General features: G+C 40.9%; 6 protein-coding genes and 1 pseudogene across 17 annotated transcripts; 4 read left to right on the plus strand and 3 right to left on the minus strand.

Moving 5' to 3' along the window:
- Positions 1-5,215: 5,215 nt before the first annotated feature.
- Positions 5,216-37,964, plus strand: esr2a (estrogen receptor 2a). 2 transcript variants are annotated; one of them, XM_033648865.2, is made up of 9 exons: positions 5,216-5,453; positions 16,710-17,505; positions 18,199-18,365; positions 20,203-20,319; positions 20,771-21,076; positions 23,860-23,998; positions 29,279-29,412; positions 32,366-32,549; positions 32,746-37,964. In XM_033648865.2, the coding sequence occupies exons 2-9, from the start codon at positions 17,096-17,098 to the stop codon at positions 32,930-32,932; spliced, it is 1,644 nt and encodes a 547-aa protein (XP_033504756.1). In that variant the 5' UTR covers positions 5,216-5,453; positions 16,710-17,095; the 3' UTR covers positions 32,933-37,964. The 2 variants fall into 2 exon arrangements, with proteins under 2 accessions (XP_033504756.1, XP_078030054.1); XM_078173928.1 differs by lacking the exon at positions 5,216-5,453 and adding an exon at positions 6,816-6,886.
- LOC144466589 (E3 SUMO-protein ligase ZBED1-like) lies at positions 34,713-36,229 on the minus strand (annotated as a pseudogene).
- Positions 37,965-38,777: 813 nt separating the features above from the next.
- On the minus strand, positions 38,778-147,466 carry syne2a (spectrin repeat containing, nuclear envelope 2a). Of its 11 annotated transcripts, XM_078173926.1 has the most exons (116): positions 147,142-147,465; positions 146,688-146,794; positions 142,360-142,421; positions 139,122-139,217; positions 138,885-138,962; positions 138,710-138,802; positions 138,247-138,443; positions 137,781-137,980; positions 137,246-137,346; positions 136,964-137,053; positions 136,609-136,722; positions 136,373-136,510; positions 135,995-136,159; positions 135,648-135,760; positions 134,194-134,362; positions 133,881-133,977; positions 133,515-133,720; positions 133,231-133,383; positions 131,970-132,107; positions 131,741-131,842; positions 131,282-131,449; positions 130,713-130,871; positions 129,955-130,626; positions 129,492-129,626; positions 129,038-129,193; positions 128,753-128,913; positions 128,081-128,417; positions 126,736-126,851; positions 126,244-126,364; positions 125,913-126,079; positions 125,318-125,468; positions 124,391-125,235; positions 123,873-124,031; positions 123,620-123,770; positions 123,290-123,448; positions 121,665-121,832; positions 121,431-121,532; positions 121,100-121,303; positions 120,736-120,941; positions 118,761-118,868; positions 117,775-118,030; positions 117,195-117,373; positions 115,167-115,476; positions 113,558-113,722; positions 113,066-113,395; positions 112,829-112,965; positions 112,396-112,525; positions 110,549-110,719; positions 107,978-110,455; positions 104,430-104,600; positions 103,376-103,531; positions 102,844-103,085; positions 100,688-102,725; positions 100,240-100,568; positions 99,992-100,136; positions 99,287-99,487; positions 98,820-99,079; positions 98,584-98,734; positions 98,019-98,162; positions 97,791-97,922; positions 94,344-94,526; positions 93,992-94,129; positions 93,455-93,640; positions 92,875-92,997; positions 91,200-91,382; positions 90,765-90,878; positions 89,673-89,771; positions 88,267-88,344; positions 87,843-88,011; positions 87,559-87,647; positions 87,283-87,386; positions 87,044-87,185; positions 85,841-85,927; positions 85,202-85,333; positions 84,822-85,022; positions 83,693-83,785; positions 83,057-83,242; positions 82,617-82,787; positions 82,332-82,463; positions 78,819-79,018; positions 78,238-78,370; positions 77,332-77,514; positions 76,122-76,271; positions 74,914-75,090; positions 74,409-74,564; positions 74,160-74,315; positions 72,113-72,277; positions 71,612-71,745; positions 71,085-71,274; positions 69,029-69,211; positions 68,740-68,853; positions 66,155-66,309; positions 65,743-65,890; positions 65,350-65,444; positions 63,357-63,588; positions 63,007-63,204; positions 61,330-61,452; positions 59,377-59,532; positions 55,757-55,915; positions 54,412-54,578; positions 50,913-51,075; positions 50,333-50,523; positions 49,871-50,021; positions 49,179-49,361; positions 48,947-49,084; positions 48,419-48,610; positions 47,956-48,247; positions 47,423-47,491; positions 45,467-45,609; positions 45,192-45,318; positions 44,417-44,613; positions 44,158-44,334; positions 43,853-43,981; positions 43,579-43,770; positions 39,961-40,034; positions 38,778-39,806 (listed from the first exon to the last, which is right to left on the minus strand). In XM_078173926.1, the coding sequence occupies exons 2-116, from the start codon at positions 146,761-146,763 to the stop codon at positions 39,599-39,601; spliced, it is 23,568 nt and encodes a 7,855-aa protein (XP_078030052.1). In that variant the 5' UTR covers positions 146,764-146,794; positions 147,142-147,465; the 3' UTR covers positions 38,778-39,598. The 11 variants fall into 11 exon arrangements, with proteins under 11 accessions (XP_078030052.1, XP_078030044.1, XP_078030045.1 ...); XM_078173918.1 differs by having other exon boundaries at positions 87,559-88,011; positions 128,081-128,414; positions 147,142-147,466; XM_078173919.1 differs by having other exon boundaries at positions 66,155-66,306; positions 87,559-88,011; positions 147,142-147,466.
- A 3,243-nt stretch (positions 147,467-150,709) lies between these two features.
- atp5mj (ATP synthase membrane subunit j) lies at positions 150,710-153,711 on the plus strand. The gene is made up of 4 exons (XM_033648328.2): positions 150,710-150,828; positions 152,354-152,477; positions 152,904-152,924; positions 153,575-153,711. Exons 2-4 carry the CDS (start codon positions 152,354-152,356, stop codon positions 153,586-153,588), a joined length of 159 nt encoding a protein of 52 aa, XP_033504219.1. The 5' UTR covers positions 150,710-150,828; the 3' UTR covers positions 153,589-153,711.
- Positions 153,712-157,267: 3,556 nt separating this feature from the next.
- On the plus strand, positions 157,268-182,723 carry gareml (GRB2 associated, regulator of MAPK1-like). The gene is made up of 7 exons (XM_033647869.2): positions 157,268-157,595; positions 162,492-162,632; positions 168,257-168,387; positions 168,471-168,636; positions 170,930-171,780; positions 176,677-176,846; positions 181,125-182,723. Exons 1-7 carry the CDS (start codon positions 157,484-157,486, stop codon positions 181,723-181,725), a joined length of 2,172 nt encoding a protein of 723 aa, XP_033503760.1. The 5' UTR covers positions 157,268-157,483; the 3' UTR covers positions 181,726-182,723.
- Positions 182,724-187,949: 5,226 nt separating this feature from the next.
- hadhaa (hydroxyacyl-CoA dehydrogenase trifunctional multienzyme complex subunit alpha a) lies at positions 187,950-207,815 on the minus strand. The gene is made up of 18 exons (XM_033649236.2): positions 207,703-207,815; positions 207,334-207,472; positions 205,345-205,464; positions 205,018-205,120; positions 204,807-204,929; positions 203,939-204,057; positions 200,944-201,000; positions 199,849-199,958; positions 199,626-199,760; positions 199,346-199,517; positions 195,131-195,217; positions 194,352-194,492; positions 194,153-194,221; positions 192,080-192,193; positions 191,565-191,646; positions 189,283-189,397; positions 189,057-189,202; positions 187,950-188,360 (listed from the first exon to the last, which is right to left on the minus strand). The coding sequence occupies exons 1-18, from the start codon at positions 207,798-207,800 to the stop codon at positions 188,215-188,217; spliced, it is 2,076 nt and encodes a 691-aa protein (XP_033505127.2). The 5' UTR covers positions 207,801-207,815; the 3' UTR covers positions 187,950-188,214.
- Positions 207,816-218,188: 10,373 nt separating this feature from the next.
- On the plus strand, positions 218,189-229,687 carry hadhb (hydroxyacyl-CoA dehydrogenase trifunctional multienzyme complex subunit beta). The gene is made up of 16 exons (XM_033647865.2): positions 218,189-218,293; positions 220,057-220,129; positions 221,211-221,252; positions 221,496-221,592; positions 221,732-221,776; positions 224,136-224,235; positions 224,384-224,471; positions 224,802-224,989; positions 225,828-226,008; positions 226,117-226,238; positions 227,131-227,210; positions 227,305-227,352; positions 227,518-227,605; positions 227,931-228,005; positions 228,355-228,519; positions 229,264-229,687. Exons 2-16 carry the CDS (start codon positions 220,063-220,065, stop codon positions 229,297-229,299), a joined length of 1,422 nt encoding a protein of 473 aa, XP_033503756.1. The 5' UTR covers positions 218,189-218,293; positions 220,057-220,062; the 3' UTR covers positions 229,300-229,687.
- The last annotated feature ends 58,671 nt before the right edge of the window (positions 229,688-288,358 follow it).

Consider the following 288,358-nt stretch of genomic DNA (forward strand, 5'->3'; position numbering starts at 1 on the left):
GCAGCAACAGAATCTTGATTCAGATTTAACTAGCAATGCATAATTTGACAGTTTGACCACAGCTCATGAGCTGTGATTGACAGCTGCATTAGAGACTCATTGGCTCTGATTGTTTGTTTTGATTGCAAATGCCATTAGAAGCACTATGAGAAGGCAGAGGAACATGAATAATACTAAACATAATAATACCTATGTAGAAATAACAAATCCTCTTGCTGGTGGTCTCATTTGCTTATGTACTGTAGGTCATATAGAGGCATCTGTTTTAAACTGACTAAGTTTATAACTGGTTAAAAACCATTGTTTTGATTTCCGCACCTCCTTGCAGCCTGTTTGCTGTCTTGGCTGCAGAATCAGAAGTAATTTCCTCTCTGGAATCTTTGCTAATGAGCTCAGAGAAAAGCAGAGGTCAGACATCCGCAGTGTTGCTCAGTAAGTGCCGGCATTTAACACAACGCTGGTCCAGATTGCTGTAAGGCCAAACATGCTCTGCTCGATAACCAAGCATTAACACACACGCGGTGCATTAGAAAAAACATACAAGGCGATACATACAAAAATTATAACTCTAAGACAATTAAATGGTACCATAAATCATCCATTTTTAATTTATTTCTCTTACTTCTGTTTGTAACTACCCCAAAAATAGACATCAGAGTGAGAGGTTCTTTCTGCTGTCAGAGAAGATTCCAGGGTCACATTAGTTGATCAGAATGCAGAGCAGCCACGAGACATGCTGACAATAAACGGAAATAAAAAGTACTTTATTTGGCCGCCCAAGATGTATCTGTCCTTGTGTAACTTGAGGAGGGGATCTACCTTCATAACGCTCAGCTGCAATACATTCAATCTCCAGTTAACTGAGTACAATAAAAGAGTAAATAGCACCTCCATAATATATTTTCTGGATTGATTCAACCTTAGCAGATGAGGTGAGGGATGAGGTGCTCTTACAGGGTTGGGAATCACCAGAGGCCCCATGATACAATATTATCATGATATTTAAGTCACAATACAATATAATTGTGATTTTAAATACCAAGTCAAGTCAACTTTAATTATATAGCACATTTCATACGACAAGCGTAAACTCAATGTGTGTAAGATATATCATACATGTCAAACATAAATATCTGTTAATATAATAAAGTATTACATATATAAAACAAGCAGGATATGATAACAAACAAAATAAGAATGTATATTATTATGATTATTATCAAAAAAGGGGGATAATAACAATAATAATACTAATTCCTAAAACAAATTAAAATACACTTAAAAACCTAACTAAAAGCTTGCGTAAAAAGGTACGTTTTTAGTTTGCTTTTCAAAGAGAACACTTGTAGCAGACTGTAGCTCATCTGGAAGAGAGTTCCAGAGAGTAGGACCATAAGGACTAAAAGCACCATGAGCTGATTGAAAGTTGATTTTAGGTACAATGAATTGACCTTCATTTGATGATCTAAGGGATCTCTCTGGTGTTGCGATATGCTGAGTATTGCAATAACATATATTGCAATTCATTACCTTTTTTCAACCTCGAATTATGTCCCCAAAGAAAAACACTGGCAACATCTGTTTTATCTAATAAGATAAAGTTTTCAGCCTTTCCATCTCACTTGAGTCATTTTAGTGTAGCAAATTACATCTACTGGACTGGAAAAGCAATTGATTGTAGGCTACCAAAATAAAAGCATAAAACATAAACATGAAAACATCAGTACGATATCGCCACACACAAAATATCGCAATATTAAAAGATGTCTCCATTTTCCCTTCCAACCCTAATGCAACTCTAAAGACTTGATACAAAATTCACACTTGTTCATACACAGAAATCTTGTGTTAATAAAGCTAAGTAGCTCTTTGTAACTTTTTTTGTAACTTTTAGTAGCCTTGATTCTCTACAGTAAAGGCTTTTCTATGAACACATGATGTGAGTTTTAAATGGTTGACAATTATTCTTCAGGTTGAAGCTACTAATACATGGACGCATCTATAAAGTTTTTTTGATAGTTTACAGAAAAAAAGAGACAGTTCCACTGGACTTCCTGTTGTGTTTCTTATATTTGACATCAGTCGTGGTGCCCTAAAATACCTCAGTAAAATTTTCTTTATTTTTTTCTTTTATTTTATTGTTTATTTTTACAGGGACAGTGCACATTTAAAAGCAATTGCACCAGAGTTAGCTAGCAGCTAATTGGCATCGGTTGTCCTTGGGCAGATTAAAAAAAACAGAAACCGTCGTATATTTGTACTCTGAACAAATGACTGGCTGTAGCTGCAGTCTTAGGTCTCAAGACTTAGTTTTGTTGTCTGTTCCTAGTGCACAGAATGAGCTAGCAAAGAAAGCCTTTATGTGCTCTGCTCCTCTCATTTGGAATAACCTTCAAAAAGACTTGAAAATATGTGCATTGGTCTCAGTGTGCTGCTGTCTTGGCCAGGTCTCCCTTGTAAAAGAGATTGTTGTCCATAAATATTTCACTACAAAAAAACAATACAATACATAAATGACCATTAATGCGAACATTACACCACGTAAAACAACACAGTACATAAGAGTCCATCAGTGTAGGATCAGTATGACAGACAGTGCACAATCAGCAACCATTGATGTTAATGATTGTTTAAACACTGCAAAACTTCCTGAATCTCTAATGTTTGCGGGTTTGGAGTTCCACTTCCCCACCACTGTGATCGAAAAAGGCAGACTGACCAAATGCTGAGCGTCTGAACTGGGGTACCCTGTCACCCCTCATAGATGCTCTTGTCCTACCAACTGTGTCCCTGCTGGGTTGGGCCAGGCATTCTCTGAGAGGAGGGGGAGCAAGGTTATGAATCATTTTAAACATCAGGCATGCATTTAGTAGAATAAGAAGTTATCAAAATTGACACCATATTTTTTAGAATATTGCAGTAATGATAATCCTTATCTTAGATTAAACTACTAACTGGTACCAAGATGACTCCTTTCAGTTGGCCACTCTGAATATCTCCATGTTTTATTTTATTTTTTTCAGTCAAATAGTGACCGTATCTGCAGTGCTTACGGAGAGCCTTCAAAATGTGCTCTCAATGAATGAAAACTTTAAAATTTAGCAAAATCAAGCAATCAAATTGAAAAATACTGACATGTATAACATTTATCAAGTGAAGTATTTTCTCCATATTTACTTGATCAGTTTATGTTTTTGTCTGACTTAATTTTTCACAGTAAAAGTTAAACTCTGCAGCCACAGATCAGGATTAGATTGACTTGGTGATGACACACAAACCATGAAGGTGTGGTTTGTTCTGACACTGTTGGGCCACTTTCCCTGAGCAGCTGTCAAGTTCAAATAATAATATAAGAGACGGAACTAAGGTGGTTTCCTTCAAAATAAAAGCACAAAGTTACAGGTAAAAACAAAACCTCATACAAAGGGCCAGGTGTGATTTGATGGGTAACCATCTAAACACGTCTTCAAAATGTTTAACTAGATTAAACTAGAGGGGAGCAAAGTATGGATCGTCAGCCACACTCATTTTTAGGCTATAACTGCAAAGCTTGTTGCTTTATGGGCCTATTGGACCTTTTGCTTAAATGTAGCTGTGAGAAATATTTGTCATCATGCAAAGTAGGCTGGCAGTATTGATACAGTGTTTTGCTTTAGGTATTTTTAGTAATCAAACAAACATCATTTTTTTAAAAAGTGGAAATGGATATAAGGGACTATGGAGGCAATACATAAAATAAGCACTCCCACTCTATATATAATCAAGAGAGAGCCAAAGGAAGCATAGCATTTAATTTAGTATTTTGTGGCCACCAGAAATAATTTGGCCCCTTAATGATTGTTTTGTTCTCTGTGCCATAAGCACCATGGTTGTATTACCGAACGGGCCTACTGGACACAGAGCCCCCCTGGCCTTCAACTGCACAATGTCATTCAAATTAGCTCACACAAACCAGGAAGAGATTTAAAAATGACCACAAAGAGATGCAACAGAACTGAAAAGAGACACAAAGTAACTACCAGGATGTCTAAAGGTCCGTAAAATGTCTTAAATTCAGATTTGATTTCAGTCACATTATCATGAAAATTTCTCCAGCCTGACAGACCCACTGAGTGTTTACAATCACTGGACTGACAGCAAAGCAAAGACACACAAAATGACCAACAAAAGATACAAAACCACAAAAAAGAGGCAAAACCACCACTAAATCTGTGTTTTGTTACTATGTACAGAGTTCCCACAGTGATGGAAAACATGAAGAGGTCATGAAATTTCACACATTTTCCTGGCCTTGAAAAGTCACTGAATTATATTAAGTGTAATTGAAGTGTTAGGCTACAGTAATCTTTTGTGGATAACCTTCAATGTAATGTAACAAAACGGCAAATTTATTTTATGTAGCCCTCAATGTAACATTGCTCTATTATGCATCAGTGTGTGACATTCTGTTTATCATAACAACAGAAGACAGCAATAAAATAACAGAGAACAAATTGCAGCACAATCACGTTGTTTCTTTGTTGTCTTCCCGCATTCCCTGTCTCTCTCCATGTACACCGGCAAGCTGAAATTATGTTTGAATAGAGTTTGAATCTGATATGTCTGAAAAACATATCAGATTCAAGAGGGGCAACATTTATTTTTTAAAATGTATTTATTTATTTCAAATTAAATTAAATGTTATTATTTTATTTTATTGTATGTTATTTTATTTTATGGTACGTATGATATTTTATTTTAATTTGGGGCGATTTCTAGCTCACCTGGTACAGTGTGCGCCCCATGTAGGTTGAGGCCTTTGCGTGTCATCCCCCCTCTTTCTCTCCCACCTTCCCTGTCAGTCTTCAATTGTTCTGTGAATAAAGGCAAGAAAACACCCCAAAAATAATCCTAATTTTTTTTAAATTAATTTTTATCTTTTTTTTTTTTTTTTTTTTTCATTTTTTGGGGTTCTTAAAAGATTATGGAAAAGTTTTGAAATTTTGTCCATGAAAATCTGTGGGAACTCTGTATGTATTTGTTGTGGGGCCCTTTGCATGTTTGTAGCCAAGGGCCTTCTTCTTTTATGAATGTGATATCTAAAATCATAATTTAAAAAAATAAGTTTGTCTATGTTAATTAGTACAAATTTCAGTGTAGTCAAAATCAGCTGCGTGTTTTAGAGGGGGGCTTTTATTTTGAAGGTACAGACCGGATGTAGTGCGCCTCATTGTGTGCGTTTGACACCATTTCCCTGAACGCAGCTGGTCGCTCGCCTCTGGGCTGAGATCAACAGACGTGAGTGTTATATGAGCGCAGTCCGACTGTCGGTGAACTTACTCGGTGTTTGGCTTTCCTGCTGCTCACAACAGCTCCTCAAACTCTATCTTTGAACACTTTAACCAGCACGTGACACCGCGGCGGGACTTCGCCTTGTCAAACTTTGTCTGCAGCTGCTGTTTGTGCAACAAGAGGTAGGAATATTTCCATGTTTACAAATTCAACTTATTCATGTGTGTGGTGAGTCAAGGCGACGTGCAGCGCAGCAGACAGGACGTGGGGCTCAACCCAGGACTGTCCCACTGGTTTATTACTAATATAATCGGGCTTACTGCAACAGGTACACGGCTTGCTGCTGCTGCCTGTATGATATATCAAATGTTCTTATGCTGGTTAATGTGTAACAGAATAAACTCCAGACAGGAAATCTTAAGCCTACCACGGTGGTGAAATTTATTCAATCATTTCTTGATTTCAACTGGAGCCTTTTCAACAGCCTCATGCAAATGCACATTAAGAGATCATGTTGAATATGATTGAACTGTGCAGGCAGATAATTAATGCAGCTTTCCCACAATTACCTCCTTAAACTTTTCATGCAATCTAAAGATTGCTCATAACTATATTTAGATATCCTGCATGAACCACTGGAAATCTGTATTTGTGTCTATTTGTGGCATCTATAATGTGGAATTTCACATTTTAACGAGCCTACTGTGAATATTAGCCAACTTCAAAAAGCACTTATCTCTGTGTAAACAAGTGGCTGCTATCAGCCAGCTGTTGGGATACAGAGCTCCCTTGCAAAATTCCCCTTTTCCTTGTTTGAACTGGGCACCTGATGTTGGATCACTACAACATTTTGCTAGTTCAGTTATTGATTTTAGTTTTTTTTATTTGCAAAGTCATCTTGTCAAACACTTGATTGCATTTATTACAGACAGAATTAGATACTCATATTAGATAACGCTTGCAGCAATTTAATCTCTTTTTCATTCAGTCATTTTGATGCAATTTGTCTTCTTTTATTGTGATTATCATAAAACATGAACAGAATTGTAGCCCTGTGCGCAGAGTTTGTGTTGCACTGAACAGTAGAAATGAAAAGAAATACGTATAATGGAGATATAAAATAATTTAGGGAGGTCAGAACTTTTATATTCAACTTTATGAAATGCAGAATTTGTACTGAGTTGAGTTATGAGCTGACTTTGTCCTCTTAGAATTTATATTGTTACATATTTGTGAGTAAAATTAAAGAGTTCAACGTAACATTCCCTTTAGTACTTTTTAGAGGCAAGAAACTTTAATGATAAAAACACAAATATCAAAGAGAAGTTGCTTTGATGGGCACAACTATAAATACAGTTAAATTTTTCTTTAATTAAACCAGCTTTTTGTTTCCAAAAGCAAGACACATCTCTCTAAAGTAGCCTGCAAACAAAACCCCACGGTCCTGTCACAATGACAAGGCAGTCCCAAGCTTATAGTACGCAGCAAACTCATAGACGACCACATCCGTCACGTTCAGCCACTGCCCTCAGGGCAAAGGTACAGAGTCCCCCTGTGCAAAGAAAAACATCTATAGGAAATCATTCGTCCCTGTCGCCACAAAACACCTTAATCAGTAAGTGCAGCCTCGATTCGAAGCCAGCTTGATACTTGCTCACTGCACTTTATATATCTGTTTATTCAACCTTGATTCAGTCCTCGCCATCGGGTACTCAGTGTTCCTTTTTATTGTTCTGTTGTGCTTTTATGTTAATGTGTTTCAAAGTGTCCCCTGTGGATGTGATATGATGTTTTAATAGGCCTATTTGATAGGAGATTTTGCACATGTTCACGCATGCAAGAGGTACACTAAGTATTTTCGATTTCTTCCACAGAGAAAAGTTTTTACTTTTAAAGTTGTAACCTTCAAGAAGTATAGAAAAAAAATACAGACATTTATAGTCTTAATTATTGTCGCTTCTAGTGTTTGTTACACAGCATTTCCTGAAGAACACTCGGCAATCCGTGTCTGTCACTTAGTCCCAGCTGTATTACAGAAGATACTGCTCACAATAACTATAGACATTCTTATTTTTTTATAGAATAAAAGGTAAATCACAAGTTATGTTTATTTACTCTGTTCTCCAGATTTATTCCAGACTAAAACTTTTCCTCCGAAAGATTTAACAAAGATTCTTATTAAGAGGTTGATCAAAGGGATTATAGGTTGGACTAAATTCCCATTGAGGTGCAGCATATTTTAATTTAAATATTTTTGCTGATATTGTTACATTATCAGAGAGGTAATTTTGTAGACTGTGGTTACTTATGGTTTTGTATTAGTTTACAATGTATTGAGATGGAAATTAGGGTGGTGAAACCGTCTAAAACAACCTTGAATATAGTGCAATGCAGTAAACGCTTAGCTGAATTAAATATTTTTTTTGTCCCAGGGTCAAACACACATGATCAGCTCCCACCGATGGGTGTTACTGCACTCGTGTACATGACATAAAAAATTACGCAGGCCTTTATATTTAGTGTTAAAGCCTAATTTGTCCTTTTTAAAAGTAAGTGAAGTGAATGCAAAGCGTGAATCGAGCCCATGCTGTAAATCTCTACCTGTCAACTTGAGGTTTGTCTGCAGCGGGGGAAACAATTCAGTGAGATTTTTCACATTCTCTGGCACCAACCTCTGCACGTACTCCCTAACTGTATATAGTAAGGTACGGCTTCTTTCCGTAGAGCTGCTTCGCATCCGTTTCCGCCTGATTTTAGGGAGGCAGGGAGATTTTCGGATGGGAAAAAGACATGGCCTTGAGCTTTTGTGTAAAAGGCATGCACTCCTGGCTAATGACCAGGAACAGTTCTGTCACTTTAGATATTGCTTTATTTGGCTTTGACCTTTGTGTAGAATTTTGGGGGGGAACATGCTCAGTGCGTTTGTGTGTATGTGTGTGTGCGGTAGTGTATAATATGAATGTTTGCCAGCTGTATGAATAAGGAGGTTCACTCATGTCAGATCTGTTCTACAAAGCCAAAAGAGTGTGACTACCATTTTTTTAAGACAAGAATCACTCTTTATTTTTTTTTTTTTTTAAACAAATGTTTTACCATTTAAAAAAAGTCACCATAGAAAAAAAATACAACTTCCAAACCAAGCAGCAACATCCAGGACACAAAAAAAGCAAGTGTAGGAGTGCCAAAACTGCAGTTCCTCGAATGGCCACTTGAGGCTGGCTCAAAGAGCAAGTCAATTCCCACTGACCCCCATGTTAAAATGCCCAACTTAACAGCAGAAATAAACACGCCTATAGCCTGGTACAAAAACTGGTCTAGGTCTCCATAGCTAATATCCCCATTCATAATAACTGTACAAGAGGATAATTTTAACTCACCTGTTTAAATGTTATTTAGGGGTAAAGTTATGCATAATTATAAGTGGATGCCGTCTGTTGACAGGTCTCTACCAGGGTGACAGTGTTGATCAGGTTTGGTAACGTAACCATGGCGTAACCCCACATTCATAAAGTATAGGTGTAGATGTAGCTGCAACTATTGTAGTTTTTTTTTTCAGTCATGAAAGTTACTGTAATGTAATGTAACGCAAAAAAAAGTGGACCAAAAGACCTTCTAATCTGATCTGATTGGGATCGTCTATATTGAGCCATAGAGCCTGCATCAACCTTTGTTTTACATCAGCTGTCACACAGGTGTTTTTATTTGTGAATTGTCAAGCATAGGCTATACATTGGATTAATATTTATTACTTAAAAGTACCAAAAGTGTGCACTGTGCAACTGTCGAGGACAACAGAAGTAAAGGATTGGGACTTTGGCAGATAATGATAAATGACTTGGATTGGGATCAGATGCAAAAAAAAAAGAAAAAAAAAAAAAAAGAAGCAAAAACCTTGATTGGGACATTTCTAATTTAAATGGTTTAATAACAGTTTCTCTCTAGTGAAAATTAGCATTAGCAAATATGTCCAAATATGGTCATCTCTGGCTCCAAAAATTCAAGATGAGGACAGCATGAATGCCACACTCATTCATACACTCTTTTCAATCCTCCACATATCCCGCCCACCCTAAAGGGACTTCTTCGATCTTTATACATCATTATGTGGACTTGGTCACTTTTTATACTTCACCACCTTGTGCTCCTTTGCTCCCATAATAATAACTGCAGCTACTAGAGGGCACCGCCTTACAATAAACGTATGTATGGGTCATAATAAGCTGCTTGTACAGCTGACCTGTATGGCTGTTTTTTTGCTTAAAGCAGGCTGTCAGTTTGGATATGTGTGGGTATGTTTGCTCAGAAGTATGCTTTGCTTCGTATTAGCATCTCACATTGCCACTCTAAATCACCACAGTCTCTGAACATATGTTGTGTGACATGCTGGTTTTAAACTGCCCATGGGACCAATAAACACGTGAGAGTCTGTCCATTTTTGATTAAGAGCTCTGTTTTTGCTGTCAGCGTTTCTCTCCTTAGAACACCATGTGAAATTACTTTTCTCTGACTCTCATCTCGTCCTTCCCGCGTGTGTGTATCTCACTCACTCGAGTCGAGTAGCTTCAGATGAGATGATTTTACACATGCAGTTGGTCTGTGAGTTTCCTGGTTGCCAAACCAGTGCTACAAATGCTACGCTGGTTAAAATAGAAATGCTCTGTCCAAATTTAATATTTCTCAGTCGCCTCAATAATCACCAGACCTCCCCTGATCATGGCTTTGTGTATACACTGGTGATTACTATTGGATTACTCCAATCCTACTGCCCACCCTTACCCACACTCTGTGTATAATGGCCCTCTAATGCAGTAATGGTTAGACTGTTGGTCTCCTCAGCAAGGCATTTAACACACAGCAGAACCTTAAACACCTTAAAACTCAATTTCTCTAAAGCTTCCAGCCAGGTTTCTCCTTAGTCATTAGGTCAAGGTCTACACAATGCAATATATTCAGGGTCATAATTGCATTTGAACACATTGTCAAGCTAGTTTGCCATCTCTCTTAAATAGCTGTCTGTGAGTTGCTCACTCTACAGCAGGAAGCAGTACTTGAAAATAAAAGCTCTGTGTCGGAAATTCATTGTACTTCAAAATTAAGTGTGTTTTATACAAACTTGACACGTTCGGAAGTCACTTGTGGTCCATTTAGAAAGGACCCGCGACCCACTTTTGGACAGTGACCCACCAGTTGGGAGCCACTGCTCTAAAGAAACAAGAGTTTACTATATATTTCTTGGCATCTATTGTGAGCTGATGTTAGTGGCAGCAGAGTGAGCAGCGCTGTGGAGGAGAGCCGGGAGGTTTTCTCTCACGATGAGCTGCATGACAGTGTGACAGTGAGGAGGTTTGAAGGCAAGGTCAAGGCTTCAAAGGAAACAAAAAACTCTTCCACATCTGCTTTTACCCCCAAATGGTAATTTAAGCAGCTAAATCTTGCCACAAACTATTTGCTCTTCAAGTGACTCATTTGTTTTAGGAGTCAGTTCATTGGCTACGGACGCAAGGTCATTGGAAAGTTAGCGAAACTTAAGAGTGCTATCCTTCTTTAAGCTCTCAGCAGCAGGGATGGGGCCAATCCGATCCAGTATCGGTATCGGGTTCCGATACCAACGTAATTCACGGATCAGAAATTTCCGATCCACCTGCGGAAATTTCCGATCCACGAGCTGCGTCTGTGCTTTCATGTTGTCTGCTGGAATGATATGATGATTGCTACATAGTAGTGCTGCACTGACCGCAGTACTAAAACACGACGGTACATATGACACCATAATGTTGGAGTACTGTAGTACTACAGTACCTCAGGTACCACTACTGTGGGATAAGATCAAAGTCGATATGCCGCTGCAGTGGTTGTATCCAGTGACATTTCAGGTATGAACTGAGCTATTGAGTATCTTTAAGCAGTGAAAGTTATTATTAATTAATTTTTACTTGTACGTTAAATTATGCTACAGTGATTTGTTTTCCACTACAGAGCTCTACGGTGCGAGCATTTTACTCGCATTTGCGACTAAAAATAGTTTTGTGCGTGCAAAATAAATCATTCAGGAGCAGGCTATGCGAGTACAGATTTCAACCAGCAGCAGAAACTAAAGACAAATTCTGTCGGTTGTGGGTTGAATGGGGATCACAGACACAGACGGGAATGTATTCCTGTCAAATACGGCGGAGGCTCATAGTGCTGCGCGGCACAAGAACGGCTTACCGGCGACAGAGAAGTCTGACTCCAGGTCCAATAATATCCTCTTCTTGGCGTCATGACTGCCCAAAAGTACCTGAACAGCTGAACTGTGGCGGCACACAGGTATGTGATGTGTCAGAGGAGAAACGAGACGTTCACATTTCGCTCTCTGTGGCAGGGAACGGTCAACAAACCTCACCGCACTTTAGGGACTGTTCTTTACTTATGAAGGGACTGTCAGGGTAGGAGGGTGGCTGGTTGATTTTTGGTTGATTCTTATTTTATTTATTTATTTTATTTTATCCCCCCTATGTTAATCACTGATTGATGCCGTTTTTGAAGTATGAATAAGTCAGTAAGTAATTTATTCCATTGAAATAATCAGTGATGTATTATAGAAAAGTGATTTATCTTTTTATAAATGACAAAAGGCACATCTGCCTCATTTTCGCTGTCATGATACTACTCAGAACCATGATACTTTCACTGGTATCGTACCGTGGGTCCCAATTTTGGTACCGTGACAACACTACTACATAGTAGTGTCTACTTGATTTGTGTCTGTGCTGTTCAGATTAATATGACAGGTACTTTTTGTTTTTTAATAGTGTATATTGCACTAGTAGTTTAACACTGTCTTGGAATTTAATAAATATTGACGATCAATCTGAAACCCTTTCAGTTGCATATTTGTTTTCAGGATGGGATTTTTCCTGTGAACAGGATTTCCTGCTTTTCTGACCTTATACTTACCTCAAGTTGCCTTTTGGGACATAACATGCATACATATGTACATATCATACTTGCCTGTAGAGAGGAGTTTATTACAGCCTCATATAAAATCAACAATAATGATAATAATAATATTAAAGCAAACAGAGCTCTGGTATCGGAATAGTATCGGTATCGACAGATATCCAAATTCAGGTATCGGGATTGGATCGAAAGTGAAAAAATGTGGATCGGTGCGTCCCTACTCAGCAGTATATAACCTGTAGGTTATATGCAGTATTGTAACATTAAGTGTGACGAAGTTCCCATTTTATTGACGTATTTTTGACGGTAGGGCTCGATACGTTGTTAAGCCAGTGTATTACTTTACATTATCATCCATGATGTAAGCAGAAGCAGATGAGCTGGCAGCCCTTTATTAAACTTCAAATGGAGAACAGCTGAAACTGTTTGATTTCCTGGAATGTCATCAGTCTCGATGTCAGCAAAGAATTGATAAACCCATAGAGGACAGAGGTAAAGCCGTCCTTCCTCTGCCAAGGCACACGTGGTGTTGTTGGCCAGAAACGGATCGTTTGTCAAACCAATGATTTACGGAGCAACAGTGGAGGTCCATGGTCAAACATACACATTTACAGAGTATTCAAAGAGTCTGAGAACAATGTAATAATACTATGTCCAGTATTTATATTTGGCATAACATTCACATACAGTAACTCAAGAAGTAGCTGTCAGCTGGTGATAAAAATAAGATAGCTGGAAGCTTGTTGACGACTTCAGTAACGTGTAGCTCCATTTCCCAAAGTGTTTTCACAGCTGTAAGAGTGATTCCCGGTTACATTTTAATGTGATACCATAAAAATGAAAATTCATTTTGGCGCTTTCCAGGATATAGAAAATAATTGAAGGTCACCTGTGCCCATTGGAGTTTTGTGGGTTTAATTACTGCCAGTTTTCAGTGGTGCTCATTTTACGCTTACAGCACAAGACTTCAGCTACTCCCACGGATTATCGAGTTTTGTTTATGAGCCAAACCAAAGTGTCTCTCAGACATTTGGAAAGATTAATGGGCCATTTTTCTTCTGAGTGAATAATAACTTCCAGAAGTGAGTTTCATGCCAGAAATGTGGAGACAGTGTGTACCAACCTTTACTGTGGACAGACCCCTGCCACCCAGGAATGATTAACTCTGCTGGATTTGCTTTGTCTGATGTCGTAAGCATAAACTAACATGTCCTGAGTGTGCTGTGTGTGTATGTGTGTGTGTGTGTGTTTATTTATTGATCTGCCAGCTGTTTCTGTCCAGAGCATTATAAATTAGGGATGCACCGAATATTCGGTAACCGAATATATTCGGCCGAATATTGCAAAAAAAAACACATTTGGTATTCGGTGGAATAAGTTAAAAGCAAGGCCGAATAATAGCGGCATGTTTTGATAACGCAATCAAACAGCGTGCCGTGACGGGCGGAATAAAATGTCGGCAGTGTGGCGATCCGCCCGTCATGGCACTCACATTTGCGACTAAAAATAGTTTTGAGCGAGCAAAATAGGCTTAAATCATTCAGCACGCTGTGCTAGCAGCCTACAGATTTCAACCAGCAGCAGAAACGAAAGGCGAATCCCATCGGTTGTGGGTTGAACGCGGGTCACAGACACAGACAGTAATGTTAATGTATTCCTGTCAAATACGGCGGCCATCGGCTTACCGGCGATGGATAAGTCGGTTCCAATAATATCCTCTTCTTGGTGTCATGACTGCCCAGAAGTACCTGAACAGCCGAGCCAGCCGAACACAGGTATGTGACGTGTCAGAGGAGAAACGAGCCGTTCACATCACTCTTTCTGGCAGTAACGGTCCACAAACCTCACCGCACTTTAAGGACTGTTCGTTACTTATGAAGGGACTGTTCTTTACTTGTCAGGGGAGGAGGGTGGCTGGTTGATTCTTATTTTATTTATTTATTTTATTTCGGTCCCCCCTATGTTAATCACTTATTGATGCTGTTTTTGAAGTATGAATAAGTCAATAAGTAATTTATTCCACTGAAATATCATTGATGTATTATAGAAAAGTGATTTACCTTTTTATAAATGACAAAAGGCAAATCTGCCTCATTTTCGCTGTGGGATTGTGATACTACTTGGACCCATTATATTTTCATTGGTATTGCACAGTGGGTCCCAGTTTTGGTACCGTGACAACACTAATCTGGAGGGGGTTCATCTGCAAAAACTAATGAAAAACTAAACAATGATATTCGGTATTCGGTACTCGGTATTTGGCCAAGCGTTTAATAATATTCGGCTTCGGCTTCGGCCACAAATTTTCATTTTGGTGCATCCCTATTATAAATCCTGACTTCCTATTTCCTCTTGTCATATTTCAGACACTGCACTCCTCTAAAAGAGTTGAAATTCTTATACAGTGTGAAAATCCTGTGTATCTGAATTATGGCCAACATCAGTTCCTTAAAATATAGTCATTGTGTGTTGTTCTTTTGACATGTATTCTGAAGGTTTTTGACCATAGACACTCAGACAGTGTGCTTTTAAAAACTAACTGATTAGGATTATAGGTGGTCTTGAATGAATGGTTATGACTTTGGGGTACCTAGCACACAGATCTGGTACTATAAGGTGGAGCTATGAACACTGCAGTCTGTTCATTGGTCAATAGTGGATGGTCACTCTGCTCAGGGCTGAGTTGTGGCTGGTTTTGAGGCTCATGGTAACTAGTGCTCATACTGTGGAGAGGACCCTACAGAGAAATGAAAGGTATATACAATATATAGAATAGATATCACAATTGTGCAGGAGAAACAAAAAAAACCCTAAGGGCAATTGTCATCATTACACAGAATAATTCACACATTAGAAGTGTGCATGTGAGTGAGAGGAGTGCCTGTATGAGAAAAGGAGTGTATGTTCTTGTGTGTGTGTGTGTGTGTGTGTGTGTGTTAGGTCAAGACTGTGAGCAGTGAATTTAATTAACCTTATAAAACCGAGAGCCCCCATTAAGGCTCTCAGGTTAACACGGCAGCGTTTTATGTTGTTTCCTTGAGCTTATGTCGGGAAAGCATAACTGGCTGTCTATATTGATTCTAGCTCGACATACAATAACCATAATCACAGTGATTCAATCATAGTTGATCTCAATTAGCGTTACGTCGGTTTATATTCTGTCGGCTCCGCTCAGTGTTTTCAGCTCCGTTTCGTTTTGAAACACTTAACGTTAGCGACATAGCTGCTAATACGGCTATTAGCTACTCAGCTAGTATTAGCTCCTAAGTGTCTTAAACGAAAACGGAAAACCTAGTCGCCGTTTAGGAGGACAGATAAGGCAAATGTCCCGTATACGTCCAGAGTTACACATTATGACAATCTTAGTAAAACCGAAGTCCCTCACACAATAACTGACGTTTGCATGGCATAACTTGCATTGGCTGTAAAGCTGTGGATGACGGTCACGGAGATGAGCCAGCAGATTTGTAGTGTTGCTACCTTTCGCAGCAACTTTCTTTCTGCATGTTCTGCACACAGGATAGTTGTCTTCCATTTGCTGTCCCTCGGCATTCTTCAGAAACCCAAAGTACGCCCAGACCTCAGACTCTGTGCGTTTAGTTGGGGAAAATGTCCTGAGTGTCGCTATCACCACCTTCCGCCATGTTTTCATTTTTTGTGTTTACACATGGTACGCATTCACGCAGCGCCTGCATCGCGAGACTTGAATGAGGCTGTTATTACATATCCTGATAATCCACCGCGATAATGCAATTAATTTAAACATAAACTGTAATTCTTACCGTGTTAAAAATTAACCGAGATTTACCGTAGTATCAGTAATCGTTACATCCCTAGTGTGTTGTAATTGGAGCTTCTCTGTGGTAGAGAGGCAAGCGGGTCGTCCACTAATCGGAAGATGAGTGGTTCAGTCTCGGGCTCCTCCAGTCATATGTTGAAGTGTTCTTGAGCATGCTATTGAACCCCAAATTGCTCCCAGTGGCTGTTCCATCAGTGTGTGAGAAACAAAACTAAATAGTAAGTGGCACCTTGTATGGTAGCCTCAGCCACCAGTGTATGAATGAGTGTTTGAATGGGTGAATGTGACTCGTAGTGTAAAACATGCTTTGAGTGGTCAGAAGTCTAGAAAGGCGCTATACAAGTGCAGATCCATTACCAGGTCCATCATACTGCTGATAGCAGGAAAGTGTTGTTGTGGAAACGTAACGTCCACCTCAGGTCCTCCTTTGGTTAACACTGTCAGCACTGTTTAGCTCATTTTATGGAATTATGGAGTTAACTTTTGAGACTCAAGAAAGATATTCTCTTATTAGCTTTTTCCAGAGCTTTGTGTATGTATCTCACAGCCATCTTCAGTGCCTGTGCCTACCATTTCTTTTTTTAAGTATTGGTAGGCACAGCACCTAGTTTGAGAACAAACTTAATGAAGCATCACTTCACTATTGAAGTTCACAACCAATGTTTTAGTACTTAAACCTGCTTGTCTCTTTGTTTTCCAGGTGAAGTGGTTTGTCATACTTCTGACTCCACATGCTACGATTCAGTGATGTGACTCATGGCTGAACTGAGACTGAGCACCAAACATCTTCCCCACTCCCCATTATCCCCTGGATCATCTAACGTCAGGTTGATCACGTGATCTATCCCAGCGCTTACATTTCACAGTGAGCACAGTTAGGAATTTACAATGTGAGCTCATGAAGTAACATTAAACATCCCTGGCCTGTGTAGGAGATCTGCTGGTCTTTGCTTTTATTTTTTAGGGACAATTCTCGTACATAATGACATTACCACAGTGAACTTGACACCAGGGGACAACTCTATCCTAGGCTCATATTCTTTGCCGATGATGTGGTAATCTCATCATACTGAAACTGTAGTTGTGATGGCCGCTGCCTCTTCTCCAGAGGGGGATCAGCCCCTCCTCCAGCTCCAGGAGGTGGACTCCAGTCGAGCTGGCAGTCGCGTCCTCCCTCCAGTCCTGGGCTCATCCTCTCCTGGCATGTCTCTGGAAACCAGCAAGCCCATCTGCATCCCCTCTCCCTACACTGACATTGGGCATGATTTCACCACCATACCTTTCTACAATCCAGCTATCTTCAGTTATGCCAGTCCGGGCATTTCAGACTGCCCCTCTGTCCATCAGTCACTAAGCTCCTCATTATTCTGGCCCAGCCATGGCCACATGGGGTCATCGTTACCCCTGCACCACTCCCAGGCTCGGCCTCAGCACGGGCAGCCAATCCAGAGTCCATGGGTGGAGCTGTCACCGCGGGACAGTGCCTTACCAGCCAGGTAGGATGAAGCATCACTTCTTTACTCTGGCATACTGTTTTAAAGTGGAGATAAAATATGACAATATGACTCCAGTGCATGATTTTTACCTAAGTAAAGCAGAACATTCACCTAGATTTGCTAGAAAACTTTTTTGCCAGCAGGGTGCAGCCATCTCAAAACAAGCTTGTCATGTGCTGATACAATGGAGTTTGAGAGTTTTGATGAGATGCAAAGTCATAAACAAATTACCTGTGCCTATGGGGACCTCTCCCCCATGGAGTCGGATGACAGTTGCAAAAGTGAGAGGGTGCCTGACCTTTCAGTCAGAGCATTGGGCGGTGCATGACTTTGACATTCAGTGAAATTTTGCTGCAGCTGATAAAACACACAAAAAACTAGTCCACACAAAATATGTATTCTACAACTGTTTCTGTCAGGTTGTCAGATACACAACAACATAATCATTTCCCTTGTGAATGATAATCATCATGAAAAATCACCATCTGTCCTGTCTCTCTCAATTATTACCTGCATAAACAAAGGCTGCAGTAACCCAGTCTTTGATCACACTATAGATGTGGTAATGATTAAATAAAATGGAACATCTAGTACACTCTTATTAAACTGCTCTGCACATTGATGCCAGATTTATTCCACGTGTTTTTATCCTTCATCCTATATCATCCTTTATCCTTTGAACTTATCTGTTAGTCAGAGTGTGAGGAGGCATTCTCAGGAGAGTGAGGAGGCCGTGGTGTCGTCCGGCGGGAAGGCTGACCTCCACTACTGTGCTGTGTGTCACGACTACGCCTCAGGCTACCACTATGGCGTCTGGTCATGTGAGGGGTGTAAAGCCTTCTTCAAGAGGAGTATCCAAGGTGAGACACAAAAATATACAGTATCTTTGTGTGTATGGCGAAAAACAAGGGTGGACACCGTCATGGGAATAACCGCTTTGGTGAAGCTCTTCAAGTAGAGATTTTGTTGACACTGACAGATGTGTGCATTCAACTCTGTGGTCATTTTTAGGTCGTGTTTAGTCAATTAGTATCTTTTGAGACTTACCTCATGAAGTAGACATTTTTTGGATCTTGGAATGACAATGTTGGTCTGTTGGTCAATCCAACACTTTGGTCCAAATTAATATATCTACAACTCTTGGATGGATTGCCATAAATACTGTTCAGACACCTGTCGTCCACAGAGGATTCTTCAGATTCCCTGACATTTCTATCTAGCGCCATCTGCATCCCAAAACTATGACGTATCCAGTCAAATATGTCAACATCTACTCGAGGAACCTGAACAAAATTCATGGTGCTCACATGGTGGATCCTACCTAACTTTTCCTCTAACCTGACCAGACGGTTTGTTACCCAGAACCATCTGAAAAGCCTTCATTGGAAACTGTTTGGAAAAGAGCAGGCACTTTCAAGAAATACTACTTGGATGAACCACATCCAAGTAGTATTTCTTGAAAGTGCTACTTGGATGAACCATCTGTCCATCAATGTCGGCATCAACCAAGAGTGAAAACATCTTTCAATTGAAAAAAGTCTTCAGTGCTGATGTTTGCTCTTCTTCCAATGAAGAAATACTCCCCAGTACTGATGTAACTGAAGCTACTGCAGCATCTACGCTAACCTCTTTATGAGCCACCATTGTTGTTTTGAGCGAACAGTTGCTTCTGCATGTTGTCACACAAAACCCTGACAAGATGAATTCTCACATGATCCCCTGGTTCTGCAATTCTCACGAGATATTGTGACATTGCGAGAATCCAGCTGCCGTGCAAGGTAACCATTCCCCCACCATGAGGTTGACCTTTGTGGTGCTGGGTGAGATTAATATCATCATGTATTGGATGGATTGCCATGAAATAGGTTGTAGACATTCATGCCCCCCTCAAGACAATTGTAAAAACTTTGTTGATCCCTCAGCTTTTCCTTTAAATAAAACCTTCATTGTAAACATGAGGTTAACATTTGAGTTTGTCCAATCCTTTTGTTTTGGAGGCATTTTGTCATAAATCAATCAACCTCAACTTAACTTAATAAGATGGTGAACACAATGATGAGTATACCTAATGAATAACACAAAGTTAATGTTAGTATTAAACCAACAGAACTACCAGCTTGACTGTAGAGTTTTTGTTTTGTTAAAATCTCAAACTGTGATATGATGTATTCCATTATAAATGCATGTGCACATAAGTCTCACTGAACTGTATCCGGGTTTGGCCAAAATGTCACAGCTTAATACACTTACCTGTAATCCATATCCATCAATCCATCCATTTATCTGCTCCTACAAGACTCGATTACACCAAAAATGAATGACAAATGCAAAATGCATTTAATTTATGAGCTTTTAGTGTTTGTTGCCTGACATTTACTGGAGCTGATTCCCTTTGTGTTAACTAGTTTCTGCTTTCATGGACAGTTTTACGAGTATGTTCATAGTTCAGTAAGGGGCTTGAAATGATCCATAAACAAAACAAAAACAGTAGAGGTTTGTTGTCAGGTGCTCATTTTGTAGTTCTTGTGGAATTTGCAGGAATGTGTCCGTCAGTCTACAGGTCTGTTGACTCCTCAAAATGCATTTCTTCATTTTTATGCTTTTCATTTAGTCTTTTTCACTCTCTGTCCATCAGTTTCTCCTCATTTCTTTACTTATCTTCTCATCTTAATCATCTATCTTTTCTCTTTGTTTCAGGACACAATGACTACATCTGTCCAGCAACCAATCAATGCACCATAGACAAGAACCGCCGTAAGAGCTGCCAGGCATGTCGCCTCCGCAAATGCTGTGAAGTTGGCATGACTAAGTGTGGTAAGTGTCTTTATATTCTCTTATTTGTATCAGTTTTGTCCTTCTGTTTCCTTCAGAGGTTGTTGTATTTTCTCTTACTGCCTCCAAGGAGCGAGAAACTGTAACCAAACAACATTCCTTTTTTAATTTAACCAACATGCTGACATGATTTTAGTTAAATGTCATCTGTTATATAAAAATTCAAATGATCACAAGTTCCCCCGTGGCTTTGTTTGTTTTAGAGTGTTTCCCTCCCCACATGATCCCACTTCAGCTGCCAGGAAAGGTGGTTTTTCATTTCCATGTAAAATGAAGAGTTGCTGTCTGCTTGCCTTTCTGCTTCCAAGTGGCCCAAAATCTGTTAATGCAGGTCGAAGTAGACATGAGAGTCAGCTAAACAATAGTCATATTGACAAATATGGAAGGGTCACTTTAAAAGGCAGTAATGTATGTGTTAATTTCTGTATCACAGGTATGAGAAAGGAGCGTGGAAACTACAGGAACCAGACGAGGCGAGTTACCCGTCTGTCCTCACAGGGCCGAACCAACAGACCAAAGGCGTTAACAGGACCAGCATTGGGTTCATTGAATGCACCCCAGCCTCCTGCGCTGACCTCAGAGCAGCTGATAGAGCGAATAATGGAGGCGGAGCCGCCAGAGATCTGCCTCATGAAGGACATGAGAAGGCCGCTGACGGAAGCGAACATCATGATGTCGCTCACCAACCTGGCTGACAAGGAGCTGGTTCACATGATCACCTGGGCCAAGAAGATTCCAGGTGCGTGTCGGGGTATCCAGGGATCCTTTGGAGAATCCAAAAAGAAAATTACAATTTATTTTAGTGACGTTATATCACATTAGAATGGGGATGCTTTTGTTCAAAGCAACTGACGACAAGTAAAGCCACACAGGAACAAGAGTTTGATAGCTGGAGGCAAAACACGATTCGTCACCACAGGGCTGTCGGCTACATAGTAGTCTTAAAATGCCGTCTTGTTGCTTTATTGTTGTTTGCTGCTATGTTACTGTCCAGTGTGTTGCATTTAGTGTCATTGAGCAGTGAGGTTGCAGAACTCAAACTTCTCCCTTGTGCAAAGCATGTTGGAGAACTACAGTGGCTGACACAAAAACACTGATGGCCCCATCATGAGACAGTGTTTGATTTGTCCGTTCTAAACGTCAAACAAAACGATTCTTTCTGGAGATTATACACTAATGAAAACATAGTTATTAATGCTCCATTTCTGCCAAGAGATGCCCCTAAATCCTACACACTGGACTTTTAAGAGATACTCATATAATGCTGTCTTTTATACCTCTCATCATTTTGAACATCCTCGCAGAGCAGCTCAGTCTGCTGTGAGTTAATGATTTTATCTTGGACACTGTAATTGTCTGTGCGTTATTCCTCTGCTTAATTTAGTGTGTGAGTCAAGTCTGTGCTGATTGATTCAGACTGCTTTTCTGTACAAAATGACAGGTTTGAACGAATAGCCTGAAAAACAGAAGTCCCCGTCTATGCATCAGGCCAGCATTATGACACAGAATGCTTTAACCTCCTCCTAGAGTGACACACAGTACAGGCCAAAAGTTTGGACACACCTTCTCATTCAATGCGTTTTCTTTATTTTCATGACTATTTACATTGTAGATTCTCACTGAAGGCATCAAAACTATGAATGAACACATGTGGAGTTATGTACTTAACAAAAAAAGGTGAAATAACTGAAAACATGTTTTATATTCTAGTTTCTTCAAAATAGCCACCCTTTGCTCTGATTACTGCTTTGCACACTCTTGGCATTCTCTCCATGAGCTTCAAGAGGTAGTCACCTGAAATGGTTTTCCAACAGTCTTGAAGGAGTTCCCAGAGGTGTTTAGCACTTGTTGGCCCCTTTGCCTTCACTCTGCGGTCCAGCTCACCCCAAACCATCTCGATTGGGTTCAGGTCCGGTGACTGTGGAGGCCAGGTCATCTGCCGCAGCACTCCATCACTCTCCTTCTTGGTCAAATAGCCCTTACACAGCCTGGAGGTGTGTTTGGGGTCATTGTCCTGTTGAAAAATAAATGATGGTCCAACTAAACGCAAACCGGATGGGATGGCATGTCGCTGCAGGATGCTGTGGTAGCCATGCTGGTTCAGTGTGCCTTCAATTTTGAATAAATCCCCAACAGTGTCACCAGCAAAACACCCCCACACCATCACACCTCCTCCTCCATGCTTCACAGTGGGAACCAGGCATGTGGAATCCATCCGTTCACCTTTTCTATGTCTCACAAAGACACGGCGGTTGGAACCAAAGATCTCAAATTTGGACTCATCAGACCAAAGCACAGATTTCCACTGGTCTAATGTCCATTCCTTGTGTTTCTTGGCCCAAACAAATCTCTTCTGCTTGTTGCCTCTCCTTAGCAGTGGTTTCCTAGCAGCTATTTGACCATGAAGGCCTGATTGGCGCAGTCTCCTCTTAACAGTTGTTCTAGAGATGGGTCTGCTGCTAGAACTCTGTGTGGCATTCATCTGGTCTCTGATCTGAGCTGCTGTTAACTTGCGATTTCTGAGGCTGGTGACTCGGATGAACTTATCCTCAGAAGCAGAGGTGACTCTTGGTCTTCCTTTCCTGGGTCGGTCCTCATGTGTGCCAGTTTCGTTGTAGTGCTTGATGGTTTTTGCGATTCCACTTGGGGACACATTTAAAGTTTTTGCAATTTTCCGGACTGACTGACCTTCATTTCTTAAAGTAATGATGGCCACTCGTTTTTCTTTAGTTAGCTGATTGGTTCTTGCCATAATATGAATTTTAACAGTTGTCCAATAGGGCTGTCGGCTGTGTATTAACCTGACTTCTGCACAACACAACTGATGGTCCCAACCCCATTGATAAAGCAAGAAATTCCACTAATTAACCCTGATAAGGCACACCTGTGAAGTGGAAACCATTTCAGGTGACTACCTCTTGAAGCTCATGGAGAGAATGCCAAGAGTGTGCAAAGCAGTAATCAGAGCAAAGGGTGGCTATTTTGAAGAAACTAGAATATAAAACATGTTTTCAGTTATTTCACTTTTTTTTGTTAAGTACATAACTCCACATGTGTTCATTCATAGTTTTGATGCCTTCAGTGAGAATCTACAATGTAAATAGTCATGAAAATAAAGAAAACGCATTGAATGAGAAGGTGTGTCCAAACTTTTGGCCTGTACTGTATTTGTTTTGGAGTCAGTCATAGCCTCGCTGAAATCAGATAACAGCACAGGGCATACAGTGACAGTGTTTACATGGCCCCAAAACGCTGCTCTTAACCTGGTTGTAACCTGATTTGGGGGACTGATACATGATGTCATGAATAGGAGGTTGTTTGACGTAGGGATACAGTTAACATTTATTTTTATGATTAAAATGTATCTACAAAATATAAATAAGATAAAGATAAATTAAGATAAATTACTCATCAGTGAACTAATCCCTTCAGCGCTGGTTTGAACAAGACGAGCACTGTTCACAGTCTGTGTGGAGCATCACTGGCAGCACACAGTTACATCTTATTCGATGTTTTCCCCAGGATTCATAGAGCTGAGCCTCTTGGACCAGGTGCACCTGCTGGAGTGCTGCTGGCTGGAGGTGCTGATGATCGGACTGATGTGGAGGTCAGTGGACCATCCAGGGAAACTTATCTTCTCCCCTGACCTCAGCCTGAGCAGGTACAACCACCAACATTTCCTATGTCTACCTTTCAATCTTCATTGAAGGGACAGTGTGTCGTCATTGTTGTGGATGTTCGGTTAAATGTTACTTGAATTATAAAAAGTGCATTTATTTCAAATACAAACTGTTGTTCTTTTGGTCAAAGCAGCTTGTTTATATTGGCAATGTTGTGTTCTACGATCTAAAAATGGAGTTGCAGTGGCCACTTTTGCCGACGACAGCTAACTCTCACTTTAGTTTGATGCTTGCTTTGAGTCTGTGTCATGCTCTCACAGTCCAAAAGCATGTCTGACTATAAAAGCTGGTAAAAATTACAGTTCCAACAGGATACACAGATCAGCCACAACATTAAAACCACTGACAGATGAAGTGAATAACATTGATCATCTTGTTACGATGCAGTATTCTGATGGGAAACCTTGGGTGCTGGCATATACAGTGCCCTCCAAAAGTATTGGAACAGTGAGGCCAATTCCTTTATTTTTGTTGTAGACTGAAAATATTTGGGTTTGACATCAAAAGATGAATATGAGACAAGAGATCAACATTTCAGCTTTCATTTCCAGGTATTTACATTTGGATCTGATACACAACTTAGAAGATAGCACCTTTTGTTTGAACCCACCCATTTTTCATGACAGCAAAAGTATTGGAACATGTGACTGACAGGTGTGTTTTGTTGCCCAGGTGTCTCCCAATTACATTGATTATTCAAACAATAAATAGCACTGAACGTCTAAGCTCAGTTTCAGATTGGGTACGATAGGTTTTGCCTGTGCAGACTGCATTTAGAGGTGGAACCAACATGAAAACCAGAGAGCTGTCTATGGGTGAAAAAGAAGCAATTGCGAATCTGAGAGAAGATGGACAATCAATCAGAGCCATTGCACAAACATTGGCCATAGCCAGTACAACCATTTGGAATGTCCTGAAGAAGAAAGAAACCACTGGTGTACTAAGCAACAGACGTCGAACAGGTAGACCAAGGAAAACATCAGCAGTTGATGACAGAAACATTGTGAGAGCTGTCAAGAAAGACCCTAAAACAACTGTTAGTGACATCAGCAACAACCTCCAGAGGGCAGGAGTGAAAGTATCACAATCTACTGTTTGCAGAAGACTTCATGAACAAAAGTACAGAGGCTACACCAGAAGATGCAAACCACTCATTAGCAAGAAGAATAGGAAGGCCAGGCTGGAATTTGCCAAAAGGTACAGAGATGAGCCTCAAAAATTCTGGGAAAAAGTTCTATGGACTGATGAGACAAAAATTAACTTTTTCCAAAGTGATGGAAAGGCGAAAGTTTGGAGAAAGAAAGGATCTGCTCATGATCCCAAACATACAAGCTCATCTGTGAAACGCGGTGGAGGTAAGGTCATGGCTTGGGCTTGCATGGCTTCTTCTGGGACGGGCTCTTTCATCTTCATTGATGATGTAACACATGATGGCAGCAGCAAAATGAACTCAGAAGTCTACAGAAACATTTTGTCTGCTTATTTAAAGAAAGATGCAACAAAACTGATTGGGAGATCCTTCATCATGCAGCAAGATAACGACCCAAAACACACTGCCAAAACAACAAAGGAGTTCATCAGGGGCAAGAAGTGGAAGGTTTTAGACTGGCCAAGTCAGTCTCCAGACTTAAACCCAATAGAGCATGCATTTTACCTGCTGAAGAGGAGACTGAAGGGAGTAACCCCCCAAAACAAACAACAACTGAAAGAGGCTGCGGTGAAAGCCTGGAAAAGCATCACAAAAGAAGAATGCAAAAGTTTGGTGATGTCAATGGGTCACAGGCTTGATGCAGTTATTGAAAGCAAAGGATTTGCAACTAAATATTAAGTCTCATTCACTTTAATCTATTATAAGCCTATATGTTCCAATACTTTTGATCACCTAAACATTTTGTGTTCCGTTACAAATAATGCTATCTTCTAAGTTGTGTATCAGATCCAGATGTAAATACCTGGAAATAAAAGCTGAAATGTTCTCTTGTCTCATATTCATCTTTTGATGTCAAACCCAAATGTTTTCAGTTTACAACAAAAGTAAACGAATTGGACTCACTGTTCCAATACTTTTGGAGGGCACTGTATGTGGATGCAGTTTGGGACACACCACCCACCAAAACACTGTTGCAGACCAAGCCGCCACCCCCCCCCCCCCCCCCCCCCCCCACCCCCCCCCCCCCCCACACACACACACAAACACACACACACACACACACACACACATCCCACCAAATTTCCCAGATCCCAAACTGATCAAGCATTTGTGGGATGTGCTGGTACCCAAACTCGCACCCAATAGGACTCAAAGGATCCACTGTAAACACCCTGGTGCAGGACACCTAGGACACCCCCAGAGGTCCTGTGTCCATTGAGTCCATGCCTCAATAAGTCAGAGCCAAGTCTGATCTAAGAGTCCCCACTGTGAATTGGACTTCACTCTGGGGTACTGGCACATTTCACGAATGCTCAATCGGATTGGGATCGAGGGAGTGTGGAGGCCAGGTCGATGCCTTGAACTCTTTGTCATGTTCCTTGGGCCATTCCTGAGCAGTTTTTGTGGTGTGGCATGGTGCATTGTCCCACTGGGGGGCCACTGTCATGGGGAAGTGCCATTGCCATGGGGGGGTGAACTTGGTCTGCAGCTGTGTTTGGTAGGTTGGAGCATGTCAAGTAGCATCCACGTGAATGCCAGGACCCAGGGTTTTGCTAGTGGTTTTAATGTTGCGGCTGATCAGTGTGTATTTCAACTTCTTTAGTTCAAAGACTCAAACTTAGTCTCAGACTTTTTTCAATAACATAATCCTTTTGAAATATTTTTCAGCTGAGTACGCCATGACGAGTGCAGAACAATTTTGGTAGAGACACAATGTAAACGTGAACATGATTACATTTGTTGCGGCAGTTCATGATTACATTGAAAACAGAAATATTGCATATACATTGTGATTTATTGAACTTACATTTAGTCCTGGGCATTATATATCAATATTATACTGATATCGTGACATGAGACTAGATATTGTCTTAGATTTTGAATATTGTAAGTGTTTTCTTGTCCTGGTTTAAAAGGCTGCATCACAAAAAAGTGATGTCATTTTCTAAAATTAAAAGTCTCCTCTAGCTGTTCTTTTATTTGCCCTTAGCCACGTAGTCATTATATCCACATTACTGATGGTTGTTAATCAGAAATCTCAGTGTGTAAATGTTGTGTAAACGTGCCAATAGTCAACCCTGCAGTAACTTATTATACTATAATTATTTTAGGAGTTACACATGGCTGGTATGTTTTCAATTAACAAATTTACAAATCAGTATCAGCCTTAAAAATACAGTACGCTATGTTCCCCTGCCACCACCTTCGTACAAACTGAAATCACAGAACATCCTCATCACATTCACAGTCTGATCTGGATCAAGCTGGTAAAAAACAAAAAAGATGTAGCTTTATTTCTTTTTAATGTGGGAGTTCAAACCGGTAACTCCTCCATATAACTGTCATTCATAAACCAACAGCTCAGCAGGACTGCCTGTATCTGTGCTGGTATTTGGTTTCAACGAGAGATATCTGCTGGCGCTCAGCTGCTTCAAAAGCTGGAACAAAGTGTCCTTACCCCTCTCACTGGAGGCACGATAACGACGTGCAGAACACCATTTCCTTTGTAGCAGCCTTTATCATCATGTCATACCTATTTAAGTAGTACAGTGCATGCTCTGCAGCCCACGGCTCGAGGGAGGAGGAATCTTCCAGTGTAGGAGGAAGTATTCAGGTAGTTTTCATAATGTAGCAATACCACAGTTACTGTGCAAGTAAAAGTACAGAAATAATTATCAGCAAATCACACTTTAAGAAACAAAAGTAGGGCTGGGAGATGTGGAGGAAATAAATAATAAATAATAAATGATATTTTTGACCAAATACATCAATATTGAAACAATATTGTAGGGTTGATTATTGGGTGTTTCACAACATATTTATACAATGAGATTTTTTTATAAATGTATATAAATATATATAAATATAATGACTAAGGCCCTGATCATACGGAAAGCATTTTAGCAGCTGGAGGCGCCTTTTTGTAATTGTTTTTAATAAGAATGAAGCTTTTTCTGCACTCTAAGCTCCTGGTGTTTTTGCCGGAGCGCTCTGAACTCCGTGAGTTGAAAAGACTTAGACTCAGAGCGGAAAAACGCCCCACATCGTCTCTTTTTTCGTCATCTTTTTTCCTATCGTCCAATCGGATGATTTAAGATGGGTGCCTTCTGTGGTGGTCATGACAACAAGTCTGCCAACAAACTGCCCATGAGTCATCCTAAAATATGCCTGGAAACGGCCATCTTCGATGCGAAGCTCCTGGACCAACTGGTGGTACTCCCCATGACCCAATCTCTTTCATGTACCCACACAGATCTCTGTTTCCCTGTGCCCAACAAACTATTAGCTGACAGCCTCTCACCCTCAACCAGAGCTGCAACAAGTACCCTCTGCCTCAACATTTTAGGAACTACATACTAATTTCTGGTAGGAAAAAAAAAGGTAAATACGGCAAAAATAAAAAGGTGCAGCAAGCGTTTTTTTTTCTACTAGTGGCATTCAATTTAAAAAAGAAAAATGCAGTGCGGTGCACCTCGAGTTTTGCAACCTGCAAAGTGCTTTTTGTGTGATCAGGGCCTAAGCGGGTAACCGCAAATGACAGAACAGCTAGAACAATCTAAGTTCAGCAGCCTTTAAAACCAGGGAAACATAACACTTACAATATTACAATATCCAAAATCTATATCTATAGCGATATCTGGTCTCATGTCATGGTATCGATATGACATGCCCAGCCATGTTAAAAAGTAAAAAAAACAACTTATTATTCAGAATGGCCCCTGTCTGGATTATTTTACAATATTATTGTAACTTTCTTCTTAAATAGTGCATCATACTTTTAAGCAACTTCATGTTTTGTATGTAGTTATTTAGTCTGGAAGGTAACTGGTAACAAAAGCTGTCAAATAAATGTAAATGAATAAAAAGGGAAGTATTTCCCTCTGAAATGTTGCAGAAAAATGCAGCTTTTAGCAGTTACAGACGTGCTGAGTATTAGTGTCTTCTTCTTCTTTACAACCACGCTAACAACACTTGTGCTTTATCACCATCTTTTGGATCTTTGCAGCTGCTTTTTTGTAACATATCACGATTTATTCCTAATTATGTGGGGCAAAAATCAAGCGTTTTTTTCTGATAAATACATAGTTGTGTTTGTGTCTTTGTTTGGTAGAGAAGAAGGGAACTGTGTCCAGGGCTTCTCTGAGATATTTGATATGCTGATAGCTGCAACGTCCAGGGTGAGAGAGCTCAAGCTCCAGAGGGAGGAGTACGTCTGCCTCAAGGCCATGATCCTCCTTAACTCCAGTAAGTGAGCGTGTTTGTGTGTGTGTGTGTGTGTGTGTGTGTGTGTGTCGGGGGGGGGCATGCACTTGTAAGGCATCTTATTTACAGTATTTGTCCTCTCTGTGTGTGATACATGTGTAGGTGAGACAAAGACGTGTGTGTGTGTGTGTGTGTGTGTGTGTGTGTGTGTGTGTGTGTGTGTGTGTGTGTGTGTGCTGCTCCAGTACGTGAAACCACAGTCGAGTGTTTGATTGGTGTCTCAGCATGTAATTTTGTGTGTGCGTGAGTCTGCACTCTGCACAGGGTTGGCAAGGGGACCAGCTAAATAACTTACCAGTGCAAACCCTAATGGGAACACCGTGTATAGTTTGAGCCTCGCTCCCATTGGCTTTGCTAAATGCTCGAGCTGACAGACAGTGCCTGTTTTGGGACGAGCGGGGTCAGAGCCTCTCTGGTGAGCAGCTACACTAGGGAGTAATTAACGTCTGGCTAATGTTGCTGTGTCCCTTTTTAATCGCCTCCACCAGCGTAGTCGAACAGGGCTTGTGTTTTTGCACCATCTCTCCCATTCCAGCTTTTTTCTGTTGGACAAGCAAGAAATATCTGAAGCCAACATTTAAACAAAACTGAAAGGTTGAACTCTGTTTGATATTTCACACTGGAAATACAAAAACAAAATGCTTTCACTGGCTGAGCAGTAGTTCACAGCTACGGCTTAATGCTGCTGCTATGTCGAAATGTTTAATATGCAGATAATATTTGTTTCAAAATACATGTTTTGGTGAAAATGAAGGCGCAATATAGCAACTAATCATCATAATAGTCAGAGATGTAAAACATGGGGATGTAAAATTTCCCAATCATACTAGACTTTTTATTGAGGCTGGGGTGTGTGACTTTTACAGCTAAATAAATGTTGATTACATTCAAGCGTTTGCCAGATGAGCTCACACAGTGCTGATGAATAAGCCTTTCGCAGCCAGGAAGACCTCTCTGTATCTCTCATTTCACTAGAGCTCTGGTGTGTGTGGTGATTTTCCCACACAGGCGGAGGCAGAAGTGATGTGTTTTACGTCAACTAGCCAGAGCGAAAGGGAGCAGGAAGAGGGAGGGATTAAGTTATTTATTTTATGTTAGATTTGTTCATTTTTGTTGTCTTTTTTTATTTTTTGTTTTCTCAATGCTTCATCTGTACATGCATAACTCTGATGTTTTCCTTTGATTCTATGTATGTTAACAATTTGAAATGAAGATTACAAAAGGGAGAGACCATAGCAGCAGAGTGGCAGTTAGGAGCAGGCCTGCTGTCAGGGGTGGTCAAAGGGTACAGATGCCCTGGGCCAAAGCCAAAGGGGGGGTCCCATGAAAAGGTCTAGGGTTGATCCTTAAATGGGATCAAGTACAACAATTTACTTACTGAGTTATATCACTGATGATACAAGTTATACACATGATAAATAAATGTCATTTTATCATTAAAACACAACATTCAACATGCTATCTGATATTCCCGAACCCCACAGGTACTATGAAATGGTGCGGTCCATCTGACACAGGCCTGGTGTAGGGTTGTCATGAGAACCGATACTTCGGCACCAAGACGATGCCAACACGCAAAAAAATATGTCTGTACCTGTTTTTGTTGTTTTTTGTTTTTTTTCCCTGGTACCTTAAGTACCGGATACAACTTGGCCCTCAGCGGGCCGTGTCGATTCTTGTTGGAACTGATGGGGGCAGTATATGCACGTCAGTCGGTGCCGAGGACGAGTGCCGAAGAAGAACGCCTGTTCTCCATCGTCTTTGCTAGAAACAATGGCTTTTACAAGTGCGGCTGAAGCCACAACACCTCGGTTTGTCAAAGTCAGTTAGTAAGAGTCGTGTGTGGAGAGGGTGAGGCCTCATTGACACCACAAGCGATGCGTTCGCGTAGCGCTCACGAACGGTCGCTGTTTACTCGCATTTTCATTTTGGAGAGCATGTTAACAGGTTAGAGCATTCACACCGCATCCATTCTACGCACTGCTCAAGTCGCGCTGCTTTCGTGAGCAAGCTCAAAAATAGAAGAGACGCCGATTTTAGGTATTTCAAGTATTCTACAAAAAACACGAGTTTGCGTGTGTTGTGACCTCTCTCGGCCACCGTAGACATCTCCCCCTTGACCGAGCGAGACCTGACAGGCACATGTGTCATGTACTTACCCATTTGTAGTGCTAAATATTAAATCTCCAAGCAGTGGAATAATCACTGGCGCGGGAACCTGTCCACCCTGGGCTTTGGGTCCAAACTCACATGTTCTTTTCTGGGGTTCATTAGAGATTTGCAAACACGGTGCACTACCGCCACCAACTGTTCAGGTGTGGTTTATATTTTGACAGGACAGCAGTGGCTGCTGCGCGACACGTCTGTTCAGTTTGTGTGTGAATACACGTGTGCTGCCGCAATGCTTGTGGACCACTTGCGGTGTAAATGAGGCCTTTTAGAGTTAAAGTTCGAAACAGTTTTAATAAAGTAGTGAATTTAGAAAAACATGAGTTCTGTTTTTTGATTTTTATCGTGGTATCGAATGAGTATCAAGAACCGTGGAAATTCACTGGTATTGGTAACTACTGAAATTCTGGTATCGTGACAGCCTAGGCTGGTGTGCAATGTGCAGAACTCACAAGTGCCGCTAATTTAAAGATGTGAGGCGGACTGAATGACTCACCAAAAATCAGGAGCTCCTAAAAAAAAAAAAAAAAAGTTAGGGTGCAGAGAGAAGAAGAAAATGAAAAGAGCAGAGAGATGATAGACAGATGTGTGGCAAAAAAATGAAAAAGCAGCAGGTATGACAGGTGAAGCTGATGGTGAGAAGTGGGGTCCTGCAAGTCCACCTGCAGACATACATTATGTAATTACTGTCCACTGCCAGAGAAGGGAGACAAAAAACCCCCACTCCAGCTTTAAAGCCAACCCGTCTGCCTCTCTGTGTCCCCAGACATGTGCCTCAGCCCGACGGAGGGCAGCGACGAGCTGCAGAGTCGCTCCAAGCTGCTGCGTCTTCTGGACGCTGTGACGGACGCTCTGGTGTGGGCCATCGCCAAAACGGGCCTCACCTTCCGCCAGCAGTACACCCGCCTCGCCCACCTGCTCATGCTGCTCTCACACATCCGCCATGCCAGGTACGAGACCCCATGTTACAGATGTTTAAACACACTGGTGCAAAAATAAGTGCTCACACGTGACTCCCCATCATCATCTTGACCCTGATGTCTTGTGTAATCAGAAGTCATTACGCTGACTGCTGTGCTACACAAAAACCACCTGCCCTCATTCCTCTCTTCTTCTTCTTCTTCTTTTTTTCTTCTGAACGTGCAGTAACAAAGGCATGGACCACCTCCACTGCATGAAGATGAAGAACATGGTGCCTTTGTACGACCTGTTGCTGGAGATGTTGGATGCTCACATCATGCACAGCTCCCGCCTGCCTCACCGGCCTCCCCAGCAGGAGTCTGGGGACCAGATGGAGGTTCCCGCTCGGCCATTCAGCTCTGGTAGTGGCTAGGGATGGGAATGCTTAAGATTTTATTAATACCAGTGCCATTATTGATTCTGCTTATCTGTCCCTTATCGATTCCCTTATTGATTCCTAAACAGTTTTCTATCTTGGGCTAAAAAGTAGGCCTACATGTTGATATCATAGTTTGGCAACGTGCCAACATCAGAAAAACATGACAGTGATGATAAAGTAATTGATAAGCTCAGAGGCGTACGATTCTGATGGATCGGACAGTTTCTTCTTTTGATTCCCATCCATAGTAGCACCCTTCGAAAACCTGGACTCCCAGCATCATTGGAGGTAACCCGCAGCCGTCCAATCAGAATTAAGATGCAAAGAATTTTCACGGCTTCACACAAAACTACTCCACAAGACGTTTTACTGGAACTTTCTGCTGAATTCTGTGAACTCTCATCAGTGAAGCTTAAGCTTTGAAAAACTGTGCACTTATTCTAGGGGAACTTTTAAAGACGTCACTCTGCAGACAGGCCGAACCTGCCTTATCACCACATATTGAAAACAAGCTGTCGTCATAATTTGGCAGGTAGCACCAGTCCTTGCTTAAATGTTCATGTCCTGTTTTACTGCCTTGATTCTCTTGTGCTGAGCAGCTAATGTCCTGTCAGATCATATTCATATCTGTCCATCTCCTATGTTGGGTTTCTGAAGGTCCAACATCTCACATCTGTGCGCTCCATATGTATCTGGAGCCAGCAGCTGGTTAGCTTAGCATAGAGACCAGAAACAGCTAGCCTAACCCGGTTCACACTACACAATATCAGCCTGGTTCTAATTAATGACAACCAACGCCATGTCTAGGATGCCTCATGACGTTCCAACAGAAGTCTAGCATGTTTGATTTTCTTTTTGTCGTTCACGACTTCTCCCGTCACAGCCGTCACTTTGACCAATAGAAACACAGCTGCTGCCATAACACACACACACACACACACACACACACACACACACACACACACACACACAACTGTAGGGCAACAACACCCCAGCCTTTATGATATTTCCTCTAGGGATGTTACCACGCAGAGTAAAAGGGGGAAATTAGGGCTGGGCGATATGGCTTAAAAATAAAATCTCCGATTTTTTCACACCAAACCCGATTTACGATTTTAATTGATTTTTTTTTTCCTTCTTAAAAACACACTACAATGATTTCCCTTGATTGAATGATTTTCCCTTCTGGGATTTGAACAAAATTTCCCATTAGGGCTAAAGTGCAACAAAACACAAGTCTTGAAACAAGCTTGTAAACAAGATGGCAGGCCCTGCCATTGTAAACAACAGCGAAAATTAAACTTTGCAGCAAGCTTTCTACTGGCTTCAAACAATGTCCCAACTTCCAGGGACCTAATCTCCCAGTTTTGAAAACACAACTAAGAAAACGTTCACTTCTTTGACAGTGATACAGCGCACCTTCAAACTAAAGTAAAATAAACAAATAAAAGTGCTTCCTCTTGAAAAAAATGAGTCCCTTTCTGATAAAACACTTTTTGAAAACATTAACATTTAACATGTCATTACAAAAATAGATCATTTTCCTCATTGGTAAACAAAACCTTCATTAAAGTTCACATGTGCATATAAATAAAAGGTGCCTCTTGTATACGAAGATTATTTTGTATCCCTGAATATGTAAACAAAATCATCAGAAATCTGCATGCATCGCATAGTCAACATCAAATTTTAGAAGATATACAGGACATGAGGTGCTTGCCATGCTGTCTTGGGTCTGCCTCAGGGGTCAGCAGGTAGGTTGCCAGCTCAGTCTCTATTTCCCTCCCTCTGACTGGTGGGGAGATGGCACTGGCATACTCTTCTTGAAGAAGGAAGCTAAAGTCATTTTCTTATTGGGTGGAGGCTGGGCTTCTTGGCGCACCTGCACAGCTGGTCCAGGCTGCTGTGGTGTACTTTTTTCAGCAGGCAGAGACAACAGCTCAGTGACTGCTCTTTTTTTTACTTGTTCCACCTTTCCTGGGTCAATGTAGGTTGTTCGGAACCTGGGGTCCATCAGTGAGGACATGTCTAAGAGTTCATCCGTCACAGGGTTGCTGTATTTGTTCTCAAGGTACAGCAGAATGGTTTTTTTAAATAGTTTTAGTGAGCTCGGTATCTTCTTCCTCTGGCTGTAGGAGACTGGTTTTGAACAAATGGAGCACCAGTTTAATGTAGGAAACGCTAGCATAACCCTCCCCGGACAGGGCGTCAGTAAAGTCTTGGAGTGGTTTGACAGCTTTATTTATTGATTCTAAAACCTCAGTGTCTTGCCATGTGGGCACGAGATGCCGACTTTTCTTGTCTGCGCCCAGGACACGGGCTATGGCCTTCTCCTGTTCCAGAAATGTCTCTATCATTTTTGTCGTGAACCCCATCTGGTAGGGGACTCCGTTATTAGCTGATGAGGGGGTAGACCAAGCTCAGCCTGTACTTCACCCATCTCTCTTCTTTTTTCCCAGCTATAGGAAAAGGCAGCAACAGCCTTTTTACAAACCCCAACGGCACGCTCGATCCGTGGGTCCTTCACACCATTCTCTGTATAATAAATAAATAAAGAAAACACAAACGAAACAATTTTTACTGTGGCATTAAATACTGTAAAAATAGAAATGATTATTAGTCTGTATAGTTGTATATTGTGTGTGGTGTTTTCATTGCTAGTTTGACTAATTTAAGACGTTAACTGTTTAATTGAAAAGGAGGTAATTTAAAGTCTGTAGCAGCATTTGACCACTAGAAGGCAGTGTGTACCCATGTAACGGGCCCAGAGGCAGTGCGAAGTGGACTGAACATTTGTCAAATGTGCAGTAGTACAGCTAGCTGCCTTCTGCATATTGTGTTTAATTATTACACTGATGTTTTCTGTTTAATGATGGCAGCCTCTGTAATGTTTAACTTGTTGATATAAAGGTTAGGTGACTGATAATGTAATACCTCATTACATCATTGGGAATTTATTACATTTTTGTGTCGACCATTTTTTCCACATCACTTGAATGCATCATTGCCCATTAGACTCTTACCTATAGCGTTGTGCAGTCTATGTCCAAAGCATTGGAGGTTGGGCCACTCATTGTCTTTGAGAGCTTTGATTATGTTGGTGCCACTGTCTGTCGTCATACAGATGAGTCGCTCTTCAGGAAGTTTCCAGGAGCTCAGAGCATCCTTTAGCCCCTGGGCAATTATTTCACCTTTGTGGTCATCGGGGAAATAAGCCGTTTGGAGGCAGGCACTTCGCAGATCCCAGTTGTTGTTGATAAAATGCACAGTCAAGCTCATGTAGGGCTGCATTGTTCAGCTGGACCATAGGTCTGTTGTGGTGGAGTAAAACGACACCTCTTCCAGCTCTCTAGCGATCCTTTCCCGTGTGCAGTTGTACAGGTGAGGCAGGGCAACTCCGGCAAAATACTTGCGGCTTGGTAGCACATACCTGGGGTCGAAAGTTTTTAGCATATGGATAAACCCCGGCTTTTCCACTGTGTAAATGGGAACCACGTCCTTAGCAATATGCAACGCGACTGCATCAGTAATGGCTTTCCACTGGGTCCCATTCTTATCATATGGGATACACTGTGAAAATGAATCCACTAATTTAGTCTGTTTTTTAGCGGGTGTTTGTGGGCTGCCGCTGCTGTCTTGTGCAGCTCGCAGAGAGCAACATTCCTCCCACTCGGCTGCGTGCCGCTGCTTGAGGTGCTGGAATAAATTTGTCGTACTGCTACCTTTGGTTGCAACAGCTTTCAGACAGATTTTGCAGCGGGATGGGTTTGTTTGATGTCGGACACATTAAAACCAAACCAGTTCCAAATAACTGACGACACCGGGCCTTTTTTGGGGATGAGCGCTTCTCCGCTTGCTGCACTGCAGCGCACTCTGACCTACGGGAGCAAAGGGGAGCGCCAGCGGTGTAAGTTAAAGAAAAAAGAGGAAAAAAGCCGATTTTCATTAATGATAAATCGTCTTTAACTACAAATTCGAATTAATCGATAAAATCGATTTATCGCCCAGCCCTAGGGGAAATGATGGTGTGAAACAGCAGAGGCACTTTGTCAACCCGCTGAGTTAACGTTACTGTCATTAGCATCAAGCTAGCAAACAATGTTACGTCTTCGTAATAGAGATGGACATAAAGTAAGGAAATGAAATAACAGTGGCTTTTACTCACCACAGCTGCAGAGGCTCCCAGCATCATTTGAAACAGACTACATTATAGACGGTCCGTTATCTTAATATTTTTATTTTGTATCCGCTACCATTGCCTTGATAACGTGAATGCATGGCGCAGTCATTTCAAACTCAACGCTTCCTGTATCTGTTTCAAATTAAAAGCCCCTTATAACCTCGGCTGAGAGAATCCCTCCATTTTTAAAAAAAAATCTTTTATTGTGAAACATTTGCAGGAACTTGTTGTGGAGGATTCACTGACATGTATGTTTGCATACGGTACTTCAAATGTAGCTCCTGCCATCTGCTGGCGCTTTTACATTACTAGAGCAACATTTCTGGCATGTGAACAGACACAGTGACTAAAATGATAGTAATTAAAAAAATAGGACAAGAATAACCTGACGACATCACACATGTAGTGAAAGACGTGTGTCGTGTCTGTCGGCCAAGTCACAGCACGATTTTATGACTCCACAATCGCGTAATGTAAATGATGCAATGTGACTAATGCAACAGACAGAAATGTCGTGTAGTGTGAACCGGGCATAAGGGTCCCCAAAGCTTCATGGGGCATTGTGAGGGTGTAAGAACACTTTTTTTTATTTAAAATAAACAGTAGGCCTTCATCTGAGCATTTCATTAATTTTGGTTTAAAAAACTAAGTGAAGTTGATTTTTTTTATATTTAAGATCATTAGTCAAGATTTAATCTTAAAACAAACACCTCACAGGATAAGAACACAGTAAAGACCCAACACAAGCACACAAAGCTGTCACTCTCTGCTAAACAGCCTTGTCCTGCATCAGAAAAGTACTCAATTAAACAACCTAAGAGCTAGTAGAACAAGGACCACACATCAGGGGAAAGAAAATACTGAATTAAAAAAAAAAAAGTCTATCATCAGTAATCTGCTTAAAATGCATCCAAATCTCTCATTTTACACAAACGTCTTGCAGTTATTGTGTTCACTGTATACACAGTTAATCAGTTGTCTGTACTGTTATTGTTATGCATTGAATATGATATGAAATATGTCATATAGTCAGAGATCATTAGTTTACTCAATGACAGAAAAGAGGTCTCTTAAAGAAAAAGGTTGGGAACCACTACACTAGAGGGCTCTTTACAGCACACACACACTCAGACCTGAGAGTATTCTTCAGTTGTCCTTGTACAGTCCTGGATTTATTGTCAAAAACTTTTCACTTGTTTTCTGAGAAGAATCACAACCACTGTTGCTCTTAAGACAACACTACACTCCTGCCAAGTTTTGCTTGAAGAAAATCCAAAATTATTTTTGTACATGTATGTTGTTGTGAGCGCTGAGAGCTGAAAGCTCTAGAAAGTAAAAATTAAGCCAAGATTTCTCCAGCCTGAACTGCCTCCAGACTCAAGCTCTGTACTTAACGTGCAGTCATGAGATTTCATTATAGTATCAATCTTCTCATCCACATAATCATAGCTCCCAAATTAACCCATTCCTTTACATGTTTAGGGGTTTTAAATGTAACTTCACTCCTTAAACATCTGAGCTGTGTTGGGTCAGAGAGCAATGGCCTCCTCACTGACCAAAGCATGTGCTGTACCTTTTGTCAAAAGTATATCTATATATTCGTTTCTTCATCAGGAGTTTATGCAAAATGAAAAAAAAAACAATGCCTTGAGTCAACAGTTAAGACAATCAGTGTTTACTACCAGAACATTCGGAGCATAAATCCACTGTTTGTTATAAATAAAGCATTATATTATTACATTCTGTACATACACGTCATCCTGCTAACTCTACAGTGTTTCAACAGTGCACTTGGAGCCATTCACACGCTCACAGTCTACAAAAGAAAGGCATCTAAAAAAATATGGATATACATCTGTGTGTATGAAACTGCCATGACTTTGTACGGTTGGCTTTATAAAGATAACATTCAAATTTAACCAGTGTCCTTTGTTGTAAAAAATAAACTTCAGTCCAACGTAAAAACAGATCAAGCATGCTTTTTGTTTTCTGGTTCGAGTCAGACAACATGAAAGGTCAACAGTTCATAAAACGATTATTTACATTTGAACTGACAGAAGCCGAGCAGCGACTTGTTCAGTGAAAGAAAATACTGTGATGTCATCTTTGTTTCCACCTCATGGAAGATGTTCGCAGGCCTCTGCATCAGCTCCTTCCTGCCACTGCTACAGTATGTATGCTGCTTTACCTCCACGTGTCAACACGTCCCATCTGCTGTGCCTCCTCAAAGGAAGAGCTCCAACAGACTCTTGTGGACGGTGTTCAGATCTCTGCATCATTAAACTACAACATCTGCACTTTTGTTTACATTTTTTCTGGCTGATTCAAAATAAATATATTAAAAACAGAAATACATTTTCTGCACTTTGGACTTTTTTTCTTTTAGAAGACAGTTGCTTCATCGTTTTACATGTTTGTTATAAAGGTGGCCTGTGTTTCTCACTGTGTTCTCAGTCTCTTTTTTTCACATCCCAAATACATCAGGTGGGTGGTGGGCCGTTGGTATAGTGTAATGTGGGGTAGAAGGACCAGGCGTAGTTGTTGGTCGCAGCACAGCCGGGCTCGCTGTCTGACAGCGGTATCAGACAGGGGAGGAGCAGGAGGAACAGCAGGAGGAGCTGGAGGGGGAAGGCAGCACGGAGCACCCGGTAGAAGAATGAACGAGGCGGAGACAATTCCCTCCTCTGTCTGCACGACACACAAGACCCATGGATAAAGTTTATTATAGAACGTACATGCACTGTAAGCAATCAAAAAAACTTTTCATCTACAAATAATGAAAAGAAATACCATGGAACAGGACTGTGTTATTAAAAGTGCAAGCACTGATGTCTCTGTGTACCTTTGAGAAGACGAACTGTTCTTTGGCTCTGCAGAGGCGCTTTGGCCTTGAGCTTCTGATGCAGACTCACAATCCTGTATTGAAGACAAAGACATGGTGAGGTTTGTGACTTTAAATATTATATGTTTAAGAATTTTTGATGACAAACGACAAACTATACTATGACTTTTTCATGACGTTTTAGACGACAAACTATACTATGACTTTTTCATGACGTTTTGGACGTCATACTATGACAATTTTATGAGGTTTTGGACGTAATACTATACTATGACTTTTTTTTTTATGATATTTTGGACGTCATCCTGTACTATGACTTTTTTATGACATTTTAGAAGGCATGCTATACTGTGCCTTTTTTATGATATTTTGGACGACATACTATACTATGACTTTTTTTTATGATATTTTGGAGGTCATACTATACTATGACATTTTTATGACGTTTTGGACGTAATACTATACTATGACTTTTTTATGACATTTTAGAAGGCATGCTATACTGTGCCTTTTTTATGATATTTTGGACGACATACTATACTATGACTTTTTTTTATGATATTTTGGAGGTCATACTATACTATGACATTTTTATGACGTTTTGGACGTAATACTATACTGTGACTTTTTTTTATGATATTTTGGACGTCATCCTATACTATGACTTTTTTGTGACATTTTAGAAGACATACTATACTATGCCTTTTTTTATGATATTTTGGATGACATTACTATACTATGACATTTTTATGATATTTTGGACGTCATACTATACTATGACTATTTTATGACGTTTTGGACGTCATACTATACTATGACTTTTTCATGATGTTTTGGACGTAATACTATACTATGACTTTCTTATGACATTTTGGACGTAATACTCTACTCTGACTTTTATGATATTTTGGACGTCATACTATACTATGACTTTTTCATGACATTTTGGACGTCATACTATACTATAACATTTTTATGACGTTTTGGACGTAATACTATACTCTGACTTTTATGATATTTTGGACGACATACTATACTATGACTATTTTATGATATTTTGGACGTCATCCTATACTATGACATTTTTATGACGTTTTGGACGTAATACTATACTATGACTTTCTTATGACGTTTTGGACGTCATACTATACTATGACTTTTTTTTTATGATATTTTGGACGTCATCCTATACTATGACTTTTTTATGACATTTTAGAAGGCATGCTATACTATGCCTTTTTTTATGATATTTTGGACGACATACTATACTATGACTTTTTTTTATGATATTTTGGACGTCATACTTTACTATGACTATTTTATGACGTTTTGGACGTCATACTATACTATGACTTTTTCATGACGTTTTGGACGTCATACTATACTATGACATTCTTATGACATTTTGGACGTAATACTATACTGTGACTTTTTTTTATGATATTTTGGACGTCATACTTTACTATGACTATTTTATGACATTTTGGACGTAATACTACACTATGACTATTTTATGACATTTTGGACGTCATACAATACTATGACTTTTTCATGACGTTTTGGACGTCATACTATACTATGACATTTTTATGACGTTTTGGACGTAATACTATACTATGACATTTTTATGACATTTTGGACATAATACTATACTGTGACTATTTTATGATATTTTGGACGTCATACTATACTATGACTATTTTATGACGTTTTGGACGTAATACTATACTATGACTTTCTTATGACATTTTGGACGTAATACTCTACTCTGACTTTTATGATATTTTGGACGTCATACTATACTATGACTTTTTCATGATATTTTGGACGTCATCCTATACTATGACTTTTTTATGACATTTTAGAAGGCATGCTATACTATGCCTTTTTTTATGATATTTTGGACGACATACTATACTATGACTTTTTTTTATGATATTTTGGACGTCATACTTTACTATGACTATTTTATGACATTTTGGACGTAATACTATACTATGACTATTTTATGACATTTTGGACGTCATACTATACTATGACTTTTTCATGACGTTTTGGACGTCATACTATACTATGACATTTTTATGACGTTTTGGACGTAATACTATACTATGACATTTTTATGACATTTTGGACATAATACTATACTGTGACTATTTTATGATATTTTGGACGTCATACTATACTATGACTATTTTATGACGTTTTGGACGTAATACTATACTATGACTTTCTTATGACATTTTGGACATAATACTCTACTCTGACTTTTATGATATTTTGGACGTCATACTATACTATGACTTTTTCATGATATTTTGGACGTCATTCTATACTATGACTTTTTTATGACATTTTAGAAGGCATGCTATACTATGCCTTTTTTTATGATATTTTGGACGACATGCTATACTATGACTTTTTTTATGATATTTTGGATGTCATCCTATACTATGACTTTTTTATGACATTTTAGAAGGCATGCTATACTATGCCTTTTTTTATGATATTTTGGACGACATGCTATACTCTGACTTTTATGATATTTTGGACGTCATACTATACTATGACTTTTTTATGACATTTTAGACGTCATACTATACTATGACTTTTTTATGACATTTTAGAAGGCATGCTATACTATGCCTTTTTTTATGATATTTTGGACGACATGCTATACTATGACTTTTTTTATGATATTTTGGACGTCATACTTTACTATGACTATTTTATGACGTTTTGGACGTCATACTATACTATGACATTTTTATGACGTTTTGGACGTAATACTATACTATGACATTTTTATGACATTTTGGACATAATACTATACTATGACTATTTTATGATATTTTGGACGTCATCCTATACTATGACTTTTTATGACATTTTAGACGTCATACTATACTATGCCTTTTTTTATGATATTTTGGACGTCATACTATACTATACGATTCTTTTACTACATACAATACTATTACTTTGACATTTTTATTACATACTACATTACATTATATATAGGTATTATTTGACAGTATGTTTAACAACGTGACTAGCTAGCTACCCTGTTGTGTCACTGTCCCCAAGTCAATATCAAGATTTTTATGATTAAGTGATACATCTTGTGCAATGCTTATGTGTTCTGCAATGGGTTGGGAGATGATCACTGATGTGATACAAGTTTCATTAAGTTTAGAGGGGCAGTGTACTTCTTGCAGCTTGTGTGTTACAGTCTCCATCCTGAAGTTTTCAGAGGATTAGGCATTGAAGGACTTAACTGTTCGAAATAAACTGTAATCAGTGGCTCTCAGAGACCCTGTTGCTATGGTTACTCAATACAGATGCAGGCTGATCATAATTATGTAGCCAGTGCATTCATTTAGAACAGTAAACAGACAGTTTCAGTGAAACTACTGAAAAGGGGTCCATTATCCAGAATTAATAGACACCCTACAGCCAATCAGAATCGAGTGTTCACCAAGACCATGGTATAACGGAGAATAAACAACAACAGTTAAAATAAATGTAGTGATTTTAGTAACCATCTTATTTGAAATCCATAATGTCTATTAAATCAAAACATCAGGAGAGCTGACAGAAAGAACACTTTATGCTCACCAGACGCTGTTGCAGGGTGCCGAGGTCCTGGTCCACCCGCCTCAGCAGCGACTTCAGTTTGCCACCTGTCACATGTAGTTTCTCCTGGGCCTCAATGCTCTCCTCGGCCTCGTCCTCAGGCTGCAGCTGAGACCACAGAGCCTGCAGGGAGGCCTGCTGAGTTTGTCTGCCCTGCAGCTCCTCCTGCAGATCCTACAAACAACAAACACAAGAGATGGTGACAGTGTAGCTAGCAAGGAAATAAATGCTTGACAAAACATGATTATCTGCTCACTGTGAGTGTGCTGTGGTGTTGTCGCAGGGCTTGGACAGGTGTGTCTGGGTCACTGATGTCCACTGCATAGAGTCTGCTCTCTCCATGGGCCAGCCACAGCAGCAGAGAATGAAGGGTTTCATGAAACTCCTGAGTGGAGAAGGGTAAAAGCAGTGGGGAAAGATGCATTTAGGTTTTTTACTTTAGTAAATGTAGCAATACTACAGTGTAAAAGTGTCGCCTTTATTGTTGTCTTACGCATAGTACAGAACACCAGTGATGGCAGTAGTAGTAATAGTCTGTTAGGAATAGGTATTTCCTCTCACCTGGCAGCGCATCAGTGTCTTCCTCAGACTGGTGTCCCACTGCTGGAGGCCTGTACATGCTCGGCTCCAGTCTCGGTTCATACCGGCCAGCCTCTCCTGCAGCTCTGGAGCTTCCTGTGCTCGCAGGTTGGCAGACAGCATGATGGACTTATAGTGGGTGAACTTCTTCTGCATCTCCTGCAAGAAAATATCCATGAATATAAACACAAAAGCTGAACACTTATCATCAGGTCTGATGTATTTGGTCTTAAATCTTTACCTTTACTGCTACGGCTCTGGCTGCCATGTCCTCAATGCTGGCTGCTGGGTCAGACTGCTGGAGGCGCTCCAGCTCTGGGATAGTGTTTCCTAACCAGGAAGTGATCTCGTCGAGGTCAGATGTGAGCTGTCGGGGCTCCTGAGGGTGCTGGTCGCTCCTGGATTGAGCCTGGAGCAGCTCCCAGCGTTCAATCACACCTGAAAGCACAAACATTTACTGATGTAGAGGTTTGTATTTTTGTCACATGGTGCTACAAGAAACTCCGTTATTAAATATTACAGACAGGGATGTATCCTGTAGATGCATATATCCTAACTTACAGCTGGTCAGACAGAAATAAAAAAAACAGCAGCATTACAGAAGGATTTAAATCAAAACACTACAAATAATCTTCAGTGTATTTTTGTTCTATGGCCCTGCTCTCAGATGTTTTTAAAAACTGTTGTGGTTGTTGCATTTGGATGTTGGATGGTCTGCCCTTAATTATGCATAATGTTAAGCCTTAAATAAATGTAAGCGTGTGAGTTACATAAAAATTCAGTTCCAATACAGTTGTCGTGAATGTTGAATTTAGCCTTAAAGACCAGATATTATTTGTACCAGGCTGTAAATATGTTTATTACTGCTGTAAAGTTGGGCATTTTAACATGAAGGTCTGTAGGAATTGACTCATTCTTTGAGCCAGCCTCAAGTGGCCATTAGAGGAACTGCAGTTTTTGGAACTTGCACACTGGTTTTATGTTTCAGCCCCGGAGACTGCCACTTGGTCACTCACCTGACTGTTGGTCTGAGGCAGTCAGACCTGTCAGACCGAGCTCCTCTGGCTGCTCCTCATCATCCAGGATCAGTGAGACTCTTTTAATGTCCTTGATGCTGCTGCTGCACTGAGACATGAGACGCAACTGGAGACAAAACACACTTTAGTTAGCACTGACAGCTGGAGATGCAAACAGGCTGAAACACATCTGTATGAAATCTATCATTAAAAAAAAATTTCATGATTTCATCCCACATCCCATCGATTGACTGATATTAGTTTACTTCACGTACATAGCCCTGCTTCAGAGGGGTGCTGGTGAGGGTGGGTGGAGCCTGAGTGTGACCCTCTGAGTCGAGCTGCAGAGACTGTGTTTCTGGGTCTCCCTGTGATTGCCATCTAGGAGAATCGTGTACGGCCAAAGACCTGCTTGAAACTAAAACACAAACAGAAAAGCAAAGCATTAATGCACAACACCCTGACTGATAATAAATCGTTACTTGGTCATTAAGAGAAAATGTTACATGCAGGTCGTAGGGTTGTGAATGTTCCCTGGTGAAAGTTTTGAATTTGGCAAGAAATATTAGACATTTGAGCATTTCTCAGGGGAAGCATGCAGATACTGGAAGAATATTTACGGTGATCAGTGATGAGAACTTCCAAGTTGCAAAACCTCATTTACAATACTGAATTCCAAAGCCAAGTGAAAATATCACCCAAGCATAAATCACAACAAGCCCCTGGAAATTTAAGAGTGTGTTATCTGTGTGGTAGCATTTACTTAATACCGTATTTCATGTGTTGGAGTAGAAGGAGTGAGTTTTGAGACAGTGAAAACTTTTAAAGATGCAGATGATGTTCTGATACTTTAAAAATGACTGAACAAATTGTGGTGAAAAAGGCAATATTAAAGGTATACTATGCAGGATTTTACTCAAAAGATGTTTAGACTCATACAGAAATAATCTCTCTCAATCATCACTTTCGAACCACTAGAAGTGCGTGGCAGTGAATTTATCTGCAGAGACTCTGCCCTTTGCCTGTATTGTCTTATTTTCTTCTTATTTTGCTACGTTCGCAACATTCCTGGGCGTATAGCCCCCAGCCAATCGCAGCGTGCAGGTGAGGTCGGACTACAGAAACGTAGGTAATCTAGAGGAAGCTATGAAAATCGTGGACACACTACGGAAAGCATAGTGAGGGGGAACGCCAAGCATACAAAGCTCGTTCCAAAACGTGTGTGAATTTAGGGATAGAGTTAGCCTGTTTTCTGTTGGACAGCTAGGTGCTTGCAGTTAGCTTAGTTAGCTTGCTAAACTATTAGCTTTTCCAGTACAACAAATGTAGCATTCATACAAAAGTAGACTAGCTTGCAGTGTACGTACAAGCACTGTAGGGAGGAGGGACTATGTTTAAATGTAACATCAACTGACAATTCCTACATTTTATACCTTTAAGACACAGTGTGAAATTCAGAGGCCAGTGACGGTGGCTGATCAAGGGTCTTATTAAGGGTCATCATACATAGAAATTGATGGAGGAGTAGACAAACAAAAGATGGTCAAACACAGTTTAGGAAGATAAAGGACAGGACATTGGAAGAGAATGAAAGGTCATGAGGAAGAGACGTTGGTGTGAGGAGAGACAGTCGTAAAGAAACATGCACATTCTGTGGATAAAAATGAAATAAATGAAAAAAGATCCAGCCTCACAAAGGCAGATAAAAACAGTCTTGATCCCTAAAAAATGAATAATATTGAATGACATGTTATTTATGCAGCCACTGTTTAAATTATCTGTCCAGCTAGTGACACGTTAGACCAAAAATCAGACCAGTGTTATGAGTACAGTGCTATTAAAATTCATTTTTTGCAAGACCCCAAACTACTTAAATTATAAAATCTATCCAGGGCTTTGACATTTAGAGAGTCCTGATCTTTACCCTGCCCATTAGCCAGTGAGTGTCCTTTTTAAAATTCAGACCACAGCAAGTCTAAGCCAGAGAATACCCATTAAACAAAAATGTGTCAGAGAAAGGAAAAGGTAGAAAGTGTTTCTGTTGGCGCTGAAGGATTTTCCAAACCACAACCATGGGAGGCAAAGTATCAGAGCAGCAGCAACAATAGTACAAGCAAACAGATGCAAAGTGATACACGAGCTGCTGGAAGACATGTGCTGGAAACTTATTTCACCGTGAAGAGCCCCAAGTGGATTTATTAAGCAGAAGGTGAAGATGTTCTTTTGCCTACCCAGTGAGGAGGCTAGTAGGGCCTCCGGGGCCTCGACAAACTCCTCCTGGCTCTCAGACAACTCCACCTCTGCGAGGAGAGAGGGGTCAGACTACAGCTGTCTATGACTGTGTGTGTGTGTGTGTGTGTGTGTGTGAAATACATGTTAGATCTTAGAAATCCTATTAAACCTGATGTTTATCATATCAACTTTGGCATAGCTACCAGCAACACTTCTTAAAGTAATCCTTTTCCACTGCAGGAGCTTCTCCAGTAACCCAGGAACACATTCAGGGGCTCAAGAGCTTTACTAGACTTTAACTGGAACATAATCTAAATTTCATGCCAAGGCTCCTGGGTGTCAAACAGTCCTTGGCTTTCTTGTGTTTCCAGTCTCTTAGCCTTTAAAACCAGGAAAAGACAACACTCCATGACAAAATCTCGTCTCAGATTGTGATATTGATATTGATAAACTGACCAACTCTACTTAGAGCAATAAAAGCGTGTGCACCCTTTGCTGTGTCTTTAAACGATATGCCCTTTTGTAAACATACCTGATAATGCGCTGAAGTAAGTTCTGTCATCCTCGTGTTCGTCTTCCTCCTCCTCGTCATCCTCATGTGACGATGACCCTCCCACGTCTCCGGTGTGGTCCCACTCCAGGGGCAGGGAGTCCACGCTCACCGGTGTCTCCCTTCCTGAACCCTCTAACGGAGAGGCCAGCAGGTGGATGGGCGTAGCTGGGAGGCTTCCTTGGGTCCGCCCAAGCCATGGTCGGCCAATCAGCTCCAAGCTCGACTCCAAGGACAAGGCGGTGGCAGAGAGCTCTGGCTCTTCTTTAATCGCCTAAATAAATAACAGGTATTCAGCCAGATGTGTGAACCATAAAGTTTGTCTGTAATTCACTTGATCTGCAAAGCTAGCTTAAAATAGAGTCACAAATGGACCACATAAAAATCAGTGAAAGAGAATAGGAAAAGTACTGTATGTGGTGTGAATGTGTGTGCTCCAGCTCACCGAGGGCTGGCTGAGGCGCTGGTGGAAGCGGACCAGTCTGCCGAAGACCTCCTGGCAGTAGGAGTGCAGCTCCTCCAGCTCGTCCTCGATCAGCGCTGCATCCTGCGGTGAGCTCTTCTGGATCAGACCCTCTCCAAACACTATCAGCCCGTCAATGCGCTCTGTGTTCAGGGTGATCTCCTTCTGGAAGCTCTGAAGGAAATGGGTTGGATGAACAGAGACAGAGTCAAGAAAATTAAAACAATGTTTCAGAAAACCAAAAGAAACCAAACATGACTGCTGCTGGTATCTGTTGTGGGGCTGTGGTAAATGAAGTCAAGGGAAATCGTCTTGACAAATGACCATGACTTCTAATGGCTGCAAGATGTGAGCACCTCAGACAACTACATGAGGAAATATTTCTTTTCCATTTGACATGAAGGTTGTAATAGATCATTTCTTGTCAAAAAGATATTTTTGTGTCTTGTTTGTGTCTTGTGCAGTGGCTCTAAGACTGTATCCGTCTGTGTGGTCACAGTAACTCCTCACATTGAGCTGCTGGATCTTGTGATGGACGTCACTCTCTGAAAAGTGTTCAACGTTGGTGAGCTGCAGGTCCAGCTCAGTCAGCCACACCAGCATGCTCTCCCTCGTGCCTTCAAACTCCTCCCTCTGGCTGGTAAAATACTGAGAGAGAGAAGAAATCCTTCAAAAGTCACACACTAGAAAACACAGTGACATGTAAATGAACAATAATTTCACTACTTTAGCTGTACTGTACCTTGAGTCTACGGAGGATGGCGGCCACTCTGCGGTGCAGGGTGTCCCAGCGCCGGTTGCCTTCATGGACCATGGCTTTGAGCTGGCTGGCTCGGTCAGTGCGGTTCTCCCTGGCCAGGCGGCGGTACTGGTTATTGACCAGTTCCAGCTGGGTGAGCCGCTCATGAACCTGCCGCTGGAAACCCTAAAAAAACAGCGGAAGATATGATGAACCATAGATGTAGAGTATTAAGAAGGAACAATGGCTCAAAATATTATTCAAAACATTTGCCACCAACTTTGAAAATCAATTAATCATTCATTTTTCTTGGAAAAAAATACTTGTGGCCTGGTTTCTTTTTTTCTTAGTCATTTTTAAAACAGATTTTTCCCCCCTAACTTAACAGACACCAGAAAGAACAATGTGGAAAAACAATATCAGTGACATTCCTTGGGTCATAGAGAAAAAGTGGGTATTAAATTTATTTTTTTGGCAGTGGAAAATGGCTTCCTGACACTTTGACAGTAGTTTTGGCCGTGCAATGCCAAAAAGACAAACACCCCACAAGTCCAGCAACAAGTCAGTAATTTAAAATCAGTGAATATTATCACATGAAATTTAATACCAAACAATATTTCACTCTGGGAAAACAAACGAGCAAACAAAACCACTGGTACTTCAAGTCTGTTCCATCTGCCGACCCCACAACTGACCTCGAACTTCTTGAGCTCCTCCTTGGCGACGGTATAAAGGACGTCTGCAGAGTTGGGGTTGGCAGCGGTGTGCTCGGCCATCTTGAGCCAATCCTCGAACCGCGAGTAGTCATCGAGGAACTTGCACCAGAGTCTCCAAGTCTCCTCGATCCTAAAAGGAGACACATGCTGGAGTTACAGTCATTCTGTGACACTGATAAAGGCTTTTATCACTAACCATCTGAAATCACCTGAGTTTTGGAAATGTGAGGCATTAAATAAAAGTTCTTAATCAATATGTATCATCTTAATTTAAAAGATTAACTTGATTGGAAAATAACTAAATGGACTGGGATTCTTGACTGCAAGGTGATAAAGTAAACCTCATCTGACTGATTCATACATGGTGAAAAGTATCACGACACCATAGAAAGTGTGAGTGTGTGTGTGTGTGTGTGTGTGTGTGTGTGTTCTACTTCCTACCTGAGCCTCCTGTCCAGGGCCATGGCACAGATGGCCCTCCAGCGCTGATCCAGGCTGCGGCTCGTTTCCTGCAGGGAGTCGCTCTCCACCTCAGTGCCGCCAGCAGCGTCTTCGTCCCGCAGCAAAACGTCGCACAGACTGAGCACTGACGCTACGCCCTCCGTGTGCTGCTCAATGTCCCTCTGCAGCTCCTGGACAGACACATGGACGGGCATGAAGACAGACATCGCATCAGTCCGTACCAGTAAACCATGTGTTGAACATCAGTCCACAGACGTACAGATGGAGGACAGGGGCTCACTGGATGAGACCACCCACTCCCAAAATTAAACAAAGGACAGATATGAATTATTAATCATAAAGAGAGACAAAGGGTGAGAGGGAGGGACAGTAAGGCAGGGAACAAAAACAAAAGTGTGAGAAGATACAGAAACAGAAGAATAAAAAATCAAACTAAACAAAAAAGAAATTTAAAAAAAGAGGGCCTCTAATTGAAAGTAGAGTTGAAACACAAAACTCCAAACTAGGTTTAAACCACTGCTGGACTGGCTTACATAACAGTGTGTGTGTTTTTATGTACCTGCTGCTCAGCCAGCCTCCTCTGGATCTCCTGGTGGTGACACACGCTGTAGGTGATGGGTCTGGACAGCTCGGCCTCGATGCGAGAAAGCCATGAGCGGAGGTTACTCATGTTTTTATCCAGCTGCTGCACAGCCACCAGAGTCTCCTTCAGCTTCTTCACCCTGAACACACACACACACACACACACACACACACACAGCAAAACACGCAATGAACTGTATGATCAAAATTTCACATTTAGTGGTCCATATTCAAGCAGTCATGACTGTTTGAGATGTCCAACCCTTTCAGCTTGTGACCCTTCAAATGAAGTCATCTCTGCTTGTGTATGTGCATATGTTTATAGGTTATGATTGAGTTAGTAACAAAGTGATCACCTGGCTAGATTTAAAAGCCTTAAGATGTCAATTTGCCAGTAATCCACAAGAAAAAATACCAAAGCAAATATTAGAGGAATATCTGAATACCCACCAGGTCCACTGATCCTTTGTGATTGGCAGGTTTTTTTTCCAAACATATGGAAATTAAAAAACAAGATAAGCTAGTCGCTAAGTCTTGTACTATGAAGCATCTCCTTTTTTTGTACTGTATGTGGTCCCTGACACATAAATGTAATTTTAAAAAATTAAAGGAAAGACAAGAATGACTGATGGAAAAACAAGAGAGAAAGACAAAGAGAAAAATAAGGAAAAAGGAAGAAAGAAAGACAGAATTGACTTTAATTTTTTAAATATTATATACTTTATTAATCCCAAAGGGGGAAATTCAATCTTTTCACTCTGTTGTCATTAACACACAGACCTGAAATACACACACACACACACACACACACACGCACAAACAGGACTACATGCACTAAATGGAGAGATGTCAGAGTGAGGGGGCTGCCAATGGACAGGCGCCCCGAGCGGTTGCGGGGTTCGGTGCCTTGCTCAAGGGCACCTCCGCAGTGCCCAGGAGGTGAACTGGCACCTCTCCAGCTACCAGTCCACGCTCCATATTTTTTGGTCTGGGTGGGGACTTGAGCCGGCGACCCTCCGGTTCCCAAGCCAAGTCCCTATGGACTGAGCTACTGCCGGAAGAAAGAAAGAAAGACAAACAAAGACAAAGACAAAAAGATAAAAAGATAAAAGACAGACAATAAAAGAAAAAAAGGGGGAAAAATTCAGACAGAAAGAAACAAAATAAGAAAGAAAGAAAGAAAGAAAGAAAGAAAGAAAAAGAATGAAAGGAAGACATACAGAGGGAAAGAAACAGAAAGGAAGACAAAGATAGGAAGAAAGACAGACAGACAGAAAGAAAGAAAGATAAAAAAGAAAGACAAATAAAAAAGACGGACAGACAGAAAAGAAAAAAGACGAGAAAAAAGACAGAGAAAGAGAGAAATAAAGATAAAAAAGAAAGACAGACAAAAAAGAAGAAAGAAAGACAGACAGACAGACAGAAAAGAAAAAAGACAAGAGAAAAAGACAGAAAGAAAAAAGACAGAGACAGAAAGAAAGAAAGAAAGAAAGAACAAACTAACCTACTACATACTCAGGTATCTTACAGTTGAATTTCCAAAGTCACCATGGCAACTGAACCCTTTGTGTGCATGCGCACACACACACACACACACACACACAGCGCTCCACACTGACTGGTGTCATGGCAACGCTGGGGACAATAAAAGCTCTCTCTGAGGCCTAAAAGCCTGAAGTGTGCCCTGTTTGGGAGTTTGAGTTAATTTCCCCATTTGATCCTTCCTGTGCTGTCGAGGTCCAGCAGCGAGACGCTCTCCACCAAAACAATGCGCACTGTAAACAGCTGTGAGAGGAAGTGGCAGTCTGAAGAAGGCACGAGAGGGTCCCAACACATGCAGGATACTGGGGCCACTGCATGTATGAGAGCTCTTTCAGATCTGATAGGGATATTTATCATTTTGGATGGTTTTTACTTCTTCTGAGTAGAGAGTTACTGCACATATTTTATTAAATGAAAAAAAGTGATTCCTTAAAAATAATGGATTGAAAAATGATGCATTCGTGGCAAAACTTTTGTGTTGGAAAATCCATTTGACTGCGAGCCAAGCTCTAGTTAAAGTTCAGGACTAAGTTGGACTAGTTTGTGCGTGTACTTAACGCAGCTTTATGTTTATGGCCGTGTAATGAAGACACAAAAGAGTCAGTGTAAATTCTGCCCAGAAAATACCCTTCCTCTCTGCAGATACAACCGTCCCTGTCAACTAAATTGTCTCTGTCTCTCTTTCACTCCCTCTCTACCTCTGACAACCTAACAAAGGCCAGCAGCTTCATGCCGAGGCCCAACAAAGACACAAAGCCCGGTCAGGGGTCCTCGCAGAGGAGAGGAAGAGGGACAAGGGGAGAATGGACGGGGAGAAAAAAACAGAGCAGAAAAGAGCCAGAGGATAAGTGAGGATATATGGTTGGTATTAACAAAGTACGGCTGACCGCAGGAGGGCTCGGAGTTACTCAGACACTAAATTCTGCTCACGTTACTGTACATGTGCTTTTTAAAAATCTATCACTTTACTTGTACTTACATAATTATGCTGCTTGATTAATAGACTGCATCTGATTGGTTGTTGCTAGCTGCTAAAGGCACAAAGACTTCAAAGATGCTGAGTGTGGAAGCACTCAAATTTGACTCTAGCAGTTTCAAGTTTTAAGAAAAATGTAGTCAAATGTAATGTAAGAAAATGAAGGGTTATTTTCCCTACTTGTAAAAAAGTCCAGCTTCTTAAAGTTTTTAAATCTCTAAAGCACCTCTATACAGAAATAACATGTAAAAGGTCAAGAATTCAGGGCTTAAACATTCAACAATGTTGCCCGCATGGGATCAAGCCCTCTGAAATCTAAAGGGGACCTCAGCGATTAACGCATGCCGACAGACAAAGCCCCTCCCACTAACCCCAGACTCAAATAAGTGGGGGAGTCAGTGTGGACACGGGGAAATATGGTACTGTCTGAGATGTATGCACAGCTTTTTTTGTGGTGGGGGTGGATGTGCAGGTCTGTGTCTCCGGCTCTTCTACAGGACTGTCCATCTGTCTGACAGGGGGGTGTCAGGGGCAGTAACAGTTAACCATGACAGGGGCTTAACCTACAGACTGTACATTAGAAGACATGTATTGCTGACAGCTGTAGAGCACGACTAACACAACAGCAGGTGGATGGATGCGCATTAGAGCTATTGTTTAATTACAGGCTCCCTGTTAGAGCCTGTCAGTGCATAATGATGCTCTTTAATGTAGAGTGGCTTTGCTGTGAAAGGTGCTGGTGCTCAAAGTTAATCATGGGGTGCAATTTAGAGTGTATCTGAAACAATCCACACACACACACTTTGATTTTTAATATACCTATTTGCCTTTGAAAAGTCTGTTTTGTTTGCTTTCCTTTTCTGCAAAGTGCTTGATTGATACAAATACACACACGTACATGTTAGTGTGTCACTTAACCCCTGCTGACAGCTTCTGCGGCAGCTGCAGCTGCTCTCACCTGGCTTCGATGTCGTGGAAGAGGTTGTGCCAGCGCTGGTTGACCTCCTGCAGCGAGCCGTGGACCTGCATCTGCTTGGCTTCGTCGCTGGCTAACAGCAGCTGCTCACCCAGCTGCTTCAGGTGGCTTTTGTTCTCACTGAATAAGTTGATTTCCTCCATGCAGTCCTGTGGAAACATGACATGATGAAAGTTTGCTGCTTTACAACCATCATGTCCTCAAGAAAAGAAAAAAACAGCATCTATCCAATGCTGACTGACTGAATTTTACTCAGCTCTTTCTTTCTAGTATTTATTTGTGTTGGCAGATTTTATATGGAGGTTTTTGAGTAATGTTATTATGCATAATACATAATTTAATCCCTGCATTCTATGGATGTGAGGTTCAGCTGCAGTTGAAGACATTAATGCCCAATTATCATGAAGCATATCAATAATTAACCGCATGTTTTATGCTTATTTGGCCACTCTGTGATCTCTTACAAGCAAAAGTCATAAAAAAGGTAGCAAGCATCTCAGTTTTGAAATAATCTTGTCTATTAAAGCTTTAAATGACCAGATAAACACAACAGGGCTTGACAGTAATGGTTTCCAGGTTAGCATTGGCAACCATTTTGAGAAATTGGCTGATGTGGAATGATTCAAAGTGTCTACAACAAACTTCCCCTATTCAGTGTCCCATTCACTGAACCTGCCACACACCTGTTTCCACGCCTTGGAGCGGTCAGTGATCACCAGGAAGTGCCATCCTTAGCTATCCAAATAATTAAAGGGAACTATTAGTGCCAGTAATTTTCTCATCTAATCTTACAGCCCAAAACAACAACCCTACAACGTTCCAACTAATTATTGTTTTGTTTACTAAATGAGCACGCTTCATGATGAGCCAGGAAGGTACAAAAGGCTTTCAGTCGCTGAAAGGACAACTGTTGTGTATGAACAAAGGGCAGCAGAGCCATTTCATTCCAGGCCACCATCTGTTATAAACAGCATAATTCACGTTGTTTATGTATGGATTTAAACCTAAACATGTGATGCTCATGCCCTGAATCATGGTCTGATGCTGGGGATTACATAATGTGCTATTTATGGAGAATAATGTGCGAGTAGTGTCCTGTATAAACTCTAATCCAGGAGTCATGGTTGAAGTGAGGGAACTCCTACAACATTACACTTTTAACCAACTGTTGTTGGACAGTTGGAAAAATATCCTAAAAAATATCTGACACAAAATCGTACCAGACGGAGCCCTAATATTTGTCTGTATTGTAGTTTTCACATGACAATGCACGAAAGCACCTGTTCTTACAAAATAGGAAGATATAAACATTCACTAAAGTTTGTACCTTCTTCAGTTTCTCCACCATCTCCTCGATGCTCAGATCTCCGCTGTGGCAGACCTTGTTCTCCATCTGAGTCAACCAATCGCAGAACTCTTTGTTCTTGTCGTTGAAGATGGTCCAGGCATTGAGGCGGTCTGCGATTTCCTGCCTGCGCAAGGATACCTGGGAAAAATGATAAAAGTGGTATTAAGTAACTCTTAAGTAACTCAATGTCAAAGTATCAGTACTCAGATAATCACTGCTTAATGATTTCACATTGACCACACAGATGTATTTTTATGTTAACTACTGCCTGTTGCAATTCAAACAGCCATTTTAATACTTCACTTTACAGACAGACCTTTGTAGTGCTAACTGGACACCTGTGGTGCCAACTAATCTACAATTAGAAATAGACCAGTAAGTTGTACATGACTGACAGCATACGTATCAGATATGATACATACTGGTTTAATATTTGCACTAGCAACGTTTGATACCATTATAATGCTAGTTCAGGGTAACCAGATGAGGTGCTTTGTCCAAACCAGGCACTAAACATAATTTATAGATTTTAAACAAACCATTATAATGATAACATTTACACTAGAAAAAGAAATTTCCCCCCTTCTTTTAAAACTGCCATGGTTAAGCCTCTTTTGAAATGAAATAATGTAGATGCCTCAGTACTAACTCCGACCATTGTCCAATCTGCCATTTTTAAGTAAAATTTTAGAGAAGCTTGTTTTTTTTGGGTCAGTTAATATTAGTTAATATTTTTGAAAAATACCAGTCTAGCTTTCGAGCCAATCAAAGCACAGAGACGGCAGTGGTCAGGGTTGTTAATGACCTGAGGTCAAATATGGATGTGAAAAAACTCTCTGTATTAGTACTACTTGATCTGACTGCAGCCTATGTTACAGTTGACCACTTAATTCTTTTAGCTAGACTTCATAATCTGGTTGGCCTCTCTGGTATTGTTTTTAACTGTTTTAAATCTTATCTTTCTGACCGAGAATTTTATGTAACAATGGATGAATATTTATCAAAAAGTTATAAAATGGATTGTGGGGTCCCCCAAGGTTCAGTATTAGGTCCAATGTTTTTTTAATGTTTACATGCTGCCACTTGGAAACGCCATCAGGAGGCACGGCATCAGTCTCCATAGTTACAGTATGCTGATGATATACAGCTGTACATCACTGTGTCTCCTGATGACTCAGGGCCAACTGATGCCCTTTTTAACTGTATTTTAGACACCAAGTCCTGGATGGCGGAAAAATTTCTTCAGCTCAACCAGGAGAAAACCGAGGTCTTAGTTATTGGTCCTGAAGCGCAGAGAGAGAAACAAGAACTGGCACTAAAACCCTGTCAACAAGTGAAAAACCTTGGAGCTATCTTTGATTCACATCTTAGTTTTGAACAACACATTAAAAGTATAACCAAAACTGGATTTTATCATCTTATGAACATTGCCAGAGTGCTACCGTTTCTCTTGCATTCTGTTTGTATGAAAAGTGCATTTAAATTACGTTTGATTGATTGATGTGTCTTAGTTACAAAATTATGCATGTTTTTTTGCCAAATTTACTACAGATTTGCTGGGAACAACTGCACACAAAAAGGTCTTAACTGTCTGAAATGTGTACAACAAAAGCTTCAAAACAGTGGTGCTTTGGATTTTGACAAATATCAATCCAGTCTGAAACAGTGTCATTCGCTGTAATATTTCCTGGTATGTATCCAGGGTACTCTGACCTAATTCTACTACACAACAGTTCAATTTGTAGATTTGAGCTTAGTGCAAAGGGACACACAACCTGGTAGATTACTAAAGACAAGTACTGTTCAATACAACAGATTACATGATACAGAAGTGAATTAAAAAAACCAAATGAACTGAACATTAAGTGTTTTATTTTATTACACTGAAGCAATAGCATCATTTAATCTCTATCAGAGTCAGTAATCAACTGAACTGAGAGAAATCCCAGAGGGACTCTGGCCGTTTGATAAAATTAACAAGGTCCATTTTGCTAATGACAGCTTAATGCCATGAAAACACCCCATTACGTAGCTGAGGAGGGGGCTGATGATCTTTTTGAGGTTAAAGGGCTTAGTAAGCCCACGGGGCATGTTTGCTAAACCAGCTATATTTTACTTTTCAGTGGCATCTATTTGATTTAAATGAGCCCTGCTTTGGTTTTAATGTCCTAACACTGCTGGGCCTTTTCGGACTCTGGAGAATTTAGGGTGCATTGTGAGCTGCTGTCACCCCGTGAGGACTTTGTGCTTCCCCCTGGAACAATAGAGGCTGTTCCGTGAATCCCTTTAGCCCAGCCAGGCCATCTGCTCAGCGGACCCATTCCAGTGGCTTCCCCCACCTACAACCTGTTAGCTATGCAGAGGAAATGGTGCTGGCTCAGATCCATGCCCCCCGGCCACGTCAGGAATTAATAGGGATGAAAAATCTTGTGTGACCAAAGAGCTGAAATTAGTCTGTCCTTTCTGAAATAACTTGACTTAATCTAATTTTTTCCAGCAGTTTGACAATTTAGCAAAAAATAAAATTTTGCAATGGCTTAACTATACTTTGACCACTCATTCATACTATGTACAAAATGCATGTCGGCTTTTTCAATTGATACTCAGCACTCAATAAGTGGCAGGTCTTTCCTTGAGAACATTCAATAGTTTTCGGGAAATTATGTGTTTCATGTTTATTTTGAGACAAACGTAAGAAAATTCAGTAGTTAGGATGAGCAGACTACAACATACAGAGCACCAAACATCAACAAAAAAACCTGCTGGCTGCTGTTGCTGCATCTGTGAGTCCCAGTAACTCCTGCCAAGACAGGAGCAGGTGGAAGCAGCCACTTCTAACTGGGGACCCAATTAGCATGACCGCAAATTATCCCATAACCCTAGTAACTGACAAAAATGTCCCCAGCATGTCATAACTGTTGGTTTCTGAAGAACAAGAGCGTATTTGTGTTTAAGCCAAAAGACTTAACTGTAGGAATTTGAGCCCGCGTCTATACGTTAGACCTACTTTCATGAATAATGCAGTTACAGAATTAACAGCCAGTTCTGTTCTGAGAGTTTCACGTGATTGTTCTTTTAGTACAGTGTGTCCGTCCGAGCCATGAGCTAATTATGACCTTTCAAGTGACTCTTTGAAAAACGTGTGAATGAACTGCAAAAAAATGATACCAGCAGAAACCAATGTCAAGACAGGTCTGGACCTGTCCCGTACAGCGTGCATCGAACTTAAACAATGAGCTTGAGTTTTGGCACATTTGCAGAGGATTTAAAAAACACATTTAGTTGAGCTGTAAGGAGGCAAGTTGCCAGGGTGTTAATAATAGGACAAGAATTTTCCCTCTATCAACCTGAACATGTTGCTCTTTTCTCAAACAAATGAGTGTGTCCATGTGCATGTATGTGTGTGGTAGTTCAGCCCCAGTGGTGCAGAGGCTTTGTGCTGCTGGTCACCGCCAAGACATTGCCCGCAACAACTTTCCCTCCATCTCTCCCTCCCTTCCCGGTCCTTCCTCTCCACCTGCACCTCTACAATCCCTCACTCTCTGGTCCATTTATGGCCTCTCTCTCTAGATATATATTTATTTGTTGTCAGTTCTCACCTTCATACACAGCTCTTCCCATTGCGCATGGAGTTGTTCCAGCTGCTGCTCTAGCAGAGCCGAGTCACCAGCCGCGACGTACTGGGACAGGTCCGTCTTCATGGTGGCCAATTCCTTAAATCCACTGGCCACACGCTGCAGAGAGAGGTCTGTCTCCTGCATAACACACACATACACAGACATCCCGTCAGACAGCCATGTACAAGCTGCGTGCATACGCTTCTACACCTCTTCCTCGCTCTGACCATCCAGATTAAAGGGCTGTGGACGGGACAGGGGGAGGGTTGGAAGGGGCAGAAAGGGGGAGGGGAGTGAAAGCATGGGGGTATTTAATAAGGGAAAGGGGGGTAAACTCAGAGGCGCTCTGGTGGGATGGGGGGTAGCTACTGATGGAGTTGAGGGGTGGGGGACTTTGGCTAGTTTGCAGACCAACTGACCTGTTAGCTTACTCACCAACAGATTCATGCTGCTGATTTGTTGGGACTGATGTAGCAACGTTATGCTTTATTGTCATATATGTTGTACAGTAATTTATAATTTTTGATAACCATGAAAAAAACATTATTCACAAATTTACTCTTTGCAGTCTCCATCTCAAACCATGACAAGTCTGTTATTATATAAGGTTATTCAATGAACGCATTCAGGTCATCCTTAGCGCCTTCTTCTCTGCAAAATCGAGCATGGATACTGAAAAGTAATTTGGGTACTTTGTGGCAGAAAATTCATCCTAAATGGGGTCCTGCTCTGTTAATACCAAGAGTTTTTTGAGACTGTCTTTGTGTGCTACTGGATGATTGTCTGCAGTAATAAGGACTAGGATTTTATCTACAGGGACCTATCTAAAATTTTAGAAATGCTTTGATCATCAGTAGTGTGGAATAAACTGTGGCGTCCTGAATGTTTTATGAACAGCCCCAGACTTCGCAGGCTGTTTTAGCGAGTTACCGCTCAGAAGGAACTCATTCAGCGGCCCCTCCGGCAGCAGCACAGCGTCTCTTCTTCACCTCTCCTAGTGTCGTCAAGTGATTTCGTCATAAACCTACGTGACGCTCATGGCTAAACGACATATATGTGAACGTGCGATAGTTCTGGTGTCATAACAGCCTGTCACAGGTTACAGCGTGATGATTAGAGGAGAAATGGCAGAGCATAAAGGTCCAGGTGAAAAAAAACATTTAGGATTTTGCTAAAAGAGAAGGAAATCCCAGGGTACATTTTTTGTATTTGGGAGCTGTTTAAATGTGTAGTTTGTGCTAGACTTTATTTAATTGAACTATTAATATTGTACACAGAATCTGAAGCTAAAGAAATGATAATTTTAATTCTTACTGAGTATTTGAAGGCGATCTGTTTGGTTGACATGTTAACTATATCACTTATTTTGTTGCAATTCTATGTTCTTAAATTAATAATTTTTTTTTTTTACTAATTTGTCATATTGTCAAGAATATGGTTATCGCAAAAATACTGTGAAATATCTTGATATTATTTTAGGGCCATATCGTCCACCTCTAGTAGCTACAACTCTGTTATACTATTGCATCATTTTAAAAAGGAGGAAAGAAGGAACTGTAGGTTCTCTGGCAGGTTTGCGCAGAATAATTTGTACACAATTTATAACATTTATTATAATAAGATTAGACTTCTGTCATTATTTTTGGATATTGCTAATGCTCTATCACTATTCAACATATAATACTGTATGCTAAAGTTTGGCTTGGAGCACCAATTTTTGTGTCATTGTTCCTTTATTCAGGGTCTGCATGGCTGATAAATGTTTTTAAAATGTCCTGCGTTTCTTTTTAAAAATGGCTGTTACACAACTTCCCTTCATTATGAGTAAGTGGTGGTAGAAATACTTACAGGCTGTGATTTATTTTATTGCTGTTCCAGTAGTGAGGGATCAGAATACAGACGAGATTTCACAGAGACTTCCTGTTTTATAATTACCTGAATGTGTGTCTCGCTCTCAGAGTCCTGCAGTCTCTCAGGCAGCGGCTGCTCCAGCTTGTTTTTCACTTCATCCAGTTCAGACATGATTCTGGTGATCCCATCCTGACACTGAGACCACTTCTAAATCAACAGCAGAGCACAGAGAAGGAGAATCCCGGGTGTCAGTGTGTAACAAATATTTGACATGTTAATGTTTAACCACAGAGCTCGAGGGTGCTATGAAAACTTTGACAGTATATTTTTGGGGAACTGTGTTTGAAAATCACATCTCAGAACATCAATCACCGCAGAGGTAACCTGCTTTTCAACATGCCATATTATAAAGTTATACCAGAAACAATACTGCAAGTGTGCTACCCAAACACGTAATCATTTCAACGAACAAAAATCCCTCAGATCGAGACCGTACACTTTAAATGGAACCAAACCACAGCACCCACAATGCCTTTCTGCCCCTATAAACCTTTATTCACTTGACCATTATTTGATGACCAAGTGTGTCTCCTGCTTGTCAGTTCTACTTTGTGCATTAATGCTCCTCTCTGTGTGATCTTTGACATGTTGCTAAGAGGGATTTCCTTTCCTGCAGGCGGATCCTGTTCAGCTTAAAAGGGTTAACACAACTTTCCCTGACCTTGCCTGGCCTGGGCACCGAAACATTCAGATACTGTAATCAACACAGCTCATGAAGCTGGGAAGCCCTTCTGTTATTCAAACATTTCAGCCTGCTTTGATTATTTTACTTTATTTTTGTAGTATTTTATTAGAGTCTGAGTGTGTCCATGCCTTCCTGCCTTCCAGCTCTGTACAGTGATGGAATGAAAGCGACAGACCCTGGTAACCAGCCGTCTCTGGATGTGGATCATGGATAGATTTGAGCTTCTCTTTGATCCCTCTCGGCTGGAGGTCTGTGCCAGGGCAATACAATACAGGGCAATGCAAGTTCCACTGGATTCTACTTCCTGTTAAGTTTTTGACCACATCTGCAGCAGAAGAGTGTTAATATTTCTGTTAAGTATTTTTTCTAATATCTGTATTCTTATTTTACTCCAGTAACCATTAAGGAAACAAAAAAGAAGAGGTGAACTCCAGGGACATTTTAGGAAATCAGTAGGATTCATTGGCTGAACTTAAATTATATAAGATATAAAATCTAATCTGCGATGCTCTGCACTGCACTCATATGGCAGTTACCAGTAAAAACACTGTCCTGACTCACTGCTATGGGACGCCATCGTTATGCAAGCGTAGCACCCACCCTCCAGTTTCCCACCAAGCCAACAGCTCTGTCAGCACTGTTGCTGCTGTTAGCACTGTTTATGGAGTTGGCACCATTAGCTTCCAGTTGCTGGCTCAGCCACCTCCATATTGAGAAGTGTGTGCAGACAATCCTGCCCCAGACTTTTATGCTCTAAATGTTGCATACAGCTGCTTCAACAGTTCAGCAGTGTAAACTGAACAGTGCAGTGAATTTGTATCCTGCTGACTGAACGATATATTGGTAGGACTACCATGTTTGTTTAAGTCAAATTTTTATTGTCTTATTTTGAAAACCTTAATGGGATTGATTTTACTGAGACTAAGACTGAAATTTTTTAATGTATGATTTAAAATAAACATTACAATGACAAATATGGGAGTCTTGGGCTGTGATGGAAATATGAAATATGTTACCTGAACAGTTGTCTTGACCAGGTCTCTCCTCCTCTCCAGCAGTGGGGCGCTTCGTTCCCAGGCCTCCTGTATGGCCTGGAGCTCTGACTGCAGTCTGCTCTGACACTCAGACTCTGTCATGGTTTCACATAAATGTCTGCCAGCCTCCAGCGTCTGGGTGTACACTGCGGTGTGCTGACCCAGAGCATCTTCAACACACTTTGAAAGAAATGGGGAGACAGTGCTTATTGTTTAGTATTTTTAACAAAATAAAATATTACATTTGGTACACAATTTTACTATTACCACACTTTTGTTAATTAATATAAGAAGGTGACTGTACACTTTCACTGGCATCCACACACACTAACCTGGTTATCATCCAGGCAGCTCTGCAGCTGCTGCAGTGCGCACAGAGCAGGTCCAGCAGGGGGCAGCAAAGGGTCGACGACCCTCAACAGCTTCCACAATAGTTTGGAGCCACGATGGTAGACTCTCCACTGGCCTAGCTGTTCTTTTGTCAAGGACCTGCGCTGGCTGGCCAGAGCGACAGAGTTGAACCAGCTCTCCCTCATAGAGATCACTTGTGCCATGAGTTCAGATCTGTGTGTGCAAGAGGCAACACAAGAGGTTCAGCTTTGATATATTTGGAGAAAAATAATAGTACTGATGGAAAATGTTTACATATGTTGGGATCCGTCCAATGGATAGAAACAGCATAAAACACTTTCCTGGTTAAAAAAATTTGCACAAAAAATAGTAAAGAAAAAAGTTACAAATGGGTCTGTCATAGTCCCTTCACAGGTAACTGCTAAATCAACATAAAATCAGCAGGATTTTAACACCGTCTTATGACCCTAAGCAGTGATCCCAGCAGGGGCAAGAGAAGAAACTCTCCTTTAGCTCCTCACAAAAATAAAATATGAAAAATATTAAGAGCTCTCTAAGCTTTCCAAAGACTATAAAAATGATTTAAGGAAGCTCTGGAGAAAGAGTCATTCAAATGTTCCAGAGCAGAAAAACACCTGCACAAGCTGCATTTTGTTATATGTCAGCAACGCACACTCAATATGAGCAATAAATGAAGACAAAAATGCAACCAGAAAACCTCAAATCTAATTATTTTGTTGGGTGACAGGACCTGTGAAGAATACAAAACTTAATATCAGCATGCCCTGATTACTACCACAGTTTCTCCTCCGCATGACAGTGCTGAATCATTTTCTCCTTTATTTCTTTTTCTTTTTTTTTAAATAGTGGTGCTAAGTTTGGTCCAAATACCAAAAGTGAGTTGATGTGTAAAACATTTTATCAATCTATTGAGATCTGACATCCTGTCCTAACTAGATATTGATAGTGTGACCATGATGCATCACATGTCCTGTCAACATTTAAATATTTAGCGAAGATAAAAGCCCCTTCAGGATTCCAACACCTTCAGTTCAAGCTTTTTCAGAACTTTCCAGGCTCAGTTTTCTCAAGTAGTTTGAGACACAGTTCAAGGTTAATTGCTGTTACAACACTGAAATTTTTTCTACTGAGAACTAGTAGGTTTTACCGAAGCTCAGAGACAACAATTAAAAGAGAGTGAAGCTTGAACATTCCTCAATTGCACTGTGATACAGTGATGGCAGACTATGTGATCTTTTGCCTTCTTTAAAATAGCACAGTAAAGCAATGTATTGTGTAAGTGGGAGATGGAGAGACAGGGGATTTCTATTCCTGCACAAACTATATAAACTAAAACACTTTCAATGATCCATGTCTATTTGTATTTTCAAAAACTTCAAAGGCCTTGTTTTTTCACTGTTTTTTCTTCATCTTAACTCCCCTCTACCTACTGAAATTTTCCTTTCAGACAGATGTCATGGTCCCTGGTGTTGCTGAACTTCAAAAGGGTGGCTCTTATTAAACTGTTAGACAAATCTTGAGCCTTGATGACAAAGAGAGGGAGAGCAGGAGGAGGACATCAATAATAATAATCAATAAAATACAGCTCCTTCAACTGGCAGTCATAAATTATTTAATAACTTGGAGTTATAGGTGCCATTGTGGTGCCAAACACCTGCTGTTCTTATGAATTTGACCAACCAATCAAACTAAGGAGTATGCTATACTGAGCGCACTCCTGAAACTGAGGAATTCTATGATCCTTTGTCAATGTATTAACATCATTCTAGTCCAGAAATGAGACATAGAGGAAGAAGAGCCAGGGTAAATTAGGCCTTACAGGAAGGAGATGAGCCACTGCTGTGCATGCAGTATTTTGGACTCTGGAACCGAAAACCTGTTGAGCTTTAAAAATTTTTTGTTAAAGATTTAAAACTGCCATTTCCTGTCTTTCAAGATGTTTCAATCAGTCACCTTTTCTCCCCCGTTGCTGTTTCCATGGACTCGACTGCCTGACAGAGAAGACCCTGCAGAAGCTGGTGTCCAGTAATAATGTCAGCCTCAAGCCTCTGTGGGAGTGGGAGATAAAAACAGGAAACATTCATAAATCAAATCTGTATTTAAACTTACATGGCTCATCACTGTACCATGTTAGACAAAAAAGCATAGAGGCGTTGAGACAAACTTTTAAATTTGAGTTACATTTATTTTCTGTGTACCAAGGCGCAAAAATCTTGAAGCACCCTTGATTCCCAGATAATTTAAGTCCTAAAACCATTTAGACACTGGTCCCAGTTAGTCAGATAGAAGTCTAATCAATATCTCTGAAATGAAAGAAATGTAGAGAATGTGAAAAGTGTATTGTACCTGATGGACACTCAGCATCTCCTGGAGGCTGGAGAGACTCTGAGGTTTTTTTGACATCAACTCCTCCTCCAGCTTCTTCTGGATAGACGTCAGGTTTTTACACTTCTCCTGAAAGTTCTGAGAGCGCTGACGCTCAGCCTCCAGGGCTCTGAAAAAAAAGAGCATAAAACAGGAAAATTAGACTACAACTGAAAGCTTCTTTCTAAACAGACACATCCACCAAAATTAGATCAGTCATTACAACATTGAACATCTTGTGAAACAACAGGTAATGTTACACATCTCTGCCAGAGTGGCTGAAATGATTTTAAGTGCTCCCACAAATACTGATTATAGCTGTCAGAAGGAAAATATACAGTTGCCCACTTTATGGATTTTTATTTGTGCATCATTTTGAACTGAACTTTCTCACCTGTTGGTGTCAGATGCGCGCATCATGCTTTGAACCCACTGCCTGCTGAGCATGTGCAGTCTCTCTGCCTCACGGTTGTTAATGGCCACATAAGCACTTGTTTCCCTGACGTCAACCAGTGATGGAAACATTTCACTGAGTTCCAGGAGAACCTGCTACACATCCAATAAATAAAAAACACAAAAACACATTTTCAGATAGATGTGGAACCCTTTCAAACAAAATGTAGACCGATGCTAAGCCCTGATAAAGTAAAACAAATACTGATATTCCAACATGATAAAAGTTCATACTGCTTGATTATATGATCCATATAATTAATCCTTTGTCTCACTTGGGTTTGGGGCATAATCATGCTTTAATAGCCTTTTTCATACACCTGCTGGCTTGACTCAGCTTGACTCAGCGCGTTGGCCCATCACAGCAGAGATTCACATCTTCATACAACAGCACTACCCACTTATAGCTGTGTCTTTACCCGATTACGTGCTTGTGCACCAAGGGAATGTTTTTTTGTCCACTCTGCTGCCGTTGTTGTGATAAATAACACTCTTGTACTGTTGTCTGAGTGTATTTGTTTTTTCTCTGCACTGTATGTGTACACCAGATGCCTTGATTCACATCAACTCATGCACTGAGTAGCATGCAAGCCTTTGAGTGAATTAAATGACTTTCTCTATCCATAGCTGACAGATAACATCAGCACAACCAGTTTAGAGGCAGTTGAGTGCACTTTGCCCCAACTCTGTCAGTACATCCCAGGTGCAGTTAGGCACAATTCAGCACACTTAAAATGGTAGTGGAAAGGCAAATCAGTGCAGCATGGTTTGATTCAGCGTGGCTAAAAGTGTCAATGGAGAAGCCACACAAGTTTTGAAACAACGGCTGCCAATATTTGGAGAGTTTGGGAGATGTAAGCAGGAAGTATAATGTTGCCTTGAAGCCAGCTAGCTAGCTGTGGGCCACAACTTGACATGTATTTTAAGTAGACCAGGGGTAGGCAACCTGTAGCTCCGGAGCCACATGTGGCTCTTTAGCCCCTGTCCAGTGGCTCCTTGAGCCTTTGAGAAAAGAAGTCTATGGAAATTCCTTCTATGAATCCAAATGTTGCTGAACATCGATAGCAGTGGCTGGTTAGCTATGGATGCCAAATCCAAAAAAGTAAATTGAATAAAATAGAGAATATAGTAGTGCATGGACAGATTTGTTTGCTCTCACTGCCAGCTCTGCAAAATTTAAGTACCAGATAATTATTAATAGTGCCCTGCACAGTGTCCACCTTGTGGTAAAACATATTAATGAATGCTTATTTAGACCATAAGTATACGCTAATTTAGACTTAATAGGCTATTTACCTTGATTATAAGGCTCAAACATGTTTTGCGGCTCCACACAGATTTTTTCAAATTATTTTTGGTCAAAAATGACTCTTTTAATGGCAAAGGTTGCAGACCCCTGAAGTAGACCAAATTAATATCCACCCATGGATAAACAGACAGCTATCTATCACAAGATGACTTTGATAGTGAAGAAAAACTAAAAACGCAATGATTTTGTTCTGGAGTAATAAGAACCATCTCTTTTCTGTTATTTCTGTATAACTTAATTCACGATTGAGGATGATAATTATATTCTTGGGGAGTGTAAGCAGTGTCAGAAATTAGCAAGGGCCACGGGCCATTTGGCCCGCAATTTATCCAAGAATGCCCCCAAAAGCCATGTTCCGGGGGCCAAAATTGTCCCCAAGTTTTCGAAACAACTATATGTATTTATATTTTTAACAGTATTACAATCTGACATTAAAGTATAATTTTATTTTCATTAAATTAATTTACCGTCACGTCTACAACTCATTTTCCAGACATAATCAACGAGATTGCACTGATTACATGAGAGTAATCTGACAGAGAAGGGGAGGGGGTTTTGCTGTACCATAAGTATAAATTAACCATTTCTTGGGTGATCTGTGTCTACACAATGAAAAATTAAGGTAGAATGAATGTTCAATTTTAAATTAACTTACCTCCAGGATTGCATCTAAGGAATTTATAGTAATTTGGCCTTTTTAACAGTACAAGTAACTGTAATGTGGTGAAACATTAGTACTGCTATCAGTAGATTAATGGTTAAATCATCACATTTAAACTGGTGAATTATAGGAAATCTGAGTGATATTTTGCAACCATAACTTTATGTAACCCATTATTTGTTTCATTTATAGTGGTTTCTACTGAAGAGTGAAGAAACTATCTTAGTTGGTTTTGCTTTTCATGTGCTTATTGTTAGAACATAATTACAATTTTTTGATGGCCCCCAAACATTTTGAAAATGCCCCCATTTTTTAGACTGTGGGGGCCAAAATTGCCCCCAAAATATTTTGTTAATTTCATACCCTGAGTGTAAGTAACCCTAAATTTATTTATTTAATAAATTGCAGATAATGCCTCACATCTCTTTCTCTACACCACCCCTTCAACTCTCTTCCACAGTTTGAAACCCTCTGCTTTAGATTTAAAGAGAATGCGTATGTAGAAGTTATGTAGAGGAAAGATCATTTATCAGTTATAATAAGGATTCAGACCAACCTTTACAGAGTCTGTGTCACTCAAGCTGGCCTTAAGTTTCTGCTGTGTGTCCTGTGTCTGCTTTTCAAGGGCCTCCAGTCGAGTGTGGAAAAGTTTCTGTTGCTCCACATCCTCCTGCACAGAAAGATATGTGAAAGTGGATTTGTGAAATTTGAACATTAAAGTTACAGTGTCACATTAAACCTCAGGGAAACTGGTCTCCATTCATTACTGTAACTGTAAGTGTAACATAAACTGAACAGTTAAAATTGGTATTTGTTGTAAAATGAAGGCAGACTAATTTCCTCACCTGAACACTCTTCTTTTTTCCTGACACTGCCTGACTCAGCAGCAGGACGTCACGTGACAGCATTCTGGTCTCGGATTGGACTATATTTGCAGCCGGTGGTTCTAACCGTCCAACAAGAGGCTTGGAAGCTGCAAGCACATCTCCCACACTGCTTTGCAAATCCTCTGCAGCATCCTGCAACTTCTGGTATTAAAGAGTATAAGACAAAAACAAACCAGTTAGATCGATGAATGAGAAGATAAACACTTTTTAATCCATATGTCTATTTACTGTTTTTACTATGGTATTTAATTGGATTTAATTACTTGGTGTTTCCTATCTTCCATCATCTCTTCAACTGTTTACATCAATCTTCTTCTTAAAAACACTTATAACCACATAATAGCTGCTTTTTATGCTGTTGAAAAATGGAAAATGGAAATCTCGTTTTCCACACAGGTCTGACTCAACAATTTCAAAACACGCCTTTTAGAGTACTTCTAAAGAGGGGTAAAGATGGTAAAAATGACGTGAATGGCTTGAAAGCTTTTTTGTTTTGCAGACCATTGCTGATATTTCTGCCCTTAAGTGCATGCTGTCTGTTTATTTCCAAGAATAGGAGGCCATTCATTGAGAGGCACATTTAACAAAATTGTGAATGAAATACATAGAGTACAGGATGAATCAGTTCTAAGAAGAATTGCAGAGCCGCACAAAACTTAGCAGTCTAACAAGCATGTTATGAAACTGGTCCTATCTGCTCTCAGTGACATTTAGCAACGCCAGCAGAAAATAAATTTCAATTCAACAACTTCAAATGCAGCAAATATGCAGACGTTTGTGAGCTCTAAATAAACAAGTTTGTGTTGTTTATATGAATGCACAATCCAAATTCCAAATAAGTTGGGATGCTGTTAGGAAGTTGGGATCTTACATTCAATTAAAAATAGTACAAAGACAAGATATTTAATGTTTAAACTGATAAAAACTTTTTTTTGATTTTCGAGTTTTATACCAGTAACAGGTTCCAAAAACGCTGGTCCAGGGGCAACAAAAGATTGGGAAGGTTGTGGGACGCTCAAATAACATCTGTGTGGAGCATTTCACAGGTAATCAGGTAATTGTTAACAGGTGATAGCATCAGGATTAGGTATGAAAGGGGCATATTTTCATAATGTTCAGTCATTAACAAGAAAGGATAAAGCTCATCTCTTTGTGAAAAACTGAGTGGGCAAACAGTCACATAACTGCAAGGGATTGAGGGTCTTTTCCATTTACAGTCCATAATATCATCAAAGGATTACAAGAATCTGTAAAGTCAAATACTAAGCAAGAACTGGAAAGAATTTAACTTTCAAAATTCCAACAATTAATTGAAGTTTTTACTCTTATCCCAAACTCTTTCTCTGTGTTGTTAAAAGGAAAGGGTGATGTAAAAAAGTGGTTAACATGCCCTGTCCCAGCTTTTTTGGAACATGTTACAGGCATCAAATTCAAAAGGAGTGTATATTCACCAAAAAGAATAACATAAAATATCTTGACTTTGTATTGTATTTAAATTAAAATGGGTCAAAAAGGATTAGCACATCACTGAAATTGTTTTTATCTATGTTTTACACAGCCTACCAACTTTTTGGGCGTCAGGGTTATACAAAGATGTGGCATATTTTGCTAATTTTTAATCATCAGTAGAATAAATTCTCACTTTCTCAGGATGCCCCAACAATTTCTGCATTAGTTAAGTTGTTTGGAATGCTAAAATTAAAAATTAAAGACTCTTGTGGACATTAGTTGCTTCAGAAACATATTGTTTTTAAACAAACATCTTTAAAAAGTGACATGTTGACAGATTAGTAATAAGAAATTGTTTCTTACAGTAAGGAGTCTTCTTTCCATAACAAAAATTTTGTGTGTACATCTGTTATGTGTTCATGTAAAGAAGTGGTTATCAGCTAATCTCCATATTACAAGAATAAAGTGTAGAATTACTTGAGAGATGAGGGAGCCTGTAACTTCAAATCAGCAGTCACTGGATTTTGGTGCTCACTCTGACACACGAAAAGCCTCCTGAACTCACCTCCACTGAGTGAAGCATGGCCTGTGCGTCCTGCTGAGGAGAAGATCTTGGTAACTCCTCCCACTGATGCCACAGTGTCTGCAGGTGAAGGGAGCACTGATCTGAGAGGCGAGCGTACTCCTGCCAGAGGGAAAGTGTCTCTCCAGTCTTCGTGTGCTCATCTTTCAACTCCTGCACCAAGTCCGTCCACCTGAACACAATACATCGTTACTCAACTTTGTATAACTCCAGAATGTGTGTGTGCCATCTGATCTCAAATCCATACACCTACTGTATGTTATTGCTGTTACACTTTAGTACAAGTAAAAGCATAATGGACAGGACATAATCAAAGATCGGTGCTCTTATTACAATATCTATAGTATTTCAAATAGGGACAGAGAGGCTGGATATTCCTACCACAAATCATTCTTGGGTTGTGAATCAACACACATTATATTGTCTTTTTCACTTGACAGCAGTGATTTGAACACCTCTTTGCTGAATGTGATCCACTGAATCTGTTGTAATAATTTCAGGCCACTGACCGTTTTCTCTCTCCTCTCATTTGATCCTCCAGTATCTGCACCGTTCCAGGATGAAGAGTCTTCACTAGACTCTGATAGGATTTGTCCACGTTCACCAAAAGCTCCTCCCCTTTTTCAGCCTTCTCCTGGAGTTGCTGTGCACAAAAACACCTTTAATATCTTCACCAAACTCTAAGTATAGTGACTGTGGTACTGAAGGCTTGACGTCCATGAACGCCCACACATTTACTGAATCTGTCAAAACCAGATGGAAGTGCTTTAACTTCCTTTCCTAACAGTACAAGTGGCTGATTCAGAGTAACAAAAAAAATCTTGCTTTTGTAAATTGTAGTTTAAAAGCTGTTCAGCCTTTTGATCAATTCACTTTGAAGCAGCAAAACATGCCTGAATTAATCTGGTGGTCATTATGATAAAATAGAACATGTGATTATTTCTTCTTGAAGCTGTGAAGCCTCTGTGTGACCATGTGTACAAGATATGATGATCAGTGCTTCTGCTCACCTGGAGGAGGTCTAAATGTCCCTCTGCCTGCTTCAGTGAGAACAGAGGCTGGTGCTGCAGAGCACAGCACACCCTGGTGGTGTGCAGAGAAACTTCCTTCAGATCTCTCTCAAAACAACTCCACTGTTCCAAAGTCTGTTGCAGAGCTGGTCGCAGAGCGTCCATCTGTAAATGACCACAAAGGGAGACAGGATGGTGTTTGATGATGCAGAATCTCAACACCTGAGAGGATTTACTCAATACTGTTTTGAAGAAAATAATAATAATGTGTATCATGCTCATAAATAATCTTTGGCAACCTGGATAACACAAATTATGAGGACTACAATTAAGTAAGAGGGTTTAAGTAGTTTGTACTTGGCATGGAGAGCTAAAGATTGTACCTGTGATACATTAACTATCTGTTGTTGCACTGCAGGTTATTTTTTTCATCTCTACCATTTCAGGCGATTATAGCTGAACACATCTAACACTTAACCTCTTTATGAAAACTGGTAATGCTTTTATTTGTATTCAATTTTGTGTACATTTTACCAAACAAGCTGTAAAAGGTGGACATAAATTCATTTGCTTTACTTGAAGCAAGGTTTCCACACCTTCTTAAACATCAAATTCAAGGACTTTTTAGGGGTTTTCAAGCCCCAATACCCTCAAATTCAAGGCCCCAACTTGGCATAGTTTGAGACACTGATCAAGGTCAATTACGGAAACAACATCTAGAGAAGTAGCAGGCTTTATAGAAGATTACAGCCAATAATTAAACAGAAAGAGGGGTTTGAATGTGTGAACTCTTTCCAGTTGTCCTATGACAGACAACATCAGAAGAACATCAATTTCTATTCTGGCACAAAATATATAAATTCAAGCACTTTCAATGACCCTTTTCTGTTTATGTCTGTTTTGAAAGACTTTTAAGGCCTTGTTTTTTCCCTTATATTCAGAAAAAAGGATTTAAAGGATCTGTGGTAACCCTGTAAAAGGGACAGATCATCCCCAAAACAAAAGTACATATTCTTCCTCTTAGATGTAGTGCTATCTATTGGTCTAGATTGTTTTGCTGTGAATTGCAGAGTGTTGGAGATATCAGCTGTAGAGATGTCTGCCTTCTCTTCAATATAATTGCACTAGATGGCACTCAGCTTGTGGTGCTCGAAACCCAACAGCAATGTCTCTTTCCAAAAATCATGACCTGGTTACTCAAGATAATCCACAGACCTTGTTGTGAGCAGTTTCATGTAGGAACTATTTTCTTTCTATTGAACTACACGTGCCAACTGTATCACTGCACAGAGGGAAGCATGCATTTTCTCATGGATGAGAGGCTTGTCCTTGTAACAGCGTGAAACATGTCCTCCTATTGTTAGCTAGCTCAGTGGTGCTAGGGGAGCTAGCAGTAGATGCACGCTTCCTTCTGTGCAGTGATACGATTGGTTCCCACATAGTTCCTACATGAAACTGCTCACAACAAGGTCTATGAATTATCTTGAGGTCATAATCGCTGGAAAGAGACACTGCTGTTGAGTTATCGAATGCAGTTTTTTGGAGCTTTGAGCACTACAAGCCGAGTACCATCTAGTGCCACTACACTGGAGGGAAGGCAGACATCTCTACGGCCGATATCTCCAACATTTGGCAAATCAGACAAAACAAACTAGACTGATAAACAGCACTACAGGTAAGAGGAAAAATATGTACTTCTGATTTTGGGGTGAACTGTCTGCCTCAGTTTCTCATTTCTTATATTTTCAGATACTAATCACACACTGTCATTTAACAAGGTTATGTTTAGAGTAGCATTATGTTTTTTAGCCACTTTGATGCAGACCTACACAAGAAACTTAACATATCTGATATATTATGGTCTTATAAAGTTAATTACATTTTAGCAAATGGTTACCTTTTACACACTCAGCAGACAGGAAGAATGCAGTTTCTTTGTTTGTACTTTCTCAAAAAGGACTTTGTAATCTTCTCTGTACATAACTTTAATTCATATATAACACAATATATAACGCAATTTTTTCCATGTCTCTGATTTATTTGTTACCTGTTGACTAAGATTCCCACAAGCGTGACAAACACTCTCTGTCCGGCCAGAGAAGGAGATATCACAAGGGTGATCCTCTTCCTGTCCAACATGCACTCGTGTGGCTTTCAACTCCTGCAAAGCTGCATCCACCTCCTTCACCCTGCCCACAACAGCCTGGAAGAAACACAGGTGGAGTCTCAGATCAGAGGGTGGCAGCAGCAGGAGAGATGGTTCAAACATACACCTGTTTACATCTGGTTACTGTACCTCCCACTCCTGCAGAGCCTTACGAGCCAGAGTTTGACTGGTGGGCTGTTTGCACTGATCCAGCTGCTTTTTCTGCTGCTTGATCCAGTCATGAAGATGCTGTAATCGCTTCTCTCTGTCTGCACATGTGTGATGCATCTGTTCAGCTTCACGAGTCTGAGGGGACAAAGCCAAACAGTGGCTGATTCATGTGTAGAAATAAAAGTTTTATAACTTTTCTTAGTCGTCTTGGAGAGTCACACAGTACAAGCTTTTTCCATTGTTGCTGGCATTAACTGAGTTATGTTTATGGGGTGACTGATGGGTTCCAGTGATTTCACTTAGCATTTCCCGAAATGTAGAAAACAACTCCTCATCTGTTTGTATACAACTGCTTTGCTATCTCAGCCTCTTTTATATAAAAATATTTAACCAGAACATAAAGAGAAGGTTACAGCTGCATCATTTAATTTCAGATTCTACAGGTCACTGTGTTTTCCTGTATATTAGTAGCTGAAGAGCTGACCTGGCTCTCCAACTCTCTCTGTAGGTGCTGCCACTGCAGTCTGAGGGCGCCAAGTTCCTCTGCAAACATCGTACGTTCTGAGCGCAGAGCCTGGATGTCTGCACCCACTACCTGAGGCCCAGACTGGCACAGGAAATCAAGAAGGAGCTGCCCATTGACCACGCCTGCCTTCAGCTCCTGAGACAGAATGTTACATAGAAAGAAATCAACACAAACACTCATATTAAAGGGAAAAAACAGGCAAAGGAGGTTGGTAGTTTTCTGAAATGTGAAGCCAACATAGAAGGGCCAAAAACTGCAGTTCCTTGAATCGCCACCGGAGGCTGGCTCCAAAAACGAGTCAAACCTCTTAGACGCCCATGCTAAAAGGCCCAACTTCACAGCAGAAATAAACATGTTAACAGCCTGGTGCAAAAAACGCTTTTGATCTCTATAGTAAATTTCCTCATTCACGACAACTGTAAACTCACCTGATAATTTTTTTTATGGTTTAAAGTTATGCATAATTAATGTCGGGCCATTGTGACTGACAGGCTGTCTGCTAAGTGCCACCACTGTCTATAAGTTAGATCCACCCTTCGTTCCGCCACAGCTCCACCCTCTCATCCAATTATGGTCACTTCTGGCTCCAAATACCCAAACTGGCAACAGCAAAAATGCAAAACTTAAGGTTTTAAAATGGGAGTCCACAAACCAACAGGTGATATCACAGTGGCTACGTCCATTATTGTATACAGTCTATGATTTGTCCTACATTTTTGGTTTTATGAAAAATCAGTACACATCATTCACCTCTAATATTATGGAGGTATCTCTGTTGTGCTTTTAAATTTGTATCGATCTACATTTTCTAAATTCAGGTGTCCAGAACCAGAAGCATATTTACAGTGTAACAATGCATTTTCTTACTATTATTTAGCACTTTAAATAATTAGTTGTGCTTCTACTGACTCCCATGTTCATATTTTATATATATAAACACAAGATTTAATTTAGACCTGCAAGAGAAAGAGATGCAGAAACACAGTAGTGTCTTTTAAGGATGAACAAATGTGTAATTTTAAGATGCTTATTCCTCAAATGTCAAGCAAATTCCTCTAAATTTAGTAGTGGAGCAAAGTTAAAAATAAAAGCACTCAGACTGAAATAACCATTCAAATAGACCCACTGTTTACAGATGTACAGAAAAAAGTGGACAGTGGAGGTACCTGGTAGTGCTGCAAGACTTCAGTGATCTGAGCAGCATCTTTGGCCTTGAGGACTGTTTCCTTCTCCTGGCTCAGCCGAGCCTCCAGCGTCTTCAGCCAGCCCTCCAGGTTGGACAGCAGCTTCCCCGGTGGCCACGCTGCCAGCAGCCGCTAACGGACACCAGACCACAGAGAAGAAAGGGATTTTAACTTAACATGAATACTCTAACCTCTCATTTCTTACCTGTAACTGTTCTAGCCATGGCCAGTGCCTCTAAAGGCTCTGTCGATCGGTTAGTCCAACAAAAATTTCCTGACCCTTTGGCAGAAACAGTTTTTACCCTAGGAGGCTATAATTTGGCATGGAGGTCAAGTGTGTGTATATGAAGGTGCATGTTTGAGGTGGGGCGACATTAAGAGTGGCCGTTAATAAAGAGGTGCATAACTCCTATATGGATTCACATAACATGACCAAACTTTATAGAAAGAAAAACACACACATGAAGACATACACCATTTTGCCAAGTCCCTTTTCATAACTCTGGAGGCATCATTGTACCAGTGACAAGTGTTTTTGAGGTGTGTGAATGTGCATGCATGAACGCATGGATGCATGCACATGCGTAGAGGCAGCTATTGTATATTTGATTTCATTTAAAAGCTTACAGTAATCATCAGTTTTATAACAATCTGACGTTTGTGCCTGTCCAAGTTATTTAATCTTCCTCTGGTAGATAAGATCTTTTCATCCTCTCCTGAGGTGATTGCAAAAATTGAAGACATTAAAATGAACCCTCTGTGAGACTGACCTGGCAGGACTAGTGTATTAATTATTATAATGTAGACTATCTGGTTCCACTCACTGGTGATAAATGTTAAGGAAAAATTAAACGTGCCCTTCACCTCCTTTGTAAGTCCTCTCAAACTCCTGCTCCTCAATCACCCACAAAACTGAGTTCAGCAAGGTTTACACTCCCCTTCACTGGGACTCATCAAAGCCTAATTATTTTTGAAGACCAGCAGCACTTCCATGGAATTTAGACCATTATATTTTAATGGAAAATAGTACTTAATAAAGTTAATAGGATATCTGATGTCGCTGGTATGAGATAAAGTCATCTGGTCCATCATTTGTTTCAGGTAATTATTCCACAGTTAAAGTGCAACCACCATATATTTGAAACTGTGTGTTTTCTCCGGTAAAGGTGACACCTCTTCATGAATATTGTACCTGCTGCAGTCGGTCTTGTGTCTTGGACAGATCAGAGGTCAGCTGGGTCCAGTTGACGTCCAGCTGGGCGAGCTGAGCTCTCAGACCGGGACAGTCAGCTTCCCTCAGGTGGAGCAGCTGAGCAGCTTCCCTAGATGCAGCCGCCTTCTGCACGGACATGGCTTCAGTCTCAATGGAGAAATCCTGAAGGTTGAGAATAGGACCAGTGTCAGAGGACATGTCTATCATGTGTAACTGATGCATTTTATACTGATGACTGAGTTTGAATTTCAACCTGTGCATCCTTACAGGAAAACACTGGTATTTTTTAACCTGGACCTTATTTTTATGTTTTTGTGTCTAAGTGACAAATGGAAACAACAGTTTTTGAAATTGGCAGCATTGTACGAGAGCGCTGCAGGCAGCAGCAGCAAAAACAGGCTGCAATGTAATCTTCGGGGCAATAGTGCACCTTCAATGTACGTCCTCTCCAGACTTCAGAACAAAACCTCTCCTTGAGCAAGACTGGGTTAAAAGCAATAACAAACAGACCGGATGAAGTGGAAGGGAAGAAAAACATTTTATTTCTTTGTAGGGATTCGTTTCATAATGTTTCCAGACTCTTAAAATAACAATGTGACTGTGAGCCAGTCAGTGGCAAAAACAAGCACTTTTACGACATACAATGATGGTGCACTATTGCCCTGAGTGGAGTTGCAGCCTGTTTCATGGCTGTAGCACTCTCTCTTACTACTGGACCATTTTCAGAAATTGCTGTTTAAATATCTCGGTTTACAACATTTAGTTTCTGACACGTCACTAAAATGTATGTTGACAGTGTGTCACGTATTGTTATTATATCACAAAATGGCCTGAGAAAACCTTTGTTTCATGGGTGAAAAGCCCGTAGCTGACAATACGCCTTACCAGCAACTCGATCAGATTGCTGTGAATACACTCCTGGCTCAGGTCAGAGGTTTGGGTCAAGTCTGACCAAGTCTTCTGGTGTTTGTTAGCATCGACCAGCCATTTACTGACAGAGGCAAAGTCAGCCTGGAATCTGTGGGGAGGATGAAAACAACAGATAGCTCCTAAACTCCTTAACAAAGAGAGAGTTATGAACTTGGGCACGGGTCCAATACTGCAGAACCAGAGTCTAGACGGTTGGTGTCATGGATGCACACTGGATATAACCATATTAGAGTGTGTGAAGAGAAGATTGTGGGAATAAATTTAGGATTCTTAGTGGGGATGAATTTAGGAATGAATCCCCCATGTCTGTTTTTCAGTGGCATATTTCACCTGGAATAAAATCTGTTTTACTCAAATTTCCGAACTAAATTCCAGGAAATAATCTGATATGTAACTAAAACCCCATGTAGACTCACTGCTACAGAATTTTACTTAAAATGCTATCATAGCTTCTCATTAATACTTTCCAGTGCAGCCTCCATGATTCTGTTATGATTCTGTTTTTTCTTTTAACATAATTTGGAAGCTGGTCCCACCTGGTGCATCTGTCCTGGATATCTCTGCAGCGCTTACTCTCCTGTTTAGTCCGTCTGTAGGCGCTCTGCCACCGCAGCTCCAGAGCGCCTCCTGCTTGACTGACCGTGGCAGCAAACTCTGGCTCAGTCTGCAGTACCTTCCCCTGATCCAGGAGCAGTCCTAAAGCAGCTCTGCTCTCATCCAGCTGGACCAGTGTTTGCTGAGTGAAAAGGAGAACCAACAGTGCTTAGACTGAGTTTACATCAAACTCAGTGAGATTCTCTTGACAAGCCAATTCCACATTAATAATTGAGGAGACAGCACAGAGCGGCTGTGATGTAAAGTGGAGAGAATGGTGGGTTAAAAGAGCGTGAGACTGTGAAATGTAAAATGGAGGAGGACGACAGAAAGCTGAAAAGAGAAAAGAAAACGAAGGGAATAAGAAACAGGAACACAGGGAAAACAAACCAACTAAATTATTGGACTGTAACAATATCAATGAGTCTTGCCACACCAACTAACTGCTATGGAAACAGCTCTTTTTGTCTCTCTACAAACGTCTGTGTTTGTCCCATCCAATCTGACTGACGGCATATGAGAACCTATAAATACATCCAAAGGAAAGAGAGGAGTTTAAAAAAGTACAGTGGTCTAAAAGAACATCACCTTCCCTGATGTGATTTCTGAAAGTGACAGGGTCAGTTAATCAGCTAAGTGTAAGATTCATGACCAGGCAACTATCTGCCAACCTCAGAAGGCTACACCCACACATGCATCATCCTCAGTTTGACCTTCATTACTTGCAAAGAAATATTACCTCTGCCAGGGAGGTTATGTTTTCAGTTCGGTTTGTTTGTTGTCAGCAGGATGGAAAAACTACTGGTCCTCCCACAGGCTGTTAGGATGCTAAACAGTTAAACTGGACTCTCCATTTCATGCACCTCATACATACTGCACAGCACTGCACATGGTCATACTGGACTTTTAGTTTGTGATTTATTGCTGGATAGTTAGGGTTTTATTGTATTTTACTGATGTCTATTTTATGGTATTAGTACACTGAACAAAAATATAAACGCAACACTTTTGTTTTTGCTCCCATTTTTTATGAGCTGAACTCAAAGATCTAAAACATTTTCTATACACACAAAAGACCATTTCCCCTCAAATATTGTTCACAAATCTGTCTAAATCTGTGTTAGTGAGCGCTTCTCTGTTGCCGAGATAATCCATCCCACCTCACAGGTGTGGCATATCAAGATGCTGATTAGACAGCATGATTATTGCACAGGTGTGCCTTAGGCTGGCCACAATAAAAGGCCACTCTGAAATGTTCAGTTTTATCACACAGCACAATGCCACAGATGTCGCAAGTTTTGAGGGAGCGTGCAATTGGCATGCTGACTGCAGGAATGTCTACCAGAGCTGTTGCCTGTGAATTGAATGTTCATTTCTCTACCATAAGCCATCTCCAAAGGCGTTTCAGACAATTTGGCAGTACATCCAACCATAACCACACCAGCCCAGGACCTCCACATCCAGCATGTTCACCTCCAAGATCGTCTGAGACCAGTCACCCGGACAGCTGCTGCAACAATCGGTTTGCATAACCAAAGAATTTCTGCACAAACTGTCAGAAACCGTCTCAGGGAAGATCATCTGCATGCTCGTCGTCCTCATCGAGGTCTTGACCTGACTGCAGTTCATTGTCGTAACCGACTTGAGTGGGCAAATGCTCACATTCGATGGCATCTGGCACGTTGGAGAGGTGTTCTCTTCACGGATGAATCCCGGTTTTCACTGTTCAGGGCAGATGGCAGACAGCGTGTGTGGCGTCATGTGGGTGAGCGGTTTGCTGATGTCAGCGTTGTGGATCGAGTGGCCCATGGTGGCGGTGGGGTTATGGTATGGGCAGGCGTATGTTATGGACAACGAACACAGGCGCATTTTATTGATGGCATTTTGAATGCACAGAGATACCGTGATGAGATCCTGAGGCCCATTGTTGTGCCATTCATCCACGACCATCACCTCATGTTGCAGCATGATAATGCACGGCCCCATGTTGCAAGGATCTGTACCCAATTCCTGGAAGCTGAAAACATCCCAGTTCTTGCATGGCCAGCATACTCACCGGACATGTCACCCACTGAGCATGTTTAGGATGCTCTGGATCGGCGTATATGACAGCGTGTTCCAGTTCCTGCCAATATCCAGCAACTTCGCACAGCCATTGAAGAGGAGTGGACCAACATTCCACAGGCCACAATCAACAACCTGATCAACTCTATGCGAAGGAGATGTGTTGCACTGCGTGAGGCAAATGGTGGTGACACCAGATACTGACTGGTTTTCTGACCCCCCCAGACCCCCGCAATAAAGCAAAACTGCACATTTCAGAGTGGCCTTTTATTGTGGCCAGCCTAAGGCACACCTGTGCAATATTCATGCTGTCTAATCAGCATCTTGATATGCCACACCTGTGAGGTGGGATGGATGATCTCGGCAAAGAAGAAGTGCTCACTAACACAGATTTAGACAGATTTGTGAACAATATTTGTGAGAAATGGTCTTTTGTGTGTATAGAAAATGTTTTAGATCTTTGAGTTCAGCTCATGAAAAATGGGAGCAAAAACAAAAGTGTTGTGTTTATATTTTTGTTCAGTGTATTTATTAATTTAGTGTTGAAACGACCCCCCACAAACACTGTTTCGTTTTACCTGCATTACTGTTGTATGTCTGGTGAGATGACAATTAAAGCCTTATTTGATCTGATTTGATTTTGATTTGATATCCAGACATATATAGTGGTTACACTTGCAGATTTGCATATCACAGAAGACTGGACTATCATCTGTGCTCTCCGAGAGTCCTTTTAATTATTTTTTATTCTTTCCAGAAAGAAATCCACACCGAAACAGTTTCATTCTAAAACTGATTACTGGCATTGTACTTTTTAATTGAAATATCATGTTGGTATTTGATGCTTTCTTTAAGTTCAGCCAGCCAGAGCTGATGACTCTGATGTTTCTAATGTTACTGCAATTTAGTTGTAATTGAGTTGAAGTCACAATGGACATTTGTGCCAAATTCAAAGAAATTCCCTCAAGGCCTTCTTAAAATATTGTCTTCAGAGGAATGGGACAGACGGACAACCAAGAAACATAATGCCCTCGGCCGCAGCTGTCCCTACTTGGAGGCATAAAAAGTGCACAGGCTCATTTTCTGGGCAATTGGCATTTCACATAAAAGCTTGAGTATATAAACACTGAGTTTAAAAAACGTTGAGTTTAAAAAAATGTGTGAATATTGTTTTTTTTTCCTCCGCAGGAAAAAAGTTTCCTCTCTCTCCCTCACTATGCTAACGCTATCACTACTGCTCCCTTCACTTGCCCATGAATTTAAACATATATACAGCAGTTCAGGCGTGTTCTCTGGAGGCACGCTGTGAAACGCAGGAAATCAGTCAGAGAAGTCTGACGATACAACAAACAAAGTCAATACGTTTGTGAGCAGTGTGACAGGGTTCTTACCTGGCAGGCATCTTGTCGGTGCTGCGCTAACTTCTCATCGTCTCCCTCTGGTTCCCCGCTGCTGATGAAAGCTTCAACATCATCCAGCAACCGGCCGAGTCCACCACAATTATCCTCCCACTGGGTCCACTCCTGCAGCAGGTCCAACCATAAACACACACGTCTATTTTAACATTTGTGAGCACAAACACCCAACACAAGAAATACTGAAAATATTCCACAAGTAAAATTCACATTTGTTTATGTATGAATTCATATGGCCCTCAGCAAATGTGAACTACAAACCTGGATGCTCCTTTGAGAAGCCACTTCCTGTTCCAGAGCCCGTTGCTGCAAAGCTTTGGCTCTGACTTCCAGCTGTACCCGCTCATCCTCCTGACACTTGAGTGCTTCTGGCTCATGTTGGAACAGATGCTGTACGAAAGCCAGCTGAGACCTGAGGACCCGCAGGAGCTTCTGGATCACCAAGAGACCAGATTTATGACAGAAGTGAAGTGAAATAATTGCACAGCAGGCCTGATGTCAATAAAGGAAGAGAAGTGAAAACAGACACTGACTGTGACTGAGGTCTGAATATCTTTGTGTTAAGTCTAATCATTAGTTTGAGTACTGGATGTCTCTTTGAAAACCATCAAGGGGCATCTACACACTCTTGGGAAAGTGCCTACTTTAAACCAAGTCTTTGCCTGCTTGTTGAAGAACTTGCTGAAAGCACAGTGAGATACCTCGCGTCTGCAGAGGACGGCTTGAAGTTGGCTGCGGTTGTGAACCTGGCTCTTCTGCCCCTTTGTTAAGCATTCCTCACCCAGTTCCAGGAGGCCAGTTATCCCCTGAAGCAAGGACCAGGAAGCCTGCTGCAGCTTGGCTTTTTCCCCTGGACTCTCCCTCAGATGTCGGCCCAGCACACACTGCTGTGAGATGCAGGGAGAGCACAAAGTTTAAGGTAAAAAATATCAACTTTTGAAACTACTTTGATATTTGTCTGTAATCACGACTGGTAAAATGCTGGTTTCTTTTTCTGCTAATTGTATAGTCAAAGCCATATATCCATGGGAATTATCAGATATTTCTTTTTCTACGTGCTTAGGAAAACTGGCCATTAATTATGGCACTTATGTTTGGTCATTAAGTCAATGTGTCACTAAAAGCAAGAAATCATAATATAGGAGTTATGGCCTTTAATGACTTAAATGTCTTCTCATTGATAACAGCTTTCCAATTAGGCCTTTCTTGTACTCTAATATTATTATAAGTGTTAAATAGGATGTCTTAGACACCTATTTATTAGGCATTTTATACTAGTGTACATATATAAAAGCAAATGTGCACAAACACAAACAAAGCTTCAAAGCACTGGTTACCTCCAATCTGGGAGCATCCTTTATGCTGGGGAATATCTCACTATGTTCAGGTTCAAACTCATCCAGAATACACAATTGACTGGAGGAGAGCTCCTGTGTGATAAAAAATACTATTTGTTTATTCAGAACAGTGGTGGAAAAAGTGTTTATATCCTTTTATTAAAGTATTAATAAAGTACAGATAAAACGATGTAAAAAACATTCATATTTTTACTCATATAAATTAAATAAAAAATATTATTACCAAATTGTATTTAAAGTGTCAAAAGTAATAGCTGTCATTGTGCAGCAGAATTGCTTCTTTTATATTATTCTTTATTATTGGATTAATATTACTGATACATTGGTGTATAAGCAGTATTTTTAATGCTGTAGCTGGTTAAGAATAAGATAATTTCATGGCTTCCTAAGCTGTAAGGTTATTAAATCTAAAGCAATGCATCATATTTTATTAACTAATTGTATGTTTGTTTGTTTTTTTAATGTAAAATCTAATCTGCAATGTGACCACTATTTGAAATAAATGTAACAGAGTAAAAACTAAATTATTTCCTTTGGATATGCAGTGGCATATACATATGAAGTAGCAAAAATATGAAAAATGCAAAATACAAGTACATCAAAAATGTATTTTAATGTGCTACTTGAGTAAACACAGTGAAACAAATTGCCAAAAGAGCTGAGACTTGAGACAATGCTGACCACTTTGAAATCCAAGCTAGAGGCCTAAGTGTTTACCATAGCTTTAAATTGATTTTCTTCTAAATCAAATGTATGTTTATCTGTTTTATTTGCTTTATGTGTATGTGTGTTTTTTAATTGTTTGTTGTATTGTTTTTATTGTTTTAATCATTTGTTTCTTGTGTTTTTACCTGTGTAATCTATAAAGCTCTTTGGGTTGCTTTGGGGTATGAAATGTGCTACATAAATAAATCTGCCATTAGCTGAGATACTTTCTGCTACTGGTTCAGACATTGTACACATTCACTCGCCAGCCATTTAGAATTATAATTGTTGATTTATAAAAAAAATATGCAGCCATGAAAGACAAATTTCAGCCCACTAACATATTTTACTGGTAATCATCATAATTATATATCAAACTCTGTGACTGATTTGTAATTCGAACCTGATGTTGGTGTGTGTTGCCCAGATGTTCATTGAGCTGACTGTGGGATGAGGTGAGGACCGGGCGTACGGTTTGTAGACACTCCTGAAGGGAGCTCAAACAGCGGAGAGCTTGTGGTTTTTCCCCCGAAAGTGCAGGTTTGGTCTCAGACTCCACTTTGCTCAACAGCTCAGCCAGAGTCACCAGCTCAGTCGACACACACTGCACAGGAAGTCAGAAATGCAAAAACGGTGCTTTTAGAATGAGAGGTGGGTAAATTCAGTCCTTTCTTATCAGCCTGCTTGCACCTGTTTTTTTTAAGACAGCAGATTTTACATAATAAAATGTGCAGTTTCGTTGGTTATTATATTGTGTAATTGAGTAGCCTTGTGGTGCGTCACCTCCTGCTGCAGCAGCCTCAGCTGGGGATCATCTTCACCAGAAGTTAACACAAGGTCAGTCAAAGCGTCCAGACAGAGGAGGACCTTTCGTGCAGCTTCGTACAACTCCTTATTTTCACCTGGAGAGCTCACCTGACAAATAACCAAACGTATGGTGATCACTATCACTCACCACAAAGTTTGCCATGAAACTAAAACTCTATTTCCTCCTGATGTGAGGAATATCCTGGTTCTTGCTTTATTTAAATTTGCAACAATGCTTAAAGAACTGTTAAAGCACTGCTACATGGATAAAGCCAGTTTTCTACTGAAATTATGGGATGGAAAACTTAAATATTGTATAAGTATGATTTAATAAATCAGATCCTCTGCATATGGTTTGTTGTTTCAGCCAACTACAAAAAAATATATCCATATACCTTTGAATATTTGCCGTTACCATTTCTTTAAAATGAGCCTTTTTGATGACCTTGTTAGGCCACACAGATCCATGTTAGTTGATTATTTGCACGACAATTTATCAAAAAATAAGTGCATTATTAAAATGAGTCCACAATCTCTGCATCCAACGATAAGCCCTTTTAACTAGGGACACATATGTCTGCTAAGATTTAACTTGTCTGTTACTACTGTATGTACTATTTGTTTCAGCTTGGTGATGGACTCGTGTGTCCGCTGGAGAACAGCAGAAGCAGACCCGGTTGATGCCAGCTCCCTCTGTGGATCCTGAAGAAGAAAAAAGAAATCAGTTTCACAGAGAGCCAAGGGAAAAAGAGAATGCATGAAGGGAATAACTACTGCTTAATTTTTTCTTCCTCTTCCTATCAGGAAAAATACGTTTTCACTTGCATTGTTTTTTTACATAAGGACCATACAGTAATTTTCCTTCAAATCCATCTAATAACACTGTCAATTTTTTAAAGGCTCTAGCCATTGGTCTCTCTTATTATATTATGTAAAACTGGGAACTTTATAACTCTTAGAGTGAAAGAAGTCTCAGCACAGATACAATCCTCTTTTCTCTCCTCTTAAAAATTAAGGTGGGTTTTCTCTCTTTGCATCTATTGTAACTGCTTTTCGTTAATTAGAGGACACGGCTTAGATAAAACATTTATACATTGATTTCACAACCAGTACAACCTAAAGAAAAACTGTCTAAAAGTCATTTCAATTTAGCTTTTGTTGTTTCTTCTGTTGTAAGTAATTATTGAGCAATGTTTTATTTTATCGGACCTCAAGTTTCAGAGTTGGAGTAATTTCAAGGCAGGAATGTGGGACATTTCCTTTAGAAAATCTCTTAATTGATAAAGACAAAGGTTAGATTTTTAGTATGGGTGTAGTCAAAGATGTCCTCAACTCAAATATATCTGGCACTGTGAAGAATTATGGAGCACTGTGTTTATATAGCACCTCAAGTTTCCAATTTGAAGTCATTTTAAGGTAGAAATGTGGGATGTTGTCTTTGGAATATCTCTAAATTGATACAGTAAAATTATGTTTTGTGTCTGTATGCTGTCAGAAATTTCCCCAACTCATATGATTAATTTTCAGGAATAATAATGTTTTTCCAACTCCCCCACCCAAAAAAATCAAAGAATAAAAAACTTCCTCACAATTTAATTGTATTTTCTTTTTAATTTATACAGGCTACAGGTAACACGTTTGTGGTCCCATCTCACCCTTCATCCATCTCCTCTAATGCTAAACTTCTAAAAATCTGAATTAATGTGTCCTAATCATCATAAAATCAGAAACAATTTTATTATTTCTTTTAGACTTTTAGACTTAGACTTTATTGTCCCCTTGAGGAAATAACTGTCCCCTTTTCCCGTATCTTCCTACCTCATCATGGCTCCCTCCATCCCCTGAGCCGATCTGATGCTCCTCCTTAACCTTTTTCAAAGTGGTCAGTTTCTGAGAGATCTGGGTATAAAGTCGACTCCACCTCAGCCGCTCCTGCTCATCTTCCTCATATATAGCCGAGCTAGGGACCAAAGGGAACACACAATATGCCTGAGTCATGTATGGTCTGCTATGTGCATGTGTGTTGTAAAACTCTTGTGACTGTCACTGTCCTTTACCTCTTTGGCACCTCAGATGACTCCTGGGCCTGTTGGGATTCTTCAAATAACCTACTTTGACTCGTGGTGACTTCACTCTGCTCCTTTAACACATTAAGAGTATCCTGGAAATGAAGAGAAATAAGGGGAATAATAGTTACTTGCAATTTTCTTACTGTTTCTATTGTTGTGTCACTTATGGGAGACATCACATTAGACATAATTCATGTTGAAAATTTTGGGGAAAATTTGGCTAATCATTTTAAAGGGTGTCTCTTTTCTTTCTTAGACACTTACCAGATCTTGATGAGAAGGTACGGACAAAGGCAAATGTTTGCTTCCCTCCTCTATAAACTCACGAGATCCTCTTGTGGCACTGAAAGGAGTTATAGGTCTTGTAGGAATCACTCTTGTGTCTTCCACTGCAGCTGCTGCCTGAGGGGACTCTGCATGAGGGTTGGCGATGCGGGTTTCATGTTGTGGTGATCCATATGTGTCCCGTATGGCAGCGGCAGTGAACTTGAATTCAGCTGCTGGAACGGCTGCAGCTACGAGTGACTTAGTTGTTTCAGTTTTAGGACTTAATGCTTTGCCAGCTTTGGAATCCATTGTAATTAATCCAGTTTCAACATTTTCTGATGCAAACTCTTTTGAATGAAGCCCAGGCACAGTGAATAAAAGCCCAGTGTCCGCACTTTTTGAGCTTGTTTCCTCTTCAGAGGAAAACTGACCAGTCAAAGTCTCCAGTGCCTGAAATACAAATGATTAATAAAGATTTTATTAAAATGAATCAGTCTCTGAAACAGCTAGTGAATAAAGAAAAGGACAGACACATCTTTGAATTAGACAATATGTCACAAATTGCCATTATAATCATCACTACCATATCAGTGTATCTGAATAAGTGTGAGGAAATACACACTACAATAAGAAAGACTTTTTAAAAACAAAACAAATGTGCTTAATGTCCAAAGTCTGATCTCTAATATGAAAAACATAATTTACCTTAACGTCTGACAGTGGCTTAATTTCTGTTAAATCTTCACTTTGCACATCTGAAGCGTTTAGTGTCTCCTCCAGGTCCTAACATATGAATCATATTAGTATACAAATACAAATCCATGCCCACACACATACACCGATAAACATGCTATTTTCAGTGTGTTGTGAGTGTGTGTGTGAGAGAGAGAGAGAGAGAGAGAGAGAGAGAGAGAGAGAGAGAGAGAGAGAGAGAGAGAGGACAGGTTTCTGAGGGGCAACATATTTCGAGCAGCTGCTTCTGACAGCACCAGAGTGGATTCATCGGGTGACAGGACAGCCTGTCTGACACAGCCTCTTATAAACATGCAAATATCTGCAAACATCCTCCACACCACAGAAAAAAGAGGCAAAATTAAGGTTGAAAATTATTCAGTGAATCAAAATAAAAACAAAGGAGGAAAGCATGAGAAGAAGGAGCCCGAGAAGTGTTGAGTTTCATTCCAAAACACAGAATTAGTATTTTTGAAATTCCCTTCCAAGTGTTAAAGCTGGAGCAGTTTTCTGGAAAAGTCACAAAAGTGAAAAAAACAACAACAACACACAGAATTTGAAAATACAGCTCTCCTCCCATAGCTCTCCCCTCTCTATCCTAAGGCCCTCCCACCAGACGACCATGGGCATATGCATGTGCTTCATCGGCTAACCTGTCCGAGCACTAGTTGTTCATCACAATCAGGCTGAACATGATCTGTATGCTATAATACTGTGGCAGTTCTATGTGACTTGCCATCCTGTTTTGTTTGCAATCTTGTGGGCCTGTACAGCCGGTTGAGATGCCATACTGTGATTCGATGCTCTAGCTTGCTACATATTCATGAACTTGAATTAGCTGCAGCCGTGGGCCTTTAGTTCAGGTTAGCAGAAGACTCTCTTTTTGATAAGTCTGTCTCGTCTTTGGGTTTCTTTGCAGTGTAGGCAGTTTTTACCAATGCTGGAATAGCAATTTTCTCTTTTCGCCAATCAGTCAGGCTTTCACCATCTAAAGGGACATGCACACACATCTGAATTTGTACAACAGCCAACAGTAACACCCTCTCTCTGAAGTAACCAGTGATTAGACAAAGTCTCCTGTCTTTCAAACCTGAAAACAGACCCAAGAAGAGGTGCAGAAGTTTAGTTTCTTTCAGACCACTTCAATTAAAACATGCTAAACGGTTACTATAGAATTTTTGCCCAATAAAGCTTAAAAAAAACAGCCTACCACAGCTTTAAATGTATCTGTTTGTGAGGACTTGAACAGGTCAAATCAAGTGGTTTTCAGCAATTAAGTTTTAAGAACAGTAGTTTTGAGTATGTTTTGGAATGAAACCCATAATAAAGAAGTACCCAGAAACATGCTCTCCTGAGCTGTTATTATTTTTCAGATTTACCTCTGGAATACTGCATGTTAGTGTGTCAGAGGACGACGAGTGACAACTCTCGTTTTCCTCATCCTCCTCTTCCTCTGAAATAGTGACCTCAATAGCCTCCTGGTTTCAGTAATAAGGGTGAATCATATGATCAAAACTGTGTCTCTTTTTCTCAATTATCTTAAATATAACTTTTCCATCATATTCAAGCAATATCAGTGAGGAGAGAGGAGGCTTATTGTCCAAGATGCATATCACCACCACTCCACTAGCAGTCATCCACTCATTTAGCTGTATTAACCATCTCTCATATTTTCATTTGATGTGGAATCTGATAGATGTGATCACAAAACTAGACTGTAAAACAAGAAAAAGGCTTCACTAATGAAGTCTAATGGACGGATGTGTGTTAATGAAGTGAACACATATTTATCTAAAAGGATTGTTCATTTTTTGGGGAAGATTCATGATAAACAAATGAATAAATGTATTATCTTATTACCATGGAAACAACTGTTTTTTAAATTGCTATGTGGAGTCTTGAGGGAATCAAAATGTGACTCCACAGATATCAAAAAGCTGTGCTTACTGAACTAAACTGAGTCTTAATGTTTGATGTTTTGCACGTCACATACCGGACAATAGCAGAATAACTCCCCAAAAAACAAACTCAGTTTCAAGGATTTTAGTTGAACCTGCCTCACAGCCCAGTAGAATGGACATTGCAAGTTTTAGGCTGATGCTTTTTGGTGACAGGACTGTACCAGGCAGGTTTAACCAATTCCAGACAACAGAGAGAATAAATTACAGTCACCAAGCCTGATGTCCATGAAGGATTCACCAATTTTACTTGATGCTCCACATTCAAAATACACCTTTAAAAAAATCAGCAACCAGCAGGAATCCATGACTTGATGACTGTAACTTTTATTCCCCTAAGCAGTTTAATTAGGAAGTGGACTACTGGAAACTGTCAGTATGACATGATTAAAGAGGACACGTTTAATTAGTTTAATTCTTATTATTCAAAGTGTTAAACTCAAACATCACACTAGTGTTATTGTTTTAGCAGGTGTTTGATGATGAACTCTACCTTATTGTGATTATTATTACCTGGACTAAGTGTCTTAGTGCAGATCTGTCGTGCTGCTGTGCTTCCTCAGGAATATCAGAGAGTGCAGTGATACCAAGATCCTTCCTGGTTTGTTCCTCCTCCCTAATCTTGTTCTATTTTTGTCAAAGAGAAACAGAAGAGAGAATGTGACAAGTGTAAACCCTTGATAATAAACATACAAGATCAACACAGTGGTAACACTAACAGAGACACAGAACAACCCTGACTGTGTAAATAACATCACATTAAAGATACATTTTAATGTGAAAATATTACTTATTATACCTTTAAACTGTAGTTGAATCAGCTAAATAAGTAATGTCATTGTAAGTACTTGCTAAATACCTTTTATCTATCCTCCCAACTCTTCTATAGTAAAGGATCAACTCAGTTATTTTGTCTATATGCAGGGGGACTCTGAGTTCATGCTCTACCTCCAGCAGCGTGGCTTGTTGCTGGGTGAGTTGTTCCAGCTCCTCGAGCGGCTGCAGGAGCAGTCTGGCTCTGGAGAAGACCAGCAGGCTCTCATCTGCTCCCTTTGGGAGGTGAAGCTCTCCTTTGCATCTCTCCACCTCCTCCAGTGTCCTCCGCATTGACTGCACGTTGGCCAGGATCACCTTCAGGTCGAAACAGAAAAAACGATTACATTTTTGTCTTGGTTGCTTATTCTGAGAGTAGATCTATGACAGATGTAGGTCTGTTGTAGAAAACCTTTAATGAAAGTCAAACTGATGTTGAAAAAGGAGCAGAAATACTGAAAATATTTACTGATATACTTGAGAATGCAGAAGAAATATAGGTGTTATAGTACATCTGTATTGCCAACATTTTAATTTGGAAACAGAAAAAATGTAACCAATAATCTTTTATAGGTGACTGACACATGAAAACCATTTGAAGGCTAGGGTGCATCACTTTTTGCTTGTGACAGTAACTTTTTTTTGTTTTGTTTTGCAGCTGTGTTAAATCGTCACTGTGCGACTTACTGTAATTTACATTTACTTTAGCTATCTAATATTGCACTTTTAGGATGTTTGGAAAATCCAAAATACATTCAAAAAATGCTCATTGATGCAACAATGGCAGAGAAATCCTTACTTGCGAGCATGGTCAAGCTACAAAATGGTGGTTTCTAAAAATGACAATTGTCTTTACAGTCTGCATGACTACATGACAAAATGCGAAATCAGCACTGCCTCACAGCTCATACTTTCATTTTTTTAATACTGTCAAACCACTGATGTCAAGAAGTTGTGGAATGTCATATTATGCTGCAGTATGAACTATTTGCTTCTATCCTTAAAGATATACTATACAGGATTTTCCTAAAAAACAATGTATGGACTCAGACAGAAGTAATGCCTCTCAATCATCGATTATGGCCTGCTAGAAGTGTGTGGCAGAGAATTTTTCTGAAAAGACTCCCTGTGCTTGTATTTTCTTATTTTCTTCTTATTGTTTGTGTTTGGGATGTTTATGGGCGTGTAATCTCTCTTCTGTGGCTTTATACTTTCCCTTTTGCTAGCAAGTGTGTTTACAAACAGCAACAAACAATCCTGCACAGCATAGCTTCACTGAGATAATCCAATATCTAAACTGGATTTAGCAAAGTCACACAATAATATAAACAAACAACCAATTGAGACAGTGGTAGAGCAGTTCAGAGAGGTAAAATATCTGGCTTTGAAAAGAGCATTAATTTAGTTTTAAGTTCAGTTCTCTGTCAAAAAAGGTTGTCTGTTTGGGAAGTTAGAACCATACAACTTTGATTATACTGCACGAGTTGTGTGAGAGTTTGTATGCAGATGTTTTGATATAGTGTTGATGTTGTAAAACACGGAACCCTTTTACTCAGGCATGCGAGAAAATAGAAGTTTTCTTTACGCAGGGGAATCATAACACAGGGTTAGTATCTAATATACAAATGGCCATTTAGGGGATGAAGTATTCCTTTAGGACAGAGTTCTTTTGCTCTTGTTTTTAAAATCCTTTTCTAATTTAAAGTATTTCATAGTTTTACTATTATACAGCTGTCTGCATGTGCCATCGGTACTGTACATTGCTATAAAAAGAGATTAGTAGACAGGAATTATAAATGCATTGTTTCACCTGTCGGTTGTGAAGATGCTCCGACACAGATATGTTGGAGTCGTCCACAGAGGATAAAATCGCTTTGATCTTCGGGACGTTCTTCTCCATAGTCTTCAGCTCTGCCTCCATTGCCTCCACCACCTGAAGTGAAGATTGCCAGCAAGATTTTAGGCAACTTGACCTGTCATTTAATGATCAAGACTGTTTCACATGCTGCACGCACAAGAACATAAATGCCCAGAGGCAAAGCATTTTTTTAAGATGCTACTGATTGTATTTCTCTTGACTTTATATCAAAATATATCAAATTTGGGTCTCATCCATGCACACTGTGTAGCCGCAGTATCCCTGGTTCAATTCTGCCTGGGTACTTTTGTTTCTCGCTCCCTCGTGTTTCCAGTCCTTACTACTGTCCCAAATCTCAGACTGTGGCCACACAACAAGAGAACATTTCTACCACTGAGTCCAGTAATCTGCCCAGATAAAAGTCAGGTGTCAGACCTGGTCACTGAGTGGGAGGAACCAAGTTGTCAAAGAAAAAAAATGTGCCATTTGGGGTCACTAACAACCTGAAATTCCCCTCTTTTAAAATTCTTACCGAAACAGCCTGCAGGAGCTGCTCGAGTGGCTCTAGGATCTGGCGTTGCATTTTGTCTACTTGTTGGTCATTCTGGTCCACCCTCTCCTTGTGGGTGCTGATGTCACACACGTCAGAAATCTCATCCAGGACTGGCCTGAAGTCCTCAAGCGCCTGTCTGATCCTCTCGGAGTCGTCCAGGACCAGCTGTAGTTCAGGATTTAAAATCAAAGTCATCATTAACATGAAATATGTGACTTGTGGATCCTGTGGTCCATGACTGACGAAGCCTGACATGTGCAGTCGGAAATAGTGAGGAGATACATTAAGGATAACTATATTATAATGTGGGTTTTACAAAACATATATGAGTGAAATTATGAATGAACTGCAGGTATACAGGGTGTGCAAATATGTCATGATGACAGAGGTATCAATAAAAATACAACACAGAAAATATATACTGTATTAACACTGATGCACAGTACAAAAAATACATATTTAGGATATAATACATATTGGAATATGTTTATTTGCTTGGTTCTCGGCATCACTGACCTGCAGGGAGTTTGCATGATTCTGGAGGCCTCTGGCTGTTGTGAAGCAGCAGGGAGCACCGAGCCATGACTGGGCTTCGTCTAACCAGCAGGTGGCGCCATACAGAATGTCTTCAAACTCCTGAAGACATTCAGGGATCTGACAAAGAAGTATAGAAAATATAAGGAAGCAGAATGGAACTTTTTTAAACAGATATCTAGAGGCCACTTCCCACCTTGATGTTCCTGTGATATAGTGCATTTTCAATATACAGTACATAATGAGTTCCTGGTCCATGGTGTTTAAGACCTCACTTCTCCGTATTTCCTGCATTCAACACAGTACAGTGTGAATATATTATAGTATTCCTGACCTTGCTGAGGAAGGCGGTGCGCTGCTCTGTCATTTGCGCTGCGTTTTGGTAGAGCTGCAGTGGGTGGGTGAGTTGGTCCATGAGTTGGTGGGCTTGGTCCGGATGCTCCTCTGCAAGATCCTGCACCTCGCTCTCAAGGAGCATCAAGCGGCTGTGCCAGGCATCCAGCTCATCCCACGCATGCTGAGGAACATACAATGCAAAATATGTAGGGGCTCTGAAGTGACAATGTAATCCTGGATAGTCATCAGATTTTAGGACAGTGTTTCAGTTGATTGTTCCAGACTTGGTTTTTGGTAGGTTAGCCCATAGATGACTCATTCCTGTGGCTACTGTTCATCTGCGTCGCCGCCATCTTGCAGCAGTCACCACACTTACAAGTGAAGTCGAGAGTCAGTCAGTCAGCCTGGGTCAGTCATGGACTACACGTGGAGGTGCAGCTCTTCACTGCAGGATCAAGCATCAAGCATCAACCCATTTGGCTGCAGCTGACGAACGGTCGAAAATAGAGGCCATGGAATAACTTTTCACAAGTAAGTGTCAATTTCATCGTGTTTTACTGTTCACTGACTTAGCTAATGAAAGCGTGATGATCACTTAAGACATCGCAGCCGTAATGGCTAGGCTAAAGCCAGCTACCTGCGCTTTCCTGCTCTGGTTTTGGGCGGAGGGTGAATCAGTACTAGCTCTGTAGGTTATGCGTGTTGGCTATTTATGTCTTTTTTGTTAGCTAACGTTATTGTATTCCTTGTCAGAGCAGTCTGCTGTAATGAACTCGGCTACTGTTAGCTAAGCTGGCTAGTGCTAGCTAAAGTTTCTGTATTTGGTCAGCTCTGACTAGAGACAGTGTGCTCAGCAAACTGCTCAAACTTGCTGAATGTTAGCTAGGCTAACGTTACTTGCTGAGTGTCCATTCCTGTAATGTCAAGCCATATATTGCATCTAGCTAAGTTCAAGTAATGTTACCTGCTAGTTAACCTAACTTTGAAATGGCGTTGTTTTTGTGTCAAAGGTTCTCAGTGGAACTGGAAGCAAGAAGAATGTGGGCCGTAGCTCTCCGAAGGGGTGAGTTCAAGCCCAGTGACACAACAGTTTTGTGTAGTTCTCATTTCCTTCCACAAGATTTTGACAGAACTGGACAAACTGTCCGTTTGAAGGAAGGTGTGGTCCCTTCAGTGTTTGCTTTTCCAGATCATCTGAATAGAGTAAGTGTCTTTTTCAAGCAATGAGATGCAATAGATAAGTCTCTCAAATAAAATAAATTAAGTAAATAAATTCATAAATAAATAAGTTAAATAAATAAATTCCAGTTTCCGGGAAATTCACCTTTGCTTAATGATAAAGTCAGGTTGCCATTAAGGCGCCCAGGGAGCAACTGGGGTTCAGTGTCATGGTCACGACACTTCGACTGCCACTGGGTTTTTTTATACACAGGTGGTTGCACTCTGTCAATGGCAAGCCTGGACTAAATACTTGGATATGCTCAAAAAAAAGAGAGAGGAAAATCCGGCAAAATATAGTCAAATGTGTCTTATGATGGATGCCATGGCCATCAGGAAACAAGTTCAGTACAACTCCCACACTCAGACATTGTCTGACTTTGTGGATCTTTGCAACAGCATGGATGAGACAAGTGTGGCTAGTGAGGCCCTTGTGTTCATGGTAATTGGACTGCTAGGTCATAGACTGGAAGGCTACTACTACTGGAAGGCGCCTACTTCCTTACAAATACACTGAAACCAGGAACTCAGAAGGTTTTGCTGGTGCATGCATTTGAGGCACTGCATGAGCAGGGTATCAAAGTCCTGTGTGTGACAATGGATGGGCATGCAACCAATATCAGCATGTGCACAATGCTCGGATGCCAGCTGCAACTGAAGTCTTTGGATGCCCTGACTACATATTTCCCTCACCCTTCAACAGGTGAGCGAGTTTATGTAATGATGGATGCATGTCATATGCTCAAGTTGGCCAGGAACATGTTGCAGGCATACAGCACCATTTTGAGCTCTGCAGGACAAGTAAAATGGAGCTACATATCACAACTAAATGAAGTCCGAGAAAAAGAAGGTCTGCAGGCTGCAAACAGGGTCACAAGCAAACACATCAACTTCACTACACAGAAGATGATAGCTGCAAAGACCCTGAGCCAGTCCAATGGAAAAGCTCTGCTCATGCTGAAAGAAACAGGATAACCACAGTACCAGGATTGCTCAGCTACTGTGGAATTTGTTGAGGTGATCCTTGCTAATTTTAGATCTGGTGTGATCAGAGGTAAATGTAATAGCCAGTTAGGAGTAAATTCAATGGCTAAACCTATTTGAATATGAGAGTTTTTGTTTTTCAGATGATTGACTGCTTGTTCGATGTCATGAACAGTCAAAATCCACGCGCCAAAGGCTTCAAGGCGCCTTTGGGTTCCTTCAACTGGGCAAGACCTTCAGAGTTCCTGAAAGAAGCCCGGCTGCACACTGCTGAAGGCTAAAGGTTTCCTGGGTCTCTCAGTCGTACCATTACACCTAGCCTGCAGAGGTCCTGGTGCTTTTTTTTTTTTTTTTTTTTTCTTTTGTTCACATTTGAGATGTTTGAAGAAAGTTTAATTTTAAAGGGGAACCTTACCTTTAACTATTCTATACCAGCAAAATATAGAGGATTTGAATCCAGTTATTTTAATATGAAAAGTAGGTTATGTGTGCAATGTGGATGCATAAAAATGGATGAATGAAAATAAAAATATGATATTTAGCGTACAATATGACATTGTTAGCATAATGGCAACTGTCTGCAGAAGCGAGGTTATGTTAGAGGGGTAGGCTTGTGTATTAATGAATTAATTAAATCCACTTACAATAATAAGCACAGCCTCTAGAGCTATGTATTTTACAATGTAATAACACTATATGGGAGAATTTACACACTGTATTGCACAACCAGTCAACCAGGGTTTCAACATGTTTATAATAAACCAAATTTCGTGAAAATCGGTTCAGATTTAAGTGAGTTGCAGTAAGAGAAAGTTTGGTAGACCTATCTCCATACACAACAGTACTAGCCAGCCGGCAGTGACCTCACCAAGATGGCGACGAAGTTGAGGCATCGCTGAAATGGGCCGAAGCCGTCAACAAGGCATCTAATGTATATGATATCTATGGGTTAGCCACCCATCCTCTTACAGTCTACATTTACATTTGCATGATAGCAAACATAGCTAGCAGAGGCTAATGTTGGTGCTGACAGATTTTACATCTGTGAAATTCAAAAAGGATAAAAAGTGGTATGTGTTGAAGACTGATTAATTCAGATAAATAAATTATGTTTAAAACAAGTTTACAAGACATTCATGAAGAATATTAAAACTTTCAAACTTTCATCTTGTGCACATCAGCAAGGTTTACATAACATCATTCACACACAGACACACAAGTAAACATAAAGCAAATAAACTACCTTGAGTGCATTTTGAGCGTCACTGACTGTTGCACTGTTTTGCTCCAGTAACTCCGTCACTTTGTCCAGGCCAGAGCCCAACTCTGCCACTTGACGAGCCAACTTCCGAACCGGGTCGCTCTTCTCCATGAGCTGCAGAATAACCACACACACACATTTAGATAAATATAAGAGGTTTCGCAGAGATAGCTCATGCAACGTTAAGGATGGATTCCTGTTTCCAGTTACCTTCTCCTCTTCTGTTTGTAGAGACAGTTCAACTTCTTGTAACCTTCTGCTGATATCAGCTGGTATCTCAGTGTACCGGCTCTGAACACCATCCACGATGCGCTTTAGTTTGGCTTTCTGGGAGGACAGATCCTTCCTGAGCTCCTGTCAGAGTGGAAATGCACGAGAATAAATTCAGAGGGACCGGAAATATGAAAGCCAGAGACTGCAAGATGGGGTCAAATGTTTAACATTAAGCCCCTCATTTCCAAATTTGTTTAACTAATTTTCCAGTTAAATTGGTCTGTAGCTGCATCTGACAAAAACTGGCCATTGAACAAAATTCTTATTTCTCACTGATGCTGTGAAGGGCTTCTAAGCAACTCCTGACATTAAAGGAAACATATTTTAAACATAACATGAAAACATGAACAAAAAACCCTCTTGAGTTTTTGTTTGTCACTATTTTGCTCGTGAATAAAATGTCATATTTTTTGTTTTTCTAAATGTCACCTGAACTGCCTTTTTACAAATCTCACACTCCAGGTTTCAAACTTGGACTATAAAGCATAAAAAAGAAGCTGACCTGTTGTTTTATTGGATTCGAGCAGGCTTCCAGCGCAGGAAGAAGGTCAAACATGTGTCGCTCCAACTCTTCTATCTCCTCTTGGACCTGCTGTCTCTCTTTCTCCTCTGCCTGAGCCGCAGCTACCACCAGCAGGTTTCTTTCTTTTAAGCTGTGGAGCACATCAGCACCTCAGCATCCATGACATTAATGAGTAATCGATTTCATCATGTATATCAAAATCAAACAAACCCCACCTCCTGACATTCTCTTGGATCTTCACTAGTGTTTTGCCCACAGGTCCGGGGCTGATGGGCTCCTGGGACCTAGATAAGCTCAGGGCGTGCTCCAGTCGATGCTCCAGGGAGGCTAAGGCCTGCTGCTCCTGCTCCAGCCCCGCCTGGTGTATCTCAGCCTGAGCCAGAAGCTCCAGGGGCTCCTCTTGAGTGAAGCTCACAGTGGCGGAGTCAGGAACCTCGGCTTGAAGACTGGCCAACAAGCTGCAGCACTGCTCCATCTAAACAAAAGAATGGAATTATTCCTCAGTATATCTGTGTCTTACTTTGCTCTGTCCTTTACGGCTTGTTTTTGATATAAACTGTAAACTGTGAATGAAACTGCATTTATTTATTTGTTTGTTTGTATTCATTTATACATGTTACTGAACATTAGGTTATATTTGGATGCAAAAGCTGTAAGAGGATCTGTTGTTGGTAAAACTCACACTTGTAGTGATGTCCTTCCATTCCTCTCCTCTCTGTTCTGTATGTGCCATCAGTAGGCCGACACCACGGCGTAATGATACCCAGCGTCTCCAGAAGGCGCCCAGCTCGCCACCCTTTCCAACCCCACAGCCCTGCATCGGACATCCAGCTCTCAGTTCTTCTATCTTACCAGCAAGGCTGCGAAGATCTTCCATCAGAAGCTTATTGAAGAGATGGAATGAAGCTCAAGTTAAAATCTGAAGCAGGCAGCATTCGTTTTCTTTTACATATACGACATGTCAGTCAAAATTTCCAGTGTATTCCTATGAAAATGGTACATGTGCTACTCCAAACTGGTAAAATAAGGAGTAAGAGTCACAGCTATGCTTTTAAGTCATACAGGTGCTTTAATAGCTAAATCCATCCATCTGACCAACCAATAAACCTGATGATTGCACAAGAGAAAAATTCAGGAAAGGATTTGTCCTTTAGTGTCTATGAATATTTGTAAAAAATCTCTGGTAATCCATAGTTGGTTGGTAACCCATCCATAGCTCTTCGGTCCATATTTCAGTCTGGACCAAAGAGGCACCCATAGAGACATGCTGTTAGCATTGCTAAAAGCTAACCGTTGTAAACTGTCAAAGTCTTCGACCTGCAAGGTTCAAGTAGATCCGATACATGTAGACAAATGTATACTCAAACAAATGCTGCATCAAACCTACTTTGGCTCTTTTTTGTTGGGCAACACATTTGTCATACGATGTCACTTGTACTGCGGCACAGTCTGAAAGCTTGGTTTCAAGCCCTGAAAGACGCTGACGTATGTCTTCATGGCACTTCCTGTGGCTTGGCCCACTTATTTCACACCTGTGAGAAATTTGGCTTTTAAATGTTTCATTTAGAAAAACAAAAAAATAATCACAACAAACGCTATGCCGAAGCACTTCATTGAGGTGAGAACAACCAGTACCTCTGCAAGGACTCCAGCCTGAGCTGGGCTTGGGCCTCGAGTATGGCTCTTCCCACCAACAACTGACTGAGGATGCTGATGTGAAGCTGCTTTGGGCAGGAGAGGCAGGGTTGTTGGGGCACCAGGTCTGCAAGGTGGCTTATATGAGCCTGAAATCCATCTTCAAGGGCTTCTAGAGCCTGCTGGGTCTGTCTTTTCTCCTCAGTACAGTCCAAAAACCCTCCGGTAGCTGATAAGAAGGTGGATTCAGCATTATGAAGGAAGCCTATTGCTCCTTGAGCAGCCCACTGGTAGTCTTTCAGGGATTCTCTCGCCTGGCATAAACTCTCCTGTTGGATACATGTTACATGATCAAACATAGTTCAGATAAAACAACACAAAAATATGAATTGCAAAGCTAAAAATTCTCTAAAAATAGGCTGTATTTTTTCAGATCATTCATGCTTACCATTCGTAAATGGCACTCTTGCATGGTTGCATCCCTAAGAGAGTACAGGTCCTTGTAGTTCTTCAGGTTAACCTTTTCTTTCCGTGCCAGACCTTCCAACACCCTCATCCCAGACTCCATATTTCTCCAAATAACCCAATTTCTTCTAAGTGCAGTATCAATGGCTCTTTCATCTGGATTTACTGGTTCGGCTTCCGCCAGCTCTGCTCTTGTTGTTAGGAAAAGCTCTTTTAAGTTGGGAAGCTCGGAGGAAAACTGCAGACCTCGCAGAAGCTTGGCCTCTAGCTTTTTGATATCATCTGTGACAGAGAACTCCCAGGAGACTAAAGTTTCCACAGTGTGGTGGATCCTCTGCCTCTCTGCATTCAGCTCAGATGGGTACAACTCCTGAGCTACAGCCTCCAATTGGTCTGCTGCTTCTTGACACTGTGTCTTCAACAGGGGAAGCTCAACCAGGAGTATTTGGCACAGTCTGAACCTCTCTACCACACTTATTGTTTTATCTTTGGCACGCTGGATTTGCTCTTTTGTAATGTCTCTAGATTCCTCCATTTGTCTCCTCAGGTGCAGATATTTGTCTTGCTCAGTAGCATTAATAGTCAGAGCTTTGCATTGGTCTTGCAGTTCCCCAATGGTGCTCAGCAGGGAGCTTCGCTTGGCCTCCTGGCAGTGCTCAAGCTCTTGTGCTTGACATTGATGCTCCATTAGCATGTGCTTCAAATGTGCAATTGTTGAAAGGGTTTCCTGTGTTAAAGGGAATCTTTGCTGCTCCACATCGGTGGAGATTTGCTTTAAGCTAGCCTGGATGGTGGCTAACTCCTCATCTGAAGTGGTTCGCTCATGAATCAGCTCCTCCAATTCCCAGCTGGCTGCTTTCTCATGAGCTAACAATCCATCTAATTCTGTCCAAAGGCCTGACAGTCTGTTGACAAGGTAGCGGCTCTCTCCTGGACTCAACCCTACAGCTATTTCCTTGCAAATTTCTCCCATTGCTTCCACCTGTTTCAGTTGGATTTCGATCTCCACTGTGGCTGATTTGTGACTTTTTAGCTTGCTCTCCAGCTTTCTGATGTTAGCTTTTGAGACATTGTCAACATGGGTGCAGGGATCTCTTTCAGCATGTGTTTCTGCTAGCCAGGCATCCATGCTAGCGAGCTGGCATAAAAGTTTCTCCCTCTCCTGCAGATTTTTCTTCATGGTATCAAGAACATGATCCAAGCTGTCAGCAATGGCCTCATACAGGTCTTCTACTGTCTTCAACACGTGATCACTTTCCTCCTTTTCCATATCAGAGACTACATCTTTCATATGCTCAACTTCTTCTTGCATCTTGGATCTTCTAAACCAGATATCATTTTGGAATTTCTTCATCTCAGTAATCTGAAAACGAGCCTCCTCTGGGAAAAGAGCTAACTTTTTCCCAATAGAGATGTGGTTTTCTGCCTGCTTGGCCCATATAATCAGGTCTTGTAGTTGCTTGTTGATCTTAGCAGAAGAAATGCTGCCACAGCTGAATGTGGAAGTGTCAAACTTACCCTTGGTGACATTTAGCAAGGACCCCAGTTCCTTAAGATTACGTCTGATCTCGTCCTTCTCTTTCTGACCAAGAGAGAAATGCACAAGAGCATCTGACTGGGACTGTAAGTGCAGATAAAGCTGGTTGTACAGCTTGAGGTCTGTGGTCAGACAAACATATTCTAAAGCACTTTTGCTGTTGTGGCTTTGAAAGTCGGATTTCTGGAGAGCTTCAAGCTTGGCTTTAAGCAGTTCGGCCTCTTTTATTAAGAGAGAGGATTGAGAGGTGGAGCTTGAGGCGTGCTGCAGAGCTCGTTTGATACTTCCTTCTAAAAGTCTCCATTCTTCCTGGACATCTCCAAGCTGGGCAAGAAGAGCACCTGAACTCTCAGCGTTGCTCAAGTGGACCGACAACTGGCTACCTAACTGGAGGAGCCCATCTATCATGTCTTTTTTCTGTACCATGGTTTGCAGCAGGGCGTGGAGTTTGTCAGCCTGAAGAGCGCTGCTTCCTAAAGTATTTCTGAAATAAAAAACAACAAATGAGTGATTGTTTTGTGTATCAGGTACACAAAAAATACAATTAAGTTGATGATAACTTAATTGTATTAACTAAGCTCAGTTTTAAATCAGTTACTCACAAGCTCATTTTGTCTTTCTCAGTGGCTACAACCTCCATAAAAGCTCTGGTGATCTTCATCTGTCTGTGATACTGTTTGACCTGATCAAGCTGTGTTGCTTTGACCTGCGCTGTGGCAGAGGCATCCAGCAGTGCAGCACAACACTGTCCTTCAACTCTTCTCAAGGCCACTGGGTCACAAATCCTTGCACTGCTCATGCTTTTGATAGTAGCCACTTGCTCCTGCACACAGCGCCTGTAGTCCTACAGCGGACAGAACAGACATGAGATGAAATAATTTTGATAGTACAGCTTAAGAGTGACAGGAAAAGTGTAGAGAAAGGAGATGATATGCAGCAAAGAGCTGTGGGTTAGAACTGAACCCTTTTTTTTTTTAACATTTCTACATTTCAAATTTTGTGAGAAAGATACACATTTACATTTTACTTCATTTTACCTTATTTAGAAAAACATTCAGCTACAACAAACTGAAGTGCTTTGCTAAGTATATTTGACATAAAGAAGGAAAAGAGGTAAACTGAAGTGCAAAATACCTCTGCCTCCTGCAGTTGTTTGGCCATTGCAGTGACATCGAGTCGTGCTGGTTGGTAGCGACATGCCAGAACTTTTTGGACAGTTCGTACCAAGCGAATCTCTGGTTCACCAGGAGAAGACTTCAGGTACCAGTTTAAATCAATGTGTGGTGTCCGCTATAATAATAAACAATTTTAAAATAGTGGGGAAACTGTTGTCAGTTATTCTGCTTGTTTTGTTTGACCAGTAGTCCAAACCCCCAAAATGATCGATTTACTATCTCATAAAACAAAGAAAAACAATCAAATTCTCACATTTTTAGAACCTGGTATTAAGAAAATGTTGGTATTATTCCTTGAGAAGTAAATTATCTGATCATGAAAATACAGGTAAAATGAACAACATTGATCTATCTGCAATGCAATGACCAGAAATAACCAGAGACCGATAAAATTGCACACATTTGTTTGGTTGTTTCTTTTAGTTTTCTTCTTGTCAAGGTTATACGTGTCTTCATGATGAATAGTCTTCCAAAGTCAAACAATATCACACTTAGCACTGAAAATAAGAGTCAAACTGTGGCACCACAAGTCACAGACTGTATACTGTGAGTAATTAGACCCACTGATGACCCTGCAGGAAATCATTGCATGTCACCGGTCCATCTTGTGGATCTTCCTGTCAGCAGCATCATGGGAATATATACAAACATTGATCAAAACATTGCTGCTCTTATCTGTTCACTGCTTAACAGATAAGACTTCTTGCTGTTACTGGACCCTCTGAGGGATGCAGTTATGTTTAAAGTCTGAAATCTTTCATTTCTGTGTCTAATAAACAAACTGTGTGCTACTAAACGGAACACATTAGTGCCATTAACAGTGAATAAATAACCTGTGTTTTTAAGTCCTTCAGTCAGCTCAGAATTTAAACTTTTGTACACACACACACACACACACACAGACTTAAACAAATCAGTGTATTAACTCACAGCAACATGTTTTGCAACAGTAGATCTAAATGAAAGAGGTGCAGCAAACTGTTTTTTATTCCATAAAACAAGTTGATACTCACATTTATTATGTTACTTCTTTCCACCAAGCTCTGGATCTCAGACAAAACATCCTGCATGGTGGACTCTTGTTTGTAGGACTCTGTTGATCCACCTGTCGCCTCCCAAGCCTGCAGATCAGCTTCCAGACCCGGCGCTGTCCTCTCAGGCTCCATGCTTTCTTGTCTCTGACGCTACAAACACATAAGACAGGGGTGGTGTCACATTTAAGCGTCCTCCTTCCCCGTGTTTGTCCACTTATAATAACAGAGCTTCCTGTTCTTTCCCTGCTACACAGTGGTAAATACTACTATGTTGCCGGTGGCCTGGCGAGTCAGTACAGTTAACACAAGAATGTGCCTGAGTAGGGAGCAGTCTGCCCCGAGGGAGAGGGACTCTATTCATCTATAACGTGCTTCCTCCCTTGCTTCTCAAAAGAATTAAGTGATCTGTTATAACTTGGGTAGACAGGGCAAACACCAAAACATGACATGAACTGCTAGGTTACTGGATTACAAACAGGGGAGGTGCCTTGTGAAATATTTTCGGCATGACCAAGATGTGTCTTGCAGCAGGGTGCAGGTAGAGCGGGAAGAGAGTTTGAAAACATACAGCAAGCTTCTGATTGGTTTGGGGGGAAAACAGCACAAAAAAGAATATCTTATATTGTTGAAGTCAAATATTTCTGTCTCAGAAGAAGAAGTGTCAACATTTAGTTGCATATGACCAATGTAACAACACCCTTTTAACACCCTTTAATAAATCTAATTAGCGGCCAAATAAGGTCAGGAAATTTACGGTTTCTTAATTACAGATATTATGGTACATTTGAAGATGCTCAGCATTTGTCCTTTGACACAAATGTCAGCTATTTACAGCGAGACGGAGTGCTGTTATTATTGACAATAATGACAGATTATCCTTGTGAGAAATTCCTCAATCCCTTTGAGCACCATGGCTTGTATTTATCAAAACACATCTAATGACTGAGGAGCAGTGAACGCATCATCAGCATTAAATCTAGCACATTTGCAGGAGGCAAAAAAATAGTATCAACAGTAGTCAAGTAGTAATGTGTGTTTTCTTTCCTGTCTTCCAGGCAACTGTCTTATTCTTTTTTTACTGGTATTAAAGGCAGATACTTCCTTTGTTTCTGTGGATGTCAGTGCAAGTCTAGCTGTCTATTTCTGCCTCATCATCTTTATTGTTAGCCTGCTTTCAAACTCATTTCTTATCTGTCTTAGGAGCTAATGGAGGCTGAGCTGGTGGATCATTCCTGAATGGGTGTAACTTTCCATGCTTTTTTTTTCTTCAAGAAAGACTTTGCTCCATCGTCCTCATCAAGACTGAGAGTCTAATGTTTGAGTGTAAGTTATATGTAGGCCTGTTTTCATTGTTCAACATGCACTTTTGCGTTTTTGTTGCATACTGTAGTGCATCATTGTTTTGTGCAGTTTATGAGTCATTCTGTGGAGGAATCAAGGCAATATGCTACATGGATTTCATCCATCTGTCACGAGAAAATACAGCCCACCCTCACCCAAAAAGTGGAAGTGCAAGCAGCTTATTGCTACCCATATTTAAGTTTTTTGTTGGACAGCAACTTCCAGTCAGATGACCTAGTATAAAGAGCAACAAAGTCTGCACAAGGTGGGAGATATGTGTAGTGGATGGATCAAACAAACATAGGACTTTCACCCAGGAGACCAGGGTTTGTGTTAGGGATGCACTGAATATTCGCTAACCGAATATATTCGGCCGAATATTGCAAAAAAACACACATTCGGTATTCGGTGGAATAAGTTAAAGGCAAGGCCGAATAATAGCGCCGTTTTGATAACGCAATCAAACGGCGTGCCGTGATGGGCGGAATAAAATGTCGGTAGTGTGGCGATCCGTCCGTCACGGCACTCGCATTTGCGACTAAAAATAGTTTTGAGCGAGCAAAATAGGCTTAAATCATTCAGCACGCTGTGCGAGCAGCCTACAGATTTCAACCAGCAGCAGAAACGAAAGGCAAATCCCATCGGTTGTGGGTTGAACAGGGGTCACAGACACAGACAGTAACGTTAATGTATTCCTGTCAAATACGGCAGCCATCGGCTTACTGGCGACGGAGAAGTCGGTTCCAATAATATCCTCTTCTTGGTGTCATGACTGCCCAGAAGTACCTGAACAGCCGAGCCAGCCGAACACAGGTATGTGATGTGTCAGAGGAGAAACGAGCCTTTCACATTTCTCTCTTTCTGGCAGTAACGGCCCACAGACCTCACCGCACTTTAGGGACTGTTCATTACTTATGAAGGGACTGTTCTTTACTTGTCAGGGGAGGAGGGTGGCTGGTTGATTTTTATTTTATTTATTTATTTTATTTTGATCCCCCCTATGTTAATCACTGATTGGTGCTGTTTTTGAAGTATGAATAAGTCAATAAGTAATTTATTCCACTGAAATGTCATTGATGTATTATAGAAAAGTGATTTATCTTTTCATAAGTGACAAAAGGCACATCTGCCTCATTTTCGCTGTGGTATCGTGATACTACTCAGAACCATGGTATTACAATGCAATTAATACATAAGAAGCGGACTTGTTTTAAGCCAAACCATGATCTTTTATCTAAACCTAACCACACAGTTTTGGTGAGAAACTGTGGCTGTTAACCACATGTTTAAAACTGGGACCATTAGTACTTGCGTCATTTTAGGACAGTTGCAAAAATACATTTCTTTCCACTGGATGACCAATGTTCCACAAAAAGAATGTCAAAACTGTATGACTGGACTTGGCAAAAGTACAACACTGAAATGCCACATAGTGGGAGGAATAAATAAACTAAAAGCAAGTTTCAGCTAAATTTAGGATTGAATTTAGGATAAAATGTCACCTTCTCTCACATGAAGGTAAGATAGGGGAAGAAGAGTGGTTTGTAAATGTCAAAGTAGACCCTGTTTGATAAGTGCAGTTTAGGAAAAACAGGACTGTGGATTCAGCTGGGACATCTGGGTCTTCTGCCAGCAGTTTTTTTTTTAATCATTCAACAAGCTCAAAGTTTTATTACTGTTTTTAAGACTTTGTTGCTCTAATGATTTTAAAGGATGTAATCACAGTGTCCCATGTTTGAGTCCAGCTGAAACCTTGGTTGAGTGTCCTCTTACTGTCTCTCTCTGCCTTCTCATTTCCTGTTAGCACTCCATTATGTTGTACTACTTCCACTGTGGCTTAAATAGCCTTAGCATTTAAATTGTTTTCAGTATCAGGTTACTTCTTGATAAATTTGAGAGGTCAATGAATGATTACCAGGATACATTTCCATATTTTCCTCTAGTCTTTGGTTGTTTTAGTGATTTGCTCCATAATGTGAACTCTTTATGCCTTCAGAACAAGTGTAAAAATCACTTTCTGGTGGAACTGACAGAGTAAACAAGAAAACAATGCTTTGTTTTGGGGATGCACAATCCAGAAATGTTGGAAACCACTACCTTAAAAGACCAGTGAAGCAAATTCTGAGAAGAAGGATGATTCAAGGAAGCAAAAGTAGGAAACCAATTATTTTTAACATGACATCTACCTGTTTCTGTGTCACCTCAGTGTCCTCCAGCGATGCAGCTACCTTCCATTCACTTTCTTCAAACAGCGGCGTAGCTTTTTCTCGTCTTTTTGGCCCTTTTAAAAGTTTGGACTCCAGGTGTTCAGGGTCACTTGCTTCTTCTGTTTTTTCTCCATCTGCCACCTCCAGCTGTCCTGTACCTTTGCTCTGTGCAGTGTCAGCAACATTCATTTGTTTATTGTCACCAGCAGGTATTTGTGTTGCGGTTATGGCATCTCCCTCCGCAGTGCAAAAGACTGAGCTCATTGTTTGCTTTGCAGCGTGACAGAAATCTGTCGTCTCCTCTTGTTTGACATCCGGAGATGTTGTTTCTGCTGTGTGTGCACCGGTGAGCTGACATTCAGCAACAGTGCCACATGAGCTGGAGGAATTCAACACCTCACTGTGCATCAATTTAGGGGTTTCTGACTTTTCCTTGCATGATAATTCGGCACTTGTGGATTTTACCCCGTCCAACTCTGTAGTTACTAATGCTGAGGGGTTTTCTGGCAGCGAGTGTGTCACTTGAGACTCATTTAATGCATAGCTCTTTAAAGAATGATTTTCCGTGCCTGTTTTATCTGATTCGGGACTCGCCAATGTTGTAAGAAGTCCAGATTCCGTCTCAGGAATACTTGAAACTTCTGTGAGCTTTGCATCACAAAGCTCTGCCCCCTGTGAACAGCTGAGAACATCTGGTCTGCTGGCTCCAACACTGTCCTGTGGCTTGAAATCAGGCAGCTCTATGTCCAACACTGTTGTATACACTTTATCTGAGCTCTCACTGATATCCTCACGGTACTTCTCAGTTTCTGGGGCATCGGCAAGTGGCTTTGATATATCTGTATCTGCGACTAGATGAAGGCTTTGAAAGTCTGATTCAGGACTGTTTAAGAGTCCAGAATTTTTCTCAGGAATAGTTGAAACTTCTGTGAGCGTTGTATCACAAAGCTCTGCCCCCTGTGAACAGCTGAGAACATCTGGTCTGCTGGCTCCAACACTGTCCTGTGGCTTGAAATCAGGCAACTCTATGTCCAACACTATTGTATACACTTTATCTGAGCTCTCACTGATATCCTCACAGTATTTCTCCTTTTCTGGGGCATCAGTGAGTGCTGTCGATGTATCTGTTTGTGCTGCTAGATGAAGGCTTGTAAAATCTAATTCAGGACTGTTCAAGAGTCCAGATTTTTCCTCAGGAATAGTTGAATCTTCTGTGAGCGTTGTATCACAGAGCTCTGCTGCCTGAGAACATCTGAGTGCATCTGGACCGACACTTTCGTTTTTCTGCATGTCCTGTGGCTCTATGTCCAACACTGTTGAATACACTTTATCTGAACTCTCACTGACATCCTCGCAGTATTTCTCCTTTTCTGGGGCATCAGTGAGTGCCTTCAGTGTATCTGTTTGTGCGGCTAGATGAAGGCTCTCCAAGTCTGATTCAGGACTGGTTAAGAGTCCAGAATTTTTCTCAGGAATAGTTGAAACTTTTGTGAGCGTTGTATCACAAAGCTCTGCTTCCTGAGAACATCTGAGTGCATCTGGACCAACACTTTCATTTTTCTGCGTGTCCTGTGGTTCAATGTCCAACACTATTGTATACACTTTATCTGAGCTCTCACTGATATCCTCACGGTACTTCTCAGTTTCTGGGGCATCGGCAAGTGGCTTCGATATATCTGTATCTGCGGCTAGAAGAAAGCCTTGAAAGTCTGATTCAGGACTGTTTAAGAGTCCAGAATTTTTCTCAGGAATAGTTGAAACTTCTGTGAGTGTTGTATCACAAAGCTCTGCTCCCTGAGAACATCTGGGTGCATCTGGACCAACACTTTCAATTTTCTGCGTGTCCTGTGGCTCTATGTCTAACATTATTGTATACACCTTCTTTGGGGTCACACCGATGTCCTCACAGTGTTCTTCATGAGCATCTGTGACTGCCTTAAACGTCTCTGATTGTGCTGCTAAATGCTCAGACACACTTTCAGGGTAAGAAAGAGGGGTGCTGTCTGGCTTTGTCCCTGGGGATCCAACCAGGGGTGTGACACAGTGTGCTGAAGTGATTTCTTTGGTGTTGTCTTTGTATATAGTTGACTTAGAGTCCTGGGTTGAGGTAGTGTCTTCCTGCAATGGTTCAGATTTCTTTAAGTTGAATGTTGGTGGAGTTGATGTTAAAAGTTGTGATTTGAAAACATCCGCTGCAGATGAGAACTGCTTAGGGACATCTTCTTTGTCTGTTTCCAGTGGGCCTTTAGTTTCAAGTTTGTTGTCATTCTGATCACTTGAAGAGTTTTCTTTGTTGTTTATTGCTGACGGAGAAGCAGGAGGACACATGGCTGTAGTTTCATCAGCAGAAGCCAAGTACGGTGCATCACTTTCGCTGCTACAAGTTTCTTCAACAACTCTGCCTGGCAAATCTTTGTCCAACTCCACTTCACAATGACCTTGACTGCCCTGTGCAACCTACCAAATTGAGCACAAATATTAACCACAAAATCCTTGTATTATCAGTTATAGTATTGGATGGTACAGTTCTGTGAATTTTTAGAAGCTCACCAGGAATTTGGATAAGGTTTCAAGTGCAAGTGTGCTTTCATTGAGAGCAGCTGAGGCCCTTTTCTGCAGTTTCTTTGTCACTTTTTTCCCCAGACGGTATAGAAGAATATCTCGTTCTGACAGCAGTTCACGAAGATCTTGCTGAAGTCTCAAACCCTCATTCAAAGCCGCCTGCAAGAACACAGACAGATACATAAACTCAATAAAGTAGATGTTTTTACAAGTGAACTATACTTCAGAATGTCATTATTCAAGGTTATTACAGTTTATCCTGGGGGGAACATGAATGTCTACAAACAACCTAAAGGCAGTCTATCCATTTGCTGCTGAGACATTTTACTCAATACCACACATATCTACCTCATGGTGGTGCGAGAGAAAAAGCCATGGGATCACCAAAGTCATTAGGATTCGTCATCTGGAAACCCTGAATGTTTGTACAAAATTTTGTGCCAATCTATCCTGTAGATGTTGGGATATTTACAGGACATGTGAACATTTTGACCTGCTGATGACACTAGATGAAAAATCAAGGGATCATCAAAGTAATTAGGATTCATTCTCTGGGCACCATGAATGTTGGTACAACATGTCATGGCAATCAATCTGATATTTGTTGAGATATTTTCTTCAAGAATGAACACCAAATCTAACTGATGCACTAGTTAGATGTACAAGTTGCTAAGGTGCATAATGTTGCATTTTAAGATTAATAAAGAGAACTGAAGAAACCTCTTGGATGAGAGGTGAAACGTCTTCAAGAAACTCCAGCAAGTCCAATTGGCTACGATACAGCACTTATGATTACCATGACCTGGATGACTGAGAATCTTCTCCAACCACATTAACAAAGGGTTGTCATTTTATTTCACAGACATCAGCATAATAATGTACATAATTATGACTATAATGACGAAGACCAGCAGAACAGGAATAGCACAGTTGGAGTGTAGCTTTCAGAGACCTTGGCAGCAGCAGCTGGTAAAGCTGATGGAAAATGAGTCCCAACATGTTTCTGATCTTTACTAATCCCAAAAAGCAAACCTTTGACAAAATTAGTCCCTGTGAGGACTGTTTATTATGTTCACAATGTACAGCCTCTTGTTGTCTTATTCAAGAGCAGAGGATGAACCGATGGCATTTTAAAAACAGCTCAACAACAGACCGTAAAGTCCTGCTGGGTAAAGAAATCAAGGGTTTTGTCTAAGGTAGATGTAGCAAAAGGTAGTAGTGTTGGTATTAACACAAAGTGCAAGGATTTGATTCCAGAAGTTCGAGACAACAGACAATCGCATCGTTTTTAAAAACTTCCTAGTCTTCACTGTTGCAAAATTTAAAAGTGCTCATGTTGGATGAGACTGGCCATTTTCTACATTTTTTAAAGACAATAAAATCCATCAAAAGATCAAATAGTCCACAACAAATGCACCATTTAGGTCTCTTTGAGTAATATTTGCTAAAAACTGCAGTGCCCAGCTATTTAAGGAAACTACAGAACCTTTTAAAGATTAAAGTATACATTTGTGACCAGTTTTTACAGATTTGAATCGTCAGCAGGAATCAATGGGCTTGAGGCCGTGAGCCACAGACAGGGTGGGGATGTCTTAAAGTATTAAGCCACAAGGAAACCCATTGTTGGGTTTGAACTTTTTATGGTGTGTAACAGAAAAAGACAACCTGATCATTTGAATCTAACTGAATAAATGAGATTGAATTGTTGATAATATTTACTTCTGTTTTTGTTTGAGGACAAAAGAACATTTTTTAAGTTTGTTATATAAATGTGCATATTCGTTAATATTCTGAGCATTCATGGACAAATGTAAGGACACGTTGGTGAGTTGTACCTGGCTGTGTGATGATGGTTCAGCTCGTACTGTTTGACTCCACTTCTGTAGCTGGCTGATTAGCTGTCTCACCCTGTTAGCAGTGTTTTCAGCACACTCCTGCTTCTTTTGTAGAAGAGCGGACGTGATGCTACGGTGAGAACGTGAGAGAGAGAAAACAAACAAGTTTGGGAAAATGAGTTTAAATACATGGAGCCTTTATTCCAACCCTTTTTTTAATAATTACATTCGAAACCCTAACCCTAACCCTAATCCATCTTACTCCTTCAAGAACTCTGCCATAGGTCCAGAAACCTTTGACTTTTTTTTTTTTTTTTTTAAAGAAGAGGATTCTCTGCCAAATTTGTGGCATAAAACAATTTAATTTTGAGCTGCATGAATGTCCATTTACCTCCATGCAGGTCCCTGATAATTACATAATGAGGTGAAGTACCTGTTAAGGTCTTTAGCAACAGCCTCAACAGTCAAAGTGACTTCAGCATGCAGCGGCTCTTGAGAGATGCCCAACTCTCCAGTCTTCTTCAGGTCATTAACTCTTGCAGCCAGCTCTGTCAGCCTGGTATCACAGTCCTGAGAGGGACATAAATGCTTTGTTAATGCTTCTATATTCCTCCATGAACTTGTTATACACTGTTAATTGGCAGCATTATAAAGGATATTTCAATGATACCTGTAATGTGTACCACTGCTGTTTAAGCTGGTTGGTATCAGGCGAAACTTCACAGTTCCCACTCAGATTTTCAGCCAGATCTTTCAGAGTTGTTTGCACACAGGAGATCTCTTCCTTCACTTGCTGGACTCTCAGGTTCCTGTTTTCTGTGAGCAGGGCCAGATGTTCTCTGATGCTGCTGTCTAGTGCCCTCTTGTGGCTTTGGAGGTTGCTGACTTGCTGGGAGAGGCTGGCCTGGGCCTCTGCTGTTAGACTAGCTGTGATGGAGTCCTTGAGTGTTACTATTTGTAAAAGATCTTTTTCTATGTCGGTTACTTCTTGTAGCAAAGCCTGAAAAGTAGAAAGAATAACAAATAATGTTCTTATAAAGAGAAATACAATAGAGGTGGCCTAGTGTTGGAAAATTCTCCATCCCCTTAATGCAGAGGGAATATGAAAAAAAAACTGTAACATGGTATGATTTATCAGGTCAGTTAACTTAATGAACCTCACCTCCAGAGCGGGTACATCAGTGATCAGTCCAGCTGAGCTTTCTTCCTGGGCTTGACAGGCTGACATCCTTTCCTGAAGGGATGTCAATTTATGGCGGCAGTCCTGCAGTGACTGGCCAAAATGCTCCTCATTACACACACCTTCCTCGAGGCGGGAACACACACCCTGTGGACATTTCAGGCAAACCAAGTCACAGTCAGAGGGCTTATGTATCATTTCACAGACTTACTGTGATTATAGTAAACCAGTGGTTCTGACATCCCTATCAGATGAGCTCAAGTATCACTTCGACTCAACAAATCCAAATGCTCCAAATATGTTAATCTCAACGGATATTTAGGTGGATATTAACGCCACATGAAGTGAATTTTTTTTAAAAATATTTTTAGGTAGTGGGGAGTGGAAATTTGTTTTGCTCAGGATTTAAAAAGGGGAATGGTAAACGTGTAACTCTGCCACATGAGACACCGTTCATATTAACTGTAATTTATTTTACTGTAATTTACATTGCACATGAGGAATTATGTTTGAGTAATCATTTAGGTCTTGTAAGTCCTGTATCTAATACTGATAATCATTATGGTACTTATCGAATCCTGTTTCTGATTCTTTGGCATTTAAAAAGGTAAAGGAGGGCAGAATATAAAAAAAATTGTTGATTATGGTGATGAAGATGTTCAGCTATAAGACCACTTTGAGTGGCAGAGGGTGGACCTTTTATCCATTTATCCATTACTGGTAGCTAATGCTGCACATTTCAGCCTTTACCTAATTATTTAACATTTTATCCATTACATTTTGCTCACTATTTCAACTGTTTACATATTATTTTTGGAAAATAATTTCATTGTTGTTCTATTACTTTGAGCTAACTCTTTGAACTGTCAACTTTTGGACTTTCTTTCAACTGTTAAATACCTTTATCTAATTATAGTATGTGTTTTTATATAATTATTTACCTGTTTTTATATTATTCTTTTTTTTATAGTATTATTATCATTATTATTATTATTATTATTATTATTATTATTATTGTTAACTTTTTTTTAGTTTTTCCATTACTTTTGGCTAATGTGTTCACTTGTTTTTCCAATAATTTAATTAATTATTCCACCTGTTTATCTTCTACTTTTAGCCAACTATTTCACCTGTTTTCACTTTTGGTTTCAACTGTTTATCAAAAACCTTTATCTAATTATTGTGACTGTTTTATATTATTTTTAGCTAACAATTGCACTGCTTTTCCATTAAATTTAGCAAATGTTTTCACCTGTTTATCCATTAATTTTAGCTAACTATGTCAAGCTGCTGACTCGTTTATACGTGATATAAAGGACAACATGTTGGTGCTACAACTCTCAGGTTAATAAGAGGTGTGTTTCAGCAGTAGCTTGCCGGTTACTGTGACAGTAACTATAAAAAAGTTAATATAATAAAGACCAGCATCACCAATTTGCAATGTTATATAATTACTATTTGTAATGTAATTTGTAATCATATTTGGATGGTGATTGTCATGCACTCCCATGCAACTGCAGAAGTACAAGTACCCCTGTTTGGGAATCACTGTGCTAAAACAAGCTTATCACTTGGACATGAAAAGTTTTACCTTCACCTCCTCCATCAGTGATGACAAGCAGGTGTCCACCTCAGCCGAGGAGGGATCGCCGGTGCTGTCGGTTTGTTCAGCCAGCTCTGTCCTCTGCTCAGCCAGGCTGGTAAGAGTTAATTGCAGGGATTCAGCCTCATCCTGCAGCTGATGGGCTACAAGGCAGGTTTGTCTGCGCTCAGAAGTGCCAGGCCACGGGAATAAAGTGGGGAGCTGAGCAGTTCTGCGCTGCAGCTCCTCCACTTTGCGGCAGGCCTGCTGTTTTCCGTCCAGGTAGGAGGAGGTGAGGTCTGGATCAGGTTGTAGAGCACTGGTGGACCAAGAGAAACAAAGAGAGAATAACAGAGCATTCTGAATTACAATACTACTACAACTTCACAGGCAGTTTCTGGATGGAGGTGGGTCGGGTGTGCTTTGACCCCACTCTGATGAGGGTGCATTTGGGGTGCGGCTTAGCACGCCAACTGAAAGTCCGTATAACAAAGTGGGCTGGGATGAAGGATAAGCCAGAGGAATCAAGGAGTATTTCTATTGTAAAGGGTGTGCTGGTTTTATATGGACGAGGAGTGTTAGAAGAGCAAGTTAAAGGTTTAGGTAGGTGCTATGATGCAGCTCTTAGTGGAAGACATTAAGAGTACAGGGACATTGGACCAAACTCAAACTGTGTGGCCCCTGACAGTGTATGATGAACCCATTTCAAAGGTAGGGAAGATATAGAGAGTTGCTGGCCCCACTCTGCCTTACATGATATTTTGGAGCTCCCTACAACCAGTTTAACAGAGTTTAAATTTGCAAAAGCAATACTGAAGATGGTGCTCTAGAAGTCTAGGTATACAGCAGTATGAAGTACAGAAAGAGTAACCCTAGGAAGGCAGTTTTACAGGCCCAGGCAGGGAGTTTGCAATGCAGGTACAGCATGGGTGTGGGGGGGTTTGGACTCAGCATACCACAGCCTACTGTACATGGAACAAAGCACCAGCAGTTGGCAGGAGGAAAGAGGGTGTAGAAGAATTTCAGAGGCAAGGAGAGGCTGCTAGTTTGACAAGAGCAGTCTCGTAGGCAAAGCAGGGCCGGTGGATGAGTTGGGAAAATGAAGAGAGGGAGAAACTTAGCTGGAGGGGAGTAAATCTTGGTAAATGGACAGGCGAGGAATCAACAAGTCCTGTATGTTGCGATGTAGCTTAGGGGTGTAAGAAAATAATGTGATATTATGTTTCGTGATATTGTATTGATTTTTGAAAACGCTGTATCGATTTTTAATTAACTTAATTAGTTTACATGCAAGGAATGTGTTAATGTAAATTCCTTTGCCCCAGTTGCCCCATGATGTTGGATGTTATAATCGACATGACAGTTTTCCTAAAATTAGGTTCAACAAAATAGCACTCTACCTCCATGCTTTCAGTATTGCAATATCAGCGACTCTACAGGTGTCAGAAAACTGAATGTAATGCTTTTTAAGACAAGGTTTAATTGAATTCAAGACCTTATTTTTTAGATAAACCCCAATTTTACATATTTAAATACACACAGCAGGTAAACATCAATACATATTGCACTTCTGGTCTAATACAGATGACAGTCTTAGGTAAAAACGGTTTCCTTTAGTTTAGATAACCAGGTGCTGCTTTAATTAATCTAACCATTACTTTCTTCCACACAGCAATGTAGCAATTTCTCTCTACAGGTAAATATGACAAGTGCAAAGTGAGCAGGGTTAATGAAGTATAAGCATGTCCCAATGGGTAAGAACAGAGTACAGGGTTATGTGTTGACAGAGTGTGTTATCTGATGCAGCATAATTTGAATTCAAATTCAAATGTAAGACTGCTTAATGATTTTCGGGACCTAATATTTATTAAATTGAATTTAAGACATTTTGAAACTTTTAAAGGACGTGCAGACACCTTAAATATATCACATTATCTTATCGTGATTCGTATCGTATCACCAGATTCCTGCTGTTACACATCCCTGCTATAGCTTTACGTCAGGGGTGTCTCAACAGTCTGATCTGGCTCCACTCACCTGTGACAAGGCTGACCTGACTGGAGGAGGTCCTTCCCCTGCTCCTCTGCTTCCTCAGTGGTGTCCTGAATGTCCAGTTTTACGTTGTCCTCATCACACATTTTGTGGCTAAGACAGTCTCCAGTAACCCTGAGCTCTTCGAGACGAGCCTCCTTCTCTGTCGTCGCACTCACCGCAGCCTGAAATTTTATTTTTACATATTAGTCACGCTGCGATCACACTGATCTGTCACTGCAGCAGCTGAATAGTGAGTTGCTGATTGTCTTTTTTTGTCTGCGCATACAAATCCGCCTGCCAAAATGGACACTCCTTATTGGAGAACAAGTAGAAACAGGTGAAAACAAACAACTCATCTGTGTGACCACGCCCTTGTACAACACTACACACTACTGCAACAACTGCCTTCTTAAAACTACATGAGAACAAAGTAAAAAAATACTTATTTGGAATATGATATCATTAATTTCTCTCACCGCAGAATGAAGGAGGCACTTGGCTCACATGTGATTCAGACTTGAGGAGTTACGGAGATATGTAAACAAACTGAGCAGCTCAGTCAGAGTAGGTAATGTGTTCTTACTTGAGCATGGTGAAGTTTCTGCTCCACACCACTCTGCATACTGAGAGAGTCATCAGCTCGTCTCAGATCTCCAACCCAGGATTGAGGGGATTCCCTGCTCAGAGAGCTCTGCTTCTCTGTACAGCCATGCAGTCTGCTGGTTTGAAAGTTGTGGTATCGTTGCAGCAGTTTGCTGCTCTCTTCCACCACAGCACACTGCCGAAGTGTGCTCCTCCGTAAGGAAGACACAAGCTGATGGAGGGCCTCTGTCCTCGCCCTGGACAGAATAGATACAGGTGATGGTGAGCTCACTTATTCCCACTTTCAAATGTTAATGAGGGGACTGAGAATGACTTAGATGTACCAACATTTAATCAATAGTTCTGTATTAAAGCAATGTATCAAAGTATGAGAGAGTCTCTGCATCATCCAACTTGGAGTACACACTTATAACTGCACTGCTATGTGTGTAACATGATGCTGCACTGTATTAAAAGCTTAAGCTACAGCAGTCTACACCAATCCTTAACCCTCCAAACAGTGTACTTCCTCAAGGTAATGTGATTATGTTAAATTTAAAAACATCAAACACCTTTTAAATCTTCCAGCTCCTTCATTATCAAAAGAAATAACAAGTGGGAATAATAATGAGTTGTGTCATTAATTATTCCGTGATCTCCAGCCAGCCTTTTGCATGACAACAAACAGTCATGTAGTTAAGGATGAGTCAGTCGTCTCTGGGCAATAACAAGCTATACAACCTCCATCATTCCTGACTCATCACAATCACAAGAAGAAAGTGCTGTTCAAGCATGCTGGATTACAGATTATTACTACTTTCTTCAGCCTTCTGCACATAATTGAACACATTTACATTAACGTTATGATTTAGTTTTTCTATCTCTTAGAAGCTTTTGATACAGTTTGACCTCCAGACCTTCGTGCACGATTTTCATATTTCCACACATAGATGGACAGCACACATCTGAAATCAGAAAGCAGTTTACCTTTGTTGAAGTGCTTCCTCTTGCAGGAGACTAACGTCCTCCTCCTTCGCTACTCTTTCCTCAATGCTTTGCAGCCATTGTTTCAAATGTTCACCCTCCCTTTGCAGCCTACAACACACACACACAGCAGAAATGCAGGCATAGGCATGACAGACACCAGTACGTACAGTGAGCACAATACACTGTAGATTAAAGTGACATCATGAGAAATTGGTTCTGTCGCAGAATATAAAAACAGACTTCATAAAACAAGTTTGACCTGTATGAATCCTTAAGATAACTGGTACTCACGACTTGTGTCAGTTACAGAGGATAAGTCTGGAAATATTCTGTATTAATTCTTCTGGATAAAAGAAGTATTGTAAGTATTACCAGTATGTGGCTGAGACCTCCAGTGTTGTGCAAAAAAAATATAAATGAACCACACTGTTGCACTGGGTGACACGTTCCGTAATTACAAATAACCTAAGCACTCTAGTTTATATTGAGTCAATCCCACATTCACTGTCGCAGCTGCTGTAAATGTTCAATAACAGGTCAAATCTGTAGCTGCAAATACAGCCCAACAAATGCACCATTTACTCATGTTTAAGTAACGTTCGCCAGAAACTACACTGCCCAGATATTTTAAGGAATGATTCAGCCTTTTAGTAAAAATAGAAGAATATATTTTTGTGATCTGTTTTTAAAGCTTTGCTGCACATTTTCAGTTGCAACACATGAACTTCTGCTGAGTGCCACAAACAGACAGAGGATGTCTTAAAGTATCTAAAGACAGACTAACACATTATTGTTTTAAAAGGATTCGCTGACACAAATAAAAATACAGAATTTCGACAACCTTATCCTCTAAATCTAGTTGAGGTATAGTTAAACAGAATTATGAGTCTTAATACCCAGCACATCAAATGTAGATGTTTTTTTTGTAAAATATAATATGTTTAAAAACGTGAAAAAGTAAAATAAAAGTGCAACAGAGCACTTAAAAATGAGTTTGTGGTCAGACCTTCATCTGCTTTCATTTAGCACTGTCTAACAGAGCTGCAACTAACCATTAGTTTAACTGTCAATTAATCTAACGATTATTTCCTCTATTAATATATTAGTTTCTTGGTCTATAAAACTTCACAAAATGGTGAAAAGTTTTGCTCAGTGTTCCCCAAAGCCCAAGACAACGTCCTCTAATGTCTTGTTTTGTCCCTCATGCATCCGTTTACCATCATACAAGAGGAAGGAAACCAGAAAATATTCACATTAAAGAAGCTGTAATCACAGATTTTTGACTTTTTTTGTCTTAAAAAAAACCCTCAAACCTTTTAATTGATTATCAAAGTAGTCGGCAATTAATTTAATAGTTGACAACTAATCGTTAATCGTTGCACCTCTACTGTGTTGTTTTGATTTCCTGAAATCTGAAAAATAATTTGGAATCAGGCTTAACATTAGAATCTCAAATATTGGACAGATAATATAGATTCACACACAACATTTTGTCGCACAAAGACAGATGTTTTGACTCTTTTTTTTAAAAAAATATTGTATTGTTTTGTTGTCTTATTTTTATGCACTTTGTGAAGCACTTTGTAACCTTGTTTAGATAAGTGCTAAATAAATAAATATAATTTATTTATTTATTTATTTATTTTTTACATATTGTAAATATGTATTTTATTATTATTATTGTTCACAACGATGTTCAGTCAGCTGGAGTCTGCTTTCCATGTTTTGTTTCTTTATGAAGATCCCCACATGACAACCTTTGAAACACAATTAAGTGATCAATCAACTATTAGACAAAGGAGTAGTATCAGAACCAGCTCCAGAAATACCTGCCCAGCAGCTCTCCTATGCACTTATTGTAATGTGCAGATGTTGCATTCCTGGTTGAATGTGTGCATACATGCCACATGTTTAAGTAGAGACAATCAAGCATTACATAACAGCTGTAACTGAAACATGAACTTGGAGTTGTTACCTATTGTGAGCCTGGATGTTCCTCTCAGTCTCTTCGTCCACCTCAGAGAAGAGCTGGTGGGTGTTTCTGACTTTATCCTGCAGCTGAATGGCATCTGCAGACAGACTCTGCAGGCTGACTGAACTCGCTATGGAGGCCATAACCTGAAGATCCTCCAGCAGACTCTCTGCCTGCTCATCCTGCGTCTGGAGCTCAAACAATAGATTCTACAGAATAAAATAAGCAACTGTTACTGACAGCATTTCAAAGCATCACCTATCAATGTCCACTAACCAATGGGTGATGTCACATTAGCTACATCCATTAATTTAACAGTCTATGGCATGTACACATATAAATCTATTCATATCATTTAAACACTTACCTTAAGCTTTGCAAGCACTGTTGCAACATCCAGACCACTGAGAGTGAGAAGGGAGTCTTGAATCCTCTGGAGGGAGTTGAAGCATTCACTCATCCTGGCAGTGATTTGTTCCTTTGCAGCCACCATCTGCCTGTAAACATCCTCAGCTTCAGAAACAAGCTCCTTCAGCTGCTCTATCTTCTTCCTCATCTGGGTCTCCACAACCTTGACAAACAAAAATCAATCAAGAGACATGGAGTAACTCCACTTGATCAGCTGTACCTGTCCATTCTAGCAGCTACATTTACATTAGAAACACCCACATCCTAAACACAGAAGCTGCGTGCTGTACCTGCAGCTCCAGAGGGGGCTCTGTGCTTTGAAGCAGTGCCTGAACCTCAGCTGCTCTTCTGTGGAAACGCTCCATTTTCTCCTCTTGGGCTGCAATTTCATTCTGGTGACAGTTAGAGGGAGATGATCTTTGTTTAAAGCACTTTTAGAAATCTAAGGAGCATTTAACTTCACATAGCAGCCCAGACTGGAACACACCTGTGTACTACAATATGACACAGCAGCACAGTTTTACCTGCATGGTCCTGATGTTGTCCTCTGTCTCAAAGGATGGAGACTGAGCAAATACTGCTACTTTATTGGTGGTCCAGCTCTCTACATCTGCTCCCAGCTCAAGGACCCCATCCCACAGAGTCAGGCCAACGTGCAGGTTTTCAAGGCGGGAATCTGTTCTTTCTGACACCTGCAAAGATTTGAGCTGCGATAAATACTAGCACTCTTCTTAGAGCACGCAACCCAGCTTAACCAAAGACCTGAAAAATCTGATATTTGCAATGATAATTATCCACTACATGACACTTAAGTTAACGCTTGGAATTTGTGACACATAAAACAAAAAGGAGGTACTATTTTTGCTGTAAATCCTGCTTTAAAAACAGTGTGAAAATGCACTCTTAATATGATAAGCTGTTAGGAAATCAGATAGATATCAATTTAAAAACTCTTCTGACACTGAATCACAATGAGAGGTTTCCTCCATGATAGCTACTTTTGAAAGCCTATACTTAAACAACATACCAAGGATTGTAGTATGTGAGGAATTTTGCAAAGTAATAGCACAAAAATTAATACTTGCATACTTACGGAGAAAGTATTAATATTCACAAAAAATTAACTAAACTAAAACTGTCTGTGATACAAAAAGAAAAAAAGAAAAATGTTGTATTGGCTAGCTCTTTTGATGAATTAAACATAATATACCACAGACACTGGAAACAATGGGCCTCCTTCATAAATAGTACGTACACACAAATCTGTGCTTAAACTGTGTGTATGTTTCACGCACAAAACTGGGATTCATCAATATTTTCCGACCTTGTTTGTACTCTGCAAACAAATTTAGAACTGCCTCAGACCATGCAAACCCACAAATAACAAAGGCCTGGCTGTCTTAGATGTAAACACGCACCTTTTAACTAAATGCATAGCATATTAAAACCTCTTTTAATTTAAGACAACAATGTTTAAAACCATGAATTAACCATTAAATAATAACGCATTAGCCAAATGTATTAAATGACTATAAAATTCAGGCCCTTTCATACTCATCAATTTTTGTCATGATAAAATTTTCAGCTATAAAAACTGAGAGTCCTAGTCCCAGAGAATGTCAGCACTAAAATAAAACTATTTTAGTTTCCATTGGTTTTTTTTTTCTTGTTTCGATTATTTTCTTTTTTTGCTTTTAGCATCAAACCATTTCTTTTTTACCTGAGCCACAGTTCGAATTTCAGGGGGTACAAAATTAATTCAGTTTCTTTCGTTGCAAAATTGGTCTGCTTTTTTTGTTCAGGGGCCATGCTTCTCTCTCACAACAACTTCACTATTTTGTCTAAGTTGCACCTCCTCGACGCAAACATATTTCCAGAGAAACAGAGGCATGGCAGTTTGCTGATTGCAAATAGCGAGTATGCTCCTGTCAAGTTATTAATGATTCTGGTTGACTAACATAGGTACTGTGGTAAGAACAAATTTGGCTAGTAAGAACAAATTTAGCCATCATGCACGCGTCATTAATCCGACACTAATTCTGTGTGCACACTCATTTTGTGTGCAGAGTAAGAATATTTTTATGCACAAAATCGTGAATGAGGCCCAATAAGAGAAAATCTTTAATAGGCGAGTTAAAACTTTACTCACATCCAGCCAGCGGTCCATGAGAGCTTCCGCTTCGTCCTCAAATGGGATCATGGTGCACTCTGGGATCTTACGTAGATGAGTGTGAAGCTGCCTGCAGACATTGCGGATCTCCTCTATGCCGTCCCCGAGGCCGTTCAGCTCTGCTTTTGTGTCCTGCACCTGAGAAACCACACACACACACAAGCACACACAATACATATAAAACACTCAACCTAACTGTAAATGTAACTAGGGACACACAAATGATTTGGTCCTTTTTGACTGACACACAACCCAAACTTACATAACAGATGCCTTCCTTTCTCATATTAATCAAACAGTGTGGTGTACCTTAGTGTGCAGTCTCTGCAGGTTGTCTTTTCCCAGGTAGGATGCCTGTTCACTGATGGTGCTCTCTGCCCTCTGCAGCGTCCCACTCAGCTCACCACGAATGCTCTGAAACTTCTTCAGCAGCTCTGTTAGGGTGCAACACTGCTCCAGCCTGTATGTGATCCATAACACAATATACACATGCACCAAACTCAGCAGGCACTATAACTTGACATGGTAGCAAATCACAGCGGACTGATACTGCTGCCTTTACCGTTCAGATACAGCTTTTTTGGCCTCTTTCCAGACATCCTCCCCCTCTCTGGTTTGACTCCCATCAGGGATTTCTGATTGTAAAGCTGCATCTTGCATGTGCTGCAGCTCAGCGAGGTGGGCAGCAAGACGACTTTCCAGCTCTGTCAATGCTCGAGTCCTGCAGGAGATGGAACAATCATTAATGTATGGAGTCACCCTTGGACAGAGGGGGAGCATAAGAGAGGTGTGCACTGAGGAGACTGAAATTCTGAGACATCATTTGTAAATAGCTTTTTTTTAAAGCATATTCAGAATACCAATAAGGCAATGCTTGCACAATAAAATAAACAGATGTTTTAATAACTGCAATGAAGTAATGCAACAAGCAGATAGAGAATATATGTGTTGTGTGTGAAAGATGTTGTGTATAAAAATATAATTTTTTAACTGGAAAGCTGTGTAAGGGAAGAATTTACGGGATAAATTATGATTGAAAGGGTTTTTATTGTGGTTACTGGATCCACATCAGTGTTGTACCTGTGTTGCAGAGCAGGCAGGGTGGGCTCCTGTAACCTCAGCTGCTCAGCTGCTCTCCTTATCTCCCTCAGAGTGCCCAACAAGGCAACTCTCCTCTGGAGCAAACTCTCCTTCTCTTCTCCCTCTTTCTTAACCTGGCTGCTTATTCTTCTTCTCTGGTCCTTGGCCTTTAAGACGTCCCCTTCAGACGCCCATGTTTGAGCTTTGTGGTCTCCCTCCCCTTGCGTATTTGTCTCATCATGTTCTTCCAGCCTACTCCTCTTGGCCTCCAACCCGGACTCCTCTTCCATTCTACTCAGAGTGGGATGGTCCTGCTCCTGTTCTTCCCCCTCATGTGGTGAATCATCGCTTTTCCTCTCCCTCCTCTTGGCTCTCACCATCTCTTTCTCCACATCCACAGCTTGCTGGGACAATGACGTCACCACATCCTGGCACGTCACTGCTGCACCATCCATGGTCAGAGTCATCCCCACTGCCTTTAAAGTGCTGTCAACGCAGTCAGATTGTTGCGCAGCGGTCTGCAACCTCTGCTGCATCGCTGCCTGCCAACAGTGTCTCTCCTGCTCCCAGTCTGTCAGATTTCGCTGTCTGCTGGTGTCCTGCTTTGCCAGCAGGGTTGGGATCTCGGCCTTGACTTCCCGCACTGTGGCCAAGAAGTGATCCAGAGCCTGTGCAGCAGACTGAACCTTCTCCAGCTGCTGTCTGAGCTGCTCCAGATGATGGACAGTGTTGCGGAGAGCCTGGCAGAGCGATGAAGGGAACTTGGCTTCCAGCTCTTGTCTTTTCACTTCAGCTCCTCGCTCTGATAGCTTTCTCGCCTCAGACCGCAGTCTGACATCCATCTCCTGGGTAACACAAGAGGGATTAGTATTAATGTTTGCATATTTCGCTCTCTAAATTTAAGTGTAAGCTAAAAAAAAGATGCACCTTTAAATCAGATTTCAGTCTGGAGTCAGCCAGGGTGAGGGAGGAGATGTCCACAGACTCTCTGATGATTCGGTCCAGTTTTCCTTTGATCAGCGCCATCTGATCGTCTGCAGACTCCATCAGCTCAGCAGTATTCTCTAAACATGTCATCCTAACACAAACCAAAGCATTTAATAACTTGTTATTATGCACAACAATAAAATATGGTTATAAGGTAACTCTATCTGCTCATAACGACCATGCCATATGACTAAAAGCTCCACAACAACCACTAAATGGACCTTAGGGTGAGATACTTGTTTCCAAAGTCAAGAATAAAAACTGAAACTTAACCACTGAGTCAACGTGGACGAGAAGTGTTTGAAGTGCTCAAAGACAACGGAAATTTTAATATCTATGCTTCCATGACAACAGGGCAAACTCCATCTGTTGATGAAGATGATGTGACAAGATTGAAAGAACCCAAACAGCTACTAAATGGACCTTAAAGTATGAAGTTTTAACCTAATTTTATGCCACATTTACAGCCCTTATAAATCAAGGATAAGTGATACAAAGGTCTTTGATACTTTTTTAAAGAATTAAGGTACTGCACCTGCTCTGTAGGCACATTAGTTGGCCTCTCCACTGCTGACTCAGCCGCTCCCAGTCTCTCTCCACTTCACCAACATCTTCCCTGCTCATCAGACGGGAGCACCGGGATATCTGGGCATACTGGAGCTCAAACTCAAACGCTAGTGTCTGCGTCACCTGCTTTAAAGTCTGTTGAGGAGAGACATGTTTCCAAAGCAATCACAGTCAGTGGTAATGTAATGTTTGAGAAAATGCAAAGAAGTACCAGATTAGTCTGCTTTAGGAGCATGATTTGAAATTCTAATATTATCAAACAATTGCTACATATGATTTAAAATGACGCTTCAACTTGCCTGTAGTTGCTTCCTTTGATTCTGCAGGGTGGAGGTGGTGACAGGGTCCAAGATAAACTCCTCCAAATGTTGCTTGTTCCTCTGGAGTTGAGACTGAAATGCTGAGCGGGACTTTCTGTACCTACAGTGAAAGATTTACACATTGTTTAAATTTAACATTATCTGGGACTGAAAGGCTGCATGGGGAACAAAGCCTGCTGTGAAATCTGTGACACCAAGTTCATCTCTCTGGTGTTTTTATTCTTATTTCACTTATTTCAGACTGTTAAATGAGATAAAATGGTTCATACAGACAGTAAAATCCATGCTAAATTGAAAATATTGGTTTTAAAGATTAATAAAACTGTCACTTCAAGAGGATGTTGCTGATCCTGAACTTCCTAAAAGGGTAACTTCTGTATTTTTCAGCCTTAGTGACTTATGAAAAAATCATTTTTTAAAGTGACAGTTCTTCAAACAACAAAAAAGGAAGAATTGAAATATTATCCATACCTTTCCTGTGCTTCCTGCCTGGAGGAGTGCTCTTCCTGCTGTAGGGCGGCTGTCTCTGAGATGACGGTCCACTCTGCCTCCTGCTTGGTCTCCACAGTGTCGCCCCTGACAACCGCCTGGAAGATAGTAACAGTCCAGTGAAGAAAAGACGAAGAGATGGAGCGGTGAGCCTATCCAATTACAGAGGATTAGTGCCCTGCAGCTGGTGCTGTGTCTTGGACAGGTCAGTCACAGCCAATCAAACGTAAGAGTTTTTTTCCTCTGACCAGGGACTCTTAAGGAACGACCAGTTTAAATGCATTGTATGAAGTAAATTAGATTCATTTAGGGTAATTAACATATGCAACATAAACAGCCTAATGTAATGAGCTTAATGCTACAAGTCCTTTTCGCTTTGTGTTACCAGTTCATTGGAAAGGTTACAGCAAAATCTGTCTCATATCAAATTCAAAGCTGTATAGGCAAAATGTTTAGGTCAGAAAAAATGAAAAAGGAAAATGACTTTAATTTTTTTTATCTGCATCAACATCCTCTCGTATGCTTGAGGGGAGAGGCAAGGACTGCATGATTTACATATAATCTGCATATTGCGGAGAGAACATCATTGTCACTGGACCCACCTGCAGAATGCAATAATTAAAAATAAAATAAAAATAAAAATGAAAATGAAGATAAAAATAAATAAATAAATAAATAAATAAAATAAAATAAAATAAAATAAAAATGAAAATGACGATAAAATAAAAATGAAAATGACGATAAAATAAAAATAAATAAAAATAAAATAAAATAAAAATGAAAATGAAGATAAAATAGAATAAAATACAATAATATCATGAAATAATTCTAATGGGTGTGTTTAATTTTTAGTGGATTCTTTTCAATGCCAATGTTTCCTTTATCAATGCCAATCTTTTCTTTTTTTGATGCCAAAACATACTGTCACTATTCTTAATGTCATGTGTCTCATTAGTTAGAGAGGATTCTAACATGCCTGACTGGTCCAAGTTATGATCTACAGTTGAATACACTGGTGGACTATGATATTCACAAAGGAAGCCACAAACTGAAATACAATTAAAACATTTTTTTTTTAAAAAAACTTGAAATCTAAACTTCTTCTAAACCACAGTAAGTGTGTGGTACATCTAAGGAAAAGGGAACTGAAACTACCTCCATCTTGAGGGCATACTACAAAGCAGCAATTATGTCAAACTGTGTTAATTTGTATGTTTTAAAGCTAAATTTAAGTGCCTAAAACTTTCCAAAATGAAATAATTGCCTCTGGGAGCTCACAAAACTGAGAACATCAAGAAAAACAAAAGCACTCTTGCACTCTTCCTACCTGTACATGAGCTTGGGTTTGCTGGTTGTCCTCTGTGATGTTCAGCAGACGAGCTTTCAGCGGCCGCTCTTTGGATCGAAGTGATGGCTTTAGTTTGCTCTCTGACCCCTGGCCTCTACATTGCGTCGGGACATCCTCACTCTGTGTTGGGACATCCTGATCTCGCAGTTGGAGGGTATCAGCACGAGGCAGCACTGACTCAGCAACACACACAGGTGACAAGTCTTGTTGTTGGCTGTCCACGCTTTGTTTCTGTGGGAGACTGTTGCTGCGCTGTGTGTCGGCCGACACGCCAGTCGCTCTCAGCGGGGTGTTTCCCCGGAGCTGCTGTCCCCTGCTGGGGTCAAAAACGGTTTATCAAGGGGGAGGTCGGTGCCAGTCAGTTAGAACCACTCAGTCACTGCAGGAATCTCATTAAGATTAATAGACTTTAAGGATTACAGAGTGACAGTTGTTGATAAATAAGCTGTCTGCTTCAATTGAACAATGCAGCTCAACTTAATTTTAGAGTTTATTGGAGCAAATTCAATTATTACAAGCACCTACTTGGTAAAAATCAAGTACTCAAACTTGACTTGAAGTGGCACGCTGGTCATATAACTTCCCTCTTAAATGCGGTCATGGCTAATATATTACACCTCATGACGCAGCATCTCCTTGGTATCATCTTACCAGTCAGGTGGGAGCACTGTGTCACTGGGCTGTGTTTCCTGCGCTTCATCTGACTCCCTCAGTTGGTCCGTTGCCAGGCAGGAGGACTGTCTCGGTGTTAGTGTTTCACACAGTTCTTGGAGTGACTCGACGTCAACAGACGCAGCTCCGTCTTCAATGACCTGGGAGGAATGTCAACTTCTGAGAAACTGAAACCACGTATGTTTCTGATCTGTTGCCAAAATCATAAAGTTTGCCACACAGCACCATCAGACGTTAAACAGACATTAGAGTTATGACAAATACCTGTTGCTGCAGCAAAAAATCATGGTCAGTCTGGTCAGTGGCATTGTGCAGAGCGTTAGTTTGGGTTTCACGTTGCACAACAGAAAATGGCTGCTTTCCCTCTCTGATGTTAGACCATAAGATGGGAACAAAGGCAGCCATTTCTCTGAGTACATCCTGAGTGTGACACAAACAAGCAGACACTGCTATTTAATGAACATTTGTTAGAAAACATGTTAATGGTGACAATTTATTAAGGCATATGACAGCTGTTCAAGCTAATAAATACTGAATTAATTGGGCTCCTCAGTTATGAATGTGTGTTATTGTGTTACTTGTGTCAACAGCTAAATGAAATCTAACTGGATGTATTTATCATTTCATTGTTTTAAAGACATAGTTTGACATTTCGTAAAATACAGTTCTTCACATCGTGTTAAGAGTTTAAATCTCCTGTGTATGGTCCCTGTCATACCTCCCACTGCTTTCTGACTGAGTCAGACAGAAGCATCAAGTCCTGGAGTTGGGGCCCGGTGCAAAAGGCCCCAAAACCCTCCACAGCTCCAAGGAACTCCTCGAGAATGGCAGGCTGCAGAATCTTTAAAGCCCTCTGCATAGAAAGACATAAAGCTGGACGGATATGCACAAACAGGCAGCCAAGTGAAGCAGAACACCACAGACATTTAAAGGATGTGTCCTAATTCTGAAATAAAATTTTGAGTTTCCAAGGTCTGGATGTTGCAACATGAAAAGCTTTTGCTCTGTTTAAAGCATTTGATGTGGGCAGACAGCTGGCTTTACAGGCACTTGGACACAGCTCACACTTTGTAGCAAATGCAACAGTGGATTTTTGGCAATTGATGGAAAAAAATCTGAAAATAAAGACTGAATGAGGAACTATTTAATATACTTTTTTTCCAACCACTGAAAAACTGTACCTGTTTCCTCTTAGCTTGTGATGCCGAAATCTCTTTGCCACCAAATAACTTGATGGCTTGCTGGATGCGTCCTTGCAGACGAAACCTGGCCTTCTCCAGTCTGCTCCTTGCCATGGACTGGGCTTTTGAATGAACCTCACTGCGGACCATAACCGGCGGCTGTGGAGGTGTTTTATCACTCTGAGTGTTTGGCTGCCCTTTTATTCTGGAGATCGATATCCGAGTTTGTGATGGGGGTGTTTGAAGTTGATCATTTTGACTCGGACGTGGAGCTTGAGCGTTAGATTTGGAAAAAGGCGGAGGCTGCATCATGGGCTCAGATTCAGCTGCTTTTACAGTTTGAGCAAGAGGAGATTGAATACGAGATTCCCTGATTGGCAGAGGCAGCGTTTGGATTCCGACACGTGGTTTAACAATTTTAACAATGGTTGCTTCACCCTGTGTGTTCACATGCTTGTTTTTAGGCCAACCCTGGGGAGCTCTTGCGTCTTGTTGAAGCATCCGATGTGAAGCCTGATTTGAGTCCTGGGCTTGCAGCATCACATTCCCAACCTGGTCTACATGTTTGGTTCTGACCACAACAAGTAACCCTGCCTCGAGCTGTCTCTGTGTCTGATGAGCTGTTTCAACGTGCTGCCGAAATCCGAGGTTGCTGAACATTCCAAGAATCTCCTAGAAAATTAAACACATACAAAAAATTACTGTACAAATATGAGAAACGGTAACTGAAAAAGGTTACCATACACTGATAAACTGACCTGGCAGTGGGAGACTGTCTCTGAGATCCTGTCCTGTATGCCGGACGTACAGAGGTGCTGCAGAGGAGAGGTTTTCCGTACTCGTGCCACAAGGTCCAGCAGATCCTGTCTCTCAGTTACAACCTGGTTCTCCAGCTGCATGCCTCGAGATATCAGCGCCTAGAGCATATTGTCTACATTGTATTATTTGTATTGTAATGTTTAATTTTAGGGACCTTAACCAAACATTAGCATAGTTTCACAACTTTACAGGTGACATTCAAGCTTTTTATTTACCCTAAAGTCACACTATCAGCACTATTTCAGGGTGCACAGTGCACAGATACCACAAGAATCATTCCTTTTTCACTGTTTCCCCTGGCCCATAGAGAATCTGTGCACACCATAATGTTTTGTGCATATCTGAGAACACAGTCAACTGACAATCCACAAAAAAGTAGTAACACAAATAGTACCCGCGCTATTCACAGATAATTATTGAGAAACAACAATTAGCACATAAGATGAAACATCTGGACAAAAGGGACTCTAAGGACTCTAAAATTTATCTGGAATTTTGGTCTGCTGACTTTGGCTGTAGGTTCCAGCAAAGAGCGTCCTCTGTGCTTTTCCTCCTTTAGGTGCTGGTAACAGTCCTGGGCGTCTGTGCTCCAGTGGTCCAGCTCAGCTAGACAGCCCTCTAGCCTGGATGCAGCCTGCTGCAGCTCTCCACAGGTCCTCTCGGCTTCAACAACCATCTGTCGCACAGATACAAGCAATTAGGACGAACCCTACCCTTAGCTTGTCATAATACAACAAAGGGGAGCAGCACTATTTACACAGGGTGATATGTCAATAACAAATCTTGATGTTGTAAATGCATCAACAGCCACAACTGCAGTGCTTATTCATTCTAGTCTCAGCAGTGGATTTATGTTCACCTGTGCATGTGTTTAATAAAGCTTCAGAATGGGTTACATCAAAAACTGGAGTAAGAAATGGGGCCTGTTGAAATGCATCACAGTCAGAGAATTTTTGCAGCAGAGTACCTGTGGGAGAGTTTGCTGGAGGTTCTCCATGTGGGCTGTTTGAGAGTCTGGGGATGGACTGAGAGATGAAAGATCCACCTCTGCCATCCTTTTGCTCAGGAGCTGATAACAAGCACAAGAAGCAAAAAGGAGATACTAGCTCAGGTATGGAAAGATTTAAAAATCATGCCTATATTTTGCTGTGGATTTGTATCCAACCATTCATTAATTAATTAGTATCTTTGCCAACCTGTAGTTTCTGTCTGTTAGCCTTCAGTGAGACTGAGGCCACCTCCAGCGGCTGCCTCAGTAGCCAGCTGGCCTCCTGGGTCAGTGAATGCACCATCTGAAGACACATGGGGCTGACACTGGGCTCCGATGACACCCCCTAAGAAAGACATGTTTCATGACAATCAACCTTTGTTAATGTCTGTGTGTCCTGTTATCCAGTGATGGAAAACACCCAAGTACATTTAATTAAGTGCTGTCCATATTTTCAGGTACTTGTACTTTAGCTAGGTATTTCCATTTATGCTACTTTATCCATATACTTCAGCTTTAACTTTATTTTGTCCCTGGAGGGCAACAGGCTGTCCAGCAAGTAAAAACACACGCAAAAAGGCTCAAGCACCCCTTTAACGACCTGTTCACACTGTTGCCTTCTGGAAGATACTATAGAGCCCTGAAATGCTGCACCTCCAGACTGAGGAACAGTTTTTACCCCACAGTGAAACAAAAATTGAACTCTCTCCCTTAGTACTAAGTTAGAGTTTTCGACTGCCCTGCATTCAAAAGAGAAATATAATCAACGAATATATGTTTGACGTATTATTGTGACAGGGTCAATTGTACAGCAGAAATATGTGTAACAAAATCAAATGTACATTGGTAATATCAAGTATTATAATTACACAAATTTTGTTTCAGTTGTTAATATCTGACACACTTAGGCCTCCATATGTGGAACATTTGATACTCAGTTTCTGTACCCCTACATTCACCTTTGGGGGTCCCCCACATATAAAGGGGTGTCTCCTGCCTTGCCTCTTACCTTTTGCTGTTGTAGTCCATGGGAGAGGTAAGCGACATTGTTCTCGTAGTAATTTCTGTTTTGGCACTGTTACGCTGTTTGTAAGCTCATTTTACAGCCTAAACCTATTGTATAATATGCTAACATATTCCTGTGTCACTTAATTTGTGTAGGGGCTCGGGTTTATGTGGTCGTATTTGACAGATGATTTCATTTTTACGACTTTACTTTTACTTTTAACAGAGTATTTCTACACTGTGATATTACTACTTTTACTTAAGTAAAAGATCTGATTACTCCTTCCTCTGCAGCTGTTTTCCTAAGTTTAAAGGTAATTTTTACACATTCAAAATAAAACAATAGGTTTTGATCTTTGAGCTTAATTCTGTACATTCTGAACATTGTACTTATTAATCTTAGCTGCACCTTGACGTACAGTCAGCGCCTGTGTGTAAAGAACAGTGAGAACACACATACTTACAAACACTGTCCTCTTCATGCACTCAGCCCACTGCATGTTGACCCTGCTGAGGTGCTCAGCGAGAGCCAGGCTGGTTGAAGGCTCCGTCATTTCAATGAGGAAGTTCCCCGCCTCGTTTAACTTAGCTTGACATGATGTAAACTCGCTCATGTCCTGCAGCACCCACACCAAAAGACAAAAAAAATAATTGGCTCTTGCTGCTTCCAAACACTGCACTGTATAGTGAGTGTCATGAAGGAATCTTTTTAAGTTATTCATTGACAGAATTCCAGACAAGACTTTACCTTCGTCCCCGCAGCAGGAGACTGGGTGCTCGACTGTATCTCCTGTGCCAGCCATGTCTGTAGAGCAGTGAGGCACTTGTCGTAAGTCTCCCACGCAGACAGCACTCTCTCCATCGTCCCTCTCACTGCCGTCACAACCTGTGTGGCCAATTCAGCTTCACTTTCTGCTTCCTTCACCTGACGAGTAACAAGCTGGGAGTCGTTACCTTGGGAGGGAAAAGTGTGTAAAGGTGAAGTCATGAGTTTTAGAAAATAAAAAAAATCTTCAAGACATGTATACCATCTGCAGAGTTTACAATACAGCAGAGATTACGCTAGGATTATGTGGTTGAAGGCTCTTGTCACAAGCACACATTTAGCTCATACCTAGCGCTGCCTTGCTGTTGTAAGCATTCGCCTTCTCCTTGAGGTTTTGGAGAGCATCCATCAGGATTAACAGCAAGCTTTGGCGATCCACTGTTTCCTAGACAAATAAACAACAGAAGTCAGAATTATTTCTGGATTTCCAGGGAGCATAATTTGTCAGATGACTCAAAAGTACACCAGTAATTTTATTCCCCTGAATCCTTATCGCGTTAGCATGATAGTATATCATTCCATTATCTCACAATAATGTGGCTCACATCAGTATGTTTCTGAGTGAAATAAGGTTTTATCTCCTGCTCTTTCAGATACTTACATGCCAGTCCTGCAGAAGCAGAAGTACTGTCTCCTGGGAACTGTAGGGAGCTTTCCAGGTCTGAAGCTTAGCACTGATGCGGCCCAGGAGATCCAGCACAGTGTGACGGCATTCCCGGTATTCCAACTTGATCCCTTGATACTTGGCAGTGACTCGGATATTGGTTAAACTGTTTTCAGATGAAGACGGCGTTAATACATTATTTCATTTTATTGGTACTTTCTTTATGTAGCTGAAACTGTCATTATATTTATACATCACTAAATGAGACAATCTATAAAAAAAAAAATCATATTGCTCTGCCTACTCTATTGCCTTGTAGTGCTTCTAATGGCCTTACCACAGGTAAACAAAAACAACCAATCAGAGTCGAGGAGTCTCAGCTGTTACTTCAAGATTGGCTTTTCTGGCCTCAAATGTTGCCAGAAACATGGAGTCCAGGTCATAAACTCTGTCATTTTATGGCTTAACAGTAAAAGTGCCATTAATAGCAGAAGGAAGAGGAGGAGAGACATTTATTTTTTTTCACAGACTGTGTCTCGTTTATTTCTTTCAGAATAGAGCGACAGTTTCAGCAAATATAACACAAAATTATTTTTTATAAAAGTTACCAACTGTAGCTCTAAAGATTAATGGCTTTAACGGTCCAGTGTTTAAGATTGAAAGAGATTTAGTGAGAATTGCAGGTTACAACCAGCTGAAACTTCTCCCAGTTAGAATAGTGATCATTCTTTAAGAGGTTTTAACCAGAAGCTGAATTATCCACAGAGGTCTCTTCCTCTCCAGAACAAATGGACCAGGTGATTTAAACAAATAAAAGCATTGAGTAAAACAGTTTCACGCTACAAATCAGTGTTTCTCTGATGCTGTTTGGTGTGTCAGAGACGGCCCACTAGCCCAGCACCTGCAATTCTGTGCTCACCTTTCTTCTCTGATACCTTAAGATTTACATCAGGAGCCGAATTATCTGCAGAGGTCTCTTCCTCTCAAAAATAAATGGACGCTGATTTAAACAGGTGAAAACACTGAATAAAGCAGTTTCACTTTAAAGAATTTGTGTTTTTCCAACGCTAGCAACAGTGGCCGACGTGAAAACACTAAAGCCTGAAAGCGTAACATGAAAAATGAACAGCCCTATCAAGAGCCAGTGTTTGGTTTGTCTGTTCTGGGCTACTGTAGAAACATGGCGGTGCACCATGGAGATCTCCGAAGACAAGGACCTCCTCCCTATGTAGAAATGAACGGCTCACTCAAAGGTAACGAAAACGCAACAATCCTTATTTTCAGGTGATTATCCACTAAAGAAAAAATACTTATTATATTGTACTCCATGACTGCCAGTATATCCTCCTAAATCTCAAGCACTGGACCTTTAAATGTCCATGTGAGAAAACTGATCTTAATAAAATCCAGTAATTATGGAAGTTAGAAGTTAAAATAATTATGTAACATACCGTCTTTTTATCTCATCAAACTTTTCAGGGGGCACTACTTCATTCCCTGAGTCATCCATGTTGAGAAAGGTATCAAGGATTTTGACGTGGTGGCTCATCTCTCTCATTAATGACTGAAAAAAAAATACAGCAAAAAAGATTAGCAGAAGTTTCATGTTATATATCTCAAAATATTGTTATACTGTCTGTTCATATGTAGGCCACATCTGCCCCATCCCTGTCCCAAAGCCTATACATTGTTTTAGATTTTTTCCAGGGTTTCACAACACTGAATAAATATTGTACATTTAAGATTTTTGAAAACAGAAAAGATCAAATCTGTTTTGCAGCTTCAAAATATAAATAACCTTTTGCACGTCTTGTTGAGCTCTTGCTTCTTTAGCAGCATCTGCATGATCTCCCACTCTTCCTCCCTCTTCTGTCAGCGCTGCCTCTGCACGCTGCAGCCACGTGACAACTGAGTTCAGAGGAGGAGGAAGGCTGGAGTCCAGGTCTGCTTTACATCTCTGCAGCTGGGGAACAACACACACACACACACACACACACACACACACACACACACAACGTGGGATAAGCACAAAACCTGGGTATTGTAATGTAGTCCAAGGAGTGCTCTGTAAGCATTTCTCATTCATCTGGAGAGAGACAAAGGAAGTGAATCAGCAGGACTAAAAGCAAACTTGGGGACAAAAGCTTGTCCCATTTTTCTTCACTAACTTCCTCACCTTCTCTTCCAGACGATCCCATGCTGTTCTGAGAGCACACTGCTCTTGGCTCAGCTCAGGGCAGCGTCTTATGGCTGCAAGGAGGGTCATCACTGGTTTCCTTTGCTCAGTGAAGGAACCAGCAACGTTCTGAAACACCTGAGAAACCAAACATAGCAACAACTTCAAATCACTGTACTGCAATACAGAATAATGCACACGAAAGAATGTTTTCTTCTTTGAGCTCTTGTGCTTACATGATATTTTTCTGCAAAGTTGGATTTTTCTGTCGCTGTCCATGCTTCTGATAGTTCCTCGAAGGCTTGCTGCAGCCAGCAAGTCACCTCTAGTGCTCGCTCACTTGGAGAAACCTACAATGGAAAACCGTCTGTAATTGCACTTCTGTGTTTACCGAAGTGAAGAGCAAGCTGATTATGTAGCTTCAAGGTGCATAATCAGTAGACAAAAGTAAGAAGTATGTGGACTCCTACAGACCTAACAGCAAACCTCAACTACGGTGCGTTTCACTCCATAAGGACAATATTTTCTGACCCCAAAAGACATTAATAATGGACAAATATTAACTGAAGGACATGTTTGCCTGGTGTATACCTGGCGTAATGGGGAAACAGCGATTGCTGGAGTGAAGTGAGCAGGCAAGTTCACAGGTGAGAGAGAAAAGGGCTGGACCAGAGGAAACAGCTACACCACCGCCACCAGAGGAGAAGAGGGAAAATAATTAACAGTTTCATGCAGGAGATTGTGGGTTCAGGCTTGAAACAGGGAAGGGAAGCAGCATGAAACAGTAGAGAAGATTTGTAGAGATGCAGACGTACATTAGATTAGGTCAGTTCTTAAGTAAAGTCATTTAAAAATGGTGGTTTGTTTGCCGACCTGCAGGTGGTCATCAGGTGCCGGCATGTCATTGGAGTACTGTAGAAACTGGGCCACGTAAGTCATGATGGACTTCTCATCAGGGTCTTCAACATCAACATCTGAGGTGCAGAAAAATACACAACAATTACATACACATTCTGCAATGTTCCAAACACTTGCGGGTTCACACCAATGCAACTAGATGAGACGATGTATCATCTCTATGCAACATTCTAAAACTGTTTCGTCATTACGAATCTTTGGTATGAACTGGGCTTGACTCAACCCAACTATCATTTTATACGATGTTTTATAAGATGACAATAAGGAAAATCAGTTTTAGATTTGTTGCCAAATGATGAAATATACACTCTAATAATCTCTGTGCTTCCTAGGAGCAGCAAGTCATCAGTTTTTTGTTTTTTTGTTTGTTTTATTGAAAAAGTCAAGTCAAAAATCTATGATGACTATTACTGCTGATTGGTTAAGTAATCTGTCATGCTCCTGGTTATTTAGAAATATTGTGACAACAATATTACGTAGTAAGCCTGACCCTGGGGCTCGAGCAGGCGGGGGATGTGGAGTTCCCTCTCGGCCAGGTGAAACGCCTCTTCCAGGTTCTCCTGGTTGCTTCTGGACTGAACCAGTGAGAGATCAGCCAGCTGTGGTCTGAGAGAACACAGGATGGCCAAGAAGGCCTCTCCACTTCTCCAGCTCGACTTGAAGTTCTTCACACTCATGGAGCAACCGACCCTACAGAGAGAAAGATGGATGGAGAACATGAAATAAAAAAAGAAGGGGACAAAGACAGTGTTGCTTGGATTAGTGTCCATGAGACTTTTATGAATGTCTTGAGCATGTCTTTGAACTGTGGGGAGGAGGAAAGTCACGCAAGCAGGGAAAACATGCAAACCCTACAAAGAACAGTGTTGGTCTAACTTACACCCTACCTCTTTCTTAAATTCCACACTCGTGACATGTCTTTAAGCATTCATATATGTATATGGTCGATAACCCACTTTTTGCATTGGTCCCTGACCCACATGAGCAGGGCCTTCTTGGCGGATACTTGGAAGCGTCTGTGGAGAGGTGACGTCCGGCCTGCAGGGACTGGACTCGCTGGGATGGGGCTGCCAGGAAAGGAGTCCAGGCTGGCCAGAGAGTCGAGGGAGGAATGACAAGAGTTGTAGGCGAGAGTGCTGGCCAGCTCCTCGATCTGAAACAGAGACAGTGTAACAATATATTGGACATTAAGTTATCAGTATCTTTAAAAAGGTTCATACATATATGAAATCTGACAAAAATAATTGGCGTAAAGTATTTCACTTTAAGTATTAAAGGTCCAGTGTGTAGGATTTAGAGGGATATATTAGCAGAACCTTAGAATAGGTTGTTTATATCTACATATGGAACCTAGTTCCTTTTTCACAGCAGCAGTATCAGACTAATCTGTTCTGGCACTGGTTTACAACTGGTACTCACATGACAGTGGAGGATGATGGTCCACACAAGTCCGAGGATGATGGAGGGCCGTCCATCTATGATATCTGGGATGTTTATGTTCACCAGTTTGATCTAAACCAACCAACCAAAACAACTGGAAATAAGAACCCACTGCACAAAAAGATGCCATGTTTTTTATTTTGAGGAAACTTACAGATTTCTTCTTGAGAAAGTTCAGTGCTGTCTCAATGTTTGCCCTGTGCTGGAAAACCCCTCGGCCCCTTTGTCTTTTCTGTGGAGGCAAATTACACTGTCAGCTTTATTGTGATAATTATGCTCATGTTAGCATGTTTTTACTTCCCAAAAACTTGACGATTGACTGATTATAGATCTCTTGGAGGAATATGAAATCTACTCAACTTACTTACAGGCGCATGCAGTTGTAACTCACCATAGGTTGACCACTCATCACCTCCAGCAGGTCAAGCAGCTGTGACCCATCTCTGATGTCAGAGAAGAGGTCTGCCATACACGAGGGAGGACATCTCTGTAACAAAACAGAAAATGTAAGTCTTAGTGATTCATCTGTCCAGCTGCAACGAGATAAAGGAGCAGGTGAGTTAAGATGAAAGCTATTATCCATAGTTAATGTCACCTGTTTCATCTACTACAGTAGTAGTACAGGAAAAACAACCCACATACATGTGTAGCCTAAAACTGTATGTTAATTACAATAAAGCTGACTGCATCTAAGTACTGTCACAATCAGAGGCTGAGGGAATCTTCATCCGGACTATGTTTTATTCGTAGTTTACATCACATAAACATCAGTCAACTAAAGAAAAGTTAGGCTCGGCTCATGGCTATAAGGTGCTCCAGGGATGATGTTTTTCTGTAGGCTGATTAAGTTAACATTGCGCTGGTTCCCTCAACAAAAAGCTTATGGGATTTTTCCATTGGATTTTGGATTATTGCCGCTCTGTGGTGAACAAAGAAGATAGTCTTCACAAATGAACACGATTTTCATGGTTATTAAAGCCCAAATGCAATCGCCAGCTATTAACAAACTACACTATGATTACATGACTTTGAGTCACAACCATGACAAGACTGTAAAGCCATGTTTGGCATGGTTTGGCGTGATGATATTCTGTAATCTCACTTAGCCACAACAAAACATGAAAGTCTCTGAAGCTTGTGTTAACCACAGACCTTATTTCAGGAATCTAACCAAAAACTCATTCAAAAAACCCAGTGACTTTGAGACGAGGGCATCATAAGTGGTAAAATACTAATTCCATTGCTGGTTTTAGGACTCATTCCTAGCAAACTCTATTGGGCAGTTAGCAGCTGACAGCTAGCAGCACGCTCCTGCACCTGAACTGAAACAGATACCTACTCAAACCATGAACTATCCTGAGGGGCGTCTTCTTTATCATCACCACATTCAGTTGGGGCCTTGTGAAATATCAAATAGATGAATAATCCTCGGTCATACTTGGTGGGAAATGTGCTGAATCATTTATTTGCAAACCACAGAAGAAAATCTTAAGTTCAACAGGAAGCAAAATGGTTTCTGGGAAATGTGATCAACTTTGTAGGGAAAAACTCTGTGTATAAATATTAATTTTGCAGTGACATGATTTATCCAAAACTTGCTGCTATGAAACTATAGTAAACTTAATCCAAAAGTGTCTGGGTCAAAGCTTTAAGCCAACAGTGACAACAGTGAACACTGTCCTCTAGACATAAAGGAAATATCTCCTGTTGGGGATTGTCAGTGGACTCAGATTGGTGTAACAGATGGCAGGTTATGAACCAATGATTTCAGAGCGCAGTCATATGGACAGGAGGTTAGGAGGAGGTGGCTGAGTTCAGATTACGTGCTGTTCTGCTTCACTGAAACACTATTTATACTCCAGCTGAGTGTCACACGCAGCTCAAGGTCTCTTTCCAACAAGACTCACGGTGAGCTGCTTCGCTGCACCTCTCTGTCTGAACAATGAGTCAGCATGTCTACAGCTTGTTTCAGATCATTTACAGCCTGACCACAGCATGGTAATGTCATTTTTCAACACAGTTTGGGTAGAGTTCTCAAAACATATATTTTTGTATCTTAATGTTCATTCTTGTCCAAATATTGCATATTGAAAAGCAGCTAATGTCGCAGTAAAACATAAATCAGTATTTTTGATCAGGTTTTTCTTGAGACATCTCTCAAATTAATAGTAGGTTTTGACAACAACAGATGTAACATATCAAACTTTTACTGAAACCTATGAAAAAAATAAAAGCGACCAGTTGCCAGATTACAACCAGCAGACATCCAAGAGATGCGAAATGCAAACATAGTGAGGCAAAACGGGAAACAATGGTGAATCAGAAGTCGCCTTTTACTTTCACTTTCTCTGGCAAGCGTGTGCACAAACAGTAACAGACAATCCTGGGTAGTATATCTTTAAGAAAAGCGATGCCATGCAGTACATGCAGAAGACAGTTTCTTTCTTTTGTGATGCATATACAATATCAAGAGGGAACCACAGTCAGTAGTGGAAAGGGTCACAACACCAAAGGGTTTTAAGAATAGACAGTTTCTTAAAGGTGAAGTGATGATGCATATACACCTGTAGCATTGTGTAACATTTTCTCATCAGTCCCTTTCTGCATCATTACTCCTGCCTCTCTCTAATGCACTCACTAATATACTTTAACTGCCATAAAGATAATCTCCAAAAGATATTCCTAAGGTTTCTACCCTTTTTGGGGGAGTTTTTCCTTATCCACTGTGAGGGTCCTAAGGACAGAGGGATGTCATATGCTGTAAAGCCCTCTGAGGCAAATTGGGATTTGTGATATTGGGCTTTATAAATAAAATTGAATTGAATATGTCCTAGGGTGGCATGGTGGTGTGGTGGTTAGCACTGTTGCCTCACAGCAAGAGGGTTCCTGGTTCCATCCTAGGTGTTGGAGCCCTTCTGTAAAAGTTTCCATGTTCTCCCTGTGTCAGCGTGGGTTTTCTCCAGGTACTCCGGCTTCCTCCCACAGTCCAAAGATATGCAGGTTAAGTGGTGACTCTAAATTGTCCGTAGGTGTGAATGTGAGTATGAATGGCTGTATGTCTCTATGTGTCAGCCCTGTGATAGTTGCACAATGTCAGCCGAGATAGGTTCCAGCCCCCCAGGACCCTCAAGAAGCGGTTAGAAAATGGATGGATGGATGAATATGTCCTATCTGACAGTTGAATCTAACCTTTGTGTGGGAGCATCTTTGATAAAGCACTGGGTCTTTATTTAGTTAAAAGCAAAAGAAATCAGTAGAAATACTGCTTTGAAAAATGGAAGAGCAAAGCATTAAAAAAACATCCAGGAGCTATCTGATCTTTACAATTAGATAAGTATGTGTTACTTTTACATCAACAAATGCAACAAAAGTTAATGTTCATCTATCTTATAAGCTTCTTCTTCTTTCGGCTGTTCCCTTCAGGGGTCTGCCTCCGTATGGAAGTCATATTCGTGATTCGCATGTTTGATTTGGCATAGGGTTTTTACGTCGGATGCCCTCCCTGACACAACCCTCTGCATTTATCCGGGCTCGGGACCGGCCCAATGAAAACACTGGCTTGTGCCCCTTGGGGCTGCATTTCCATTATTCTTATAAGCGTCACTCATAAATATGATATTTCAACATACCTTAGCGAGTTGAGCATTTATCCAGTTGGTGAAGGTCCTTTTCTGAATCTGCTCATGCTCCACTGTCGAGGAAACACACACAAAAAGATGTGATTGAATTGTATGTTTCTAATGTCTTACATAAAAACAGTTATGAAGTACTGGACACTAAAATCCTCTTTCTCAGATGATATTTGATTGTGAACATAATAAACACATTAAAAGGAAACATGATGACTCTTTGTGGATCTTGTACGCTTGTGTTTGCTGGCAGTAGCAACAAGTACTTTGTGACATAATTTTTGATCACAAAGACATGTTGGTAACACTTTACTTGAAGGTATCTACATAAGGGTGACATGACACTATCATAACTATGACATGACACGGTCATTATGTACATGTCATGAACGTTTATGACTGCTGTCATTAAGTGTCATTCAGGTTTTCTAATGACAAGTTGACACTGTTTGGGTTGTCTTGATTATGACAACTTGACATTAATCAAAGTGACATTACCAGAAGTTGTCTTTGTCATGACAAGTTGACATTATTTTTTTTGGGGATGTCCTTATAATGACAACTTGACATTAATCAAAGTGACATTACCAGAAGATGTCTTTGTCATGGCAAGTTTACATTAAATTTGTTTGGGATGTGCTTATAATGACAACTTGACATTAATCAAAGTGACATTACCAGAAGTTGTCTTTGTCATGACAAGTTGACATTATTTTTTTTTTTGGGGATGTCCTTACAATGACAACTTGACATTAATCAAAGTGACATTACCAGAAGATGTCTTTGTCATGACAAGTTGACATTAAATTTGTTTGGGATGTCCTTATAATGACAACTTGACATTAACCAGGATGACATTACCAGAAGATGTATCTGTCATAACAACTTGACATAAACAAGAAATGCACCTCTTTTTGTGTTTATGACAAGTTGACATAATGATTATTATTGTTTTGACAGATACATCTTCTGGTAATGTCATCCTGGTTAATGTCAAGTTGTCATTATAAGAACATCCCAAACAAATTTAATGTCAACTTGTCATGACAAAGACAACTTCTGGTAATGTCACTTTGATTTATGTCAAGTTGTCATAATCAAGACAACCCAAACAATGTCAACTTGCCATTACAAAAACTGAATGACACTTAATGACAGCAGTCATAAACGTTCATGACATGTACATAATGTTCATGACAGTGTCATGTCATAGTTATGACAGTGTCATGTCACCCTTATGTAGATACCTTCAAGTAAAGTGTTACCAAAATGTTTAATTTTGTGTCTCATAAGCATGTGTAGTTTGTGCATTAACATGTAGTTAACCTGAGAAGCATCAGCACCCGTCACACTTATTGATGCTCCCAAATAACACAGGCACACGCTTTGTCGGACTTTTGTCTGATGACATGATGATACAAGGATCTGACGGACGTGGGACAAATACTGTATGAAGCTGAAATGAATGTTCTGTACTTCAAATTTTGGGTATGCATCTGCCCATGCACATGTGCTGTGCCAAAGGCTTTGCTGATATCAGATATGTGTTGTAACTAAACATAAATTTCGTTCCTGGGTTGTTGCAGTGCCCTCAATATGACTTTATTTATCACTTCCATTTTGGGTTACACTGGGATCATAGCCGTATGCATGCAGTTGTGTTTTGCAAACAATAAATAAGTTAAAATATACACTTGATTACCACAATGCCATATGACCAAATACACAAAACACTCAAATGCATTACCTGACTGTTTGGAATATGCTGCTGTGTAGTCCATAATAATCCTGAATTTTAGTAAGAGCAGTGGGAACCCTTGTCTGAGCTGCTACTCACCAACATCAGAGGACTGAAGGACTTTTCGACCCTCCATGCTGATGACTAATGGCCAATAATTCCATGTATGATGAGCAAAGACTCTACTTTAACCAACATATAACTGCCTTCTCTAACACAAGATGACCCAGAGTAGCATGCTTCCTCTTTAAACTTAGCTACCGGCTGGGATCTGGCTACAAGACGGGCTGGCTTCCAAGACAGACAAACATAGATACTGAGGCTGACACACACACACACACACACACACACACACACACACACACAGAGCAAATATACGTCACACTTACAGCAATGATGAATTATCAGAATGACATATGCACACACACACTGAGGGGACTTTGGGCATATATGGTTCTTGGTTCACTAGACCAGATCCTAAGCTTCTGTTGCCAAGACATGAACCTTTACTATGTTTAAATTATAAAAGCTTTCCTGGTTACAGTACTGAGGAAGTGACAGGAAGCTAAAGGAAAGATGCAAGTTGTTTTGGAACAACTGGGAACAAATGGATTATTTCTGTGTCTGCTGCTGTTTACTGCTTTAATCAAAATTGTTTGCAGAATATTAGCAACTGTATTTAACATATGGCTATAATTTATCCTGCACTGAAACACACAGTCAGATTTATAAACTCCCACTTGTAGATATGTGCTGTTTGTTTAAGAGAGTGCCAAGGCAGGAAACTCCTGAGCAGTGTAATCACATGACTCCACCCAGTTCACCTGGCATGCCCAGTGCAAACAGCAGTAAGAGGCTTCACCACAATAACAATAATGTCCTGCTTCAGGCTGTTGTTACCTGGCATCAGTCAAATATGTTTTTTCAGGCCTAATCACAATCATGGATGTCTACACGTGTTTTCAACAAACACAATGACACAATGTAGACATGATTTACTGATAGTAGCATTATATATACACAGTAGGCATTGCCATGTGTCTGATATGCCCTGATGTGCAATCCTTAGTTAAAAAATAAAGTGCAATCAATTGCTTATAATGCTGGTGAGGAAAGCAATCATGGTAAAGTCGGTGGAAATCTCTAAGGTTGTGACTAATAAAAACAGATGGAGAGACTCATCTTTTTCTGCAGAAATTAAAGAAACAGTGGGACTTGCTGGAATTTAAATACAATCTGGACTTGAATGGATAAAAGGTGCTGTCTTTGCTGCAGCGACTGCGGGTTGGATCCAGCCTGCGGCCCTTTGCTGCATGTCGTCCCCCCTCTCTTCTCCCCTCATGCTATGTTGTCCTATCATTAAAGGCAAGAAAAGCCCAGAAAAAATAATCTTAAAAAAAAAAAAAAAATGCAGACAAATGTCTGAACTAGGGACACTGCATGGGCATAAATCGGATCGATGTACATAATAGTTATCATTTAAATTCACCATGTTGTGTCTGTTAATATGCAAGTGCAGTGCGCCTTTTTATTTATTTATTTTGCTTTTATGGACCAGTTTTGTAATGTTATAGTTTGTACACTTGCTTCGTGAAAAAAATTCAAATTAAAAAAAGTGCAAGTATGTAACTGATAAGAAACTACAGCTGTATTTAAAAAAACATGTTCTTGCAGCATTAAATGATGACAAAGTTTTGCACATCTTGCTATCATATGAATATTTCCAAATCACATGAGATATGGCTTTATGGATTTATTTCCTTTTAATACATGCACCACTTACAGAGATGCAACACTTAATTCAACAGGTAAATGTTAAGTAAAGACGAAATTTGTATCGTTTTCAAAGGTGAGATAACAAAACTGGGAGTACCAGCACGTTTGGTAACTAACCATTTGCCCAATGGTTGAATATGGTGACTTTCCATGTAATTTTCCATGACTAGTCTATTGCCACGATCACATATTTACTGATGTCTAAACTAAGGAGAACAATCATTCTACCGTGTTGCCAATAACATCCATGACACAGACTGAATAAAACTAAAGAGTAGAATTGAAATTGAACAAATACAAAAATACAGATATTATGTAAGCAAGTAAAGATAAGAAATATAAATTACAAAAGCCATGATTCTTCTCAAATTCAATAATGAAAATTAAGTAAGAAGCTGAAAAGATCCCGTTATTAACATATTGTATTTTGTAAACTGGGATGTTACAAGTTCCCTCTTCTGTGTGTGAATGGAATACAGCTGTTAACTAGTTTTCTTAAGATCAGAGGAGCAAATACATGTTGTGTCTACAGAAGGCTGGACACACTGACACACCTCTATAACCAACACTCTCACCAAACACTAACAAGACAACAACCATAAGCATATAACTGTTTCATTTCCAGGCACTGAAATTATTTTAACCTGTTGTTACCTGCCTTTTAAAAATCAGAACAGTTATCTCCTTTCACCACTTCCATTTCCACATGCTGAAATATCTCCCTAACACATTTCATAATTTGGCCACCACTGTGAGCCCCCCATGCAGCACATCACATGTCACAACATGTATAAAAGTACAGAAATAGCCTGACCTTGGAGGAGCATGTGCACGTTGTCAATGTCCAATGGAATCCCTCCATCATCCTCCTCTGCTCCACCTGAAGCCATGTAGCCTCCAGCCACACAGCACGTAGTCAACCTCAGAAAGGTCCAGGAGACATGGATTAGTAAATCATTCACTCAAGAGAAATAAACAGTGCCAAAAAGTGAGAAACTGCTCTGTCAAACAATGAAAAACGACAGTCAAAGCTCCTTCCGCAACATTCAAGTTAGCCGCCTCCACTGGCTGAGTAGTCACGTTAAGAATGCACCCATACACACCCTTACGTTACCACACACAGATACAAGTACACACACGCAAATCCTCAAACTAAGAGCTCAAAGAGGAAGAATAGCCATCCTGTACTGTATGGAAAGACACAGTACCACACTGCCGTAACACAGATATTCAAAAACAGATGGCCTGGTCACAAATCTTCAACATACCTGCAGCAGGACTGTTGTCACTGAAGACAGCTACAGCATGCTGCATTCAGAGTGTGTACCATGTCCCAAAAAATGTCCTCAGCTGTGTCCTTTCATATTGGCACAAGTCTGCGGTGATTCACTGTGTTGAGTCCCCTCAAATAGGACTTGGCTTTAGGTGCTCATAAATGAAACAAGGTGCCTCTTGCCGATTGGAGTATGAGGACAAACAAGGGTGGAAAGTCCCACCCTCGCTCACAACAGGCCAAACCACTCCTGCAGGCTCTCAGTCAAACTTAGTATCCTTTGGCTAAAAAGTTATCAAATGCTCAAATCCCAGAGTTGATTAGTTTGATCTTTGTTGCTGACATTTCAGGAAACAGGAACATATAAATTCCATTTACAGAGAAAGACCTTTGGTTTGATGCATTAATGTGAAACTTTTGGGTTCCTTTTAGGGATCATGCTGACTCCTGACTCTGCAATAGATGGTATCAAATCCAAAAAATGATTCTGCTTTCACTTTCTCTCTCATCAGTTTCACATTGAGTTACAGGGCAATTTCAAGGATTTTCCATCCACCTGAACAGAAACAGGGTGCAGCACCAGTGGAGCATGTTACCCTATGCCATTTTTACCCTTGACAGCAGTGCCAGTGTTGTATTTGTTGTTTCACTATGGTGAGCAGACAGAGCTGGTGGACAGTCTGTGTGCCATGTAGCAGCTGCGCTCTCACCTCACATTCCCACCTCTGCTCTGGCTGTGCCACAGGCGCCAAAAAAGCAGAACAGTTAAAGTTGAACTGATTCTCTGGGAAGTCTAAAACTGTGTAACACAACAAGTAAAAAAATACCCACACCATGATAACAATGTGTTTGAAACTGAAAGTGAGGCAGGGGGGTTTTTCATGTTAAAAGGTTATTGTAGTGCATGACAACTGTGTTCAGAGAACGTAGATTTTAAAAGCAAAGCACCACTTAAGGGAAAAGGAACAGTGCATAAGATTTAAGGAGAGTTTGTGCTGTCTAGCGGTGGGGATTGCAGATTGCAAGCAGCTAAAACTTCTCAATGCTCAGGAGCTTTTTGTTGAAAGCCGAATTCTCCGCAGAGGTCTTGTCCTCTCCACAACAAACAGACCATGAGACTAAAATCAGTAAAAACACAGATTGAAGCTGTTACAAATGTTACACATCAGTGTTTCTTCTATGCTGTTTGGCATGTCGCAGTTTGGCTACTTGCCAAGCGCCTGCTATGCGTGCACACCTTTTTTTTGTGGTAACTTAATGTATACTAACCTTATTCCTGATCCTAAGGTGAACCTTCGGCTCACCTTAACATGAGCCGAATAATTCGTACAGGTCTTCTCCACAACAAAACGACCCCGCTAATTTAAACCACTAAAAACACTGAATGAAGCAGTTTCATGTTTATAAAAGACGACCGCAGGGGGAGCTACTATGGTGGCCAACCTGAAAACTCAAATAGCCCTATCAAGAGCCAGTCTTTGGTTTGTTCGTCTGCTCTGGGCTACTGTAGAAAGATCAAAGTCAACTTTATCTGTCAGTATCACATATGCATTGGACATATGGACAATTGAAATCTCGTTACTCTGAGACCCGTATTGCAACGATGTACACATAAATCTAGATCTAAGTAAGCTATACAGAAAAAAATTGAGTCTGGAGAGAACTACAAATTTAAATAACAGAAAAGTAAAGATAAAATGCAAAATGCAGAGAATGCAGAGACATGAGGCACGCAACTGATAAGAGTCTTTGGTGACAAACATGACGGTGTAACTTGGCAATCTCCATAAAAGGGGACCCATAGACGAGGACCAGCTCATTCTAAGTTAACAAAAACCCAACAGTTCTAATTTTCAGGTGATTATACACTAAAGAAAGCATATTTATTATATTGCATTTATGCCAATATATCACCCTAATTCCTACACACTGGAGCTTTAACGGAAACTGGTATCAGGCTGAATTGCATGAAAAAGTATGTGACAGTTGTCAAACTCTTAGTCCCCCTGACAGATCAATTTTGCATCCTGCTATTTTGACTTATAAAGGCTCACATGTGCCACCAGAGTAGTTATAATATTTTTCATTGGTCAAATATTGTTAACCTAAAGACACTGAGCCAATGTGCAAAACAAGATAAAACCAAGCAATTCTTATTGACCATTTGTTGACCTCTGACCCCACACATAATGTCCAAAACCTTTCTTCTGACTAATCCATCCAATCTGACACAGACTTAATTGCACTGTATTTATGGGTACCATTATTTTTTCCAACACATACTGTTGGCTTTGTTCAGTGATCACCAATAAAAGGTATCTTGAGAATTACCAAAATGAGCTTCATATCCATGATTTCCATGAGTTACATAGGTTATATGACAAAAAAAATCTAACTTAATTCTGAGACTATGACAATCAGTTATTAGTTTATAGCATTATAGCCACACTACCTTTTTACTCTATTGAATATAACTTCATTAAAGGGCCACTACGCCCATTTTCAAAATGCATACATGTTATTCCTATAGTCTAAAGCGCTACAAAAATATTAGAAAACATGAACAACTCTCTCCCAAATCCAAAAAATTAAGTGCAAAAACTCAAATTTGTAATGTCATAGGGTAAAAAGTCTAGAGCTGCTCCATTGACAGTGAATAGGTAAAGGTGTTCTAGATGACACTGAGAGCACCCAGGGCAATGAAGTGCCCCATTTTACCGCTCCTGGTTCCTTCATCTGCTGTTCCCTCCCAAAAGGATTTGGGTTACATGCCTGAAAAAGGGTCTGTGGTTAACACAAGCTTCAGAGTTTTTCACATTTTGTTCCACAACATAAAACATGTCAGTAAATACCACTCATGAATTCTGACACTTCTATGTGTCTTACAAATGTGGTTGCTAATAAGTGGCTGAATGACACTACAGAATGTCATCACGCTAAACACAACTTTACAGCCTCAATATGATAGGATGTTTAAATCATGTGACTGTGGTGCAGTATGTTTATAGCCTAAAATTGCAACTATCATTAACACTTGTTTGCCACAGAGCTTACGTTCTGCAATAATCCAAAATCCAATGGAAAAATCCCATTATCTTTTTGACAGGGGAAACAGGGTGACGCTAACTATGTGTCGCCATCCTTTGAGCACTCTATATTCTGAGTATATGGGTACATTTTCTGTTTCACAACGGAGAACAGTACAATAGAATGAAGCTCATGTGGCTCCCATTAATTGTCTAAAGATCAGCTCCAGATTTTATACTTTATGATATTACAAGTGTATGACTTCCTTCTCTGGTTTCTGGCTTTGAGAGAGAGCAGCTCATGTTCACAAACATTGATTGAACTTTCCTTGGCCATGGAAATAACATACTGGAATTCCTAACTTAGGTGGTGTTCACCTATAACTTTAGATTTCAGATTTCATTTAAAATCATAATGAGTCAAGTGAGAGACGATCACTGTGTTTAGCATTTATGGTTAGGTCCTCAAGGTGGAGCCAAGAGATAGCCGGTAGGCTGTCAAATACATTAATATGTACCTCCATTTGGTGGCGCTACAAACCAAAACATGTATGTAATACTACACCGTTGAGCGTAGAAGAAGACTTCCTCCACGACTTTGACGTTAGCTGCAGCGGCTGTCCTGACCTTCTCACAGCAGCGTGACAAACTGAAAGGTAAGACAAGAGTTTGCACGTATTTAGTGAAGTCACTTCACTCACAACAGAAAAACAGTTTCCTTCCTCACGTCAGCAATTTAACATGAAGCTATCATCTGCACTTACTGTGGTTGTGTGTGCTACTGTTGCAGGTGTACTCGGCTAGCTAGCTAGCATCTTGCTAATTAGAGTCTATCTAAGTTAGTTCTACAGTAGAGACTATGCTAGCACGCTAACTAGCAGCCATTCATTGATTGGAGTAGTTTGATAGACAAGTTTAAGTAACCCAACAACTATATTAACTGTATATCTGCTTTCAAATATTCTCTTCCTTTGGTCAACCGACTTCTACACATTCAGTGCTAACGGAACTCAAGTTGAGGTTGGGACGTTAGCACTAACATTAGCCAACTGCATTACGTTATTGTCAGTGCAGATAAGTTATTGAACTCGTCAGTGAAAAAACAATGTCTCTTATTCCGCCAACACTTAGTGTAGACAAGTGAAATTGTGTTATTTTACCTCTTCTGTTGACTAGTGTTTAATAGGTGGCCAAAGTCATAGCAAGGCCTGACAGTAATGAGGGTCACGATAGCATTGAAAGAACCAAATAACATTGTCTGAATGGAGGAACTTGTTTCTTAAACTCAACGTTAGCTTCAGTGCAGCCTGACATCTTGAATAGATTCAAGGTGGGAAATTAACTTTTTCGTCCACATGCCACTGTGGCAGGTGCATATAATCCAAAATCTAGCAGGAACTCTGTTACCTTTGCTTTTTTTGGCTGGCTAGTTTAGCAAATCCAGCAGCCACTTTCATATTTGGCTGGTGGCTGACGCTTAATTTCAAACACTGAATGGATCATGCCAGAATTATTAACTCTAATAAATTAAATATCCACACTTAGTCCTGGAAAGGAAGGTTAACAGCCACACATCACTAACCGGGTTGTGACTTAAAGGTCAAGTGTGCAAGATTTAGGGGGATTTAGTGGCATGAAGTGGTGATAATTGCCGATTGCAACCAGCTGAAAACTCCTGGATAGAATTCCTTTAGCATTCACTGTTGAGGAGGTTTTTTTACTGGGGACAGCATCATCTGCAGAGGTCTCTTTCTCTCCAGAACAAACGGATCTAGTAATTTAAGCCGGTTAAAAAACATTGAATCAAGCAGTTTCATGTTAAAAATCTGTGTTATTCTGATGCTGCTTGTTGTGGAGGGGCTGCTAACAACGTATGTCAATGCAAAAATGTGAATGGCCGCCTAAAGCCAGTGTTTGGTTTGTCCATGCCAGGCTACTGTAGGAACATACTGGTGCAACATAGCGATCTCTGGAGACAAGGACCCACTCCCTATGTAGATATAAATTGCTCATATTAACATATCAAAAACACTACAGTTCTTATTTTCAGGTGATCATACACTAAAGAAAACATACTTATTATACCACTGATATAAAGTGATATTTGAGCTTGTGTCATTGCTGACTGAGTACATGAGCACTGGTATGAGACTGACATTATGCTGTTGCTTTTTCCCACAGATGTTTGGAGTCGCGTTTAAAAATTGGTGGTCCAAGGTTGGCCCTTACTACACTAAGGCATACGTGGAGGTTTGGCCAGGCCTTGCCATCATGACGTACGCGTACTACAAAATTTCCTATGGAGGTGAGTTCAGGACTCACTGACTTGTACACTAGGTGCACCAACAGTCTATAAAACAAACAGAGTTATGTAGTTTGACTTTTTTTTTTTTTTTTTTTTTACTGAATATGACATCTGTGTTCAAATTTTTTTCATCATTGTAGTTGACATAAGTTAAGAGGTTTGAATAGATTAAATTGAAATGCAATCAGTATTTGAATTTCTTTGTACAAGGTGAGTTGATGAATCTGTAAAAATCACCAATAAATTTAGCACAACATGGTCAACTGTGCTCAGTTGCTATACAATATATTGTAATATAAGGATACTAAAATTATGAGCAGATGTGAAATAAATGTGGCTTTCATAGTGCGGAATAAAGGCAAACAGCTGTAGTTACATATTTGAAATGCACTGTGTGACTGATGTATCTGTTTATTTCTATTCCAGGCAAAAAGGCTGTGAAGGACAGTAAGTAGACAAACATTTTGTTTATTCATACTATGTATAAAGGATTTTGGTAATAATGACTGTGAGCTGATATAAAGCATACCATCAGATTTTGCTTTAGCATTGGGAGTGGTCCCTAATGTCTCCTGATTTGTATTGGCCTGGATTATTTATTTACTTATTTATTTATTATTTATCAGCTATTGAATTTGCTGCATTATTTAAATAACCAATCCTGATGGTTATGTTATCTATAAGCTAAATATACTGCATTATTAGTAGTTAAACCAAGCTTGTGTACTTATTCAATAAAATAAAGGTGTGTTCACTTTAAAGACAGGTGTTAGAGTGGTTAGGTAAGACATCAGTCATCAGCCTCTACATACTGGTATTTGGCAATCTTTTTGTGTTTGTGGAAAAAAGTTGAAGCTGTGAACATGAGCTATGCTGCAGGAAAAAGAGTTAAGGCTAGAGTCCCATTTCAGATGTTGTGCAACTACATATGTTCTCCTCTAGATGTCACTGACAGATCCCTAATCCGGTCATTACTGGCTGACAGTTTGATGCTGGAGGAAATTCACCCGAGTCTGCCCATGCTTAGTTGGACAGGGTTTATCTTGTTGATTTGTTTTGTTAAACATGTCACTTAATGTGCTTCTCTCTTTTTGCAGAGCCTGCCCATTGAGTTTTCCGTCAAGCTCATCACCCCTCCACCTGCTGTGAGATAATGCCCCGTCGCTAGTGCAGAAGTCCAGCTTCATATTTGAATTTTTGTTAATATGGGACAAATAAAGTTATCTGAAACGTTTGTCATGTCATTGTTGGCTTCTGTTATTTTTTCAGAGTTTTCCATATCCAGCTGTGGGAGTAAAAGTGAGTGAGCTATTAATAGCCACTGAATCATGGTTCGAGTTTATGTTTAAACTAATTGAACACAGCACTGCCATATTTGGTGTTGAGTGGGTGTTGTTGTGGTTGCTCATTCTGGGAAGCCAGACATCACTAATTGAACCAAATATTTTTGATAGGATGAGCCCACTCGATGATGACCTGCATTCACACATTCAACCCTGTTACTTGTATGTTTTGAATGGTGCTCTAATTTACAAATGTAGCTTTAGCATCAGTTATATCATTCTTTTGAACGGCTCACTCCGGGTTCTGGCACATAGAACTGTAGCATCACAACTGCTTTGTTGGCAGTAATCGATAGCAAATGAGTCAGTTTCTGTTTACAGTGTGGTTCATTGAACTGAATGAGTTGACCAGATTCCCGCCTGGGGCCAGAAGTTTAGTGCCGGATGAAGAGGTGGATGAAGTGATTTTGCTTCTGCAGCATCACTACTGAATGAGTGCTATTGAGTGGACTGATATCAACAGTGTCAATAGTTCATAAAGGCCTGCACAATTGTGTATGGAAAATGGTATTACCTCTCCTTATAGCAAAGCAAAGGGGTTGAAATCAATCTGTCAATTCTATATTCTGAAGTTGTAGTTTCAACACCTTTAGTTAGAAACCTTGTAACATCTCATCAGTTGTGTTCAATCTAAACTGACTCCAAAACTCCAAAAATATAAACATTATTACTCTTCCAAACAATAAATTGTACAGCTCTGTCTATTGCTGATGTCATAGATGCAGTAGTTGTGGAGTTGCTCTAATGGGACTGAGATGAATTGACTGCTTTCAACGAAAGGTATGAGATGCTAGTTTTGTGTGTAGGCGTTAATAAAGTTGTTCTACGGTAATGCCTGGTCTGAGGGTCTGGAGGGTTGTCATGGTTGCTTCCTGCTTTTAGGGCCAAGGCTATCATGCTGCAGATAGTAGAAGTACATGAAGTAAGAAGACAGTAAAAGTACTCATTATGCAGAAAATTGCCCCTTTCAAAGGTCCAGTGTGTAGGATTTAGGGGGATACATTGGCAGACATGGAATATCATATGATGAGGATGACTTCTTTAGTGTATATTGACCTGAAAATAAAAACAGTTGTGTTTTCATTACCTCAGAATGAGCCCAATATCTACAAAGGGAATGGATTCTACGGACATCACCACATTGCACCAGCACGTTCCCAGAACAGAAATACCAAACACTGGTTCTAGATAGGGCCACCACAGTTAGCAGCAATTGGCTAATTTCAACAAATGCAAACTGTTTGTAGTTTAATAACCTAACCTTTATATTACCCCTTAAAATGAAGCAATGTCTAATTACAACTGCTCGTCACATGTTCAATATGTTAATGAGAAGTTCCAACAAAGAGTGTCTGAGATTGTTTACATGTTGTATATCACTACTATGCAATGCTTTTAAAGACCATTCCAAGATCATTTAAGACAAATTTTGGGCCAAATATTTTTTTTGTTCAAGCATTGCAGGTACATATAAAGGTAAGTGATATATATGTGGTCCCATGCAGAGGTAGATTTTATATAGAAATATGTGTATTAGAGTGAGTTAGGTCAATCAACATTTTGCCAATAGGTATGTCCAATTAAAGAGTTAAAAGAAAGTGTTAGGTTCAGTGATAGGTTTCAAGACTTTAAACGAAAACGTAGAATTTCACACAGAAGGGCTTGACTCATTTTGACATAAAGTCATGTAAAGATGGATACAGAAACTAGATTCAATGTTGGTGGCATTAAGACCTCACAAATTCAAAGACATATGTAAGACATTTTAAGACTTTATAAGGACCTGCAGACACTCTGGTTTAAGTTGAATCATTTCAAGAGGCCCCAAGAAGTGAAAGCATCTTGTTTTTCACCAGCAACAAAGATTAAAACTGAAGGAGAAACACATAATTCTCAAGTTCATCTTGACAACACATGCACAAGTTCCAGTACCTAGAACTACTACTACTGTAATGTAGTGCATTCTGTGAGTTCACACAAAGTCCAAGCATACACCAATTCAAAATACGGTATGAAGACATGATATTCATGAGGTACAGGGTTGAAGAAGGGGTTTGACATTCACCAGTTGTTGACAGGGATTACTGTTTACTTTCTCTACTTTATATTTTTACCTAATTAACAATGTATTAATATGTAAATAAGTATTTTTTCATTTATGGGTATGGGGGTGTACACACGTCTATACTGGTAGAATTACAAATATTCATATGCTTGACTTATTTAAATGTAAAAAGATAGCAGGACAAGTTGATGAACATATATATATAATATTAATATTATATTTATATTTGTAAGGCAAAGACAATTGGTATTATATATATGTATAATACATTTGGACTGGTTTATACTTGTAAGTCATGGATAATTGGTAAATTATACTAAGGGTTATGCTAAGATAGGTTGTTATAAGATTTATATTTGGTAATAACTATCAAACATATACATGGGTTATTTTTGTGTGGCAAAGTTAAAAGGTAATAACAATGGTATACTTAGAAAAGTTTTGGTTTTATCTATATAAGGAAGCGGTTTCATTTTACTCAGCGACTTAAGGAGAAGTAATGGGATTTAGTAAGTTTTCACTTCCTCCCACTCCTTTTCAAATGTGTAAATCAAAGTAACTATACACTGACAATTGGTTTTCATTATGCTTGTCATTATTTGTAAATATTACTTTCTTTCTTGTAATGCTTGTTTGTATGTTAATGTCTTTTATGCACGTTCGAAATAAATATGGATATCTGTGTGATGTGTATGTATTTCTTATGTTTATATTGTTATACTTCTGTGTGTCTGATAGCACCTTGGGGTTGTGAGAAAGTGCAATTTCATTCCCATGTAGGCCTACTCTGTATGTGGAAATGACAATAAAGTTGAACCTGACTTGACTTAACTGAAATAAATGTAGTACAGTATGAGGTAAACATGAATTTGAGGAATACAGTATATAAAAAAGGAGCTCTCAAGTATGGCACAAGGTCTATACCTCAGTATATCACTCGAGTAAATGTACTACTGTAGTCACATCCCACTCTGAAACTGCCAAATTAAATAACTTGGATTCCATCTGTGTAATTTCTGGGCTCGTGAACATTTGGGATCTTGCAAAGAGCCCACAGCAGGGAAAGGTTGAGAAATCCTGCCTAAAAAGTCCCTGCATCTTCACTTACCACCCACACACCAGCTCACATTAATCTCTGTGGAGAGAGTGGTGCAATAATTGATGGAGGAAACGTGGAGATACAGAGCAGGTTATCAAACAGCAGGCACGAGTTAAAGAAGACATGGTGATATGTCCTCCATTGTAGTTATAAAAGCTACAGAATAAAAGTTTGGCTGACTTTGCTATCATGTTCTGTGTGTGTGTTTGTGTGTGTGTGGGTGGGTGTGTGTGTGTGTGGGTGTGTGGGGGGGTCGGTGGACAAACGCTGACTGACAGAGAGGCAGGAGGAGAGAGGGCTCGCGCTCCCTCCCACCGCTCGTGCGCACCGACTGTGACTGCGCTCCCTCTCTCCTACATTCAAACATGGCGAAACTCTTTGCCATTATACCACCACCATCACCCTCATCCTCCTCCACTCCATCGCTACCGTCACCACCACCACCACCACTACCCTCATCACATTATCATTATCTCCGGTAGCGTGATGACCCGGGAGGATGGAGAAGTTGTCGGCGAGCCTGTCGGAGATCACTTGGAGCCCGTTGGCGCTGCCGTTGGACGCGGTGGTCAGCAAGTTCCGTCTGCCCACTCTGGTCCGTCTGGCCCACGGTAAGAGACTACCTGTACCGGGTGCCTCGACCTTCGGTGCGACCGTTAAAAACTTTTCCGCTGCTGTAGTCTTTTGACAAGTGTTAGCTAGCCAACGTTAACGTTCCCTCGTCGTTTGACATCACTGGAGTTAAAGTAACCATGAGTGTAAGGATGAGAAATGACGATAAATAGGGGTTTCCGGCCAGGAAACGGGAAAAAGTCAAACTTTCATCGAAGAAAGTGTTTTTTAAAGATTTTTTTTTATGAGTATAACGACGTTAGGCTGTAAGAACAAGTGTAGCAATTTACTCAAGAATCTCAACGGTGTCAAGGCTGGCAGGAAAAGTTGCCACTTCCGCTTAGGGTTTTCAGAATAAATCCTTTGACCGTTAATATGGAAAAATCTTTTTGAGTTAAATTAGCATTTTAAATATTAGAAAAAATATAAATGTAAATATATAAATAAGGTATCAGTGTCTCAGAGTGCAACCTTGGCAATAATCTTGACAAAACAGCCTTTATTAGCAAAACAAATTGCAATATTGTGTTTCAGTCATAACAGTAGAATTAGTAGTCATCATAATAGTATTATTTGTGAGCAAGAATTTAAAATAATTCAAAATGTGTACAAAATGGTTGTGTCTTTTAAAAGAAAAATGGACAAACAAGTGATAGGCTAGTTGGCTTTCTACACTTATCTTAATGGTGTCTCTCTAATTAAAGGTTGTTACCCAATTTTTACATTACCACTTGTTCATGGCTGATAAAGTGGAAGTCCAACACCTAGAATTCCTGGACATTGTTTCCCTTAAACTCCTGTAAACGTTCACACAGGATTATCATGTTTCCCAACACGTAAGGCTGGTGATGTTTTATACCAAGTGACACTTAGAGTTAAGACATTTTGTTGTTTATGAGCCTGCGCCACTTTATAATCTTGACTGACAGGTTTTGTAGTTGTAGAAGTAGATGTTGCTCAGTTTCGTTTTGAATTGAAATAGCTATACAGTGTATGCACGAGTCAAAGTTTCTTCGAAAGTGAGCTGTGCTCTCAAACCACAAAGACTCAAATTAAACTCCAAACTGAATCATTTTGTATTTTGACAGCATAGACAACGAAACAAGTTTGTTACGCTCCATCAATCATTTGTGTTGGACAGTATTGACATTATTTTTAGGCAAAATGTTGGAGAAACCACTATAATACCTGGGGGGCAAAGTATGCGATCGGAAATTGACGTTTCAGTGACTGGGCGCATTTGGTGCTTTTATTTTGAAACCCATGCCGCTGTATTTCCGTTAGTATCCTGGCTTCATCTCGCGACCTTGATGCATTTATTCATTTATTCTTGGACACCGACTTTTCCAGTTCACACCAACATGCAGACATTCATAATGGACTCATTGAGAAACATTTGTGTTCACTTTTCCATTTATTTGTTTCATGTTTTGCCGCCAACATGATTGTGTGCCTCAGCAGCTTCTGTGTCTTTACTTTGGGAACGGTCGATGGGTGTCATGGCCAAAGTTGTTCCAGTCCAGCGAGGCCCGGAAAGCCACAAAGTGTCTGTTGTGCTGCTGAAGTGCTGCTCAATTCTTTTCATATGTAAATGCTGTAATCTGTCGGTGAATGTGGTGAATACTAACGAGCAGCGACGAGAAGGAAAACCTTCCAACTTTCCCCCGTGGACAAAAGCGCGCACCCGAGGCGTGTCATGGTCCCCGAAAATTACGCACCTTAGGCGGCGCGCGTGTGCAGTGTGTGTGTGCAGAGAGACACACAGAGAGAGCACCCGTAGGTGTTTATTAACTGCACTGTAGTTACCCCACAGATGCATGCTTGTTTGCACAACCAGCCAACCCAGATGGTGGTTAGTTATTTACAACATGGCATGATGTCAGCCTTCTCTATTTTATATTAACAACAAACAAAAACAATGTTTTCTCTGCAGGGGGAGACTGTGGTTTAGTGCTATGAGAATGTGGAGGTGTATTTCACTGTGACAGGGGCTATAACATGAATGCTCCAGGTTGCATGCTGTTAAATTCAATACTTGCCTACAAATAAAGTATAGCCACAATGAAGTACATTGGGCTATGGAAATGCAGTTCTCAATCTCCATGTGAATATAATAAATGTAACACAAGTTACATGAAAGCTTTTCTCATGTAACAAATGGAATTAGCTGTGGTTGTAACCAGTAGTGGAGAATTAATAGTAGATTTAATCATACTGTAAACATACTTGGTACTTAAGTGTAACTTTGAGGTACTTATACTCTAATCCTATTTTATATTATTTTGTACCTCTACTTCATTGCATATCAGAAGACTTTTTTGTACTTTTTCCATTATATTCATTTGAGAGCTACATTTTGCACATTTCAGATTGTATTAACAGAATATATAAGGAGTTTAGAATATACAATCCAATGTAAATTACCTAACTGAAAGTAAAGTAGGCCTACTTAAAGGTATACTGTGGAGAAATTGTTGGTTACTGTTTCTTGACAATATCACCAGTGAAACTCAAAGGGAAAGCTTAACTCCAATTTGATCTCGTTTGCTGTATTTGTGTTTTTTAGGCACACTGTTTGCAATTTTCGTAGCTTACTCTTTGATGCATGCTGCTTACGATCTGGCCAGACTGTATAATAAAGATGGACGACTTGACAGCTACCCAAAAGTGAAGCCAAAATATCTTGATTGCCCCCTGGTGGCTGGCTGCAGTATACGTCATAGGAGCACATGAGACATGGGCCAAAAAAAAAGAAGAAAAAAAAAAATCAAAGTACACATCAATACATTTTTTTCCAAAGGTTGTTTCTGTCATTTAAAGCCCGGTCTGACTCCGAAGTCATCGAAATCCGGCACCTGGGCAGCGACTTGCAGTGTCCGAAACCAACAAAAAAAGGCGCCCTTAAACGTTATGACATGCAGCCGGTTGCAGTTATAGTTTAACGGCACCTGGCAGCATCGGGGAAACACAGTGGGACAATGACGAAAGTTAAGGCGGCGAAAGTCCGACTGGGGCAGGCCAGAGGGGTGGTAGATCCATCAAACAACGACTTTTACCCTAGAGAGCTGTGTTTGCGTCCCGCAAGTTTCTAAAGCCAAACCCTGTTCTTTTTTCCTAAACCCAACCACGTCTGTTTGCTGTTGAAGGAAAAAAAAAAACCCATCAATTTGCGGTGTTGTTCCGACGTAGTGTGTTTAAGAGACTGTATGTAAATGTTAAATTTCCTGTGGAAACAGAAGTGTATTTTGAAAGAAGACAATGCATGCAACAGGCAGAACTTGACACGCCGTCCCAGAATGTCAACAACCAATGCATCCAGGGAACCTTGCACGTTGTATGTGGACGTGGAAAGTCCATGACCAAACGTCAATATGTGACCAGGTCGGAGTGAGAATGTGTTGTCATTTAAGGTAGCACTTATCACACTGACATATGTTCAAGTTTTCATTTTTCTTTAAAGTTTGGTTATAACTACTTATGAGGTTAACGTCATGATTGACAGCTGTGCGGGCCAATCGACTGCACATGATCAATGGCACTGCTCACAACTGGTCCGACGGCGTGAACTCGGTGCTGCGCATTTTGCTACTAAGCAGCCCTGGCTCCAAATGATGTTTCCAGGGCAACAAGTTGGTGGCCATATCCAGGATGTTTTAGCTTCGTTTTTGTACAGTGGGAGGAAGTGGAGATGCATTGTCCATCTTTATATACAGCTACTTGTCTGGCACCTGGTCACTACCTTTTTATATAGTTCTGAGCTCACCTGTTCGCTGTGTCCAGGAATGTCCCTAATGTAGAAGAAAAAGAAGGAAAAAAGAAATACAGGCAGAGCACAGAGTGTCTGCAGATAAATACACCACCACATACTTCTAGTGGGTTAGTAGTGATGATTGAGAGAGATAACTTTTGTTTGTGTCTGCACTTTTTTTTTGGAAAGTCCTTCATAGTATACCTTTAAAATGAGCTAGCAGCTACGACATTAAAATATTACCATAATACTTCATATATATGCTTTACACTATACCCCTTTGAAAGGAGCCATACTGCATGAGGAATACTTTCACTTTTGATACTTAACAGCCTACGTACTTTTTCCTGATAGTCGTGTTTCGTTTGTGGTACCTCCTGAAATCTTGACAGCAACATCTGTGAGTCATCCAGAGAAACCATGTTTATGAAAAGTGGCCTTATGAGTGTGTGCAATTTTTGCTTTGAACTCAAACAAGAAACAAGTCGCCTACATTTATCTCAGCGGTGGTAAAACCAAACAGACCTACAATCCAAATTATCTGCATGACTCAATAACCACAGGAATAAGAGTGAAAATGTGTCACTCTGTGATTTGGGTGAACTGACCCTTTAACATGCAGCCAAACCACTGAAATGTCATCTCGTCTGTCCCGAGTTTGCATTCAGCTATCCATCAACATGACTGTTAGATTAAAGGCTTTGGTAGTAACTGCCCTCTTTCAGCAACAAGAACAAAAAGATGTGCATCCATGTGATCTGTGTGTGAGAGAGTGGGAGGGAGCTGTGTGTGTGTGATGTGATTGAATTGTACCACTGTGCTATCTGCAGAAATCAATGCTGTGGTGCTACATGATGGATCTAGTGAAAGCCAGAGAGCAGTGTGTATGTATGGGGGCTGCTGTGTAATAGTGGGTTGCCACTTGCATGACGGGATCCTGATGAGTAGGTTCTGGGTGGTGAACCATCACTGATAGTGGTAATTATGGACACTGAGCCCTGAATGTATGTGTGTGTTTGTGTGTAGGGAGTGTTTTAGTGTTTTCCACTGCTGAACTAGTGTAAACTAGAAATTAAAAACCTATTGTTTCAGAAAGACTATTTGTTTATTCTTAATCCATTTCTGTGTATTCATGTGTGTGTTCCAGGTGAATGTGTGGAGGGGCTGTCAGAGGAGGATGTGGTGCTGTTACACTCCTGTCGTCAGTGGACCACAGTGACTGCCCACAGCTTAGAGGAGGGGCACTACGTTATTGGACCCAAGATAGACATCCCTCTGCAATACCAGGGTGAGCCCATGCACCTACACACACACACACACACACTGCATGTCCACACAAGCATGCCCAAAAATGTCTAAACAATCAGTTAAACTTGCGTCCTCAACCTAAAAATATCAATTTCTCCCTAAATTGCTCAAGTGCCCTGGGGGGGAAGTAAATTTCACCGACATTTTTGTCACAAGGTCAACATTTTCCACTTGCTCTATTTTTGTTGGGACAAATGTCTCTTTGTGCTACGAGACAACTGCGATAGACACAGTAACATTAGACTGATGAACTGATAGTGGTAAGTAATGTCTGATGGGTTGAAATGTCCTCGCTTTAAAAATAGGGTTGGTCAACATGCTTTAAAGATACATTCTCAAGATGAAATACAGTAAGTTTATGATTAATTATTCAAGTTCAAGTTCAGATTCAAGTTAATCTTATCAACCGTGAACCTAGCTGATATGGATTTGTCATAGTCCAGCTCAATTATAACAGGAAGTAACACATATTCACAATGGATATAACACATGACCAAAACATAAACTCCCAGAATCAACCCAGCTGGCTGCCAACGTCATTGATATTTGGTTGAATTTAGGTTGTGACAATGGGTGACCACAATTCAATGTCATGACATCATCTAATGGCATTGTCAATTTGATGTAGAATACTAATGACAGATGACGTTGATATTTTGTTGGCTTTAAGTCGTGTTGTCAAGTAAACAAAATCCAACATTTTCCAAACGTCTTATGCCGACGTCATCCTGACGTAGAAAATGCCATTTAGTTGTAAGGTATAGACGGGCTTGGACTAGCCATTGGGCAATTCCGACAAACGCCAGATAGGCCAGCCTACCTTGTGGGCCACAAGCCTGCTACCTGCAACGTTGGAAAAAAAATTGTAGGCAAAAAAAAAAAACAAATAAAAAGACCGTCTGGCTGCAGCAGCACTTGATATTGGAACTGCCCATCTGATTAAGGGTTATAGAGTCCCAAAATTTTCAATACACTACCAATACTGGAATGTAGGTGCAGTGGTACTGGCCGAACGACATCACCCATTTAACCATTGTACCACCATGCCATCATCCATCCTTCATTCCATCCAACATCTTGCTGATATCAAACTGATATCCAGTCCCAGCTGGAGAGAGATGAGTTTCACATAATCGTCGCAATTGTGATTTAAAGGCCCAGTGTGTAGGATTTAGGGGCATCTACAGGCAGAAATGGTATATGACATTCATAACTACGTTTTCATTTGTTTATTATCACTTGAAACTTAAAATTGTTATATTTTATTACCTTAGACTGAACTGTTTATATTGACATACGGGACGGGTCCTTTGCCACTGGCACTATATAAAGCCATTTGCATTTCACATTGGTCTCTGTGGTTCTCCTACATGTTTGGCACAAGGGAGAAGCTTCAGTTCTACAACCTCGCCGCAAATGCCACTAAATCCTACACACTGGACCTTTAAACTGTTATTTGAATGGTGAAATGCTACATTTGCATTGCATATTGCAAGGTCGTGGGTTCAAGCTTCACTAAAGTTGTCTGGAACCTTTCTTTGTCGAGTTTGCATGTTCTGTCCATGTGACTGTCTTCTGGTTACTTCTTCCCAAAATGCATGCATGTCAGGCATGCATAACCCCTTAACTTGTTTGAGTCTTTATCTTGACCCAGTCCATGTAAACTTTGTTCCAACGTACAGAACATTGAAATTTTCAGTGATATCCTAAAGTTAACAAAGTTATGCTTTATTCCAGACTCAGTCTTAGCTTCAAAGAAGACCTGGTTTGCTACTTTAGATGAACAAAAGGGGAAAATGGGTTGATGAAATAATTTCACTACAATACAGGTAGATGCAAAAACAGATTTTGGGGGAAATTGTTACAATCATATAGTCAAACCTGAATACATGATACATTTTCAACATGTATTGTAAATTGTTACATTTAATGATATATAATAATGGTACATAAAATCAGACCCTAAGTTCAAATCCTAATGTACAGACAAATACACATTCATTCACACATTCAACCCGCTTCAGGAGACCGGACCTTCCCTGACTCCTCCTGTCCATTGACCTGTCGTCTTCCTGCTGAATGAATCTAGTCAGTATGACCTCACCGGAGCTCCATCCCCACAATCCCATTGTTCAGACTGTCCGACCAGTCACATTATTCACTGTGTAACTGGATCCTAATGACTCCTCTTCATTGTTTCCTCCAGCAATGGAGTGCTGATGTCACCTCACACTACTGCCGCCTCTTGGGCTCCTTTTCGGAAGAATGAAGGAACACTTGGGTGGGAGGGAGTGTGTTGAGATCATTGTCATTTTAGACATCTCGTCATTTCACATCGGAAGTGTGAGACCGCCAATATTGGGAATATTAGCAGTTAGTATTGGGAAGTAAACAACTCAAGGGTTTTCTCAAAGGGGTGTTTTCAGCAATTTAGTATCACTTGCATGAAGAGAAACACATTGCAAGAGACAAGTGAATTATCCCTGTTCCATTCTCATCACAAAGAAAGAGAAAAATAGTAATTATATCATGAATGAGACCCAGTGAGTTTCCTCCTAAATAGTGCTCGTGTCCACTCCAGAAAACAAAGACCTATACAGACAGATAATAAGGGATAAGGGGCTAATGCTAACTACACAATACACAAACTAATCGGACCCCCAAATTTGATGCTAACACTAGCTGTTGCTGCTAGCCTGGTTTGGTGACCAACATATAAGTACATATCAGCTACAGTGCCATCCTCATCATATCAAAGCTGCCAAGCGATAAGTGGGGCTGGGCGATATGGCAAAAAATATTCTTACGATATTTTTCCCATACTGATCGATATCGGCATTTATCACGATATATAACTTGCTGCGAGTTTGAAAAGTATCACAAGAATGTCTGACACCTGAAGAAACCTAATGATTTTCCAGCTTCCCATGGGACTCGTTGTACACCACTCGTACCTGCAGTCAAGCACTTTAATTAATTTCTTGAACCTGTTTTTCTCCACGGTGCTCATGAGAATCATGACTTTGGCAAGAAAGTACGACACTGCATCTGTTATATCTCTGCTCCTTCTTGAAATGAGGAAACTACTGATTGCTGTTTTGGTGCAGCCCCGGTAACGCTGCCCAGAACAGCAGAAGTGCTAGGCAGTTGAGCAACACTTGTTGATGGACTTACTGCAGTTTTAGCCCAGATTTTCATGCTCTCGGTGTAGTCCCTGGGGTGCTTCCTTTTCAGATGATGGAAAAGATTTGTGTGTTTCCCGTCCTGGTTAACACTGACTGACGACATATTTTGCAGACCGTATTTGTCCATGCGTTGCCACCTTTCAAGTAGCCAAACCACTTCCAAATTATTGATGTTGTGTAACCTTTTTTAATCCACAATTTCGTCTGTTTTTGAGGACGTAACGTAAGCTTTTCTTCAGCTTTACAGCCGCTTTGCTCCTCACTTCCACATGTTTTATGTCCATGCTTATGTCTCTTATTTCTTTATTCCTCCTCTCCTCGGCACACTCACCTCAACACAAACTTCCAACACTGCAGATTGACTGACAGCTGTCTGTATAATCATCATCGACATACATTTTATTGCGATCCCGTTTTGAGATCGTTTTATCGCCCAGCCATAGCAATAGGCCATATATTGTCCTTTTTTTTTTTTGAGAGGTAGTCGTCACGGTGTTTGTTGTACAATATTGAATGCTGAGAAACCAAACTGATAAGACGTTCCCTCATTTTGGCACCAAGCCAGCTATGACCTGGAGGTATGACATCAGTTGGCACAACGGACAAAGTACGACATCGGTGTTTTGTTGCCCAGAGGAATGATCTGCAGGGGTGTGCAAGCATTTATAAAACCCCACAAAATTAGCTTTTATAACTCTCCCTGCATATTTTTCAGACAAAAATCTATGTATGATGTGAAACATATTCAAGCCTGATTTCGACCGTGAATGGGTCGCCCCCAACTAATTTTAGAATCTGGCTGAATTCGTGCCAGTTTAGTTGTTTGACATTTAGTTTCAGGGGGGTAAGGAACTAGGGTCCACACAGTGTTAGCCCAGCTCTGAGGATACAAATTATCAACGGCAAATTAATGCATACATTTCATTTCTGAACCACCAGACATCTTTCTCTGTTGTAAACCATTTTAACGACGCATTCCGGTATATGCATTTAAATTTATGCATACTTTAAGGACCACCTTCGTGTCTCTTTAAATATGACAGGTGAGTTGTTGTTGAATCAGAGGCCACCGCCAGTGATGAGCTAACGTCTGTGTGATGACTTCATACAGGAAGTCTAAATAAGCTTAGGAGGAGAGCAATATAGGTTTCCCCATGGGGACTGACAACAGGATGCTCCCTCCTTGTTATTCTCTCTCTCTCTCTCTGTCTGGATCCTCCTCTGTTCATCAGTAAAAGAGGCAAGGATGACTGAAGGGTAGAGGACAGAAAAGCGGAATCAGTGGGTTTCAGGGAAGCAAGTGGCGCCACGGCCACACTTGTAACGTGGAACTGATGGCCAAAGCCTTGTGTGTGGGGATTTAAAAGCCGGTGATTCAGTTTTTATTTCTTTGAGCGACACTTTCTCACAGACTAATAGCTTGTTGCACCTCAGTTCTGTTGATAACATTTGGAGTGTCCTTTCTTTGGGAAGGGTGGTGGCAGGTTGTGCTGAAAAGTAGCACTTGCTGGTATTGTTCAGTGGGTGGAAGCTCCTTATCCTGGGGGCTCTGTTTGAATTGGAAGGTGGGGGGTGGAGGAGAAAGAGGGGAACAGAAACGGAGGGAGGTGCTGGCGAGGAGGATGGTGGAGTTTGGTATTCTGCTCTGCCTCTCAGACAAAAAAACTTTCTCATGTCTCGTTCCCTCACAAACACACACACAAGCACTTTGACTCTTAGGGAAACGAGGACCATTGGAGGGATGTAGTAATTAAATTCAATCTAATAAACTATGAAGACGAAAGGATAATGGGACTTTAATAAGGCTGAACTGGAGCCTTTTGTACATTCCTCAAATAGTTCCTACAGCATCAGAAAGTGGCCCAAACCAAAAAAACAGGCAGTTTTAAGAACACAAACACAGTTACTGGACTGAAACACTGGAGATCATGAGTGTGAAAGATTTACAGATGGAGGAGGGGATGAGCAAGGAAAAGAGAGGGTGAACGTGTGTGAGTGTATGTGTGAGTGTCTCCATGGTGATGTGTCTCTGCTCTGCGTGAGAATGGGGGCCCTTTATTGGTTGCTATGCCAACCCCGTCGGCTGTCGATTGGCAGAGAACTGGTGCCAGGTCACAGGTCACGGAGGTGTCTTTGTATTCTTCTCGTCCAAACAGTGTCTACTGCGGATGTGTGTTTGTGTGTGTTTGAGGATCTGTAGGGAGTCACAAAGAGAAAAGAAAGACAGAACAAAAAACAACTTTTCACCTCCTTTTCACTCCCTTTCTGTCTTATTCCACTCCTTTCTCCTCTTTCCTTGCCCTTGCTCATTCCTTCCTCTCCCTTTCCCACTTCCTCTGTCCATCTTTGTACCTCCCATCGTGCATCTCCTTCACCCTTCTCCTCTCTTCCCCCTGTCCCTTTTCCATCCTCTCTATAGGAAAGTTCAAGTTGTTGGATGAAGACCGAGACGTCAGGGATCCGGTCCAGTATTTTTCCAGTGTGGAGGAAGTTGCTGGAGTCTTCCCCGATCGAGTCTTTGTCATGGAGACAATCACCTTTAGTGTCAAGGTTAGAGTAACATGAGAATGTCACAATTAAAGCTTCTGTCATGCAATATCATGTCCACATGTCCATACATGTGTATGCTGCAGGTGGTTTCAGGGGAGTTCAGTGAGGACAGTGAGCCATACAGCTTCACTCTGCAGGCTGGAGATGAGCTGTCACTCATGGGGAAGGCGGAGCTCCTCTGTGCCACGCCCTCTAAGGAAAAGACAGGACTGAGCGCGCTCTTGAGACGCCTGGGAAAGACTCCTAGAAGTGCGTAAGGCCAAACTGTCAAGTTTTATGTTTTATGGAGTTTAGTCACAGTGATTATTCATGTGCTCCAGTAAAGGGGAATCAGTGACATCATTGGCAGTACTGTATGGGTTGAGCAGTTCATTTCTGCTTGGAAATGGATCTATATTCAGTGTTTCTCACAGGATTAGATTCTATTTATGGTAGCAGCTAACCATAAGGGTGGGGGTGGGGGGTCCAGCACTCGATGACTGATCATGGAAAGCCCACACTCATCAGCAACTTTCAGGATGCTTTCAGACCTAGAGTTGTCTTGCTTTGGTCTGAATCAGGGACTAATTTTGTTACAAAGTCGCATAATTGCGTGAGTTGGTTCGTGTTCTCACGGCAGCATTTACAAGCAGACAAGATAAAATGCCTTGTGTGAGAAAGCTGCTCTTGATTGGTCAGAATTTCCATGCGGGAAAAATCCAGTAAGTAAACAAAACACTGAAGAAGAGTACACTTGCAAGATAAGTGTGACACTTTCTAATGTGGGATAACTACGCAGGTTGATTTTAGCGCTGGTCATCATGTACTATATTTTTGTCATTGTTCATTTTAGTCAAACCATACAGTTTGAAAACGAGGCGCGGCTCCAACTAGAAAACAATGTTTTGATGCACTGGATGTGCTGTATGTGCATATTAAGGCAGTACAGGAGGAGGTGCACATTAATAATCCTCCAGGACTGTAACATGCTCATGTTTAACCCAAACAATATGTAACGCGGCTGCAGTTGGTTCGGATTGAGGTCGAAACACGTTCTCACCACAAACAAACCGCACCAACTTTTGTTTGTAACCAGACCAAGACCACCCCCTCAAGAAGGTCTTGATCCGCTTGTTTTGGTGCGCACCTAAGTGCGATTGCTGTGTTCACACCTGCCCAAACGAACTGCACTTAGGGGGCAAACAAACTGGAGTTCAACTGAACCGACAGGGCAGGTGTGAAATCACCCTCAGTTGCTGCTGTTTAACAGGTTAGATGCAGAGATGAAGGACCGTCTCTGGAGTCGTTCTCCTCCGGGCAAGTTTTTTTTCCTAGGATGGCAACGTCCGTATTTTTCGTACAAAAATCTCACATGTTTAAAAATAAATACAACCTTACCTTGTGTCTATCACTTGCACACTGACTGCTAAACTTTAGTCCATCATTCAAGTTTTTGGAAAACTTTGTGTCCATCAAAAGCCTAAAGAGTTGTTTGACCAAGATGCAGTGAAGAAAATATGGCATAACCTGCAGGCTACATGCATCTGCAACAAGAGAGAGCGATGGGGCACACAGTATCATTTCCTCACTCAGGTAGCCTACTTTCAAGATCAGATTGCAATATTCACGTGGATGATAATGACAAGGAAGAGGATTTAATAGAGAATGAGGACCGCAGACAGACAGAGAAAATGACAGTGTGGAGACAGAGAGGTAGGACAGCTTAGCCCCTACAGGTAACCGCAGTACTAAATACAAGATGCAGACAGAGAGTGACGATAGCCAGGGAAGTGCACTCAGTGGAGAGAACCAAGGGATGAAATTTGTCTTTTCATTTTGTCTCACATTGCAAACTTAAGCAACGAATAGAACAATAAAACAGATTGGACTCAGTGTGCAAGGTTTCTGTCCTTACTGACTTTTGTCGGATGACAGACTAAAAAACGCATTTGCAAAATGCAGACTTGGTGGGCAAAAGACTACTTCAACATTCATAGACTAATCCTGACCAATCTTACTCCTCTAAACCAAACTAATGCAACCAACAAAGGCAACGAGCACTAGCCAGTCAGAAAGAGTAGGGTGGGTCATGCCTTTGCCACCCTAGGAAAAAATATGGCAGCCAGTTAGCACAAGCTAACACAGTGACAGTGGCTGATATCTGACACAAGCCATAAACGGTCCCAACAAATTCAGACCGACACGACACAACTTTTCTCTGTAGTGAATCCCGTTAATGACCATTAGGTAACGTTAGCCGTGTCATGCTTACAGTAATTTTAGCCCTGTCACTGTTTAGTCAGTGGACTCTCACACACTGTTCCCAGCGTGGAGCTCACTCATACTCCCGCAGCAATAGTCTTCTAGCAGGCAGCAGGGAGGTGGAGGGACCACAGGGTCATCATTCTCAGTACACCACACTACCAAACTACAAACTCTGTTCAATATTTGTTCATAACCCAGATCAGAGCGTCTGTTTTCAGGCATGAATGTGGAGCAATTTCATTTAACAGAAGACCAATGTGAGCGTAACTAATCCACCTTTCTGTCTCTGCCTCTTCAGGTAAAACTCCCTGCTTGGTCTGTATGAACCATCGCACCAATCAGAGCGTCAGCCTCCCCTTTGGTTGCCGTGGACGCTTTTGCACTCGCTCCCCTTTGGAGCAGGGCATGCTGGGAGGGGAGCACACGGTACGCAGCATCATTGAGAGGGTGCGCCTCCCTGTCAATGTGTCTGTGCCTTCACGACCACCACGAAACCCCTATGACCGCCATGCGGTCCGAGAGGGCCACCGCTACAAGCTGCTCAACATTGTCAGCAAGACAGTGGTGCTCTGCATGGTACTCCGCCGACAGGAAGTCTCCCCCTCCCACTTCCTGCTGCTGCGCTGCATGCCTCGGTTTAACGTGGCTGAGGCCTCCGTCCACACGGCGGCGCTGGAGAGCCTTTTATTGCGACATGCATTTGACCCAGATGCCTACTCTCGCGCTGTGAGAGAAACCCGGCCAGAGCTGGAGTGTATGACAGAGGAGTGTGTGAGCCCGCGGCGCTCTCGTATGTGTGTGTCGGGTCAGGACTCATTAGCACCGGCACTGCAGCGCCTTTCCATGTGTGGATATGGGGGTGGGGTTTCGGACAGCCTATCACAGCGCTGCAGGGACTCTCTTGGAGAGCAGCTGGGGGAGGGACCAGGTGAGGAGCGGGAGTATGTGACTCCTGAGTGGACTGAGGCTGAAATGAGGACCAGTGAGGAAATCCCTTACGAGGAACTCTGGACCAATCAGAACGCAGAGGGCTTGGGGAAGGAGCCAAACCTCATCTCCTTTCATTCATCTTCCTCACTGGATGGTTCTCTTGGTACCGTGGTGACAAGAGTGTCTACCCCACCACCTGTACCTCCAAAATCTGATGCTGTGAGTTTCAGTCTTTACCTCCTGGCCTTCTTTTCGTCCTTCTGTGTCTCATCCCTTTTATCCGTCCACAGCAGCATCCGGTTGTTAAAAGTCAGGATGCCTGGTTTGAATTATTCATACATTACAGCTTTTAAACCTCAGCGGCCACATTCACACACTCACACAAACTCACACTGACTTCCTGGAAAGGCTGCTATACACTCACAGGCCATATGCTGACAGCACATGAATACATATTACCAAGGATGCAGCAGGTACATGTGTGTTGCATGCTGGAATACAGTTATTCAATAAATAGAACAGTCAGTTCAGTCCTGTGGTAGAGTATAACTCTGATGGAGCCTGTGGTCTAAAGAATGACCAAATTGTTATTGATTTCATGATAAATGATGGTCACATAGCAACAGTGTAACCATTTCTGATGATTAGAATAGACAACAAAGGTTGTGAATAAACTTGAATAAATGGTTAGCATTGTCGCCTCACAGCAAGAGGGTCCCTGGTTGGAATCCCTGGGTGAGGAAGCCCTTCTTTGCGGCGTTTGCATGCTCTACCCGTGTCAGTGTAGGTTTTCTCTGGGTACTCCGGCTTCCTCCCACAGTCCAAAGACATGCAGGTTAATTGGTGACTCTAAATTGTCCGTAGGTGTGAATGTGAGTGTGAATGGTTGTCTGTCTCTATTTGTCAGCCCTGCGATAGTCTGGTGACCTGTCCAGATTGTACCCTGCCTCTCTGTCAATAACCAGCTGGGAAGATGAATGCATGAAAGAAAGAATGAATATATACATACATGTACAGTACAGGCCAAAAGTTTGGACACACCTTCTCATTCAATGCGTTTTCTTTATTTTCATGACTATTTACATTGTAGATTCTCACTGAAGGCATCAAAACTATGAATGAACACATGTGGAGTTATGTACTTAACAAAAAAAGGTGAAATAACTGAAAACATGTTTTATATTCTAGTTTCTTCAAAATAGCCACCCTTTGCTCTGATTACTGCTTTGCACACTCTTGGCATTCTCTCCATGAGCTTCAAGAGGTAGTCACCTGAAATGGTTTCCACTTCACAGGTGTGCCTTATCAGGGTTAATTAGTGGAATTTCTTGCTTTATCAATGGGGTTGGGACCATCAGTTGTGTTGTGCAGAAGTCAGGTTAATACACAGCCGACAGCCCTACTGGACAACTGTTAAAATTCATATTATGGCAAGAACCAATCAGCTAACTAAAGAAAAACGAGTGGCCATCAATACTTTAAGAAATGAAGGTCAGTCAGTCCGGAAAATTGCAAAAACTTTAAATGTGTCCCCAAGTGGAGTTGCAAAAACCATCAAGCGCTACAACGAAACTGGCACACATGAGGACCGACCCAGGAAAGGAAGACCAAGAGTCACCTCTGCTTCTGAGGATAAGTTCATCCGAGTCACCAGCCTCAGAAATGGCAAGTTAACAGCAGCTCAGATCAGAGACCAGATGAATGCCACACAGAGTTCTAGCAGCAGACCCATCTCTAGAACAACTGTTAAGAGGAGACTGCGCCAATCAGGCCTTCATGGTCGAATAGCTGCTAGGAAACCACTGCTAAGGAGAGGCAACAAGCAGAAGAGATTTGTTTGGGCCAAGAAACACAAGGAATGGACATTAGACCAGTGGAAATCTGTGCTTTGGTCTGATGAGTCCAAATTTGAGATCTTTGGTTCCAACCGCCGTGTCTTTGTGAGACGCAGAAAAGGTGAACGGATGGATTCCACATGCCTGGTTCCCACTGTGAAGCATGGAGGAGGAGGTGTGATGGTGTGGGGGTGTTTTGCTGGTGACACTGTTGGGGATTTATTCAAAATTGAAGGCACACTGAACCAGCATGGCTACCACAGCATCCTGCAGCGACATGCCATCCCATCCGGTTTGCGTTTAGTTGGACGATCATTTATTTTTCAACAGGACAATGACCCCAAACACACCTCCAGGCTGTGTAAGGGCTATTTAACCAAGACGGAGAGTGATGGAGTGCTGCGGCAGATGACCTGGCCTCCACAGTCACCGGACCTGAACCCAATCGAGATGGTTTGGGGTGAGCTGGACTGCAGAGTGAAGGCAAAGGGGCCAACAAGTGCTAAACACCTCTGGGAACTCCTTCAAGACTGTTGGAAAACCATTTCAGGTGACTACCTCTTGAAGCTCATGGAGAGAATGCCAAGAGTGTGCAAAGCAGTAATCAGAGCAAAGGGTGGCTATTTTGAAGAAACTAGAATATAAAACATGTTTTCAGTTATTTCACCTTTTTTTGTTAAGTACATAACTCCACATGTGTTCATTCATAGTTTTGATGCCTTCAGTGAGAATCTATAATGTAAATAGTCATGAAAATAAAGAAAACGCATTGAATGAGAAGGTGTGTCCAAACTTTTGGCCTGTACTGTATGTGTGAAGCACTAACTACTGTATGACAAGAGAGACAGAAATTCTGCTCAACAAATGACTTAAACGTCGAATGTAGTTTTAAAATTATTGTTGATTATTTTTCTTTTGATTGAATAATTGTTTAAGCATGAAGTTCTTTCTGCAGTTCTTTCAAACCCTCCTTTTTCCTGTGTTCCACTAGCTTCTCAACTCAATGTGTTTTCTCATGGAGGGCTCAGTTATTGGTTCATCTGTCAGGGTTTCTCAAAGAAAAGCTAAAACATGTTCCTGAGGTTTCCTTTCTATATTTTAAGCTAAACAGGTACCTGGATAGAACGTTTGAGCATGTTAGACAATAAGACATAACACTGAAAAATGTATCCTCATACAGTGGTTTGCATGATATCTACTGAATTGGCCTCCATAGATGGTGTTATATATTTAACGTAAAGTTAGTTTTTGTTTAGAAATGTAATGTTGTGTATGTTAAGTTTAAGAAAAGAAACATGGTGACAACAAACACAGCCACAGTCCTGTGTTTTGTGACCCAACCACCACCCCAACCTGTGTCCTTATGCAGACTACTGGCCTCCTTGCTGTTTCGTGCGTTATACATAAATTACAAGCATGTGATTACATTGAATATATGAATTGTGATGCATAACTTTACAGAGGTATACATACAGTGCATGAGAATACTGAACAACTAAAGCTCCCATGATCCTCCAAAACACTAGTCGGCGGTGGGGTTTCTGTCAAGTGCTATAAAGTTTAGTTGATTCAGAACACACCTAAAACACACATTAAACATGGTTTAATAGCGACAGTTTTAAACACAAATACACAAATCACTATACTTCACAGGATTCACAGACAAAGCACTTGTCTTTTGCTTGCCTCATTTTCCCCACAGATACAACATGCTAATGTTTTCAGCACAAGCCTATGGCATTTTAAATTGTATAAATTAGCCTAGCAACTAGTGGACTTTTCCTCTACTTCTACAACAGCAACATTTAACAAAGGTAACGGCACACAATTTGGCTCCATTACAACTCACAAGGTTCACTGACAACGCAACTGTCTTATACTAAACACGTTTTCCAAACAAATACAACATGCTAACGTTATTAGCACAAGCCTATGGCATTTTACACTGCAAAAATTAGCCTAGGGACAAGCAGAGATTTCCTCTACTCACATGAAGCCAGGATAGATCACACACAAGACTTAAAATGCTATTTTGGGGAGGCTTTATTGTCTTCACAATTTATTGTTTCTTATCTGTGAAATTTAAGTAAATAAAAGTTTCCTTTCCACTGAGGGAAATGGTTTCAGCTTACTAAACGGTCCACGTTGCCACGACATATAGCTACATTTCTGGGGAGGTGCACGTCAGGCTACACCATAAGTACAGCGCTGATTCGACACAAAAGTATAAATCCCACATAAGGGAGCAGTGATAAACTGTGAGAGGGGACACAACTTTGTCACTTTATAGGGGAGAGGCATGTGAATCGCTAGTTTAAAAGTTAATGTTACCATAAAACATAAAATGTATCACTTCCTGTAACATTTTTCTCCACTACAAACTTTTGCAACCAGACATTACCAATTTAGAACTGTCAAAGAGTGGGCTTTCATGAAAACGTGGTCGTGACACTATCACTTGCTGATAAAAAAGAGGCATATTTATTTTATTCAACATATATGGGAAGGTTGTGGAATATTCCTTTCACAGTGTTTAAGTGGAACACAATGTCTTTGTAATTTTGTTTTGACTACTTTTAGCTCAGGGTTGTATATTCGCTGACAAAGCTCAGTCTAAACATTATACTATCTATTACATGTTTCATGCGTTTCATGTTAAACTGAAGTCCCTTGTGTTCTTGTATAAGATGACCAACACTTGCATGATACCATCTCTAAAACAAATATTTTTTAAATCAAAAATGGTGTGTCACGCTGGAAACAAGGTTGTCTTCGTAGCTGAGCTATTCTTTTTTTGAAGTTAAGAGGTGGTTGCCCAGTGTTGGTGTTCACATGTTAGTGTATATGGCGTCTGTTTGTAAGGGGGAAATTATCACGCTTTGTTTTGCTTAATTAACTTTTATCTTACAAAGTGATGGCAGCTAGAAGCAGTACAGAGAGTGTGTGTGGGTGATATCTGCTGTACAGCTGGATTATACCCTGTCACACCAGTGTTTCTTCATTCCCCGATATTAAGCCTGCCAAGACACTGTGTGTGTGTGTGTGTGTGTGTGTGTGTGTGTGTGTGTGTGTGAGGGAGTTTGTTTGAGGTGTAAAGGTCATCAAGTTTGACATTTACCAAGCAGAACATTGAGACAAGCCAGCGCGCGCGCGCACACACACACACACACACACACACACACACACACACTCCCATAAAACCTCTTGAGAAGTCAACTTTAGGAGTTAACTTTTTATTTGCTGTTGTAGCTCTCATTTTTCTGTGTGTGTTTGTGTGTAGGTGAGAGAGGAGTGTCGCTACTTGATTGCCCCTCCAGTTCCCCCTCGCTGCTCTAAAGGAGGCTCCATCTCCAGTCCGGTCCCCAGCCCTCCGGTCCCGCCTCGCTTCCCCAAAACCTCCACCTCCCCTAGACCCAACCTTTCCTTCTACTCCTCTGGACTTCAGGACAGGTACAGTACAGTGTGAATGCTTACTTTTTACATGAGACAAATCCTTTTCACATTTATTTGGAATTATTAATGTAAATACTGGGAGGATTGGTGGCCTTTTTGGGCCTCGATAGTTTTACTTTGGATGTGCTTTTCAGTAGAAAACAGGGAGGCTCATGTTCCTCCAGCTCAAATTGAGCTAATGTCACCACCGTTTCCTAATCAAAGGATGCCACCAAAATCTCACCCTTCTCATCCTTCCTCTTTAAAGTAGATGATAAGTTATCCCGGACAAAAAGAAACTTTCTGCTGAGAAATTCGGAAAAAAATAACTATTGTTGTTAGAAAAAGGCCACCATTGGATTCCAAGGTAACACAATGACTTTGCCTATAACAATTGAAAGCTACATTACATCAGGTAAGAGTAAGTATCACATAGAAGAGTGCTCCACCAATTTAGCGTTGCACTTTTATAACATTGTCTAACTCAAGATGAACAAAACTGATGCAGCAGAGCCAGAGATATCACCTTTTTTATTCCACACTTTGTTCTTCCCCTTCCAAACCTGCTGCCTACATTACCAACAATGCAACTGGACCGCTGACACTTTGGTTAAAGATTCAGGTGTGGTATACTGGTAGTAGCTTAACTTCATCTGCTAATGATCATGTGATATAATGGAAATGCACCCACGGCTGGACAGGCTATCGAAACAAAGAACAGAGAAGCTCAGATCACAACACACACAGAGCAACCGTGACTTCTTTCTTTGCTCCGAACGTCCTTTCTCCCATAGAAACAGAATGAGAGTAGAATGGAAATTCAAATCAACATAGCAGGATGGTCAGGGCAGTGGCAGTTTATGTGGACTGTTGCCATTGCAACCATTGTAGCTGGCTAACCGCTGTATAAACTTAATGGTTGTTTAATAATAACTCCACTGAACAAAAATATAAACGCAACACTTTTGTTTTTGCTCCCATTTTTCATGAGCTGAACTCAAAGATCTAAAACATTTTCTATACACACAAAAGACCATTTCCCTCAAATACTGTTCACAAATCTGTCTAAATCTGTGTTAGTGAGCACTTCTCCTTTGCCGAGATAATCCATCCCACCTCACAGGTGTGGCATATCAAGATGCTGATTAGACAGCATGATTATTGCACAGGTGTGCCTTAGGCTGGCCACAATAAAAGGCCACTCTAAAATGTTCAGTTTTATCACACAGCACAATGCCACAGATGTCGCAAGTTTTGAGGGAGCGTGCAATTGGCATGCTGACTGCAGGAATGTCCACCAGAGCTGTTGCCTGTGAATTGAATGTTCATTTCTCTACCATAAGCCATCTCCAAAGGCATTTCAGACAATTTGGCAGTACATCCAACCGGCCTCACAACCGCAGACCACGTGTAACCACACCAGCCCAGGACCTCCACATCCAGCATGTTCACCTCCAAGATCGTCTGAGACCAGCCACCCGGACAGCTGCTGCAACAATCGGTTTGCATAACCAGCGAATTTCTGCATAAACTGTCAGAAACCATCTCAGGGAAGCTCATCTGCATGCTCGTCATCCTCATCGGGGTCTCGACCTGACTGCAGTTTGTTGTCGTAACCGACTTGAGTGGGCAAATGCTCACATTCGATGGCGTCTGTCACGTTGGAGAGGTGTTCTCTTCACGGATGAATCCCGGTTTTCACTGTTCAGAGCAGATGGCAGACAGCGTGTGTGGCGTCATGTGGGTGAGCGGTTTGCTAATGTCAACGTTGTGGATCGAGTGGCCCATGGTGGAGGTGGGGTTATGGTAGGAGCAGGCGTATGTTATGGACAACGAACACAGGTGCATTTTATTGATGGCATTTTGAATGCACAGAGATACCGTGACGAGATCCTGAGGCCCATTGTTGTGCCATTCATCCATGACCATCACCTCATGTTGCAGCATGATAATGCACGGCCCCATGTTGCAAGGATCTGTACACAATTCCTGGAAGCTGAAAACATCCCAGTTCTTGCATGGCCAGCATACTCACCGGACATGTCACCCATTGAGCATGTTTGGGATGTTCTGGATTGGCGTATATGACAGCGTGTTCCAGTTCCTGCCAATATCCAGCAACTTTGCACAGCCATTGAAGAGGAGTGGACCGACATTCCACAGGCCACAATCAACAACCTGATCAGCTCTATGCAAAGGAGATGTGTTGCACTGCGTGAGGCAAATGGTGGTCAGACCAGATACTGACTGGTTTTCTGACCCCCCGAGACCCCCCCCAATAAAGCAAAACTGAACATTTCAGAGTGGCCTTTTATTGTGGCCAGCCTAAGGCACACCTGTGCAATATTCATGCTGTCTAATCAGCATCTTGATATGCCACACCTGTGAGGTGGGATGGATTATCTCGGCAAAGGAAAAGTGCTCACGAACACAGATTTAGACAGATTTGTGAACAATATTTGTGAGAAATGGTCTTTTGTGTGTTTAGAAAATGTTTTAGATCTTTGAGTTCAGCTCATGAAAAATGGGAGCAAAAACAAAAGTGTTTTGTTTATATTTTTGTTCAGTGTAGATACCAGACGGCATCTATTTAGTTCAGTGGAATCGCTCGCCTGGTGCATGTGTCAAAAAGTTTCCAGCTTTAGGGTTTACTTACGAGGTTTGCGACCAACTGAATATCTGCGGTAGTGTTTCTCCTGCTGGTGGCTCAGGCCTCAAGTTCCTCCTAGGCTCATAGACTTTACATTGTGATGACATCACAGATTTTTTAAATCGCTTTCGTCAGCTAAAGCAACATTTTATAAATAAAAAACCTCCAAGGATCATAAAGTCACAATAGAAAGAGTCATAATTGACCTTGTTTGCAGTTCAAGATGTCCTGTCAACAGTTTCACAGATGTCTCTTTTACAATGGTGGCCTATGGGGAAAATGCTTTTTGGACCACCAGGATTTTTTTGCTGCAATACCACAAGTGGCCACTGGGAAAATTAGAAGCAGGGTGAAGCATACTTGGGAGCCTGATAAACTTCCATTTTCACAAACTGACTTGCAGCCAGTTGCAAATTCACCGAGGTGAGGTTTTGCAGTAACAACCAAATGAGCAGTATCGTGGTAGTACTGTATGAAGCATGTAGAAGCATCTTTTGTGCACTGTCTCCATTGCCTTGCTGCTAGAGAGGAATTGAGGATTGCTGGATTTACGTTACAGCATTACCCAGTCAGAAAAGGGACTCGCTAGAGTATGTTTGCCAGTTTCAGTTGGGAGATGTGTTTACAAGACTTTACTACCTTTGAACATATCTAACATAACAAAATAAATAAAGTTAAGTCCTTTGTCCTTGTTAAACATTGAAAAACACAACTATACGCCAATATAAGTTTCTCTCTTTCACCAAACTAAGACTAACGTTCGCCTGTTTGCCTTGTTAACTCTTCATAAAACACGGTTCATTCAAACTCAACAGAGACAACACCATCTTGTTAAGCATCTGCCTTTCTGCTGTTCCAACAATGACCAACTCTAGTTCGGTTGAACTAAACACCAAGTTAGATGCAAAAACATGCAGATCTACATGCTGTCTATCCTCATGATCTCTGCCTCTCAGCTGTCCATTTAGCAGTGGCTTTCACTCGATCTTCTGAGGCATTTTTCCAAAAATATGCAGTTCATGGCAACAAAAGAAACAGGGTAATACAGTAAATATATAATATTTTAAAAGTAACAGATTACTTATTTGGAAACAACTAAATAACTGATTACTTGAATTACAAAACTAAAACATGACGTTACCCATTACAAAAAAAGTCATCTAAGTTCTGACTTTGTAACATGTTACTCCCAGCACTGCCAATTATAAATACATCCTACATCCTTTGCAAAGATGTCAATGCTGCTGATCACTTAAAAGACAGCAGTAGGACAAAACAGAGTTCTTGAACTAGTAGTAAGTATGACACACTATACAGTCTCAGTGTGTTATCACCATAATAGCGATCAACATTTTCCGATAAAATAGTCAAATGACCACGGCAAACTGTTGTTTCTATTTATTATATTTCTGTGATTAGTCCACTATATCTCTACATTGCTAATACTTGTTTGCTGCTTCACTAATGTTCTGAATGTTGTATATAGCACCTTTAAGGGACCTTGAGATGAAATGACTTGTTGATATATGATTATTAAGACTATAAACGTTACACCAATAAAATGTATATGATTTGAGTTCTTCACATGGAATAGTTATACCGACTGATACTAGAAGCTAATGTCGCTTTCTCCCGCTCTGTCCCAGCTGCTCGCCCTCCCCAGATGCTTCCCTCTACTGTTACCCATGCTCCTGGGCGGACTGCCCGGCCCCTAACCCTGCCAGTCCTGAGCCAGTCTCCGCCACCCCTGCAGACAGCACGGCCACTCCTCAGCCAGCACAGGCCACCTGGGCAGAGCCGTGGGTAGATTCCTTCACTTCCTCCGGACCTCGACTGAGGCCGCCACCGCCACAGAGTCGATTTGCCCCCTTCGGAGCTTTGAACCCCTTCAACCGCCAGTCCCCCTGTCCCTCACCCGAGCCCACTGCCAATCCCACGACAGATTCCTCCAGAGGTGCAGAGGGTGGTGGGACATCCACGGGGGTCACTGAAGGGTTGTCCCAGCCCCCTGACCCTACCTGGCGACCCCCTGCTGACCTATCTGTGCTGTCATTGGAGGAGGTGTCAGCCTGCCTACGGTTCATCGGCCTATCAGAGGCAGCGGTGGCTGTGTTCCAGAGGGAGCGAATTGACGGCAGCCTCCTGGTGCAGCTGACCGAGGACATCTTGTCACATGACTTCCACCTGAGCCGACTCCATGTCACCAAGATCACACAATTCATACAGGGCTGGAGGCCCAAGATTTAACACACACACAAACACACACAGTCCTTACAATGTGCCTGTTGGCTACTGAGCCATCCTGAATGTGCCTTCCACTGTGACCAAGTGGCTGCTGAGCCCCACTGACTGAGGCTGAGACTTTGCAGAAGGAAACCACGCCACCCTGTGGTCACACTATAGAACTGACACTTGACTCGCTCTCATGCCAGGAGTCTCTGACAGACTGACTGCATTTTTCCTGTGTGAATCACAGACTGGGACTAGTTTACTAACAAATGGCGACGTCAGAGAGCTACATGATGAAAGTGCCCAGTTTCACTTTGTCCTTGGGGCAGATATTCAACCATAATACACCGTCATGCTTCGAGACAGCTAAAGGTTTTAAACCCTGCATGGATTTGTGTGACCTTCATGATGTGGTCCCACATAAAATGCCTTCATTCTACATAAAAAATTAAGGGGTTTAATATGAGTTTTGGAAATATAAAGGGATTCACAGCTTCTATTGCCGACCAGTAGAACAACACAGATGTAACACTGAACCTGTTTTCTACCTGAGTCTCTGGCACAGCCTTCTTCATCTGCTCTTCTTCATCTGTGCTTGAGCTTCAGTGGCCTGTAATTGGCATAAATGACAATTATTAGAAGATAAGAAAAGGCTAGTTGTTTAAAGCTAAATGAAAAAAGAAAACTGCAGAAAGCATGAAAGTCAGACGCTCCAATGAAGTCATTAGTGAGTTTCTGGTACTGATCAATGATTCACTGAACCATCTCTTAATGTACAGTATTCTGTATCAAGGCCATTTTGTGCTTTGGGAGAGTGACATTTTTTTTAAATTAACATTCCCTTTAAGAGTAACACGAGGTCTCCTTCTGTCTGTAGTCAGATACACAGATGTGTTGCCATGCTATGATAGAATTTTTCGACTGCCTCAGAAATAGTGTTCTCAAAATGTACCTCAGATCACTTGTTCAGATATGCTTGATTTAGCCATGCATAATAATAAATGAAATTACACTAAGTAATATGTTCACATGTGTTTACTTCTTCATTACACACCACTAGACTAATACTAGGTCAATAAAGCATAAGAAATATCTGAAAATATGAGGAAAGAGAGTGAACGTGAGACTGATATTGTGGACCCACAGAATGTTTTCTTTTTTATACCCAAATGAGCTTTAATCTATTGTACTGTTCTAAGTTCTGAAACAGAAAATATTCCCATACACTCAGGACATTCCCCTGGGTCGTCTCAGTATCATCAAGCACATCTTTCCCAATTTACTGTCTATGAAGCAGCTCCAGACTTTAGACCCTATGACATCACGAGTTTAAGTTTCAGGATTTGAGAGAGTTGTTCATGTTTACGTATATTTACTTATATTTTCTGGACTGTCTTAGAACATAGGCGTAACATGTATGAATTTTAGCGGGAACGGGTACACAGCGTGGTCCTCATAAGATGGCACTCCCATCCAAAAAATGTAACATGGCATGATACATTCTGTTTAATAAGCAAATGCTAACAAAGCCTAGATTAACAGTAAATGAAAGTTAAAGGGGAACACCACTTAAAGATTATAATATATTATTCTAATTTCAATTTTATTCATAAGGCCCAATATCAGAGATCATAATTTGCCTTCTTCACAGTGAAGATCCAAAAGGACAAAGGGATAAGGAAAAACTCCACCAAAGAAGAAAAAAAACCTTTAACAGGAGAAAAAAAATGGGAGAAACCTCAGGAAGAGCAACTGAGGAGGGATCCCCCTTCCAGGCCTAGGTTCAATCAATATCTGTGAACACAAGCAACTTTCTCTCAAAGCCAGAAACCAGACAACTTGGGATATCATAGGGTATAAAGTGTGGAGCTGCTCCATAGACAACTAATGAGAACCTGGTTTTGTGAACCCGGACAACAACCCAGTCTTCGTCCAAAGTCGGCGAAAATTTGGCGCTTGGGCATGACTTGTGGCATCGGACACTGATGAAAAAAAGCCTTCCTTTAACATCAGTATGATACACGGCCGGTTGCAGTTAGAGTTTAATGGCACTCGCCGGCATAAGGGGGGAACGCAGTGGGACAAGAACGATAATTAAGGTCGCGACTTTCACCTGGGAGAGCGGCATTTGTGTCCTGTGAGATTATAAAGCCAAATCCTATTCAATTTGCTGTGTTGTACCAACATAGTGTGTTTATTTTGAAAGAGACTGCATGTAAACATTACATTTCCTGTGAACTGAAGTGTATTTTGAAAGGAGACAATGCATGTAACAGGTAGAACTTGACACGCCGTCCCAGAACATCAACAACCAACCCACCCAGGGTACCTTGCATGTCGTACCTGGATGTGGAAGGTCCATGATGAAACGTCAATATGTGGCGAGGTCGGAGTGAGAATGTGTTGCACAGAATGTTTGTTCGCTCTTTTATATCCAAATAAGCTCTTTTGTTGTGTTCTCAGCTCTGACACATAATGTACCCATAACATACCCATATATGTGCTCTCAGTGACATAGAACATTTTTCCTAATTCATTGTCTATGGAGCAGTTCCATACTTTTTACCTTATGATATCACAATTTCAAATTTAACAACTAAAACACAGCTACAAATCGTAAATCCATGTATTCATAATTGGACTTCAAATGGTACTAATTTTGTCAACAGGCTACAGCACAACAAGGTAGGAAATAAAGACAGTAAACACATCTAACACCAACAAAGATACCCTTTTACTGCCTTCTTATTTACTTACAATAGAGGCACAACTACCAAGGAAAATGACCAAATCCCTCTGAGGGATCCTACAAACAGGCAGGCGAAACATCGGCTTCTGAAACACAGTCGGTGTGGTGTGACCGGTATGACCCGCCTGCAACAGAGGGAAGGTTTACTGTTTTCAGCCAAGATGATTTCTGGAAATTTTGTGGCCTCTACCGGCCGGTTACGATGAGTCAGCAGTCAGTGACGGTAAAACAGTCAATAAAGGGTTTTCCAATAATTGTGAATCACCACAACCAAGAGAGGTCCTTGAGGATACAGTCATTCATGTGCACACAAAATATGAGGCTGACTGGTCCAGTAGTTTGCGAGATTAGCTTTTGACAGATAATAACACACACACACTTACTCATTCTCACACACACACAAACACACACCAGAACTCATTCATGTAGGCTTAAGCCTGGTGGAGATAATTAACTTACATTTTTGAGGAGATTTCCAACAACAAATTCAATGACTTCATGAGCCTCAAACCATGGCAACAGGTGTCCCATCCAGGTGCGTCACTTATTAGTGTCCCAGTGGAAACCGCTTCCGTTGTGGGCATCACACGGGAGAAGTTCGCCTTCAGGCATTAAAATCTTTTCATTTTAACCCAAACCACGATTTTTTTTCTAACCTAAAAGTAGGAATCCCTTTCTGACAGAAAGCCCTGAAGACAAACTTCACCCGCTAACAAGCGTCATGCAGCGTGTTGGTTTTCTTTGTCCTGATTCTCTGGTCGCTTTGCTGGGCATCGGTCGTCAAAAAGGCGATGTTTAATAAATGCTGCGCATGTGGTGTGAGATTGTTGCAGATGTTTCTTCATGTGAGGTATCTCTCTATTTAGACAGCAACAAAACGAGGTGCTTACCAGTGTGGCTTAGAGAGGTTGTTTCTGAATGCACCCAGACATCAGCAGCAGAGGAATTAAAGTTTTCCACTAACTATCCATATGAAATTGGCCTGCTCTATATATCCTACACATCTATGAAAGTATTATACATTCTCTTTAGAAAAGAAATGCAGTTTTTTTCTGAATTAATGAGATAATTTTATGAAAATTCTGATGTTTTTATTTTCTGCCTTTCTTAATGAATGAGATAATAATTTCAGAATTTTGAAAAAAAGTTTTCATAGAAAAAAAATGTTAATTGTTTTTCTAGACGAGCTCAGAAATCATATATATATATATATATATATATATATATATATATATATATTCTCTCCCTACATATTTCTCAGAATGCTGAGATAATAATCTCATTAATTTAAAAAAAAAAAGCAGATTTTTTTTACTTAAGTATGTATCCAACCTTAAGGGCTATGAATGAACCAGGGACTGTAGCCTTATGTACAATTGAATTACTTCAAGAAGCAAGATCGTCAAAGTCAGCCAGACAACTGTGAAAATGCAATTTATGTTGTAGATGTCAAATAAACTTGTTCATTAGTTTTTATTATTCTCTTGTTGCACTACAAGCTGCTGTTCTCTCATGTCTGGAAGAAAAAAAATCCTGTAATTCCATAATATTCCCAAAATACAGAATGCAATCCCAACCACCCCCTAAAAAAAAAAAAAAACTTGTTTGCCCTGGTGGTTGTGAGCTAGAGTCCTAATGACACACAGACAGGAGGTTGTGAGGTTTATTGCAGATAAGGCAGGAAACAGTACCACAGTTATTGCATTAAAGTAAAATGATAACAGCAGGTCAGTAACCTATCAGAGACATGGGCAGTGCGATTGGCCATTTTGCCATGTTGCAAAAAGGCTGCAGCCACAACACTGTCAGCATACAGGAAGTACAGCCAGTCATATGGTTAATTAACTTTCAACTAGTCCATACTCATTGAGTGTATAGTTGTCCACGTACAGTTTCACATTGTGTGTGTGTTTGGGATACAGGTCATAGGAAATTGCAGATTAAATTGTCAAATGAACCCATTAAGAAGAGCAATGTATTCAGACAGAGTTTTTGTGAATTTGATAGTACGATTGCTTTATTGAAAGTACAGTAGTACCATTGCCAATAGTGGGATAGTTAGTGGGCTAAAACTGTACATTAGAAGTTGAGGTAGCACGTTGAAAGGCACATAGTTAAAGTGTTTATATGTTGTATTGACTTAAAAGTGGAGTGCACTGGTAGAATGACTGACTGACTGACAGAATGACACACTGACAGATTCTATGATTATGTACAGCATACCATTCCATGACTTAGTCACACTAAAAATTAGAAAAAAACAACAACATTCGGCCACAGGGGGAGCCACAGCGATCGGTCGCATTTAAGCCATTTTTAAGCATTTTTCTGTTGTTATAGCGCCACCCAGTTGCCAATTAGAGTTACATTACTCCAGTTACCATGAGGCGTCCTGTTCTACATATCTACCAAGTTTAGTAAAACAGAGATATGGCGGTTAGGCCTAGATAAGAAATTAGTTCTCAAGCACCCCCATTTTGTTTGATGGGGTCAATAATGGAGAGGTCCCCTCAGATTATGTGTGGTCATATGCCTACAAAGTTGCGTGGTGATCGGTGAAACCCTTGAGATGTTATACACCTTTATGTGATGAGCCACACCCTCTGCACTATTCATTGCCTTATAGAAGCTCAGTTTTAGTAAGTTTTCCAACTTTTGCCAAGAGGGAACTTTAGATATTGGTCCCTAGATTATGTTCACAGAGTTTTATGCAGATCACTCAAACTTCCTAGGAAGCGATCGATTTTAAGTGTTTTTCAAAAAATTCAAAATGGCGGAAAATCTATGTAACCGTAAGTTATGGGTTCTTGAGGCAAATTTGTTCCTCATGAGGAGAGGCATCTCTGTGCAAAGTTTCATGTCTCTACGACATACGGGGCATGAGATATGCCCATTCAAAGTTTGTAATTTCAATCAGTTGCTATAGCGCCCCCTTTGGCCAATTGATGTCATATTGCTTCATTCACTTCCTCCCATGACCCTCTACCACTGTGCCAAATTTCACATGGATTGACCAAGTCAGTGAGGAGAAAAACGTGGAACAGAGACACCCACACACAGACAGAGTTTTCGTCATTATATAGTAAGATATACTAAGATCCCTGAGACTACTGAACCCAGAAGTTAAGATGAATCAGAAGCTTATGACAGATTTACAAAAAACAGAAAATTCTTATCTCAAACAGCATTGCTAATGATGTTATTGATCCATTTTCCTTTTTTTTTTAATAATAAAAATGACTAAATGGATTACTTTGTAATTGTAATACTTTGTAATTGTTCTGAAAAGTAACCATTAACTCCAGCTAATTCTAGAGGAATAAGTTTAAAGTAGCTTAAAACTAAAATATTCAGGTAAAGTAGAAGTGCCTCAAAACTGTACAATATCTGTTATAAGTGACCTCTGTGATTGGTCAGAACTTGCTATAGCTTATGGGTGGTGTAGTATATGACAAAGAACTCATCTGAAATCAGATGGTTTTACATGAACATTTAACAATCAAAACAAGTATCAAAATGTGACTGTGCACAGTTTCTTAATTTGACTCAATGATAGACATCAGCTTAAAAAACTATCAGTAAGTACAAGTGGACTTGCAGCCTCAGTGCACCCCCTTATCTGGTCAAATCGCATCCTGTTTCCCAAGCTCCTGTGATTGAGGTAGTTGTTGCCTGTACCCGACACACTGTCACCAAGTTAATGTTGTGCTTCATAAAGTGAAAAAAAAAAAAAAAGTTTTATGAGTTTGAAAATTGGATCATTTGTAAAACTTCTTGCTGGGTTCTTTGGCGTGGTCCAGTAGAAGCTGGCAGGGTGTGAATCGGCTTCCATACACATCCTCCAAACGCCTCAGGTGGCACACAAGACGCTCTGCACCAAACGTGTCTACAAACCTGAAGGGACCTAAAGCAAAAAAGTAAAAAAAAGCAAAAGTGGAATCAGCACCAACAATAAAGAGAAAGCTTTGTATTTCAGGGCTGTAATTTTACAACGACGTTACATAGGGCTACTATTTCAATGACTACGTCACCTAGTGTTAACCCCATGTGGGGCAAACCTGCAGAACATTATATTTATTCCAGCCAGAAAGAATTAAGAATCAGATTAAACGTTTACACAGTTATTATACAGTAATAGTTTCCTATTAAACTGATTATCAAAAGGTTTACACCACCCCTCTCTGCCTGATTGAAAATTCCCTCTGATCTGATATGGACCGCACCTGTCTCCTGCCACTGAGGTGGTTACATGAGGCTTTTTTATTCTGAGTGGGCAATTATTCTGATTATCGGTGGAATATTAGGTCTACATAAACGCACCTATTGATTGCCTGCACAAGTCGCACGTGGAGGAAGAAAGAGAATACACTGTGTATTTCATTTGTCCATCTAGACTCACTGTGATCTACTTGTTGCATTACATTTTGGTAGTTCTTTGTATTGCTCTGTTGATTGAACAGACTAAATAAAGGCACAGTGTTGACAGAAACCATCAAGACTTGATTTTTGTTAAAGTAACCCTTATCAATACAACAAATGTTCCAAACCTTTGAGCTGTATTTTATGGCTCTCGTTCAGTATGTGTAAGTATGAGACCTACCACCGCGGCAGGCAGGGAAGCCGCCACCAAACACAGCTCCAATGTCTCCCTCTATTGGGTTTCTCAGTATTCCCTCCTGAAGACACAGAACTTGCTCATTTACCAAGCGAAACACCAACCGGTTCTGGCCGTCAGCATCTGAATTACTGCAACAAACACACATGATCATTTTTTAGAGACGAAGATCAGAGGGATGAGCCGATCAGACCAGAGGATGTTGTCTTACATTCCTGGAGGAGCTGCCACTTTGTATTTCTGAAGGATTTCTTCAGCTTCAGGATTCACTCTCTTGTCTTTCTTTTTCTTGTCATGGATATAGAAGCCTTTTCCTGATTTACAACCTGCAATTGATAATGAACACATATTAGACTCACTGGGCTTTGAGTGATACAAGAAGGTTGTGTGAGCATACAGTTAATAACAAAACACTGTCACAGTAGGTTAAAACTAGTTTGTTTTTGGAGTCACTGCCTAAATATTGTTTCTCATTACTGGCAAAATAATCTCAGATGGACAAAAATGGACATTCTAAATGAAATTGCAAATATTTGTACTTTAACTGTGGGGAAATGAACAGAGGAGGACGATAATGATATAAGATATTGATTCAGCTTATAGATTAGTAACCAAAAATATGTGCTGCCTGGACATGATAAGTAGGTAGGTAACATCATTAGAAATCACTCTGTAAATTTCCAGTGTTATGCGGATGATACTCAGTTGTATTTATCTATGAAGCCAGAAGAAAGTAATCAATTAACTAAACTTCATAATTGCCTTAAAGACATAAAAACCTGGATGAGCCACCAGTTTCCTGATGTTAAATTCAGACAAAACTGAAGTTATTGTTCTTGGCCCCAAACAACTCAGAGACTCTTTATCTGAAGACATAGTTTCTCTAGATGGCATTGCTCTGGCCTCTAGCACTACCGTAAGAAACCTCGGAGTAATATTTGATCAAGATTTGTCTTTTAATTCTCATTTAAAACAAACCTCACGAACTGCATTTTTTCATCTGCGTAATATTGCGAAAATTAGGCCTATCCTGACCCGAAAAGATGCAGAAAAAATTGGTCCACGCTTTTGTTACCTCTAGGCTGGATTACTGTAACTCTCTATTATCAGGTAGCTCTAATAAGTCCTTAAAAACTCTCCAGCTAATTCAGAATGCAGCAGCACGTGTACTAACAGGAACTAAGAAACAAGATCATATTTCTCCTGTTTTAGCTTCTCTGCACTGGCTCCCTGTAAAATCCAGAACTGAATTTAAAATCCTACTGTTAACTTACAAAGCTTTAAATGGTCAGGCTCCATCAAATCTTAGAGAGCTCATAGAGCCCTATTACTGCACCAGAACACTGCGCTCTGAGAACGCAGGGTTACTCGTGGTCCCTAAAGTCTCCAAAAGTAGATCAGGAGCTAGAGCCTTCAGCTATCAGGCTCCTCTCCTGTGGAATCATCTTCCTGTTACGGTCCGGGAGGCAGACACCGTCTCCACATTTAAGACTAGACTTAAGACTTTCCTCTTTGATAAAGCTTATAGTTAGGGCTGGCTCAGGCTTGCCCTGTACCAGCCCCTAGTTAGGCTGACTTAGGCCTAGTCTGCTAGGGGACCTCCTTTAATACACCGGGCACCTTCTCTCCTTCTCTCTCTCTCTCTCTCGTGTCCTGTTACTGCATCTTGCTAACTCAGCCATACTGCATGTCAGTAACTCGGCTTCTTCTCCGGAGCCTTTGTGCTCCACTGTCTCTCAGATTAACTCATACCGCAGCGGTGCCTGGACAGTGTGGCGTGTGTGGTTGTGCAGCTGCTGTGGTCCTGCCAGATGCCTCCTGCTGCTGCTGCCATCATTAGTCATTAGTCATACTTCTACTGTTATTATACACATATGATTATTGTTACATATGTATACTGTCAGATATTAATATAGACTTTCAACATATTTTACCACAATAGCCAGAATTATAATTTTAATATTATTACTTTCATTAATGTTGTTGTAAGCTACTGTCATTACCTGCATCTCTCTCTCTCTCTCTCTATCTCTCTCTCTCTCTCTGTCCCATTGTGACATACGGATTACTGTTAATTTATCATGTTGATCTGTTCTGTACGACATCTATTGCACGTCTGTCCGTCCTGGAAGAGGGATCCCTCCTCAGTTGCTCTTCCTGAGGTTTCTACCGTTTTTTCCCCCCGTTAAAGGTTTTTTTGGGGAGTTTTTCCTTATCCTCAGTGAGGGTCCAAAGGACAGAGGGATGTCGTATGCTGTAAAGCCCTGTGAGGCAAATTGTGATTTGTGATATTGGGCTTTATAAATAAAATTGATTGAACTGATTGATTGATTGTTGTTGTTAGCATTACATCTATGCTCTTGGGTCTGAATGCAGTTATTTCAGCAGTACACCTACACGCTGAGCTGAATCTTTAAATCACACATCAGTAGTATGAATTAATAGACAAAAAAATAATGATTATGTTGACGATTATTTTCATTAAAGTTTTACCTTTGTAGCCTCTCTCCACAAGGGCCTTTAAAATCATCACGGCAGGAGCTCCTCCTTCAGAGCCACAAGCATTGTCTATGGACTGTGCCGGCACATACATCAACATCAGTGTAATGTATTATAATGGTAAATGTATTCATAAAATAAAGCTCATAGAGATAATACACAGTCCCCCAATCCCAAATGGATCCCTTACAGACTCGTTGACTCAAGCCCTAAGCCCTTACAGACCAAGGACTAATTCCATTTCTTCCCCTTAGCCCTTGTCTTGGCCCTTCCCACTGGCTTTGCGCATTGCGGGAAGTGGTGTCCCAATTCTCCATCAGGTTAAGAGCTAACATGACAGAGAATTGGGACACCACCAAGCTTAGGGCTTGAGTCAACGAGTCTGTAAGGGATCCATTTGGGATTGGGAGAGTGTCCCTTCCACCCCAACAGTCTTATCACCAAGTCCATATGATCATGTGAATTCAACTACACGGGCCACAACTTGAAGCATTCACGTACAACATTACCTTTACAACTGCTGTTACGAGATCAACTCCAATTTCGTCTGCCAGCAATGCCACGCCCACAGGAAAACCAAAGCTAGTTGAAAAGGAGTCCAATTTCTCTATGCCCACACCTTCCTGTGAAACAAATCATAGGTCATTTTGAGGCTGTAAGCTGTCAGTTGCACATATGAGCATTATCTAAAAATCAAACCCACAGGTGGTGTGTATGAGCTGGGAAGACCAAAACCTGTAACCTCTCTTCTGTGAATGACTTCTGGTTATGTATTTGCCCGAGAGAGGATTCAGTTAGAGGATGTTGCATAATGTTATGATGTTTAAAGACCCTGCATTTAGGCCCTGTCTACAAAGATTTCTCAACTTTATGCTTCACTTCTCTGTATTCAGTGTCAGTGAAAAAGACATTTGGATGGAGTCAAATGCCTGGGTTCCAGTGTTTTTAGCATGTAACAAAAGCCTTCATTTTCAACAACGCTGTATGTATCTTTGCACATGAAGTAGGTGATGAACTGTGTCATTTTCTTAGCTCTCTCAGAGTTGGATGGTAGCTTTGTGAAGCTGAGTGTGTCCAGTGTTGGTTAATTTTTCGGCGGAACGGGTTTGGATGGTGGTGTGTGAGATGAGCCCTCGTGTTCGCAGTGCTCCCGGAGTATTTTATTCTCATATGAATCAAGACGTTTGATTTAAACGCTAACGGTGCATTTCTGATTTCTTTCTCTGGTGCCTCCATCTTTAGCCCTTTGTAAGTAGGAATTGTGCAAATTTGCAGGAAAGCCCAATCAGTCTTCTTTCAGCATTGTCAGTATAAAAATAAAAACAGGGAGTGCAGCGAAATGTCGCCAACCAACTTATATTCATACAGAATGTGCCTTTTTCGGGGCAATGGGGGGCGTGAGCAAGTAACAAAACGTGTCGCTCAGCGTGTGATGTAAACCATGACATGGGAGGGAAGCCGCGGCTGGTCAGTCCTTCGGTGATTCTCTCGTAAGTCAGCCCGTCCTTCACCATTACTGTCATCTGACGATTAATGCTCTCTTCGTTTGCGAGGACAAGGAGGGCGCACAATTCTTTGTCTCCTCAGTTGCTCATCTTTACAGTGTCTGTCAGGTTTGCATTTCCCTCGCTACTAACTGCTCATTCCTGCTATCAGTTGTTTTCTGTTAGTCCACCGCCAGTGGCTCGCACGTGCGGCGTCAACAACAGCTCCTCCCACAAGTCATCAACAGCCCCTCCCGTGGCAGAAGGGCGCCTCGTTCTTTTTAAACCAAAAATGTTCCGCCAATATGACAACCCCTATGAGGCGGAAAATTGGACACCTTGGATCAGCTCACCAATCCGGCTCTGTGTGTCTAAACACTCGCAGCTTGCTGGCAAAACGGCCCACCATTCACAGAAAATCTGGCAGTGTAAAAGGGGCTTTTGTTTTGAAGAACTTCCTGCCAAGTGCTGCTGGCAGAGATCTCTGCTGACCTCACCAGGAGAAAAAACATCACCACCATCTAGTGGACTAAAACAGCAATTGACTAATTTATTATTCTAGTACCAAATTTGTAATAAAATGTGTGTTTGAAAAAATTAATGAGGTATATAATAAAAGATCAACAGGTGGTAATAAAAGATCAACAGGTGGTGTACTATGGTGTATCGATTCCCCCCCATGGTTCAACCGCTGTTTCTGGCGGACATACAACGGTGAGGTGCCGCAAATATCATTGGGATGGCTTCACCCAAGAAAGCGTTCCGAAAAGAAGAAAGTAGTGACCTTAAACTCAGTTTGTGTGTTTACAAGAGGCCCAAAGTAGAGGAAAATATCGATTTACAAGAAGATTTACGGCCTTATAATCACCCCATCGCTGTGGTTAACCATCTGCACACAGAGTGACCGTTTGGCACATCCATCCTTGGCTAATGTATCTTCAGACTAACTTAAATATATTCTGAAGTTTTATTTCTAAGAATATAAAAGTAACTGTTATTTTCAAGGAGATGTGATGTCCAACTTTTCCCATATAAGAGGAAAAAATATCATCAGTGCTGCATTATATCTGTGGTCTCTGCGAAGAGTTCTTTGCTTACCATCAAAAGTAACACAGCCTCAGCCGTCATGAAGTAGAATGAGCGATTGACGTAAAAGCCTGGGCTATCCTGTGGTTCAGGGGGTTGGCGAGCAGAAAAAGAAAGAGACGAGACACAGACAAACACACCAAAAGATTAATGTGGTAGAAAGTAATGTTAAAAAATGTTGCTTTAAGTATGCTTTCAGAGTTGCTCTCACCTTAACAATGATGGGAATCTTGCCCTGTTTAAGGCCTAAACTGACAGCAGAGGCCAGGGTGTCTTTCGATGTCTTATCTGAGGCAATGATCTCCATTAACGGCATCTTTTCCAGCGGAGAGAAATAGTGCATGCCGATCACCTGCACATGCACACGCACATACACAGGTCAATCAGCGAGGTTTGCTTCAAAAACATCTTTTATACTTTACATTGTGGCTGACTTTGGTGTTTTAAAGGCTTGGTTTGGATTCACCAAAGTCACACAGTCACACAATAACACAAACAAACAAACAAACTGATTGAGGCAGCATTAGACCAGCAGCTCCCATTTTCAGTAAGGTTAAATGACTATTTTGTCAATGTGGTCTGGATTTGAAGAGAACATAAGTTCAGCTCCCTGTCGGGGAAGGCTGTCTGTTTGGGAAATATGGAGCACATGACTGGCATGGAGCATACGATTGGACCCCTATGACTTCAATTCATCAAGAATTTTCTACATTTTTGCATTTTTTATTTACCAGAGGCATACGAGAAATACAAAATTTTCTTTGTGAATTCAACGTAACATGAAGTGAGTAACTGATATACAAATGATCATTTAGGGGACGAAGTATTCCTTTAAAAGTCACAATGCATTTTCACTAAAATAAAAGCTAAGAGAAATCTACATTTCACTCTTCGCTCAATATGTAAGATGTTGACTGATAGGGTACAGTACAACATTTTCAGTACCTTTACACTTTAGTGAAAAAAATGGTTGGGGTAAACTTGTCTGACCTTTTCAGGGCATTTGCTGTTAGCAGCGATGTCCTTGATGAGCAGAGTCGAGGTGTTGGAGGCCAGAATGCAGTGAGGAGGGGTAACCTGTGGGAAAAGAGAGGAAAAGATAAATACCATAAATTTGATTACCAGGAAATGAACGCCTGGTAGTTTCGAAAGGTTGAGGAAAGTACTTCATCATTTGGGCCTGAAGGTTTCTGTTCAAACCTCCGTGAAGGTGACTTTTAGAGGGTGAATCTTTAGTTCTGCCGCCAAAATGTGTCCCTGACCTGCCTCCGAAGAATACAGAAAATGAGTATGTGTTTGCTGTTCCACTTCTAAGTGTCAACAGCAATTCTTGATAACTAATTGTGATAAAAGTGACAATCAATACACTGCAGATCCATCCATTCATTTTCGTAACCGCTTATGTTCTTGAAGGTCACGGAAGGGCTGGGCCCAACCCCAGCTGACATTGGGTGAGAGGCAGGGTACACCCTGGACAGGTCGCCAGACTATCACAGGGCTGACACATAGAGACAAACAACCATTCCTGTTCACACCTACGGACCAAATTTAGAGTCACCAATTGACCTATCCCCAACCTGCATGTCTTTGGACTGTGGGTGGAAGCCGGAGTACCCTGCAGATCATACTTTTTAAATATAGACTAAGACCATTTTACTGGACAAAAGCACTGGATATACAGTGGGGTTGCAACTGCATGAGACTTTAACACCACAAAAATGAATAAGTCCTCAAGTCATCCCAAGTGCCATCAGTATCCTTAACTCAACAAAGTGACTAATGAGTCTTAAACCAGTTACAGACAATGAGCTGATCTAATGTGTTGAAGTGTTTTGTAATGAGGCTCAGCTTACAGTAAGCTCAATCAGGAAGACTTTCTTTATGCTATATCCATTCACAATTCTCTCTCTGTCCCACTCCCACCACTCAGCTGACTGTGGGTGTTCCCTCTATCGGTTAGCCAGTCAAATTTTGCTATGATCTCCTTCATCCATTCATGCTGCTGCTGCTGCCAAACTTTAAACCTGTTCTCCTCTTTGCTCCTGTCAGCTGCCATTTTAGGCAGAATCATCGCGCCCTCCTCCACCCCATTTACCTCCAGTCACCTTATCAAGAGCCCAGAACAAGTTCATCAAAATCCCACTCCTCTTCACATCCAGATCCTCAGCTCCCTCTTCATCTTATCTCATCATCACCACTGGTGTCTAGACTCAGTAGGGGGGATTCCTAATCTACCACATCTTTACCACCCTCCTGGAATAGATGACATCACGATGGGGTCTAATCACCAAAAACTTTTCACATTTCTCATACTTATGTGAACATGTTAATAAATATTCTTTTCTCTCAGCAAGAATCTCTCCTTATTTAAATGACTTTATGTGCTTGTCTTAATGACTATTTGTCTACTTTTTACAATGATGTCTTTTGTGTCTGGTGTGCTGAAGACAATGGGCCTCATTCACAAACAGTGCATACGCACAAATCTGTGCTTAAACTGTGCTTACGATCGTTTGACGCACAAATCCGGGATTCATCAATATTTTCTTACCCGAATTTGTTCTTACTCTGCGAACAAATTTAGAACTGCCGTACGCACAAATGAGGAAGGCCGAACTGACTTAGTAAATGCAAACATACCTTTTAAGTACATGCAGAGTCTATAAAACCACATTCATGAAAAAGAGATTTAATTAACATTGTTTAAAATAATTAATTTACTAATATATTGGCCAAATGGATTAAATTACCATGAAATTGACACACGTTCACCCTCATCATTGTGACAATTAAAATATTAACAATAACATGAACAGAAAAACTATCACTCCATCAGCGTGCAGATGATCTGTAATGCCGACTGCCATATCCTTAAGGTTGTGGCCCGCTGGCCAGGAGGCACCCACCACTCATTTATTTTGCAAAACAGTACAGTGGGAATGTGTTTGGAGGCAGGGGCTGTGAGAAGTGGATGGCTTGTTGGTGAGCATCTTTTGTTCTAGTCTTTTATTTCAATTGTTTTAAGTTAGTATTTTCAGTAAGTCTCTATTCCGTTAATGTTAAAATGTTATATTGTTTGGGTGACCGGGCATATGGCCTTAAAACATGGCTGATGACACCATACGCAAACCCTGAAACCCCTCAAGAGGTGCGCTATAATAACATACATGCCCACACACGCGCCGTCGAGCGCACTTTTGGCGTGCTTAAGGGCCGTTGGATGTGTTCGGATCAGATACGGCCGGTGGCAAACTACTTTATACCCCTGAGAAGGTGTGCAAGATCATCCTGGCATGCTGTGTCCTCCACAATCTTACAATGACCCATGGCATTCCTGTAAGACCCGGCGCCATCGCTTCTAACAAACTGTGAAATTTACTACTTCTCTCCTCGCGTAACCGCTTCCTTCATTCATGAATCAACTCTAGGCAAGCGGTTTCCTTATATGGAGAAATGGGGGCGTGGTAGTATGCTGATTGCAGATCGCGGACACGCGCCTGTCAATTTAGAATGGTTCTGATTTACTAACGTGCACGGTGGTGAGAACAAAATTGGCCGGTACGCACGTGTCATGAATCCGACGGTGATTTTGCGCAAGTACTGGAAGTTAAAATGGAAGTTAATGTAAAAAGTGTGACAGGCAGTGGAGGAGGACTGGAGATTTGTTTTTGAAACCACAGACAAGCAAATGTACACAGTATAACTGTGAATTTTTACACCACGCTACACCATGAAACCAGTATACTGCTACAACCCTGATATACAGAATTTTATCATCAGAGAGCTAATATCTGACATCTTTTAAAAAATGCAGAACAATTCAAGAATTTCTGTCCATCCAAACTTTCAAACTGAAAATCTTTTAAAGGTAAAATCCAGGGGGCTGTATTCACAAAGCTTGCTAGTGCTAAGAGTTGCTCCTTGTGGCAAAGAAAATTCTTAGAACTAGACAATACCCATTGGTAGTTCTGTCACCTTCTACCTATGCCAGTCCTCAATGCCTATGTGCAGTTTCACATATTGACCACGTCAGTGAGTAGAAAAATGTGGGACAGACAGAATTACACACTGACAGTTTCCGTGATTATGTACAGCATACCATGACTTAGTCATACCAAAAATTAGAAAAAAACCCAAAACATTGGGCCACAGGGGGAGCCACAGCGATCGGTCACATTTTAGCCATTTTTAAGCATTTTTCTGTTGTTATAGCGCCACCCAGTTGCCAATTAGAGTTACATTTCTCCAGTCACCTTGAGGCATCCTGTTCTACATATCTACCAAGTTTAGTAAAAATCGATATGGCGGTTAGGCCTAGATAAGAAATTAGCTCTCTAGCGCCCCCATTCTGTTTGATGGGGTCAATAATGGAGGGGTCCCCTCAGATTATGTGTGGTCATATGCCTACAAAGTACAAGTACTCATACAGGGGCATGAGATATGCCCATTCAAAGTTTGCAATTTCAATCAGTTGCTATAGCGCCCCCCTTAACGTTAAGACTAGGTCCAGTTATTCAGAGAGCATCTTAGCCATTAAAAGAGCTCCTATAAGGTGAAACACTGTTAGGAGCAGGGAGGAGGACTTTTAAGAGGCTTAAGAGTTTCTTAAGCAGAAGAGAAAATGGTGGAAACACAAAGAGGTCGGAGAAATATTCTCCTAACGCTGGATGGCAGTGAGTAAATGAAATGCTACAGATTAGATCATGCAGGGATAATATGTGTGGTCGATCTCATTAGGGGTACGCACACATTTCCCACCTAACACTAAGCGCCAAAAGTAAAATGATCACAATGCTAAGATATTTGAGAAACTAGAGAAATGCAACAGTGCAGCAGTGATGACTTCAGTGTGTCTCAACCTTCCATCAGCAGAGTGATCACACTGACAATGACAACACTTTCATTGTCAGCAGTTCATTTCATTTCCACTGGGTGTCCACACCTTGCAAGCTCACAAAAGGGTGTGTCTGTGACAACCAATCACATCTGTTAAAAGAAAGCATCATACTTAGCAACGGGGGTCAACCACACCCCCTCAGTAAGGTAAAAGTTTCTGTCTCTTCCTTGCTCAGCGTTGCTCTGAGAGGTTTCCTAAATCACTCCTAAGCTAGGACTACTAAAAAATGTTAGTCTGAGTAAGGAGCTCTCTGAGGGGATTGTCAGAATGTTTGTGACTATGGCCCCAGAGCATGAGATTGTACTCACTGCTTCCAGCTCCTTCAGGACTTTTTGTTTTAAGTTGATGTCCTCAAACACGGCCTCTATCACCATGTCAGCAGTCTGGAAACCAGTGTAGTCAAGCTTAACTGAGAGACTGGACATCTTGGCGTCACGCTCAAATGACGTCATGGCTCTTTTCTTCACCTTTGAATTGAGACTGAACACAAACACAGGACACGTTTGAGAATGACACTTAAAAGCTGATCCGGGAGCCATGTGCTTTAAGCAATTTTGAGGAATAATAAAATTTACATGTGCATCTTACCATCTGTAGATATAGTCATATCCCCTGCTGATGTTCTTCTCTGTGGTGTCCTTTAGGATGGTGGTCAGGCCTTTATCTATTGACAGCTGGGCTATATCAGCACCCATTATCCCTGCACCAAGGATCGCCAGCCTCCTGACACACAAAACACATTATTCAGTCTTATTGCTGACACTAAGGCAATACAACAAATGTTTGGGGTAATATTCCCCCTCTCTCTTACTTTACTTCCTTCTCTGGCGTCTCAAATTGCATCCTCTTGCAGGCCACCTGACCATGGTAAAGGCCAATCAGAGCTTTAGACTCTGAGGTCGCTGCCAGCTTCCCAAAGCTCTGTGTAAGGGTCAAAAATAGACGAGAATATAGCTGATGCAAATAGCCTAGGGCTGAACGAATTATCACAATTTTATTATTTTTCCATATCGTAATAAGATACGAGTCAGGGCCATAATTCATCATCATCAATCATAGTTTACATTTCATGATGTTTTTCAGACTTCTCAGATTTTATAATTGGTGTTTATGGAAGAAAGCTAGAGTGGTGACATCATCGCTAGAGTGTGGAGGAGCTGGAAGGTCTTAAAATATTCTGAAGAAATCAATTTATACACCAAAACATAGGAAAATTTATGTTGGTCGTAGAAATGTGACAGTGGAATCACACTCTCTTACACATGAGCTTCCAAGCAAAAGGAGGGCCATTTTTTGTCATTCACTCCTATGTAAACTGAGCAGAGAAATTTCTTGAAAAGAGCTGGGGGCACCAGTTTTGTAACCTGCAACCATGATCACATTTTTGACACCACCAACTTAAAAAAGACATCTATGCATTTGGGAGAATCTCTTCTCTTTGGTGGTATCCATATTTTGACAGTTGGACTCACAATTTTGGCGGGAAAAGGAGGTGTTTGAGAAGTTTGACCTCCATTAAGTCAGCTGCCTGGTCTAACCCTTTACTACTTTTACTACTATTGCTACTTTTGGGATAATGGATGTTAAATACATATTCTAATGTTTTGTAGATACATACAACATTAAACACACTTAGTGCTCAATACCTGTAGAAGATGTAGTATGTAGAACATGTAGTTTGCTGTACTTGTAGTAGGCAGTACATATCAATTACAGTGCAGCAGACACCCGTCAAAATTTCTTGCAAACTTTTCTAGTTATGGACTCATAATTGAAACCTCTCAGCTAAATTGTTAAATGTGATGAATATCCTAGTCACTGTTTTGGGGTACAAACATTACTGCAAAACTTCACAACTAAGGGGAAGGAAAAAAAAAAGGTTAATGGACATTTTTTAGAAACTCACCTGAGCTTCAGTCAGATAACCTGCCTCTCTGCCCTGCTCCACTCCAGTCTTCACACACTAACACATTCAAACATAAAACAGAGAGTGACACACATATGACAGAGTTCATAAAGACATTACAAAATGAAATGCAAGAGAGAGCCCCCCTCCCACGCTTGCCTGATATCAGACAGAATTGTCCATCTGTTACAAATAGGAGTACGTATTGTTGGGATTCACAGGACCACAGATGATTTGTCATTTGGTAAAATCTAAACTGGACATTTAAAGGCTTTTCTTCTCTGCATGCTCTTTGTTCTCCAAACAAAGACAGCTATTTGACACCCATCTCCAGGATGTCTCACCTCAGTGAGACACAAGTCTCACAACTTGATTGGACAGGACTTTTACAGTGACATGTGACTTTCCGGCTGGGCCTGGACCAGCCCAGATGCTCAGACCCTTGCTCCTTGCCCTGAACCATCAAAGGTTTGGGCAATTGCTCACAGACTCTCTTTTTACTGGACTATGACGTGCCCACGCTCAAGGCTGAGGCAAACCTGAACCAGAGAAGTTAGACTTGCAAGCACAAGGTTTGCAACTAGCTTTCTAGCAACAAAAAGAACCAAGTGAGTTAGCACCCAGCGTCTAACTCTGTAAAGACCTTGAGTGACCAGCTTCCTCAGAGAATCTCTGCACTAATCCAGACTGTTTGCAACACACGTCACATTGACATAGACTCATTAACAAATAGGCTTTCAACAGAGCTACACCCAAACAGGCATCTCAAAGTTCCTGCTTCTTTTCCTTTGTCTTTGTCCTGACCACACGGTCAGACAAACACCTCCCCCAACCTGAAGCCAGTTTTGATTCGGCCATCTTGTAGTTCTCTGTTGTAAGCCATTTTGTTTTGTAGGCCAAACGGCTCTTTGATCACCACACCCGCCTTTGTCTTTCTCTCTCTCTCTCGCACACACACACACACACACACCAGGGTTGTATAAAGTTAGTTAGAATTTATGTGTTTGGTTTTGCTTTGCTAGATTGTGAATAAATATAATTCTTTGGAATCATACCTGCTGTCTGTTTAATGTTGCACAAGAGTGAATGAATAGTCAGCCTCTGCTGCTTCAAGAACTCCAAAATCCTTCAGGCTTTACTGTTAATTTTATTATTATATTTTGTCATTAATTCAATTATTAATCAAAACTCCAAATTAATAGTTTAGTGTTTTTATGAGACTGATATCTGATTTAATGTTAAGTCACATTATTTTACATAATTATTAATTATTATTAATAATTATTAATTACTTTTCCAATAGCCAATTGACTCAAACATAATTGGTGCCTCCATGAGACGCCCCTAATTTATGTTCACAACATAATTGGTGCCTTCGTGTGAGACCCAGGAATGTTGACCACAACATATTTGGTGCCTCCGTGTGAAGCCCGAATTTAAATCCCTACATATTTGGTGCCCCTTGGTGAGGCCTAATATGTTGATCACTACAATATTATGAAGACAAGAAAAATCATCTGATCCTCCATGTCTATGCTTCCCATTCATTGTCTATATAAACAGCCATACAATGTATTCTGATAGCCCTGTGACATGTTTTGAGAGATGGGTGTCCGCTCCTTATTTGTATAAAGCTGATTCTCTGACGACAGATTCAGCAACTTCGTGGCTTATTTCCTCCTTCAGATGTTTTCAAAGACACATTTCAGTGAGCCATTTTATTCTCAAGAGGCACAACATCCCTCAGAAGCTGCTGGTGTCCTTCTATCGCTGCTCGATCGAGAACATCCTGACGTACTGCCTCTGTGTTTGGTTTGCCAGCTGCACAGTGGCACAGAAGAACGCGCTGCAGGGGGTCATTAAGGTGGCTCAAAAGATCATCAGCTGGCCTCTGACACCACTGAAGGAGCTACACAACTCCCATTGCCTCAGGAAGGCCCTCGCCATATCACAGGACTCATCACATCCCGGACACAATCTGTTTGAACTGGTTCCATCAGGCAGACGTCACAGGGTCATCAAAACACGTACAAATAGAGTTAAAAACAGTTTTTACTCCACAGCCATTGTTACATTAAATACTGCTGGACATTGAGTTACTTATAAAACACATGCACTTCCGTATAACCGGTCATGCACTTTATATGCACTTTATGATACCGTCTCTATGTGTTCTTATATTGTTTTTATGTGTTCCTTCTCTTCTCTTTTTTTTACTATTTTTTATACTATTTATTAGCTCTTTTTGCACTGTCAAGGACTGCACTGGAATTTCGTTGTACCTGTTACAGTGACAATAAAGATATTCTGATTCTGATTCTGATTCACAAGCAGGTTCATCCTCTAACCCATTCTGTTTATTGTTGGTTATTTCCTTAAAAACGACTTTATTCTCATAATATTATAACTTTAATCTCATTAAACTATGACTTTATTCTCATAATATTATGACTTTTATCTCATTAAATTACGACTTTATTCTCATAATATTATGACTTTATTCTTGTAATATTATGACTTTTTCTCAGTTACAACTATATTCTCGTAATATTATTTTTTCTTGTAATTGTAATTTGTTCTCGAAATCTCTGAAGAAAAAACTTCAATGTGGCCCTAATACTAATAATAATGATAATTATAAATATGTTTTTTTTCCTTAGCTTTTTTCTTTTTCCCTAGTTTAAAAAAAAAAAATTCTAAACCTTTTTTTTTTTTTTTTTTTTCAATTTGTGGGACAAGTTTTTGAAAGAAATCACACCAGTTTGCTCAGGGTTCAAAGGTTTAAACACTCGCGAAAGGCTTCTGAAAGCAGCACAAGAAAATTGGTGTCGCTTTCAAAGAATTAAAAAAAAAAAAAAAAAAGTTTGTGTTCAAGGTACTGCAGTACTTGATTTTCTCCCCTCAAAATTCATGCACATTGTGCGAACCCTGATATAAACAGCATCATGTGGAAGTAGGTTTATCTTCTGCTACTTTCAATTCATGGGTTCCTTACCTCAATGATTTTTCCAGGAGCAGGGTAGAGACCTCTAGTCTCTTTCTGTACCTTCTTATCGATAGTCTTAAAGATCTTCTTCCTCACCAAACCCAGGTCCATCACTGTGTCCTGCATCTCTGCTCAGGCACACAATACCAATTTACAGATGAAGACCATTTACAAATGAAAGGTGTATTTACAGCCTGACTGTTATATAGACATATAGTATCAGTGAATGTGCTAGTTGATGAGTAAGAGAGCAGGGGTTTTTTCAACGTCTGACAGTGTGGGCCCATGATCCATCTTTACAACATACAGTTTTTGAAATCCTGCATTTGTTCAGCTCAGCTCAGTCTGAGAGTCTTTACTGCTTTACTGTAATTTCCGTCCGCACCATTGCTATACAAGAAAGTTCCCAAAAAACAAAGACTGGACAGATGTTGACTGCCAAAAACATCTAAAAATAAGGGTAAAATATCTGCGTCTTTCAAACACTCTACACAACCTGAATCTGTGGACCGTGGCATGGCTGCTAGCGACTCTTAGCAATGTTAAATTTCTAGTTATTGACTTTTCTGCATCAAGACAAAATCTTTCATGAGAGAATTGCGATGCATCCTACACTTAACCCCCCCCACTGTGTCTCAGTCTGTCTGTGTTATTAAAGATTGCATACAAATTCATGCTCTCCAGTTTTCCCTTTAGTGCTCGTGTCTCCTTCATATCTGTTCTCTGACTATCAAATATGTTTTAAAAGACGTTTTGGGACAACACCTCCATAGATATAATTAGCTGACTGGATGTCACATAAAAATATCTGCACAGCTAAGTAAGAAATGAGATCTGGTGAGATTAGAGCAACTAGTATGAACCATGCTTCACTCACTCTGCATGAGACTCTTCTCCTTTGTGAGGGGAACTTTCTTCTTGGCGATTCCCTTGGCTACGTCCACTGCAACTTCCTCGAGGTATCGAATAGCCCTCTCCTCTGTAGGCTCAATACCAGGACCTGGAGTAAACAGAGTTCAGTCCACTCCACCCTCACCTCCAGGAGCACATCATAGAAGCAATGAAGAAATGCCACATGCAGAACATACCCACGGGGTCCACAAGCTGGTGCACTAGACCCATCTTCTTGGCTTTGTCTGCCCTGATGTTCCTGCCTGTCAGCATCATGTCCAACGCTTCAGGGAGACCCACCTACACACACACACACACACACACACACACGCAGCAAGCAGATTGCTGATATTGTGAGCTAATATCCCCCCAAGTGAGGCCCTTGACCTTATTATACTCCTGTGTAACTCAGTAGCCACTAGCACAAGACTGTGGCTGTGCTTTCAAGACATTAACTGAATATCTGATTAATATGAGTGTGTGTGTGTGTGTGTGTGTGTGTGTGTGTGTGTGTGTGTGTATACAATTTTAGGCAGTCTCTGAGTGCCGCCGGCTCCAGGCAGCAGTCCCAGTTTGACCTCAGGTGTCCCCAGGACCGTTCTTTTGCTTTTTGTTGCGATTCGGTAATGGCAGGCTATTGCAACCTACAGAGAGGACACAAAATTGGGACTTAGTGGACAAATATTAAATTGAAAAAAAATACCACAATCAAGTGCCGCTCCTAGCTACAGTAGACTGCTCAAGGGATGATATTTTTCTGTAGGCCAACGTGGGAGTTAGCGTCAGTTTCCTTGTCAAAAAGCCAATGGGATTTTTCTTTTGGAATTAAGATTAATCCAGAAAATAATATCTGTGGCAAACAAACGTTTATGATACTTACAGGCTCTGTTCAGCAAGATAATTTCCACAAATTTACAACCCTTTTGGGTTTTTTGAAGCATAAATGCAATTGCCAGAAATTAAAAGCTAACATTGAGCTACAGTATAAACAAACTACACTGTGGTCGCATTACATGACATTCCTACCACAACAAGGCTGTAAAGCCGTGTTCAGCCTGATGACGTTCTGTAGTCTCATTTAGCCACTTGTTAGCAACCACCTTTTGAAGGCAGGTATTTATAGTGATAAATTTTATGTCATAAAACACAAAGTGAAAGTCTCCTAAACTTGTGTTAACCACAAGCCTTATTTCAGGCATCTGATCAAAAACCCATTAAAAAAAACATTGACTTTCAGATGAGGTAACTGGGAGCGCTACAGTGCTAACCCCTTTCCAGTTTTAGGGCTCATTCCTGGGGCATTCTATAGGAAGAGATGTACTGCTGTGTATCAGCAGAGGTTTTTACAACTTTTACCAAAGTAAAAGATCTGAGTACTTCTTCCACCTCTGCATTTGCTTAAAATTACTTAAAGTTTGGGTACATTCACACCAGGATAGTCTGGGGGACTCGGTTTGATTGGGCGGGGAATGCCGAAAAATTTCACACCTTCATTTGGTTCAGTTCACTTTCACACTGCACTTTTAAAAGCAAACCAAACCAACTGGACAACATCACACATACAACAGCTGTGCGTCTGGGGGTGATATTGCCCAAAACGAACACTGACCAGGAAGGAAAAAAGCATGAGGAAGAAGAAAACCCAGCTCATCGATTGGCCGGGACTGAAAACGGAAATCCATCCCCTTCAGCCGGCTTGGTCTCCACGAAAACAATGGAGTCACACCAAATTTATGCAGTCTGCACCTCCTCACCACTCCACGTCTGCCCACAAGACATTTTCCAACTTTTTCTTTTTAACCTCTGCTTCTCCCGGTTTGTGCCGTTGGCTTTTTTTCTACCCAAAATACACTGCACTCTACATCACTTCCCCTCTATGGTTCACTTCCTCTCTTTGGTTCGCTGGGTAGTCCATTTGCATTTCCCACTGTAAATGAATCGCACCAGGGTTCACTTGCAAATGAACTGAGACCCTCAGTTTTCAAACAGACCAGGGTTTGCTCATTTGGTCCGCACCGGAGTTCGAATGAGTGTTCACACCACTCTAAACGAACCGAACCATCCATGGAAGCGGACCAGGGTTGGTTTAAAGCGGACCAAATAGCGCCAGTGTGAATGCTGATACACACTGATGTACGTTGAAGTGTACGATTTTCTGCTAAGTCTGGTTATAACTAGTTATTTGATGCTATAAAAAAAAGGTTTGATGTCATGACTTATGGCTATATGTGAAAATCGGTGTGCTCTTGATCAACAGCGCTGCTAGCGATTGGTTGGACATGTGTTTGGGCGGAAACTCGACACCACGGAGATCACTTCTGTACAGTCTCTGGCTCCAAATGACATCACCAGTGCAAGATGGCAGCAGATATACAGGATATTTTGGCTTATTTTTTGTACACTGGGGTTAAGTGGAGACACGTCGTCCATCTTTCTATACAATCTATGTGTCTATCTTACACACACACACACACACACACACACACACACACAAACACACATTGTTGTCGCACCTCCAGGCCTCCACCCAGGCAGGAGCCATTGATGGCAGCAACAAAAGGAATGGGAGACTTCTCAATCATCTCAAGTATCTTTTGACCTTCCTGAGAGATACGGGTGACCTCCTCACTGCTCTTACAGGATCGGATCATACTAAGAGTAAAGAAAGAGTATTTGATTACTCAGTTACACACACTTAATTTGACCAGTTCTATTGTCGACTTATGTATGAATTGAGTCGTGTGACTTTCTTTACAAGCCCCAGTTTGCTCACAGTTCAGGAAGTCTGAAGTGTGAAAATGCACCATAGTAAATTTCTTCTGGTTCAAACCTCATACAAATGTAGGAGTGACCACACACACATGTGCTGGAAATAAACCTACTTGATATCAGCACCAGCGATGAAGCAGCCAGGCTTGCTGGAGATGAAGATGACACTTTTCACAGCACTGTTCGACCAGATTTCCCCCATCACCTGCATCAGCTCGCCACTGAGCTGCGACGACAGAGTGTTCACCTGCATATACACACACACACACACACACACTCTGATTAATCGTGTCACATCTGTCAGTGGGAGAATGAGACAGAGACAGGTAGTCAAGACTGTCACAAACATAATCTCTCTCTCTGACATGTATGTACGTACTGTTTCTTACTCTCCTCCATAAACACACACCCACACAGATACACAAACACACCTTGGCTTTTGGATCATTGAGTCGTATAACTGCCACATCATCCTTGAGCTCGTAGCTGACGTGTGTTCGAGCTTGATGGAGAGAACAGTGAAAAAGATGAGAGACCGTCAGACAGAGGGCTACCAGTATTGTATTATGCTAATTTCTGCTAGTTTAACACTATCCCTGGAGAATATTTGCATAAATAGCACAAAGACACTTGAACAGTGTCCTTGCTCAAGGGCACTTTGGCATATTGGGAAATGCTGGAAACTGGCCTTTTAACAGTTGAACTACAACTAAATAAAAGTGAATATTTTTAAAACCTAAATCTGTCTGTGGACAGAAATGTAATGGTGAAAAACAGGTACTGAAGTGTCTGACTGCTATTGGTTGGTCTTCAAAGTCAGGTGGCGCACTCTTTGACAGATGGCATCAATCATACTGGAATTTCTAACTTTGATACCTTCAAAATGATAACTTGAAAATATTGATTTTTGATAACATTTTCGATACCACGGGGAAATGTTGACATTGAAAGCATAAAATATAAAAATAACAAGGATATAACATGACAACAATGACTTTTCATTTCTTGGTTTGGAGCAGAGAGAGAGTAAGAAAGCAAAGCTAGCACCAGTGTATCGATACTTTGGAAAATGAGCACTGAAACCGAGAATTGATATGTATTGATAAACCAATATTTTTAACAACTTCAATCAATTTACAGTTTCAAGAAACCTTGACACTAGACAGAGGCTTTAGTCCAAATTCTAACATTTTAGAGTTAATTTTAAAGTTTTTTTCCCCCTAATAGCACTATGCTATGCATTATGAGGAATTTTTTTTCCAAACTATTCCACTGACCAACAGGTGGTGGTAACGTGCCAATATATGCAGCAATGTGCCAACACAGGCATTGAAGAAACCGGAACCTAATAAACACAGATAAGTTCAGTTGCAGTACAAAGTGGGAAAGAGTGCAAAAAAAACACTATAAACAATAAACATTATGTGCAAAAACCAAATGTGCACAATGCCAGAAAAGGAAACAGTTAACACTAAAGCCCAGTTTCCACCAGCCACTTTCAGTATGGTACCTTTGGAACCAAAAGTAACCCTTCAGACATGGTACCTAGACCCTAGCGTTTCCACCACAAACAGTACCTTTAAATGCGGGCGGGGTTGTTGTCACTCACTGCTCCGTCCAGCACTCACTGTATTTCCTCATTAGCGGTGACAGAGAAAGAAGTCTACACCCCGTTTATCGTCCACAGAACGAGGCGACATGCCAACATTTGTTGTCAAAGTGAAAATGTCACAGTGAAGTTTAAAGTGTGTTGATGGATTCATGTCGTCAACTCGTGCACTGAGTAACATTAGTTAACGTAAGTTAACGTTCCACCTTAAAAGTCGCCAGCAGTCATCCCAGTGAATTAAGTTATTTTTTCTCTGACTCCAGCTGCTGTGAGAGGCAGCAAAACATCCTTTCATTTTATAGTTACAGTTTACTAATAAAACTCTCCACAGTATGAACAGTGGTTACATGAGCCTCAAAACCAGCCACAACTCAGCCCTGAGCAGAGTGACCGTCCTCTATTGACCAATCAACAGACTGCAGTGTTCACAGCTCCACCTTTTTTTTTAAGATATTTTTTGGGCCATTTTGCCTTTAATGGACAGGACAGGTGAGGGTGGGGGGGGGGGGGATGGCATGCAGCAAAGGGCCACAGGCTGGATTCGAACTAAGCCACCAACGCCCCCACAGCTCCACCTTTTAGTACCAAATCTGTGTGCTAGCTACCCCAACAGAGGGGGGACCAAAAATGGGGACGGTACAGAACAGTTTCATTGGTACCATCCACAACTTTTCACAGTGGAAACGGAAAAAAAACATACCGAACTGAGGGGTACCGTACCCTACTGCTCTGTGGAAACGGAGCTTTACAGGGCCCTGCTTCAGAAAGCAGGTTTAACAAACTATAAGTCTAACCCTGAACTCTGAGTTGACTATCCCTGAGATAAAAAAAAATGAGTTTTTGATTCCAGAGCTGCTGATCAGAGCCAGTAAAATCAACTTTGAGTATGTTGACTCTGAGTTAAGCTTGTGGTGAATAAAAAAAGCCATAATCAATAGAGCACTGATATTGTGATTCACCATGACAACAGGTAAAAAAAAAAAAAAAAAAAAAAAGACAGAGCCGTCATTTCAAATCCAGTGAATGTAGGGACATTAATGTGTGGATATGCGGACTATCTTTTAGAGAAGAGGCTGAGTCAGAGCAGGGAAATGTGTCAATAAGTTTACACAAATAAGTTTTAATAAGTGCTGTCCAGTAATTCATCATTAGACCATACCCTTCATTACATTTTAAATGTATTTGTTCAGCTTTAATCTGACAGGTTCAAAACAAAGGGGGGCAGCAACTGAAGACAAAAAATAACATTGAAGATTTAAATAATATACTGTATAAATCAAAGACATAGAGACATGATTGTAAGCTCACAATGTGATCCAGTAAATAAGTGGCTGGTGCCTTAGGATAAAATACGGTACATTCTAAATGTTGCACATCCCTTTGAATCTTGGCCATCTTCAGCTACTTCAACAAATGTAGTAAATCTAAATACTGTCACTGAAATGCTGTGAAAACCAGTTCAGACCGAGCGGGAACCTCCAGTGCTGGAAAATGGAGCCAACATGAAAGTGACAAAAACTGCAGTTTCTTGAATGGCTACGTGAGGCTGGTTTCAGAAGCCAGTCAATCCCCATAGACCCCCATGTTAAAATGCCCAACTTAACAGAAAAAATAAACATGTTTACAGCCCCACACATAAAAAGGTTTGTGTCTCTAGAGCTAATTTCAACATTCATGACAACTGTACAAGAGGTGAATTTTTATATAACTCACCCATTTACATTTTATTAAGGCTTAAAGTCATGCATGTTTTCTAGCGGGGCCGCTTGAGTGACAGACTGTCTGTGAGGCATCACCACAGTCAGATCCACCCCTTGCTCCTCCACAGCTTCACCCTCTTGCTCAAAAATAGCCACAGTAATGTCGGCTGATATGCTGAACTCAAGGCTTCAACACGGGAGTCCACAAGCCCTGAAGTCACGGTACCTACGTCCATTATTTTATACAGCCTATGGTTCAGACTATATGCAGCCCATTTATAAAACTCACTTTCAAATTAAATTCAGCAGTTGTATCACAATTATGCTCATTCAGAAATATTAACATAGAATCTTCAATACTGCAGGAATTATGTAACATCAATGTGTCCGATTTCATCATGAGTGATAGAGATTATTCACATCTGTCTTTGATTTGTCACGTCTTCAAAAAGGACATGAGGAGGTTTTATTCTGAGCTGAGGTTGACTTGATGCTGTGTAATATTTGAATGTGAGGGCAGAAACCGCTGTTCAACAAGTGACTGACAGGCCCTAAGGCCTTCTTAAGAAGTATTCAGGAGAATGACAAAGATGCAAGGTCACAGTTACCTTGACCTTTGACCAATAAATTCTAACCTGGCATCAATATGCATTTTTTGATCGGATTGCAATCGGATAGCACTTGACCACATACATTTATACCTGGTATTAATATGCGTCTCTGGTGTCCACATCCAGATCCGTTTGCCATCCGATCACGCTTCGTTACCCTGACGTCATATCCTCCTCATCTTCTTCTGTAAACATTACCAGCCGCAATAACAACAACAACAAGATGTTAGCCACTCCTGAAGTCGCGTTATTGTATGGGCACTTTTGTCGGACCAAATGGAGAGCAGACACTTCGTCTCAATGTGACTCCATCCTCGGCTATCATCCGTGTTTTCTTTTTCTTGGCAGTCACTACCCGGTGAGGGTTGTTGTTGTTGTTGTTGTTGTTGTTGTCGTCTTCCTTCTTCCCATGCACTTTGCTTACGCATTTTCACCTATGGAGTTGCTGCATGTGGATTGGAGACGCATTTGCATTTACACTTGTGTTTGATGTGGTCACAATGCGTCCCTGACCACCTTAAGAAGTGGTTTGGCAGATCGGATGACAATCCGTCCTCAATGCATTTCAAGTGCATTTACACCTGTACTTTCATGTGGTCAAGAGCAATTCCATTGCAGTCCGATCACAAAAAAACGCATGTCAATGCAAGATGTAAAGGGGGTTAGTTAGTTGAGGCGCTTTCATGAGAATGAGACAAACGATATATTACGAGATGATGCAGTCGACAGCAGATTTGGGCATATTCGTCTTGTGCAGGAGACCCCTAGGGAAACCAAAATAGGACTTTTTAAATAACAGTAACACAAGAGACATCTTTCTTTTGCTTGTGACAAGACAAGAATGGAGGCAGAAAAAGGTCATCCTGTGAATTTATTACATGTTAAGAGACAAAAGCAAACTCTTCCTTTCAACAAAACAATCAAAGCTCCAATGTTCCTGTATATCTCCTGTTGTCTTAACTGTTGTGTTTCAGCCATTTTGAGATTCTTTGACGACTAGATATTACATCTGAAGGTCACCCATAATTCGTAGGGCCATAGTTATATAACATCCATGCTGACCAGTAACAGCTTGTGTCTTTCTTACCCTCCCAAACTCCAATCAGTCATTATTGCATTTACCTTGGAAACCAAGCATTACCAGCTCTAGCCAAGTTAGCCATTGTTCACAATAGCAGTTGAGAACAACACATTACACTGTATTTCGACCATAGAAATACTGTAGCAACGTGCCCACTGATAGACAATGGTACAGTATATTAGTACAGCTTTCACTACCGTTGATATGTGGAGCAGCCACCTTGGATTTTAGGGTTGCATTGGTGAGATTCCTCTGACCTTCCTAGACGGAAATCTGGCCTTAGGGTGTGCTTCAGTTGAAATTTCCAACTTCCCAGAGCAAACAGAACACACCTACATACCCCAGGTCATAGATTTTTACCAGAAGTAACGTCTGTTGTAATGAACACTATATACTGGGTCCAGGATCAATTGGCAAGTGTGATCAAGTGACTCTACACATAATTTACTAACTCAAAAAAGGGTTAGTTACTCATTATTGCTGCTTAGTGGCCGGTGTTGAATAGTACTCCAGTATCAATGGGCAGTTCATCAGAACAGCTACACACTGTCAGCAGACTTTACCTTGATTTATTGTGTTAATCAAAACTCTGATGGTGGATTCATTTGTTAGCATTGTGGTAACATTAATACAAAACTAGAATTTACGCCTCACAGTTATATGCCTCAGTTTACATCCATGTCTGTGAAAACATGGATGCTTCACACACGTCTTCCCAAAACAGCAAAGAAGATCTATACAATCAACATGGTTTCAAGGTGGACACCCAAAATTAGTATCACCAAGTCAGTATCTGACCAAATGTCTCCCGTTCTGTTCCTGAGTTATGGCCAGAAAAGTGTTGACCTTTGACCCTTTAGATATATAATGTCATCACTACATCATAATGTCCTGTTAGAAATTAGTATATGAATTCTTGAGTAATGGCCAAAACATCTTTTGTGTCCTTGACCTTTGGCCTATGTCTACCAAAGTCTAATCAGTTCATCCTTGAGTCCAAGTGGACGTTTGTGCCAAATTTGAAAAACAAATCCTGAAGGCATTCTTAACCTGTTGTGTTCACATAAATGGGATGGATAACCTAACAAACATAATGCCTGCGGCCACAGCGATCGCCAGCTTAAAAATGTAAAGAACAATAATGGCCGCTATAGCTATACATAGGGTCCTTTGAGTAAACACTGCATGTCAACATAACTTTTGATTGTTCAGAGGGAAACTTCCCATCCACCGCTGATAGTAATATCTGAGCAAACATTTGACTACGGATGTTACAGAAGGGAAAACAGTCCCTGCAGGCTGTACAGAACAGTATGATTCCCATCATCGCCAAACAAACATAATAACGTCTAAAATGGCCTGATACTGGTAAGTAGGTCTGACACCATCAGTGAGTGCATATTAAATAGACCAATTCCATCATGCTCCTTTTTACCTGCCAATGTTGAAGACACTGATAAGCTTCGGCTGGTGTGACCTGAGAAACAAACAGAGACAGGAGACATTTAAATTAGATTTAAATTACAGTAAGTACCTCCTATGGTCATATTTAAAGATATTGAACACTGTGCAAAATACTTGTCAACCAGCAGCTTCAGTACAAAAGAATCTGTATCAGACCATCTTAAAACTATATTGGTGGAACTCTGCTGCTGAGGCACTGACAAAACTTCAGATTGTAAATGATTTGTAAGGCAGGGGATGACTTAACCTGCTTCTTCAATAGCTTCTACTTTAGTGGAAAATTATGAGAAACTGCACGTGTAATGAAAGTGAGTAGTGGACTGGCATGGCGATGAATTTGTACATCATTTTCGTAGGATATCACAGGCTGTTCATCATTATTAATAGGTTATTACGCAGTGGTTTGACTGGTCCGGCCCACTTAAAAAAAAAAAAAATTGGGCTGTATGTGGGCCCTGAACTAACATTAGTTTGACACCTCTGCTTTAAATAGTTTAATTTGACCAATCAATAGCCCAAATCATAAAGATATTCAATTTAGAATAATATAAAACAGAGAAAAACAAGTAAATACTCACACTGGACAAGCTGGATCTAAGAAAATGGCATTTTTGCTTGACTGAAACAATACATTGATTATCGAAATGGTTGATGATTATTTCAGTTTATCTCTTTTTTAATGACTAATTGATTGATTAAATATTTGTTGAATAGTGATAATAATAATACTTATAGACTTTATTCAGATAGCAGCTTTCATTCTTCCAAGAACACTACTGACCATTAAATGCTTTTATCTTACTATATCTTATCTAATGACGAAATCTGTGTGTGTGTGTGTGTGTGTGTGTCTGTTCCGTTTTTTCTCTTCACTGACTTGGTCAATCCATGTGAAATTTGGCACAGTGGTAGAGGGTCAAGGGAGGATGCGAATGAAGCAATATTACATCAATTGGCCAAAGGGGGGCGCTATAGCAACCGATTGAAATGGCAAACTTTGAATGGGCATACCTCATGCCCCGTATGTCGTAGAGACATGAAACTTTGCACAGAGATGCCTCTCCTCACGAGGAACAACTTTGCCTCAAGAACCCATAACTTCCGGTTACATAGATTTTCAGCCATTTTGAATTTTTTGAAAAACACTTAAAATCGATCGCTTCCTAGGAAGTTTGACTGATCTGCATGATCACCACGCAACTTTGTAGGCATATGACCATACATAATCTGAGGGGACCCCTACATTACTGACCTGATCAAACAAAATGGGGGCGCTAGAGAGCTAATTTCTTATCTAGGCCTAACTGCCATATCGATTTTTACTAAACTTGGTAGATATGTAGAACAGGACCCCACCCATCAGTTACTCGCCTCATGTTGTGTTGAATTTGTGGGGAAATGTTTTTCTGTACCCCCGTTTTTCTGTACCCCCAGTACAGGGTGGGGGGGTGGGGGGGTTCAGTGAAGCATGACAGGAAGGATGGGAGAGAGAGGCAAAGAGCAAAGGCCGGATTCCAACCCCCACCACTGCAACAAGGCCTAGCCGCACCTTTCCCATGTGAACTACCAGTGCACCCCACTTTTAAGTCTATACAATATATAAACACTTTAACTATCTGCCTTTCAGCGTGCTACCTCAACCATTAATGTACAGTTTTAGCCCACTAACTAACTAACTTAGTATCTAACTAACTATCCCACTATTGGCAATGGTACTACTGTACTTTCAATAAAGCAATCGTACTATCAAATTCACAAAAACTCTGTTTGAATACATTGCTCTTCTTAATGGGTTCAGTTGACTATTTAATCTGCAATTTCCTATGACCTGTATCCCAAACACACACAATGTGAAACTGTACGTGGGCAACTGTGCACTCAATGGGTATGGACTAGTTATATTATTATTTATACAATTATTTCTCACAGTTTACTTTAGTTTTCAACCATCTTAGATAAAATAAAATGAAATGAAATGAAATAAAATAGAATAAAATAAAGTAAAGTAAGATAAAGTAAAATAAAACAGTCACACTCTTGTACATTATCTGTGTAATTTCACAATTTAAAAAAAAATTTTTTTTAGTCGAACTCCAAATGCATTATTAATTTTGTATCACATAGGCCTACCTGACAGTGAGGGATATTTGCTAGTTGCAAACTTGGAAAAAACTCCTGCTGCACGACTGACCGCCATCACTGTCTGAAGCCCTTCACCTGAGCCGTTTCTCAATATGCGCTCTTGTGCGGACTTTTGTTTTTGTAGATTTGTGACACAAGTTAAGTCCGGCGGATTTGCTTTCGCCACGCCCCTTTATGCATCGGAGCAGACTTGTGTGGAAGACAGCCAGGTATCCCCGGAAATGGCAAGTGAGGGAAAGGCGCACAACTGTAAGTCGTAACTACCGATATGTTACTGTTGTTTTGTCACGGAATGTAGTGTTTTCATGCGTAGTTTAAACTTCAGACCCGTGGTCGATGTATTAATATAGAGCCCACCTGAATGTAAGGTCCCGTTAGATGACAGCGGTGTCAGCGCCCATAGATAATAAACGTGTGTATGAGCGCTCAGGCTGCCCGACCAAGAGCAGCCTCTCTCGGGTAGTCCTTTGAAATTTGTCACTGATATCTCTGTAGTGGTTAAATATGAAATGTAATTCGTTTGGGGTATGTCTAATGGGCAATATTCAGTCTCAGTATATAAGATATATTATTATATTATTAAATGTTGTGACATTGTTCATTTAATTGTTCTTTGTATGTATTATTTTGCTTATTTATGTGTTTTTACCATTCAACAAGAATTTATTGTAATTTATTTATTGTATTTAAAGATTAATTGTATCTGATATGAATTGTATACCTGATGTCTGAAGTGTGGCTGAATAAAATTTTCCTCTTAACATTTGACCTGTTTGATCCCATTTATATTGGTGAGGGCAGACTAAATGAGAAACTGCTGTCAGTATAATCCAGTACAGTTCAACAGCACCACAATCTACAACTCAACACTTAATATTAAACTGCTTTTCTTTTTTTCTAGATGTACCAAGTCCCCATAAAAATGTAGACAGAAAGCATAATGATGAGACAAATGCAGTGATGGACAGTAACTAAGTATATTTACTCAAGTACAAATTTGATGTATGTACTTTGGGTAGTTCCTTTTTGTGCTACTTTATACTTAGAGGGAAATACTGTACATTCTACTCAAGCTACATTTATTTGATAGCTATAGTTACTTTTCAGATAGTTTGTTTTATATGTTGTAAGTTTCATATTGACTAGTTGATGTGCGTTGTTATAGATTAGACTAGTATACTAATGAAAGGTGTTAAAATTAGCCTAATTCTACCGTGACAACATTTAAATGCTGCTTACATGTAGCCTACGTGTAAATTGATCAATTAATACTCAATACATATTCATGTAGCCTATATGATGATTACAACACTTGAAATTGGGTCACTCTGCATAATGAGTACTTTTAATTTTTCATTTTAAGTAGGCCTACATTTTACTGACAATACCCATATACTTTTACTCATGGCAGATTTGCAGCACTTTTACTTGTGACTGAGTTTTTGTTCTTTGTTGTGATATTAGGCTACTACTTTTTCTGGGTACTTTGTCCACAACTGGACAAACATATCAAACAACAGAGACATGCAAGCATAGCACATCTCATCCTCATCCTCCGCCTCATTCTCTGCTGTCTTTCTCGGATCTGCCTATGCCAAGTCCGAACTTGCCAAGTCCACAAGTCCGAACTGCTGAACTTGAGTATTAAGAAACGCCTCTGGATTGACACACTGCCCGGCGCTCACAATAAATAAATATAATAAGAAATATTCCCACCGCTCACAGTAAATATTCCCGCCGTTGGGGGCGCAAGAGTGGTCTATAACGGGAAAAGGTCCTCAAAGCACGCTAAAATATTGCTGTAGCATAAATGTTCTTGTACTCAAATCGTTGCCTCTTATCTAAGAAAAACAATATTTTATAGATGCCACTGTTGGTATTTATAAGTTTAAAAGCCCTTAAATACTAGCTACAAATGGTATTAAGCCATTTATTTGTCGGGCTTGTGTATTTTTTGTTCAGGCGCTACCTCGGTCAGCTAACACATTCGTGGGGCTTTGAAAGCGTAGTCCATTGGGTCCAGTGCAGCAGCGCCGCTGAGCCTGCCCGATAGTTTGACAGGGAAGACGTGTCGGCAAAGACAAAACACGGAGACAGGTGAGCCACAGCAGTCATCATTTATGATAAAACTAGTAAGAGCTTAAGACGTGATATGAACTCTGCAAACGCGTTTCTTCACCCCGAACACAGCGGAGTAGGTAACAGCTGAATGGACATGTAGCTACATAAAGTTAGCTCTACTAGCTTAACGTTACATCTTGTTTACTTGCCTGTTTAGCTCGTTTCAGTAATGTGTTTTTTGGTTGCTGTAAACTTAATTTTAATGTTCCAAATACTCAATCGATGTGTAGACACTTATGACCCTGTTAGTGCACCGTGTTTCTGTATTTATGTCTCTGTCATTCTCCAGGATAGGAATCTAGGTGAAGGGTCAGAGCCTGGGAGGGGGGTGGTATGAGTGACCGTCAATGATGTGACATATGTCCCACATTATAAAACACATATACATTATACCTATATATATTAGGCCTCTAATTTAAGCTTAAATCCTTATAAAATTAAAACCCCCATTGTTATGTAACATGAGAAAATCTGGAACAGAGCAGAGACTTATATTTTTGAAGGTCTTTGGTGAGTTATGTGGTGGAGGAAGTATTAAGAAAGTCCATAGAAGTACCATAATCTAAAGATATTTCATTAAAAGTAAACGTCCTGAATTCAAAATGTTATTAACATAAAAGCACAGGTCGATTATGAGCAATATGTACCAAGAGCATTTAAAGGTTGCAGTTTGTAGAGATGGGAATCACCAGATGATCCACGATACGATATTATTACGATACTTTACTCAAGATACAATATTATTACAATTTTTCAATATGCTATATTCAGTATCGCATTCAGACTGAAAAACCAACTTATTAAATTATTCTAGTAGGCTGCCTAAAGTTTAATTTATATTTGTCATATTAATAATTTATATAACAAAAAAAATCGATACTGTGTGATGATACGATATTGCCACACAAAAAATATTGCGATACTATACTGTATCGATTTAATGTAGGTAAATGTAGGACAGAGTAGAGCTTTATATTGTGAAAGGTCTTTAGATTAAGTTAGTAGGGGTAAAGCTGGCCCGTCCTTCACCGTCCCCATCATCTGACGGTTAATGGCCTCTTCGTTTGCGAGGGCAAGGGGGGCGCGTAATTCTTAGTCTCCCCAGTTGCTCATCTTTACAGTTTCTGTCAGTTTTGCGTTTCCCTCTCGCTACTAGTACTAGCTGCTCATTTCTGCTATCAGCTGTTTCCGGTTTATCCACCACCAGTGGGTCACACGTGCGGCGTCATCAATGCATTTAAAGTATCAAATGTAAAAGTACCTATGCAGAATGATTCCTTCACAATGTTATAGATAGAAAATTATATGCTTCTGTTTTCATCACTCACAGATACATGTAAGAAGTTTTAAACAATGCAGCTCTTTAACGTGAAGACAGTTTTTTTTTGTATAGTCTACTACCGGGTATATTGGTAACATCGTATTGAGTCATATTATATCTTAAAAGCATATAATAATGTATGTTTTTTAACATACAAAGTAACTACTAACTACAAATGTTTTTCAGTAAGAAAGAATATTTCCCTCTGGTAGTGAAGTAGAAGTATAAATTAGCATAGAATGTAAATACGCAAGTAAACAACACGTAGTTTGCGGTCCAGTTTAAATGGAAATTGTTCCGTTTTCTCCTTCATAAAAGCAACACTGCTAAAACAGAAAGTGTTTCAGTTTTTAAAATGTTATGTAAATCAGAAGTCTGGTTATAACTTTGCAGTAATAATTTGTTTCTTTCTGTGTAGAACACAATGGCTTCCATGTTGCTGAACACAGTGCGGGGCTGCTCTGTCAGCCCTTCCTGGGCAATGAGGTTGGGTAAGTTTTCTAAAATAACATTTATTTCAGATGCTCCAATATTTGCCAAAGCAATGGAAAAATGTATCAAACAAGAGAACACAGTCAGAAACAGGGGTGTAAATCACCAGTTTCATCACGATACGATATTATATCGATTCTTTGGACAACAATAAAATATTTGCTGATATCACAAAGTCTGCCACAATATGATTTGGATTTGATGCGATGAAGGGGCCTGCGATCGATATGACGCGATATCATCTGCCCATATAACACATTATGTTACAGAGGGAAGCTGCCCCCCTTTCTTTTTTACTTTTGGCCATTAAAGATAAAAACAACACATAAATAATAATTGCAGTAAAGTTTACGTCAGTTGACTCCACTAACACACATAAAACAGCACATGGGATTGGTTAACCTTCAGGGTTTTCTGGAAGAAATCTTTTCATTTTAACCAAAACCATCATCTTTTCCTAAAACTTAAGGTTGTCAGGCATAAAACCCTGAAGGCAAACTTCTCCCAACAGCCAAGTAACATGGTTTAACAACATTGTTTAACAAAAGTAGGAAATCCAGCTTAGCAATAACTGTCACAGTTCTTAGACAAATGAGTTGTTATTTGCTAGTCACCCATTATGCGCTTAAGCATGTTTACATTGCATAAATTAGCCTACTGGCTAGCAGCGTTTTCCTCTGCTCATTGCAGAAATCACATGCTACAGAACGGTATGGTTGAATTTCAGGCCAGCATTGTTGAAACAGAGCAGCTAATGTTCCTGTAGTGAGAAGTTAGCATGTGCTCTGTCTGTTTACCTGTATTTTCTCCCATCATCGAAAACATTTCCATACTGCTGATTTATTCCAGAGTAAATAATGTTATCCTCATCTTCTTTCTCTCGGCTGCTTGCCGCCTGCCGCTGTTTGGCGGCGACACAGACTTTTGGCGTAAGGTGTAACTTAAAGATGATGATATAGGTCGATGTTTTCACTTTGCAGCGATGATATTGTATTGTTGATTGTTGAATCGATATATCGATGGGTCTTTACACCTGTAGTCAGAAATACAGCACCAACATCTTTTTTCTCTGTGTCTCAGGGGCACGCTCCCTCAGTACAACCACCCAACTTCAGGCTCAGGGTAAGTCGTTACTCTAAGTGACTTTACTTCCATTCACATAAAAATCCAGATCATAGACTTGTGGAGATTAGTGTCATCGTAAGCCTCTATGTGAGAAGACATTTATTTACCTGGACAGAACCTGTGCAAAACTATCCTCTCTAGGACCTCTCAACTTCTAAATGGTTGAAAATTTGATATTTAGATGGTAATAAAAGTGATTCCTCAGTCTAACTGCCTGTTGCTGTCTTAATTGTCTTTCAGTTCAGACAAAGAGCAAAAAGACGCTAGCTCGGCCTGGTGTGAAGAACATTGTTCTGGTGGAAGGAGTTCGAACCCCATTCCTGATGTCTGGAACCACGTACGTCATCGGCTGTTGTCTTGTGTCTAAGTTTACTGACCACCGTAACTTTAGGAAGAAGGAAAACCTGTAGTCACATGATTTGTACGGAGAGATAATCCCAGTTTGAGGGTAAAACTTTTCTGGTTTGTGTTTACAGATATGCTGACCTAATGCCCCATGACTTGGCCAGAGCAGCTCTGCAGTAAGTGCTTCCTATTTTGCCTCGGTGCCTGACAGCTTTGACTGGAGGCATTATGTTTCCGGGTTGTTCGTTCCATTCTTGTAAACAAGATATCTCAAGAACACCTTGAGGTAATTTCTTCAAATTTGGCACAAACGTCCACTTGATCACAAAGATGAACTAATGATAATTTGGTGGTTGAAGCTCAAAGGTCAAGGTCACTATGACCTCACAAAACATGCTTTTGGCCATAACTCAAGAATTCATACACTAATTTGTAACGGGACATAATGATGACATGTTATATATAAAAGGTCAAAGGTCAGCTTCACTGTAACATCACAATGTTCTGCAAAAACACTTTTCTGGCCATAACTCAGGAACAGAAGGGGAGACATTTGGTCAGATACTGAATTGGTGACACTAATCTTGTGTTCCCACCTTGAAACTGCTGATTGTCGAGAGCTTCTGTGCTGTGGGGGGGAGGATGCGTGTGAAGCATCCATGTTTTCACAGACATGAACGTAAACTGTAACTGCAGCTTGGCTGGTTTGCAGAGGCATACAGCCACAAGACATTTAGTAGCACACAACATTTTTTAGTAGCACAATGAAAATCCAGAGACATTTTCAAACAAATAAAGTACTTTATTTAGCCTAACCCTAACCCTGTAGAAATTAATTTTTAATGTTGCGACTGGCTCTTTGCCATAACAAAAATGGAAACACACACAATGCAAATGTGTTTAAGAATATCTATTAAATTAATAAATATAAAATAAATATATAAATATAAGTATACAATAAATTGTATGAGTTCATAAATTAAAAAAAAAAAACAATCCTTGGTAAGTCCATTGAAACGCCAAGAATGTCTGTTGTCCAGCAGTCTACATAATCTGGTCACCTGGCTCGTTTGCGAGACACGCCATGTTTCTTCACAGTGTCTCTTTTCAGCTGCGCATCTCCTGTGACAAAGGCCGTTTTCCCAGCTAACTTCTGATGAGCAAGACACCATTTGCAGTACATTTTCCCATTCTTAAACACTAACCACGGAAACATGCTCTGCCACTGGGCATTGTATTTGAACTTTTTCTTCGTACTTTCTACGTTTAAGTTTGTCTTTTTGGCACCGATGCCTCCTTCTCCCTCCTCCCCCTCAGACACTCTGTCTGACTGGGATCTCTCCACCTTGCTTACCCTGTCCTCTTCATGGATGTGGTCCGGGTGTTCTTCGTCGCTCTCGTCTTCATTTAAGTCTCTCTCATTATCCCCCTCATCCTCCTCTCTGTGAATGTCTAAACCGGTGTTCTGAAAATAAGCCATAAGTGGCTTCATTTTAAAAGCAATCTTTCTCCGCGCCATTTCGTCTTCAGCTCGTTTGGCGCCCTGGTTTTCAAAATGTGCGTGCATGTGGTCACGTGTCTGTTTTCAAACGGCTGCATTGGTTAGATGAGAAGCACTATGTTTCAGGTCTGATTACACAGCCTACATAGATTGACTGCGGATGTGTTGGTAGATTCAGAATCAGTAGCCTACAGCCTAAACATTTGTGTTCTTTTTTTTTTTTCCCCAAACAAAGAAATCAACTACCGTTAACGTTAAACAACAAAACCGTGCACGTACTAACATTTTTGTAGCACTTGCACTGGTGCTACTGAATATAATTTTCTGGTTGCACAGGAAAGTATCCACTCGCAAATGCGACCAAAACACTTACACTGTCGAGCCCTGCTCTAAGGTCAGATTTCCGTGGTGGAAAGACAGCGAAATCTCACCAATGCCACCCCAAAATCCAAGGTGGCTGCTCCATGCATTAATAGTAGTGAAAGCTGTAGGAATATACTGTTCATCAGCACCTCTGTCTAATTGTATCTCATTAAATCAGTCGTACACACAGTACTGTCCAACTTCTATCTGTGGACATGTTGCTACAATGCTTGTAAGGTCGAAATACAGCGGAACGTGTCAACTGGTATTGCTAACAATGAATAACCTGGCTAGATCTGGTAATGCTTGGTTTTCCAAGGTAAATGCAATGATAATGCTTTCAGTTTTGAATGGTAAGAAAGACACAAGCTGTTACCAGTCAGCATGGACGTTATATAACTATGGCCCTACGAATTATGGGTGACCTTCAGATGTAATATCTAGTCGTCAAAGAATCTCAAAATGGCTGAAACACAACAATTTAAACAGCAGGAGAAATACAGGAACATTGGAGCTTCAGTTGTTTGGTTTGTCAGTCTGCTTTTGTCTGTTGCCATGTGATAAATTCACAGGATGCCTTTTTTCTGCCTCCATTCTTGTCTTGTTACAAGCAAAAGAAAGATGTCTCTTGTGTTACTGTTATTTAAAAAATCCGATTTTGGTTTCCCTAGGGGTCTGCTGCACAAGACGAATATACCCAAAGATGCTGTCGACTACATCATCTACGGAACAGTCATTCAGGAGGTCAAAACCAGCAACGTAGCAAGAGAGGTATTATCACAAACACACACACACACACACAGAGGTACACACACGAAATGAGTATAGTATCTGGAGCAGGACTTGCTCTACAACCAAAGGAGCATTTTTGAGCTGCTGTCCTGGTGTGCATCTCCTTCATTTTTCACTGTGGTTTCAGGCAGCACTAGGTGCAGGCTTCTCTGACAAGATCCCAGCTCACACCGTCACCATGGCCTGCATCTCCTCCAACCAGGCAATGACCTCAGGTATGTCAGGGAGAGAAATCTCCACGCAGGCCTCTTCTATTTGACATGTAGCATAAATTATGGGCTTTTATTGACTCTCGGGTGAAATTAAACGATGTACTTTGGCTTCATGCTGAATTAATTCAACTTAATTTTGACCCCCTGTAAAAGCAAAACAAACAAGCTCTCTAGCTGAGTTTAAGACATCAGTATAAAAAAACCGTAAACATCACATAAGGCACTTACATTTAAGAACACTAGGGATTAACAAACTGGTCCTATGTTTTTTTGGGTTGTTTCCCTCTTTGTGTAATTGTTGTCTGTCTGTTTGTTCTCCACCCTCCTCTCCAGCCGTTGGCCTTATTGCTGCAGGCCAGTGTGACACTGTTGTGGCAGGAGGGGTGGAGTTTATGTCTGATGTTCCTATCCGTCACAGCCGTAAGATGAGGAAGACCATGCTGGCCTTGAACAGAGCCAAGTCCCTCGGCCAGAGGCTCAGTCTGATTGGCAGCATCCGGATGGCACACCTCTCCCCAGAGGTATTCCATCACATAAAGGGGACCTATAATGCATTTCCTTATTTTCTGTTACATATATAATGCTACAATGTCAGATGGTTGTATTAAACATGGCTGAAGTTTCAAATAATGAGGTGAATGTATGTAAAAGTAACTCCTATGAGCAAAAACCTCAGGCTTCAGACAGTTGTGAATACTCTGCTTCTCTACTTTGGCTGCAAGCAGACGTCATATTGTGACAGATTTCTTTATATGGTCACCTGCACCAGGCACATTACTGCAAGTTTTTACATTATGTACACTGCTACATGTAGCTACATGCTAACATCAGGGAAATATGTAATCGTGGGTGCAGATGTTGCTAATTTTCTCGTGATTTCAGATCATATTCCTGGCACTACCGCTGCTCTCCTTTATAGTCATTCCCCTGGCTATGGTGCAGAGACGCCGAGATAGGGCTGAGCAGTGATTGATATTATATTGACATCATGATGTGTGACTAGATATTGTCTTAGATTTTGCATGTCGCAAGTGTCGTCTTTTCCTGGTTTTTAAGGCTGCATTACAGTAAAGTGATTTTAAAGAGACAGACGCTAAAACAGAGCATCTCAGACAAAAGGTGACTACAGGTGTTTCAGCACAGACAGTATAATGAAAATTAAGTGCATTCATGTTCTAGTAGAAACATAAAATACAAGTATGAACCCGAAAAATGAGCATAACAGGGCTCTTTAAGCGCTCGCACCTGTTTTAGTTTGTTAAATTTAATTTGCAGTGTCAGAAATCAGATTTCTTCTCTTAGACCTTTGACATACAGTTCAGTATTTCCTCCTGTAACATTTTTATTATGTGTGTGTAGCTTCCTGCTGTGGCCGAGTTCTCCACATCTGAAACCATGGGCCACAGTGCAGACCGTCTGGCTGCTGCATTTGGCGTCTCCAGAGTGGAGCAGGATGAGTTTGCCATGCGATCACACAGTCTGGCCAAACAGGCCCAGGATGCCGGTCTGTTGAAGGATGTCATCTCTTTTAAAGTGCCAGGTAAACAGTGCTCCGCTCATTAAACTGAGATACATGACATTACAAAGTAATGGATGGCTGTTGATGGTTAAATTGCTGATGTCATTTGTCTGTGCTTGTTGTCACCAGGCCGTGATATTGTTTCCAAGGACAACGGCATCCGCCCATCTTCCATGGAGCAAATGGGCAAACTAAAGCCCGCCTTCATTAAACCTCACGGCACAGTCACAGCCGCCAACTCCTCCTTCCTGGTAAACACATACACATGCCCTATAGCAGCCTGTGTACTTAAATTCCTACGTCCTGGCTCAAAAACACCATCAGCATAGATATGATTATTTGTCAGGTCAAATCTATATATAAAGCACATTTAAAAACACCACAAGTTGAACAGTTTGCTCTGCAGAACAGAGCAGGTAGCTGAAATCACAAACGTAAGACAAAAAACCCCTCAAAACATGGACTTTAACATCGATGCGTACACCTCATAGACACATAACAACAACTCAAAGGCATAGTCACAGATCCAAAAACAGCCATATCAAGAGGATTTAAACGCTAGTGAGTAAAACTAAAACCAACCGATAGGGTGGGGGATGGTGTTTCCCAGTATAGGGGCTGTAACCGCAAAGACGCGGTCAACCCTGAGCTTGAGGTGAGATCAAAGGACAGCCAGGAGCCTCAAGATAGCAGACCTCAGGGACTTAAAGGTAGCATAAAGGTTAGGGAGGTCTGAGATATAGGAGGGGCCACAACATTCAGGGCTTTATAGACAAACAGGAGAACCATAAAATCAACTCTGAACTGTACCGGCAGCCACTGGAGGGAGTCCCAAAACAGAGGTAATGTGGTCCCTCTTCCAGGTACCTGTGGACTTCTTAGTTGAAAACAAACATGCAAAGCTACACACACACATCCAGCTGCAAGAGCAAAGCAACTTTGGCTTTGTATTTTTAAAATTTCCCCTTTATAATTAAAATTTCTGGTAACTTTTTGGGGCACTTATGAAACGATTTGTTTAGCCCTGCTGAAGCTATCTCCCCCGACTCTCTTTCTACTGTTCTCTCTCACAAGTGGAAGCATTGTCGTCACTCATTAACTGCCCTCACATTAAATAAACTGCTTGTTTGTGTGTGTCCTCAGACTGACGGTGCCTCAGCTGTGCTCATCATGTCTGAAGAGAAAGCTTTGGCTATGGGTTACAAGCCTAAAGCCTACCTCAGGTATGCGCACCCTCTCTGTTTGGTGGAGCAGTCTCAGTTTCCCCAGTGATGCTCTTTCTGATGTGCTGATCATATCGTATTTGTGTCCTTACAGAGACTTTGTCTACGTGTCCCAGGACCCCAAAGATCAGCTGCTTTTGGGGTGAGTTCACAAATTTAGCTGAAGAAAAGCTAACCAACATTTAGTTAACACTGTGTGTGTTTTATCCTCCTGTACATGTGTGTGTGTGTGTAGGTAAGGATAGGTTTTATACCAAAAGTTTGAGTCTGTTTTCTGTTTGACACGGGGCCCTTTTTAACTCCCCAGGCCAACATACGGTACGCCGAAGGCCCTGGAACGGGCTGGCTTGAGCATGAGTGACATCGATGTCTTTGAGTTCCACGAGGCATTCGCAGTAAGTTATCAAACAACAAACAATGAAATAATGGCAGTAATACCACATGTTGCGCTGATGAGCCAGCCTTAATCATCCCAGGGGAAATTCCTTTACCTCAACAGCCCTATACACATATGCATTTCTTAAGTGATTAAACTGGAGTCTCTCAGTTTCTGTGTCTGCCTCAGTCCAACTGTGGCCTGTGTTATTCATGAGCATCAATGTTGGAGTAAGATTTGACCGGTCGACTACACATCCTGCACTTTGGAATCAGTGGAAATCAATGTGTTTTCTTTCTGGTATCTATGGCAACACTGGAGATGTATTTGTGTGTGTTTTCCAGGGCCAGATAATGGCAAATCTGAAGGCTATGGACTCCGATTGGTTCGCCCAGACGTACATGGGCAGGAAATCGAAGGTAAAGACAGCTGCTGGTCATATATTACACACTGCAACGGATAAACATTCTGCACAGACTAAATTAAAGACAACAATGATTGTATGTAAGCATTTGGTATTGGTGTAATTGTACTTTTAAAACTCATGTACTGTAAAACAAAAACAGGAAGTAATATCACTGAACATCAATCAGAAAAGAGATGTTTTTGCTTAGTTCTTGGTACTTTTCAATTATTCACCCGAGCTTTAACCCGGACCGTCAGTGTCTGTTTATATCCACCGCCTCTGTGAATGCTGAGTTCTGATATTGCAGAAAGAAACCCTGTAAATATCAGTCCAGACAAAATCTTTGTTGTGTCTTTCTGTAGGTTGGAACTCCTCCCATGGAGAAGTTTAACCTGTGGGGTGGCTCCCTGTCTTTGGGTCATCCGTTCGGTGCCACGGGCTGCAGGCTGGTAACCACAGTGGCACACCGGCTGCAGAAGGAAGGAGGACAGTACGGACTGGTGGCGGCTTGTGCTGCCGGAGGACAGGTAATTATTGGGTGACGTCAGCAGTGTCACACAAGCCGCTTTTTCTTTTTAACTTTAATTAGATTTTCACAATTTAAAGGGACAGATCACTGGAAATCAAAAAAATATATATCCTCCTACCTGTAGTGCTGATTGTTTTGGTGTTGGAGATATCAGCTGTAGAGATGTCTGCCTTCACTTAGACGTAATGGAACTAGATGGCGCTCAGCTTGTGGTGCTCAAAGCGCCAAAAAAAATACATCTGAAATACATTTCCAGAAATCCCGATTTCCTGATTACTAAAGATAATCCACAGATCTTGTTGTGAGCAGTTTCATGTAGGACCTTTTTAGGGAAACGTGCTTCTTCTGTTAGCTCACTTAGCACCACTGAGCATCCTAACGTTCCAGCTCAGCCAAGGACTACACCATTAATGTTTACATCTCACTCTGTCATGAGCCTCTCGTCCATGAGTAGATGCACTCTTCCTTCTGGCAGTAATACGGTTGGCAGGTGTAGCTCTGCAGGGAAAAAAAAAGGTTCCTACATGAAACTGCTCACAACAAGGTCTGTGGATTATCTTGAGTAACCAGGTCATGATTTCTGGAAAGAGACATTGCTGTTGAGTTTTTCAAAAGTATTTTTTAGGCGCTGTGAGCACCACAAGCTGAGTGCCATCTGGTTCCAGGCAGACATCTTTACGGCCGATATCTCCAACACTTCTGCAACTCACACCTGACAAACATGTATTGTTGTGTTTTCCAGGGTCATGCCATGGTGATTGAGGCCTACCCCCAGTAAAATACTTCAACCCACATCTGTGATTTAACCTTATGATCATAACGACAACTGCAGACGCTAACATCCAGACGACAGAGTCTAAATATTAGCACCACCATGCCTTCACCAGAGCCACATGCAGTGTGTGAGTGCGCTTTAGGAATCTTGTGTAAATTCAACTTTGCATAGATGCAGTTAAATTATATCAGAATGTTGTCGAAGAATGTCGCATATGAGTTTATGGACTCTGCGGTGCATCACGTTGGCATGTCGCTGAGTCGAATGTAACATAGCTAAATATTAGCACTCTAAAGAGATGCAGTGATTCTAATGTTTGTATACGCTGTAATGTTTTTTTCTTACAAACTGCTGGAATTAAACGGTGTGACGATGACCACACTGACACTCATTTCTGGGGTTGCTACTCTTTCTTGCTCTGAAAATGGGCCTTTTTCAAAGCACTCAACGGGAAAAGCACAGATGGTACAAATCACGATAGTGGCTCTGTTCTGTTCCCAGCAAGTGTCCCAGTAAGACAGAATGCACAATATCAGGGCCCTGGAATTGAAGCAGCTAAATTGAATTCAACCATCATTATTTATTTATTTATTTTATTATTTATACATAATAAATATATCTCAACTTGTCTTGTATTGAAAGGGCCAATTAGCTGCACCTGCACAGTGATTATCAGGAGCTAGAATACTAAAAAAATTCACAGGTTCCATCTTCTAAAATGTGAATATTTGATCTTATGTGAGAATAAGCTGAATACTTTGGGGTCTTGGACTGTTGCAGAGACATTTGGAGACACTTACTATTAACCCATCTGCCAAACATACGAGGTACAACCCAAGCCACACTAGATGAAGGAGAAGCCATCGTGAATAAGTGCCACAGTGCTCACACAAAGTTGCAGGTGTGTGAAGGAAGACATGAGGGAGAAATTATAGAATTTTTCTTTTGTATTTATCCTTCATTTAAATCAGAAAAGTCTCATTAAGAAACAGTATCTCTTCTGCCAGGCAGTCCTGGTCAAAATGGGCAGCAAAATTAAAAAACATTCAAATACAAGTACGTATGGAATTTTTTCTGATGCCCCAGTGTTATAGCTACTGGAGTCATATGTCACTGAACTAGAATGTCCTCTGCAATTTACCTGATAAAAATCAACATGGATTTCGATTTGGAACCATTTCCCATAAGGTTTTCTTATAAGGTTAATGAGACTGAGGAGAGAGGGAGGGGACAATATCATTGTGATGGGCATTTTTCACTATTTTCTGACATTTTTACACTAATTGAGAAATTATTAGAAAATTATACAGTTATGAAAATAATATGTTGCAGCCCTAATCTGATGTGACAAAAAATATTTAAAGGATAACTTAGGCATTTTTCAACCCGGACCCTATTTCCTCGTCTAAAGTGGTCAAAGAGACAGATGTGAACAACAGTTTTTGACATTGGTCCAGTATTGAGCGAGCGGGCAGCAGCTGCGGGACAGGCTGCAATGGAAGCACATGGGGCAATTGAACACTCACTGTATGTCCATTAAATTTGGTTATTGTCACCACAGACAGGCTCAGATTGTTATTATAAAGCCCCCTTTCCACCAAAAACTTTTAGTATGGTACCTTTGGAACCAACAGTAACCCTTCAGACATGGTACCTAGACCCTAGCGTTTCCACTGCAAACAGAACTGTTAAATGTGGGCGGGATTGTTGTCACTCAATGCTCCGTCCAGCACTCACTGTATTTCCTCCTTTATCAGTCTGCACCTTGTTTATCATCCACAGAATGAGGCTGCACGCCGACATTTTCAGAACAAAATAAAACAGGCTGCAGTGAGAGTCTCTCTCCATGGGATATTTTAAAAAAGCAGGTTTGTGCGTTTAGTCCTTCTCAGGCAAGCTCAGGGGTTTAGTGTTGCTGGAGCCCACAGGAACAACGATCCAAAATGCTTATTTTCCCCCTCAGAGCGAGGATTAGAATATACGCAGATCACATAATCCAGCCAAAATTAATATATATTTTTAATTACTAAATGTGTGTGTCCAAGAGAGACAATAAAAAGTAAAGTAACGGTCAAAGTTGTCACAGTGAAATTTAAGGTGTGTTGATGAATTTACATTGTCAACTCATACAGAGTAACATTACAAGTTAACGTTCCACCTTAAAAACTGCCGGCAGTCAGCCCAGTGAATTCAGTTATTTTTTCACCCTTTCATTTTATAGTTAAAGTCTCCTAATAAAACTCTCCACAGTATGAACAGTGGTTACATGAGCCTCAAAACCAGCCACAACTCAGCCCTGAGCAGAGTGACCGTCCTCTACTGACCAGTCAACGGACTGCAGTGTTCACAGCTCCACCTTTTAGTACCAGATCTGTGTGCTAGGTACCCCAACAGAGGGAGGGCCAAAAATGGGGACGGTATGGAACGGTTCTATTGGTACCATCTACAACTTTTCACAGTGGGAATGGAAAAAAGCATAAAAGCGTTCTGAAACATCACGAGATGTCACTTGTTGCAGGCAGACAACAGTGGAGTGACATTTAGAAAGAGTGTATTTAGCAAAATGTATTCTAGCGTTATCTAAAAGATTTTCAATATCATGGATTATTATTTCTGATTTCGACAAGGTGGCTCAGGCCTTTGAATTAGATCGCCGCCCGCATTTATTTGTGACAGAGTATACGCATGAAGAGAGGATGAAAAGGCAGAGAAAAAAAGGCAGTGTAGGTTTTTATCTTACTGTTCACATATTCATCACATCTTGCTGATGCTTCTCGTTAAGACACTATCCCCTTTGCTGCTGTAACACTGCAAATTTTCCCACTGTAGGAATAACAAATCTTATTAGAAAAGACCGTGTATAGGGGCTTGTACAATAACTAACATAACTCAATGCCAGTTGGTACCTCCTTGATGTATAGGAAGGGCAAATGTAGGCCTAAAAATACTATAAATATATTACAGAACCATAAAAGCTTGGTTTCAAGATCTCAAATGGTTTCTGTAACAATAAATATTTGCATCTAAATAAGCAAAAATCAAACTCTGGGTGTGGTTTGATCAGATTTGGGAGTGTCAGCAAACACCCCACAACTCTCATCACATTTTTTTATGTAAATGATATGCAAATACACTTTATATTTCTTTAGAGGGACAAAACAGAGAAACAGATACACAGAAATTTGTCTTGTGAAACTGTTTTAACTCCCAACAGAATATCTTGTGCAGAGCTTCTAACATATTCTCATTCGTCATATGATTTAGCAGACAGCTAACCAGGTTTTGCCCTTGCCCCTATAAAGGTAATTAGATAAGGGCCTTCAGGTACATTTCAGTAGTCATGTTTACAGTAATAAAGCCACGATTGAATCGTTGCTGTACAAAACATATCTACTCCGACTATTGCATTTCCTCTACATTTATTTAAAGTCTATTCTGATTGAAGGCCTTGGCACATGGACATCAACAACTTCAAGTAACGTTGATGTTTAATTCAGCAGGGGCTGACACCATAGCAAGGGAAAAGATCAATGTATAGGAAGCTTTGTGCTGCACATAACAACAACAATGAATTTGGGGGGGAAAGGGGGTGTACAGTCTAGTCTTTATAACTGATTTTTTTTTTTTTAAAAAAAATTTGCATTGCCAAAATATTTTTTGTTTTGTATTTGCATCCCGGTCTGTGTACCAAGATGTGTCAGCAGTAGACTGGCTTTGGATTCCTGTGCGATTAATTGATGGTGAATAATGCTGTCTGCTTCTGACGGGACAACTGATGCTAATGAGGAGGTAAAGAGGGATGCTCGGGCTTCCTGGTGATTTAAAACAACATGAATATGGAGGGATTTTTGGGGGGAACGTGTGCTGGCAGGTTGCTTAAAAGTTCAGGTTTGCAGTGGTGTCTTCCGTTCATAGTGTGGAACTTTTACATGCGCTAAAGTGTCTAATTGACAGCGGATGGGTAAATTTATATCAACACATTGCCTCTTGTTCTGCTTTGGTATGTGCGATCCCCTCAGCGCTCAGCGGGGTGTCTGCTCTGCTCATCACACACACACACACACACACACACACACACACTCAGGTTGGGGGGCTTGTTAACATAACTTCAGTCAGACACTTCCGTTTAAAATGTATTTAAAGATTTAATTCTTCCACTTTAAGAAAGCCTTGACTCTGATTAATGCAGCCGAGCCTGTCACACGGGCTACAGGCGGAGGGAATAAAACCAATGTTTCACTGCCAAGGCAAAACGGAGCTCGAATGTAAATAGCAGGGAGAGAGACAGAGAGGGTTTTTGTGTTTTTAAAGCTTCAAAAACCGCCTCAACCCTGCGAGACACCGGAGACACGCAGACACACACCGACACGCCGACATAGCGGGCCGCCTCCCTGCCTCTCCCTGCCTCAGCGGGGCTTTGATCAGACGGAACCTTTTATGGGGAATGACTGGCGAATGCACCCGCTGCTGTCACTACAAATCTACCTCACCGAGCGCGCGGGGGAGCGGGGAGGGGGAGGGAGGAGGGTACCGGGTGGGGAGGTGGAGGTGGGGGGTTCGGGGTGTTCGCGCGGAGGGGGAGGGAGGGAGGGAGGGAGTCGGTGTGCAGCGGTGTCTTTCATCTCGTCCTAGCCGGCTCACGCGGGGCGGCACCTGCTGAAAGCTGCACTTGACTCGCGCTCCCTACTACACCTGCTCGTGCGCTCGGTGTGCGCGCGTGCAATGTAAAACAAGTCTCAGTGCACTGTACTGTTACAGGCACCGAAACGCAATTAATGGAAATGCAACAGGGGTGTTCAGGGTCAGGGTTTGTCACTAGAAACATATAGTATTCACATATAGTTCTTTTTAAACAAACCAAACACAGTCCTCTTGAAGTGCACCAAAAAGTGGACTGACAGAAAAGGGACTCAGTTCTTTTTGTGTTCACATTGTCAGTTCATTTGAGAGAGGCCTCAGCCCTCTTTCTGTTCACATTATAGCCTCACCTGCCATTTTATCAGGTACATCTGTTCAACTGCTTGTTAATGCAAATAGCTAATCAGCCAATCACATGGCCTGTGCTATGATGCCAGGAAGTTAAACGATCAAAAGTTACTTTCCTGATTAGAAGCCCTTTTTAAACAGGAATTGTGCAAATCTGCAGGAAAGCCCAATCAGTCTTTTTTCAGCATTGGCAGTTTAAAAGCAAAATCTGGGAGTGCGGCAAAATGCTGCCTGCCTACTTTTGTTTATACAGAATGCGCCTTTTTCGGGACAGCATTTCTCTGGGTGAAAATGCCTTGTTGATGCCAGAGGTCAGAGGAGAATGGCCAGACTGGTTCAAGATGATAGAAAGGCAACAGTAACTCAAATAACCACTGGTTACAACCAAGGTATGCAGAAGACCATCTCTGAACCAACAACACGTGGAACCTTGAAGCAGATGGGCTACAGCAGCAGAAGACCACACCAGGTGCCACTCCTGTCAGCTAACAACAGGAAACTGAGGCTACACTTCACACAGGCTCACCAAAACTGGACAATAGAAGATTGGAAAAACGTTGCCTGGTCTGATGAGTCTGGATTTCTGCTGCAACATTCAGATGGTAGGGTCAGAGTTTGGTGTAAACAACATGAAAGCATGGATCCATCCTGCCTTGTATCAACGGTTCAGGCTGGTGGTGGTGTAATGGTGTGGGGGATATTTTCTTGGCACACTTTGGGTCCCTGGTCCATGGTCCATGGTCCATGGTCCATTGTTTAAACACCACAGCCTACCTGAGTATTGTTGCTGACCGTGTCCATCCCTTTATGACCGCAGTGTACCCATAACTGGCTGATGCAAACCTATGTAACCCCATAAAAGCTATACCTGATTTGTATATCAAATCCATAAAGGAAAAAGGTACACTCTTCTACTGTTTTTGGCAGTGATTTCAAATAAAAAAGCTCTGGGAAGCAGTGAGAGAGAGTATCCTGGACATATCCATAGAGATACCTCTAGACCCAAAGCTTTTAGTATTAGGGTTTGTATCCAGCCAATCATCAAACATTAGAAGGAGAAAACACTTTTTTTTTTTTTTTTAGAAATGGGCCTGTTATTGGCTAGAAAATAAAAGTTCAAAGAAAGCCAGTAGGCTGAGTATGGATAAATAAATTTCTGAACCACCAACATCTTTGCCCTTGGAAAAAAAATACATATGCTATCAGGGATAATCAATCACTCTTTCACAAAATCTGGGGTACCTTCATGTGTCATCTGGAGAGGACACATGTTGGAAGTACCCAGGGATATGCTATAAGTGACCCTCTGCAACGTCCCAATCTGTAAACGCTTTTTTTCTTGGTAATTGTTGTCAAAATTTGTACATTAATATAATGTGTACTTTAAATGGAGTGTATTGTATTGCTCTACCATGATCCCTAAACGTGTAATTTATGATTTTCTCTCCCTTCTTTTCTTTTTAAATTTATTTATTTTCCTCTCTCATTTTTAAATTTTTAATTTAATTTAATTTAATTAGTTTAATTTAATTTAATTTAATTTAATCTTATTTAATTTTATTTATCTTATCTTTAAATTCATAGTTTAGAAAGATGGGTGGATAACGTGTTAAATACTCAGCAGTTGTACTGAGAATTTGTTCTTGTGTCTTTGTGTGTTCTTTGTTCTTTTGCGTGCACATGCTGGATGCACTTACTGGATGTGTGACTATGTATGTCTTTGTTAATTGTTGTTAAAATCAATAAAGATACTGTTGGGGGAAAAATTGATTTAATGGCTAATCTTCTCATTAGAAAAAGTCCAAATCGAGATGTTTAATAAAATTCACATCCTGCCCTCTATGTAGCCTATATGCACCAGGCACACTTCCAATAAAGCCTGAAGACAGCAGCTGGCCTGCACCAGTGGTATGAAATGGTGTACACTTATGGTCTCCTAAGTAGACGAGGTCCAGAGGCCTGCACTGGGTCAGGTACCAGCGGGTAACCCACAAAAAGCTGTGTAACGGGTAAAAATATGTATATACCGTAAAACTTCAACTAAAAGCCTCATCTCAATTAAAAGCCCAGTCCATTTTACTAGCCAAAAAGGAATTAAAGGCCTGTCCCATATAGATGCCTCTCCCTAATATAGGTCTGTTGAGTTCAGTGATTTTAGCAAATAATAGCTCTTGTTACTAATTGAAGTTTTACGGAATATTAATTTATGAGCACGGGTTAAAATGAGCTACAGACAGGTGGGTCGGTGGGTGAGAACAAAAATATGTTTTTTTACTTTTCAGAATAAAACAATTCTCATGCTGCAGTTCCTTTTATTTTGAAAGTCAGTGACACAAATCAAACCTTTGACCTCGTTGTCACATTCATCACTGATGTGGAGGACTCCAGCAATGAAACATTGCAGCCCAAGGATGAGGTGGCAGCCTACATCAAGTTCAAGACAGCCAGTGAGGATCCTTTTGAGGTTTTATGGTGGTGGAAGGAGCATGCTTAAATGTTTCCTAATGTTTTTGCCATCCCTGCATTGTGCGCAACCAGTGAAAGAGACTTTTCCTCTGCTGGATTTGTAACTCAAGAACAGAAAAAAACAACTTAATGTGAGTGACTGTAGCCTGCATGTGTTCAATCACGGGTGAAGGTTGGGTCGTGGGACTCTTATGAATGGGTGTGGCCGGGTGCAGCTGAGCCCCAAAAAGCTATAGATTGAATTACTGTTAAGATATGAAAAATATTAAGTTGTGTTGCTATTCTAAGTCACTGTACCCCAAGATCATGTATAAAAGGCCCCAAAACACTTGAAAAATGTGTAGCTCAACAGTATACTACTATTTACTGTGTACTTCTATTTCCACCTCAGAGGAAAACATTGTACTACTCCATTTTCATATTACTGGGTATGTTGCAGATTCACATTTTACTCACAGAAATACACTAAGCAGATTTCCAAATAGACATAGGCTAATGGTCACTTGCTTTAACCACCGCTGTTATAAAGTAGATCATGGATTTCATTAGCTGAGATATTTTGCAGGCAGTAACATTACTGGTCTTAAAAGTTAGTATGGCAAACTTATACAGTTCAAGCTGCAATGGCAGAGTGCCGCTTATCCTGTGGGCTCTCTGACTCAAAGAAAGTGAGGAGTTCAGTTGTATCGTTAGCACATCCAGCATCTTAACTGCATTCAGTGAGCTGTGGCCAGCTGATGTTGTGCCAGGGTAACCCACCAGCTGCAGATGGCATGCTGCTCGCTCTGCAGAGCCCTGGCTTTCTTGGTTCTGGGAACAAAAGCATTCATCCCCAAGCATTCAAGTTACATCACTGATGCTTGAAATGTTTGCTACATGTGAAATCTGGTCTCTTTCTTCATCTGTTCTTTGTACCATAGTGAGCAACAGAGAACAATGCATAGAGGTAAACATGCTAAACTCTGTCAAACCTCAGATTCAGGGGGACCAATGAGGGTTCTGTGCCGGCCGGGGAACAGTGACCCAGCTCTTTGCCCTTGCGGGGTTGCTGGAGGGGTTGAGGAAGATTACGACCACAAACTGGGAGCTGTGTGGGGGTACTGGGGTCATAGATTTGATGCATCATCCTTGTATAACCAAAGTGAGAGCCGTGTATGTATACTCAGCATTAAGTCCAACACGTTTTCAGGGGGTTTCCACAGTTGTCCTTTGTGATATTAATGGACAGGATCTTAAGGCACAGCTGGATGGGGGTCCAGTTTGAGGACCTCAGAATTGCGTCTCTGCCTTTTGCAGATGATGTGGTTTTGTTGGTTTCATCACAGCGTGACCTTCAGCATTCATTGGGGTGGTTTGTAGCAGAGTGGGAAGTGGTTGGAATGAGAGACAGTGCCAGTCTCTGCTGGAAAATGGTGGATTACCCCCTCTTGGTTGGGAGAAAGTTAGTACCCCAAGTGCTGGAGTTCAAGTATATCAGAACCTTGTTCACAAGTGAGGGTAAAATAGAGCGTGAGATGGACAGATGGTTTAGCGCAGCCTCAGCCGTGATGCTTATATTGTGCTGGACTGTTGTGGTGAAGAGGGAGCTGAGCTGGAAGACAAAGCTTTTGCTTGACTGGTCCATTTATGCCCCAACCCTCACCTATGGTCATGAGCCCTGGGTAGTGACTGAAAGAATGAGGTCACGAGCACCAGAGGCCGCAATGAGTTTCCTCCATAGAGTGGCTGGGCTTAGCCTTAGAGATACGGTGAGGAGCTTGGACATCCAGAGGGAGCTCGAAGTAGAGCCGCTGCTCCTTCCCATCGAAAGGGGTCAATTGAGGTCGTTCGGGCATCTCATCAGGATGCCTCCTGGGTGCCTTCCATTAGAGGTGCTCCGGGGACATCCAACTCCATCTTCACACCTTGTTAATCTCAAATTCAATATGTTTTAATGGCATGAATTAAGTTACTCATGTTTGTACAAGATGTGCAGTATAATAATATAAATATAATTCAGAATATCATGTGCAACAGGTTGCTAAGATCTCTCCTTTCTATCCCTCTGTCTCTTCTCTACCTGTGTGAGTGTGTTAGTGGAGTGAGTGATGCTTAACAGGTTTCCATATAGCCTACTTACTGTACAAGTGTCAAACTAAATGTGAGTGGGTGTGTGTGATGTTAAAAGTTTTGGTATCGACCGTACAAGTGACAGAGTTCTGCCAGTGTTTGTGAGAGACAATGACTGTGCAACTTTTAACACTGCAGAAGTGTCAGAGCTTTGTGTGTGTGCACAGATAATTTTAAGTTTGGTTATTCTGTTAATCAGAACTTCAGGCTGTGTAAACTAGAAAACACAGTAAAGGTCAGACTTACAAAGAAATGGCCCTCATTGGTGAGCTCTGTGTACCATGAACAAACACAAGACCCAGGCCGGTGGGGGGTGTAGGTTCAACCTTACCAGTTTGGTCTCAGGAGAGGCGCCAGACAAAAGTCAGCACACTGGCCCTCCAGGCTTGGGGGTTGGACGTGGCCGTAACAACGCCATCCCATAATAAACACACTGTTACAGAAGCTTCACTGAGCAAAACTATTGACATCAGGCACTTAGTAGACCCCAGCCACCAGAATGGTGTAAGGATGTCCACTCCTGATGAAAGCCAAAAGGAAATCAGGAGTACGAAAGATGGTCTACTAGGGCCAAAATCCAAGATCTGTCTCGGATCATGGACTGTCCAAACCATTAACGAGACCACCAAGACAGTACAAATCCTCAGTGAGATGAAGAGATACCACCTGGACACCCTGGGGATAAGTGAAAGTCACTGGACTGACTCCGGACGCCAAGTGTTGCATGATGCATTTATCATCCTCCACTGAGGCACTGAGAATACCCACACACACGTTGTGTAGCCGTCATAATCATCAACAGTTTACAAGTAAAAGATAATCTATGTATAATGACATAAATAGAGAAAAAGCAGCAAATGCTCACATTTGGGAGGATAGAACCACCACTGATTATTAAATGACATGAAAAACTCTTCAAACCTTTTTCCAAATAAACTTTTGTTTTTTTCATTTTCAAGATGCATCATCAGTGTTCCTGTAAAGCCAAACCTATGATTAACCAAGAAAGTACTCTAAACTTGTAGGAGTGTCCTTCATTAGTTTGTATTACTCAATCACATACCCCATTTTGTTAACTATTGAGTGATATAATCTCTAAAAAGACCAGAATGGTGGACATTTTCTCGGGTTTGGAGAGCGTCTGAGAAATGTTAGATAAAGCACTTGTGATCAGAGAAAGTGTTTTCCATCTATTTGAATTCATCTGTGGTTTGGAAATCTCAGAACTCATTGGCTTTCAGTCTGATAACGATAAGCCTTCAAAGGCAACGGCCAATGTTTTGGGAGATCCGGTGTAGCGAGCAGATATCTAGACTTCCTCTGCCTTCTTCCCCAGTGTTTTGTTTTACTTGATTGGCTGAAGGAGTTTGTTTGTGAAGGCGATTGTCCCAACCCATCGAAAGTGTTTGGGGCTGCAGCGAGTCCAGGCTGATACAGAGAGCGAAACAGAATGTTGAGCTCATGTCATCAAGATGGTCTTAAGATGACACACCCCTATATCTTCACCACCAGTACAAGATGAACCCACCAATGCTAGAGTTATTTGAACCCTGCTACAATGCTATGCTATAGAGAATGCATCAGGCCAGATATAAAAAATAATCCACTTTATAATTCATATACACAAAGACTTGACTTACCTTATTACATTCACCTTAACCCTAACCCAGAACCCTTAGCCTAATCTTAACCGCCTCCCTTTTAACCCAACACTTGATAGCTAGCCTAATGCCAGCTTAGCATTTTCATCAGGGTTTCTGCTTCTGAACCCAGGGGTGAAGGCGGCTGATCTTGAACTAACATGTAGGTATGGTTGGCGAGTCTATAAAGCTAACATCTTCTGATGGACTCTGTGATTGCATTTTAGTCAATGATTCTGCCTCTTCAAATGGACTGTTTATCAGCTGCATCACTGTCATGGGTCAATACTACTCAAAATACAACCAGAAACCAAATTCTGATACAAAGTTCTTGTTGTTACCCTCAGATTCTGCATACATAAAGAGATTAGTGGTTTGGTACCGTTACGCACATTCTACTCTTTTCAGCTATGCTATATTTCCAATTGCCTTGCATTTACATGTGATGTGTTTACAATAGTGCTCCTTCACTACATGTGTCTATGACATGATCAAAATGCTTAATGTTTAATTAGATCAACTCAAAAGTTAAACAGGCTTAGGGTGCTTTTACATCTACCCTGTTTGGTTTGGTTCAGTCGAACTCAAGTTCGTTTGCCCCCAAGTGTGGTTCGTTTGGGCAGGTTTGAACACAGCAATTGCACTCAGGTGCGCACCAAAACAACCGAAACCTTCATGAAGAGGTGGTCTCGGTCCACTTACAGACAAACTCTGGTGCGCATTGTTTGTGGTGAGAACGTGTTCCGACCTTGATCCGAACCAACTGCAGTCACATTACACATTGTTTAGGCTAAAGAGGCATGAGCATGTTACAGTCCTGGAGGATTATTAATGTGCACCTCCTCCTGTACTGCCTTAATATGCACATTCAGCACATCCAGTGCATCAAAACATTGTTTTCTAGTTGGAGCCGCGCCTCATTTTCAAACTGTATGGTCTGACTAAAATGAACAATGACAGCAATATAGTCCACAATGACCAGCGCTAAAATCAACCTGCGTAGTTGTCCCTCCATTGTGACATTAGAAAGTGTCACATTTATCTTGCAAGTGTACTCTTCTTCAATGTTTTGTTTACTTCCTGAATTTTTCCCACATGGAAATTCTGACCAATCAAGAGCAGCTTTCTTGCTCAAGGCATTTGATCTGGTCCACTTGTAAATGCTGCTGGTGGAACACGAACCAGCTCTAGGCAATTATGCAACTTTGTAACAAAATGATTCGGAACAAAGAAAGACAACTCTAGGTCTGAAAGCACCTTTAGAGTAAGCCAGAGCTTCATTACCTTGTTTGCTTTTTTTTTTTTAGCTTTTTTAAAGGTATTTATATTTAGTTATTACCGTATAGTTTAATTACATGACACTGCTAACAACAAGGTCTGTGGATTATCTTGAGTAACTAGTTCATAATATCTGGAAAGAGACAATGCTGTTGAGTTTTTTTAAATGTATGGTTTTTTTTGGCAATTTAAACACCACAAGCTGAGTGCCATTTAGTTCCATTATATTTGAGTGAAGACATCTCTATAGCCCCTTTTACACTGCCAGATTTTCCGCGAATGTTGGGCCGTTTTGCAGGCAAGCTGTGAGCGTTTAGACGCACAGAGCCAGATTGGCGAGTTGATTCAAGGTGCCCAGTTTTCCACCTCGTAGGGTAGACATATTGGTGGAACCCTTTCAGTTTAAACAGACCGAGGCAGCCTTCTGCAACGGGAGGGGCTGTTGAAGACTTGTGGGAGGAGCTGTTGATGACGTCGCACGTGCGAGCCACTGGCAGTGGATAAACAGGAAACAGCTGATAGTAGGAATGAGCAAGCAGCTAGTAGCAAGAGGGAAACACAAACCTGACAGACACTGTAAATGAGCAACTGGGGAGACAAGGAAATGCGCGCCCTCCTTGTCCTCGCAAACGATGAGGCCATTAACCGTCAGATGACGGGAACGGTGAAGAATGGGCTGACTTATGAGAAAATCGGCGAAGGACTGACCAGCCGCGGCTTCCCTCCCACGTCACTGTTTACATCACACGCTAAGCTACACGTTTTGTTACTTGCTCACGCCCCCCATTGCCCCGAAAAAGGCACATTCTGTATAAACAAAAGTAGGCAGGCAGCATTTTGCCGCACTCCCCAATTTTGTTTTTATACTGCCAATGCTGAAAAAAGACTGATTGGGCTTTCCTGCAAATCTGCACAGTTCCTATCTAAAAAGGGCTTATGGGTGATATCTCCAACACTTGGGTACTCACACCAAAACAATCTACTATAGATTGATAAATAGCACTAAAGGTAAGAGGAATAATTTGTGTGTTTGAATTTAGGGTGAACTGTGGCTTTAAATCCTCTTCCTTTGTACCTCACAGACATTTTGATGTTGAATTGATGCTGTCCATCACTGCTTCCTGTGTTGCTAAGTGAAATCTGTCTGGTATCATTTCAAAGCAACTTTCAAACCTGCTGAAATATGATGTTTTTTTTAACCCAACCACAAGGTCACAATTTGTTATCTCTGTATGCTCAATTTGGCCACATCTTTCTTGCTCACTGGGCTCCTTTCCCACCTCCGGAAACACCCGAGCTAATCCTAATTCACACTTTGAAGCACAGTATAAACACACCTTTTTCCATCAACACATTTTGCAGCGTTCATCCCCGCAGGTACAACTCAATAAAATCCTGAGACATTAAACACAGACTTCAGTTCCTAACAGGTGCAGCCAGTGCAGCGAAATGTGGTAAACTACCAATGTCGATGTGATCAGGGGCCTGTGTGCTTAAGACAGTGTATCTTTGTGGAATCTGGAGGGAACTTTGGCATCCTCAGCAACCCCCACACACACATACACATAAACACACTCACAAATACATCTCGACGTCTGCCGGTTGTACACCGACTGTACACAGGTGGATAGCAGAGGCTGTGTGTGGAGCAAGTGGATTATGAGGAACGGTAATTGGCTGTCCAGAGAAGCTGCCCATATGTATCTGTGTGTGTGTGTGTGTGTGTGTGTGTGTGTGTGTGTTTGTGAGTGTGTGTGTGTTCGCTCTGTCCGGAGTTCATCATGTTCTCATAACGGTCAGTTAGGGTTGTCCGCCAGGCTCGATCTCCTGTCGGGATTGTAAATGTTATTGATCAGACGCATACACCGCATCCATAACGAGAGCTGAGACACTGTTTTCTCTCACACACAAACACACACACACGCACACGCACACACTAGGGTACAACTCATTAGGAGCCGTACACACTCATAGACATATCCTCATTAACAGTCCCGAGTCATACACACTAAACATCCATACACATCTAGTTGTCAGACAACACACACACACTCACACACACTGACTGATTTAGTTGAGTGAGATGGGGGGAGAGTGAAGGATGGGGGGCACAAAATGTGGACATGAATGGTGTGTGTGTGTGCAGTATGTCGGTGTGTATGAGTGTGCATGGTTGTGTGTGTTTGTGTCTGTATCGAGCGTGACATTTGTGTCAGTGTACGGCTGTGCACGGCAGTGTGTTTCTCGAGGAGTGTGTGTGTGTGTGTGTGTGTGTGTATGGCGCGTGTCAGAGTCTGTCAGCCCCGGCGTCTCGTGTCAGGGCGAGAGGCGAGACATTAACAGCTTCTGTCATTCTGCTGACAAAATGGTGGCAGAAGATTTCCCATGGTGCCCTGATGACTGCTGGCGTTTGTCAACAAGCCCTGTCACCGCGGCAATGAGGGGAGGGTGGGGTGGTGGTGGTGGGGGGAGGAGGTGGGGGAGGGTTAGTGACAGGCCCCGGACCCGTTCCCATGAGCACCAGGGGAAGAGAGAGGGTTTTGTGTATGTGTGTGTGTATATGTCAATGTGTGTATGTGTGTGTGTGCGTGTGTTTGTGTATGTGTGTGTGTGTGTGTGTGTGTGTGTTGGAAAGGGGAGAGAGAAATAGGGGGAGGCAGGAGGGAGGGAAGGGTTGTCTCTCAGCAGCTTTCATACATAGACTGCGAAAAAACCAAAATGAGCTGTCACTGCAATTCCCAGGATGCCTTGCTGTTTAGCATAGCAGCAACAGCAGCAGCATGAACGTTGTGTGTGTGTGTGTGGGCCGTTAAGCTGATAAGCTAACTCTCTCTCTTTCTCTCACTCACACACACACACACACACACACACACACACACACACACACACACACTCAGATAATTAAGCAGAGCAGAAGCTCCCCCTGACGCGAGGCAGAGCTCATCTGCATTTTGGCCTCCGGCGCGCAGTTAGGAGCAACGCCTGATGGAGGGAGAGAGAGAGGGCAAGCTAGGGAGGGAGGGAAGGATGGAAGGAAGGAGGGAGGGAGGTAAAGAGAGAGTGAGTGAGGGAACGAGAGGGGAGAGAACGAGAAAGAAAGAGAGAGAGAGAGAGAGAGAGAGGGTAAGGAGCCAATTAGCCAGCTGGATGGATGAGTGACTGACAGCACTCTTGACACACTGCTATCCGGGCTTTTCTGCTGCACACACACACACACATGCACCTTCCTCCCTGTCTCTCCTTCCATCCATCCATCTCTCTCTCTCGTCTCAGCCTCCTTCTCTCTCTGTACGTGTCTCATGCTGTGTCGGTGTCTCTTGTTCTCGCCCGCATCCTGCGCTCTGCATAAGGCTCGCGCTCCAATCACGTCCCCCCACAGGCCCTCAAATGTCCAACGACCTTGTCCAATGAGAGCGCCCGCTGAGCTGCGGGCCCCGCCTCTTAGGCGCTGAAATCTAAAGGGGTCAAAGGTTGTCATCCCGCCATTTTGCAGACAAAAACTCTATTTGTCAAGGGCTTGTTTTCACCCCCTCCTTTCACAAAAAGGCTGTTTGACGTTGCTGGAACGTGGACTCCATTGCTGATTTTTCGGTGTGTGTCCTTGTGCCTCTATCCTCTTTGAGTTTTTGATCATTGGAATGAGGGTTTTTTTTTTTGCAAAGTGAGCTATTTTTGTTTTAAGCAATTACAATACAAGTGTTAAGATTATAATTAGGATTAATTAAGGTTAGGGTTGAAGTGTAGGTTAAGATTTGTGAATGACTCCTTTTAAGGATGGGTGTGCACGTGTGTTTCCCCTCACCAGGGAGTTCGTAGACTATCCTGTCTCCTTTATATCTTGAAGGATTGGGATTGGAGGTTTAGAGTTAACTCCTCTCCTACTTCAGGCTTCGCTCGATTTAAATTCCATTATTAGGTCAAACACGCTGAAAAATGATGGACAAAGTCAGTGCATTGCTCAAAATGGCCATCAGCCCAGCACCAGACAACGCTGCAGAAATGGACGAGCAGCAGGTGGGAGCTGACAGATTGCTGACCATGCACAAATCATCAAGGGTCCTTTAGGAATCCAGAAAGTTTTCTGGCAGTTTTTTAGAATCTTATTAGAATTTGCACAGAGTATGAAACAAAAATCCTGTTTATATTTTGGAGCTAAATGAAGTTCAGTCTTCTTACTTTGTGCTGTTCAATACAAACTAGGCTACGAGCACAGTTCATAAGGTTACAGTTTTTCTCAGTATTTCCCTTAAGTAGGCTAAAAATAGCCTTATTCCGCACAGTCCGGCAGCTTCTTCTGGCTCTTCATTGGTGCAATGTGATGTTTACACTCAGTAAAGACACCATATCTTTGTTATGGCTGCAAAGTTCCACCCTAATGCAAATTTTCAAATATCTTGTGCATCATTTTATTTACATTTCTCCAAAATTCAACCAGACAGATTTATTATGTTTGGAAGCTTTCGGGATCTCAACTACAAAATAAAGTGTTCTTTGTGTTTGAACAATGATTCACTGCACAATGTGAGACTATGACAGGGGGATTCTTGCATTCTGTAATTGTAAAAATCAAGTTTACATAGCACATTTTAAGACAATCGCAGTTGAACAAAGTGCTGTGTAAAATGAAATAATGACACACAAATCAATAGCAACATCAAATGTACACAAATATAAAACAGAATAACACCGGTAAAAAGTAAAACCACTGCGAACAGCCAAAGGCTATTGAAAGCATGTGCGTTTTAAGATCTGTCCTGAAAGTGTCAATGGAGCGGGAGCATTTAATTGAGAATGGAAGGCTATTCCAAAGTTTTGGAGCAGCTACCGCAGAGGCACGATCTCCTTTACCCACCAGCCTCGATCTCGGGACAGTTCAAAGACATTGTTCAGAGGATCTAAGAAGCTGGGAGTTGGAGTAGCGGCAGAGAAGTTCAGCAATGTACTGGGATGCCAGCCCATGTATGGCTTTAAAAACAAATAAAAGAACCTTAAAATCAATTCTGTGGTTTAATGTGTAGCCTGTGCACTAAATAAAAATGAAATGTCCATCATACATCTACACCCTGGTGCCTTTTTGTCTAGATTTTGCAGAACCTCAATAGCAGTGGCTCATTTTGAGTCTCCCTCACGAGGCTAGTTATGGATAACAAATCCAAAAAAGGAAAGTTCTCTGAGTTAAATGGAGAATGTAGTAGTGCTTGGACAGATTTGTTCGCCTTCACCACCATTGCTGCAAAGTTAGAGTACCAAAATCGGTCGCTGACCCCTGGTCTAGAACGACTGTCCCACTGTCCCACTTGCAGGGTTTTAAATTTCATCACATGACAATAACAAATCTTAAACTGATGAACATTCCTGACCCCAATCATTTGTTTACCAGAAATTGCTCCAATAGCATGTCAGTGGTGAGTTACTGATAGATTTTCATGAATCAGTCTTGGTGTCTGTTTTACACTTTGTTAATACTAGAATCTATGTTGCATGAGAGCCATCAGAGTCCAAAGGAGACACATGTTAAACCTTTGTTTGTTTTCTTCCTTTATCACATAAATACTGAAAATTGAGGAGTCTCCCAGAATCACTGCGTACTGCTCTCTTTTAGCTCAAAGTACTCTGTTATTCTCTCCATTCTTTCCCATTTTTACACTGACTTTGGTGATGCAGTGTAGTTTACAGAAAGAGTCTGTGAGAAAAAAAAACGACACCAAAGTTCCTCTGAGGTGTGTTTCTTCTGTCTGATGTGCGCTGTGATCAAACATGCTATCTTCATGCAGCTTCCACCCATCATTATACATGAAAGTGCAGAGGGTGCACTTTTTACAAGCTGTTTTTTTCTGTCTCATTTCACTGACTTCCTAATGAATCTCACTGCAAAGTGGAGCAAGGATAAGTTATATTGTCACCGAAAGCCCAGGAATTAAAAGCCATCTGTTAGCGAGGCAGGTATTCAGGACTGTGCTCCGGCGTTCTGATGCAGAAAACATCACACTTACAAACCTCTTATGAAGGTTTACTGCTTTAGTATCACATGCTCTTGTAAGAAACTGATATTTACATCAAATTTGAAAACTTTTAAGTAATATTCAGCGGTTTGTCTGAATTATTTCTGATGATAGAAACAAAGACGAGTGCACTGTTTGTGCTGTATGTGCACATTACATTCATTAAAATCTGATAGTGACTGCAGTATGAAATTGTATCTTTACCTTTATGTAGATATGTATTTATCTACTGTATATTTTCTGTATATCAATGCTACATAATATTTGATAAGAAGAGGATGTCTTCTTCAAGCCATACATTTTTGGGGAGTGAACCTAATTGTCGTTACTCCCTAGTCTCTGTAAGCTTAATGTATACTTCAAGGTCCACACATAGTGTTTTTTTGCCCTTATCCTAAAAGAGACAACATTCCTACTGCACTGTTTACGTGTGTAATGGAAATGAATGTTCCACTAATATTCCTGCTTACATGCAGCTGTGCATACTTCGATTAATGTGTCCTATCATGTCATTTATCACGTCAAAATATAAAGAAGTGGAACGGTTAAGGACGCTTGTGTCGTTTTGTTGCGGCAAAATAGGATTTTTTTTTTCAAAGTTTTCCAACAGTGGTGCACAATATTATTCTTTAATATCATGATCATTTGTCAATGTAGTGTAACATCATTTTCTCAATGTGCAATGCTACTTCTCACTGCTATATCATATACAATATACATACATATACATATAACATTTTTTCCACCACTGTAGTTCACTTTTAGTAACTCTTGTACTCATCATACTCCTGTGGTTACTCCGTTAGACACTGGTTTTGCTTTTGCTCCTTGAAAACACTTCCATGTTGTATATTTGCATATTTTTCCAGATATTTAATACTTCATTAGTACAAAACTGGGCCCAGTGAGTGACCCTGACCTGGGGAACCCACTGGTTGGATGGTTGTTACTGGCTGTGAACATTAAATTGTGGTTACTTACTAATTAATTGAATTGAACTGAACTGAATTGAATTTAACTGAATTAAATTCAACTGAATGAATTGAATTGAATTGAACTGAATTGAATTCAATTGAATTGAATTGCAAACTGTTTATTTGTGTACAAAGCACAGAGCTGACCATTAACTGGCAAGAGGCCATGTGTCGAAAACTGTGGGAAAAACCGCAGTTTAGATGCCTATTCTGAATGCACTGTATACACGTCCAAAGAATGCTCCTAAAACCTGAATGATATGAGAATGCCCAACGTGTCTCAATCACAAAAAAGGCCTAATTTGAAGTATCCAAAAGGAATATGGTGTTTACATGACCCACTATCAATTTCTAGATACCGTCATATTCTTAACAATGGTGGAATATTAGTGTGTCTTCTGCTCTTTCCCCATGCACTTGTTTTCTGTTCTTGTGCTGTAAGCTAAGCAGTAACGTGACACATGTACCAGGAAAGTTGATAGTATATCATCTGAAACATTTATTCATCCAGGGAGTGGTACCTCTTAGCATATACTGTACGCTTGTTTAAATCACCATGCATTAAGTCACAGAGACACTTTACAAGAGTGAGATAAATATTGTACAATATTCCTTCTTCTAACTTAAGATAAACTTTGGAATGCATTTCTGCACTGAACACGACTTCCTCTGCCACAGGAAGCACAAAGGGAGGAATGATTACAGCCGATGATGATTATAAGGATAGGGGGTAATGTGATCACATTCTTACTTGTTTTATTCAGACTCTTAGGGTCGACAGTTAGGTACAGGCAACAAAACTACATGGGTAAGGTTTGGAATGATTGTAGTTGATGTTAGACTAACGACTGATGGGACACAATAACTAAGAATTGACTTTTGGTTTCACACAGGACACAAACACCGGTCTCCTGGGTCAAAGTCCTGTGTTTGTTGGACCCATCCACTTCCTTTCCTGCCCACCTTACACGGAGTTTCTCGCTGTTTTTACTACATCTGTTGCTCAGACCATCTAAATATGACACGGATGGGTTTACATAAAAATGCTGAAGGGAGTGGCCGTGTAATGTTAAGCCTGGACCCCTCTGGCCCTCCCTAACTCAGGCGAATATTTTTGTCCATTTTCACCTTGCTTTTATAAAAGTACATGAACTAAATGAGTATTCTTGTGTTTGTTGTTTACCTACCCTTTAAGGAAACATGGGGAAAATAGACATCTTTTAAACTGCTCTTTTGCATCTGTTAAAACGCACACACTTGTTGAAGCATGTGCTGGTAGATAGGATGCAGTTACAGCTTAATTCTTTGGGCCTATTTAGCCCCAGTCTGGACTTATGCCTTTTTGCTTATTATCAGACGGTGACTTCGTACTCCCTTATACCTGTAAACATTTGTGTTTTAGAGTTGAGGCAATCAGACTAAAGCGAGGAGACGTTTCACCTCCTCGTTCCTCTCCCAGCCAAGCGAGTGACAGGCACAGGCAACAGGAGAGGATGTGCAGAGGGCTGAGACTCTGTTTCTGCAAATTGTATGCAAATTTGTAACAAGACGACGCCAAAAACACGGCGAGAAGCAGATGTAGCGTACGTGTGGGTGGAAGTGAACGGTAGGAAAAGGGAAGTATCGCCGTTGGTTGACAGGAACACAGTTGGCAGGGGCTGGAACAGGAGGCCGCGTGACAAGCAGCCGTGGCTTCCTGTTTGCCCACAGAAAGATGCCTGAGGAGCAAGAGAGGGTAAGATGGAGGGAGGAGAGAACCAGTGGAGGAGTCACAGCTGGAGCGAGCGAGCAGACAAACACCTGCCTGACAGTGGGAGAGGGAGGAAGAGGAGGGAGGGAGGGATGATCGGAAGAGGACGGGAAAACAAGGGTGAAGAAGTCAGAGCACAGTTGAACTGGACAGTAATGATCGCTGCATTTGTTTATACACATCCATATTGCAATAATATTTCCCTCTGGTTGTTTCAATATGCACATATAGTGCAATAAATACAGGTTAAATATTGGGAAAAGTTTCACGGAAAACTACATTTTTAAACTCTTTTTGTATATTTATCACATAGCCAAATATATATTCATAATGTTATTTATAAAGTAAATAAGCTTTTAAGCACACACAGGTAAAGACACATTCTTATCTAATTATTTAGCAAAATATTGTTTTATAAGGAATAAAAATGAACCAAAAACATTTTCCAGAACCAGCAATTTAAACTCAAAGAAACTGGACCTCAATTAAATATATTATGCTTTGCTTTAGGTATTTCATATCTATTTTTTCTTCACTCTTGTGTATTCTATATGTGTTTGTTTTTTTTTTTTTATTTCTGTGTTTACACATTTGTTCAATAAGCTAATTGTTATGTTACATGTTCTTGTGCGACTCTTAATTTCTGTCTGGTGGACGATAAAGTGGAATTGTCGGAGGGGATGGTGAGCTGATATAGACAAGATGTTTCAAGGAAGAAAAATGCATCGTATAAAACATTTTTGTAGCACAGTATTTACATGTGACATTCCTCAATCAAAATGAAATGCAGATAAGAACATTATTTATTGTAATGTCTAAATGTAAAAAAAATAAAAAATAAAAAGTAAAGAAGAAGCCTTATTTCTAAAATCATTCAGAAATGTGTTTACAGGTCACAGGGCCTAAAGTGCAAGACATTAACTGCACAGACATACCTGCAGTTTAGTTTTGTTATTTCTTTACTGCTGCCTAAAATGTGACTCTCGAACGCATCACACTCTTAAAGCAGTCAGTTTTCCCCCAAAATGGAAGATATCATTAAAAAAAAAAACACTTCTTCATTATGACCTTAATAATTAAATATGCAATTATGCCACCCTTGGTATCAGGACCCCCCTCTAAAATGCATTTGACATCACAAAACTGCACAGCCTTCAAGCTACAATCAAACCTGTTTCTCTTACTTCCTAAAATTGATGTTGTCATGTGGAAGGTGTGAGGCTCTCAGCAGACGGTGGTGTTACTGTACAGGGTGTTCAAGAGGGAAACAAAGTGGGACAGAGCTGCAGAAAGCATGATAGATCGGGGTGACCCAGAGAAATATATGAGAGGTTTTCTTTTTGTCTTTTGCCTGCAGGTCACAGGACAAGCAAAGTGTATGTTCTGAATCCTGATCGCTACACTACCAGGACACTAGTCATGTAGTCATTTAAAACAAAGCGGGTAAACAACTATGAAAACAGTCTGAAACAGAAGCAGGTATTGTTTTAACATGCACAGAATATTCATACGTTAATTCGGATTGTTTAATGTTGTATCAAGCAGGTTATTATTTCTTCTGTATTTCACATACTGTGACTCCCAAACAAGTTACACTATATGAGAAGTTGTTCTGAGGGACACTGTCTCACAAAGGCCCAGAATAAATGCACCTTACAATGTCAATGCCTCATCCATTGTATTTTTTAAATATAAATCAAACCTGTCATCAGCCATTCTTTATGTAAAAATGATGTTTATCCCACTGTGGTGTGTTCAATGACGCTCTAAACTGGTTTGGGGAATGAGGACAGGATGTGGAAGGTACAGCCCTGGAAGACAAGAAGGGGCGATGGACAGGGGATGAGGGAGGAGAGGAAGAGGGGGAGCGGAGGAGGAGAGGTGAGGGGGCTGAGTGACGGGTAGAGAGGTGGTGGTGTGCGTCTTAGACGAAGGGATGGAGGGAGTAAATCCTTTTCTTCATCATTACCTCGTCTCTGCCACTGCCCTCACCTTAATTAGTCTCAGAGCAGCTCGCCCGGCCAGAAGTCTGCCTCATCCCTCCATCCATCCCTCTACCCCCTTCAAACCCCACCACCACCACCGCCGCCATCCCTCCCTCCTCATCCCTTTCACCTCCTTCTCTTTCTTCCTCTGCTCTCTCTTTTTCCTCCAGCGATTTCCACACTTCCTCTGTCTCTCTCGCGTTGTGCTTCATCTTCGTCTCTGTGGAAATTGACTGAAATACCAAACCCCTAACCCCACAATATCAACAGCTGTGCAGCTATACACACACACACACACACACACACACACACACACGCATACACACACGCATATACACGCAGCACAAAGAGTTTAATGTTGGTAAATACCGCAGACACACACGCACACACACACACACACACACATAGAGACATACGTGGCTGCTCCAGGCTTGGCAGCTATAAATACAGAGGATTGCAAAGAGGAGGAAACTCGGTTAAAAAGTTAAGTGGGGAAAAAAGCGGCGCGGTGAGATTGACACCCCGACGTCTCAGCTCTCTAGAGGCTAAATTAGGAGATCCACAGCTCCTCACACACACACTCACACACACACTGACAGACACCTTGAGAAAACGCACAAACTCACACTATTTTGTACGGTGCATATACACACACACACACAGGCGTGTATGAACGTGTGTGTGTGTGTGTGTGCATGTCATGTCAGTCTCCATGGTCCCCCGCTCCTCCACAGTCAGACACTGAAGGCCCATCCAGTGTCCCTGTTTTCCCCTCACCAGCTGAATGTTGATGGCCACTGGGACATTTAATGTAGTGGGAGAAACTGCACATGAGATACAGCTCAACACCCAGCTGTGTTCCCTCATCCCACTGAACTGTGTATTAAAGTTACTGACAGAAAAAAAGGAGATGCCACAGAGTGAATTGTATTCATTTATGAATAAATTCTAATTGTGATCTGACCTATTGTACACACACCCCATGAAAGTCTTAACACAGCCTCACAGTAATACGTGTTGGTGGTGGTGGCCACGAATTGTGTTGAAATGGCATGCCGGCAGCACAAACACTATGCCAGTGCAAAATCTATCACAGAGGGTTGTGGTTTCAAACACTTTGTGAAACAGTCGCAGTTTGGTAAGGTCAAGGGAAGGAAGAAAACACTGGGTTGTGTTAAGAGAACAAAGAAATTGGAAAACAAAGATTGTGGTTTTAGTTAGATTGAGTATGTGTAAGATGTGAGCCACATATACCCACATACTTACAGTATGTGAAGTACCTATGTGAGGCATGTGCATGGACTCATTAGATAAAGTCTGTAAAGTCACGTAGCTACGTTCACCAGGGGCATGAAAAGGTTGAAAGTCCATGTCTGATTGACCCCTCCGACCCCCCTACACTGACTTTCTGGCTCTTTATTCTTAATTCATGTGTCCACCAACAGTGGCGTAAGGTAGTTACCTTGGGCCCCAGCGCGCGTATCATCTTGTCACATGATCAAATAGAGACTTAACATTGGACAACATCCACATACATATTACCCAGGCACATATTATTCAGTTTATTGAACTGATTTTTGTGAGGAACTATTTTACAACACAAGAACAACAACAACAACAACAACAACATGACAAATATGGGTTTGTCTTTTCAAGGGCGTACATAGCAAACAACACTGTTTTTAATTTACTGAGGGATCTTCTTTGAACAGGAACTCAAATACAGGCTCATTTCCAAGGTGGCAAGCACTACCAAGGGCCCGCTCTCCAGCCAACACATTGTCGGAGGGCCTGCTCCGACAATGTGTTGGCTGGAGAGCCAACACATTGTCGGAGCAGGCCCTCCGACAATGTGTTGGCTGGAGAGCGGGCAACACATTGTCGGAGGGCCTGCTCCGACAATGTGTTGCCCGCTCTCTACGGGCCGCCCACTTAACGGGCCCCAGTAGAACCACACTGCCTCCACTGTCTATATTTACGCCCCTGTCCACTACCACAAAAGGTCCTGGGTGACTTTGCACTGCCCTTGCTCTCATGTTGCCAGACACATTTTGCATCCCATCACCCCATCATATGTAACGTTTGTGTTAATTTCACTTATTTCTAAAAAAAAAAAAAGTGGTAAAAGTTTATGTAATATTATGTACAAATTGTTTATACTTATATATGCTTACATATATTTGTTTTAAATATGCAGTGTGTATATATTCTTTTTTCTCTATATTTATTCTCTATAAATCTTTTCACATATAAGAAGTTACACGAGACTTAGGTTCCAGCTTGAAAGAAATCATAAAATTAACTGTGATAGTTATTAACTATAACCGGTGCATCGATAGCAACCATGGCTGAAGTACTAACTGCAGAAACTTACAATTCAGTAATACAAAATGTAATAAAAGAAATATGGCACTCACACAAACGTAAGGTTTTGTCCCCTGTACATGGATTGAAAAAACATATATTTTAATCTATGTATATCTGAATATGCACAATACCTGCAACAGGCTGTAAAAATAACTATTATTTCATGGTTTGGCCATGCACTGCTATTTTGATGATGCTCATCTGGTGAGTTATTTCTGTATTCTTACACTGTTTACTTGTTAAAAGTAAAGTTAACATCCACTTCAGTCGTTTTGAAACACTCTCTGTGTTTTCATTTGTTTTGTAAATAATGAGGTGTTAACTGGTTGTCTGCTAAACACTCAGACTGAGTTGTAAGCTGAACGGTAAACATTTGCCATAAAGCAGTGATGCATTAGTCCGCAGTGCATTTCCGCTGGTGTAAAGTATGCATTAAGTATATAAATTAAACCAAAGTGTATTGGACTGCAACTCTATAAAATAAATGCCGTATCTGTCTCTTCTCTCAAAATAAATACATATCAGAAAACAATGAACAGTTTCTTTAAGTGTTAGATTCTTTAAATATCCCTCATGTCATTCTCTAATGAGTGCATGAGTGCAAAAAAAAAAAGACCAATCTGTGTTTAAGGAAATAAAGATTTCCATCCAAGTCAAAGTGAAAATGCAACTGATCCTTGAGTGTGCGCTTCACCCTGCAGGGGGTGCTGTTGACATTGAAGTTGCTCCATTTGTGACCTCTGATCTCGCTGCTGTGTGCAGTTTGAGCACGGCCTCCTGCTGCAGCCACTAGATGGCATTCAGGCTCTTTACAGACTGAAAGCAAAGCAGACGCGTCTCATTGGCTGACTGACTGTCTGCTCGTCTCTCTCATCTGGATATTGTGTTTTAACTCAGTTTACCAACCTCTGAGTGTCCTGTCTTCACTGACTGATACCCTTAGGAGGTCATTTTGGAGTCCTGCATAGTGAGCACTAATAAACTCGTGTTTTTTTCACATGAAGATTGGTCCTGTTAGGGCAAAAAAAAGCAAGATCAATTGATATTCGTATTTAAAAATGGGTGATCAGGGTCAGGGGTTAGTTTATGCCATAATCAAAATATAATGGAGGCACTTTAAACTTACTGTATTGTCTGCACACATCTTTAAGACATGAAGTCACACTCAATGTGACAAAAATTCATCATCAGATTTACTGAAATAATTTAAGGAAGTCATAACAATGCCTTGAAGTTCATATTTATACTGTAGGTTTGTGCATTATCTGTTTAACTGTGTGTTAATGCGTCTGTGTACGTGTGTGTATGTGTTGTCAGTCTAATATGAGGAAGGAAAGAAGGAAGCAGGAAAGGACTAAAGGAAGGTATCCCTTAAATTCAACAGCTACAAAGGAGTATTGCAGTTTTTGTATTGGAGTATTTTATTTAAATACTTGAGTGCCCCCCCACACACACACATACACACACACACACATGCAGAAAGAGACAGTAACTATTCAGCCCATTCTTGCGTAAATCACTTGGCCTCAGGGCTCTCTTAACCCTTTCTCTGTGTGAGTGAGTCTGTGGCTCTGTGTATGTGTGTGTGAGTGTGTGTTAGATGTCCCTTTGAAAACAGTAATGCCGGTGGACAGTATATAACTGGTTGCTGTGCTGATGCTGCATAAGCTTCCACTGTATCTGCATGCAGTCTAATGCAGCATCACAACTGTGTGGGCAAAGACCCAAAGCACACATAAATATAAACCATCAGACAAAATAATAACATACAAACAAACTTAATGTTTAAGTCAAAGCCATTTATGTCTGGACGATTCATATTTATTTACCAGAAAGTAAAATAATATGTTTTAATATGGAATAATACACCTGTAAGAAATACAGTGTTTAACATCTGGATTAAATTACAAAGTGGAATTACTTTATCTAAGTAATCCAAGGTGTTTTTTAAGAGTTTATCATCTATCAATCTGAAAACTTAAATCACATTCATTTGGCTGAAGCTTGCGTCTAAGGTGACGAAGTGAATAAGTGAATTAAAACTCAGAGGGAAAGAGCTAGATGTTGTCAAGAAAATCAGAAGTGTAATCAAATGGATGTGTGAGTGATATGAGGATGTTTTACGAGAAGAAAGTAAAATGTGACTGAATTCTCCTTACATCAAGGCTCCTTTGCCGTATGATGATTACGTTTTTGTTTTGTTTTTTGGCACTTAATCATTCTCGTTAAACCTGAATTTGTCAAGAAAATCTTTTTATGCTCTTTCATGACTTGTGCAGAAGTACTTTGTGGATAGCTGCGCTTTAAATTCTGCTGATGTTTAACTTGGGAAAATCTTGGTGATGTTGTTTTCTTATATCACTACTTGTTTTTCCTTTAATTATATGTATTTTTACATTGAATTACTGCTTTTAAAACGTAGAATTAAAAAATAAAAATCTAACATTTCACAATTTACAGAAAACTTCTACTTCTGTTGATTTTTTTGTGTTCTTTAAATTTGTTCTATTTATCTTCCAGATCAACTATTACATTTAACCGTCTATAGAAACATGGTACAGGCGTTCTTAAACACTGTGGGACAAACATTTAAATTCCAAAAGTACATTTAATGTTTGTTCAAACTTTGCTCTTCATCAATAAAACTTTTCTTTATTTTTCTTGAACTTCTGCAGTTTACAATCATATGTATTCAATATTTTGTTTCATCTTAGTTACAGTATCATCTCATACTTTAATGCAAATAGCTTGTTATGTAAGAAGTGTCTCACAATTTGGATGATGTGATTCAGTGCTCAAGTGTCTACATGTTGGTGTCTTCTACACGGTACATGTTACATACCTGCTTGCTGTTTATACCGCATAGAACTTAACCACAGTTACTACACCTGCTGCATTTGTGCTGTACTTCTTGTATATTTTTGTTTATTTTGTTTACACCACACCTTCTTACTATCACTCCTCCACAGGATTATTGCTCATTCTGTACATTCACTTATGTCTCTATATCTATATCTAACTTTGTGTGAGCAACGGCAATAAAGTTGAAGCTAATCTAATTACACTAATAATATCTGATGTTCATTACATGCAATGCTCTCCTCCAAACTCTGAGAATATAAGAAAAAAGTTAGGCCACAACACACTGAGCGGTTCCAACAAATGATCTGACAGGTAAAAGTCTGGTGGAGTGATTACAAACTGGGATCGATGGGGCAGGTTTTGTGACTGGGTGGAGAAGGAAAACTAAGAAACCTGTTGGCAGCAAGAGATTTTATATAAAGGGTGGAAAAAAGTACGCTGGTATTGGCATCGCACACACACACACATATGCACACACACTTTACTATCAGCAAGTTGTCTCAGGCTTGCTGAACCCCCGTAATGCTCCTATTAGCAGCTTCAGTTAAAATGGCATTTCATCAGGCAGCTGACAAGTGAATTATCTCTCCCTTTTTCCTCCCCATTTCCCGGCCTCTCTCTCTCTCCCCCCCTGCCTCTCTCTCTCTCTCTCTCTCTCTCTCTCTCCCTCTGTCTGTCTGCCTCGGTCTCCCACTCTCCCCCCGGCTCAGTGACAGTAGCCTTAGGCCTGAGATAAAGAGGAGGCGCGCGGCGCTCGGCGCTCTCACACACACTCGGCAGAACTGAAGTGACATCCTGTCAAAACAATAGTTTACTACAACAGGAACTTGTGTGTTCTGTCAGACAGAGGCTGAACTTCAACTTTGGGACATATAGATTCCTCTTTCATATTGATCTCCCCCCACTTTGTGTGTGTATGTGTGTGTGTGTGTGTGTGTGTGAGCATGTGTTTCATTTGGGCCAGTATAGTTGGATCCCAGCCCAGAATCAGACAGTGTATGTGTGGATAAAAACTCAGAGGACAGTTTAGATACTGTTCATCATACACGCGTCTGTAGTGCTCCAGGGAGGAATTGCCATCGTTGACAAATCTCCTCCAGAGCTCATCTGCACTGGTGAAGATTTCTCCGCCGTTTCTTTTCCTCGCTTTTGAAAATGTGACTTCCACATTTTTCTGCATTATACCCAGTAGTGTAGCTGAAGGGACCCGTACGCGGCTGTGTGGAGTCAGAGCAGTGATTCTCAGCCTTTTCTTAAGCTTGTGACCCTTTTAAAGTGACCGCCTGCCACTGTGTGTCCAACAGTGTGTGTTAGGCTGTGAGTGTGTCCAACCAACGTGTGGTTTCATTTAAAGAATAACAGCTGTAAAGAGGTGAAACTATACAGTATAAATGTTCATACTTTAACCATGCTGTTTACCATCATGTGGCCCTTTGGATTTATTGTATGAGCCTTTGGCGGGTCCTGACCCCGGGCTGGGAAGCACTAGAGTAAGATAAACTGACATTATCTGCACAAATAACGAGTTCCTCTTTCCTTTCTTTTTATCATTCAGATTTTCCTTGTGTGTATGAAAGGTTGGATTGCCCCTGAAAATTCCAAGGAATTCGCTCTCGAACGCTCTCGACTTTTATGTTTCAGCCCCTCTGAAAGTTGCCTCTGTGTCTCATTTGTCCCAGGAAGACAGACAGGTCTGATGTGTAGCCACCAAGGGGCGCTGGAGAATGGGGTGCAGAAGGGTGGAGGCACCCTGCTTTACACCCCTCAGCCTGTTTAGACAGGAAGTGAGAAAGAACGAGCATGACCTAAAAGATGACCTCCAGGTGTTGATTAGGCCTCTCCGTCAACAAGACAGGAAGTCTAATTTCATTTTGAAGGAATATAAAGGTTGTCCCTCTTTATCTCTGACTTTTCAAGCACTAAAGAACCAGACTAAGGTCCCTGATGTACAACAGTAAGCAATATGTTTTTAATCAGGTTTCATGCCCGACCCGAACCCGATGGGATCTGACGGGCCAGACCAGGTTCGGATGATTGTTTACAAATGATATTTGGGCCCCAGTCAGACTCGGTTACAACTCTCTTGAGCTCGGGTCAGGTTGAGACAGAGATATGCATGCCGCGCCACACCTCACACTGCATGTCCCTTCTCCAATGTCTCACTTTTTAATATTCTATCCATTTAACTGATGCTGAGCCATTAATACTGAGTGAACTAGTAGGCATCCAAGGACACAAGGACAAGGCCACAATATAGTCAACGGAACCTGTGAATATGATTTACGATATATGTACGTAGGCTAACAAGATGTTTACGAATCAGCTTGTGTCATTCTTGCAAAGTTATGGCCTTGAGCTACACATTTCCTGCATGTTTAAGCCTCTAACATATCATATTAGTCTCATATATATAGCAATAATGTCTAGAAACCTTTAGCTGCAGCAACCACAACAGTGTCTCTTCTGGTGGTGAGTTCAGGGACGACACACTCTTTGAAATCTTGGCAATTTTTCCCCTTCCTCAATCGTTTTAATCAGTAAAGGGGTTTGGAAACAAAGATGGTGGTGTCGTCGACGTCGGCTCACAACAAGTTAACCGGGTTGGGGATAAAACGTGCACCTTCAACAACAATAGGCGAGAGGAGGTGGCAGTTTTCTGTGCGCAGCATTGTGTGATTTGGAGGGTATAATTGCGCGAGGGTCAGATGGTGAAACCACACATGCACACATAAAAAAAACAAGCACAAAGAAAGACCCCCACACATGCACAGACAGGAACAGACAGAGAGACGGACACATGGATCCATATATAATATATTCTTGTGTGTGTGTGCGTGTGTATGTGTGTGTGTACATGCAGGCACAAATATACGATGTGTGTGTGTGTGTGTGTGTATGTGTGGAGTGTGTTATGTGTGTTACGTGTGTGCGCGCTACCTGGCCAGCAGTGGTAACAGGCTCTGAGGCCTTTAATGGGATTTAGCCCGAGGCTGTTTTATTAAGATGTCGGCTTTCCCTGCTGCCTCTGCAGCTGACACCATTCCCCACTGATACCCCCCCTACCCACCAAACCTCACCCCCACCGCACACCAGCCTCCAAGCTGCACCCCCCCTCCTCCTCACCCCCTCATCACACCCAGCCTTCACCGCCACCCCCCCCGCCCCTTCCACAAATCCCCTCAACTGTCACCCCCACCGTCCCTCCTCCTTGCCCTGGTGCCCCCTCTTCCACACTGTTCTACACCCTATAATGACCCTGCCATCGCCAAATACCCCTACGCCACCTCACCCCCTCCCCGTCCCTCACCCCGGCCCTGCTCCCCTGCATCACTGCTGTTTTATTCATTTTATTTTTGATGTGGGGATTAATTATCGGCAATTGTCGTGAAAAGATGCAGGGGAAAAAAAAGAGGGAAAATCCATCCAACACCTTTTCTGTCGATGCCCTGCACCTTCAATTCATTTATTTACCTGTTGGCGTCTTCGCATGCCAACATGATGTAATAGCAAGTGAGAGAAAACTCTTGTCAAGATCTATAAGGGGTCAAGAGACCCACGGGCGAACCGGAGAACGATGGAGTCGACTCCTCAAACAAACCTGGGAGTCTCTGCTCTCTAATCCTCTGTCAGTGAGCTACACCGGAGCTGTGGTTTGATGATTTGACTCGGATACTGCTCATAGATTCACACATCTGCAGCTTCCCCCGACTGATGCAGCTACAATCTGATCATTTTCCCAGCAAGCAGCTCATGTTCTCGCCTCAGCTCCTCACATTGCATAACTAGCGTTCCCTCTGGTGTGTGTGACAGGCGACGTTTCATCACAGGGCAGTTTTGAGGGCGTCTCTGAGTTTACACATAGGCGGGGAGGTTCAAATAAAAGTCACACAACTGAGAGCAGAGCTGCAGCTTTTGGTTTTGACTCACTGCTGTCAGACTTTATTTGCTTTACGCTCTTCTTTGCTGTATTTCGACAGTTTGCCAACTTGTGGTTGATGTTATACGCTGTGTTCGAATGTACAGTAGACAGAGGTGTGTGAGAATAGGTGGTATAGACACAAGCACTGGTGGAGGTAGAACAGAGAGGTGAGAGAGATTCATTACTCAAGTAAAAGTAGCAATACTACAGTGTGCAAATACTCTGTTACTAATAAAAGTCCTGCATTCAAAATTAGAAAAACATTGTATTACTTTATTGCAGTACTGATGCTTCAGTGTGTTTTAATATTGGTTGAGGTGGAGCGAATTTCAAATTAAAACAATTCATCATATTGTAAAATCTTTGATTGCAAAATAACTAACATTGTGTAATTACTTTATGTAGTAGAGGTATGAAGACACATGGAATATAAATGTGCAAGTAAAGTACAAATACCTTAAATCTGTACTTAAGTAACTGCACTTAGTTTTGTTCATCTGCTGCAAGCAAGACACACTTCTCTTTGGCATAAAGAGGATGGAAGAACAGTTGTAGTGAAAAAATGATGAGTAGGAGTTTAATTATGAAAGAATGGTGATATTACTCTTTTCAGTATGTCATGATTAAAGTGAATTCTAAATCACAATATTGTGCAACTAATCAAATATCAGTGTAAGGATTCATGCTGTACATGTTTAACCTGGTAAATGTGCATCAAGCTCTGATGGTAATGTCTCTTTGAGGCTTTTGTGCACATTATTAATAAGAGCACCTCTTAATTATGTGAGTGTGTATTTAGTGCTAAAATGATAAATGATTAGTTGATCAACAATGCTGACAATAAATTAAGTTAATAATTATATTGGTGACACTTTATTTGGATAGTCCACCGACAGATAGTTCATGAAGTATTTGTAAAACAGCTTGTGAATTTAGATTCAATAATCCAACGATTGGTCGACTAATCGATGACTGATCAACTATTAAAATAATCTGTGACTATTTCAGTAGTCCACTAATTGGTTTGAGTCTTTTTTCCTAGAAAAGTACTATAAAAGTACCCCAAAATACTCTTACTGCAGCTTCTGATGTTCAAATATTGGCAGCTTTACACACTCTGAACTAAAACCCTTTGGCGTGAGTACGAAACAAAACATTAGATGACATAATTTTGGGGTTTGGGAGAGACAGACCAACATTTTTCAACATTTTAACACATTTTTCAATAAAATGATTCGTCGAATAATCAAAGAAATAATCAACAGGTTAGTCGATAATGAAAATAATCGTTAGTTGTAGCCCTATTATCTATACAATATATGTTCATGAACACACCTACATACTCTCAGAATTATTAAGTTGAACTCATGCAGCATTGGTTGAGCAGATAGTTCAAGTTCAAGTAAATTATTCTGAGAATATATAGTGAATTTTCACATATACTTCATAGATAAACATATACAGGCAAAGCAAAACAGCTGAATCTCAACTAACAAGCTGCTGAATGTTCCAAACATCAAACTATCTGTAGATGGACTATCCAGATAAAGTGTTATCCTTACTTTAGTCATTTATTACCAGCATGTCAAATGAGATTTTCATTCAATTTAATTTATATTTCTCTATTTTGTATGGTAGTAAATTGAAAGTCTTTGGCTTTTGGGTCGTAAGTCAGACAAAACAAGCAATATGAAAAAGTCACTGCAGATTTGTGTGAACCTGTGAACTTGTAATGGGGTATTTTTCATGATTTCTTTATATCTTATAGACTAATTTATTAATATAGAATGACAGATAAAATGCTTGATTCATTACTTGGTAAGAAATATAACATAATAATATAATATAAGCATCCTGTATAAACTTAATTGAAGTAGAAACATACCTTTTCACACTGGTAGACCTGCCCTTAAACTACACCCTGAGCCTGTATTAAAAATTTATATCACGTTTAATTTTTTTTTTTTTCCTGCTTTATTTGTTAGATCAGCAATTTGATCACTGTCCCTCACAGGCCACCATACCTGTAACTGATGCTGTGACGTTTTGAAGCAGACAGTTTCTTCAGGTGACACAATGGACCAGTGTTGATCACAGAAACAAATGTAGTGTGCAATCACTTTGAGCTTTAAACTGTCTATGTGATGGTGTGTATATAATAATTTAAAGGAGTTCGATTTCAGTGTTTATGGCCTTTGTTAAACACAGATATTTCATAGTTAAATTAACACGGCAACAAAAAGACCACCTTAAAAAACGTCAGATCGAGGGGATAGCAAATGCCTCACGAGAAAAAGTGACATTCTCACATTTCTACGAACTTACCACCACTTATTGCTCTCTGTCATCTTTTCTTCTTCACGTCAGTTTTGGTATTTTTATGGTTTCACCCTCCGAACAACATTTGCTCTACTATTACACTTCCCCTGGAAACACTTAGCCCCGATCCTTCCCCCCTTAACGGAGCCGATAGCAGTGACTCTGTCTTCCCTGGGCTCTGGACCTCTAGGCACTTCCCCTGACTGCTGCCTCCCAGGTACTTACTTCCTGTGCCCCATACCCCCTAGCTCCCACCCTAAGGTCCCACCCCCCGCAGGCACTGGTGCAACTCTAAGAACATCGACGACGAGGCTCGGCTTTGTACTCGCTTGTACCGCTGATAGCATCAAGCTGCTGATATTTTGGCTACTGATGCGTCTCGTAATGACAAAGATGATTAAGCTGATTAAGACTTGCTAATGCTGCACAACAATCTACAGGCACTTCAGTGTGTGTGTGTGTGTAAGCATTTCTTTGTCTGGATAGATGGATGGTTGCTCGGAGGGAGTTTTGGTGCATGCAGGAGTACAGGAGTGTGTGTTTTGTAGGTTGATGTGCTTGTTATTGTGTGTGTTTAAGTGTGTGTGTGTTTTCTTCTGGACGATCTTGAGTGCTTTTGCTGTTTTTCCCTGGCAGGCTGTTCTGATTGGCTGGCCCTGGGGAAAGGAGATATCATGTTTAGCCCCAAACCAACATGCATCCCTCATCCACCATCCACTGCTGCCACGATTGCGTGTGTGTGTGTGTGTGTGTGTGTATACTTGTGTGTGTGTGTGAGAGTGTGTGTGTGTGTGTGTGTGTGTGTGTGTGTGAGAAAGGAAGCAAGAGAGAGTGTCAGAGGGAGGTCTGTGCGTTCAGGCGATCACACACTCTGCTCTTTCTGCTAAAGTGCTTCTCGTCTCCTTGGCGAAGGCTGATGAGGTATGACATCACAGCACTTTGTTTTATCTTTAAAAGATGAGCAGGGAGCCCTTCACTTCCCCTTAATGAGGCCGAGGTGCCCACAGAATATATGGAAAGTGTGTATGTGTGTGTGTGTGTGTGCCCGTGCTCGCTCGCATTCCTGCTTCTTATGTCTTTGCGTGCAAGCGATGTGCATAGGTGTGGGTGCGCTTCTGTTTTTTGTTTTTTTTTTTTTCCTCCTGCACACTCTCGCTAACACCCATTTTACCCATAACCCCTGGCGTTTCCTGTCCTGAAGCCATGTGTCAGACCTCATTGGCTACTGCATCAATAACACCGCACTCACTCAGCTCCCAACACCACATCCTACCGGCAACATATCACGTACCGCCGCTTTGACCGATCATCTCTTTCTTTTCATTTCTGCAGCGGTGGTGATTGGGGTTGAGTCGGGTTTTGTTTACACATCTGCCCCCGGTGTCGATCCGGGAGGTTCTCAGGGTTGCGTTTCATATGTGGATGACTTTACTAGAATTTCACCACGAATTAGGATTAAATAACTATGTGTGTTTTTTGTTGTTTGACTTGACACAGACACTGATGGATAAGACATTACTCATGCAGATATCCAATATGAGTTGATCTTTCTTAGGCACGAACACACATTTTGTTAAAGCAAATTAAGCCATGACAGCTTCCCAATTATTGTCCATGTGGTTTAACATATGTAGCTGAAACACAAAGAGCACTTTAAAGAAGGATAGCAGAACACAGGAGCTGCATCTGGAACCAGGATCAGTGTAACCCGGTGGCATTTCAGAGAGGCTAATCACTCCATGGCCTCTCTCAGATACACTGACATGGAGCATGTTAGATCTCAGAGAAGAAGAGGTGAAGAGAAAGTTTTTACTTTTCCACACTCCAGACTCTTACACCTATAGGTCTGAATCAAGGATACGAGCATCGTCTCTAACACGAACAGTGGTGGTTGTATCATGATGACTCTCCCTGTGTGTATACTGTATGTATATATGTTTCTAGACCCTGATAAATATCTGTAAAAATGAAAATTTGTTCATTAATATAAAAGGTGTGTTTTCCCTCATTGGATTTTTTTTTTACCTTTTTGGAACTCAACCTATATTTTAGAAGGTTGTGGAGACCCAATTTCTTTGCATATTTTATGTAAGATTTTTTCTATTTTGCCTTGAACTTAACACATTTTTGAGAACGTGGTGATGCAGACTGATATGTGTGGTGACACATTTTGATATTATGTTTTATAAATCAAGATACAAGTGATATTTTGTAGTATGGACTTTGAATCACTGCTTTTCAGTCTACTTTTTCTATGTATTTTATTGAATTGTTTATCATCAGTTGTTTCACCACCCTGAGTGGTTTACATGGTTAACCACAACGACCATCATAGAGCTCGTCACCCTATTGGTGTGGTTTCATCTTTCAAACATTTTGACCTGATGAAGATCCAAGGAGGATTGAAACGTCTTGATTAAACGTTTGTGGCACGGAGTAAGTGTGCAGGTGTTGCCTCTCTTCTTCATGTATGCTGTTTTTGATAGGCTTGCACATATGTGATGTGCATATAATTATCCTCCCTCAGCCTCTCAGCCATACCTGAGGAGGACCATATGTAGTTTAAACATGATCAAAACTTCTTGAATATTTGCACAAATATTCTTTAATAAATGGGATCATTCAAAAAGCTTTTAAGTGGTGTATGAGTATGATCTGCTGCTTGTCATTGAGTTTTATGGTGATCTTTGTAACTGAGGGTTCACGTCTCTGTCTCAGGCTGGTGGATATATGACGTTCGCCACTGAGTGTCGGTAAGAACACAAACCTGAACACTCTGGTGACTGCTTTGTCTTCTCTAATGTAGGTTTGAGATGTACAGTCGGTGATGAGGACAGGTAGGGAGGGATTTCTGAAGGTGTGTGTGGTTCTAGGGAAACAAGAAAAAGCAAATACTATAAATGTCAGCACACAATCTTATTGTGCAGTTTTGTGTGTATTTTTCGTGGTCAAAGTTTGTGTATTTGTGTAAAAGCTGATCTAGGGACAGGCTCTGCAAACCATCTAAGGCTATAAATGCTGTGGTATGTGGCACTGGTCCATGTTGTATACTTGTCATGAACATTACAGAGATTCAAAATCAAAAAATGAAAAACATGCATTGGCCTATAATCTTGATATATGATTGCTGCCATCATTAATGAGACAGTTAAACTTTACCTTGTTCCCCAAGACATTGCAGTGACTAGTAGTTCTACTATATCAAATACTCTTTCCAACAAAGTTTAATAAAAAGCATATTTATTCGAAACCTGATCAGACTGTTGCCTCAGAATCAGATTCTCAGTAAAATCACATGTACTGTTTCAGGTTATAAATATTCATTTGTATTTGTTTCACTGTTTCCACAGCCACATGCTGTTTCACACAACTGAAAAGTGCACACATTCATATTTATCTCCTGAGTTGTTGTCCATAATGAAATAAACAATAAGCAGGGGGTCGAGTGAGGCAGGAATTCAGCAGAAAGGGTTCAGCTTGCAACTTGCAAAGCAAATTAAGTCAAACAACACATGTGGCTTTGTAACGATAGCATATTGCAGCATATGCTCCAGACAATATATTCATGCAGTGCACAGGCAGCAATAGATATTATTTACTCTCACTGATAGGATCGTTTGACTGTGCATCAGAGTTCTTCAGTTTGCTCCTATAGAAAGAAGAAGCTAAAGTGAGTGTGGAGTCTTGTTTGGATAATTGTGGGTTAAAATTAAAAATGAAAAATGACCTCCAGCACCTTGTTAAAGTAAGTGTTGATCACACACCAAGCCTGAGATTAAGTAACAAACATAAAACTGAAAGATTCAGAAACAAGAGCTTGAGATTTGAGATTTGAGATTCAGAGATAAACAGACTGAAAATAATGGCCATCGCTACCATAAAGTCACCCATCGGTTTATGGACTCCCGTACTGAAGCCTCAAGTTCGGCATTTAGGCTGTCGCCATCTTGGGTTTTTGGAGCCAGAAGTGATCATATTTGGGCTGGCTCTGTGGAGGAGCGAGGAGTGGTTCTGACTGAGAAACTGAGGACACTACTGGCATATTAACATTGGAGGTTTATGAGGACTGACTGACTTCTGGAGCCAGCCTCAAGTGGCCATTCAAAGAACTGCAGTTTTCAGCACTTTCCTGTTGGCTTCATTTTCAGCCCTGGAGGTTGCCGCTTGGAAATATACCCCTAGGATCCTCGCAAAAATGTCTTTTAAGATAGTTAAGGAAGGTTTTTAAGGTAGTTATGGTCAATGCTGACACAGCAGTCACACTATTATGCTATCCAAACCTTTGCTATTATTATTTCGTTCATTGTTCAGTCAGCATCTTCTGCAATATCAAAATTCAATCAATTCAATTCTGTTTTATTTGTGAAGCCCAAAATCACCAATCACAATTTGCCTTAGAGGGCCTTATAGCATACGACATCCCCCTGTCCTTGGGCCCTCACAGCAGAAAAGGAAAAACTCCCCAAAAAAATGTTCAGCAGCAAAGAACTTGTGTGCTAATATTCGTCTTTTGTCCAGCATTCATACTTCTTAAAATATGAAGCTTTTTTCACCAAATTTCACAATGTAAAGTCAGTGAGTATGTTGGGGAACCAGTGGTCACCTGTTTGATTCCTGTCTGCAACTGCTACTTGTATGAACACTGCTGCTGTTTCTAATACTTCGACTGTTGCTACCAGCACTCAAGATTCTTCACACAGCAATACTTTTTCCAGCAATAATTTGAAAGGCATTCAGCTGTCAGCACTCTAACTGCATTTTCTTCAGGAAATACTTTTTCTAGCTCCATAAATTATGATGCTTGGGAAAGTTTTCTCTGCAGGCCAGTGTTTGGGTGCTCACTGTAGGGGTGAAGCACTAAATCCTGCAGCCTGTGCATAAGCATTGTCTGTGGTGGGCGCCCTGCCCTTCCTCTCTTGATCCATGTCTCTGTCACCTTTTGATTTTTTTTTTAGTCAATTTGCTTTCTTTCCCTTTTCTTTCTTTCTTTGTTTTCTTTTTTGGAACGCTGATATCCTGTTCTTAGGGGAAGATATGACAGTGTGTGTTTGAAAAACCAACTCTTTCATTCCAGGCTTTCTGAGGCCCCCCCTCTCATTGGGGCCCTGGGTAATCAGTCACACTTTTCCCTCCACTGGGACGCCCCTGCTCAAGAGAACACCATGGTTGTTGGAGAAAGAAGCTTTTCCTCTCCATGTCTTTGTGTAACGGTTTTTCCAGCCTGTTTCTGGATTCAAACATATAACATTTAAACACCCATGCCATTTGACCCTCTTCCTGCTACTTTAAAATAATATTTGTACTAGACAGACCCCTCGTACATCAAAGACAACCTAAATCCAACAACTGAAAATGGTAAAAACAATGTAATAAAATGTTTTAAATGTTCCTAACAAAGAGAAAAGACTTACACATACAACAGCATAAAAAACAGATAACCATGCCAAAAAAAGAGCTGTTAGTTATGAACTCAAAGCTGGCAAAGACGTGTTGTCCAAACAAGTCTCGTTCCTAATCCTCATGGGAAGCTGGTGTACGCTGTTTTCCCTGATGTGTGTGCCATGTTGCCAGACGTGGTGGTAGCTGGCTAACGCGGCTGTGAGTGTGATTAACTAGCGTTAGCCGTCATTAGCCTCTGCGCACCAACGCAGCAGCGGAGTGCAATTAACCCGCTAATCCGGCTAATCCACTAATGGAGCTAATCTGATAGACTGGAGAGGCTTTTCAATAGGCTTCTTTCTCTGGGAGCACACACACACACACACACACACACACACACGTACATGCATGCATGCACACAGCGGCACCAATTCTCTCTCTCTCTCTCTCTGGCTCTTTCAGACACATTTACACACACTGATTCAAACACACACTCACAGTCAGTCTGGGTTAAATCCAGTGTGTCCACCACCAGTGAATTAGAGGGGCAGATCCATCTCCCAGACATCTCGCCCACAGCCATTAGTCAGCCCGGGGCCTCTGTCACACACTGACCACACAGAGCAAGTGAGAGGGGAGGAGGCAAACAGACGGATAACGAAAGGGAGGCTGCTGGAGAGAAAGACAAATTTTGGATTAAGGCTTGCTTCTTTAAACAAATGCCATGTCCTCATTCTGAGATCATGATACACACACACTGAGCTTTAGAGCAGCTAAGAGGTTTTTTCACTGCTGCTGCTGCTGCTGGGACTAATAACACCTCAAAACCTCTGCTTGTTATGTCTTATTCCATTTTTCTATAGCAAAAGAAAACTTTAAATCTTTAATTTCTGATTGTAAACAGAGAAACAAAAGACCAGAGTACACACATCATTCCCCATTTAAGGGTGTACTTCCCTCTGGGCTAATCACTAACCACCATGTCACCATGTGTCTGACCTGTAGTTGTGGCGCCCTCCTTAGGCTAAATAGTACCAGAATGTCAGTGGTGAAGGTGTTTCTTTTCTTTCTTTAAACAAATAAAGAATTTCACTGGTGGTAAGACAGACCTGACCAAGAGGACACTCTTTCAACAATAAACTCAATATAGGTATAAACAGCTACACACTACAAAGAGTATAAATCACAACTTCGTATTTTGCTAGATATGTTTCCATCTACCTGATTGCATGCACGTGTACAATTTATGGTAAAAAAACAAAGTAAAGCTAAATAACATAAAGCACTAAAATGTCTAAAAACAGCTACAGACTAATGTTGTACATTTAGTTGAGTTGTGTACTTACATTATGCCAAATGTTTACAACAATGTTAAAACCCAGAAAAATCTGTAATTTTGATCAAGGACATGATCTGCGTCATTTGGTCGCCTTTGCATGTCAGTGGCAGCATATCCCCTTTGTGCATATATCAGGGTTGCAGCTGTCTACCAGAACATTTTTAGGATACACTTTTTAGACCTTAGTCGTTTTTAATTATATGTTTTGTTAACCAGGTGAAGGATTTTAGACATCAGACATCTGGATCTTAAGGTATCAGAGAATCAAACTGAGCAAACGTTACAGGCGTCTAGGCTCTAGCACCTGTCTAGTCTCTTACACAGACGCTGATGACGTCAGCATGCTGGCTGACTCTGTTGTCTGTGGACATTCCCATAGGAAAGTTGTAATAGAACTAGCGCTGTCTCCCAGCGGCAGTGATGTGATTGGATCCAAATCTGTGTACTTCTGTACTTCCTTGACCAACGGCTGATTAGCTTTGCCTTACACCCGCCTACACTGGAATTGCCGTTCCCCAAATTGTTGTCCATAGTACAACGGAAAAGGAAGTGTTCAGTGCATCACAAGAAGAGATTAAAATGGATATGATTGCATTTGATTCAGCTATATTGCAGAGCTGCGACGTCTCTGTTACATGTAACACATGTGCCGCACCTATGGCAACGCTGTCACGTGGTCTGGATATCCCCCCCATTTCTATTACAAAACGAAAGACGAATGTCCCCACACTCCCATTCCAAAGTAAGGGAGGCTCGTCACGCGAGAGTAGCACCTATCGAGCCAAACAGCATTGGAAAAACATTGATTTGTAACTTAAAACTGCCTTATTTAATGTTTTTTCCTGGTTTAAATTACTGGGTCTGTTTATTTTGGAGAAGAGGAGACATCTGTGGATAATTCGGCTCTGGGTTAAACCCCCCTGAACCTCTGGATGTTAAGTTATCAGAGATAAAAGGTGAGCACACATTAGCAGGTGCTGGGCTAGCAGCCCCTCTGCATGGAGCCAAACTGTGTCTGAGAAACATTGATTTGTAACATGAAACTGCTTTATTAAGTGTTTTTACTGGTTTTGATCATCTGTTCTGTTTGCTTTGGTGAGGGAGAGACCACTGTGGACGATTCAGCTTTCAGTAAAAACCTCCTGAAAAATGAACACTGAAGGAATCCTAACCTGGAGAAACTCACTTCAGTGACGGCATTGCTCTGTCGTTTGTCATTGCTTTGATTGACCATAGTGGCAGAGAATAAAAATATAGATAAAATGAAAATGAGGGGTCACAAGATGGTAAAAGGAAAACAACTATTTTAATTACTTTTAATTAATTACTTTTAATTAATTTTTGGTGAAGTGAACTGAACCATTTAAAGTTATATTATTAAAAATAATTCAATGAAAAAGAAAGCTGCTGTTTCAAATGTGACTCTGACCAGAGAGCCAGTACTAGAGGTGCTATATATGTATATGGGTAGAGTATTACTTAATAATTCACATTCATCATGCTCTCACCACGACGGTTCAATGAATGTCAGCAAACATAAAAAACTCCCCCAAAGAGTCACCACATAGACCGAGACGTGATGTTATCTAGAGGTAGGCTAAATGGGAGGCTGAATAATCCACGAAGGGGTGACATCTTTTTTTCATCTTTTTTAATTAATTCTCGGTGGAGCTGTGGCAATTCACATGTGAACCCTCTTCTCTCTTTGCCGGCAAAGAGAGATGGTGGGAAACGCTCGCTTCTACCAAAAAAAAAAAAACCCTGGAAAGTTTAAGGGCAGAAAGGGCAGAGCGTACATTTTTTCCCCTTTACCACATTGTTTCGATTTACACTGTTTTTTTTCCTGTTCCTTTCCTTTCATCTGCACTATACGTCTTTTCTCCTCTTCTCAAATCTTCCTTTTCTCTCCTCTCTTAATCGTAGCAATGTAACTTTAGAGCTGTTAAAGTAGCCAGGAGACATTTTGAAAGGCTGGTTGAAGGAAGATGGAGGTCGCTCGTCTGTCTCTGGCTTCAAACACTGACCTTGGCTGCTAATGATGCCAATGATGCTAACTGGGCTAATGACAGCTCTCTCTCTCTCTCTCTCTCCCTCCGTGTGTGTGTGTGTGTGTGTGTGTGTAAAAGCAAGAGAGACAGCGTCAATGAGCTGGCAAGTGTGTATTTGCACGAGTGTGTGAGAGGGGAGCATGTGAAAGTATCATAATCAGAGCCGCTAACGCTAATGAGCTAGCCCTTTGAAGAGAACCGCCCGGCGAGGGCCCCACTCCTGCCAACTCATTAGCTGACCTGAGGAGTGCCTGATTAGAATGCTTTTGATGAAAATTTCAAGGATTTTCCTAAAAAAAAAAAAAACTTTAAATTTTGTGAAGTGAGATAAATATTGCACTAGTCTTTTTTTTTACGGGGGGTGCAGGGGGTTGCAGTTGATGGGGAAAGTGGGAGGTCATTTACTAAGAAGACTTCAAAGGGCCCTCTGAAGAGTGCTGGATGAGATTGATTTGCTGTTTTTATTGGCGATGAAATGTACAAATATGTTTAATGGGAGGAGAGAGTGGGAGAATGTTTCCTTTCACTCTTCAAACGCCCACGCGTCATCCCTGTCTCTATTTCTCTCTCTCAAACACACACACACACACACATACACACACACAAATACATGCACCCACTGATGAGCGTACATATGCACACCTTCCTGCCTCTGTAGAAGTCAACAACTCCTTTGCTGCGGTGTAAGAGTGGCACCAACATGAGAGGCAGCGAGGGTAAATTAGTCTTCAGGAGAAAGCGAACAGGACAGGTTGCTCGGCACTGAAACACACTTCTTTAAAGTCGGGAGACAAACTACACATGCAGCATACGGCGGCGCAGTCACATCACCTCTCATTTCACAGCGTGAGGAGAGAGTCTGGATCAAAGTGAGAAGATGCCAGGCCTTCATGCGAGAGAAGGGAAATTATCTGCCGTACACCACAGTGACAGGAAAGTATTAGTCTTTGGTATGTTGACCAAAGGAATCTGTTACCATCATGTCGTATTGTTCACTTTGCATTAAATGCTGTGAGCAAAATTGCAGCTTTTATTACCTTAAGCACCTGTTGAGTCAGTGTGCTGGAGACAATGAGAATAACAGCTCGCTGTAACGTCTCTACATGTCGTCTGCATGGCTGCACTTTAGATAACTACTATACTACATAATGTAGCAAAGGAGAATGTGTTCTTTCTTAATCATTTTTTGGGCTGAATGTAAGAGGTGGGATTTAGGAATCACTTTGTTGATGTGAATCATTTAATTCAGTTAAGTTCAAAGGTTGCGCCTCTATTACATATAAACACCTTATAAGGTTAAAAGCTTAGCAACCACTGACAGTATCTTTGATATCATGTCATCATTTTGTAGATTTTTGGAAAACTTTTGACCATAAAATATTGTGTAACAGTAACATAATGTGATATCATGATTACAGTCTGTCAGTGACATTGTCAACACATTCTCACTCTGACCTCGTCACATATTGACATTTGGTCATGGACCTTCCACATCCAGACACGTCGTGAAAGGTACCCTGGGTGCGTTGGTTGTTGACTTTCTGGGACACTGTGTCAAGTTCTGCTCGCTGTCTTCTTTCACAATACACCTCTGCTTTCACAGGAAATGTAACTTTTACATGCAGTCTCTTTCTAAATATGCTCTAGGTCAGAACAACAATGTGAATTGATGTTTTTTTTCCTCCAACAACTAACGCGCATGGTTGGGCAACAAAAACACGTGGTTAGGTTTAGGAAAAAAACAAGATTTGGTTTTATAATCTTACAGGACACAAACACAGCTCTCCCAGGTGAAAGTCGGTGGTTGTTGGACCCATCAACCACCCCTCCCACCCGCCTTACTCGGACTTTCGCCACCTTAACTTTCATTCTTGTCCCGCCATGTTTCCCCCTGATGCTGCAGAGCACTGTTAAACTTTAACAGTGATGCGTATCATGCCGACGTTAAAGAATGGCTTTTTTTGTCAGTGTCTGACACCACAAATCACTGCCCAAGTGCCGGATTTCAGTGACTTCAGAGTGAGACGTAGTTGGCATTGTAGATTCTGTACACTCAGTCCAGCTTGATTATCTAATGTTTAAGATTTGTTAGTTCATGTATGAAACATGTCTTCCACGTATATTCATTTTCTCAGACAGGATGAACTACTGTCGTCTGGTTCAGTCACACCAACAGTAGTAACAGCGAGCTTCAGAGTTATAAAATAAATGAAACTGCAGTGAATTTGCTTGTGAAGGTGTACTTAATGTAGGAAGAGTCAGAGGATGATTTGACGGGCGACGAGGAGGGGCGCCATTCCCTTTGCCATACTATCTGGACCCAGACCTAAAACGGATAAATTATTGAGAACTTTTAAATCTTGACAGAGAGTTTCTGTTTCAAGCGGCGTAGCAATCATATCACTGCGTTAGCAACCAGGAAAATCACAAATCAGTTGCACACGGTTTGCTGCATTCCATTTACTTTGGAAGCTGGAGCTGGGAATGACATCACACCTGAGGTGATTGTGGTCCAGATCAAAGAGTCGAAAAACCAAGAAGTTGTTAGCAATACCAGGTCAAGCCTGGTTAGCCATTGTTAGCAATACCAGTTGATAACACGTTACGCTGTATTTTGAGGTTACAAACACACTAGCGACACGTCCATAGATACAAGTTGGACAGGACTGTGTGTGTGACTGATTTAGTGAAACAAAGTAAGACAGAAGTGCTAATAAACAGTATATTACTCTTTCTCTACTGTTGATGCGTGGAGCAGCCATGTTTGATTTTGAGGTCGGGATTGGTGAGGTCTGTCCGACTTTCCGAGTTGGAAGTCTGGCTTTCCAGTTGAAATTTCAGACTGGAAACTTGGAAATTCTGACTTCCCAGTATAAGTGAAACGCACCTGAAGTCATCTCATGTGAAGCTACTTAGTCAATTATATCTGTACATTCCAATAAGCATTGCAACTCCAGTGAGTGAAATACACACAGCAGAAATGAGACAACAGTGGGAGGAATAAGTGAGTCAGAGAAAAGTAGTTTTACATAGTGTGTTCAGAAGAGAAAAAAGTAGACAGTGACATCAGAGATTTTACTCAGGTATAGACAAAATCTTAGGTTTGTATCTTCCCTGGGGTTGATTCAGAACCAGTCTGTCCAACCTCTTCTAATTCCAAAGTCATCAAATACTGCCACTTGGTCATTGATTTCCACGTCATACGTGGACAAAAAAAACAGGCATTAACATGTTACATTTCATTATTAAAATAACTGCAGTGACTTTTGGTTTCACACGGGACACAAACACCAATCTCCTGGGTCAAAGTCCTGTGTTTGTTTGACCCATCCACCTCCCTCCCACCCTGAGTGAACTTTCTAGCTCTTTATATTTTGTCGCCTAACTTTTTGCTTTGCTCCAGTAATATTTACTACGGCCACTAGAGGCTGCCACAAACAAATAGTGTAAATATGGGTTGTAATTTCTCCATGTAAAAATGTCCTCTGTGTTCATATTTTGGAGGACAGTCTTCTCTCATCATATAGTCCAACACTGTGGTGATTATCAAAAGCAGCAATGTAACCCGCCACTATGAGACAAAGCACAGAGCAATTTTTGAGTAAACATACCCACTCAAATCTGAACTGAGTTTGACATTAGTCATTCTGTAGTGAACTTTGTGGTGATGGACTTTGATAAATGTACCCCACTGACCAGTGCTGACAGAACAAAATGGAGGAAACAATCATATTAACTGTGTCACACCATCCAATTTTACACAACCCTGTTCTGCTGAATTAACGTAATTCCAACAGTCCAATCAGTATCCATTTTGGTACAAAGGAAACTGCACATTGTGATCAAGCGCAATTACTATATATATGTCTGGATATATTTCCTTGGAATGGTTGCTCCATAAAAACCGCTTTCTGTAATCTGAGCAGCCAAGCATGTTGGCTACTTTAGTGAATTACTGAAATCCCAGAATTTGGATTCTTAAATGTCATTGTATTTATACAATTGTCTGTTTTGTCACTATTGAATTTTACCACCATCTACTGGATTTTGGCATTTATTCAGCCATCTCACAGGGTTTGCAAAAGTCAAAAATAATTTGTGTATCTGCCCCAATTTGGGAGTCATTCCAAAATGTATTGGGTTCCTCCTTGGCCGATGCTCCACCCACACAAACAAACCAAATCGAAACCGTAACGTCCTTGGCAGAGGTAACAAAGTCAGGTACAATATGTTGTTGGGACGATTGTTTATTCCTTCCTTCTAGTATGACTACACAAAGCTTTCCAAATGACACAAAACCAACACACACCATCATAATTAAACGGCTGATAGTGGATAGTAGACTGGATGGCCCAGATTTTTCCAGATTATTTCTAGTAATCTGGCAACACATTTCTTTGCTTTGCAGAAATGAAATGCTGCTTCTTCAGATTTGAAAACACTTGAGTCTATGATGGTGCTGGAAGCAACAACTGGCAAATATTTAACTGGTAGATAATCTCCTAAATAATTTCCTATCTGAAGTTTTGGGTGAGAATGTTGGATGGTTTGACTCCAGGTAGAAACCAAACCCACTTTCCAAGAACTTCTGCTGGAAGGTAAGGAGCAGCGATTTGGAGCGTGTTTCCATCAGTGTGAGTGTGTGTCTGTGTGTGTTTCAGTGGATGTGTTTGCCTGTCTGTCTGTCTGTCTGTCTGTCTTTGGGTTATGTATGTGCATGCGTTTCTTTCTTTGTGTGTGTTTGAGCTGCAGTAGTTCAGGCAGGCAGAGAGCTGGATCTCTCATAGTGAATTTGGACAGACTGGAGTCTGAGAGGCAGTTCAAAGACCACAGGCCCACAGGCAACAACCAACACTCAGACCGCTGCCTGTGTGCGAGTGTGTGTGTGTGTGTTTCTGTGTGTGTGTGAGAGAAAGAGTGAGGGAGGCAGCGTTTGGTCTGTGTTTGCATGTTTTTGTCTTGACATGTGCGCTGATTTGCTTGTATTTGTGTGAGCGTGTGTGGTTTTGCCTTGATGGTGCGTATGCTGATGTGCTTTTATTTTGAAATAGTTTAACACCCACATCCTCAGACACACACACACACACACGAACACTCTTAACATTAACAACTTAGCACAGGACAAAGATATACTGCATTAGCATGGGCATGCCATTTCTACAGACACTCTCAACAGCTGTCCTGGGCTCTGACCCTGCTGTAAGTTATGCACGAACGCTGGCGCCAAAGAAACACCAAATAATTAATTATAAAAATATTTCCTGCTAATTGTTGGGCTGTAATTAATGAGCTAACCTTTGGAGAGAGGGAGAGGAAGGTGGAGAGGGAAATTATTCATGTTGTGTTTGCATATATGAATATGCAAAAGATAATTATTCCCTCAGAGGAGGGACAAAAAAATGGCCCAATGTCTCTATCTGAAGCTAACTTACCGCCGTGCGTGCGCACACACACACACACACACACACACACACACACACACAGCCACTCCTGCTCTTTATTCTCTTTCTATCTCCCTCTCTCTGACTGTCACTCTCTTTCTTTATCTCCTCAACATAATGTAGTCTGATGATGGGTGGCTCTGAGCGATGCACAATATTAAATGGATGAGTGCTTTTCTTTTGACTGAATATGACGAATGGGGATATAACCTCTGGCAAATTCCTACTGGAAACGGCTCTGTTTTGTCAAGACTTTATCCCCAAAGTGATGTGGAGGCTGACATCTGTTACATGCTGACACACAGGTCAGTGTCAGAGTGTTGCTCTGTTTCGCTCCACAAATGTCTTTGATGAACAGTTTTCGCTCTAAAGTTGTTGGTTAAAAAGCCGTGGGAGGAGTTTTGAAAGAGAAGTGAGTTATGAAATTTAAATTAACTGGGTATGTGTGTATTTTGTCGACCACACATTTATCCTCTGAGCCATCGCTTCACTGTGTAATAACAAAAAGTAAGCCTTGTTCTGGCTGGTTTGAAATAAGCGTCTTATTATAGTCCGTAGAGATCGTGGGAAGTTGATTTGATATTATGATGATACAAGAGATCATTGCTTGAGCTTGGATTTCTGTGTATTACTTTTATGCCCTTTAAAGACTGACAGCGCCCTAACACTTGTCTGCCAAGGTGTGACTGTCTCTGTGATATGTATCTGCAGATTTTTTTCACTCACTGACAATCTCCACAACTGTCCTTAAGTATTGGACACTGTGTTGCTATTATATTTGCCACTCCTTCAGAGGGGACCTATTCTGCTTATTTTCAGGGTCATACTTGTATTCTGGATTTCCACTGGGACGTTCTCACATGCTTTAATGCAAAAAAACACCTTATTTTCCTCATACTGTCTGTGCTGGAACACTTATATTTACCCTCTGTCTTAAACCATTGGTTTTAGCGCCTGTCTCTTTAAGACCCCCTCCAGAAAAAGCCTGGTCTGCTCTGATTGGTCAGTGTTTCCAGGTCTTCCGTATCTTAACGTTTCTTCACAATCATTGCAGTGCATAGCGGCACTTTCTACTGTGAAGAATCACCAATAAAAGCTTCTAAACAAAACCGGACATACTCCAGCAGGAATAAAATCTAAAATCGGGAAGAAATTAACAGCATCGTCAACCGAGATTGCATGCTCCTCTGATGTTAGCATGTAGCTACATGTAGCAGTGTAGGCCACATGATGTAAACACTTGAAGTAGCGTGGCTGGAGCAGACGACCATATAAAGAAATCTGTCCTGAGCTTACAATTATTTTGTATTTGTTTTATATTGACATTAAAAACGGGCGGAAAAGACACGCACACAAAAAAATAAATAATAAAAACAACAAAAAAATGAGGTAACTTTCATGGGTATTTCTAAAAATGGTCACTCATGAACTCTGAAATATTCAAAAACTTCTGCTCACACATAGAGGTGAATAGCACATGGATATATCTTTCAAATGGACTCTTTTCAAGTGCAACACAATTCCAATTGAAGGTGCGAGTATTTTTGCATGTTTATGTACACTCAGTGGCCACTTTATTAGGTACACCTCAACAATCTAATGCAATTTAATACAGCTTGTTTTACCATAAAGTCTACTTTTACGCCTGTGATGTTCATTGTTTTTTTGACACATTCATAGATCGTGTTAATTCAGATATATGTTTCAGCTTAAAGATAACTATGTAAGTGGTAATGCAGTTTAATACTATATTATATTCAGAGGTGTTTCTAATCTTCGGACCCCTTATTATAATGTAGTCCAACACAACACCACCTTTAACTATAACCTCAGTCATAAAAATAATTTAATTAACACATTTTCAACAATGTTACAAATACTGAACATTATAAACTTCATAAAGGTGGAATTTACGGCAGAGCTGTTTTATTGGAACAGATTGTAGCAGTGTCTTTAATAAAGTAGCCACAGTCCTTTGCTTATCAGTGAGTAAGTGTTAAGGCCCATTTATGCTCAATGTAAGCTATGTATATGGACACAGACACAGCCTTCTGTCTATACTCTGCCTTCATCTCATCACGAACAAAGCAAAGTGGTACCACCAGAATTCATGGAGGCAGTGAAGCGTAGTTCAAGTGAGACGTGACCATAGGACACAACGAAGACATTGCAAAATGGCAGAGCAGAATTAATTAGTAGCATACTGAACTCTCTGACAACATGTCCCAATGTATTTATTGGCCTCAAAGCCCACCGCTTTCTGCAATGCTACCTCCAATAAAAGGTACATTATTACGACCTCCTGCTAGTTTTCAGAAACTTATGACTCTGCCCTTTAGTGCCATCTGGTGGATGTATCTATGCCAACATTAAGGATGTATGGGAGTTTGCGTGCACTGACAGTTACAACGTTTGAAATGAACAGATGTTCATGTACAGATGCAAAGTTTCAACCTTCAAGGTCTGTGACAGGCAAACGTCCATGTAAACAAAAAGCAGGTGTGACATACAGACATGAGTTCCAGAGGGCCTGTTTTGGGCTGAGAGAAATAAGGTGCCATTTTTTAGCCTGTATCGTGGAAATCTGCAAAAGAATAGAAGAAACTATAATAACTGAAATCCTGAATGTGTCCCTGAAATGTCCTCATGGTTTATCCGTTTACAGTCAAACCTTTTCCACTTTGCATGCCCTGTGTGTGTTATATGTACAGACAGTATGTGTGTGTGAGAGAGAATCTGTGTTGTTGCTGCTGGTCTGGTCTGTGGTTTTAGGTTAGAGATACCATTACAAATTCTGATCACAGACTAACTGACCTCTCCAAGTGTGTGTGCGTAGGTGTGTGTGTGTGTGTGTGCGTGTGTGTGAGTCAGACGACGGACTGTGCATATCATATCCATTGCCCACATTGATTCTTTAGGTTGGCTGAGGAGAACAGTAGCTAATTGAATAGATGAATAATATATTTCTGAATAATAAATGAATGTTTTGTTCTGGTGCCTCTCAGCAAGAGAAAGAAATTACCTCTCAGGTGGGATGAGCACTGTGTGTGTGTGCGTGTGTGTGTGAATGTGGTCTCATTAGCTTCAATGCATTACCATACAGACTAGATAAGATATGATGTGATCAATGCTATTGATGAGCAGCAGAACAACGGACGTATCGATCTCTGCAGGCTGATACACACAATGTTGTAAGGGTGCACACACACACACACACACACACTGAACAGACCGCACTGACCTGCAGCTACTATGGCGGTTTTGCATGCAGTACAAAGTTGGCATATTCAGATGAAAGCCCTCATGCCTTTGGGCATGCTAACCGATCTGAACGGGTGCATATGGTCCTCAGGATGCCTTCATCTCCTCATTCGCTCTTTTCTTCTTCTTCTGTGGTGCTGCCACCACATTACAGACTCCGCCCATCTGCTGCCAGCCGCTCATCAATAAGACATAGACCTGCATACCTCACTGACCACGGCTCACAGCCCTTTTCCATGCATGCACATTTAAGAGACACACACACACAGCAGCAGCATTGTTATGGAGGTGCCCATCCCAGGTGGGGCTGATTAAGTTTTCATGGATGTCCTCAGGGCGAAACACTTAAGGGTTAACCAGCTTCCTCCAGCAGAATTAAAAGAGTTAAAAGTCTGCCCCGTCTTTCCACACGTCCCTTTATTCTCACCTCACCTTGTATCTGCCTCTCTGTTTATTGGCTACCAATCTTTGACGGATAATGTTGATAAATAATATGAGGGTAATGTCGATGCAAAATCAAGAACCAGAAAAATGCTGATAGGATCTGCAGATTGTGTGGATAATGTGAAAAAGTGTTCTCTTTTCTTTTCTCTAAAATTTTGTTGGCAAGCGAGACATCAGCCACTAAGCAAAGGTCAGCGATTCAAAAAGTATTCTGTCTATTTAGTACAGTATTTTGTGACCGATATTGTTGGCGCCTGTGAGCCGCCTCATACATCTCATTACATCACAGACAATTTCTCATTTGTCTGTTTTTCATCTTTTTATTATCATGAAAAAAATCAGTATTCAGCCTAGTCGCTGGAAAAATGTTGGCATTGTACATTTCTACAAACCAATCACACAATGCTGTGTGATTAGCATGTGGTTAGGTTTAGGCACAAAAAGCGCTTGGTTATGGTTCGATAAAGAACATGTTTTGGCCTATAACACCCGGTTTAGGGAGCATATTCCTGGCAGGAAAACCAGTAATGTCTCAGTAAAAAAACCAACACATTGTCACTCCGACCTCGTCACATATTGACGTTTGGTCATGGACTTTTCACGTCCACATATGAAGTGAAATGTACCCTGGGTACGGTGACTGTCGATGTTCTGGAACGCTGTGTCAAGTTCTGCCTGTTACATGCATTGTCTTCTTTCAAAATACACTTCCGTTTTTACAGGAAATTTACCGTTTTCATAGAGTCTCTTTCAAAATAAAAGCAGTACAACGGTATGACACTGTAAATTGACGTTTTATTTTCCTTCAACAACAAACACACATGGTTAGGTTTAGGAAAAAAGAACAGGGTTTGGCTTTAGAATCTTACGGGACACAAACGCCACTCTCTCTGATGAAAGTCCTTTTGTCCTTGTCCTGCCGTGTTTCCCCCTGACGCTGCCAGGCACCATTAAAGGAAATGACCACTTTAGAATAAAAATACAGTAAATTATATATTTTCAAGTCAATTGTGCATGCTGTGGCTTCAGGGCACTTGGATTATGACGGACAAGCCATTCTGACGTTTTTGAAATGCATTAGTGGAGTTTTATTACATTTTCAAAATGATTTTGGAGGTGGGTTCCATGCACTTAAAGTGTATGGAAAAATCCGGCTAGCTATCCAGGCTCTAAAAAACGTTCAATTTTCAGGCCTAAAAAGCCTCTGGGGAAAACAGCGATGATCACTGCAAAACAACTACATTTGGCACCTATAAAGCCAATCGAAAAAAACAGCAATGACCTGCTAAAGCACAACTGTTTTTTGTTGTTTTTGGTCTCAAACAGCAGTCTGCAGGGGCCTGCACCTTGGTAGGTGCCTAAGTGACACACCATTCACCATCCTCTCCACCCTCTGATGGAAACTCAGCTCATATACGTCATCACTTTAGAAACGCTGATGTAAGACGTATCGAACATGCATAGGTTACATTTTTGTGGTTTGCAGAAACATAAAATGCCTACCTTTTTTTTCTGGCAACTGGACTGGGAGTACAGAGGTTACATTTTTCATAATAAAATGTATGTATCCTAAGCACAGTTTAGGGGTTTTATATGTTTAGAGGTTGTAAAAAAGGTTTTCTTTTTTCACAAAAGTAAGATTAGTAATGTTTTGCTGTTTGGACCTGCAGTGTGTCAGGAAGGCTTTTCTATTTTTGAGTCATATGTCACAAAAATCTAAAATTGTATTATGAACATGTTGAGGGAAGTAAAACAGTGTCATTAAATCACCAAAATTATTTTGTGCTTTGATAAGTCAAGGTATCAACTATATTAATCTTCCTGCTAAAAACAAAATATAAAAGTTCTTGGAAATTTCATTAAAATTTCTTAATTACTCCAAAACACAACAACAGTTTAACGCGCTTAAGAAACTGATGCTTCCTTTTGAAATCGATCAAGAGAGACATTTCACTTCCAGAGCTTGTCAGGGGGAAGCTGACAGCGGCGTGTCAGAGGTGACACGGCTGGGTTTCGAGGGCCGATTCGGCTTTAACACATCTGTCAGTTGTGGGAAACCTCCTCGTGTCGCGCTGACGTGCCGAATCCAGCCAGACATCCCAGACAGACGGCAGCAGACACACAACCACAACCTCACATCAGTCAACTGATACTTTTACTGACAATAAAAACAGTCTGGTGTTATTTTTAATTCGAGCTGTCCTGACTGAGCAGAGGCTCTCTTGTGTTTAATGTCACAAATTTTTATATAAACACATATGAGTCTCCACAGAGCCTCAGTTTGTGCTTTGATTTGAGGCTGTATGCTATACCTTATCTTATAGGGAATCATTGTAGGGGAATTAGATTAAGGCTGCAAGAAATGATTATTTATAATTATGCTGATTATTTCTTGAGTTGCTTGATTATATTTTTCAATTGAGACTTTGTAAAGAAGAAAAAACACAACCTTTTTTTTCTTTTTTTTTACAAATGAAAAGTTATATGTATAAGCAATAAAACACGTTTCATCAATACATATTTTATGAATCCAAAAAGCCAAATAGCAAACCTCTTTAAGTGCTTGCTCTGACAATTAATCAGTCCATAACTCAAAATCATCAAGTCACAGTAATATTAAGCACTTAAGCAGCATTTTATGAAATGCAATTATTCACATAACTAAGCATTTTTTATGAAACACTGAACTGATATACTCTGTTAATAAATTACTGACATGATTAATCTCTAAATGATCAAAATTGTGTTTTTTTTGTCTAGTAGGACTACAACAATATATCATGTGACCTGTGTCTCATGACCATCACATGAGCTCTTAAACGGCACATGTGTTTCCGATGCATTTTACACCCTGATGAAGACTGTCTTTTCGAAACACATTGGTTATCCATGTATTAATAAAGGATTTTTAACTACAGTCAGAGTGCCTCAGATGATTTTTTTAGACTGCCTGTCTATACTATGGATTTTTACACTGAGTGAGCTGGTCAGTTGTTTTTTTAATCTTTAAGTGACTCTTTGCCCCATCCTGGAAGAGCACCTGATTTTTTATTCTAAAACTAACTTCGCAGAGCCTTAACCCAGTGCTGCACTTCCTATTTTGTCTACATAAATAAATGCATTTTACGGAATGTATTTATTCACATAACCAGTGTTGGGCAGTAACGTGTTACAGTAATAAAATTACTTTTTCCAGTAACTAGTAGTGTAACTAATTACTAATGAAATTTCAGCAATATTACTACAATCACTCCAAAACCAAACAACTTGTTACAACGTTACTTTTGTTATCACAGCCCTACTGACTTGAAATACAACAGTCACACCAGCAGACACATTTTAGTAATTGTCCCGCATATCTAAAGCAGCATGCCAGTTGGAAACAATTACCTTAGCGGCTGAAAATAATCCCAGTACTTTGATTTTGTCAGGAGAAAAGATGACAAGAAAACTGTTGCTGCAGGTAGTGCGGACTAAAACTCTTTCCACTGCAAAAAGCACCTCTGGTACCTGAAACACCTCAGCTACTACGACTGACAGCACAACAACGTGATGCTCCAGGAAATACACCCCACCAAAGGTAGGCCCTCCTTAGCTGCGGAGGTCGGCTGTAGCCCTGCACTGACTAAACAACCAAAACTGGATTTTAATTGTGGACAGCTGCAGCTACAAAGAACTAACAAAGCTTATGGTTGGGTATGTTGTGGATGAAATGTTGCTCCGTGAGTTACTCTTTGTCTTTCAGGCACAGCCTTAGGAAAATACCAGTCACAGGCAACAGAACCCCCCAGGTAAACAGGAGCTAACTAGCTTTAGCTGCAGTTAATAGAAATTACCCTGACATTCACACTGAGACGCACATCTGAATTTTGGGGAGATACGCAAACACCAATTTTATGGGTATTAACGGAAAAGTAATATAACGAGTAGTGTAACGAATTACTGTTTGCAGGGAGTTATAAGTAAAGTAATATAATTACTTCTGAAAAGAGGAACGAGTAATGAGTCATCTATAACATTTTTAGAGTAACAAGCCCAATGCTGCACATAACTAAGCTCTTTTTTTTTTTTATAAAACACTGAACTGATATACTCTGTTAATAAATTACTGACATGATTAATTGATTATCAGAATGACTCCTCATTTGATCAATTAATTGATCAGCACTTACGTACATTTGACTTTAAGCAAGAACCTCTGAATCCCCTACAAGGACCAGAAATCTTATGACACCACTTTCGGTTACTTATGGACTGTCTGATGACTAACTGTCAAAAAAAGTTGCGATAAGTTCCTTTTAAAACACGGTTAACTGCAACAATGCTGCCCTCCCCTGCTTCCCGGCTTATTTACGCCTTGGTTACTCCCGGAAACTAACGAACTGGCCAATCAGGGCCGGGTGGAGGGAGAAGGAGAGAGAGAGAGAGAGAGAGAGGACACAATGTGGCCTGGCAGCTTTAAGCAGCTGACACAGAGCAGGAGTGACACACACACACAGACACACACACACACTTGCACAGAAACACACATATGTGCACATGCACAATGCTGATATACACATTCTCACACGCACTCACACTCACACACACACTCACACACACACACACACACACACACACACACACACACAGTGACACAGACGCGTAGTGACAGCCTCTCTCCTCTGGCAGGGAGTGGCAGGGCTGAAGCCCCCCAGGCAATGCTGCTGCTTCTTGAGTAAAAAACAACAATCCCCCTCCCTCCCTCACCAAACCTCTCTCTACTTCTTCTTTGACCCCCCCTCGCCTTTCTCCACTAACCCCTGTCTGTCAACGCTAAATGTGTGTGTGCGTGGTTTCCGTTAGAACGATGCTAAATGGCCGATACCTTCTGCCTCTGAGGCTGCATGTGTCTGGTGTCAACTGTACTTCTGCAGCTTATGTGTGTGTGTTTGGGGGTTGGGGGTAGGGGGGTAGGTCGAGGGCCTGAGGCGAACGTCCCCAACGCTCGCTGGAGGGAAGTCAATAATCATTAGTTTTCCAGGTGAGAGGTGCTCAGAGTACGAACCATCGATCTCTTTCTACCCTTCATGTCCGATTGCCTCCTGCTCCATCATTTACTGTACATGTGTGTTTGTGTGTGTACAGTATGTACTGTACGTGTTTACACACTTGCATGTTCATAACTTCTTCCAAAAGTGACAAGTACCAATACAATCCTTACGAACTTTTTTTATCAAGGAGATTTTGACTTGACTGTCGGATAAAATGTACTTCTAAGTATAAAACAACAAACAAGCAAATCCTTTAGATAATGTCCCATTTAACACTGCAACAAGCATCATTAAAGAAAAAAAAAGCAGCAGCATAGATACAGCAGCTTTGGCCATCACTCGTATCAGTTATGAGAAAATCTTACACAGCGACCTCACTACTGAGATACAGAGAGATACTGAGATTGCTGCTACATCACAAGGATGAAGTCCAACAGGGTAAAGACATGTTGTAAAATCAAAGTTAAATGGTATAGTCCTTCACAGGAATGATGGAAAAACTAAATTTTCTTGAGATACACTTACCTATCGTTTAAATTGCTAGGCTATCGCGTGTCTGTTTGTCTATTTATAGTGGGTCTTACAATGTTAGTGAGCCTTAAAGCCAAGTTTTAAGATGGATTTTCTAATATCTCATGTAAGGTTTTTGCTGCCATGAACACTATCCTCTTGAGGGTCATGGGGGGGCTGGAGCCTATCCCAGCTGACATTGGGTGAGAGGCAGGGTACACCCTGGACAGGTCACCAGACTATCACAGGGCTGACACATAGACCATTCATGCTCACATTCACACCTATGGACAATATAGAGTCACCAGTTAACCTGCATGTCTTTGGACTGTGGGAGGAAGCTGGAGTACCCAGAGAAAACCCACGCTGACACGTGTAGAACATTCAAACTCCCCACAGAAGGGCTCCCCCACCTCAGGGTTCGAGCCCCCCACCCCAGGAACCCTCTTGCTGTGAGGCTACAATGTTAACCACTGCACCACCATGCAGCCAGAATAAGACCTGATGAGTAAAAATAAGTTCAAGGTATCTCCTGGTGTCTTTACTGCAGACAGTGAAAGGTAAAGAAGGGTGTGTGAGCATAAGGAGACTGATAAACATGCAGAATGAACACTTTTAATTTTATATAATATTCCGGCCAATTAAGTAATTTAACTTCCTGTTACAACAGTTAGTCATTATGATCAATATATTGTTTACAGACAAACATCTAACAGATACATGGAGGATATATATGTGGGTGTGTGTTCTCATATTTACCCGTCTCTAAGTAATTATGTGAATGCATGTCATGTAAAAAAAATAGGTGCAATATTATTAAAGCCGCTACAAGGAACTTTTAACTGGATATGCAAAAGTCTCTCGTTTCTGCTGATGTCTGTGCGTGACCTACAACAGCAAATGAGACCATCGGTGTGAAGATAAGCTATTTCTATATAGTGTATATCCAT

Source organism: Epinephelus lanceolatus, chromosome 13, assembly GCF_041903045.1.
Source record: "Epinephelus lanceolatus isolate andai-2023 chromosome 13, ASM4190304v1, whole genome shotgun sequence".
Lineage (NCBI taxonomy): Eukaryota > Metazoa > Chordata > Actinopteri > Perciformes > Serranidae > Epinephelus > Epinephelus lanceolatus.

Coding starts and splice junctions, on each gene's coding strand:
- esr2a (XM_033648865.2), top strand. CDS start 17,096: ATGGCCGCTGCCTCTTCTCCAGAGGGGGATCAGCCCCTCCTCCAGCTC. Junction 18,366..20,202: donor CTTCAAGAGGAGTATCCAAG/GTGAGACACAAA, acceptor TCTTTGTTTCAG/GACACAATGACTACATCTGT. Junction 23,999..29,278: donor CCTGACCTCAGCCTGAGCAG/GTACAACCACCA, acceptor TTTGTTTGGTAG/AGAAGAAGGGAACTGTGTCC.
- syne2a (XM_078173917.1), bottom strand. CDS start 146,763: ATGGCTTCAGGTGGAGCAGAGGAGGATGATGGAGGGATTCCATTGGAC. Junction 77,515..78,237: donor GCAATCTGATCGAGTTGCTG/GTAAGGCGTATT, acceptor CTCAACCTTCAG/GATTTCTCCATTGAGACTGA. Junction 61,453..63,006: donor TGGTCAAGACAACTGTTCAG/GTAACATATTTC, acceptor CTGTTGATTTAG/AAGTGGTCTCAGTGTCAGGA.
- atp5mj (XM_033648328.2), top strand. CDS start 152,354: ATGTTTGGAGTCGCGTTTAAAAATTGGTGGTCCAAGGTTGGCCCTTAC. Junction 152,478..152,903: donor CTACAAAATTTCCTATGGAG/GTGAGTTCAGGA, acceptor TTTCTATTCCAG/GCAAAAAGGCTGTGAAGGAC.
- gareml (XM_033647869.2), top strand. CDS start 157,484: ATGGAGAAGTTGTCGGCGAGCCTGTCGGAGATCACTTGGAGCCCGTTG. Junction 162,633..168,256: donor CATCCCTCTGCAATACCAGG/GTGAGCCCATGC, acceptor TCCTCTCTATAG/GAAAGTTCAAGTTGTTGGAT. Junction 168,637..170,929: donor CCTGGGAAAGACTCCTAGAA/GTGCGTAAGGCC, acceptor CTGCCTCTTCAG/GTAAAACTCCCTGCTTGGTC.
- hadhaa (XM_033649236.2), bottom strand. CDS start 207,800: ATGCAGGTGATGGGGGAAATCTGGTCGAACAGTGCTGTGAAAAGTGTC. Junction 204,058..204,806: donor GGAGAAGAGTCTCATGCAGA/GTGAGTGAAGCA, acceptor GTGCCTGAGCAG/AGATGCAGGACACAGTGATG. Junction 189,398..191,564: donor TGTGGAGAGAGGCTACAAAG/GTAAAACTTTAA, acceptor TATCAATTGCAG/GTTGTAAATCAGGAAAAGGC.
- hadhb (XM_033647865.2), top strand. CDS start 220,063: ATGGCTTCCATGTTGCTGAACACAGTGCGGGGCTGCTCTGTCAGCCCT. Junction 220,130..221,210: donor TTCCTGGGCAATGAGGTTGG/GTAAGTTTTCTA, acceptor TCTGTGTCTCAG/GGGCACGCTCCCTCAGTACA. Junction 226,009..226,116: donor CATCTCTTTTAAAGTGCCAG/GTAAACAGTGCT, acceptor TGTTGTCACCAG/GCCGTGATATTGTTTCCAAG.